The 245384-nt window shown below is 45.6% G+C and overlaps 4 protein-coding genes and 2 pseudogenes across 12 annotated transcripts; 4 read left to right on the top strand and 2 right to left on the bottom strand.

Moving 5' to 3' along the window:
- Positions 1-7841: 7841 nt before the first annotated feature.
- On the top strand, positions 7842-12316 carry LOC101041923 (chymotrypsinogen B2). The gene is made up of 7 exons (XM_074388893.1): positions 7842-7913; positions 10231-10334; positions 10434-10513; positions 10608-10686; positions 10920-11100; positions 11508-11641; positions 12097-12316. The coding sequence occupies exons 1-7, from the start codon at positions 7862-7864 to the stop codon at positions 12256-12258; spliced, it is 792 nt and encodes a 263-aa protein (XP_074244994.1). The 5' UTR covers positions 7842-7861; the 3' UTR covers positions 12259-12316.
- Positions 12317-56141: 43825 nt separating this feature from the next.
- On the bottom strand, positions 56142-101197 carry ZFP1 (ZFP1 zinc finger protein). Of its 5 annotated transcripts, none has more exons than XM_074406407.1 (4): positions 99469-101197; positions 72121-72178; positions 62087-62171; positions 56142-59377 (listed from the first exon to the last, which is right to left on the bottom strand). In XM_074406407.1, the coding sequence occupies exons 2-4, from the start codon at positions 72133-72135 to the stop codon at positions 58296-58298; spliced, it is 1182 nt and encodes a 393-aa protein (XP_074262508.1). In that variant the 5' UTR covers positions 72136-72178; positions 99469-101197; the 3' UTR covers positions 56142-58295. The 5 variants fall into 5 exon arrangements, with proteins under 5 accessions (XP_074262508.1, XP_039319491.1, XP_003939957.2 ...); XM_039463557.2 differs by having other exon boundaries at positions 62087-62213; positions 99469-101195; XM_003939908.3 differs by lacking the exon at positions 99469-101197 and adding an exon at positions 80754-80846 and having other exon boundaries at positions 62087-62213.
- On the top strand, positions 83226-83904 carry LOC101042540 (RNA guanine-N7 methyltransferase-activating subunit-like protein; annotated as a pseudogene).
- A 1431-nt stretch (positions 101198-102628) lies between the features above and the next one.
- Positions 102629-107719, top strand: LDHD (lactate dehydrogenase D). Of its 2 annotated transcripts, none has more exons than XM_010350620.3 (11): positions 102629-102826; positions 104072-104184; positions 104362-104518; positions 104748-104889; positions 105030-105189; positions 105484-105683; positions 105783-105911; positions 105988-106115; positions 106733-106823; positions 106943-107054; positions 107135-107719. In XM_010350620.3, exons 1-11 carry the CDS (start codon positions 102755-102757, stop codon positions 107298-107300), a joined length of 1470 nt encoding a protein of 489 aa, XP_010348922.1. In that variant the 5' UTR covers positions 102629-102754; the 3' UTR covers positions 107301-107719. The 2 variants fall into 2 exon arrangements, with proteins under 2 accessions (XP_010348922.1, XP_003939959.1); XM_003939910.4 differs by having other exon boundaries at positions 102630-102826; positions 104377-104518.
- ZNRF1 (zinc and ring finger 1) lies at positions 103529-235902 on the bottom strand. 4 transcript variants are annotated; one of them, XM_010350621.3, is made up of 5 exons: positions 234830-235902; positions 126347-126442; positions 114699-114804; positions 113029-113118; positions 103529-110169 (listed from the first exon to the last, which is right to left on the bottom strand). In XM_010350621.3, the coding sequence occupies exons 1-4, from the start codon at positions 235251-235253 to the stop codon at positions 113061-113063; spliced, it is 684 nt and encodes a 227-aa protein (XP_010348923.1). In that variant the 5' UTR covers positions 235254-235902; the 3' UTR covers positions 103529-110169; positions 113029-113060. The 4 variants fall into 4 exon arrangements, with proteins under 4 accessions (XP_010348923.1, XP_003939961.1, XP_039332698.1 ...); XM_003939912.4 differs by lacking the exon at positions 103529-110169 and adding an exon at positions 110845-111865; XM_039476764.2 differs by lacking the exon at positions 103529-110169 and adding an exon at positions 110845-111520.
- On the top strand, positions 153795-155150 carry LOC101044020 (dnaJ homolog subfamily A member 1 pseudogene; annotated as a pseudogene).
- Positions 235903-245384: the final 9482 nt, after the last annotated feature.

Here is a 245384-nt window from a genome sequence, read left to right as displayed (position 1 = left end):
GTGGGGCTCCTCAGGGCTGGCTCTTGGTGCCCTGGGCTGGTTGCTGCACGGTGGGCAGAGCTCTCTTCTCGGCGGTCTGGCCCCGGTTGGTGCGTGTATTCAGTCTCTCTCCTTCTACGCCATGTTTCGTGGCACAGGCGTGGGCACCAGGAGCTGCAAAGGGCTGAGGCCGTTTCTCAGTCATAGGCAGGATCTGTTCTTGGAGGTGGTGGGGATGGGTGGGGTGGGGTCTGCGGAGAATTAGCATCCTCTTGTGAGGCCACCACCCTGGTTGTCACTGGGAGCTCTGATGGAGAGGAAGGTCTGCTCCCTCAGACACAGAAAGGGCTGCGCGTGTCGTCAAGGGAGGCTTGGGGAGATTTGGGTTTGGGGTTCTTTCCCCTTGCTCCGTCTGCCCCAAAGCCCTCACTGTGTGTCTCAGGTACCCATGCCTGCTGTGCTGTGCAGTCCGTAGCGTAGGGAGCATGGCAGGGTTGATCATCACATATTTAACAATTTTTTTTAGAGACAGTGTCTTACTCTGTTGCCCAAGCTGCAGTGCAGTGGCATGATCTCAGCTCACTGCAACCTCCGCCTCCTGGGTTTAAGTGATTCTCCTGCCTCAGCCTCCCAAGTAGCTGGAATTACAAGTGTATGCACCATACCTAGCTAATTTTTGTGTTTTTCGTAGAAATGGGGTTTCACCATGTTGGCCAGGCTGGTCTCGAACTCCTCACCTCAGGTGATCTGCCTGCCTGGCCTCCCAAAGTGCTGGGATTTTGGGCGCAAGCCACCATGCCTGTCCTGACAGTCCTGCACCTCCAGCCCCAAGAGGCCCCTGGCTTGTCCTCGGCCATGTCTGTCCCGTGGCCCCAGGAAACGGGGCCTCCTCCAATGCTGCCTCCAAGGCCTTCTGATTGTCAGCCATGCCCTAGGCTGAATATTCCTTTCCTTTAACTTCTCCTTTTCCCCAAATTTGCTCTCCACGGCCAGTGAAGGAAGGCTTCTGACTCTACAATACTTGACAGCTGTACTGAGCTGTTATGAGCTGTTATGTATAATTCACATACCATACAATTCACCCATGTAAAGCGTGCAATTCGATGGATTTGGGTTTATTCCACTGATTATATTTAATTGTGGTAAAATATATGTAACATAAAATTTGCCATTTTAACCAGTTTTAAGTATACAATTAGTGGCACTAATTACACTCTACAGTATTAATTACACTCTACAGTACTCATTTCATTCATAATATTGTTCAGCTGTTTCCAAAATTCTGTATCCAGTCAACAACAATGCTTCCTTCCTCTCTCCCCTCAGCACCTATGGGCCTCTAGCCTAGTTTTTGTCTCTGTGAATTTGCCTATTAGGAACATTTCTTATATTAGCTGGGTGTGGTGGTGCACACCTGTAATCCCAGCTACTTGGGAGGCTGAGGCAGGAGAATCGCTTGAACCCGGCAGGTGGAGGTTACAGTGAGCTGAGATCGTGCCACTGCACTCCAGCTTAGGTGACAGAATCAGACTCTATCAAAAATAAAATAAAATTAAATTAAAAGATAAGACACTCCAAATCAGCCGGGTGTGGTGGCTTACTAAAAAATTAAACAACAAAAGAATGTTTCATATAAATGGAGTGATACAATACTTGTTTTTGTATTGCTTATTTCATGTAGCATACTGCGATGAAGAACCATCCATGTTTTGGCATATATCAGTACCTGATTCACTTTGATTTGCTTTTGTTTTTGTGTTTGAGACAGGGTCTCCCTCTGTTGCCCCGGCTGGAGTGCAGTGGCACAAACACAGCTCACTTCAGCCTTGACCACCTGGGCTCAAGCAGTCCTCCTGCCTCAGACTCCCATGTAGCTGGGACCACAGGCATGCACCCCACACCCAGCTCATTTAAAAAAAAAAATTGTAGAGATGGGGTCTTGCTTTGTTGCCCTGGCTGGTCTCAAACTCCTGGGCCTCAAATGATCCTCCCCTCTTGGCCTCCCAAAGTGCAAAGACTGCAGGTGTGAGCCCCTGCAACCAGCCTGCCTCATTCCTTTTCATGACTGAATAATAGTCAGTGGTGTGGATCGCTCATATTTTATTTACACGTTCGTCGGCTGACGGACAGCAGGGGTGCTTTCTGTCTTTTGGCTGTTGTGAGTCGTGCTGCTGTGCACACTGGTGTGCAGCGTCTGCTTAAGCCCTGGCTTTTCTTTTGGGGACTATACCCCAGGAGTGGAATTGCTGAATCATGAGGTAACTCTATCTTTGTTTCTTTTTTCTTTTTTTTTTTTTTTGAGATGGAGTTTCACTCTTGTTACCCAGGCTGGAGTGCAATGGCGTGATCTCGTCTCACCACAACCTCCGCCTCCTGGGTTCAGGCAATTCTCCTGCCTCAGCCTCCTGAGTAGCTGGGATTACAGGCACACGCCACCATGCCCAGCTAATTTTTTTGTATTTTTAGTAGAGACGGGGTTTCACCCTGTTGACCAGGATGGTCTCGACCTCTTGACCTCGTGATCCACCCGCCTCGGCCTCCCAAAGTGTTGGGATTACAGGCGTAAGCCACTGCGCCCGGCCTACCTTTGTTTCTTTTGTGGAATTGCTGAACTGTTTTCTTTGTACTTTTTGTTACTTTTTTTTTTTTTTTTTGAGATGGAGTTTCACTCTTGTTACCCAGGCTCGAGTGCAATGGCACGATCTCGGCTCACCGCAACCTCCGCCTCCTGAGTTCAGGCAATTCTCCTGCCTCAGCCTCCTGAGTAGCTGGGATTATAGGCACGCACCACCATGCCCAGCTAATTTTTTGTATTTTTAGTAGAGACGGGGTTTCACCATGTTGACCAGGATGGTCTCGATCTCTTGACCTCGTGATCCACCCGCCTCGGCCTCCCAAAGTGCTGGGATTACAGGCTTGAGCCACTGCACCCGGCCTTTTTTTTTTTTTTTTTTTTTTTTTGAGACAAGGCCTTGCTCTGTTGACCAGGCTGGATCTCGGCTCACTGCAGCCTCGACCTCTCAGCCTCAAGTGATCCTCCAACTTCAGCCTCCTGAGTAGCCGGGACTACAGGCACACACCACCATGCCCAGCGTGTTGTTTTATTTTTTAATTTTTTTTTTTTTTTTTTTTGAGAAGGGGTCTCACTATGTTGCCCAGCTGGTCTCAAACTCCTCAGCTCAAGTGTTCCACCCGCCTTGGCCTCCCAAAGTGCCAGGATTATAGGCGTGAGCCACCTCACCCAGCCATGCCAAACAGTTTTCCATAACAGCTTCACCGTGTTACGTTCCCAGCAACTGCATGAGGGTTCCGGTTTTTCTACATCCTCACCAACAATTGTTATTTTTTGTTTTTTAACTTGTAGCTATCAGCCAGGTGCAGTGGTTCACGCCTGTAAACCCAGCACTTTGGAGGCTGAGGCAGGTGGGTCACCTGAGGTCAGGAATTTAAGACCAACCTGGCCAACATGGTGAAACCCTGTCCCTACTAAAAATATAAAAATTTAGCCAGGCCTGGTGGCACACGTCTGTAATCCCAGCTACTCTGGGGGCTAAGGCAGGAGAGTCACTTGAATGCAGGAGGCAGAGGTTGTGGTGAGCTGAGATCATACCACTGCATTCTACCCTGGGCGACAGAGTGGGATTGTGTCTCAAAAAAAAAAAAAAATTGTAGCTATCCTGGTAGGTGTGAAGCATATCTCTCTCTGTGTGTGTGGTTTTGCTTTCTTTCTTTCTTTCTTTTTTTTTTTTGAGATGGAGTCTCGCTCTGTCACCAGCCTGGAGTGCAGTGATGTGATCTCAGCTCCCAAGGTCAAGCGATTCTCCTGCCTCAGCCTCTCGAGTAGCTGGGACTACAGGTACACACCACCATGCCTGGTTAATTTTTGTATTTTTGGTAGAGGTGGGTTTCACCATGTTGGCCAGGCTGGTCTCCAACTCCTGACCTTGTGATCCACCTGCCTCAGCCTCCCAAAGTGCTGGGATTAAGGCATGAGCCACTTCACCTGGCCTAGCTTTTTTTTTTTTTGTATTTTAGTAGAGATGCAGTTTCACCATGTTGGCCAGGATGGTCTCAAACTCCTGACCTCATGATCCACTTGCCTCCGCTTCCCAAAGTGCTGGCATTACAGGCATGAGCCACCACGCCCAGCCTGGTTTTGCTTCCTGTCTCTATCAGTGGTGCCCTGGGCTATCTATCTTTTCATGGCTTATTGGCCCTGGCGTGGCCCCACAGTAATGACAACCACCCCTCACTCTGTAGGACTCAGTGCAGCACTTCTGCCAGTGCCACGTCCAACGCCAACTCAAGTGACTGTGACGCCGCTGCATGGTGTGGCCCACCCGGGTCTCATCTTCCCTGGTAACAGGTGATCCATGGACTCCTCATATAGGAGACCCCAGAATACCATGTGCAGTGGCCCTGGGGCCTCAGTTTCTGTGTCAGTCATGGGCTGGGCTGAAACATATGATACACTCGAAGCGGGTCATTAGAATGAAGTGTTCACAGAGGGCATTTTTACAAAAGCACCAGCAGGGTTTAACAAGCGAAGGTGCCTCGCACCTAGCTAGCCTCGCCGGGACACACCTAGAGCCAGCGTGACAGGGAGGGTGGCAGCTCTGGATGTGGCCAGCGCAGCCGTGTGGGGAGGGCTGCCTGGAAGGGGCTGTGGTCTCTGCAGAGGAAGCAGCCAGAGAAGCCAATGCTGGCCTCTTCCCTCCTCAGACCCTCTCCAGGGTTGCTCCTGAGACCTGCTGAGCAGCCTCACTGCTGAGGGTCCGTCTCCTGGAAGACAGAACATGGAGAAGGGAGGAGGATGGGAACCGAGCAGGGAATGGAAGACCCCCGCACCTCATCGTGGGGCCTTCGCATCACTTACAGTGCTTTTTGGTGACCACCTGGGGTGTTGCTGGTCACTATGTTGAGTGAGACCCCGTCTCTACAAAAAATTTAAAAGTTAGCCAAGTGTGGTGGCTCATAGCTGTAATCCCAGCTGCTTGGGAGGCTGAGATGGGGGGATCACTTGAGGATTGCTTGAGGCCAGGGGTTCTCAAGCAGCCTGGCAACATAGTGAGGCCCCATCTCTACAATAAACAAGAAAATGAGCTGGGTGTGGTGGCATGTACCTGTGGTCCCAGTAGCTGGGAGGCTGGGGAGGCTGAGGTGAGAGGATCACTTGGGCCCAGGAGTTTGAGGCTGCAGGGAGCGGTGATTGCATCACTGCACTCCGGCCTGGGCGACAGAGCCGGAGTGAACCTGTCTCAAAAAACAACAACAAAAATATGCTTTTCGGCTGGGCATGGTGGCTCACGCCTGTAATCCCAGCACTTTGGGAGGCCAAGGCAGATGGATCAGTTGAAGTCAGGAGTTCGAGATCACCCTGGCCAACATGGCCAAACCCTGTCTCTACTAAAAACACAAAAATTAGCCGGGTGTAGTGGTGCTCGCCTACAATCTCAGCTGCTTCGGAGGCTGAGGCAGGAGAATCACTTGAACCCAGGAGGTGGAGGTTGCAGTGAGCTGGGATCACGCCACTGCACTCCAGCGTGGATGACAGAGCGAGACTCTGTCTCAAAAAAAAAAAGCAACATTGTTAATGTGAACTTGTTTTCTTTTGATGTTTTGTCATTGAGTACAGTGGCTCACACCTGAAATCCCAGAACTTTAGGAGGCTGAGGCGGGTGGATCATGAGGTCTGGAGTTCTAGACCAGCCTGACCAAAATGGTGAAACCCCGCCTCTACTAAAAATACAAAGTTAGCTGGGTGTGGTGGCACACGCCTGTAATCCCAACTACTCAGGAGGCTGAGGCAGGAGAATCGCTTGAACCCAGGAGGCGGAGATTGCAGTGAGCCAAGATCACGCCACTGCACTCCAGCCTGGGGCACAAGAGCGAGATGCTGTCTCAGAAGTTTTGTCTTTAGTTTACAAATTCAGTTTCGGGCCGGGCGTGGTGGCTCAAGCCTGTAATCCCAGCACTTTGGGAGGCCGAGGCGGGTGGATCACGAGGTCAAGAGATCAAGACCATCCTGGTCAACAGGGTGAAACCCCGTCTCTACTAAAAAAAAAAAAAAAATACAAGAAGTTAGCTGGGCATGGTGGCATGTGCCTGTAATCCCAGCTACTCAGGAGGCTGAGGCAGGAGAATTGCCTGAACCCAGGAGGCGGAGGTTGCGGTGAGCCGAGATCGCGCCATTGCACTCCAGCCTGGGTAACAAGAGCGAAACTCCATCTCAAAAAAAAAAAAATTCAGTTTCACTTCACAGTTGTGTGTTCTCCAGCAGGGGAGAGAGTGGGGAGGGGATATTCTACATGCCAAGGTGGCGTGGCCCGCTGACCACAGAGCCCAAGGCCTTCCATGGAAATGCCATCCACCCACTGCGTCTTCCTTTCGGCCCCCGCGGTCGGAAACTGCAGTGCTGCCCGTCCCTGGCCAGCCTTGCCCTGGTGACTGCGGTCACCACTGCGTTACATGCTCACCTGTGTTATGTGTGTCTGTCACAAGCATCTCAGGCCCATGAGGGCAGGAATGCTGTGGGCCCTGTCCCCCGAATACCAGCCCACAGGGTGCCGAGGACCCCTGGGCCTCCACTTCCTGCCCCCAGCCACTGGCCTGTCGCCTACAGCTCTTTCCTCCTTGTTTTGTGACAATGAAAAAAGTTTTTCTGTTTCCTCAAAAACGTTTGTTTTTTGAGACAGGCACGGTGGCTCACACCTGTAATTTCAGCACTTTGGGAGGCCAAAGCCAGTGGATCACCTTAGGCCAGGAGTTCTAGACCAACCTGCCAACATGGTGAAACCCCATCTCAACTAAAAATACAAAAATCAGCCAGGCCTGGTGGTGCGCACCTGTAATCCCAGCTACCTGAGGTGGGAGAATTGCTTGAACCTGGGAGGCAGAGGTCGCAGTGAGCCGAGATTGCACTACTGCACTAAGCAGCAGAGCTAGACCCTGTCTCAAAAAAAAAAAAAAAAAAAAAAAAAACAGAAAAGAAAAAGAAAACCATTAGCCAGGTGTGGTGGCACATGCCTGTCATTACAGCTACTTGGGAGGCTGAGGCAGGAGGATCACTTAAACCCTGAAGGCAGAGGTTGCAGTGAGCTGAGATCGCACCACTGCACTGCAGCCGGGGCGACAGAGTGACACTCCGTCTTAAAGTTTTCTTTGTCATTTTACGGTGTGGAATCAAAGTTTCACTTTATAAGAAACTGAAGCTTTATGAAATGATGAGTTTGTTATATCATGAGTCATTGCAGAAAAAGTGAATTCCGTCGGGTGCTGTGGCAGATGTGGGACACCTGTTAGCAGCTTTACCCACCGATTGTGGCCACCAGCAGGGTGGTTCCTTGTCACCCAGACCCTTGCCACACTCAGAAATGCCTTGGCTTCACTGGTGACATGCAGCGACACTCTGAAGAATCCAGGTTGCCACACGCCCTTTGCTTCTAGGACAGTGCTATTCTGTCCTTCACTGAGAGCCTGTGGCCACACTGAGTTCCTACGGGCTGCTTCCATGAGAACTGCTGCGGCCTCCTGGTGATGACCCTCTGGGCCTCCTTGAGCCCTGGGGTGGGAATGCCTCCACTTCCCCACTGGGAACAGAAGAGCCTGGTGCTGGCTCCTGGCAGGGTTGCCAGAGCTCACAGCTGGCTCTGTGGGGCCACGTCCCCAAGGCTGATGGGTGATGTCAGGGCAGCTGCCCATTTCCCAGGGGCTGGGGTGTCCTGGCAGACAGCCAGGCTGGGCTCTGCCTCCACTATTGCCCAAGGTCCCTGGGTGACAGGGAGGGTGGGCTCAGGCCTCCCTGGCTGGGCGGGGCTGGGGCTCCCGGGGAGGTAAAAGGGGCCCCTCAGCTGGCAGATCCCACACCTCCTGAGGCAGCACCATGGCTTTCCTCTGGCTCCTCTCCTGCTTCGCCCTTGCGGGGGCCGCCTTTGGTGAGTGCTGGGGCCCGAGGGGTTCTGTCCTGAGGGAGCCCTAGGCCTCGAGGAGAGTCGGGGGATCTGAGCCCCCTGCTCTGTCCCCTGCAGCCTCATCCCCAGCACAGGCAAGCTGAGGTCGCAGGAAAGACAGCGTCCTTCTAGGGCTTCCCAAGCCTGCACGACCTGCTTCAGGAGTGGGAAGGACCTTGCTGGCACCTGCCACGGTCTGAGCCTCCAGAAGTGGCTGCCTGGGCAGGTGGGGTGTGCTGTGCACAGGGTAAGGCGTGGCCCTGGGAGACCTCCCAAGGCCTCGGCAGGGGTTTTTATTTATGTGCCGGATACTTGCTAAGCATTTTCTTTTTCTTTTTCTTTTTTATTTTCTTGAGATGCAGTATTGCTCTTGCTGTCTAGGCTGGAGTGCAGTGGCACAATCTCGGCCTCCCAGGTTCAAGCAATCTTCCTGCCTCAGCATCCTGAGTAGCTGGGACTACAGGCACACCATCACACCAGCTGATTTTTGTATTTTTAGTAGAGATGGGGTTTCACCATGTTGGCTGGGCTGGTCTTAAACTCCTGACCTCAGGTGATCCACCCGCCTCGGCCTCCCAAAGTGCTGGGATTATAGGCATGATCCACCGCGCCCAGCACATTTTCTATTTTTTTAAAGAGAAATAGTAGGCCAGGCATGGTGGTTCATGACTGTGGGAGCACTGCTGAGGTGGGCAGATCACCTGAGGTCGGGAGTTCAAGACCAGCCTGACCCAGGTGGAGAAACCCCATCTCTACTAAAGATACAAAATTAGCTGGGTGTGGTGGCACATTCCCATAATCCCAGCTACTCTGGATGCTGAGGCAGGAGAATCACTTGAACCTGGGAGGTGGAGGTTGCAGAGAGCTGAGAACATGCCACTGCACTGCAGCCTGGGTAACGAGCAAAACTGAGTCTCAAAAAAAAAAAAAAAAAGAAATAGTGAAAGAAAATATAGAAGATAACATGACATCTTTCTATCTACTGTTGGAATTCAGCAAATCTTTTTGCAGATTTGCTTCAGATATTTCTTTCTAGAACAGATGCCACTCAGGCTTCCCTTTTCCCCTCCTTCCCTCTCTGGAACGTGAGCCTTCTTCTGAGCTTGCTGTGAGTCATTGCAATGTGGTCGTATACAAATGTGCTACATATTTCTACATCTATACATAAGGATTTAAAAACTTTACACCAACAGTGGTTTTTTTTTTTTTTTTTTTTTTTATGACAGGGTCTCACTCTGTCGCCCAGGCTGCAGTGCAGTGGTGTGATCAGAGCTCACAGCAGCCTCAGACTCCGGGCTCGAGTGAACCTCCCACCACAGCCTCCCAAGTAGCTGGGGCTATAGGCATGCCCCTGGCTAAGTTAAAAAATTTTTTTTTGGTAGAGATGGGGTCTTATTATTATTATTATTTTTTTTTTTTTTTGAGACAGAGTCTCACTGTGTTGCCCAGGCTGGAGTGCAATGGTGCGATCTCAGCTCACTGCAATTTCCACCTCCCAGTTCAAGCAACTGACCACAGTCCAGTTTTATTAAATAGTTAAGAAACCAAGACCAGGCATGGGGGCTCATGCCTGTAATCCCAGCATGCTGAGAGGCCAAGGCAAGAGGATTGCTTCAGCCCAGGAGCTTGAGGCTGCAGTGAGCCCTGATCGCACCACTGCACTCCAGCCAGGGTGATAGAGCAAGACGCTGTCTCCAAAAAACAGGAAACCAAAATTTTATACAATGAATGGTTCCTGAAATTGTGGACTGTCACAGAAATACAGAATTCAACCTGCCCACCGGCGTCCACACTGCCCTTTCACTTTCGAGTCTGCAAAGTGTCAGAGCCCCGGGGCCCCAGTAGACTTGGGGTTATCAGATTTTCTTCCCACTTCCCACCAGTCTAAGGGAGGCATGTTGGCCGGGGGAGCTCACATGGTTCTGCTGCCCATTTTATAGCTGTGGACACTGAGGCCCGAGTGCTGCCCTGCCTGGTCTAGGGTCACACGGCAAGGAAAGGGTGGCCTTGAGGCAGAGCCCAGGCAGTCTTACGGCCTGGCCTGTTTTCTGCTTCTCTAGGCTGGATGGGCCTCAGGTGGGGGCAGCCATGACCGTCTGCATCCTGGAAAGGATGAGGAGCCAGCAGGCAGGGTGTTGAGGGACATCTGAGCCTAGAGCCTGGGGGCCAGGGAAGCAGAGGCAGTATGTGCCAGGGAGCTGGCCTCCATGGATGGGGGCAGAAGCAGGAGTTCTGTGTGCAGGCAGGTGAGGCCCAGCTTGGCTCGGGGCCTCAGCTCTTCTTCACCCACTCCCGCCCCCAGGCTGCGGGGTCCCTGCCATCCAACCAGTGCTCAGCGGCCTGTCCAGGATCGTCAATGGGGAGGACGCTGTCCCAGGCTCCTGGCCCTGGCAGGTGTCCCTGCAGGTAAGTGGGGGTTCTGCAAGGCAGGGGGCACCCTGGGTGGCGGCCAGGCTTGGGGGTGCCACAGGTGGGAGTTGCCGACCCTCCCCTTCTGCCTCCCAGGACAAAACCGGCTTCCACTTCTGCGGCGGCTCCCTCATCAGCGAGGACTGGGTGGTCACCGCTGCCCACTGTGGGGTCAGGTGAGGGCCGGCAGCCTGGGGCTCTGCTTCTAGCCCCAGTGGGAGTGGGGGGAGCAGGGCACGTTCTTCCTCTCACCTGCTACACTCTGTCCAGAACCTCTGATGTGGTCGTGGCCGGGGAGTTTGACCAGGGCTCTGACGAGGAGGACATCCAGGTCCTGAAGATTGCCAAGGTACCCAGGCCCTGCATAGCAGAGGGCAGGAGTGGTGGGCACAGGGGGACCCCTCAGCTGCTTCAGGGACAGGCACCCGGAGGGCAGGTCAGGCTGGCCTTGCTGTTCCCATGCCGTCCCCTGAGGGCGGACTGCTCCCGAACAGCCTCCAGCGAAGGAGTCTGTGTCCTCGAAGCCTGTAGGTCCCGCCTCCTCCCAGGGCCTCACCCCGGTGCTCTGACCCCCACCCCCAGGTCTTCAAGAACCCCAAGTTCAGCATGCTGACCGTGCGCAATGACATCACCCTGCTGAAGCTGGCCACGCCCGCCCAATTCTCTGAGACAGTGTCAGCTGTGTGCCTGCCCAGCGCCGACGATGACTTCCCCGCAGGGACCCTGTGTGCCACCACCGGCTGGGGCAAGACCAAGTACAACGGTGAGGGCCGCGGGGCCACCTTGGGGTCGGGGATGCGTTGCCGTGGAGTCCCCCCTGTTTGGCTCTAAATTCCAACTCACTCCTGTCTGTTCTTCACTGAAAAATCTCTGAATTTTAAATTCCCCAAATGCAAATAAAATCCAGGCCAGATCATGAGGAGCCTCGGCGGGGGCTTCTCAGTGGCGCACGGCCGTGTGAGCCCTGCTCTGGCTGACCTGCCTGGAGTCAGAGCTCGGGGCTCCCACCTGGGCAGAGCCAGCGCCCCCTCGTCCCCCAGGTGCTTCTCAGCCTCCAGGGGCTGTGCCCACGTGGCAATGGTGCAGGGGAGGGCAGGCGTGTCAGCCGTGGGTCTCTCCCTCCTCGCTGGGCTGCGTGGGGCCAGGGGCCCTGACCCTTCTGTCCTGCAGCCAACAAGACCCCTGAGAAGCTGCAGCAGGCAGCCCTGCCCCTTGTGTCCAACGCCGACTGCAAGAAGTTCTGGGGCAGCAAGATCACCGACGTGATGGTCTGCGCCGGGGCCAGTGGCGTCTCCTCCTGCATGGTGAGGCAGGCCCTGCCCAGACCCTGCCAGGCCAGAGGGGTGCTGGGGAGGCCTGGGCTTTCCACCCCTCTCTGCCCTCATCTACTAACCCCGCTCCTTCCTCGGGCCTGGTGAGGGTCCTGACTCAGGCTCACAGCTGCCCATGAGGGCTCCTTCAGGCCAGGCAGGTGGGGCTGACCCTGGGGACTTCCTTGCAGCCCTCTGAGCTGAAGGTTTGGACAGACAGATGGTGACCCGGCTTAGAGAGGGAAGCCACCTGGCACAGCTCCCTCCAGGAGTGCATGACAGAGCAGGGGCTGCCACATGAACCCAGACCTCAAGGCCCCAGTGCCCCCCCGCCCCGGTGCCCAAGCATGGCATTTCTCTGCACCTCTCCCTAGACTCCACCAGGTCAGGGTCCCTAGGCCCTGGCACCTCTCTCAGGCCTGGAGATAGTTCCTCTCTCCTTCCTGCAGGGCGACTCCGGCGGCCCCCTGGTCTGCCAGAAGGATGGAGCCTGGACCCTGGTGGGCATTGTGTCCTGGGGCAGCGGCACCTGCTCCACTACCACGCCTGCTGTGTACGCCCGCGTCACCAAGCTCCTGCCCTGGGTGCAGGAGATCCTGGCCGCCAACTGAGCCCGAGACTTCTACTCCCTCTGCCCCAAGATTTCCCATTAAATGCATCTGTTTAGAAGCACTGACTGCATTGCCTGTGTCTTTCTGAGTGGCCCAGGAGAGGCGGGGTGGAAATTGTCCTTGTCACCCACAGAGGGATGGTACGACCGTTCCCTTTCCAGGCTGCAGTTCATCCTGTCAACCAGCCTTCTCAGGAAGCTGAGGTCTTCTTATCTCCTCCCTGCTCAGGGCTCCACTCTGGGCTTAGAATTTAGGCCCTACCTGCTGAAGCCAGCTTGACCCATGGGGTTTTCTGGAAGGCAGCAGTCCTTGGCCAGGCTCTGCAGTCCATAGCCCCTGGAGATGTCACTGGGACCAATGCTGACCTGCATACTCCAGGTGTCTTTCTCTGCCTTTAGTCCCCCATGCCACATGCCCGAGAATGTGTGTGTAAGCACCACCCCTGTCCCTGACAGACCCCACCCCTCACACCTTCTGCATCCAGCGCTGGGTGCTGGCACCACTGTCTGCTCAGCTCCCACACTCTTCCTTGCCTCACCCTCTGCATTTCCTGTGACTCCGCAGTTAGATTTTTTTTTTTTTTTTTTTGAAAGCTTGTCTCACTCTTTCGCTCAGGCTGGAGTGCAGCGGTGTGATCTTGGCTCACTGCAACCTTCACCTTCCTGGTTAAAGCAATTCTCCTGCCTTAGCCTCCCAAGTAGCTGGGATTACAGGCGTGCACCACCAGTTCCGGCTTATTTTTGTATTTTTAGCAGAGACGGAGTTTCGCCATGTTGGCCAGGGTGGTCTCGAACTCCTGACCTCTGGTGATCTGCCACCTCTGCCTCCCAAAGTGCTGGGATTACAGGCGTGAGCCGCGGTGTCTGGCTTCTGCAGTTAGATCCTGAGGCTTCCTCATGGCTCAGTTTCCATCACTTTGGCTAAACCATGGAGGGGCTCCTTCCTTTCCCAGGATGTGTTCGCACTGACAGTCTCTCTCTCCGTAACCTTTCAGTCTTTCCTTCAATGCAGTGAAAATTTTGTTGGAGACAATTATCTTGTCGTTCCACTGTCTGAAAAGATATTATTCATTTTGACTTTTTAAAAGTTACCCATCATTCTGAAAAATAAATTTTGCTGTGGCATGCATGTGGGTATGTACATGCATATTTGGACTTGGAAGGTATTTCAGCATCTTCTGGCTTCTGGTGTTCTGTGGAGAAGTCAGTGATAAATCTGACTGATAGCCGGGTGCGGTGGCTCAAGCCTGTAATCCCAGCACTTTGGGAGGCCGAGGCGGGTGGATCACGAGGTCAAGAGATCGAGACCATCCTGGTCAACATGGTGAAACCCCGTCTCTACTAAAAATACAAAAAATTAGCTGGGCGTGGTGGCGCGTGCCTGTAATCCCAGCTACTCAGGAGGCTGAGGCAGGAGAATTGCCTGAACCCAGGAGGCGGAGGTTGCGGTGAGCCGAGATCGCGCCATTGCACTCCAGCCTGGGTAACAAGAGCGAAACTCTGTCTCCAAAAAAAAAAAAAAAATCTGACTGTTGCGTTTTTTTCTTTTTTTTTGAGACGAAGTTTCGCTCTTGTTACCCAGGCTGGAGTGCAACGGCGTGATGATCTCAGCTCACCGCAACCTCCGCCTCCTGGGTTCAGGCAATTCTCCTGCCTCAGCCTCTCGAGTAGCTGGGATTACAGGCACGCGCCACCATGCCCAGCTAATTTTTTGTATTTTTGGTAGAGACGGGGTTTCACCATGTTGACCAGGATGGTCTCGACCTCTTGACCTCGTGATCCACCCGCCTCGGCCTCCCAAAGTGCTGGGATTACAGGCGTTAGCCACCGCCTAAAAAGCACTGTTACTTTTTAAAAGGCTTAATGGTTTGTCTTTGGATGCTTTTAAGATTTTACCTTCGATTTTCATTGTTTACCAACAAGCTTAGTTTCTTAGTTTCCTTTGTACTCACCCTGCTTGGGTTTTTTGTTTTTGTTTTTGTTTTTGTTTTCGGGATCTTGCTCTGTAGTCCAACCTGGATTGCAGAGGTGCAATCTCAGCTCACTGCAACCTCAGCCTCCCAGGTTCAAGTGAGTCTTGTGCATCAGCCTCCCATGTAGCTGGGAGTACAGGCCTGTGCCACCAGCCCGGCTAATTTTTTTTATTTTATTTATTTATTTTTTTTATTTTTAAGATAGAGTTTTGCTCTTGTTGCCCAGGCTGGGGAGCAATAGTGTGATCTTGGCTCACTGCAATCTCCACCACCCGGGTTCTAGAGATTCTCCTGCCTCAGACTCCTGAGTAGCTGGGATTACAGGCGTGAGCCACCATGCCCAGCTAATTTTTGTATTTTTATTAGAGACAGGGTTTCACCATGTTGCTCAGGCTGGTCTTGAACTCCTGACCTTAGGTGATCTACTTGTCTCTGCCTCTAAAAGTGCTGGGATTACAGGCATGAGCCATCAAACTTGGCCACAGACACAGCTAATTTTTGTATTTTCAGTAGAGATGGGGTTTCACCATGTTGGCCAGGCTGGTCTTGAACTCCTGACCTCAGGTGATCTGCTAGTCTCTGCCTCCCAAAGTGCTGAGATTACAGGTGTGAGCCACCACACCCAGATAGTGAGTGCTTTTTATTATCAAAGGGGTTGGATCTTGTCAAAGGCCTTTTTTTGCATCAACTGAGGTAATGTGGTTTTCCCCTTTCATTGGATTAATGTGGTATATTACACTGATTGATTTCTTTTGTTTTTTTGAGACAGATTTGCTTCACTGCCCAGGCTGAAGTGCAGTGGCACGATCTTGGCTCATCTCAGCCTCTGCCTCCCAGGATTAAGCAATTCTCCTGTCTCAGCCTCCCAGGTAGCTGGGATGACAGGCACCCACCACCATACCTAGTAAATTTTTGTATTTTTAGTAGAGATGAGGTTTTGTCATGTTGGCTAAGTTGGTCTTGGACTCCTGATCTCAGGTAGTCCACCCACCTTGGCCTCCCAAAGTGCTAGGATTACAGGTGTGAGCTACCACGCCCGGCTCTTTAATTTCTTTCAGCAGTGTTAAATTCTTTTTAGTGTATAAGTCTTTCACTTCTTTGGTTAAATATATTCCTTTGTATTTGATTCTTTTAGATGCTATTGTTAAGTGGAACTGCTTTTTAAATTTCCTTTTCAGATTGCTCATTGCATGTACAACTGTGAAGAAAACTGAATTTGTGTGTTAATTTGAGTAGCTTTCTTGTGGGTCCTTTGGGGTTTTCTACATAGAGGATCATATGGTCTACAAATAGAGGTAGTTTTACTTTTTCCTTTTCCATTTGGATGACTTTGATTTCTTAAGTGCTCTGTCTAGAACTTCCAGTACAGTGTTGAATAGCAGTGGTGAAAGCAGGCATCCTTGTCTTGTTCTTGATCTTAGGGGAAAGATTTTTGGCTCTTCACCATTGAAACACGTTACATGTGGGTTTTTCAAAAATTCCCTTTATTATATTAAGGAAGTTCCTTTCTGTTCTGTCATTTCTCAGTGCTTTTTATCATGAAAGCTGTTGGATCTTGTCAAAGGCCTTTTCTGCCTCAATTTAAGTGACCACGTGATTTCCCCCTTTCATTCGATTAATGGGGTATATAAGACTGATGGATTTTCTTGTTATTTCCTATAGTGATTTGCATGCCAGGATAAATCCCACTTAATCATGGTGTATAATCCTTTTAACATGCATTAGGTTCGGTGTGCTAGTACTTTATTGAAGATTTTTGTATTTATGTTCATGAGACATACTGGCTGGTAATTTTCTTTTCTTGTGATGTTTTTATCTGGCTTTGGTATCAGGGTAATGCTGGCTTCCTAATTTGCATGTGTTCATTTCTGATTTTTTAACATCACAAATTTGTCATTAATTTTCAGTCTTGCTTCTTTTCTCATGCAAGTATTTCAGGAGGCAAGCTTTCCTCCAAACAATGCTTTCATTGAAATTTTTGTGGTTTTTTTGAGATGGAGTCTCGCTCTTGCGCCCAGGCTGGAGTGCAGTGGCATGATTTCTGCTCACTGCAACCTCCTTCTCCTGAGTTCAAGCAATTCTCCCTCCTCAGCCTCCCAAGTAGCCGGGATTACAGGTGCCCGCTACCATGCCCGGCTAATTTTTGTATTTTTAGTAGAGACAGGGTTTCACCATGTTGGCCAGCCTGGTCTTGAACTCCCCACCTCAAGCGATCCATCCACCTTGACCTCCCAAAGTGCTGAGATAATAGGTGTGAGCCACCACGCCCCACCTTTGTTATTGCAATTGATACACACTTTATAGTTCTAAGTATTTTTCATTTCCTCCCCTGCACAGAACCTCTGCATGACCCACGGTACCCTGAGAACACCGGCAGGCAGGGACAGGCACCCCCCTCCCCAAAGCCCTGGAGTTGGTCTGGAAGCAGAGCAGAACACTGGTCTCATTTCCTCTTTTATCCTCCCATAGCCCAGTCCCCAGCCTCCTGGCTTGGGCCACAATCCTGACCTCCCGACACAACCACCAGTTCCGATCTTGGCTTCTTCTCCAGGTCTTCCTGTCTCTCGATGCTTCCCTCTAAAGATCCATCATGGCTGGTGCTGGGGGCAGCCAGCAGCACACTATAGCCAGGCATCTTGGCAGGAAGAAAGCTGGGCTCCCTCTGCATTTCTTCTTCACTGGCTTTCCTGATGCCTTTCTCTGCCTTGTGCGATATCAGATGTTCTGATGATGTGTCTAATAGGTCGAAATTAAGGTTATAGATGCAATTTAATTCTAAGGACATGAAGAGAAATGAACTTGATGTGGAGAATGAATGTGTCAAAGGGGGAAAAGCAAAATGAGAGAGAGAGGGCCTGCACACAGGAGTGGGACCTGAAAGCAAGTATTAAAAATAGTACTAAGCTGGCCGGGCGTAGTGGCTCATGCCTGTAATCCCAACACTTTGGTAGGGCGAGGTGGGCAGTCACCTGAGGTAGGGAGTTCAAGACCAGCCTGACCAACATGGAGAAATCCTGCCTCCTGACCAAAGTGTAGAAATGCCATCTCTACTAAAAAAATACAAAATTAGCCGAATGTGGTGGCACATGGCTGTAATCCCAGCTACTCAGGAGGCTGAGGCAAGAGAATCACTTGAACCTGGGAGGTGGAGGTTGCAGTGAGCCAAGATCGTGCCACTGCACTCTAGCCTGGGCAACAAGAGCAAAAGTCTGTGTCACACACAAACACACACATACACACAGACACATACAAATAGTATTAAGCTGGTTGGGCATGGTGGCTCACTCCTGTGTAATCCCAACACTTTGGGACTTGAGGTCAGGAGTTTGAGAGCAGCCTGGCCAACATGGTGAAACCCCGTCTCTACTAAAAATACAAAAATTAGCCAGGCATGGTGGTATGCACCTGTAATCCCAGCTTCTAGGGAGGTTGAGGCACAAGAATTGCTTGAACCTGGAAGGCAGAGGTTGCAATGAGCCAATATGGTGCCACTCGGTGCCATCACCCTGTTGGTGCCACTACCATGTTGGTCAAGCTGGTATCAAACTCTTGACCTCAGGTAATCCACCCGCCTCAGCATCCTAAAGTGCTGGGATTACAGGCGTAAGCCACCGCGCCTGGCCTCTCTCTCTCTAATTCAGAGCCAGGTTTTTTAAGGAAACTCTCAGCTCAGTGGGGGAGAACTGTTCAAACACAGAGCAAAGACATGTATTTCATGATGTCAACAACCAACCACATAAAAACAAGTGTGAGGCGTAATTAATATAAAAACGGAGTAGCAAGCGCAAACCTGGCTAAGCTACCTTTTCACTCGCTGGTGACACCTGCGTCTGTCCCCTGCTCCACCCACCGGCCTCCAGCGACTCTGAAAACGGAAGTCCTGTGATAAGGCTGCCACCTGGTGACCAATATGAAAACTGCATGGCTATGCCTTGTTGCTCCTAACTCAGCGCTATTTCAAAAAAATAGAAAAGAAATACAAGGTGAGACAAACGGATGATTTTAAATTATTCGGTAGCCCAGCTGAAAAAGTAGAAAGAGGCTGGGTACGGTGGCTCACACCTCTAATCCCGGCACCTTTGGGAGGCCAAGGCAGGAGGTTCACTTGAGCCCAGGAGTTCAAGACCAGCCTGGGCAACATAGTGAGACCCTCTCCTCTACAAAAAAAATACAAAAGTTAGCCGGATGTGGTGGTGAGACCCTGTTTTTGAAAAAAATTAAAAATTAAAAAGGTGAAGTAATTTTAATAATATATTTTATTTAACACAATGTATCAAAAATATTTCAACATGTAATCAATATTTAAAATTTTTTAATAATATTTTCACTTTTTTTTTTTTTTTTTTGAGGCGGAGTTTCACTCTTGTTACCCAGGCTGGAGTGCAATGGCGCGATCTCGGCTCACCACAACCTCCGCCTCTTGGGTTCAGGCAATTCTCCTGCCTCAGCCTCCTGAGTAGCTGGGATTACAGGCACATGCCACCACGCCCAGCTAATTTTTTGTATTTTTAGTAGAGACGGGGTTTCACCATGTTGACCAGGATGGTCTCGATCTCCTGACCTCGTGATCCACCCCCCTCGGCCTCCCAAAGTGCTGGGATTACAGGCGTGAGCCACCATGCCCGGCCTGTTTTTACATTCTTTTTCTATTGTTTGTGAAACCTAGTGTGTAACTTGCACTTCCATCATAGCACCTGGGTGCTAAATTTTCATGAGAAATACTCGACCTGTATTTACATGTCATAAAACTTACAGTTGAAAAGGCAGATGCACATACCCAAATTGTCCCAAGTATGCTTAAACACTTCCCAATGAGTTGTTATCTTGAAAAGTGCAGTTAAGCAAAAGGCTCTGAGTTTAATCAGGGTCTCATTTGATGTAATCTCAGTTTAAAAACAAATTCCACCTCGGACAGGGGCTGCCCCACCCTTGGTCTCAGTTTGACCATGTTAGACGCAGTACACATGCCTGTCCTTGCCCATCCTGTGATCTGCCCATCCGGTTTCTATTAATGGAAACGTCTGGAGCAGTTTCAAGAGAATCCAGTCTTGGACCATCCTGCATCTGTGCCTAATCTAGCGGCTGCGTCATCAGCCGCCCAGATTCCCTCCAGGTCTGTAGGTTGACCTCCCCACGTGGTGCGGTGGCCGGCAGACAGCCCACAGCTGCCCTCCTCTGAGAATTTCCTCAGCTGAAGAGCATCATCCTGACCACGGGTCCTGCCTCCTTTCTGGGCAGCCTGCATCCAATGATTGGTCAGCGGAGTTTTTAAAGGTCCAGCCTTTTCGCCCCAGCTTGGGCCTGTGTGGGAGTTTTGACGTCCTTCTCTTCACGGTTCCGTATCTTCTCTTCCACAGGTACTGATTTCGGGGCACTGGTAAACTTCTGCGTGGTTATTTTCGTTTGAGAGTTTACTTCCTGGCGGAGCTCCAGGTGTGATCATGCGTGCTGGAGTGGAGTGTAGAATGTGGATACTGAGGTGGGATTCTGGAGCTGAACGGCGGATTACAGGGCTGGCCGTGAGGACGGCTTCATGGTTGCCAGGGGGAGTGCATTTAGCTTGTGCACGCGGCAGCAGTGAGGTTGTGAAAACTTCCACTGCTGATGAAATGCCGTGGTATTCTGGGAAGCCTAGTCACTAGTGGGTCCCCTGGGTCAGGAGGTTGAGATAGGAGGGGAAAGAATACCTATAGAACACAGGGCCAGGCGCGGTGGCCCACGCCTGGAATCCCAGCAGTTTTCGAGGCTGAGGTGAGAGAACTGTTTGAGCCCAAGAGTTTATGACCAGCCTGGGCAACATAGGAAGGCCCATGTCTGCACAAAAACATCAAAATTAGCCCGGTGTGGTGGTGTGCCCTGGTAGTCCCCGTGACTTGGGAGGCGGAGGCGGAAGGATTTCTTGAGCCCAGGAGGTCGAGGTTGCAGTAAGCTGTGATTATGCCACTGTACGTCAGCCTGGGTGACAGAGCAAGACCCTGTCTCAAAAACAACAACAACAACAACAACAAAAACCACAGTGAAACTAAGTGGCTGTTGCTAAACGCAGAAAGGGTTTGGAAAATGAAAGAAGCTGAGAATGATTAACAGGTAATGAAAAGCTAAGTGCCTAATCAAGTGACTGCGTGACCAGCCGCCCAGATTCGCTCCAGGTCAGTAGGCTGGAAGTGTCCTGGAAGGCGGAACGCCCCTGGGAAGGCCCCCAAGACAGCCTCCTTAGGAGCACAGACAGATTTTTTATCTGCTGCAGCTGCGAGGTAGAGAAAGCTTAGGACTAAGGCCAGGATGTAGCTGTAAGAGCGGCCAAGTTCTCAAGAAGGCTACAGGCTTCACCTAGACACGTTGGTGGTGGAACCAAGGCCCTGATTTATGAGATGCTGACATCTGGGTTGATGCACCCCAAAACCTCAAATCCCCAGAGCCCATAAGCCCTGAGTGCGCGGAAGTGGCCCACTCTTCCTAGCAGGGGCTGGAGTATCCTCCTCCTCCTCGAAGGACACAGAGGCTTCCGTCCTGCAGGACACAATGACCGCATCTGTCTCTTCCACACCTGGCCATGAGGGCACCAGACCTGGTAAGCCAGGAAAGGGACCTTGTCCCAGGGGAGCTGCAGAATGGTGCCAAAGAGTGCCAGCAGGGCTGGGCACACATGCTAGGAGCTGGGTGCTGAGAGACTGGACCAAGGGGAAGGCCCATTCAGCTGGAAAAAGGTGGGGGTGATCAGTTCGGGAGTCCTCTCCCAGGAACGGCACTTGGTGTCCTGCTCGGTACCCTGGGGGTTGGGCCCCAGTGCTGCCAGATGGCTCCTAGAAGCGGGCAGAAAGCAGAGCACACTAAGGAAAGGGGAGATGTTGGCCCCGCTGTCAGATGGTGAAGGGGGAGTTAAAAGGCTCACAGGTGGGCCCAGTTGTGTGGATGCGCCCTGGAAGGCAGAACCAAGATGCATCCATCAAAAGCATGGACCATCCTACAAAAGCATGGACTATGACCGGGCTGGGGAAGGGCCAGCACAGCTAAACTCACAGGTGGCTCCCTCTAGAAGCCAGGGCGAAGGTGGGAGGTGCTGCTATGGAACAGGCAGCCGGGTGGCCGGGCGCTGGCAGCCTGGGATAATAGGACCAGGAGATGCCGGCAGCGGGGGCCTGCCCTGTTGCCCCACGGAGATGCCTAAGAGTTGGCCACAGGGACAAGCCAATGGCATTGCTCAACCCATACAGTCATGAGTGGGTGACGGGGCTAGGTGGCCTCCATGAAAACACCTGGCTTTCTGTGGCACCAATGTTTTCACAGGCACCAGAATTCTGTCTTCGGCTTCTGTTCCCTTGACTAGAGGTGGGTGCTGGCCCTGTGTGCTGCCATGGGGCACCTGGGCGTCCTCTGTTGGAAACTCATTACACTCCAGTGGACTCACCTGTTCACCCGCCCATCTTCAAACTCCACGGTGGGTTTCAAGGCAGGAGCTGTGTCTGAGTCTGGTGAAGCAGCAGGCTTAATAGCCTGCAGGGCTTCTCCGAGTGTGAGCACCTGGGGACCTCGTTAGCAATGCAGAGTCACAGGTCCCACGCGGGCCTAGATTCAGAAATGGCAGGGACAGGGCCCAGCCTTCCGTGCATTACAGCTTCTGGGTGATTCTGATACATGCTCAAGTGTGAGAATCTGATCCAGAGGAGGGGTTCAGCGGCTGCTGGAAGGACAATTCCCCGGGGTGGAGGGATGGGGGAGAGGCATTGAATCGGACAGGAGGTTAAGAGAAATGTCACTTCACTTTTGGCCAGTATGGGGAAGTATTAGCCCAGGGAAGGCAGCCCAGCTGTGAAGCTGGCTCACATCTGGGGGCTGTTCCGGTTAGGACTCGGAGCCCAGCAGTGGAACATGCTGGAAGGTAGGACAGGCAGTGTTGGTCACAGACCTTAGGTTTTAGGATCTGGCAGCTCTGGGTCCACATCCTTTCTCTGCCACAGGGACCTGTCCTGATGCTAAACATTCTTGCCCCCCAGTCCCAACAAGGTGTGGACTGTCCTTTACCTTCGGCAAATGTTTCACTTTCTCCAGTGGCAGCATCTTGCTCTGTCACCCAGGCTGGAGTGCAGTGGCGCTACTGTAGCTGGCTGCAGCCCTCGAACTCCTGGGCTCAAGCAGTCTTCCCACTTCAGCCTCCTGAGTAGCTGGGGCTATGGGCACACACCACCATGCCCAGCTAACTTCTTTTGAACTTGTTTTGAAAAGATGGCATCTGGCCATGTTGCCCATGCTGGACTTGAACTCCTGGCCCCAAGCAATCCCGCTGCCCCAGCCTCCAAAACTGCTGGGATTACAGGTATGAGTCACGGTGTCCAGTGCACCTGTGTCTTGCTGTTTACAGTGACTGTTAATGTATAATTTGGCCTTGCCTTTGAATCTTTATCCCTTTGACAATTTCTGCCTTTTAATATGGCTGAATTTTAGGTCTACAATTTCATTATTTGTTCTCCCCGCTACTCTCTCCCCTCTTGCGGTTCCTCTTCTTTCTTGGCCTCTTTTGGGTTCAAAATACATATTTTTTTGAGATGGAGTCTTGCTCTGTTGCCCAGGCTGGAGTACAGGGGCATGATCTCAGCTCACTGCAACCTCTGCCTTTTAGGTTCAAGCTATTCTCCTACCTCAGCCTCCCAAGTAGCTGGGACTACAGGCATGTGTCACTGTGCTCAGCTAATTTTTGTATTTTTAATAGGGATGGGCTGTAGTTTTGTTGGTCAGGCTGGTCTCCAACTCCTGACCTCAAGTGATCTGCCTGCCTGCCTTGGCTTCCCAAAGTGCTGGGATTACAGGCGTGAGCCTAATGTACCAGGCCTAAAAATACTTGATTTGAGTTTTAATTTATCTACTGGCTTTTTAGAGATAGTGTTCCTGTTTTTTCAGTAGTTGGTCTAATACGGCCTTAGCTTCTCAGATTCTCAGTACGGTACCAGCTCATGAACGCTGAAATTTCCTTAACCTCTCTGAACCTCAGTTACTTTAGAAGACAAGAATAGTGACTTTCTCTCATGTGTTATCTGGCTACTGGATGAGAGAATGACGCTGAGTCCACGGCCTAGGGCAGAGCAGCAGTGCCTGATGCCTGTCAGGGCTGCTCCTGGTCCCGTCGCTCCTGTTACAGTGTGGTTCCGATCAGTGGTGCTGGGCCCCCTGAGTGCGCAGAGCCACAACTGAGCATCCCTGGCCACCTCCTCATGCGGGGGCAGGGGGTCATGTGTCCACCTGCTGCGATCACCGTCTCTGCTAAATGACTGCCCCTCAGGGATGTTGGTGTCTCGCCAGGACACCCCTCAGCTGCCCTTTCCATGCCCAGGCCTGACCACCCTGTGCTAGCTCTTCAGGCTGTTCCTGGGCCAGCAGAGCCAAACCAGCTGGTGGCAGCCACGCTCCCCTGCTGTGGCCTCTGTCACAGACAAAGCCTGTCTGTCACAGACAAAGCCTGGCTTGATTGTCACCCCTGGAGTCCTCCGTGTGTCTTTCAGATGCCTGGCCTCTACCTGTCCGGACCTTCCGCGGCCTGCTCTTTCTACTTGCAGTCATAGCTTTCACAGTCTGCAGGGACACAGGCCTTCAGGGACATTATCTTCTCACACTTGGCCTCAGCCAGACAGGGTGGAAGCCCCAGGCCTTCCGGGGCAACCTGCAGCACCACTCCAAGGGGGTTTTGGGGAATGTGGTTCTAGGCCTTTATTTTCTCTCTTTTTGGAGACAGTCTCACTTTGCCCCCCACCCCGGTTGGAGTGGAGTGCAGTGTTGGGAACACAGCTCTTGATCTCCTGGGCTCAAGAAATCCTCCCACCCCAGACTGCTGAGTAGCTGGGACTACAGGTCCATGCCACCATGCTAGGCTTATTTTTTATAGAGATGGAGTCTCTATGTTGCCCAGGCTGCTCTCAAATTTGTGAGCTCAAGTGATCCACCTGCCTTGGCCTCCCAAAGTGCTGGAGTTCCCGGCATAAGCCACCACGCCTGGATAATTTGTGTATTTTTAGTAGAGACAGGATTTCCCCATGTTGGCCAGGCTTGATTCCAGGCTTCCGAAGTGGGAGTGAGTAACGCTTGGGAATCTGGATGGGCTGGACATGGGTGGACCACGCAGCCCTGCAGGACACCAGCCATTGCTCTAGAAACGCAGGAGGAATGTGAGTGACCTGGATCCTCACACGCTATGTTTCAAGCTCGTGAAGGGGTTTTGCTGGAAGCGACTGAAGTGGAGGCCTTGAGCTGGTGCCCATCTCTCAGCTTCCCTTCCAAAGTGAGGGTTTTTCCTCTAGGGCAACTCGACCCAAATTCTCTTCTTGACTTTTTTTTTCTTTTTTTTCTTCTTTTTTTTTTTTTTTTTTTTTTTTTTTGAGACAGAGTCTCACTCTCTCACCCAGGCTGGAGTGCAATGGTGCAATCTTGGCTCACTGCGACCTCCGCGCCCTGGGTTCAAGTGATTCTCCTGCCTCAGCCTCCCAAGTACCTGGAATTACAGGTACCTGCCACCATGCCTGGCTAATTTCTGTATTTTTAGTAGAGACAGGGTTTCACCATATTGGCCAGGCTGGTTTTGAACTCCTGACCTCAGGTGATCTGCCCGCTTCGGCCTCCCAAAGTGTTGTGATTACAGGCGTGAGCCACCATGCCTGGCATTTTTTTTTTAAGGCGAAGTCTCACTGTGTTGCCCAGGCTGGAGTGAAATGCAAGCTCAGCTCACTGCAACTTCTTCCTCTCTGATTCAAGCACTTCTCCTGCCTCAGCCTCCTGAGTATCTGGGGTTACAGGCACCCACCACCACGCCTGGCTGATTTTTGTATTTTTAGTAGCGACCGGGTTTCACCATGTTCGTCAGGCTGGTCTCAAACTCCTGACCTCTGGTGATCCACCCACGCTGGTCTCCCAAAGTGCTGGGATTACAGGCCTTAGCCTCCGTACCTGGCCAAGCTCACCTACTTAAAAGGCAGATGATGCAGCCGGGCACGGTCGCTCACGCCTGTAATCCCAGCACTTTGGGAGACCGAGGCAGGTGGATCACAAGGTCAAGAGATCGAGACCATTTTAGTCAATATAGTGAAACCCCGTCTCTACTAAAAATACAAAAAATTAGCTGGGCATGGTGGCGCGTGCCTGTAATCCCAGCTACTCAGGAGGCTGAGGCAGGAGAATTACCTGAACCCAGGAGGCGGAGGTTGCGGTGAGCCGAGATTGCGCCATTGCACTCCAGCCTGGGTAACCAGAGTGAAACTCCGTCGCAAAAAAAAAAAAAAGGGGGCCAGGCGCGGTGGCTCAAGCCTGTAATCTCAGCACTTTGGGAGGCCGAGGCGGGTGGATCACGAGGTCAGGAGATCAAGACCATCCTGGTCAACATGCTGAAACCCCGTCTCTACTAAAAATACAAAAAAATTAGCTGGGCATGGTGGCACGTGCCTGTAATCCCAGCTACTCAGGAGGCTGAGGCAGGAGAATTGCCTGAGCCCAGGAGGCGGAGGTTGCGATGAGCCGAGATCGCGCCATTGCACTCCAGCCTGGGTAACAAGAGTGAAACTTCGTCTCAAAAACAAAAACAAAAACAAAAAAAGGGAGGGCAGATGATGCTACTCTTTTATTTTTATTTATTTTATTTTTTTTGTAGTGACAAGGTCTTGCCATGTTGCCCAGGCTGGCCTTGAACTCCTGGGTTAAAGGGGTCCTCCTGTCTTGACTTCCCAAAGTCCTGGGATTACAGCGTGAGCCCCTGCACCCCACCTGATGCTGCTGTTAACTCAAGCCTCCTAGGGCTTCACATTTTCTCATGGGCAGGCCTAGCCCTCATACATTTCTGGCTTTGTCACGTGGCCTGCCTTCAGGTTTTGCGTCTGCCCCTGGCATGCGCTGCCGAGGTGGAATCGCCCTTGCGGACAGGGCCCTTCTGTCACTCATCCTGTTCACCAGCCTGTCCCCAGCAGCCTCCTGGGCCTACTCTGTTGTTGGGGCTCCAGAGGAATGAATGGCGCACATCCACTTCCACGATGAGTGTCCACAGCCATGGCAGGACATCTGCTCGGGTTCTGTGTTCTTGTTACTCTCTAGTGGCTGAAATCTGGAGTCCCCATGTCTGGATTTTGACGTGAGTCCCGCTAACCTTCATAGGTGTGTGTGGCTTCCTGGCTTTTGCTTAACATTCTGACTGTCCTCAAAAGCAAGCTCTCAGGAGATTCTTTCACTCACATGTGTGCTACATGAGAAATGAATCAATGTCCCAGGTAGAAGCTTCTCTGCAGGGCCCAGCGCAGTGGCTCATGCCTATAATCCCAGCACTTGGGGAGGCTGAGGTGGGCAGATCGCTTGAGGTCAGGAGTTTGAGACCAGCCTGGCCAACATGGTGAAACCCCGTCTCTACAAAATATAAACTAGCCAGGCATGGGAGTGTGTGCCTATAATCTCAGCTACCCAGAAGGCTGAGGCAGGAAAATCACCTGACCCTGGGAGGTGGAGGGTAGAGTGAACCACTGCACTCCAGCCTGGGTGACAGAGCGAGATTCCTTCTCAAAAAAAAAAAAAAAAAAAAAAATGCTCTCTAGGGCTGGGAGGAGAGAAGAGCTGAGGTCAAGACCACTAAGGATGAGCTTAGAGCTGTGGTGTCAGGCAGAGGGGTCCTGAGAGCATCCCACTGGCTGTGGCCGAGCGGGATGGGCTCATGGGCGTTTTCCCTCTGAAAACACCAGAGCATAGAGTGTGAAGCTGGAAGACGCCAAGTGGAGATGCGGTCCCCAGGGTCGAGTCCCACTTTGGCCGGTAGGACTCAGGATGCCCCAGGCCCGCGATTTCCAGGCCAGCTCCTGGTGGGGCAGGGCTCTGTCACTCACACAGCTGGCGGTAACAATGGCGTACTGCAGCTAAGGTGGCAAGTGTGTGTGGCACCGGCTAAGCCTCCATCTACCTCCCACAAAATCCCGCTGCCACCCCACCCTGGGGACCCGTGGCATCTCGTTTCCATACCGCTGCATGTTTTCTGGCTGCTGCCTGGGATGCCCTCGCCTCATTCCCCTCCTGACTTGTCCTGGACTTTCCAACAGTACACGGAAGCCAGTTAGATTTATCTGCATCAGCCTGAGGCCAAGTAGGTGAGTCCCAACTTCAAACTTACAAATAAAGGCATAACCCAAGCCAGGCGCGGTGGCTTACACCTGTAATCCCAGCACTTTGGGAGGCCAAGGCAGGCAGATCTCAAGGTCAGGAGTTTGAGGCCAGCGTGGCCAGCGTGGTGAAACCCCATCTCTACTAAAAATACAGGTGGTGCATGCCTGTAATCCCAGCTACTCAGGAGGCTGAGACGGGAATCACTTGAATCCCAGAGGTGGAGTTTGCAGTGAGCCGAGATTGCATCACTGCACTCCAGCCTGGGTGACAGAGCGAGACACTTTCTCAAAAAAAAAGACATAACCCAATGTGCAGTTCTGTTAAAAAAAAAAAAATACCTAGGGCAGTGGAAAAAAATCTCAAATAGCAGGATAAAAATGGGCTGTGCGCTCAAATACAGTTAGCATGGACTTGGAATCAAACAGGAAAAGGTCTCAGCTGGAAATCCACCCCACAAGCTGGGTTTTGCTGTTTTGGGGATTGCTGCTGTTTGGCTGGCTGCCTCAGCAGGAAGATGAAACCCCCGGCCTCCTAGGCTTGAGTGAGGATTAAATGAAGTACTGTTAGATCTGGAGCTATGCCCAGGCTACAAGAACTTGTCTTTCAGAGGAGTTTCATCTGAAGGCACTGTGGTTTATGAGGATTACAAGGCACTTACACAGAGCTCTGATCTCCCGTCGCAGGGTTTCTCTGTGGTCCAGGGCCCCAACAAGCACTTGAAGCGTGTTGCAGTGCCAAAGCTTTGGGTGCTTGACAAACTAGCGGGAGTATTTGCACCCCGTCCTTCAACATGTCCCCACGAGCTGAGGGAGTGTCTTCCCCAATCGTCTTCCTTAGGAATAGACTCGAGTATGCCTTGACTGGAGATGAGGTAAAGAAGGTACGTGTGCTACGCCTCATCAATGGCAAGGTTCAAGTGGGCATCATGTAGTCTCCTAGATTCACGGGTGTCATCAGCGTTGAGAAGACAAGTGAGCTTTTCCACCTGGTCAGTGACACCAAGGGCCATTCTGCCATTTACAGCTTCACCGTAGAAGAGGCAAGTACAATTTGTGCAGAGTAAGGAAGTTTGTGCAGAGTAAGGGAGTCCCATGCCTGGTGACTGGGGATGCTGGAACCATCTGCTCCCCAGACCTTTTCATCAAGGTGAACGATACTGTGCAGATGGATTTTAGGACCGGCAAGATGATCAGCTTGATCACATTTGACTCGGGCAATGTGTGGAGCCAGCCTCGGTGGTGTTGGTGTGATGACCAATAGGGAAAGACATCCTGGCTTTCTAATATTTTTTGTCACTGGCCATGACAATAAACTTTGCATTTCCCTGCCCTGGGGAAAGGGCATCTGACTTACTGTTGCTGAAGAGAAAGAAGAGGCTGGCGGCCAGACAGCAGTGGCTGGAGTGCGGCAGCAGCCTGTTTTCTGTGCATTAATAAAAAGTGAATTCTCGTTTCTTACAAAAATAAATTTTAAAATCTCTGATTTGAGGCTAGGCATCGGTGGCTCACTCCTATAATCCCAGCACTCTGGGAGGCAGAGGTGGGTAGGCGGCAGACTCTGTCTCAGAAAAAAAAAAAAAAAATCTGGATTTTTAAAGCCTTAGAAACATACAGTTGAGGTGAGAGTGACCCTTGTGGTCACCTTCCTAGTTGTCGGGTGGGGTGAGTGAGGTTCTCGCAGCATTTGTAATGTGCCGATGTGCGGTAATGACCCTGGCGCTCCTGGCGTTGTCTCCGTTGACTTTCCTGTCTCTACTGGTTTTCCTTTCTGTATAAAGGGTTCTCTTCTGTGAACAATGGACGTCAAATACACTTTCTTGGATAGTGTAGTCTCAGTGTGTAACGTAGCTCTGAAAGAGCCGTAGAAGTTTAGTGATAAAGTTCGATATGCGTCCCTGTGCAAATCTCATGCTGAAATGTCATCCCCACTGTTGGAGGTGGGGCTGGGGTGGGTGTTTGGGTCATTAGGGAGGACCCCCTCATGGCTTGGTGCTGTCCTCCATGGTTCTAGTGAGAGGTGGTTGTTGGAAAGTGTGTGGCACCCCCTCCGTGTGCTCCAAACTTTGCCACATGAAGCACCTGCTCCCCTTCCACCTTCCGCCATAGATGTCAGTTTCCCCAGGCCTCCCCAGAAGCTGGCAGATGTCACCATACGTCCTGTACAGTCTGTATAACCGTGAGCCAATTAAATCTCTTTTCTTGGCTGGGAGCAGTGGCTGACGCCTGTAATCCCAGCACTTTGGGAGGTCGAGGGGGGTGGATTACCTGAGGTCAGGCATTCGAGACCAGCCTGACCAACATGGTAAAACCCTATCTGCAATAAAAATACAAAAATTCACCAGGTATAGTGGTACATGCCTATAATCTCAGCTACTTGGGAAGCTAAGCCAGGAGAACCACTTGAACCCGGCAGGCAGAGGTTGCAGTGAGCCGAGATTGTGCCACTAAACACCAGCCTGGGCAAAAGAGTGAGACTGCATCTCAAAAAAAAAAAAAAAAAAAAAAAGGCACAGTGGCTGATGCCTATAATCCCTGCACTTGGGGAAGCTGAGGTGGGTGGATCACTTGAGGTCAGCAGATTCAGTCCAGCCTGGCCAACATAGTGAAACCCTGTCTCTGCTAAAAATACAAAAAATCGCCAGGCATGGTGGCTCACACCTGTAATCCCAGCACTTTGGGAGGTCAAGACGAGTAGATGACTTGAGGTAGGAATTTGAGACCAGCCTGGCCAATACGGTGAAACCCCGTGTCTACTAAAAATACAAAAATTACCTGGGTGTGGTGGCAGGCACCTTTAATCCCAGCTACTCAAGAGGCCGAACGAGGCAATGGAATCGCTTGAACCAGGGAGGGTGGAGGTTGCAGTGAGCCAAACTCACGCCACTGTACTCCACACTCTAGCCTGGGTGACAGAGTGAGACTCCATCTCAAAAAAACCCACAAAACCTCTTTTCTTTGTAAAATGCCCAGCCTCAGGTATTTATAGCAATGCAAGAACGGCCTAATGTATGTAGACAGCTATTTATAGGTTAATTAAGAGACCTTGCCTATGTTGTGCTGTGTTAGCTGATGTTAATTATCAGTGTCCATTTTAATGGGTTTATGGTGTGTTAGGATAAACGAGTGTTAGTTTAGGGACTAATGTGTGCATGAAAATTTTTCCAGTGGAATTAATGGCAATTATATTCTCGACTTGGGAGAATTCACACTAGGAGGAGTTTTTATGTATAAATTACCCTTCTAAAGCAGGAGAATGTAGGTGAAAAATACATGAGACACACACAGTTTTCTTAAATGTGTTTTTTGTTTTATTTGTTTTTGAGACTGGGTTCTCACTCTGTTGCCCAGATCGGAGTGCAGTGGCACAATCTCTGCTCACTGCAACCTCTGCCTCCTGGGCTCAAGTGATCCTCCCACCTCAGCCTCTCAGGTAGCTGGGACTACAGGCATGCACCACCACACCTGGCTAATTTTTTGTAGAGACAGGGGTCTTGCTGTGTTGCCTAAGCTAGCCCTAAGGCCTGGGCTCCAGCAGTCCACCTGCCTTGGTCCCCCCAAGTGCTGGAATTGCAAGCGTCAGCCCCTGTGCCATTGTTAAATGTTTAATAACTGGAGATACATCTAGACATAATGTAAATACAAACACACACGTTGTTGTGGGTGTGATGGGCTGGGGGCTGGTATCATGAGCAGTAAAGGAATTCACCAAGACAGTTGTGGGGAAACAAAGGCAGATTTATTAAAGGGGAAGGAACGGGTTGGGCACAGTGGCTCAAACCTGTAATCCTAGCACTTGAAGAGGCTGAGGCAGGCAGATCATTTGAGCTCAGGAGTTCGTGACCAGCGTGGGCAACATAGCAAAACTCCTGTACCAAAAATTAGCCGGGAGTGGTGGCTCGTGCCTGTAGTCCCAACTACTTGGGAAGCTAAGGTGGGGATCACTTGAATCTGGGGGGCAGAGGTTGCAGTGAGGCGAGATTGTGCCACTGCACTCTAGCCTGGGTGACAGAGCCAGACCCTTTTTCAAAAGTATGAAGGTAAGTTGCAAGGGTACAATGGGCAGCAAGGTGACACCTTCCCTGTTGTTGCTGGCATAGCTTAACAGGACTCCACATTCCCCATGACCCAACAGTGACAAAGTTTTGGCACTGGGGAGGTGGGTTCATTTTGTAACCACTTCCTGTCCATCTGGGGCATACAGTTGACCCCACCTATGGCTGTTAGTCTGTCGGACCCTGTGGGTCACTGTCCTAGATTGTGAGGCCGAGGATGTTGGCATTCCCTGGAGGAAGGGACTCCTCTGAGAAGAGGAGCCTGTCAGGGTGAAACTGATGTCCAGCTGCATCCAGGGAGACTCGTAAAGGGAGCCGCCGCCATCAAGGGGACTGATCCTCCACCCAGCACCGTGTTAAGGTGAAACTGTTGAATCGGTCCCAGTGCTGTTGGGATCACCTGGCTTAAAATGACTGGAGCAGGATGGCTGGCTGTCTCCACAGAATTTAGAGTGAGAAAGGGGGGTGGTCTGAGTTCCCCAAAATGTGTGTAGGTTCCCCTGGGTTGAACTACATGTAGGGATGGGAACTTTTGATGAGAAAGGACAGCAGAGGGCCCTCCTCCCTTCCCGGCCAGGCAGCCAAGCCTGCTTCCCCCTTGGCCTCCAGGCGACACAAAGGAGCGGCCGTAGCCAGTGGCCGTGGACTCTCAGAGGGACATTCTGGGAGGCTGAAAAGAAGAGCAAACCTTTGACTGAATCGGATGGCGGCAGTCAGGCACTCTCCACCGGAACCTTCTGGTCTGCTAGGGAGTATCCCTGGCTGGGGACCTCCCGTTGTATCCAGGCTCAGACGCTGTCCCCTGAGAGGCTGGAGTTGGAGAAGAAAGGGAGGGAAGAGGGAAGCAGTCCCTAAGCAGTCTCAGGCACCTCCCCTATGAGCCACCAAAATGTCACAGGTGCAACTGGCAGGCTGCCGTAAAGCAATTAAGCAATTTACCCCGACAGTTGTCGCGGGGGGGGGGGGGGGGGGGGGGAAGAAGGGGGGGTGTTGGGTTGCGGGGGTGGGACGGCGGATTTATTAGGGGGAAAGTCTGAAGGTACGTTGTAAGGGCAGCACAGCAGAGGAGGCTGCCTGCAGAGGCAGGGCCGGGGGAGCTGTGGGGGCTTGTGCTGGAGTGGCCTCACGCTGCTGGGGCTGTGTGGGGGGCGAGGTATTTGAGAACAGGATGTTATGCCAGCAGCTTATCTGTGATGAGAAACCTCTAGGAGTAATTGTCCCCTCCCCCCCAAGAGCCACCTTCCTCGTTGTCTGCTTACCTTATACGTGTGTGGAGTCTTTATCTGAAAACTGGGCTAATAGAGTACATTATTTTGTACTGATTTTTATCTTATAAATATTTTTTAGAAAATACATCCTAGTAGAAGTGACCGTTATACCTCCACTCTATTTAAAACTATCCCAGCGGTAGTAAAGGTCCTTATTCCAGACATAAGTGCTGTTATAGCTTGCTACAAATCCTTCTGAAGCCACCTTGAAAAACTGTAACAGTGAGAAAATCATGACAATGAAAAGGATGTGACCTGACCAACTCCAGCTTGCTCCTAACCTCCAAGCTGCCTGTTCACTCCTGGACACAGGCTGAACTCACTTCAGGGGGAATTTATAGATTAACTTGGAAACAAAGGTGACAGCCTTTTTGCAAAACAAACCCCCTTCTTGCCTGGGGACCAGGCTGCATTTGTAAGGTTAACCAATTACTCATGAGATTAGAAATTATGGTTTAGGAATCTTGTAGCCAGAGGCCACAAGACTGTAAATCTCTCCATAACATCCTATTGCAAAGTTTTAGATTGGTGCTCGCGACATCTTTCAGACCCTCCATACTGATGGACCAGCTAGTACCGCCCAGAACGGTAATCTGATCATGTCATTCAGCCAGTTCTGTGATGCCATCCAGGAACGTAAGATGGCAAGAGGAATGCACTTTGACTTTCTTTTTCTTTTTTTCTTTCTTTTTTATTTTTGAGATGGAGTTTCAGTCTTCTTACCTAGGCTATAGTACACTGGTGTGATCTCAGCTCACTGCAGCCTCCACCTCCTGGGTTCAAGTGATTCTCCTGCCTCAGCCTCTCGAGTAGTTGGGATTACAGGTGCATGCCAATGCCTGGCTAATTTGTGTGTGTGTGTGTTTTTTTTTTTTTTTTTTTGAGATGGAGTTTCACTCTTGTTACCCAGACTGGAGTGCAATGGCGCGATCTCGGCTCACCACAACCTCCGCCTCCTGGGTTCAGGCAATTCTCCTGCCTCAGCCTCCTGAGTAGCTGGGATTACAGGCACGAGCCACCATGCCCAGCTAATGTTTTGTATTTTTAGTAGAGACGGGGTTTCAACATGTTGAACAGGATGGTCTCGATCTCTTGACCTCATGATCCACCCGCCTCGGCCTCCCAAAGTGCTGGGATTACAGGCTTGAGCCACCGCGCCCAGCCTAATTTTTGTGTTTTTAACAGAGATGAGGTTTCGCCATGTTGGCCACACTGGTGTCGAACTCCCGACCTCAAGTGATCCATCCGCATGAGCTTCCCAAAGTGCTGGAATTACAAGCATGAGCCTTGGTGCCCAGCCAACCTCTTATTTAATCTTTAGACCCAACCAGTCAGCACTCCCTACTCCCTGACCCCTTACCCACCAAATTATCCTAAAAAAAAAAAACAAACAAAAACTGAGTCTCCAAATTTTCAGAGAGACAGATTTGAGTAATAAAACTCTGGTCCTGGTCAGCCAATTGTGTGTGAATTAAACTCTCTATTACAGTTGTCCTGTCTTGATAAACTGGCTGTATCTGGGCAGTGGGCAAGGAGAACGTGTGAGACAGTTATACTTCCTAGTTTTTGTTTCTAGCACACTTCCGTATGTCTATCAATACACATACTCTATAAAAAACATGCTATACCTAAAATCTTGTAACGTTCACGTTTTCTTTTTTTTAATTATTTTTGGGCTCTGGGGTGCATATGCACGGTCTGCATCCTGCGCAACTGCTGCATAGGAACATGCATGCCACGGTGGTTTGCTGTTTCCATCCCCCCATCGCCTACATCAGGCATTTCTCCTGGTGTTATCCCTCTCCATCCTTACCCCCACCCCCACCCTGCTGTCCCTCTCATCCCCTCCCCTTCACCCCCACCAGCCTAGCCCAGTGAATGTTGTTCCCTTACCTGTGCCCAAGCGTTCTCATCGTTCGTCACCTGCCTATGAGTGAAAACATGCAGTGTTTGGTTTTCTGTTCTTGTGTCAGTTTGCTGACAATGATGTTTTCCAGATTCATCCATGTCTACAAAGGACACTAATGGTTTTTGATGGCTGCATAGTATTCCATGGTGTATATGTGCCACATTTTTTGTCCAGTCTATTATTGATGGGCATTTGGGTTGGTTCCAGGTCTTTGCCGTCATAAATAGCACCACAATGAACATACATGTGCATGTGTCTTTATGATAGAACTATTTATAATCCTTTGGGTATATACCCAGTAATGGAATTGCTGGTTCAAATGGTATTTCTATTTTTAGATCCTTGAGGAATCGCCACACTGTCTTCCATAATGGTTGAACTAATTTACACTCCCACCAACAGTGTAAAAGTGTTCCTTTTTCTCCACATCCTCTCCAGCATCTGTTGTCTCCAGATTTTTTAATGATCACCATTCTAACCGGTGTGAGATGGTATCTCAATGTGGTTTTGATTTGCATTTCTCTAATGACCAGTGATGATGGGCATTTTTTCATATGTTTTTTGGCCACATATTTATCATCTTTTGAAAAGTGTCTGTTCATATCCTTTGCCCACTTTTGAATGGTTTTTTTTTTCTTGTAAATCTGCTTTAGTTCTTTGTAGATTCTGGATATTAGCCCTTTGCCTGACGGGTAGATTGCAAAAATTTTTTCCCATTCTGTTGGTTGCTGGTTTACTCTAATGATTGTTTTGCTGCACTCAAGCTGTTAAGTTTAATTAGGTCCCATTTGTCTATTTTGGCTTTTGTTGCCATTGCTTTTGGTGTTTTAGTCGTGAAGTCCTTGCCTGTGTCTATGACCGGAAGGGTTTTGCCTAGGTTTTCTTCTCGGGTTTTTATGGTGTTAGTTCTTAAGTTTAAATCTTTAATCCCTTTGGGAGGCTGAGGCGGGTGGATCACGAGGTCGAGAGATCGAGACCATCCTGGTCAACATAGTGAAACCCCGTCTCTACTAAAAATACAAAAAACTAGCTGGGTGTGGTGGCGCGTGCCTGTAATCCCAGCTACTTAGGAGGCTGAGGCAGGAGAATTGCCTGAACCCAGGAGGCGGAGGTTGCGGTGAGCCGAGATCGCGCCATTGCACTCCAGCCTGGGTAACAAGAGCGAAACTCCGTCTCAAAAAAAAAAAAAGAAAAAAAAAATCTTTAATCCATCTGGAGTTAATTTTTGTATAAGATGTAAGGAAGGGGTCCAGTTTCAGCTTCCTGCCTATGGCTAGCCAGTTCTCCCAACACCATTTATTAAACAGGGAATCCTTTCCCCATTCCTTGTTTTTGTGAAGTTTGTCAAAGATCAGATGGTTGTAGATGTGTGGCATTGCTTCCGAGGCCTCTGTTCTGTTCCACTGGTCTAGATCTCTGTTTTGATACCAGTACCATGCTCTTTTGATTGCTGTAGCCTTGTAGTATAGTTTGAAGTCAGATAGCATGATGCCTCCAGCTTTGTTCTTTGTGCTTAGGATTGTCTTGGCTATGCAGGCTCTTTTGGTTCCATATGAAGTTTATAGTGGGTTTTTTTTTCCAGTTCTGTAAGGAAGGTTATTGGTAGCTTGATGGGGATAGTGTTGAATCTATAAATTACTTTGGGCAGTATGACCATTTTCACAATATTGATTCTTCCTAACCATGAGCGTGGAATGTTTTTCCATCTGTTTCTGTTCTCTCTTACTTCCTTGATCAGCGGTTTATAGTTCTCCATGAAGAGGTCTTTTACATCATTTGTTCGCTGTATTCCTAGGTATTTTATTCTCTTTGTAGCATTTGTAAATGGGAGCTCAATCATGATTTGGCTCTCTGTCTGTTATTGGTGTATAGGCATGCTTGTGATTTCTGCACATTGATTTTGTATCCTGAGACTTTTGCTGAAGTTGCTTATCAGCTTAAGGAGGTCTTGGGCTGAGACAGTGGGGTCTTCTAAATAGACGATCATGTCGTCTGCAAATAGGGACAGTTTGACTTCTTCTTTTCCTAACTGAATACCCTTTATTTATTTTTCTTGCCTATTTGCTCTGGCTAGGACTTCCAGTACTATATTGAAAAGGAGTGGTGAGAGAGGGCATCCTTGTCTAGTGCCAGTTTTCAAAGGGAATGCTTCTAGTTTTTGCCCATTCAGTATGATATTGGTTGTGGGTTTGTCGTTAATAGCTTTTATTGTTTTGAGATATTTTCCGTCGATACCTAGTTATTGAGAGTTTTTAGCATAAAGGGCTGTTGAATGCTGTCAAAGGCTTTCTCTGCATCAACTGAGATAATCATGCGGTTTTTGTCTTTGGTTCTGTTTATGTGGTGAATTAAGTTTATAGACTTGTGTATGTTGAACCAGCCTTGCATCCCTGGGATGAAGCTTACTTAATCATGGTGGATATGGTTTTTGATGTGCTGTTGCAATCAGTTTGCCAGTATTTTATTGAAGATTTTTGCATCGATGTTTGTCATGGATATTGGCCTGTAGCTTTCTCTTTTAGTTGTGTCTCTACCAGATTTTGGTATTGGGATGATGTTGGTCTCACAGAGTTAGGGAGATTCCCTCTTTTTGTATTTTTTGGAATAGTTTCAACAGGAATGGTACCAGCTCCTCTTTGTACATCTGGTAGAATTCGGCTGTGAACCCATCTGGACCTGGGCTTTTTTTGGTGGATAGGCTATTAATTGCTGCCTCAACTTCAGACCTTGTTATTGGTCTATTCAGGGTTTTGACTTCTTCCTGGTTTAGGCTTTGGAGGGTGCAAGGGTCCAGGAATTTATTCATTTCTTCCAGGTTTACTGGTTCATGTGCATAGAGTTGTTTGTAGTAATCTCTGATGGTGGTTTGTATTTCTGAGGAATCAGTGGTGATCTTACCTTTATGGTTTTTTATTGCATCTATTCAATTCTCTGGTTTTTATTAGTCTAGCTAGTGGTCTATTTTGTTGATCTTTTCAAAATAGCAGCTCCTGGATTTATTAAAATTTTAAGGGTTTTTTTGTGTGTCTCCTTCAGTTCTGCTCTGATCTTAGTTATTTCTTGTCTTCTGCTAGGTTTGGAATTTTTTTTAAAAATCTTGCTCCTCTAGTTCTTTCCCTTTTGATGATAGGGTGTCGATTTTAGATCTTTCCTCCCTTCTCATGTGGGCATTTATTGCTGTAAGTTTCCCCGTAGACACTGCTTTAAATGTGTCCCATAGGATCTGGTATGTTGTGTCTTCGTTCTTATTGGTTTCAAAGAACATTTTTCTTTCTGCCTTCATTTCATTGTTTATCCATTTGTCATTCAGGAGCACGTTGTTCAGTTTCCATGTGATTGTGAGGTTTTGAGTGCTTTTCCTAATCCTGAGTTCTAATTTGATTGTGCTGTGATCTGAGAGACTGTTAGGATTTCCATTCTTTTACATTTGCTGAGGAGTGATTTACTTCTAATTATGTGGTCAATGTTGCAAAAGTGCAATGTGCTGAGAAGAATGTGTATTCTGTGGATTTGGGGTGCAGTGTTCTGTAAATGTCCATTAGATCTGACTTGGTCTAAATATGCATTCAAGTCCTGGATATTCTTGTTGATTTTCTGTCTTGTTGATCTGTCCAATATTGACAGTGGAGTGTTAAAGTCTCCCACTGTTATTGTGTGGGAGGGAGTCTAAGTCTCTCTGTAGGTCTTTTTTTTTTCTTTCTTTCTTTCTTTTTTTAAAAGATGGGGTTTCACTATGATGGCCAGGCTGGTCTTGAACTCCTGACCTCAGGTGATCCAACCACCTCGGCCTCCCAAAGTGCTAGGATTACAGGCATGAGCCACCGCGCCCAGCCTGTAGGTCTTTAAGAACTTGCTTTATGTATTGGAGTGCTCCTGCATTGGGTGCATATATATTTAGGATAGTTAGCTCTTGTTGCATTGATCCTTTTACCATTATGTAATGTCCTTCTTTGTTTCTTTTGGTCTTTGTTGATTTAAAGTCTGTTTTATCAGATTAGGATCACTACCCCTGCTTTTTTTTTTTTTTTGCTCTCCCTTTGCTTGGTAAATCTTCTTCCATCCCTTTATTTTGAATCTATGTGAGTCTTTCCACATTAAATGGATCTCCTGAATACAGGACACCAATGGGTCTTGACTTTTTATCCAGTTTGCCAGTCTGTGTCTTTTGATCGGGGTGTTTAGGTCATTTACATTCAACGTTAATACTGTTTTGTTTGAATTTGATCCTGCCATTTTGTTACTGGCTGGTCGTTTTGCCCGTTAGTTGATGTGGTTTCTTCATTGCATCATTGTTCTTTACCATTTGGCACATGTTTGCAGTGGCTGGTACTGGCTGTTCCTTGCCCTGTTTAGTGCTTCCTTCAGGAGCTCTTGTAAGGCAGGTCTTGTAGTGACAAAACCTCTCAGCAATTGCTTGTCCATAATGGATTTTATTTCTCCTTCACTTATGAAGCTTAGTTTGGCTGGATATGAAATTCTGGGTTGAAAGTTATTTTCTTTAAGGATGTTGAATATTGGCCCTCACTCCCCTCTAGCTTTTAGGGTTTCTGCTGAGAGAGCCGCGGTGACTTTGATGGTCTTTCCTTTGTGCATGACTCGACTGTTCTCTGTGATTGCCCTTAGGATTTTTTCCTTCACTTCTGCCCTGGTGAATCTGACAACTATGTGCCTTGGGGTTGCTCTTCTTGAGGAACATTTTTGTCGTGGTCTCTGTATTTCCAGGATTTGAATGTTGGCCTGCCTTGGTAGGCTGGGGAAGTCTTCTTGCATAATACCTTGAAGAGTGTTTTCCAACTTGGATTCATTCTCCCCATCACATTCAGGTACGCTGATTAAGCGGCTGTTGAAACTTGTGTATGGCCCGTGAAGTTCTCATGCTGTGATTTTCAGCTCCGTCAAGTCGTTTATGTTCTTCTCGAAGCTGGTTATTCTAGTTAGCATTTCGTCTAACCTTTTTTCAAGGTTCTTAGTTTCTTTTCATTGGGTTAGAACATGGTCTTTTAACTCAGAGAAGTTTGTTATTACCTACGTTCTGAAGCCTGCTTCTGGCAGTTCATCAGATTCATTCTGTCTTTTTTCTTGTTCTCTTGATGGTGAGGAGTTGTGACCCCTGGGAGGAGAAGAGGTGTTCTGGTCTTTGATGGTTTCATCCTTTTTGCGCTGTTTTTTCCCCATATTCGTGGATTTATCTCCCTTTAATCTTAGAAGTTGGTGATTTCAGGAGGAGTCTCTGATCTTTTTTTTTCTGTTGAGGTTGGGGCTGTATCTTTTTTGGCCTGTAGAGCGCGCTGCTGGGCTCTCCCGGGTTGAGTCAGGTTGCTGGGTGGCTGGTCCTTCCCCGGAGTCCGTTTGCAGGTGAGATGGGCCCCGCCTTCCCAATGGCCTCTCTCCTTCCCCAGCTGGATGTTCCTGGTTGGGGTCAAGCTGGTGTATTTGCTGTCAAGCTCTCTAGCGAGGGCTTCGGTTTGAGGTCCGTGGAGGTGGGGCCTGCCAGGCCCTCTGTCTGTTTCCTGCTTTGAACTCTGCCTCCCTCTGTGGGACCAGCCCTCCTGCGGGTGTTAGTCCGAACTGCCACCCAGGTCCCTGAGACAACTTGCCATCCCGGCAGCAGTCACCTCTCGGATTTGCCTCGACTACCCACGGTGCCCCTCAGTCTGGCAGGGCTCTCGTGGACCATGGGCTGCAGGAGGGATGAGATGAGCACAGGATCCGAATAAGAGCACCCAGGGGTGAAGTCCCCTGACCCTGGGAGCCGGCTACATGTTTCAAGTGTGGACGCATCCCCCTACCCCCGTCTTAATTTGCGCCCCTGGGCGGCCCTCGCCCTGCGGCTCCTTCCCTGGGCCTGTTTTCAGTGCCCTCTCAGTCCCACCGAAAGGAACCCACACCTCGTGTGGAATCGTGAAGTCCTTAGCCCTCTCTGTCTTCTCCCGGCCATCTTGGCGCCCCTCTCCACATTATTTTCAAAATTGGAAAATTAGAAATGTAGAAAATGTGGAATTTTCTACGGAAAAGTAGAGACTATGTAATGTTCAGCCATAGATTGTTGATCTGGATTTGCCAATTGTACGTTGCGGCATCTTGCGCCCTCTGTGTATGTGTATATACACGTGTACACGTCCCTTAACGATCTGTGAGGAGTTAGTTCCAGGACCTCCTGCAGACACCGAAATCTAGATGCTAACGTTCCTAATATAAAATGGTGTCTTACTTATGTGTTACCTATGCACATCCTCTTGTATACCTTAAATCATCACTAGTGCTTATAAGACCCAATACAATGTAAACACTATGTAATCATTATATATTTAGGGAATAATGACATAAGGTCTGTATGTGTTCAGTAGAGATACAACCGTCCATTTTTTTCTTTGTTCCTTGAATATTCAAAGTTGGTTGAATCCTCAGATGCGCAACCCATGGATCTTGAAAACCAACCATCTGTGTGTGGGTATATAGACATTTTTGGCAACTTGCTTTTTAAACTATATCAAACATTTTTCTCGGTCAAAACAATTAGTCTGACTACTTTGACTCTTAGGAGCTGTATGGTGGCTACCACATGCAAGGAACCACACGGTATTCAGATATTCCTCCAATGACCTTGTAGCAAGGACCAAGAAGGAGACTCAAGTGCTCCAAGTCAAACCCGCCTTCCCAGGCTTCCACGCTTCGATTAGCAGGGGTAAAGACGGGCCAAGAACTCTGTGCTCTTGGCAAGATGCCTACCTTTCCCTCCTCCCAAGACTCCAGCTTCTCCACCATCTTCTGAGACTACGAGGTCTGATGTCATTAAAGCCTTTGTCCTTATTTGTCCCATTACAAGAGGCTCAGCATTCCTGGGTCACCTCTTGTCTGGCACTCTAAGCTTCCTTCACTTAGATCCCTTTCTGAGTCCATCTCTTGCTTTTCCCCAACTTCTGGAGATCTTCTTCTGTGCCCAGTGGAACTCATCATAGGTTACAAGCGAAATTCCCTATTCCCTATGATGTGTTTTGTTCTGTTTTTTTTGTTGTTGTTGTTGTTGTTGTTGTTTGTTTTTTTAAATGGAGTCTTGCTCTGTTTCCTAGGCTGGAGTGCAGGGATGGGATCTCAGCTCAGTGCAGCCTCCACCTTCTGGATTCAAGCGATGGTCCTACCTCAGCCTCCCGAGTAGCTGCGGCTACAGGTGTGCACCACCACACCTGACTAAATCTAAATTTTTTTTTTTTTTTTTTTTTTTTTTTTTTTTTTTTAAGCAGAGATGGGGTTTCACTCTGTTGGCTAGTATGGTCTCCAAGTGATCCACCCACCTCGGGTGATCCACCCATCTCAGCCTTCCAAAGTGCTGGGGTTACAGGTGTGAGCCACCGGGCCTGGCTAGAATTCCCTATGTATTAGTGAACATTTCCTATACTTTTCTACTTCACTGTTACCACTGGGCCTGGGGGTGGGAAGATGTTCTTCTCATTGCTTCCAGATCGTTCTCCTTCCATCCTCTCTGAAACCCCTTGGCATGGAGGGTCAGGCCATCAGACTGTGGCACCTAATACTTAATGCAGTCATCATCTGATCCCTGGATTTCTAGAATTTTAGTTCCCACTCTTTAACACTACCATCTGAATTATGTTTTTAATGCTCAGATACATTTAATACTTGGCTTTTCAGTTCCTTGATCTCCACTTTTCCAACGATCCTGTCCTCCTTCCTCCTTCAGGCACTTGTTACTCTGAGACATACTGATCTTATTCCTAGGAATAGCAACCTGCTCGTAATCTGTTTCATGCATTCCATACTCAAGCACACCTTCTTAGCTCTAGCACCCTAACCATCCTACCCCACGGAAACACACAGTTTGACTCTACCACTTTTCACACTCCTTCATCCTCTCAAGTTCTTTGAGATTAGATTTGTTTTTAATTTTTAAAAACTGACTTCCAAAATTGTTTATTGGGGCCAGGTGCGGTGGCTCATGCCTGCAATCCCAGCACTTTGGAAGGCCAAGGCAGGTGGATCACCTGAGATTGGGAGTTGGAGACCAGTTTGACCAATATGGCACAACCCTGTCTCTGCTAAAAATACAAAAATTAGCCAAGCATGGTGGAGCACGCCTGTAGTTCCAGCTAGTTGGGAGGCTGAGGCAGGAGATCAGCTTGAACCTGGGAGGCACAGGTTGCAGTGAGCTGAGATTGTACCACCACACTCCAGCCAGGGTGACGGAGTAAGACTATGTCTCAAAAAAAAAGTATGTTTATTGTATACAACATGATATTTACAAATGTGTACATTATAGAATGACTGAATCAGACTAATATACCCATGTACATGTATTTTTGTGGTACAAATATTTAAAATCTACTCTCAGTGATTTTTCAAGAGTACAGTACAGTCAGGCACAGTGATAATACCTGCAGTCCAGCTACTTGGGAGGCTGAGGTCGGAGAATTGCTTGAGCCCAGGGGTTTGAGACCAGCCTAGGCAACATAGTGAGATCCCATCTCTTAAAAATACAGCACTTAGTAAACATAGTCACCATATTGTACAACAGATCTCTTAAATGTATTCCTCCTTTTGAACTGAAATTGTGTATCTTTTCACTAACATCTCTCTCATCCCCTCCCACACCCCCAGCCCCTGGTAGTGACTATTCTGCTCTCTGCTTCCATGAGTTCCACTTTTTGAGATTCCACATGTAAGTGATATCATGTGATATTTGCCTTTCGATGCCAGGCTTATTTCACTTAGCATAAAGTCCTCCAGGTTCATCCATGTTGTTGCAAATAAATTTCCTTCTTTGCTTTTTTAGACCGGGTTTTGCTCTGTCACTCGGGCTGGAGTATAGTGGTGCAGTCTTGGCTTGCTGCAACCTCTGTATCTGAGGCTCAAATCATGTTTCTGTCTCAGGCTCCCAGGTAGCTAGGACTACAGGCATATGCCACCATGACTGGCTAATTTTTGCTTTGTGGTGTTTTGCTTTTGTTTTTTTTTTTTTTTTTTTTTTTAAGGGTTTTTAAAGGGTTTCATCATGTTGGCCAGGCTAGTCTCAAACTCGTGGACTCCAGCAATCTACCTGCCTCACCTTCCCAAAGTGCTGGGGTTACAGGCATGAGCCACTGCGCCTGGCCAGAATTTCCTTCTTTAAAGCTCGATAGTATTCCATTGTGTATGTAGGCCACATCTTCTTCATTACTTCATCTATTGACAGATACTTAGGTTGATTTCTCATCTTGGCTATTGTGAATAAAGCTACAATGAGCATGGGAGTGCAGATATTTCTTTGACACAGTAATTTCATTTCCTTTGGGTACATAGCCAGTAATGAAATTGCTGGATCACATGGTCGCTCTATTTAAGTTTCTGAGGAGCTTCCTTACTATTTTCCATAAAGGCTGTAGTAATTTACATTCTCATCAACTATGAGGGTTCCTTTTTCTCCACATCCTCATGAATACTTTATTTTTTTAATTTATTTTTATTTTTTATTTTTATTTATTTATTTATTTATTTATTGAGACAGAGTTTCGCTCTTGTTACACAGGCTGGAGTGCAATGGCACGATCTCGGCTCACCGCAACCTCCGCCTCCGGGGTTCAGGCAATTCTCCTGCCTCAGCCTCCTGAGTAGCTGGGATTACAGGCACATGCCACCATGCCCAGCTAATTTTTTGTATTTTTAGTAGAGACAGGGTTTCACCATGTTGACCAGGATAGTCTCGATCTCTTGACCTCGTGATCCACCCGCCTCGGCCTCCCAAAGTGCTGGGATTACAGGCTTGAGCCACCGTGCCCGGCCCATCATGAATACTTCTATTCACCGTTTTGCTCATAGCCATTCTAACAGGGTGTAAGGTGATATCTCATTGTAGTTTTAATCTGCATCTCCTTGATAATTAATGATATGGAGCATTTTTTCATGTATCTGTTAGGCATTTGTATGTCTTCTTTTTAAGAAGTGTCTATTTAGGTCCTTAACTCATTTTTTAATTGGGTTGTTTTCTTGCTATTGAGTTGTTTGAGCTCCTTATCTTTTAGATACTCATGTCTCATCAGTCAATGATTTACAAATAATTCTCCCCATTCCAAAGGTTGTCTTTTCACTCTGTTGACTGTTTCCTCTGTTGTGCAGGAGCTTCTGAGTTGGATGTAATCTCATTTGTCTACTGTTGCTTTAGTTACCTGTGCTTATGAAGTCAGATCGAAAAAGAATCGTTGACCAGACCAATGTCATGGAGCCCTATGCCTTCTTTTGGTGGTTTTAGACTTTCAGATCTTACCTTTAAGTCTTTAATCTAGTTAGTTTATTTTTGTGTATTTCATTATTTTATATGTGTATGTCCAGTCTTCCCAACACCATTTATTGAAGAGATTGTCCTTTGCCCATTATGTGTCCTTGAGACGTTTGTCAAAAATCAGTCACCTGTAAATGGTGGATTTATTTCTGGGGGCGGCTCTTTTCTGTTTCGTTGGTCTATGTATCTGTTTGGATACTTGTATGCTGTTTGGTCACTATAACTTTGTGTGAAATTTTGAATTCAAGTAGTGATACGGTTTGGATTTGTGTCCCCACCCAAATGGCATGTCGAATTGGAGGAGGGGCCTGGTGGGAGGTGAGTGGATCATGGGGGTGGATTTCCTCTTACTGTTCTCCTGAGGGTGAGTTCTCATGAGATCTGATGGTTTACAAGTGTGTGCCACTTGCCCCTTTGCTCCCCAGCTCTCTGGCTGTCATGTGAAGAAGCTGCTTGCTTCCCCTTCAACTTCCACCATGATTGTAAGTTTCCTGAGGCCTCCCAGTCATGCTTCTTGTTAAGGTTATAGAACTGTGAGTCAATTAAAGCTCTTTTGTAAATAAATTATCCAGTCTCAGGTAGTTCTTTATAGCAGTGTGAGAATGCACTAATACAGGTAGTTCGAAGCCTCAAGTTTTGTTCTTTTTGTTCAAGATTGCTTTGGCTATTTGGGGTCTTTGGTGGGTCCATACAAGTTTTAGGATTGTTTTTTCTATCGCTGTGGAAAATATAATGGGAATTTTGATAGGCATTGCATTGAACCTATAAATTCTTTCAGATAGTGTGAACAATTGACCAATATTCTCCCGATCTGTGAACACAGGATAGTTTTCCATTTAATTGTATCTTCAATTTCTTTAATCAATGCCTTTTTAAAGGCTTTTTATTATGATTTTTAGGCTAGTCAAGTGAAGCAGTGGGAGTGGAGAAGGAACAAAGAAATCGGTAACTGGTTGTGATCAGTTGTAAACATCACTGCGCTGGGACCAGCCTATCAGTGCTTTATAGTTTTTAGTGTAGAAGTCTTTCATCTCCTTGGTTAAATTTCTTCCTAAGTATTGAATTTTTTGTAACTGTTGTAAATGGGGTTGTCTTACTGATTTCTTCTGTAGATAGGTCATTGTTTATATAAAACACTTGTGATTTATGTATGTATGTATGTATTTATTTATTTTGAGATGGAATCTTACTCTATTGCCAGGCTGAGGTGCAGTGGCATGATTTCAGCACACTGCAACTTCTGCCTCCCAGGTTCAAGCAATTCCCCTACCTCAGCCTCCTGAGCAGCTGGGACTACAGGCGCACACTGCCATGCCCGGCTAATTATTTGTATTTTAGTAGAGAAAGGGTGTCACTAGGTTGGCCAGGATGGTCTCAATCTCCTGACCTCATGATCTGCATGCCTCAGCCTTCCAAAGTGCTGGGATTACAGGCATGAGATACAGTGTACCCGACCAAAATACTACTGATTTTTGTATGTTAATTTTTGTATTCTGCAAGTTTACTGAATTCATTCATTAGTCGCAACAGTTTTCTGGTAAACTCTTAGGTTTTCTATATGAGATCATGGCATCTGCAAACAGGGACAGTTTACCTTCTTTCTTTCCAATCTGGATTCCTCATTTCTTTCTCTTGCCTAACTGCTCTAGCTAGTACTTCAATACTATGTTGACTAGAAGTAGCAAGAGTGGACATTCTTGTCTTGTTTCTGGTTGTAGATGCAAAGCTTGCTTGCTTGCTTGCTTTTTTGTTTTGTTTTGTTTGAGATGGAGTCCTGCTCTGTCACGCAGGCTGGAGTACAGTGGTGCAATCTTGGCTCCCTAAAACCTCTGCCTCCCAGGTTCAAGCAACTCTCCTGCCCCAGCCTCCTGAGTAGCTAGGATTACAAGGCCCAAAAGACCACGCCCGGCTAATTTTTGTATTTTTAGTAGAGACAGAGATTCACCATCTCAGCCAAGCTGGACTTTAACCAGCCTGAACTTTTTTTTTTTTTTTTTTTTTTTTGAGACGGAGTTTCACTCTTGTTACCCAGGCTGGAGTGCAATGGCGCAATCTCGGCTCACCGCAACCTCCGCCTCCTGGGCTCAGGCAATTCTCCTGCCTCAGCCTCCTAAGTAGTTGGGATTACAGGCATGCGCCACCACGCCCAGCTAGTTTTTTTTTGTATTTTTAGTAGAGACGGGGTTTCACCATGTTGACCAGGATGGTTTCGATCTTTCGACCTCGTGATCCACCTGCCTCGGCCTCCCAAAGTGCTGGGATTACAGGCTTGAGCCACCCCGCCCAGCCTCAGCCTGAACTTTTGACCTCAAGTGATCTGCCTGCCTCAGCCTCCCAAAGAGCTGGGATTACAGGTATGAGCCACTGAGCCCAGCCAGATGAAAAGCTTTCAACTTTCCACTATTAAGTATGTTAGCTGTTGGCTTGTCATATATGGCCTGCCTAGTGCTCAGGTACATTCCCTCTAAATCTATTTTGAGAGTTTCTGTTATGAAAAGATGCTGAGTTTTGGCAGATGCTTTTCCCACATCTGTTAAGGTGATCGGAATAGATGTTGTCCTTCTTACTGCTAACGTGGTAGATCGCATTTATGGACTTGTGTACGTTGAAACATCGTTGCATCCCTGGGATAGCTCCCACTTGATCATAGTGAATTGTCTTTCAATGTGCTGCTGAATTTGGTTTGCTATTTTTTTGTGGAGGGTTTTTGCATCTATGTTCATCAGGGATATTGGCTATAACTTTTTTTTTCCTTTTTCTGGTAGTACACTTGTCTGGCTTTGGCATTAGGGTAAAGCTGGCTTCATAAAATGAGTTTGGAGGTGCTCCCTCTTTTTCATTTTTTTTGGATGAGTGTGAGAAGAATTAGTATTAGTTCTTTAAATGTTTATAGAACTGAGTAGTGACACCATTAAGTCCTGCACTTTTCTTTGATGGACTTCTCTTTAATTCGGCCTCTTCATTACTGGGTTTGTGTTGCTTGTTTTTTGTTTTGTTTTGTTTTGTTTTTGTTTTTTGAGATGGAGTTTCACTCTATCTCCCAGCATGGAGTGCAGTGGGGTGATCTCGGCTCACTGCAACCTCCGCCTCCTGGGTTCAAGCAATTCTCCTGCCTCAGCCTCCTGAGTAGCTGGGATTACAGACATCCACCACCATGCCTGGCTAGTTTTTGTTTTGTTTTAGTAGGGATGGGGTTTCACCATGTTGGTTAGGCTGGTCTTAACTCCTGACCTTGTGATCCGCCCACCTCGACCTCCCAAAGTGCTGGGATTACAGGCATCAGCCTCTGTGCCTGGCCGGTTTTTTTGTTTGTTTGTTTGTTTGTTTGTTTTTGTTTTTGTTTTTGTTTTAAACAGAGTCTCACTCTATTGCAGGCGTCCCCAAACTATGGCCCGTGGGCCACATGCGGCCCCCTGAGGCCATTTATCCAGCCCCCCGCTGCACTTCAGGAAGGGGCACCTCTTTCATTGGTGGTCAGTGAGAGGAGCACAGTATGTGGCGGCCCTCCAACGGTCTGAGGGACAGTGAACTGGCCCCCTGTGTAAAAAGTTTGGGGACACCTGCTCTATTGCCTAGACTGGAGTACAGCGTGCGATCTCGGCAATTCTCCTGCCTCAGCTCCCGAGTAGCTGGGATTACAGCTGTGTGCCACCATGCCAGGCTAATCTTTGTGTTTTTGTTGTTGTTGTTGTTGTTGTTGTTGTTGTTGTTTGTTTTTTGAGACGGAGTTTCGCTCTTGTTGCCCAGGCTGGAGTGCAATGGCGTGATCTCAGCTCACCGCAACCTCCGCATCCTGGGTTCAGGCAATTCTCCTGCCTCAGCCTCCTGAGTAGCTGGGATTACAGGCACACGCCACCATGCCCAGCTAACTTTTAGTATTTTTAGTAGAGACGGGGTTTCACCATGTTGACCAGGATGGTCTCGATCTCTTGACCTCATGATCCACCCACCTCGGCCTCCCAAAGTGCTGGGATTACAGGCTTGAGCCACCGCGCCCGGCCCTAATCTTTGTATTTTTAGTAGAGATGGGGTTTTGCCACATTGGCCCAGGCTGGTCTCGAACTACCAGCTTAGCCTCCCAAAGTGCTGGGATTGCAGGCATGAGCCACCACGCCTGGCCCATTATTGATTTTTCTATTTCTTCACGTGTTGGAAGTTTGTACGTGTCTAGGAATTTATCCTAACAGGTTCTCTAATTTGTTGATGTATAATTGTTCACGGTATTCTTACCTTTTGTATTTCTGTGGTATCAGTTGTAGTATCTCCTATTTCTGATTTCGAGTTGTCTTTTTTCTTAGTCTACCTAAAAGTTTGCTAATTTTATCTGTAAAAAACCAATTCTTAGGGTTTTTTTCCTGCTTTCACTAAGAAATAAATGAATCGATGAATAATTTATTTCTGTTCTCATATTTTCTAACTTTGGGCTTTGTTCTTTTTGTAGTTCTTTGGGGTATAACATTATTTGATCTATTTTGATAAAGGCATTTATTGCTATAAACATCTCTTAGAACTGTCTTTAGTGAATCCCATGACTTATTTATTTATTTATTTATTTTGGAGACAGAGTTTCCCTCTGTTGCCCAGGCTGGGGTGTAGTGGTGTAGTCTCAGCTTACTGCATGAATCCCATAAATTTTGTTGTGTTTCTGTTTTCATTTGTCTTGAGATATTTTTAAATTTCTTCTCTGACCCATTGATAAGGAGCATGTTGTTTAATTTCTAAGTATTTGTGCATTTTTCAAAATGCTTCCTGTTACTGATTTCCAATTTTACACCATTGTGGAAGGAAAAAATACTTGATATGATTGCAATCTTCTTAAATTTGTTAAGATTTGTCTTGTGGCCTAATGTATGTCGTATCCTAGAGAGGTTCTTGTGTGCTTGAAAAGAACATGTATGCTGCTGCTATTGGATGGAAATTCTCTGTGTGTCTGTTAGGTCCATTTGGTCTAAGCGTTAGTTTACATCTCCCTACTGATTTTGTCTGGATGATCTGCCCATTGCTGAAAGTGGGGTATTGAGGTCTTCTATTGATATTATATTACAGTCTTTCTGTAATGCAGTACTCTCCCTTCAGATCTGTTAATATCTGCTTCATATATTTAGGTGCTCAGATGTTGAATGAATTTAAATTTAGAGTTTTATCTTGATAAACTGAAACCTTTATCATACAATGACCTTTGTGTCACAATTTTTGACTTAAAATCTAGTATATCTGATTGGAGCATAGCTAGCAGTACTCTTTAGGTTTCCATTTCCACGGAATATTTTTTCCCTCCTTTCACTTTCAGTACATATATGTCCTTAAAGGTGAGGTGAGCTTCTTATAGGCAGCATATAATTGGTTCTTTAAAAGAAATTAGTCCGCCACTCTGTCTGTTAAGAAAGGAATTTAATCCATTTATGGTCAAGGTAATTACTAATAGCCAAGGATCCACTGCTGTTTTGTTAATTGCTTCTTCCCTAGATCCTTTGTTCCTTTCTTTCTCTTTTGCTATCTTACTTGTAATTAGGTGATTTTTCTTCTGTGGTATCCTTTGATTTAAAAAATCTATATATTTTGTGTATCTACTGTAGATTTTTGCTCTGTACTTACCATGAGGCTTACAGAAAACACAGCTATAATGGGCTATTTTAAGTAAGTAGCAACTTAACTTCGATTGTATACCACACTACATGCTTACCATTCTCACATTATGTTTCTGATGTCACAATTTACATGTTTTTAGTGTGTAGCCCTTAAAATTTTATAGCTGGCTGGGCTTGGTGGCTCATGCCTGTAATCCCAGCACCTTGGGAGGCCGAGGTGGGTGGATCACGAGGTCAAGAGATCAAGACCATCCTGGTCAATATGGTGAAACCCTGTCTCTACTAAAAATACAAAAAATTAGCTGGGCATGGTGGTGAGTGCCTGTAATCCCAGCTACTCAGGAGGCTGAGGCAGGAGAATTGCCTGAACCCAGAAGGCGGAGGTTGCGGTGAGATCCAGCCTGGGTAACAAGAGCGAAACTCCGCCTCAAAAAAAATTTTTTTTATAGCTATTGTTATTTATTGATTATTAATTTTTGAGACAAAGTTTCATTCTGTCACCCACACTGAAGTGCAGTGGCATGACCCTGGCTCACTGCAACCTCTGCCTCCTTGGTTCAAGCAATTCTCCTGTCTGAGCCACCAGAGTAGCTACTGTTACAGGCATGTGCCACTATGCACAGCTAATTCTTGTGTTTTTAGTAGAGACAGGGTTTCACCATGTTTCCAGACTGGTCTTAACTCCTGACTTCAAGTGATCCTTCTGCTTTGGCATCCCACAAGTGCTGGGATTACAGGCATGAGCCACTGTACCCAGTCCCCTTTAGTATTTCTTGAAAGACAGTTCTGGTGGTAATGAACTCCCTCAGCTTGGTTTGTCTGGGAAAGTCCTTATTGCTTATTTAGTTCATGACAGATTTGCTGGATACTGTATTCTTGGTCAGCAATTTTTTTCCTTCAGCAGTTTGAATATGTCATCCCACTCTCTTCATAGCCTGTAAGATTTCTGTTAGAAACACACAGCTAGCCTTCTTGAAACTCCTATATGCTACCTGCTTTTTTTGTCTTGCTGTTTTCAGGATCTTCTCTTTGACAGTTTAATTATAACATGTACTCCTGTAGTCTTGTTAGGTCTCCAATCAGATTCAGTCCTTTTCACCTTTCTGTATCTGAATATTGGTATCTTTGCCCAGATTTGTACAGTTTCTATTGTATCTTCCTTTCCTGTCCGCCTTCTTCCCACTTCCACCCCCTATCGCCCTTCATGCTCCTGCCTTCCCTTCTTCCCCACTTCCTCCCTTCTTTTTGCTTTGTTTTGGAGACAGGGTCTCACTCTGTCACTCTGGCTGGCATACAGTGGCATGATCATGGCTCACTGCATCCTTAACCTCTTGGACTCAAGGGATTCTCCCACTTCAGGCTCCTAAGTAGCTGAGACTACAAGCTCACATCAAGGCTAATTTTTTGTATCTTTTTTCTTTTTCTTTTCTTTTTTTTTTTTTTTTTAGAAGGAGTCTCGCTGGTGCCCAGGCTGGGGTGAAGTGGCACAATCTTGGCTCACTGCAACCTTCAGCTCCCTAGTTCGAGCAATCCCCCTGCCTCAGCCTCCTGAGTAGCTGGGATTACAAGTGGATGCCGTTGCACCTGGCTAATTTTTTTTGTATTTTTAGTAGACATGCGGTTTCACCATGTTGGCCAGACTGGTCTCATACTCCTTACTTGGGGCATTCCGCCCCTCTTGGCCTCCCAAAGTGCTGGGATTACAGGCATGAGCCACTATGCTGGGCCAATTTTTTTTGTATTTTTCTAGAGATGGGAGTTTCACTATTTCTCAGGCTGGTCTTGAACTCTTGGGCTCAAGTGATCCTGCCTTGGCCTTCCAAAGTGTTGGGATTACAGGCATGAACCACCCCCACCTGGCCCTGTGTAAGTAACGTTTCTGCCCTTCTTGAATTTCTGAGAGTCAAACATGCTCTTTTGATGCTATTCCATAAATCCCACAAGTCTTTTCATTCTTTTTTCTCCACTGACTATTTTCAAATTGTGTCTGAGCTCAGATTCTTCTGCTTGATCACTTGTGTTGCTGTTCTTTATTGCATTTTTATGTCACTAATTGTATTAACTTCAGAATTTTTATGATTTATGTTAAATTTCTGATCATTTATTTTCCTGATTTAATCAAATTGTTTCTCTATTTTTTGTTTGTTTGTTTTGAGATGGAGTCTCGCTCTTTTTGCCTAGGCTGGACTGCAGTGGCACAATATCAGCTCACTGCAACCTCTGCCTCTTGGGTTCAAGTGATTCTCTTGCCTCATCCTACTGAGTAGCTGGGACTACAGGTGCATGCAACCATGCTTGTCTAAGTTTTTGTATTTTTAGTAGAGACAGGGTTTTGCCATGTTAGCCAGAATAGTCTTGATCTCCTGAACTCATGACCCACCTGCCTCAGCCTCCCAAAGTGCTGGGGTTACAGACGTGAGCCACTGCACTCAGCTCTTCTTTTTTCTTTTTTTCTTTCTTTCTTTTTTTTTTGAGACGGAGTTTCGCTCTTGTTACCCAGGCTGGAGTGCAATGGCGCGATCTCGGCTCACCGCAACCTCCGCCCCCTGGGTTCAGGCAATTCTCCTGCCACAGCCTCCGGAGTAGGTGGGATTACAGGCACGCGCCACCATGCCCAGCTAATTTTTTGCACCTTTAGTAGAGACGGGGTTTCACCATGTTGACCAGGATGGTCTCGATCTCTTGACCTCGTGATCCACCCGCCTCAGCCTCCCAAAGTGCTGGGATTACAGGCTTGAGCCACCGTGCCCGGCGTTCTTTTTTCTTAAATAAGAAAATTTAACTTGCTGAGCTTCCTTAAAATAATTATTTTGAATTGTCAGACGGCTCATACATCACCCAAATCGGCTAAATTTCCTTAGGGTCAATTACTAGTGCTCTTTTTTTTGTTTCCTTTTTGGAGGGCCACATTTCCCTGATTGTTCTTTTATTTTTCCTTTTTCTGTTTTAAAAGAAGGGGATAAAGAAAAGGAAGGAGCTCCCTGACTGTTCTTGATTCTTGTAGTGTGTTAATGTCTGGGCATTTGAAGAAATAGGGAATACAAGTATTCCAGTCTGCTAACTGGCTTTATCTGGGAAAGCTCTTCACCAGTCAGCCTGTGCGGAAATTCTGGGGAGGCCATCTGGTGTGCGTGCTCTGCAGCGGGGCTTGCTGCTGGAGTCCTCAGCCAGGCTGGCCTGGTACTGCATCAGCAGAAGGGCAGAGCTGGTGCTTGGGTCTGTAGAATGAGGCCGGAAGCTTGGCTCTACTGCAGTGGACCTGTTGATTGGGTACATAGGGGTAACCCTGGAACTTGGGTCCTTGAAGGTAAAGCTGGAACCTGGATCTTCATGGGTTGGACTGAAGCCTGGTTCCATGGGGCTGACATGGTGCTGGGGTAGGCCCAGGGCTATGCACAGTGTGCCAGCGTAGACCTGGGCACCATCTCAGCCCCTGTAGACTGAGGTAGGGCAAGGGCCAGCCTGGAGCCTGAGGCCAGGGGTGCTGACCTGGCTCAGAGCTGGTCTAGAACCCAGGGCAGGCCTGAGGCTGTGTATCTGCAGGCTTGGGGAAGGCCTGGAACCCCAGACTGTGGGACCTGGTCTGAAGCTAGGGTGAGCCTGGGCCACTGAGGTTGGTCTGGGGCTGAGGTGTGCAGACCATGTCTGCTGTGCTGGCCTGTGGCTATGGGATCCAACCTCATGGTGGGGTTGACTCTGGGTTAGTGGCCTGGTCCAGGGTGATAGGGGCCTGCCTAGCACTGAGTTTTACCCAGGTGAGCTGGTGTTGGGGATGGAGGCAAAGTCCAGTGTTCACTTTGTTCTCTTTCCCCAGTGGAGGGTATCTCTGTTCACACTGCGGTACCTGAGGTTAGGGAAGAGATCATGAAAACAATGAAACAGTGTCCTTCCTGCCCTCTTCAATGCAACCTGTTTCCTTGCTAGGCCCCTGTGCCGTGATCTCATACTTGGTTTCTTTAGCTCTTGTGAAGGGATTTTTTGTTCAGGGATAGCTATTCAAACTCATGTTTCCGCAGAGTCAAGCGCTGGAGAGTCCTATTCTGCCATCTTGCTGGTGTCACTCCCACCGATTTCCCTCCCGGAAGTTGTGACTCTTCACCTAATCAGCTTAAGTCCCTTGGTTCATCATGTATTTCACACCAGTCAACCCAGGCTAAATCCAACTCTGCTGAATATGGCTGGAACAAGACATACAACCCTGATAATTGATGTTCTGTTAAACACATGCCTGCTGACCTCAAGTGGGCTTTTAGTGTATCACACATTTCCTTAATTTTTCTCACTCTCCCCTATCCCCCAAACCTCTCTTACCATCTCCACCATCCTCACTTTCAGCTAATAATCATGTTTTCAATTTAACAGAGCAAATAATCAGACAAGAACATTCACAAGCTCTTGCATCTTCTCTGCCCACACTGACTTCCTCCTGGTTGGTGCTCCAGTGTCCGCCTTCTTCACTAGCACCCTGAATCCCTGTGTCTTCATCTGCTCAGACCCTGCTCTAGTGCATTCTCCTCCTTCTCTCCTGCAGTGCCAGTTTCTACTTGTCATTCCTGTGAGTACATAAATTTACCCTAGAATTTGATATTTTAAAACACCACAACCCTCACAAACCCACATCTCTTCCGTTACCCATCCATTTGTCTGTGTTGAGAGACAATTCTCCATGGGTTTCTCACATTTCTGCCTATCTTACAAGTATAGATGGTGATGGCTTTTGTTACAGGCTGTTTTCAGGATGAATGAATAGCCTTCGATAGGTAATTCGCTCTCCAGAGCAGTGGTTTGTTAAGCATCCAGCATGTCTTCCATCTAGAGGTTTGGTAGATGGACTTGTAGACCACTGTTTGATTTGGGGTCCCTGAACTTGGAGCTACTCTCCTGTAATTCCACCCAGTGAATATGTATTCAGCGTCAATAGTGTGTTTCCTGCCAGCATCCGTGAAACTGGTCCTTTAACTTGTTACCTTGCAAGTAGGGCAAAATCTGACTTTTCAGTCCTTAACACTTTGCCCATTATTCATAGTTCATTTCCGGTGTGATCTTGAATCCTCCTAGATTTGCCCTGCCCACCACTCCTTTGTAACTGTTCTTAACAAGATAACCTCACTGATGGTTAATCTCAACCCTCTGAGTCCATTCTCTATCCTTCTACCCTGCTATATCCCAGCAAGACGGCAGCCCCCATGTTCTGATCAGGTTTAGTCAATGGAAGCATCTGCAGGAGACCGAGCAACAAAGGGCTGATACTCCCCACCAACCCGTCCCCACCCCCCACCCTTTCCAGTGTTAGTTCTGTGTTTCTCACAGTAGCTGCATCTTTGTAGAGTTCCAACATCCACTTACTGAAGAGACTCTCTTTTGTCGGGCACAGTGGCTCACGCCTGTAATCCCACCACTTTGGGAGGCTGAGGTGGGCGGATCACAAGGTCCGGAGTTCAAGACCAGCCTGACCAATATGCTGAAACCCCCTCTCTACTAAAAATACAGAAATTAGCTGGGCATGGTGGCACATGCCTGTAATCCCAGCTACTCAGGAGGTTGAGGCAGGAGAATCACTTGAACCCAGGAGGTGGAGGTTGCAGTGAGCTGAGATCGCACCACTGCACTCCAGCCTGGGCAACAGAGCAAGACTCTGTCTTAATTAAAAACAAAAACAACTCTTTTTAAAAAAAAAAAAAAATCTATTTTTTCTGTCTCCTACAGCAGAGACCTTTTCCCAACATTTTAGCTCTCACTGGGCTCTCAAACACCATCTCTGGTTCCTGGTACTGCTGTCTCCAGATACCTTACCATCCGCAGTATCTTCCCTTAATCCTCCTCTCATTCTCCAAGTCATCCTTTCATATGGGCCTAATTCCGTTTACTATTAGAGCCCTCACTGATACAGCCGGTGAGGTCCACAGGTTAAAAGGAAGGAATTCTATTCACTAGGCCCATAAAATCATATACAAAGACACATATATAAATGTTTATCTTTATTTTACAAAATTTGCTACACACAAACACACACACTCTCTCTCTCTCACTCATTCTCTCCTCTCCCTTCTCCCCTCTCGCTTTCCTCATTTGACCTAGAGGAGTATGGAGTTTGCTCCCACACATTCTTCTCAAGGAAATACCATTCAGCCATGGTATGTTTTTTTACCATAATTTATTCATCCATTCCCTTACTGATTTTTTTTTTTTTTTTTTTTTTGGTCCTTACCAAAAAATACAATATGCATTAGTAAACATAATCTTAAGTACTGGCACTTTTTTTCCTTAGGGATAGATTCCCAGGAGATTCCTAGGTTGAAGAGTATATAAATATTAAAACAGAAAGTCACATTGTTTTCCAAGGAGGCTGTAACAATTTACATTTCTAATAGCAGCGTCTGAAAATAACTTTTCCCCCTGCTTCTTTGTGAGTAGGTAAGATGAAAACTTAGACAAAAACTTACTGGGCTATGGATGTTTGGTTTAAGTTTGTTCAGAAAATCACTCAAATTCATATATTGTCACAGCACATCAATGACTTCCAAAAATAATCTTTAAAAGCCAGTTTTTGGTTGCCATTTATAATTCCCAATACATGACTTGGGATTGACAGGGAAAGGCTGAACTTGAAAATCTGAAATCAAGTCTATAATAGCATTTAAATTATTAAAAAAAAAATTCTTGTTAATATATGGAGAGACCACTGAAAAACCTGACTTTAATAAAGTGTAAACATGTAAAGGAAAGGTAATAACTTACACTAAGTCATGTTCCAATGGGAAATGTTTTAGGTTGGCAATAGCGAAACTCAAGGAAGTAGAAATACCTCCTTTAAACAACAAAATACTGTAACAATTCATTTCTAAAGGGGGTTATACACATGAAAAATTTAGAAAGCAATGAAACAGTTGATGTTATTTAAAATAATTTTTTCTGTAAAGTCTCTGAAATGTAACATTTGTGAACTATAGAAGCATCCTACCATTTCTGCTAGACAATTTATGAATTAAGGAAAGACAAAAACAGGTGGTTTCTGTAACACAGTATTTTGGTAATAGACATGCATCTGTATGCAGATATCCCACTGGAAAATAGGAGCATAATGAATGGGAATATTGTCTTTACATGGCAAACTCTTACTCCGTGGTGCATACTGAGTAGTACAGCCCACGTCTGCCTCCTTCATGCTATAGATCAATTATTTCACATTTGCATATTTGTGTAAATAATGCTTCTAGAAAATCTTTAGCAAACCCAAAGCAGGTAAAACTGCAACACTGTCTTCTGTTTCGTAAGAGAGCAGCTCAAGAACAATGTTCATACCAATTTACATATGCCAGCAAGCAGTAGGGAAAGACATAGGTTCCATGCCACTTTAAATCTGTTACACATTTCATGTGGAATACATACTGGATTGTAGAGATACTGAAAAACACATGTGATGTTTAGTATGGAAAATCTTGTTATGTCCTAATTACTGCAGAGGACAAGAATTTCAATTCCCAGTGATTATGCTAAATTTACATGTGCAGATCTAAAACATACAACTTGTTTAGTGGCATACCCACATATTACCACTAAATTCATAAGATACTGTTTGTGTATCTCTTATGCTGCTGTCTACAATACTCAATTCATTCAAGATTTTAAATAGGTCATTGTAGTACAACTGGGTATGGCTATTTACAACTGGATGTATTCTTCAAGCTGGGTATCACATGTAACTTCCAGTATAATGTTCTCATGGGATCCTATTTTTCACACATTTTTGAGTTGAGAGATTGCATGTCAGTATGAATTCCCATGTTCCCTCAGTATTTTCATGAGTATTTTCACCCACGTGAAGAGTTCTGGCAGGAAGGTTTTCCACAGTACAACCTGGTTGGAATTTCAGGGTTTATCCCCCATATGAACTCGCTGATGGACACTGAGTCGGGACTTCCTGCTAAAGGCCTTCCCACATTCAGAACACTCATATGGCTTCTCACCTGTGTGGATTCGCAAATGTAATCGAAGAGTTGACCTCTGGCTGAAAGTTTTGCCACATTCAGTACATTCATAGGGTTTCTCTCCTGTATGAGTTCTCATGTGTATAATGAGTTGTGAGTTCTGGATAAAGGATTTTCCACATTCACTGCACTCATAGCGTTTCTCCCCTGTGTGAATCTTCTGATGTATGATAAGGTTTGACTTCTTGAAGAAGGTTTTTGCACATTCGTTACACTCATAGGGTCGCTCTCCTGTATGAATTCTCTGGTGTGTGGTAAGTTCAAACTTTTGGGCAAATGTCTTTCCACATTCACTGCATTCATAGGGCTTCTTCTCCATATGTGCTCTCTGATGCACAATGAGGTTTGACTGGTGGGTGAAAGCTTTTCCACATTCAGGACATTCAAAGGGTTTCTCCCCAGTGTGAATTCTCTGATGTTTGATGAGGTTGGCCTTATGGGAGAAGGTTTTCTTACATACATTACATTCATACGGTTTTTCTCCGGTATGTATTCTCTTATGACTAATGAGGAGTGACTTAAAGGAGAAAGCTTTGTCACAGTATGTACAAATGAAAGGTTGAACCAAATTTTTTATTTTCTGATGTTTAAAAATGGCTGATTTATGATTGAGGGCTTTTCCACTTTTATTGTATTCAGAATATCCTACTCCAGGGTGGGTTTTCTCTTGCTTCAGGTAGAGAAGTGCTTTTCCAAATTCATTACACTCATCAGTTTGCTTTCTTGCATAACTTCTATTACTACTAAGCAAGTCTGAATTATATTTCAAGGTTTTTTCATATAAGTCATATTTATAGGGTACTTGTCTTAAAGAAACAAAGTCTGTGTTCAGATTAAGTGTTTTTCCAAAGAGATCACCTCTTTCCTCCATTGGGGTTTGGTTCTTAAGAATTAGAAATTGCCTTGGCTGCTGCTCTGGATTCCTGTGGTCTCTCTCCATCTGGTCGTCAGCCTTCCACACCTCTAGGATAGAGCACAATGAAAAGAACCTTGTCAGCCTCTGCTGTAATGTTACAGAATGGGAAGTCTTCACAGGTGTTCTCTCACAGGGCTGACTCTTAAGTTTGGGACCGAGTCTCCCAATATTAAAAAATTCCCAGGCTGGGTGCAGTGGCTCACACCTGTAATCCTAGGACTCTGGGAGGCTGAGGCGGGCGGGCGGGGGTCACAAGGTCAGGAGATAGAGACCATCCTGGCTAACATGGTGAAATCCAGTCTCTACTAAAAGTATAAAAATTAGCTGGGTGTGGTGGCACATGCCTATAATCCCAGCTACTCAGGAGACTGAGGCAGGAGAATCACTTGAACCCAGGAGGGGGAGGTTGCAGTGAGCCGGGATTCTGCCACTGCACTCCAGCCTAGACAACAGAGCGAGACTCTCTCAAAAAAAAAAAAAAAAAAAAAAAAAAATTACCAGCGCAAATGTTTCCTTTCAAACTTGGAAAGAGAAAGACAATAGCTTGTGGTTTAAAAACCAAACCAAACCAAATGAATACAAGTAGCACTGCCAGATGACAAAATAAACTGAGTAGAGCAGGTAAAGTAAGACAGAAAACACAACACAAATAATATGAGAAGGCTGGCAATTCCAGGGATGGAGATTCACAGTGCCCTTAAGGATGCGGTACAGTTAGCAGAGACCAAGAAAGTAAGTAGATGAGGGAGTTAAGGGAAAATCCTAGGCAGATCTCTAGAGTAATAGTACGATTTGCTAAACTCAGACTACTATGGTAGAACCAGCACCACTCTGCATGCTTCTAAGCTTTTCCCCCTTTTTTCTTCTGTTCATCTTTACCAAAATGATTTCCAGAAAGCAGCACTTATGAGGTTTGCAGTGACAACCATAGCAGAGCTCTAAATCTCTAAGTCATACTTGAAAATGGTTGGCAAAATCCAGAAATACATATTCTCTAAGAAATACACAACCCTGATAACAGATCATTGACTGTTGCTGGTTTTATTGCTTTTTTTCCTACTGAAGTTGTTGAGACAGTGAACGTTTTTTTTTTTTTTTTTTTTTTTTGAGACGGAATTTCGCTCTGGTTACCCAGGCTGGAGTGCAATGGCACGATCTCGGCTCACCGCAACCTCCGCCTCCTGGGTTCAGGCAATTCTCCTGCCTCAGCCTCCTGAGTAGCTGGGATTACAGGCACGCGCCACCATGCCCAGCTAATTTTTTGTATTTTTAGTAGAGACGGGGTTTCACCATGTTGACCAGGATGGTCTCGATCTCTTGACCTCGTGATCCGCCCGCCTCGGCCTCCCAAAGTGCTGGGATTACAGGCTTGAGCCACCGCGCCCGGCAGTGAACGTGTTTTCACTATCATATCCTATTATTTATTTTGTGATAGGGTCTCCCTCTGTTGCCCAAGCTAGAGTGCAGTGGCACAATCATAGCTCACTGCAGCCTTGACCTCCTAGGCTCAAGGGATCCTCTCAACATTATAGGCATGAGCCACCAGGCCCAGCCTACTTTTATGTGTTCAGAATCTTAAGGATCCAGTTATACAGACTCATTAAAAAGTCACACAACAGATACTGGCAAGGCTAAGATACACACATTGGCTGGAATTTAAATTAGTTCAACCACTGTGGAAAACAGTCCGAAGATTTCTCAAAATTCAGAACTACCCTTTGACCCAGCAATCCCATTACTGGGTATATGTCCAAAAGAAAGTCATCTAACCAGGAACGGTGGTTCATGCCTGTAATCCCAGCACTTTGGGAGGCTAAGGCAGGAGGAACACTTGAGGTCAGGAGTTCTTTTGTTTTTCAGATGGAGTCTCTGTTGCCCAGGCTGGAGTGCAATGGCATGATCTTGGCTTACAGCAACCTCTGCCTCCTGGGTTGCTGGGATTACAGGCACATGCCACCATGCCCAGCTTATTTTGTATTTTCAGTAGAGATGGGGTTTCACCATGTTGGTCATGCTGGTCTTGAACTCCTGACTTCAGGTGAGCCGGCCGCCTTGGCCTCCTAGAGGGCTAGAATTACAGCACAAGTCACCATGCCCGGCCTGAGGTTAGGAATTCTACAGAGAACTTGTCTTTACAAAAGTAAAAAATAATTAGCAGGTCATGGTGGTGTGTGTCTGTGGTCTCAGCTACTCAAGGCTAAGGTGCAAAGAGTATAAGAGGCAAATATCTGTAAGGTTAAACAGGGGAAAAAAAGGTATGCAAGGAGAGGTGGATATTTGGAGGTATGATTCAGAGACTTGAGGTACAGAGCATCTGTCCTCAGCTACGTTTAAGGGTTAAGGATTTGAAAAACAGTTAACTGAAAAGTATTTCAAAGGTACTGAGCTGCTCATAATCCCCTGGATATTCATTCCCCTGGCTTCTAATTCTCCCTTTCTCCTGTCATATTTCCCCTAAAACGTTCTGAATTGACAACTCTATGCTACCCAAAACTCTCCTCATTGCTCCAACTTGAAAATCACATATGGTTTTACAGAAATTTACTAATGAGACATAGCTCCTAACTACTTGGACTTCAAAAGCCTTGAAAGAAAAGGAGATAGAGCTTCAAAGGCTGCACAATCTCACAGGTTTAACACCTGAAGACTTAGGCCAAAAACATTTAGTAATTTGGAAGTTCATAATTTCTGGTCTCTGAGACAGGACATTAACACCTCTAGGCAAACAGTGAGCTGTACCTGAAAACTGTCCTTACCCACTGAAAGTAAGTTGCTGTAATTCTCCAGCATCACATCCATGTATAGGATCCTCTGAGAGGGGTCCAGTTGCTCCCATTCCTCCTGGGTAAAGTCCACAGTCACATCCGTGAATGAAACTGATCCCTGAAAGGGCACATTGTTACTCATCCTAAGACGATCATTTGGTATAGAAAGAATAGATGAAAACCTTACAAGTCATTCACCATGAAAATTAACACCAGCGATTCATATTGTTCACTGCTTTGTTCACTTCTTCCAAAATACATTTTTATGAACAGCTGAGATTCATTCAGATTCCCCTATAGCTCTGGCACTGTCCCATTTGATAGGTTCTCAAAACACTGTTGGTCAGGTCAAGTAGCTCATGCTTGTAACTCCAGTACTTTGGAAGGTTGAGGTGGGCGGATCACCTGAGGTTAGGAGTTCGAGACCACCCTGGCCAACGTGGTGAAATCCTGCCTCTACTAAAAATACAAAAATGTCGACAGACGTGGTGGCATATGCCTGTAGTCCCAGTTACTTAGGGGGCTGAGGCAGGACAACTGCTTCAATTCGGGAGGCAGAGGCTGCAGTGAGCTGAGACTGTACCACTGTACTCCAGCCTGTGCAATAGAGTAAAATTCTGTCTCAAAAAATAAATGGCTGTTTCTGCTCTCAAGATCTATACTGTGTACCAAGCACATTAGATATTCAGTGTTAACAGTGTGGTAATAAAGCTCACATAGGCATTATTTCTGTGATATTGAAGAGTTAACTTTGCCACTTAAAGGCAGAAAATAAACTTCGAACTACAAAATACCAGGTACAAGTAAGGATTTCCATCCCTTCATCCCCTCCCTGTTCAATCCATAAAAGTGGTAGAAAAAATTTTTTTAAAATAGATGGTTGGATTCAGGACAGACACAGCTGAAGAAATGATTAGTCAAAAGATGTCAGTAAATATCTGGACTGCAATGCAGAATGTACATTAAAGAGCCTAAAAGACAAGCTAAAATGGTCTAATACAATTGCAGCAGGAGTCCCAGGAGGAGGGGCAAAATGCAGTGGAAACAGTATTTGAAGAGATAATAGCTGAGAATTTCCCAACATAGCTCACACCAGGCTATAGTTTTAAACTCCACCAAGCCCAAGTATGCTAAGTGCATAAAATTAAAAAAAAAAAAAACACTCCAGCATATAACAAAACTGATTTAAAACCTCAGAGGAGGCCAGGTCCAGTGGCTCACGCCTGTAATCCCTGCACTTTGGGAGGCAGAGGAGGGCAGATCACAAGGTCAGGAGTTCAAAGTCAATGTGGTAAAAACACATGTCTCTAAAAATACAAAAAATTAGCTGGATGTGGTGGTGAGCGGCTGTAATCCCACTACTTGGGAGGCTGAGGCAGGAGAATTGCTTGAACCTGGGAGGTGGAGGTTACAGTGAGCAGAGATTGATCGCCCCACTGCACTCTAGCTCAGGCAACAGCAAGATTCTGTCTTGGAAAAAAGCGGTACTGCCTTCGGAGGCACAAAAAACCTGACAGCTGATTTCTCAACACAGACAAACAATGGAGATCAGAAGACAAATCTTCAAAGCGCTAAAAATACCTAGAATGAGTTGACAAACTTTTTCTATAAAGGGTCAAGTAAATCATTTTTTTTTTCAGGCTACATGTAGTCTCTGCTAAAACTAACCAACTTGGCTCTGATACCACAAAAACAAGCACAGGCAACATGTCAACAAATAGGCGTGGCTGCGTTCTAATAAAATTTGATTTATGGAAACTAAAATTTGAGTTTCATATTTTCACAGCATAACAGTACTCTTGGTATTTCCCCCCCAACCATTAAAACCTGTTCTTAGCTTGTGGATCATAAAAAAATAAGGTGGCAGCCCATTAGGACAGTGTGCCAGAGTTTGATACCCCTGACCTAGAACAATGACTAGTACATAGCAGATGTCGTGCGTTAGGCATTGTTAATACTGTTAAAAGATGTACCAAACCCGAAATTAAGCTCAGCAAGAATCAGATGTGCAAAAAGAGCAACGGCAAACCAGAAAATCATTAAAACTATGCAAATATGGAAAGGAAGTATTAAACTAATTTTTGGGTGTCATCAACTTAAAAGTTGTGGCAGGAAGAAGGTGCCATGTTTGGAAGAAATATTAAATTTTGTTTAAAATAGGCACATACTGAAAAAGTAATACAAACTTTGAAAAGGGTGGAAATGTATATATTATGACAGACAAGCAGAGAAGGAAAAACAGATAAACTCAGTAATCAAAATCTACACAGGATATATGTCGGTTAAAAGACTAAGATCTTCAGGGTTTTAAAAACCTATATGTAATTTTTACAAGAGGCAAACTTCAATGACCCAGCTATGATATAAATAACAAAGCCTGAAAACGCCACAGAAAGCTATCACAGGAGCATCAGTAATTAAACAGAATTTTTTAAAAAAATGCACATAACATAACCACAAATTCCAAATAATCCTGTTCATGAATATAAAAGTACCTAAAGCATGGGTGTACACCCAGAGAAACCATACTGGTTATCTCCATGATACAAAGACAGGCTTTAAGAATAAAATTTGAGGCCAGGCACGGTGGCTCAAGCCTGTAATCCCAGCACTTTGGGAGGCCAAGGCGGGTGGATCACGAGGTCAAGAGGTCGAGACCATCCTGGTCAACATGGTGAAACCCCGTCTCTACTAAAAATACAAAAAATTAGCTGGGCATGGTGGCGTGTGCCTGTAATCCCAGCTACTCAGGAGGCTGAGGCAGGAGAATTGCCTGAACCCAGGAGGCTGAGGTTGCGGTGAGCCGAGATCGCGCCATTGCACTCCAGCCTGGGTAACAAGAGCGAAACTCCGTCTCAAAAAAAAAATTAGCCAGACATAGTGGCACATGTCTGTGGACCCAGCTCCTTAAAACGGCTGGGGTGGGAGGGTTGCCTGAGCCCAGGAGGTCATTACTACAGTGTACTGTGAGCATGCCACTACACTCCAGCCTGGGGGTAACAAAGACCCTGTCTTAAAAAAAAAAAGAAAGAAAAACAAGAAATAATGAGGCCAGGCATGTGGTGCTAAAATCCCTGCAGGTTGGGAGGCTAAGGTGGGTGAATTGGTTGAGCCCAGGAATTGGAGACCAGCCTGGACAACACAGCGAAACTCCATCTCTACAAAAAATACAAAAATCAGCTTGACACAACGGCATGCGCCTGTAGTCTCAGCTATTAAGGAGGCTGAAGTGGGAGGATCACTTGAGCCCAGGATCACTGAAGTGGGAGGATCACTTGCAGTGAATGGAGATCAAGGCACTGCACTCTAGTATGGGTAAGGCCTTAGAGCAAGACCATCTCAGAAGAAGAAGAAAAAAAGGACAAGACAAAAACAATCAAGAGATAAGCCAAAAGAAGCAGATGTACAGATGACCTATATATTAGTTAACCCATAAACACTTGAGATGAACTATAAAGTCATATGCAAAACATTACAGGAGTGGTCAGTAAAGATTATAAGCTGTAATCTCTACAGCAACCACTTTAAAAAAAGACAAAAGGGAAAATAAATCACAAATAATAAATCAATTAAAAGATAGAAATAGACCAGGCATGGTAGCTCACGCCTATAATCCTAGCACTTTGGGAGGCTTAAGCCGGGGGAATACTTGAGGCCAGAAGTTCAAAACCAGCCTAGGCAACATAGCAAGATCCTATCAGTACAAAAAAAAAAAAATTAACTGGTACAGGCCTGTACTCTCAAGCTACTCAGGAGTGGGGATGGGGCAGGGTGCTGCTGAAGCCCAGGAGGTTGAGGCTGCAATGAGCCAAGATCACATCACTGCACTCCAGCACTCCAGCCTGGGCGAGAAAGAGAAATCCTGTCTCAAAAAAAAAAAAAAAAAAAAAAAAGGCAGAAATAGGCTGGATCAAGGAGGTTGAGACTGCAGTGAGCTGTGTTCATGCCACTAAACTCCAGCCTGGACAACAGAGGAAGATCCTATCTCAGAAAAAGAAGAGAAGGCCGGGCATGGTGGCTCACGCCTGTAATCCCAGCACTTTGGGAGGCCAAGGCGGGTAGATCACGAGGTCAAGAGATCGAGACCATCCTGGTCAACATGGTGAAACCCCGTCTCTACTAAAAATACAAAAAATTAGCTGGGCATGGTGGCGCATGCCTGTAATCCCAGCTACTCAGGAGGTTGAGGCAGGAGAATTGCGTGAACCCAGGAGGTGGAGGTTGCGGTGAGCTGAGATCGCGCCATTGCACTCCAGCCTGGGTAACAAGAGTGAAACTCCGTCTAAAAAAAAAAAGAAAAAGAAGAGAAACAGGCTGGATCAAAACCACGACCAAACTACATGCTGTTTGGTGGAAATATACTATAAATACATGAACATAAATAGGTTGAACCAAAAGGAAATATATACCATAACACTAATTATTTAAAAAGTAGGTATGGGCCAGGCATGGTGGTTCACATTTGTAATCCCAGCACTTTGGAAGGCCAACATAGGCAGATCCCTTGAGCCTAGGAGTTTGAGACCAGCCTGGGCAACATGGCAAGATCCCAACTCCATCAAAAAGAAAAATAGAAAAATCCCCTGGGCATGGTGATGGGCACCTATAGTACCAACTACTGGGAAGATCACTTGAGCCCAGGAGGTGAAGGCTGCTATGAGCCAAGATTAAGCTACTGTACTCCTGCCTGGGTAACAGAGCTGATCTGGTCTCAAAAAAAAAAAAAAAAAAAGTTAGGTGTGGCTTTATTAATATCAGAAAAGGAATATTATCAGAGATAAACAGGGGCATTCCAAAATGATAAAAAGGTAAATCCACCAGGAAAACAGAATCACATGTGTGCACACAACCATAACCATAAATGCAGTGACTAACATGGCTTCAAATTATATCAAGAAAAACTGACAGAATGAAAGTGAGGAATGGACAAATCCACAATGTTCATACCTAGCTATCAATCAAATACCAGAACAGAATGAGGGCCAGGCAAAGTGGCTGTAATCCCAGCATTTTGGGAGGCTGAGGAGGATGTATCACTTGAGGCCAGGAGTTCAAGACCAGCCTGACTAACAGGGCAAAACCCTATCTCTACTAAAAATAAAAAATTAGTCAGGTGTGGGGGCACACACTTGTAATCCCAGCTACTCAGGAGGCTGAGGCAGGAGAACTGCTTGAACCTGGATGGCAGAGGTTGCAGTATGCTGAGATCATGCCACTGCATTCCAGCCTGGGCAACAGAATGAGACTCTGTCTCAAAAAAAAAAAAAAGACATTTTCAGAAATTCAGCCTAAAAAATGTATCTCTCACAAACCCTTTCTCAAGCAGCTACTGAAGCATGTACTTTAATAAAACAACAGTAATCCAGAAAAGACAGAGTCATGAGAAGCAGCAAACCATCAACATGAGAGCATGGAACGAAATCCCCAGGAGGAGTGGGAAGGAGACGGCAGGATGGTGCTGATTCTCTACTAACCCAAACTGTTTGTAATACAGACTGAAACACAGTGATTCAAAAGCTAGCATTTTGAGAGTTCGTCATCAACAAGATACCTGGGGCCACTGTACCAACTTTTTATTAAACTGAGAGCAGAATGCCTGGGTTAGCCTGTTAGCCTGGCCCAGATTCTTATCTGTACTTTGTCTGGCTTATCTTGAACATGTTCTGATGACATCTGTCTTTCCCCTCCACACCAAACTGCCTTGGATCACATGAAGACACTCATTTCATGTCACAGAAGTGTTCTGCTGTAATCTACTGAGAGGTGGCAGTTCACCAGTGAACCAAGATGCAGAAAATACATAGCATCCCACTCCCTCTAATTATATAGTCCTATCAAAATTAAATACCTAGTCTACACTCTGACCCTGTCACATGGCCAAACTGTGCTGAGCCCTATGCTTCTCATGACCTTGCCAATGACTTTCACAAACAGGACTTCCGTAAACTCTCAGGAAAGCCGAAGCCAGGCTCTACCCAGAAATTCAATTCAGCTAATCTTCTCCTCGGAGCCTTTGTTCAACAGTAGCAAAATTCATTTCTTTCTTTCTTTCTTTCTTTTTTTTTTTTTTTTCCTGAGATGGAGTTTTGCTCTTCTTGCCCAGGCTGGTATATAATGGCCCAATCTCAGCTCATGGCAACCTCTACCTCCCGGGTTCAAGTGATTCTCCTGTTGCAGCCTACTGAGTAGCTGGGATTACATGTGCCTGCCACCACACTCGGCTAATTTTTTGTATTTAGTAGAGACTACGTTTCCCTATGTTGGCCAGGCTGGTCTAGATCTCTAGACCTCAAGTGATCCACGCACCTCGGCCCCCCAAAGTGCTATGATTACAGGCATTAGCCACCAAGCCTGGCTCTAACAGTAGCCAAATTTCTAGAGCTCATTTGCACTGCTAAATTTGCTTGGAGTTGCCACGTTGCTCCCAGTAAGGCTGTATCATTCTATGCTACCTCCACCAACACATGAGTGGTTTCATTTCTTCTTAGCTAACACTAGCTAGTATAATTTAAAAATAAATGATAACCAGGCCGGGCGCAGTGGCTCAAGCCTGTAATCCCAGCACTTTGGGAGGCCGAGGCAGGTGGATCATGAGGTCAAGAGATTGAGACCATCCTGGTCAACATGGTGAAACCCCGTGTCTACTAAAAATACAAAAAATTAGCTGGGCATGGTGGTGTGTGCCTGTAGTCCCAGCTACTCAGGAGGTTGAGGCAGGAGAATTGCCTGAACCCAGGAGGCGGAGGTTGTGGTGAGCCGAGATCGCGCCATTGCACTCCAGCCTGGATAACAAGAGCAAAACTCCGTCTCAAAAAAAAATATTAAAAAAAAAAAATGATAACCTAAGTCTTGACAAAGGGCCCACAGGTGCATCTTTTAGATCTCATACGTCTGAAAGGAAAAAACCCTCGACCAATCAGACAAAGGATTATGCAAACCAATACAATATTAATTCCAGTTATAGTTTATCAACTATATTTTATATTAAGAAAATATGTAAGCAGCCGGGCGCGGTGGCTCACGCCTATAATCCTAGCTAACACTTTGGGAGGCCGAGGTGGGTGGATCACTTGACGTCATGAGTTCAGGACCAGCCTGGCCATCATAGTGAAACACCATCTTTTAAAAAAAAAAAAAAAAAAAAAATATATATATATATATATATATATAGTATTCCAATTATAGTTTATCAACTAAATTTTATATTGAGTAAAAAATATATAAGCAGCAAAGTCTTTAAGAAAAGCAAGGGAACGCCGGGCGCAGTGGCTCAAGCCTGTAATCCCAGCACTTTGGGAGGCCGAGGCAGGTGGATCACGAGGTCAAGAGATCGAGACCATCCCGGTCAACATGGTAAAACCCCGTCTCTACTAAAAATACAAAAAATTAGCCGGGCATGGTGGCGCGTGCCTGTAATCCCAGCTACTCAGGAGGCTGAGGCAGGAGAATTGCCTGAACCCAGGAGGCGGAGGTTGCGGTGAGCCGAGATGGCGCCATTGCACTCCAGCCTGGGTAACGAGAGCGACACTCCGTCTCAAAAAAAAAAAAAAAAAAAAAAAAGATTGGGAATAAAAGAATGCACAAACTCCGTATGCTCTGATTTGAAAATACTTCAAATATATGTTACTGATTTAAAAAACACATAATTGGGCTGGGCACAGTGGCTCACACCTGTAATCCCAGCACTTTGGGGGACCAAGGTGGACATGGATTGCCTGAGCTCCGGAGTTTGAGACCAACCTGAACGAAAGGGTGAAACTCCATCTCTGCAAAAAAAAATACAAAAAATTAGCTGGGCATGGTGGCATGTTGCCTGTAGTCCCAGCTACTTGGGATGGGGGTGGGGGAGTGCTTACGCAGGAGGATTGCTTGAGTCCAGGAAGTTGAGACTGCAGTGAGCCATGTTCACACTACTGCACTCCCGCTTAGGTGACAGAGCTAGACCCTGTCTCAGAAACAAACCAAAATTATATAATTAAGAGACTGAAACACAAATCATAACCAGGCACAGTGGCTCGCGCTTGTAATCCCAGCACTTTGGGGAGCCGAGGCAGGTGGATCTCTTGAGCCTAGGAGTTTCAGACCAGCCTGACCAACATGATGAAATGCTGTCTCTACTCAAAATACAAAAATTAGCCAGTCATGGTGGTGCACACCTATAAACCCAGCTACTTGGGAAGCTGAGGCAGGAGAATTGCTTGAACCCGGGAAGCAGAGGTTGCAGTGAGCTGAAATCACGCTACTACACTCCAGCCTGGGCAGCAGAGCAAGATTGTGTCTCAAAAAATAAAAAATAAAACAATAAATGAATAAAATGGCTAAAATCCAGAACACAAAATGCTGGCGAGGATGTGAAGCCATAGGAATTCTCATTCATTGCTGGTGGAAATGTATAACAGTAAGCCACGTGGAAGAGAGTTTGGCAGTTTCTTACAAAATTAATTATATTCCTAGTATATGATCCAGGAGCCTTGGTATTTATCCAAATGAGCTGAAAACATGCCCCTAAAAAACCTGCACACAGATGTTTATAACAGCTTTATTTATAATTGCCAAAACTTGGAAGCAATTAAGTTTATCTGTTCCTTCAATATGTGAATGGATAAACAAACCATGGTACATCACATCATGACACATTACTCGGTACTAAGAAGAAATGAGCTATCAAGCCAAGAAAAGATGGAGAAAACTTAAATGTATGTTTCTTTTTTTTTTTTTTTGAGACGGAGTTTCACTCTTGTTACCCAGGCTGAGTGCAATGGCGTGATCTCGGCTCACCACAACCTCCGCCTCCTGGGTTCAGGCAATTCTCCTGCCTCAGCCTCCTGAGTAGCTGGGATTACAGGCACACGTCACCATGCCCAGCTAATTTTTTGTATTTTTAGTAGAGACGGGGTTTCACCATGTTGACCAGGATAGTCTCGGTCTCTTGACCTCATGATCCACCCGCCTCGGCCTCCCAGAGTGCTGGGATTACAGGCGTGAGCCACCGCGCCTGGCCTTAAATGCATATTTCTAAGGGAAGGAAACCAATCTGAAAAGGCTACCTACAACATGAATCCAACTATATGACATTCTGGAAAAGATACAACTAGGGAGATGAGACAGTAGAAAGATCAGTGGGTGTTAGGGACTTAGGGAGATAAAGCGGGGGTGCATAGGCAGGACACGGAATTTTCAGGGCAGTGAACCTATTCTATACAACACCATACCGACGAATACGTGTCATTATACATTGGTCAAAACACTTAGAATGTACACAAAGAGCGATCTCTACTGTAAACTACATGCTTTAAAGTATCAATATTGGCTCATCAACTGTAACAATACACACATTAATGCATACATTAATAACGGGAAACTGGGGGTAGAGGTTGGGAATGAGGGGGTATATGGGAACATACTGCATTTCCCAATTTTTCTGTAAACCCAAAAATGCTCTAAAAAATTATATATATTAATTAAAGCAGAACACATATAAACAGAACAATATGATTAATATCCTATCTTATGTTTGTGCCTTTATTTGTACTTGTGTAAATATGTGCAAATAGCTCTGGAAAGCTACACAAGAAAGTAATGACAGTGGTACCTGCTTGGGGTGGGGGAATTTAAATAGTGACTGACATACTGACTGCATTCTCTGGGATTAGGCTGATCTGACTGGAAAAACCAAATACATGCAATAATCTTCTGCACTTGCACTGAGGAATGCTACATGAAACAACCACAGATAAAGTGATAACCCTTTCAAAATTGGTTGTTTCTGGGGGTGCGATCCGAAACACTATATGAAGGCTCATAAAATGTATTCAGACCTAATGTACAGAACCAAAGAATTGGTATTCATAACCAATGCAAGACATTTAATAACTCAATTTACTTTTTGGCTGCAGGTATTGATCAGTTATTCTTACTATGTTTCCCTTGCATTTTACTCATTCACACTTTTCTATTTCATTTTCTGGGTCCTTATAAACTTCCTTAAATGCAATGAAAAGCAAAATGGGGAATAAACAACTTACCTGGGATTTATTCATTTTCTGCAGATTTTGGTAAAGGCAGAGAACTATGAAGGCAAAACTGGAAGAGAGAAAAAAGGAAAGCATTGTTATTAAAGGTCTGATCTGCCATACAATTCCTAGAATGACTTGTTTAGAAATCCCTAGAGACCACCTGGGAAAATACCACCTCCTGGGATAGTCCCTTTGCCTCTTCATAAAGGGCAGAAAAGATCATACTAGCAGCACCTATCTTCAATGTAACATTAGCAGACACCCATAAAGGCAAAACAAAGATAATCCATTATTAAAAGAGGCAAAACAATCAACAGAATCCTTGACTGCTGAAATTATCAGACAGGGAATTTAACACAATTATGATTCATATACTAAAGGCTTTACTAGAAAAGGTGGACCACATGAATGAACAAATAGAGAATTCCAGCAAAGATGGAAACTACAAGAAAAAAATCAAGTGGAAATGCTAAGAAAGGAAAGTACAGTAACAGAGATGATCATTCAGCAGGCTGATTAGTAGACAAAAGAGCTAAGACATGTTTCAGTAAACTTGAAGACAGGTCAAAAGAAATTACCGCTGGGCGCAGTGGCTCAAGCCTGTAATCTCAGCACTTTGGGAGGACAAGGCGGGTGGATCACGAGGTCAAGAGATCAAGACCATCCTGGTCAACATGGTGAAACCCTGTCTCTACTAAAAATACAAAAAATGGCCGGGCATGGTGGCTCAAGCCTGTAATCCCAGCACATTGGGAGGCCGAGGCGGGTGGATCACGAGGTCAAGAGATGGAGACCATCCCGGTCAATATAGTGAAACCCCGTCTCTACTAAAAATACAAAAAATTAGCTGGGCATGGTGGCACGTGCCTGTAATCCCAGCTACTCAGGAGGCTGAGACAGGAGAATTGCCTGAACCCAGGAGGCGGAGGTTGTGGTGAGCCAAGATCGCGCCATTGCACTCCAGCCTGGGTAACAAGAGCGAAACTGTGTCTCAAAGGAAAAAAAAAGAAAAAAAAGATACAAAAAATTAGCTGGGCGTGGTGGCGCATGCCTGTAATCCCAGCTACTCAGGAGGCTGAGGCAGGAGAATTGCCTGAACCCAGGAGGCGGAGGTTTCGGTGAGCCGAGATTGTGCCATTGCACTCCAGCCTCGGTAACAAGAGTGAAACTCCATCTCAAAAAAAAAGAAAGAAAGAAAGAAAGAAATTACCCAAACTGAAACACAAAGAGAAACAGAGGAAAAAAATGAAAGGACAGAGCATCCAAGGGCTGTGAGACAATATCAAATGGTCTAATAAACATGTAACTCAAATTCCAAGAGGAGAAAAGAAGTATTTGAAAACATAACAGGCAAGAATTTTCCAAAAATAATAATATCAACCACAGGTCTAAAAAGCACAGACAGGCTGGGCGCGGTGGCTCACGCCTGTGATCCCAGCACTTTGGGAGGCCGAGGCGGGTGGATCACGAGGTCGAGAGATCGAGACCATCCTGGTCAATATAGTGAAACCCCGTCTCTACTAAAAATACAAAAAATTAGCTGGGCATGGTGGCATGTGCCTGTAATCCCAGCTACTCGGGAGGCTGAGGCAGGAGAATTGCCTGAACCCAGGAGGTGGAGGTTGCGGTGAGCCGAGATCATGCCATTGAACTCCAGCCTGGGTAACGAGAGCGAAACTCTGTCTCAAAAAATAAATAAATAAAAAATAAATAAATAAATAAAAAGCACAGACAATTTATCCAAACAGGGAAAATATAAAAAACTAAATTCAAACATGGACACACTGTATCCAAACAACTGAAAACCAAAGTCAAAGTCTTCAAGGTAGCCAGAGGAAAAAAGGCATATTATAGATACAAAAATCAAGATAATGAATCATAGCCAACTTCTCATGAGAAACTATATAAGCTAGAAAACAAAGCAGTGACATCCTTAAAAGTGCTTTAAGAGCAACAAAAATGCAACTAAAGCAAGAGAACTATTAACTCCTAATTCTATACTCAACAAAAATATCTTTCAAAAATGACAGTGAAATAAAAAACCTTTTCAAACAAAAAAACATAGCAAATTCATTATCAGTAGATCTATACAAGAAGAAATGTTTAATGAAGTTCTTTAAATAGAAGAAATATATCAAAAATCTGAATCTACACAAATAAATGAAAATTTCTTGAGAATGCTTAAAAGGAGGATAAATATAATAGAGACTTTTTCTTGCTTTTAATCACTGTAAAAGATTACCTAAAGCAAGAATAGTAGCAACGTTTTGTGGCTTTACAGCATGTGTCAATATGCTGTAAATGTACGACAACAGTAACACAGAAGACGGGAGGATGAAATTGGGAGTATACTGATGTAAGTATACCTACATAAAACAGTATGATAATCTTTAAAGTTTCAATAAACTTTAGGGCAACAATCAAAAACTTTGAATGTTTACAAATACAGAGTAAGACAACAGTGGAGATAAAATGTAATTATAAAAAGGACCCACTTAAGCCAAAAGTAGAAAAAAAGAAAAACAGAAACAAAGACCAAATGAGAAAAATAGGAAAAAAAAACCCAGCAAGATGGTAGATTTTGATACAACTATATCAATAAATTGGTATAAACACACCAATTAAATGATAGAGGTCAACTTACACGAAAAAATAAAAACAAGACGAAACCATGTGCTATCTATAAGCAGTTTTGTTTTAAATATAAAAACATAGCCTCATTTAAATTAAAAGGATGATCAGTTGTAGGAGTCAGGAAATTAAAAAAAAAGATAAATGAAAAAAGAGGGTCAGGCACAGTAGCTCATGCCTGTAATCCCAGAACTTTGAGAGGCAAAGGTGGGTGTTTGAGCCCAGGGGTTTGAGACAAGCCTAGGCAGTATGGCAAAACCTCATCTCTACAAAAAATACAGAAAATCAGAGTGTGGCGGTGCATACCTGGAGTCCTAGCTACTCAGGAGGCTGAGACAAAAGGATCAGGGTGCACACCTGGAGTCCTAGCTACTCTGGAGGTTGAGACAAAAGACCTCGAATCTTAGCTACTAGGGAGGCTAAGGCAAAAGGTTTGAGGTTGCAGTCAGCTGTGACTGAACAAGTGCACACCAGCTTGGGCAACAGAGAGACCCTGTCTCAATCAATCAAGGAAGATTCTACTATCAACAGCCCAGCATTTATTCACATACACATGGAACAGTTACCCAGACAGATCATCATATCCTTGAACTTAAATCACATCAGGCGTGGCACAGTGGTTCCCACCAGTAAAGCCCTTTTGGAGGCCAAGGCCAGCAGATCACTGAGACCAGGAGTTTGAGACCAGCCTGGCCAACAAGGTAAAACCCTGTCTCTACTAAAACAAAAGGAAACAAAAATACAAAAACAAACCACAATAAATTTAAAAGAATTGAAATTTGTAACATAGTATTCTGACCAAATCAGAATTAAACTATAAATCAATAATATAAAAAGATCTGGAGAATCTCCAAAGACATGGAAATTAGGCAATACAATCTGAATAACTAAAGGGTAAAAAATGAAGTCATCCAAGATGGCTGACCAGTAGCAGCTCGGGATTGTAGCTCCCAGTGAAAGCGCAAAGAACGAGAGGACGCCACACCTTTACATGAATTCTTGTTGCTCAGGCACCAGGAGATTCCCAGCGGAGGAGCCCCACGTTGCCAGCGCGACTCTTGTGACCGGCGAGGCGGTTTTGCCGGCGCCTTGGAGCGTCGGTTCTTGGTGCAGAATCAGAAAAGCACTATTAATCTTAACGCCACTGATTTGGTCGGCGCAGTGGGCTGCTCAGATTTCGTCGCTGAGAATCAGTAAGTCGGACGTCCACTCAGAAAACCAATTACAAAGACGGTAAATACAAAGACCACAGATGGATAAATCTACAACGAAGGGAAGAAAACAGCCAAAAAAGGCTGAGAATACCCAAGATCAGAACGCCTCTCCCTCAGCGGAGGATCATAGTTCCTCATCAGCAACGGAACAAGGCTTGATGGAGAACGAGGGTGTTCCAATTACAGAAGCAGGCTTCAAAATGTGGATAATGAGAAACTTCTGTGAATTAAAAGAACTTGTTTTAAACCAATCCAAAGAAACTAAGAACTTTGAAAAAAGATTTGACGAAATGTTAACAAGAATACACAATTTAGAGAGGAGTATAAGTGAATTGATGGAGCTGAAAAACACAATACGAGAACTTCGTGAAGTATGCACAAGTTTTAACAGCCGAATTGATCAAACAGAAGAAAGGATATCAGAGGTCGAAGACCAACTCAGTGAAATAAAACAAGAAGACAAGATTAGAGAAAAAAGGATAAAAAGGAATGAGCAAAGTCTCCAAGAAATATGGGACTATGTGAAAAGACCTAATCTACGCTTGATAGGTGTACCTGAATGTGACGAAGAGAATGAATCCAAGCTGGAAAATACGCTTCAGGACATTATACAGGAAAATTTTCCCAACCTAGTAAGGCAGGATAATATTCAACTCCAGGTAATACAGAGAACACCACAGAGATATTCCTCAAAAAGAGCACATAATCGTCAGATTCACCAGGGTTGAAATGAAGGAGAAAATACTAAGGGCAGCCAGAGAGAAAGGTCAGGTTATCCACAAAGGGAAGCGTATCGGACTTACAGCAGATCTCTCAGCAGAAACCCTACAAGCCAGAAGAGAGTGGGGACCAATATTCAACATCCTTAAAGAAAAGAACTTTCAACCCAGAATTTCACATCCAGCCAAACTAAGTTTCACAAGTGAAGGAAAAATAAAGTTTTTTGTGAATAAGCAAGCACTCAGAGATTTCATCACCACCAGGCCTGCTTTACAAGAGCTTCTGAAAGAACCACTACACATAGAAAGGAACAAACAGTATCAGCCTTTCTAAAAAAATACCAAAAAGAGCATTAATATAATGAAGAATTTACATCAACTAATGGGCAAAATAGCCAGCTAATATTAAATGGCAGTATTAAACTCACATATATTATTATTAATTCTAAATTTAAATTGACTAAATCCCCCAATCCAAAGACAGACAGGCAATTTGAATAAAAAACTAAAACCCATCAGTATGCTGCATCCAAACCCATCTCACATTCAAGTATACACAAAGACTCAAAACAAGGGATGGAGAAGGATTTACCAACCAACCAGAGAGCTAAAATAAATAAATAAAAAGCAGAAGTTACAATTAAGCAACAAAGATCAAAAGAAGCAAAGAAGGACATTATATAATGATAAAAGGATCAATGCAACAACAAGAAGAGCTAAAGATCCTAAATATATACGCACCCAATACAGGAATACGTAGATCAGTACCACATCATATCAACTTAGAAGTTTAAACGAAATGTTGGTTGGCTCCTTGTTTGTTATTCTCTTCCCTCATTTTCTTTTATATCTCCATTATTAAGGACAATTATGGGCATACCCATATTTAGATTGCATTCTAGCCCGGGCAATAAAGCAATACCCCCATCCTCTCTCCCTCTTCCTCTTTCTTCCTCTTCTTTATTCTTTTTCTTATTTAAAAAAAAAAAAAAAAGAAGTCACAAAAGAAGTTAAAAAAAAAAAAGAACTGAATGGTAATGAAAATACAACATAAAGGCTGGGCACGGTGGTTCACGCCTATGATCCCAAAACTTTGGAAGGCCAAGGTGGGTGGATCACTCAAGGTCAAGAGTTGAGGACCAGCCTGGCCAACAGGGTGAAACCCCCATCTCCACTAAACATACAAAAATTAGCCGGGCTTGGTGGTGGGTGCCTGGAATCCCAGCTACTCAGGAGGCTCAGGTGGGAAAATTGCTTGAAATGGGGAGGTAGAGTTTACAGTGAGTAGAGATTGCGCCACTGTACTCTGGCCTGGGTAACAGAGCGAGACTCTGTCTCAAAAGAATAAAAAAAAAAAAAAAAAAGCTGGAGTCGGTGGCTCACACCTATAATACCAGCACTTTGGGAGGCCGAGGTGGGGGCATCACGAGGTCAAGAGATCGAGACAATGCTGGCCAACACGGTGAAACCCCATCTCTACTAAAAATACAAAAATTAGCTAGGCATGGTGGGGCATGCCTGTAATCCCAGCTACTTGGGAGGGTGAAGCAGGAGAATCGCTTGAACCTGGGAGGTGAAGGCTGCAGTAAGCCGAGATTGCACCACTGCACTCCAGCCTGGTGACAGAGACTCCATCTCAAAAAAAAAAAAAAAAAAAAAGGAAATACATAAAAATTTGAGTGATGTAGCTAAAGTAGTATTTAGAGGAACAGTTACATTAATAAATTGTTACTTTTAGAAAAGAAAGGTTTCAGTTGGGTATGGTGGAATGCACTTGTAGTCCCAACTACTTGAGAGGCTAAGGAGGGGGGATCGATTAAGCCCAGGAGATCAGTGCTAAAGGAAGCTGTGTTCACGCCACTGTACTCCAGCCTGGGTCACGGAGCAAAACTGTCTCCAAAATAAAAAAAAAAGCAAGAAAAAAAAAAGGAAGAAGAGAGGAGGAAGGAGGAGAAAGGAGGAGGAGGAGAAGAGGAAGAAGAATTTCAATTAATTGCCTCAGCTTCCATCTTATAAAATCAGAAAGGAAAAAAAAACAGGGAATTAAACCCAAAGCAAGCATATGGAAGGAAATCATGAAGAGCAGAAATCACTAAAACTGAAAACAGGCAAGCAATTGAGAAATGTAATAAAACCAAAAGCTGGTTATTTGAAAAGATCAATAATGCTGAGAAACTGCTAGGCAAACTGGCCAAGAAAACAAAAAGGATACACAGTAACCAATGTCTAGAGTGATTCAGGAGGCCCTATTACAAATACTAGACATTACAAAGGGTGAATCTTTTGATAATAAAAATAGATACTAGCTCAACTAATCAAGAATAAATAGGTGGGGGAGAAATCCCAAATACACAAAATAAGTGGGAAATACCAACACATAGAAGGGAAAAAAATAATAGTAAAGAGATTCTATCTCTATTAGCAGTAAAACACTACACAATTATTAAAAACATATATATTTTACCAAGATTATAAAATGTTGCTGAGGGTGAAAAACCAAAAAGGTCTGAAACAAATGGTAAGGCGTATGAGAAGACCCATAAAGGTGTCAGTTCCCCCTAATTTAACCTAACCACTAACCAGATCACATTAAAAATATCAACACTTTTTTTTAATACAATTGCTCCTCAAGTACAGTCATGAATCACATAATGACAGAGATAGGTTCTGAGAAATGTGTCATTATGCAATTTCAATTTCGTTATTGTGTTAAGATCAGAGTGTGCTAACACAGATGTCGGTATAGACCACTACACACCTAGCCATACACCTATTGCTCCTAGGCTACAAATCTGAGCAGCTTGTTACTGTACTGAATACTGTAGGAAGCTGTACCACAATGGCAACTATTTGTGTATTTAAACATAGAAAAGGTAGAATCGGCCGGACACCGTGGCTCACGCCTGTAATCCCAGCACACTGGAGGCCAAGGCAAGAGGATCGCTTGAGCCCAGGAGCTTGAGACCAGCCTGGGAAACCTACTGAGACCTCCTCTCTACCAAAAATTTAAAAAATTAGCTGGGCATGGTGGTGGGCATGGTGGCAGGCACTAGCAGTCTCAGCTACTCGGGAGGCTGAGGTGGGAGGATCCCTTGAACCCTGGAGATGCAAGCTGTGATCGCACCACTGCACTCCAGTCTGGGTGACTCAGTGAGATCCTATCCCCCCCCCAAAAAAAAAATAAAAAAGAAAAAGAAATGTACAATAAAAAATATAGCATTACAATCACATGGGACCACCATTTTACATGAGGTCTCTCGCTGACAGCCACATAGTTATACAGAGCGTGACTGTACCAAAATTATGGGAAAACTTTCGTATTTCAAAGTAGTGAACACTTTTGGGTGCCAAAAACGGAAAGAACATAAAATTCCATCCGAGAGAAATTCAAAACGTGCACATAGCAAAATCTACCAGCGAGTAAAATCAAAAGATAAAGAAAAAAATATCTGCTGCTCACAAAGTAGCACCGGGTTGTGAGACCTCGGGGAAATCACTTCTCCCTTCTGAGCCTCCGGTGTTCCTGGGGTTGGGACGGAGATGACAACGGCGGAAGTCACGGGGTGGACGCGAGGATCAAGGGGACACCTCACTAAAGACTCCCTGACAAAGGGATCACCGCGCTCCTTCACCACTGGCACCTGCCCAGGATCCCAGACCTCCCTCTAACCCGCGAGGCCCTGGGCATAGGGGCGTGGCCAGGTGTCTGGCCCCGCCCCCTCCCCGCCCCGCCGGGGCCTGGTCCTGGGAGCGCGCGCACGTCGGGGCTTCCGGACTCGCTCCCGTGCGGCCCGAACCCCTCACCGCCTGTCTGAGGCGCATCTTCTGACAAAGAGAAGGCGAAGCCTCGCAGCCGCCTCCCTTCCGCCGTTCCCGTCCTCGCACGTTCGGCCAGGCGTGCCCCGCCGGCCCCGCTCGGAGGAGGACGCTGGGCAACCCCGGACACCGCCCTAAGGGTCACCGCCGCCTACGAGTCGCCGAAGTTTGGGCTCCCACCCTGCGCGGGCACGAGCCCATCCCTCATCTCCATACCCTCGGCCCCAGGCCGCGCGGAGCCACCTGGAAACCCCCCTCATACCTGGAGGGGCGCAGCCTCCACTCCTGGCCCAGTGCCACAGCGGGTCACGGCGCGGGCCGGTGAAGACGCGCGGAGACGGGGGCTCTGTCACCCACTCGCAGCTGGTGGTGGGGGAAGGGCGGCCACCGGCGCGCTCGCAGCATTGCACATGCGCAGATACAGGGGCGCGCGCCGTTCCCAGTGTCCTCGGAGGGGTGGGTCATCGACACTGCGGACTACACTTCCCACAAGACTCCGGGGCCACGGCGTTAGGGACTCTCAGGAAAGTCTACTCTTTGTTAGGAGGTCCGATGAGCTGACCAAAATAATCCCTTGGCCTGCACTGTTGTTTCCAAGTGAATCGTGAATTACAATTCACCACCTCCCCCTTAAATGCAACAACTTGACTTTTAAACATTACACAAATCTGTAATTGTATTTAAATTAGAATATATGGCGCCGGGCGCGGTGGCTCAAGCCTGTAATCCCAGCACTTTGGGAGGCCGAGGCGGGTGGATCACGAGGTCGAGAGATGGAGACCATCCTGGTCAACATGGTGAAACCCCGTCTCTACTAAAAGTGCAAAAAATTAGCTGGGCATAGTGGCACGTGCCTGTAATCCCAGCTACTCAGGAGGCTGAGGCAGGAGAATTGCCTGACCCCAGGAGGCGGAGGTTGCGGTGAGCCGAGATCGAGCCATTGCACTCTAGCCTGGGTAACAAGAGCGAAACTCCGTCTCAAAAAAAAAAAAAAATATATATATATATATATATGTACAAAATTAAAGAAGGCAGTATCCATAATTTCACACTCTAAAGATAACTGCGGGTAACGTTAAGTTCACACTTTGATTTTTTTTGTTTTTGTTACAAAACTGGACATAAAGGTATCATGTGCTGCAACTAGCTTTTTAGCCTTTTTTCTCGTGCCACATTATTGAGGTATGGTGGATCTATGTATTTAAAGTGTACAACTTGATATATACATCGGGAAATATTCACCATAATCAAACTAATTAACATGTGCATCACCTCACAGTTACTATTTTTTTTTGTCTGATGAGAACAGACAAAAGATCTATCTTCTTAGCAAATTTCAAGTATACAGTATTGTCAACTATTGTCACATAGTTGTGCATATCTTCAGAGCTACTCGTGTTGCAAACAGACTGTGTACCCCTTGGCCACCATCTTCCCACTTCCCCTTCACCCTCGGTTCCTTTTATCCTTTATTTTTAGAACAGTTTTAGTTTCTCAGCAAAATTTGAGCAGAAAGTACATTGAATTCCCTTATAACTCTTGTCCCCCAGCACACACAACCTCCCCAAAGTCAATATCCCACACCAGAACAGTGTATTTGCTAAAACTGGTGAACCTACAGTTAAATATCACTCGCGCCTGGCCAGGTTCAGTGGCTCACACCTGTAATCCCAGCACTTTGGGAGCCTGAGACCAGCAGATAGCTTTTAATTAAAATGAGAGCCTCAAACAGGTTCATAGAAAACTGTTTACACCAATGTTCATAGCAGCATTATTCACAATATCCACAGGTGAAGACAACCTAAGTGTCCACCAGCTAATTAATAGATACAGTGTATTATTATTCAGCCATATCAAAGAGTGATGTTCTGGTACTTGCTACCATGTGATTAAAACTTGAAAATACACTAAGTGAAACAAGCCAAGCTATGATTGTGCCACTGTACTCCAGCCTGGGTGATAGAATGAGAAACTGTTTCTTAAAAAAAAAAAAAAAAAAAAAAAAAAAGATAGATAGAAAGAAAGAGGCCAGGCACAGTGGCTCACACCTGTAATCCCAGCACTTTGGGAGGTCGAGGTAGGTGGATCACAAGGTCAGGAGTTTGAGACCAGCCTGGTCAACATGGTGAAACCCCATCCCTACTAAAAATACAAAAATTACCCAGGCATGGTGGTGCACACCTGTAGTACCAGCTACTCAGGAGACTGAGGCAGAATCTCTTGAAGCCGAGAGGTGGAGGTTGCAGTGAGCTGATATTGCACCACTGCTCTCCAGCCTGGGTGACAGAGCAAGACTCTGTCTCAAAAAAAAAAAAAAAAAAAAAAAAAAAAAAAAAAAAAAAAAGGATAATGTGTACTAACCACATGGGGGTTATTTCATTGAGAAATAAAATAATACAGATCACATAAGAATACATGGATTGTAATCCTATTTTTGTAAAAAACTATGCACATTTAAAAAAGACCAAACACTGAAATACATGAAGAGAATGGAGAACCCCCCAACACATAAGCACAAGATAAATTCCCCTAACTGCCTTATGTGTAACAGCACTGAGTAAGCACCATGTGTGTGGGCTGTGCTTTTCAAGACCTTGTAAAATTCACAATCACGCTGTCCTCTATTAATTTTCCTTAAAAAATCAAGGGTGGGATTCTAGCAGAAGGGGCTCCGCTACATTGGAGGGCTGGAGTGGTCTGGAGTTCCACGGCATAGTTGGCTAGAGACCACCTCTCCTGTGGCCTCTTAGTGTCCCGAGGGCGGGGTTCAGCCCGAGCTGGATAGAGACAGCCCTTCGCGGATTTAAACAACCTAAACATTAAGCAATACAGCTGCCTCAAATCTTTGGGAATTTCAGAATGACTGACACTGCCGAAGCTGTTCCAAACTTTGAAGAGATGTTTGCTAGTAGATTCACAGAAGATGACAAGGAATATCAGGAATACCTAAAATGCCCTCCTGAGTCCCCTCCAATTGTTGAGGAATGGAATAGCAGAGCTGGTGGGAACCAAAGAAACAGAAACAACTGATTGCCAGGTAACAGTTCAGAGGCAGGGACAACAGATGTAGGTGGCCAAGTGACAATCGATCCAATCAGTGGCATGGGCGATCGTGGGGTAACTATTACCGCAACACAGACAAGAACCTTACTAGCCCCACCAATATGGACATTATGGTTACAACCGGTGGCCTCCTTACGGTTACTACTGATAGAAACGTTGGCAGCTTTTAGTAAAAGCATTTACTCTGTTACCATGACAGAAGTTTGGGTGTCTTCTGTTGGTCATAGTTACACATCTGATTTTAGAGAATGGATTATTTTTTTGGAAGTTGAGACTTAAAAAAAAAAATAGATCTTACTTGCAGGATGCTATGGTTGCTGGTAATACCTCAAACTGTAGATTATATTGCTTGACTTCTACTTCAGAGTCTTCCTTGTTTCACGACATAATAGTGCTTTGAGTTTGGTATATTTTCTTATTTGACTTCTAGGAGACCTTTGTTTTACAAAGAAATAAAAATTTTAAAATAGAAAATGCTTGCTTTTACTTTATAAGAGAGTATCCATATACTTAGATGTGCTCGTTTCTTAAATTCTAGAAGTTAATGCAATCAGCTCATGAATGCACAGCTATGCTTCTTATGAAAGACTGTACATAACATCAACAGTTGAAAGATAAAACAATTGCCTTTTTTTTTTTTTTTTTGCTTTTGTTACATGACTGTGGTACTTTGTGATTCCTTACTCTATAGATAATGAGTCAGCTCCACATTTATTTGGGTTTCTTTAGAGGGAAATCAGTAATAAGACTGTAAAATAAGAAAAAAGAAAGAAAGAAAGAAAGAAAAATCAAGGGCAAGTGTAGAGGGTGTTTTTGAAAAACCCATTGCTGGTTCGGCGCAGTGGCTCATGCCCGTAATCCCAGCACGCTAGGAGGCCAGGGCGGGTGGATCGCCTGAAGGCAGGAGTTTGAGACGAGCCTGACCAACATGGTGAAATTCCATCTTTATTAAAAATACAAAAACTTAGACGGGCATGATGGCACACGCTTCCTCAGCTACTCAGGAGGCTGAGGAACGAGAACTGCTGAGCCCAGAAGTCAGAGGCTGCAAGAGCTGAGATTGTGCAACTGCACTCCAGACCAGGCTACAGAGAGAGACTCTGTCTCAAAGAAAAAAAAAAAAGTGACAGTTTAAAATGAAGCAAAGATCTCAAAGCATAAATAAAAATGTGGTTTGTTCACAGTATATTAAAAATTTTTTTATTTTGATTTACTTGCTAAAGTGGTATCACTATGGGCACAACGACATGTCACTGCACATAATCACTGTGAATTTTGTTCTCTGCTGCATTAAAATCCACTGGTATTTCTTACACTGTAGATGGATCTTTTATCCGTTCATGATTTTGTAACATCATGTCTTGCTTATTTGAATAATACAGGTTCGGCCGGACACAGTGGCTCATGCCTGTAATCCCAGCACTTCGGGAGGCCAAGGTGGGCAGATCACCTGAGGTCAGGAGTTCAAGTCCCTTGACCAAAATGGTAAAACCCTGTCTCTTCTAAAAATACAAAAAAATTAGCTGGGCATGGTGGCGGGCACTTGTAGTCCCAGCTACCAGGGAGGCTGAGGCATGAGAATTGCTTGAACCTGGGAGGTGGAGGTTGCAGTGAGCTGACATTGCACTACTGCACTCCAGCCTAGGCAACAGAACAAGACTCCATCTCAAAAAAAAAAAAAGAGAGAGAGAAAAAAATACAGTTTAACCATTTTATTATACAGTATCAAACCACCACATTTGTGGTTTGATAATGTGCAGTGGCTCATGCCTATAATCCTAGCATTTTGGGAGGCCAAAGCAGGCACATCCCTTGAGTCCAGGAGTTTGAGACAAGCCTGGGTAACATGGAAAAACATCTCTACCAAAAAAAAAAACCAAAAATTAGGTAGGTACGGTGGCATGCGCCTGTAGTTCCAGCTACTGTGGAAGCCAAGGTGGGAGGATCACTTGAGCCCAGGAGGTTGAGGCTGCAGTGAGCTCTGATTGTGCCTCTGCACTCCAGCCTGGGCGACAGAGTAAGACCCTGTCTCAAAAAAAAAAAAAAAAGTTTCGACCTCCTGGATCCCCAGAAAAGGTCTTGGAGATCCCAGGATGTGTAGATCATACTTTAAACGTAGTAACAATATTATCACACATAAAATATTAACAGGGCCAGGCACGGTGGCTTACACCTGTAATCCCAGCACTTTGGGAGGCTGAGGTGGGTGAATCATCTGAGATCAGGAGCTCAAGACCAGCCTAGCCAATATGGTAAAATCCCATCTCTACTAAAAATGCACACAAAACATTAGCCAGGTGTGATGGCATGTGCCTGTAGGAGTGCCCTTAGCCACTTGGGAGGCTAAGGCAAAAGAATCGCTTGAACCCAGGAGGTAGAGGTTGCAGTGAGCCAAGATCATGCCACTGCACTCCAGCCTGGGTGACAAAGTGAGACTCTCAACAAAAAACAAAAAACAACGACAAAAAAAACCCCACAGTATTTCCTTACTATTACTCAAATATCCAGTCAAACTTCATTGTCCCGGTTTGTTGCCCAAACTCGTCTTGAACTCCTGGCCTCAAGCAATCTTCCCATTTCAGCCTCCTAAAGTGCTGAGATTATAGGTGTGAGCCACCATGTCTGGCCCCCAAATTCTTTTCATAAACTTTATACATTTCTTCAGATTTTTAAAACTCAAGATCCAAATTGGGCGTGGTGGCTCATACCTGTAATCCCAGCAATTTAGGAGGCCAAGGGGGGTGGATCACTTGAGGTCAGGAGTTCAAGACCAGCCTGGCCAACATGGTAAAACCCAGGCTCTAAGGCCGGGCGCGGTGGCTCACGCCTGTAATCCCAGCACTTTGGGAGGCCGAGGCGGGTGGATCACGAGGTCAAGCGATCGAGACCATCCTGGTCAACATGGTGAAACCCCGTCTCTACTAAAAAAATACAAAAATTAGCTGGGCATGGTGGCACGTGCCTGTCGTCCCAGCTACTAGGGAGGCTGAGGCAGGAGACTTGCTTGAACCCAGGAGGCGGAGGTTGCAGTGAGCCGAGATCGTGCCATTGCACTCCAGCCTGGGTAACAAGAGCGAAACCCCGTCTCAAAAAAAAAAAAAAAAAAAAAAAAAAAAAAAAAACCCAGGCTCTACTAAAAATACAAAAACCAGTCAGGTGTGGTGACAGGCACCTGTAATCCCAGCTACTCAGGAGGCTAAGGCAGAAGAATTGCTTGAACTTGAGGGGTGGAGGTGGCAGTGAGCTGAGATCCTGCCATTGCACTCCAGAGTAAGACTCCATCTCAAAAACAAACGAACCAAAAACACAGGCTGGGATTCGGTGGCTCACGCCTGTAATCCCAGAACTTTGGGAGGCCAAGGCAGGTGAATCATGAGGTCAAGAGATCGAGACCATCCTGGTCAACATGGTGAAACCCCATCCTATTAAAAATACAAAAATTAGCCGGGCATGGTGGCACTCTCAACTCTGATTTAGCTGGCTATAACAAGAATGAACCTACAATAGCCTGCAGTCCCAGCTACTTGGGAGGCTGACACAAAAGAATCGCTTGAACCGTCGAGGTGGAGGTTGCAGTGAACTCAGATCGTGCTGCTACAGTCCAGCCTGGCAACAGAGCAAGACTCCGTCTCAAAAAAAAAAAAAAAGGTCAAATGAATCCACATACTCAGATTGTCTGATGTCTTTTAATGTATACATTTCCACTCCATATCTTTTTTTTCTTTGCCATTTAGTTGTTGAAAACACTGGGTTGTTCTAAGAAATTTCCAAATGGTCTGGATTTTCCTGTTAAAATTTGTATACAAATTGTCAAAGTCAAATAAAATATAGAGATGAATCTCTAAATTTAAAATGTTTTATTTCGGGGCTGGGTGCAGTGGCTCAGGCCTATAATTCCAGGACTTTGGGAGGCAAATATGGGCAGATCACTTGAGGTCAGGAGTTCAAGACCAGCCTGGCCAAAATGGTGAAACCCCATCTCTACCAAAAAGACAAAAATTAGCCAAGTGTGGTGCTGGACACCTATAGTCCCAGATACTTGGGAGGCTGAGGCAGGAGAATCATTTGACCTGAGAGGCCAAGTTTGCAGTGAGCCGAGATCGCACCACTGCACTCCAGCCTGGGCAAGACTGTGTCAAAAAATAAAAATAAAATAAATTTTATTGAGGAAGCAAGAATTGTAATTTGAGGCATCTACACAGACTGGGTAGTCTTCAGTATGTCAGAAGAACAAAGTGAAGTTTGGGAATTTTGTGAGCAAGAGAAATATTACAGATTGTTTTAAAAGCAGCTCACTGGTGCTAGAGATGCTTTTGGGAGCTGGCAAGCTCAGATTAGTGAGTACAACAGGAGGTTAACCAATCTTAGAAGCATGGCAGGTCGCTTCAGCAGCTACTAGGTCCAACTGGTCTTAGGGTTATAGCAGGTCATTTCAGCAGCTGGCCCCGAAGAAAACTTATTTATTTTTCCTTTTTCTTTCTTTCCTTTTTTTTTTTTTTTTTTTTTTTTTTTTGAGGGGAGTCTCACTCTGTTGTGTAAGCTGCAGTGCAATGGCACAATCTCAGCTCACTGCAACCTCCACCTCCTGGGTTCAAGCGATTCACCTGCTTCAGGCCTCCTGAGTAGCTGGGACTACAAGCACCCACCACCAAGCCCAGGTAATTTTTGCATTTTCACTGGAGATGGGATTTCACCGTGTTGGCCAGGCTGGTCTTGAACTCCTACCTCAAATGATCCACCTGCCTCAGTCTCCCAAAAAGCTGGGATTAGAGACTTGGGCCACTGTGGTGCAGCTTTTTTGTTTCCTTTTTTAAAAAAATTAACTTGTTTATTTTGTAGAGACGATGTCTCCCTATCCTGCCCAGCATGGTCTAAACTCCTGGCCTCAAGCAATCCTCCCAAACCTTGGCTTCCCAAAGCACTGGGATTAGAGGCGTGAGCTACTATGCACAGATAATTTATCTCTTAAAATAAGCGCTATGTGCCCCAAGTGCTTTCTTTCCTGACCTCTCAACCCTGATTTAGTTGGTTAAGACAAGAATGACCCAATTTGTTTAGCCAGCTTTCACCCAATTTTCTGTTCCTTTATCTGGACTCAGAACCAGAGAAAAGTCAATGTTTAAGAACAATTTTTTTGGCCAAATATTAGCAATGATTCTCTTCTCCTTGCCATGTTTTAAAGCGATTGTTTTTGTGAGGTACTGAATGACAAGTTTAGGCTTTTCCTCCCAAGTGTTTTCTTTTCTTTTTTTTTTGTTTTTTGAGATGAAGTTTGCTCTTGTTGTCCACACTGGAGTAAAATGGCGTGATCTCAGCTCACTGCAACCTCCACCTCCTGAGTTTAAGCAATTCTCCTGCCTTAGTCTCCCAAGTAGCTGGGATTACAGGCACGCACCACCATGCCTGGCTAATTTTGTATTTTTAGTAGAGACGGGGTTTCTCCATGTTGGCCAGGCTGGTCTTGAACTCCTGACGTCAGGTGATCTGCCCGCCTTGGCCTCCCAAAGTGCTGGGATTCTATAGGTGTCAGCCACTATGCCTGGCCCATCCTTCTTTCTTAAACAACCAGTCATTTTACTTTAGCACTAAATCTATCATACAAGATTCTCTCTCATATGAAATTATTTCTCTTCAAGCTTTCTTACCAAAAAAAAAAAAAAAAAACTTCTTTATTTTTATAACTTTTTTAATACCTCTTTTATCTCCTGGTTCCTTTTACTTTCTTTTATTTATGACCTTTAAATAAGCTCTGAGGGTGGGCATAGTGGCTCACACCTGTAGTCCCAGTACTTTGGGAGGCTGAGGAGGGTGGATCACTTGAGGTCAGGAATTTGAGATCAGCCTGGCTAACATGGCAAAACCCTGTCTCTATTAAAAAATACCAAAATTAGCTGGGAGTGGTGATGGGTGCCTGTAATCCCAGGTACTTGGGAGGCTGAGGCAGCAGAATTGCTTGACTCTGGAAGGCAGAGGTTGCAGTGAGCTGAGATTGTACCACTGTACTGCCTGGGCAACAGAGCAAGACTCCATCTCAAAAAAAAGCTTTGAATTAGACAAAAATTGTTCACCCTTTTAAAAAAGATGCACTTTTTTTGTTTTTGAGAAAGAATGTTTTTGGCTGGGCGTGGTGACTCACACATGTAATCCCAGCACTTTGGGAGGGCTAAATGGGTGGACCACAAGGTCAGGAGTTCGAAACCAACCTGGCCAACATAGCAAAACCCCATCTCTACTAAAAATACAAAAATTAGCCAGTCTTGGTGGCATGTGCTTGTAGTCCCAACTACCCAGGAGTCTGAGGCAGGAGAATCACTTGAACATGGGAGGCAGAGGTTGTGGTGAGCTGAGATCACACCACTGCACTCCAGCCTGGGCAACAGAGCGAGATTCTGTCTCAAAAAAAAAAAAAAAAGAATTTTTTCCAGCAAATATGTGTGTGTGTGTTTGTGTGTGTATTCTTTTTTTAGACAGAGTCTCCCTGTCACCCAGGCTGTAGTGCAGTGGCACAATCTTGGCTCACTGCAACCTCCACTTCCTGGGTTCAAGCAAGTCTCCTGCATCAGCCTCCTGAGTCGTTGGGACTACAGTTGTGCACCACCATGCCCAGCTAATTTTTGCATTTTTTAGCAGAGATGGGGTTTCACCATGTTGGCCAGGCTGGTCTTGAACTTTTGACTTCAAGTGATCCACGTGCCTTGGCCTCCCAAAGTGCTAGGATTACAGGAATGAGTCGCTGCACTCGGCCCAAATATATTTTCATTGGAGAATACCCAAATAATAAAGTATCAATTATTTAATTTTAGATTCTAAACTATGATGACTTTGTCTACAAGTATTCATCCTCTTACATTTACTTATTATATTTTTATCATTTACCTAGATTATTTATTAAAACTGTGATTGTCATTATTTAAAATTATGGAACTGCCACTGCAGAATTGTAACTGGGACGGTGAAAAAGATTGGAACTAACTGACTCCATCCTGCTTCTAACCTCCAAGCTGTCCTTGTTCATTCCTGGGCGTAGGCAGAACTAACTTTGGGAGGAACTTATAGTTTGGCTTTGAAACAAAGATGATAACAGTCCTTTTTCAAAACAAACCCTATTGCCGGTGAACTGGATTGCCTAAAGCCGCAAGATGAGAAGTTACGGTAATCTTAGTAAATTTAAGTTGTAGCTATTTTTATTAAACCAATATTAATGTCTTATTTATTAAAGACTACACAAGCAAAGATCATTCTGTTTTGATCTGGGTTTAGAGTCTTGTAACCCCTATGACGAATTTTGACACCTTATAGTATTTGGCAGGGATAAGTATGAAATTGCTTAACAAATGGAAACAAAAATGTATACTGGCAATTTTTAAGACATTTGTAATATTATTTTACCAATAATTTTAAGGCTAGCTTATTTATTAACAATTTTACAGGCCGGGCACGGTGGCTCAAGCCTATAATCCCAGCACTTTGGGAGGCCGAGGCGGGTGGATCACAAGGTCAAGAGATCGAGACCATCCTGGTCAACATGGTGAAACCCCGTCTCTACTAAAAATACAAAAAAATTAGCTGGGCATGGTGGTGCGTGCCTGTAATCCCAGCTACTCAGGAGGCTGAGGCAGGAGAATTGCCTGAACCCAGGAGGCGGAGGTTGCGGTGAGCCGAGATCGCGCCATTGCACTCCAGCCTGGGTAACAAGAGTGAAACTCTGTCTCAAAAAAAAAAAAAAAAAAAACAATTTTACTTAAGTTACATAAACTTGAAAAACATTTGACTAGCCTTTTTTTCCTGGTAAAGTATTTCATTAAAGCAGTTTTATTTTCTTAAGCCAGTTAATTAGAGCTCTTTCATATATTTTCACTAGTGAAGCATTGTATACACAACACATAAATACATAGATGTATTAGGCCTGCTGAAAGAAGTACATCTTATAGATTTACTCAGATTATTGATAAACTGTTTCATAACCCTAGGCAGTTGTGAGCTAAATAGCCTTAAGTCTGCATATTAAAGGAAACAACTCAGGTGAAAATCAAATAGCAAAATTTACATCATAAGGTACAGAGAGAAAAAGTCTGGTGGCACTAGAGGGAGATTAAAGATGGATGCCAAATCAAACATAAAATCATAAAAATCTATCATAAGACTGTATAAGGAGACTATTTTATTTAGATAAGAACTACCTATCTTTTAACTGGATCTCTCAGCTCTGGACAGAGGCTTCACTAAATCCTGGGTCTCCAAGAACAGAGAATTATTATGAAGTTAGATCATGTGATGCTTTTACATGCACTTATAAAAAAACCTTTTTTTAAACAGACATTTCTAAGTGTCTACACCATAGTCTTTCTTAAAAACCCAAAGGTAACCTCTCTTAAAATAACTATTTTAGTCAAAAACAACAACAACAAAAACAGGTAACAGGATACAAAAGTAAGCAGCTTAAGATATGAGACGAACCTGTCTGTTTACACTCTTGGGATTCCATAAGGAAAAAAAAAGGTTTCTCCCCAAAAGGGAGTCTCGCACCTTCTCCATTTTCTTTAAGGAACTCTAAGCTATTACAAACTATTTTAGGTCCCTCATGCCGCAGAGGGTACAAGAGAAAACAGAGCCAGCAGAAGTAAATGAAGAAAAAAGAATTCAGTCAGCTGAGAAGAAAAAAACTTTTAATCGGCCGGGCGCAGTGGCTCAAGCCTGTAATCCCAGTACTTTGGGAAGCTGAGGCGGGTGGATCACGAGGTCAAGAGATCGAGACCATCCTGGTCAACATGGTGAAACCCTGTCTCTACTAAAAATACTAAAAATTGCCGGGCGCGGTGGCTCAAGCCTGTAATCCCAGCACTTTGGGAGGCCGAGGCGGGTGGATCACGAGGTCAAGAGATCGAGACCATCCTGGTCAACACAGTGAAACCCCGTCTCTACTAAAAATACAAAAAATTAGCTGGGCATGGTGGCGCGTGCCTGTAATCCCAGCTACTCAGGAGGCTGAGGCAGGAGAATTGCCTGAACCCAGGAGGCGGAGGTTGCGGTGAGCCGAGATCGTGCCATTGCTCTCCAGCCTGGGTAGCAAGAGCGAAACTCCGTCTCAAAAAAAAAAAAAAAAAAAAAAAAATACTAAAAATTAGCTGGGCATGGTGGAGCGTGCCTGTAATCCCAGCTACTCAGGAGGCTGAGGCAGGAGAATTGCCTGAACCCAGGAGGCGGAGGTTGCGGTGAGCCGAGATCGCGCCATTGCACTTCAGCATGGGCAACAAGAGCGAAACTCCGTCTCAAAAAAAAAAAAAAAACAACTTTTAATCAAAAAAAGCCAAGATCCTTGGAGAAAAACAAAAACATGAAGGCCTTTTAAATATAAACACATACAAACGCACACATACACACGCACACAATACACACACAAACCTTGGATGTTAGCTTTTAATTAAGCTGATTCATAATCATTGAGCTCCTTTAAAAAAATCTTTTAAAATCTCATTACCGTATTTCAGCTAGGACAAACTGCTGCTATTTCAGAAGTACAGCTATTGCTCTCTCAGTTTGGCCTGGCTAGCAAAACAGTGGCCTCGTTATGTAAGTAAAGCCTTTTAGTAGTAAAAATACCTTTCCTCTTTTTTTTTTTTTTTTTTTTTTTTTTTTGAGACAGAGTTTCACTCTTGTTATCCAGGCTGGAGTGCAATGGCGCGATCTCGGCTCACCGCAACCTCCGCCTCCTGGGTTCAGGCAATTCTCCTGCCTCAGCCTCCTGAGTAGCTGGGATTACAGGCATGTGCCACCATGCCCAGCTGATTTTTTGTGTTTTTAGTAGAGATGGGGTTTCACCTTGTTGACCAGGATGGTCTCAAGCTCTTGACCTCGTGATCCACCTGCCTCAGCCTCCCAAAGTGCTGGGATTACAGGCTTGAGCCACCGCGCCCGGCCACCTTTCCTCTTTTTTTAACTTTTTGGCCATTTTTCACCCCCAATCACATAATCTCGTGTGTGTGTGTGTGTGTGTGTGTGTGTGTGTGTGTGAATTTAGCCACTTCAGAGGCCTTGTTCTCCATAATTTGGAATTTCCTTTGGATTTGATCAAGTCGATTGTTAGGAATCAACTTGATTCCTAACATTCCTATTATAAACTATTTTAGGTCCCTCTTGCACCCTCTACAACATGAGGGACCTAAAATAGTTTATAATACCTTGGGGTTCATTAAAGAAAACAGAGAAGGCACCAGGCTCCCTTTTGGGAGAAACCTCTGTTTTTCTTTCTGGAATCCCAAGAGTGTAAACAAGCAATTTCTTCTCATTTCTTCACCCCAATCACATCATTGTGTGTGTGTGTGTGTGTGTGTGTGTGTGTGTGTTAGGAATTACGAGTTCCTTCCAAAAGGTTTGTGTAATGTTCTTATCCTTCGTTCAGAAGCCTAACCTCCTTTACTCTTTTGTTTCTAGCCTGCAAACTACCCTCCCACTCTAGTTGTGCCCTGACATGCCCAGACATGTCCAGACATGCCTTGTGCTATAATGGACAAACCACTCTCATCCCCTCCTTCCCATACAAATCGTGTGCTTACCACATTTAGAAAAGTTTAAGTCTTAGCCAACTGGGACCAGCTTAGTTTGTGAGGTCCAACCCTAGCCAATAGGGGAAGGACACAGGGACGGGAACTGTGTTAGGGATACAAACCCCTTCTCTTTTTGTTTGGTGTGCTCTTGTGATTGTGACTGACATAGGCAGCACCCTTCTGCAGAAAAGTTAATTGCCTTGCTAAGAAAACTTTTTGCCTGAGTGCTAGTTCTTCTTTGTGGCACCAAGCATTTTTTTCCAATGTTGGTCAAGCCCAGTGGGAAAAAGACTGAAACAACAACAAAGACAGAACAAACAACAACAACAAAACCGTTAAGCAGAACAAATAATCACATGATTTAATGATGACTCAGCTCTCTAGTGGTAAGGAGAAATTAAAACCAGCTTGTGGTTTATGTTAACTTAAGCCAAGACTACCCCAGTTCAGCTACTTACCTAGGGATGGATCTCAGGCTGAATACTGCTCTTTACCGTCCTAGAAGCAGGAAAAAAAACCCTCTCATCTTTCCCTGTTGGATGTGAGCTCAAACACCATAAAGGAGTTACCTCCCTTCCAACATCTTGGAAGCAGGAAAAGCTTACCTTCCTTGTGTTAAAAGCAAGTAAAACTCCCCCACAAAAGGAGTTGTACAGCAAAATAAGCTTTAGATCTTGAAAGTTTGAGAGATCAGGGATTCTCTGGAGGGGGTGCTTCCAGGTCTTAGCAAATTGTCCTACTGGTTTGAGCAATAAAGATAGCTCAAGCTGGTACCAAGCACCAACAGATTTGTCAAAGATCAGGGGCACCTCCACTCAGAATTCTTCTGTGGTTACCAAAATATGAACCCTCAAAATCTGAGAAAGGTCTCAGTTAATTTAGAAAGTTTATTTTGACAATGTTGATGGCATGACACAGCCTCAGGAGGTCCCAAAGACACGTCCCCAAGGTGGTCAGAGCACAGTTTAGTTTTATACATTTTGGGGAGACATAAGAGCAGTCAACATATGTAAGAAGAACATTGGCTGGGTCTGGAAAGATGGAGAGAGGGCATCCTGGTCATAGATGGATAAGAGACAAATGGTTGCACTCTTTTCAGCCCTCCAACAGTCTGAGGGACAGTGAACTGGCCCCCTGTGTAAAAAGTTTGGGGACACCTGCTCTAAAAGCTTCAGGAGACAAGCCAGGGACTACTTCCCCTCAGGCATTTGAGATCACTAACCCCAAAAAGTCCACCAACACTTAGGACTCTTTAGACCACCTTCCTCGGCCAAATGCCTCTAACCTCCCTCCCGCTCAAGCAAGTGCCCCCGCCCCTAGCCCTTCCTCTGCTCATGTTGTTCCTGCCCCCCTTATAATCCTGACTCTCAAGTCTGTCCCCAACCCAAATGCCTTCCCCCAGGAAGACTTCAGCGTGAGACAGAACAATGTAAAAAAGATATTCAAGATTTGTCTTTCCCTGATACCACCAAAGAATCTGCTCCAACCCTCTTTTCCTTAAGGGAAGTGCCTCTAGGAGGATGGAGCGTTGGCTTTATAGGCACTCCCTTAACCAGCTCAGAAGTCTGAAGCTTAAAAAGAGAGCTCAAACCACTCTTAAATGATCCCTATGGAGTAGCAAATCAAATCGACCAATTCTGGGGCCACAACTGTACACTTGGGCTGAATTAATGTCTATTTTAGGTATTCTCTTCTCAGGAAAGGAGAGAACTATAATGGGAACATCCTCCTAACCAAAATATGCCTGCAGCAGAGCAAAAATTCTCAGCCCAGGACTCTCAATGGGAGCCCACCAAGAAAACATAAAAAACCTCAGGGATATGATAATTAAAGGAATTTGGGAATCAGTACCTCGAACCCAAAATATTTCCCAAGCATTTAATGTAAAACAAGGGAAAGATAAAGGGCCCACGGAATTCTTAAACAAACTTAAAAATATATGTATAAAAGTAAGTCAGCCATTACTAAGTTATTGTTACTTCTCAAAGCAGGAACTAATTTATTAGGGAGGGACTTTAAGTTAAGGCCCACATGTTGGACAGGTAAAACTCCTTACTTCCTTAAATCTGCTTCTTATAAAATGATCTATGGGCTGCGTTATCTAAATTCCACTGCTAACCTCTCTACATTTGTAATAAAACATCAGTTTCTCAAAAACTATATATTAGGTTTGTCACCACCTTTTTTTCCCTCAGGACTTAAGATCTTCTAGCACAAACGCCACCCCTTGAATTTCCGGTCCACCACCACCGGCCCAGAGACCACATACTCGTTAGAGGTGGGAAAGAGGGAAAGCTCGAACCCATCTGGGAAGGACCTTATCTAGGACTCCTAACAACTGAAAGGGCTTTGTGGACTGCTGACAAAGGATGGATTCATTATATCTGAGTCAAAAAGGCATCACCCTCTCCAGAATCATGGACCACCATTCCGGAGCCCACCCCAACCAGAGTAATGTTGAAAAGAAAGGTTTGATTTGTCTCTTCCTCCTTTTCCTCCTCTCCCCAGGTACCTCACATCTTCTCAATGTAACTAGGTCTAATTCTCCACAAACCATTACCTTTGATGCTTGTCGTGCCCTGTGGAGATCTCCAGAGCCAAAAAAAGCCTCTTCAGAAAAGTACCTTTGCCCTTCCAGAAAAAATAACTGCCTATAAAAGTGACTCACCAGAAGGGCACAGGGCAGTCAGTGGAGGTTCTGTTACGGTTGGAGTCTGGAACACCAAGTGTCAAGGCTGGACCTCCCCAGGAGGAGGTTGAGTTAAAAACCCTACATCCACTTTACGAACTCCCTCTAATTGTCAGCTCCAACAACGTAACCCTGTGCAAATCTCCACCACTGTCCCCACCTCTACTGACACTAACCCCACTTTAGGTGGCCTCTAACGGCCTAGGAGCTGATGCTCCTAGAACAGACAGACCCTACAGGATCCTTTAAGACGCGCTTCATTGCTCCTCCACCTGCTTCCCTTCCTCCTCCTTCTAAACCTTCTTCTTCCAATCAAACAGTTACTCTTTTCATACCCAATAATAAACTGTTGTAGACATCATGGAAGTTAAAGATTTAAAACAAACTTTAGCGACTGAAATGGGATACCGAGATGCGAATGCCTGGCTGGAATGGAGTAAATATTCTGTTAATACATTAAACAAAAGTGACTGTTACACTCGTGCGGCAGGCAGGCCAAAGGTTCACATAGTCCCCCTCCCACTTGGATAGTCTTCTGACTGACTGGGCATGAGCTGCACGGTAGGTCTCTTTCAGATCCCCATAGACTGGGGCAATGAGGCATGCAAGAATCTCTCACTCTCACTGCTATTCCCTGAAGTTAAAGGCTCTGCAGGTCAGCCCCCAAGGGTCATCTGGCCTCTAGCCCTGGATGCTAATTTTATCTCGTGTCTCTCATGGAGGGGGGAGGGGAGCATTAACACTTCTCAGAGACCTAAAAGAATGCAGTGAAACCAAGCCTTTCCAAGAGGTTACCACTCAAGTTGCCCTTGTTCATTCCTGAGCAGATGTATAGTGGTATTGCGGTGCACTACTATTAGGTACGCTGCCAAGTAGCTGGAGTGGCACTTGCTTCTGGTCCAATTGGCCATCCCTTTCACCCTGGCATTCTGTCAACATAACCGGAAAAGGAATCAAATACAAAGAATTGCTCCTCATGAGTCTTTTGAACCTCACATTTATATAGACGCTGTTGGGGTCCCATGAGGGGTACCAGATGAATTTAAAGCTCAAAATCAAACAGCTACAGGATTTGAATCTGCACTGTTTTGGTGGTCAACTATAAACAAAAATGTAGATTGGATAAAACTACATCTCCTACAATCAACAGTGATTTGTCAATTACATCAGAGATGCTATTAATAGAACAGCTGAACAATTAGGCCCCACCAGCCAAATGGCCTGGGAAAATAGAATAGCCCTTGACATGATGTTAGCAAAAAAAGGTGGAGTCTGTGTCATGATTGGAATCCATTGCTGTACTTTTATCCCTAACAACACAGCCCCCGATGGAACAATTACAAAGGCCTTACAAGGCCTTACCTCCTTACCAAATGAGTTAGCCAAGAATTCTGGAATAAATGACCCCTCACAAGTCTTATGGAAAGGTGATTTGGCAAATGGAAGGGACTTATGCCTTCAATATTAACCTCTCTTGCAATTGTCATAAATGTCCTCATTTTTGTAGGATGCTGCATCATATCCTGTATCTGGGGGTTAATGTCAAGACTTATAGAAACAGCTCTCACAAAACCCTCCCTTACCCCTTCTCTTCCACACTCAGATAAGTTCTTATTCTTTTTTTTTTTTTTGAGACGGAGTTTCGCTCTTGTTACCCAGGCTGGAGTGCAATGGCGCGATCTCGGCTCACCGCAACCTCCGCCTCCTGGGTTCAGGCAATTCTCCTGCCTCAGCCTCCTAAGTAGCTGGGATTACAGGCACGTGCCACCATGCCCAGCTAGTTTTTTGTATTTTTAGTAGAGACGGGGTTTAACCTTGTTGACCAGGATGGTCTCGATCTCTCGACCTCGTGATCCACCCGCCTCGGCCTCCCAAAGTGCTGGGATTACAGGCTTGAGCCACCGCGCCCAGTCGATAAGTTCTTATTCTTAAACGATCAAGGAGAGCAACAAAGCCAAATCATACTACAAAAATATGAAGAGGAAGAATTATCAAAAGACAAAGGGAAAATTGTTAGGAATAATGAATTGCTCTTCAAAAGGTTTAATTGTGTAATGTTTTTATCCAATGCTCAAAAGCCCCGCTTCCTTGTACATTCTTGTCTCCAGCTTGCAAACCACCCTCCCACTCTAGTTATGCCCTGACGTGCCCAGACATGTCCATACATGCCTTGTGCTATAACAGACAAACCACTCCCACCCCCTCCTTCCCTTACAAAGTGCACGGCTTATCATATGCAGAAAATTTTAAGTCTTAGCCAACCAGGATCAGCTTAGATTGTGTGGTGCAATCCTATCCAATAGGGGAAGGACAAAGGGACAGGAACTGTGTTAGGGATACAAACCCCTTCTCTCCTTTGTTTGGTATGCTCTTGTGATTGTGACTGACATAGGCAGCACCCTTCTGCAGAAAAGTTAATTGCCTTGCTAAGAAAACTTTTTGCCTGAGTGCTAGTTCTTCTTTGTGGCACCAAGCATTTTTTTCCAATGTTGGTCAAGCCCAGTGGGAAAAAGACTGAAACAACAACAAAGACAGAACAAACAACAACAACAAAACCGTTAAGCAGAACAAATAATCACATGATTTAATGATGACTCAGCTCTCTAGTGGTAAGGAGAAATTAAAACCAGCTTGTGGTTTATGTTAACTTAAGCCAAGACTACCCCAGTTCAGCTACTTACCTAGGGATGGATGGATCTCAGGCTGAATACTGCTCTTTACCGTCCTAGAAGCAGGAAAAAAAAAAAAAAAACCCTCTCATCTTTCCCTGTTGGATGTGAGCTCAAACACCATAAAGGAGTTACCTCCCTTCTAACATCTTGGAAGCAGGAAAAGCTTACCTTCCTTGTGTTAAAAGCAAGTAAAACTCCCCCACAAAAGGAGTTGTACAGCAAAATAAGCTTTAGATCTTGAAAGTTTGAGAGATCAGGGATTCTCTGGAGGGGGTGCTTCCAGGCCTTAGCAAATTGTCCTACTGGTTTGAGCAATAAAGATAGCTCAAGCTGGTACCAAGCACCAACAGATTTGTCAAAGATCAGGGGCACCTCCACTCAGAATTCTTCTGTGGTTACCAAAATATGAACCCTCAAAATCTGAGAAAGGTCTCAGTTAATTTAGAAAGTTTATTTTGACAATGTTGATGGCATGACACAGCCTCAGGAGGTCCCAAAGACACGTCCCCAAGGTGGTCAGAGCACAGTTTAGTTTTATACATTTTAGGGAGACATAAGAGCAGTCAACATATGTAAGAAGAACATTGGCTGGGTCTGGAAAGATGGAGAGAGGGCATCCTGGTCATAGATGGATAAGAGACAAATGGTTGCACTCTTTTGAGTTTCTGATTAGCCTCTCCAAAGGAGGCAATCAGATATCCATTTATCTTGGGGATCAAAGGGGTGACTTTGAAAGAACAGGAGCAGGTTTTCTGTAAGCAGTCCCCAGTTTGACTTTTCCCTTTAGCTTAGTGATTTGGGGGACTCAAGATATTTTTCTTTCAGACCTCCTCAGTATAATTCTTTCTTCTGATAAGGCAAGAATTGAGGTTGGTGCAGACCTGTACAGATTTGCCACCTCTAATGTGAGAACCATGACCTGTGACACAGTCCCTGGAGGTCCTGAGAACATGGACCCGAAGCAGTTTCGTTACAGATTGGTTTTATATGGTTTAGGGAGACATCAGACATTAATCAATATGAGCAAGGTATGCACTGGTTCCTTCCAGTGGAGGGTGGAGCTTACAGGTCATAGGCGAATTCAAAGATTTTTCTGATTGGCACGGTGCATGGTGGCTCATACCTGTAATTCCAGCACTTTGGAAAGCCAACATGGGTAGATCACTTGAGATCAGGAGTTCGAGATCAGCCTGGACCAAAATGGTGAAACCCTGACTACTAAAAATACTAAAATCAGCTGGGTATGGTGGCCGGGTGCGGTGGCTCGTGTGTGTAATCCCAGCACTTTGGGAGCCCGAGGCAGGTGAATCACGAGGTTAGGAGATCGAGACCATGGTGGCCAACATAGTGAAACCTCCTGTCTAATAAAAATACAAAAAAATTAACTGAGTATGGTGATGCACACCTGTAGTCCCAGCTACTTGGGAGGCTGAGGCAGGAGAATTGCTTGAATCCAGGAGGTGGAGCCGAGATAGTGCCACTGCACTACAGCCTGGGTGACAGTGTGAGACTCCGTCTCAAAAAAAAAAAGAAAATTAGCTGGGTATGGTGGCACACCTGTAATTCCAGCTACTCGGGAGGCTGAGGCATGAGAATAGCTTGAACAGGGAAATGGAGGTTGTAGTGAGCAGAGGTCATCCACTGCCTGGGTGACAGAGCAAGAATCTGTTTAAAAAAAAATTTTTTTTTTTTCTGATATTCAATTGGTTAAAAGAATTAAGTTATTATCCAAAGACCTGGAATTTTATATAACAAAAAAAATTTTTTTTTTTTGAGACGGAGTTTCCCTCTTGTTACCCAGGCTGGAGTGCAATGGCACGATCTCGGCTCACCGCAACCTCCGCCTCCTGGGTTCAGGCAATTCTCCTGCCTCAGCCTCCTGAGTAGCTGGGATTACAGGCATGCGCCACCATGCCCAGCTAATTTTTTGTATTTTTAGTAGAGACGGGGTTTCACCATGTTGACCAGGTTGGTCTTGATCTCTCGACCTTGTGATCCACCCGCCTCGGCCTCCCAAAGTGCTGGGATCACAGGCTTGAGCCACCGCGCCTGGCCTACAAAAAATTTTTTTAATTAAAAATTAAACAAAAGACAACGCGGAATCAATAGAAAGAAGTGTCTGGGTTAAGGTTCTTACTATATAAAATAGATGATAAATGTCTCTTATAAGGCCTTAAAAGTTTCCAGACTTAGTTAAATCTCCCCTAGATCGAGATAAAGCCTGGAAAGGGGAGGGGATTCTCTGTAGTACAGATTCTAGATTTCCCCCACAAGAGACAGCTTTTCAGGGCCATTTAAAAAATGTCAAAGGAATATATTTTGGGGGTAAAATACATCGATTTCTTTCAGGGCCTGCTATCTGATGTGTCATGCTAGGGTCAGGTTGGAATTTGGTATCACTGCTACAAAGATTCTGTTTTGTGTCTTAAGACCTCTGTTTTGGGCCGGGCGCGGTGGCTCACAGCTGTAATCCCAGCACTTTGGGAGGCCTAGGTGGGTGGATCATGAGGTCAAGAGATAGAGACCATCCTGGTCAACATGGTGAAACCCCATCTCTACTAAAAATACAAAAAATTAGCTGGGCATAGTGGCGCATGCCTGTAATCCCAGCTACTCAGGAGGCTAAGGCAGGAGAATTGCCTGAACCCAGGAGGCGGAGGTTGCAGTGAGCCGAGATCACACCATTGCACTCCAGCCTGGGTAACAAGAGTGAAACTCCATCTCAAAAAAAAAAAAAAAAAAAAAGAAATATCTGTTTTAATGTTTTAATGCTGGTCTGTTGTGTCTGGATTCTAGAGGGAGGAGGGGATAATGAGGCATGCCCTAAACCCCTTCCCATCACAGCCTGAATTAATTTTTCAGGTTTACTTTGGAATGCCCTTGGTTGAGAGGAAGGTGCATTCAGTTGGCTGGGAGGCTTAGAATTTTATTTTTGCTGGGATTGAGAGATGCATAATGAAAAATAAATAAATAAAATAGGGAAAAAAATAGAATTTTACTTTTGCCTGACAGTTTCCCAAAATGTCCAGTGAGCCTCACCTCTCCTTTAGAAGTATCGCCCCTGTGCCCACAAAAATCCCTGCAAAGCCTGCAGGGGCTACCTTAAAGCCTGTTCCACCTTAAGCAGGCCCCACCCCTGGCCCAGCCAATGGTAGGCTGCGGGAGCACCAGCTGCTGCCACAGTGGCTGACTGGTCGGTCACCCTGCCCACCCAACTCAATGCTCACACCCTTTGGCCAGTGTTCACACTTTCTGGCAGGTCCCAGTGCTCACACCCTCTGACTGGTGCCTGGCTATGGCCCAACTGCTCCGCGCTGCGACCTGGGGGCTGTTCCCCTCGAGGAGCTACTGCTCCCAGAAGGCAAAGGTAGGAAGAGAGAAGAGAAGTGCCCTGGAGGGACGGGGTGGGGAGAGGGGAGCAGGGAGTCTGATCCCAAGTTTCCCGGGCTCTGTGACGACCCAGCACCAAGTGATCTGACCTTGGGCAAAAGAGCACTGGGCTGACCCTGTGGCAAATGGGGGTGTAGGGTGAGCTGAAGCCCCAGTGCTACCATGAGTGGGGCTGGGGAGTCAAATGGGTGCTCCTGGGTGGCTCTGGAATAAAGCAAACCTGTGGAAGAACGCCCTGAAGGAGAGGACCTGGGTTCCAGGCTGGGTTCTGTCCTTAACTTGGCCTCCATTTCTCATCTGCAAAATGGGAAGAAACCCTCTGAAGGGCTCCAGAAGCCCCCAGCCAAGGCAGAGTAGGGAGGGGGCAGTGGAAGTTTTTCCTCCCTGCCATTCCCTCATCAAGCTCTGAGTCCCTTGTGGCTAGGGCAGTGCTTAGTTGGCCCTGTCGAAAGGAGGAAGTGAGGGACCTTTCCAGTTCACTCAGGCAGGGCTGGCTGTTGAAGGAACCTGGCCCATAGCCTTTTTTGCAGAGTGAATTCTGGTTATTTTTATTTGGCCAGCTGGGCACTGTGGCTCACGCCTGTAATCCCAGTACTTTGGGAGGCCAAGGCAGGTGGATCACTTGACATCAGGAGTTAGAAACTATCCTGGGCAACATAGACACTGTTTTTATTAAAAAAAAAAAAAAAAATTCTAGGCTGGGTGCGGTGGCTCACGCCTATAATCCCAGCACTTGGGGAGGCCGAGACGGGTGGATCACGAGGTCAAGAGATCGAGACCATCCTAGTCAACATGGTGAAACCCCGTCTCTACTAAAAATACAAAAATTAGCTGGGCATGGTGGTGTGTGCCTGTAATCCCAGCTACTCGGGAGGCTGAGGCAGGAGAATTGCTTGAACCCAGGAGACAGAGGTTGCGGTTAGCCGAGGTGACGCCATTGCACTCCAGCCTGGGTAACAAGAGCGAAACTCCGTCTCAAAAAAAAAAAAAAAAAATTCTGGTGGTGTTTCTTTTGAGGGGAAACTTTGACCCCCCAGTGGTTCTGTTTGGAAAAGGGGCATTTCTGGATAGTGGGTTTGTTTAAAACCTGGCAAGGATGGTGTCAGTGAGGGGTGGGAGGGGAGGCCCACTCCAGTCCCCAGCCCTACTCCCTGCCACTGGGGCAGGGCTGTGGCCCCAGGTGTTTTTCAGGGGACCCCGGCAGTGTATTTCTTCCCTACAGGGCGAGCTCTGCAGGGACTTCGTGGAGGCTCTGAAGGCCGTGGTGGGAGGCTCCCACGTGTCCACTGCCACCGCGGTCCGAGAGCAGCACGGGCGCGATGAGTCGATGCACAGGTGTGGGGGAGCTCGCGGGCCCCCTCCCCTGTCTTCCGGATTCAACCGCAGCTGGGAGCAAGGGCCCTGGGTTGCCTTCCTCCTCAGTCACCTGTTTTGGGGTGCTCTAGCGTGTTCTCTGCCCCTCGCTCACTGTAGCCTCGGGACCAGAGGGCGCCACGCCCCCCTAAATCGCAGAGGGTCTGGTTCTAGGTGCCAACCTCCGGATGCTGTGGTGTGGCCCCAGAACGTGGAGCAGGTCAGCCGAGTGGCCGCCCTGTGCTACAGCCAAGGTGTGCCCATCATCCCATTCGGCACCGGCACCGGGCTGGAGGGTGGCGTCTGCGCTGTGCAGGTACAGTGGGGCTCCCCTGCCCGCCCCGGGGCTGGTCCCACCACACCTTGGCACACCTGTGGCTGCCTTCCCCGCCACACGCGGCTCCTTGGGTCCGCTCCCGCCCGCGGGCTGCCTGCCTCTGGGGTTCTGGTGTGGCTGCTGGGGGTCACCCGCGGGGTGTGGCCCGGGGGCCGTGGCCAGGTCAGAGACCCAGGTCCGTAGTCGTCTCAGCACCCGTCCCCACCAGGGCGGCGTCTGCATTAACCTGACGCAGATGGACCGGATCCTGGCGCTGAACCTGGAGGACTTCTCTGTGGTGGTGGAGCCCGGAGTCACCCGCAAAGCCCTTAACACCCACCTGCGGGACAGCGGCCTCTGGTTTCCCGTGGGTAGGACTCGCGGACCTTGGGGCCCTGAGGACACCTTGGAAGCAGGGCTGCGTCTGGGGTTCAGGGGACCTTCCTCCCCCAGCCCGAGGGAAAGGGCCTCCCGCTACTGAGGCTGCCTTCTCCTGCACGCCGCTCTCCAGACCCAGGCGCCGACGCCTCTCTCTGCGGCATGGCGGCCACCGCGGCTTCGGGCACCAACGCGGTCCGCTACGGCACCATGCGGGACAACGTACTCAACCTGGAGGTGGTGCTGCCGGACGGGCGGCTGCTGCACACGGCGGGCCCAGGCCGGCACTTCCGGTGAGCGCCCTCTACCGGGGCCCTGGCGGGGCTATGAAAGGCGCCTCCTGCGGGCCACCTGGTTTGGCGGGCTAGACTTCCACAGGCTCTGAAACCCGGTCACCTGGGCCAAAATGGGTGGGACATGGGTTTGCACCCCCTGCGTGAGGCTGATTTGGTTTGTGGAGCAGAAAGCACTGGGCCAGGGAATCTGGGCCCGAGGGAGGGCAGCCCAGATCTCATTGCCTGGGGTCGGTGTGCTGGGTTCCCTTATCACATGGCCTGGCACTCACCCTGTGTGTCCCTGGGACCTAGGAAGAGTGCGGCCGGCTACAATCTCACGGGGCTCTTCGTGGGCTCGGAGGGGACGCTGGGCCTCATCACAGCCACCACCCTGCGCCTGCACCCTGCCCCTGAGGCCACGGTGGCTGCCACGTGTGCGTTCCCCAGTGTCCAGGCTGCTGTGGACAGCACTGTACACATCCTCCAGGCGGCAGTGCCCGTGGCCCGCATTGGTGAGCTGAGGACTGGGGCAGTCCATGGAAGGTGGGCTCCATGGAAGAGGCCCCTGGAAAGGCCAGGTCTCACCTGGCCTACCCTCTCCCTGGATCCAGAGTTCCTGGATGAAGTAATGATGGATGCCTGCAACAGGTACAGCAAGCTGAATTGCTCAGTGGCGCCCACACTCTTCCTGGAGTTCCATGGCTCCCAGCAGGCACTGGAGGAGCAGCTGCAGCGCACAGGTATGCTGGGGTGGAGTGGGGCAGCCGGGTGGGCAGCCACTACGACCCTGTGTCAGCCCTCCTCCCCCAACTGCAGAGGAGATAGTCCAGCAGAACGGAGCCTCTGACTTCTCCTGGGCCAAGGAGGCCGAGGAGCGCAGCAAGCTTTGGGCAGCACGGCATAATGCCTGGTACGCAGCCCTGGCCCTGCGGCCAGGCTGCAAGGTAAGCTGGGGCTGGGCTGCAGCTGGGGCCCACAAATCTTTCCTCAACCCACCACCTTAGTGCACAGAGCAGCAGGCTGAGCCCCCACAAGGGGGCTGGGCCTGGCTGAGCAAGTGCTAGATCGCGGGGCTGCAGAACACCCCACCCAGCTGTTCAGACACCATCTACAGGGAAAGCACAGTTGTCTGCTAAGCCCTCAGAAGGCCTTCCTGTGAGCCAGGTCGTGGGAATGGTGGGAATGCTCTTGGGAGTTGTAAACAGGGACAGCTTCCTGGAGGAAGAGATGATACAGAGGGGGATGTCAGCCTAACCTGGGGAAGGTAAGTCTGGGCTCCAAGCAGCTATGCAAAGGCTCAGCAGCCTGGGGGCTGGGGTAGTAGCCACGGGGGAGTGTGGACAGCCTCTGCAGGGAGGTGTGGCAAGCACACCTGGGCCAGTGGTCTCCTGCGTTGTGTTGCGGGGAGGTGAGGGCTGAGGCCTAGAGAAGAGCGGGACATTTCCTTGTGTGAGGCCAGGAGCTGAGGCCCAGTGCCCCCAGACCCATCTTCAGTCTTGACCACGGTGACCCTCTACCCCCAGGCAGGCAGGGGGGACTCACAGGCCTCCCCTTTGACCAGGGCTACGCCACAGACGTGTGTGTGCCCATCTCCCGGCTGCCGGAGATCGTGGTGCAGACCAAGGAGGATCTGAATGCCTCGGGACTCACAGGTTCTGCCCGCCCTGCTGCTGGGAGAGGTGGGGAGGTGTTGGGGCTGACCAGAGTCTGGTCCAGCAGGAGGCAGAAGGAGGGCTGGGCTGGAGAATAGCTCTGTCCTCTGGGCCCCCAGGAACCATTGTTGGACATGTGGGTGACGGCAACTTCCACTGCGTCCTGCTGGTTAACCCTGACGACGCTGAGGAAGTAGGCAGGGTCAAGGCTTTTGCAGAACAGCTGAGCAGGTAGGAGCAAAGCCAGGGATGAGGAGAGCTGAGGGCAGCCTAAAGGCGGCCCACTGAGGATGTCTCATCCCTGCCCTCAGGCGGGCACTGGCCCTCCATGGAACGTGCACGGGGGAGCATGGCATCGGGCTGGGCAAGCGACAGCTGCTGCAGGAGGAGGTGGGCGCCGTGGGTGTGGAGACTATGCGGCAGCTCAAGGCAGTGCTGGATCCCCGAGGCCTCATGAACCCGGGCAAAGTGCTGTGAGCAGCTCTGAGCACTAAGCCCACGGGTTCCCAGGCTACGGAGCCTCTGTTCTGGAACTTTTCTTCATGCTACAGCCCCTGCTAGGGATAGACAGTAGCTGATGCTGTCATCCTGCCAGCAAGCCCACAGAGAAGCCTGGGCACCGGGTTAATCCCCAGACCTCTGGCTGGCCCCAGGGTGTTTCCCAGCAAAGCTGCTTCCTCTCTGTTTCTACGCATCCTGTCCTGGCTGGAAGAGATGGTCTGAGTCCACTCAAGACTCTGATGACCTCTCCCCCGAGGCCTCCCACTGCGGAGGACCCTTCACCCTTCATGTAGTGACAGAACACTCCTTTCCTGGTATGGGAAGCGACCTCCCATGCCATGCTGATAGGTCTTCTCGTTGGCGCCTCCTCAAATAAATCTGAAATCAACCTGAAACCCACCTGCAACTAAGGTTCTCTGTCCTTTGGCCAGTGACCTCTTCATTTTGGATCAGTTCTCTGGCGTCTTGTAGCCTGGGGAGGGGATGGTGTTCAGGCATCGGAAGATGTGGCAAGCACACCTGAGCCGGTGATCTCCTACAGGGACAGAACCCAGGTCCCTGTCCCAGTTACTCCACCTCACACCTGAGGACCTGCCCATGGCAGATATCACTTAGGATGGGGTCCCCAAGTGGGCCTGAACTGGGCCTCTGAAAAGATTGTGTTCCTCAGCAGCTGCTACATCTTTAGAAACAGAGGTGAAACTTTTTGCACCCCCCCTCCTTGGGGTGATAAATCATACTACCAGCTGTTTTGCCCTGAAGGTCTGTCCACCCTGGTTAGGGCCTGCCCCTGTCTTGGGCTGGAGCCCGTCTTGAGACCTTGGCAGTTGTTCCTCCTAAGCCCACAAGAGGGCACCTGACATCACAAAGCTCAGGAACCACCGGCATCTGCTCCAGACTCAGGACTCACTTCTGCCCAGGGCTTGCAGCTCTCAGCCCTGGGCAAACCTCCCAGGGACAGGGAAGGCCTGGCAGCCTGGAAGCCGGGCTAAGTCCTCCACCCCGCCGACAGGTCCCAGGAACCTGTAGTGCTGTCTCATCTTCCTTGCCCTTTCAGCCTTCGGTCTCCTTAGGAAAGGGGCATGTCACACCCCATGGCCTCCCTGGCCTCCAACCTGCTCCTTCTCCCATCAGCTGTTCAACGCTCAGGCGGGCTGCTGGGCCTTGGGCAGAGGCAGCTGTGCTGAGACGCTTCAGTCCAACTTCAGTTTTTGGAACCCCTCCTCCGAGCTAACACTAGACTCCAGCAGACAGCAGTGACACTGACCTGAGCCTGGAGGCTACTCCTCTGTGATGTTTCTGTCCCGCTCTGCCCTCGTGGGAAGTAGAGACCATGCCAAGGGCTGATTGTTGACAAATCTCAGCCCTTTCCCCAAAACACCCCAGCACACGTGTGCTCATCACTGAGGCAGCCCTCTCGCCCCTCCCCTTCCAGCCAGCCAACCAGTCACCCACTCTTGCAGGCGAGAATCCTGCAGCGGCCAGGCTCTCCCTCCTGGGTAGAGCTCGTCTGTGACACGCCCTCCAGTGCCTGGCGACTAGGAGGCGCTCAGCAAATGACCGTTTCCCCACAATCTTTTATTAAGAAAAATTCCAAACATACAGAAAAGTTGAAAGAACAAGTACACTGTTCACTGAAATACCAGCCACTGCAGATTCAACAATGAACATTTTGGCCTTATTTGCTTTGTGTATTTTGGGGGGAATCATTTGGCATTAAATTACACATTTTTTGAAGGCATTCACCTATATAATTCAGCATCTATCTCCTAAGAATGAGGACATTCTCCCATGAACCTCAGTACCATTAGATGGCTATTAGAGAACGGTTGTTCTTAGTGAGGGGCTTATATCCTGGAACCTCATAAAGTGTGCTAGGCCCTTAGCAGAGTGGGTAGAATCTGCTCCCCAGTTCCCTCACATTCTCTCCCATCCCAGAAAGGCAGAACAACGGCAACATGGGATTCTGGAGAGCTGTCGGGATGGAGTATGGCAAACACAAGCTCCACTTGGGAAGCCCTGACAGCCTCAATCCCACCCCCACACCAAGAGTGGGCAACCTGGGTCCAAATTCAGGATACTGCAGCCGACAGGGGGCTGCAGCGTGCCAGGTAGGAATGAAGTTGCTGGGGGTGGGGGTGAGCACCAGCCCCTAGAGCCTGGAATAGCACCCGGCGTGGGCTACAGCCCTGCCCCACCCGACTCGCAGCTGCTTGGCTCACCCATGGCACTGCCAAAACAGCAGAATCAAGCTGCCAAGGTGGGCACACGAAGCCTCCGTTTCCAGGTCCAGGGGTCAGGCAAGGAGATCTCCTTCAGGGCTGGGCCCTGCCTCGCCAGCTTTGCTGGTGGAATTAAATATAGCACAGGGAGACACAGTTGCCAGGCAGAAGCAGGAGGTGCTGTGAATAGAACAGTGCCCTTTGTGGTGACAAAGCTATGGGGAGCCCGCTGTGACTGCCAGGACCTGCAGGGCAACTCCCCCGGCCCACAGTGGCCTCGGAGCTGCGTGGTTTTGTCCCTGCTTCACATGGGAAACATCTGAAGTTCAGAGGAAGCTGTTTCCCCACAATCACCCTGCCAGGCAGGAGAGCCTGAATACGTTCCTGCCACCAGCTCTCACAACAGCCCCAAGGTCTTCACCCCAGACGGGTCTGCGCTGAGGCCCAGGCTCCAAACCACCAAGTCTTCTTCAGTGTTTCTCCGCTGGCCCTGCCTCATGTTTGCCCACTGGCCTGTTGTGAACGCCCTTGCAGAGTAGGTGCTTCTGGAAGCATCTGATGGAGGGTGACTGCGGAGCCATGGGCTGTGGCAGCAGGGAGATGGTCCGGCACATCAAGCGGGCCTGAGAAGGGTCAGAGCAGAGAGGGTGTGTAGTCGTCTCCCTCCAGAGCTTTCCCTTGCTGGCTCTGCAGGAGGCTCTGGAATGCTGCTCCGGGAGCCTGCTGGGCACGGGGACACAGGCCAGGCCTGCACTGCTGCTCCCTGCCTGAAGCTGCCCGCCCAGCCCACAGTTTGCCAACTTCTGTGAGCCTGAGCGGCTGGTTCTGGTTCAAGGGCTCCAAGCTGGCACAGCCCCAAACCAGGGCCTCTTCCTGGGCCTCAATGAAGCATGCCCGTGAGTCAGCACTGAGATGCAAACTGAGCAACAGGCAGGGCGAGTGGAACGTGGAATGGGGAGCAGAGGCTGGAAGGAGGGGGGCTGGGCCCACACCTGGAAGAACCCACATCCTTGCAGCCGCTGGTGGCTGCAACATCTTGGCCCCTGCAGATCTCTCCAGAGTTCCAGCACAATGACTTCACAGAGGAGGGCAGATTGGTTCCATGATGCTTAAGAGGTCAGGAAGCTTATAGGAGGTACACCTGACTTGCCACTCTCCCTCCACCCAGGTCTGACAGTTTGAGGACCAATTCACACACCTGGAGCCCCAAGTAGTGGCCTGAAGGAATGCTAAGGAGGTAGGTGAGGGAGTGGGGGCAGGCCCTTGCCCCCATTTCTTGATTGTATAACAACACTTCATTAAAATAAAATCACACAGTGCACCTTTTATTAGACATTTTAATACCATATCAAAACACCTTGACTAATGAAGAAAGCTTTTCTCCCAAGCTTTGAACATTGTTTTAAACATTTTATGTGTGTTTTTTTTTTTTTTTTGTATTTTAATATATAAATACAGAAACCTATCTTGCATGGGCTGATGCCTCGTGTGAACATCAATGGCTAAAATGTTCTCAAACATAGTGCCTGAAAACAGGGGTAGCTGTACATATTTCTTAGTTAAGTATTTTTTTTTTTTTTAAGTTTTCTGGAAAAAAAAAATCCACAAGGGCCTAAGAATAATGTTCAGGCATTTTTGCAGGACACTTGTGATTGTTAAATCCTCTGAACTGACTGGAACCAGGAGGAAAGAAGGGAAAAGAGATGGGATCAGTGGGAAGAAAGTTCTCGATGGGTTGTGTTTTGGCAATGAAGTCAAGATATTAGGCTCTCAAAGGGAGAAAAGAGCAAAACCAAGCCAGAAAAGTAGAGGGGAAAAAAAACTAAACCCAAAGTAGAGAAGTTGGTGGTGGAGAGGGCCAGCTGGGGCAGGGGAAGAGACTGTGTGCTCTCCCGCCGTCCAATGGCTGGCAGCGAGGGCTTGGCTGTGTTCGTCTGTCACTGAGAGGGTTATGGCTGGGCAGCAAACAGCAAGCTGTAAACATCACGAGGGAAAACACCAGTCGACACTAGACTTTTTTTTTATATAATTTTTTTTTTTTTTTTTTGTAAACACTTTAAAGACAGACCCACAATGCCTTTCAAAGGTGAAAAAGAAAATGCCCTTTCCCTCCTGGGCTGAGGGGTGAGGGGAAGGATAGCAGTTGATTCATTCTTCTTTCAAACTTGTTCTCATCCAATTTGGTGTCCTCAGGGAGGAAGGGAGAACCATGATCTGGAAGTCAGTGCAGAAGGGGTGCCCTGTTCCCGCTGGTGTCCCAAGCTCAGCTCTGCCCCAGGGTTCGGTGAGCCTCCTCCTGGGAGCAGGGGCTGTCTGTCCCTGTGTGGACCGTAATAAGTAAGTCGTGCTCTGTCGGGCCGAGGGCTGGCTGCTGCATCCCAGGGCAGCTGCATCCCGAGAGGGCAGGCAGGGCTGGGGCGTCTGCACAGGACCCCCGAAGCCAAACAGCACGCAGGAAATTTGCAGCCATGCGCCTGGGCAGGTTCTACTCCCCTGCCTCTCTCCCCCTCGCTCTTTCTTCTCCCCTTGTCATCAGTGTTTGAGGTGAAGGTAAAAAGAGCAAATGTCCCTGATTTGTCTGACATCATCAGCTGTTCTGGGAGTTTACTTGGAATAAATAAAATAAACCTAACAAAAGAAAACAAAAACAAGAGAGAGAGAAAGGGAGGGAGGAAGAAAAGAGGCCCCAAAACTTTTGGCTGTGAGATGAGTTGGGCTTTTGGTTTTTATGGGGGTTTTGTGGGGTTTTGTCTACTTTGCTTTTACCAGAAAAAGGAAAATGGCAGCACAGAACTTTGAAGGGACAGGTGAGATGGGCATCAGGAAGGATGGTCGGCAGCGAGCAGGGTACCCCTAGGGGAGACCTGGAGAGGCCAGACTCAGTGGTGAGCCGTGGATGTGTGGAGTCAGCACCCATTACTGTGGGATGGAGGGGTCGAGTCTGGTCTGGAGGCCTCAGATTCATCTGGAAGCCACGCGGGAAGAACCAGCGGTTAAGTGATCGCTGACAAGCACTTTGCAGGGAACAATGCGCCGCCTCCATGGCTGGCTGTTTAGTAAGTACAATGTCCTTACGGCAGCAGGGAGCAAGATGATCCCCATCAGACTCAGAGGTGAGCCAGGATGAGGCCAAGCCAGGCACACACCCTGCGCTCAGGCTCCTTTTCCTGCTTGTGCACATTCCCAACAAGAAAGATCTTCCTGAACTTTCCTTAGGAACATAAACTGCACTGGTCTTTCCCCAAGGAATCCTAACTCTTTTGAGTCTGTTCTTCATAACTGCCCATGTTGATTTGTATCTCCTGTCCTTCCCAGAGAAAATCATTTCCAGATAACTACCTGCTAACTGACAAGGTGCTCCTTCCCTCTGCTCCTGCTTTCTTCTTGGTGGCATAAGGGCAGCTCCGTTCCGCCACCTACAGGCCCCTTAAGTGACCTGACGCCAAGCCTTAAGGCCGGAGCACCCCCACCCATGGGCTCACCTTTAAGAGGAGTCAGCAAGCAGGCCTGCAGGTCAGTCCGCAGGGTGTTCCGGACACGATCTGTTCACTTCAAACCATGAGTCTATGCAGCTGTGGGGAGAGGCCGCAAGAGAAACTGCGTTACCTGCTGCCCAGGGTGTTTCGAAGGGGATCTTTCAAAGGGACAGATTCCTGAGCAGGAGCTTCCTAAGTCTCTTCTGAAAGGACCCCAGGGTAACACAGTCATGTCTCCAGATATCCCAACTTTCTGAAGCAGGAAGAAGAGAGAATACCAAGACTGGTCTTGGCACAGCCGGAGACAGCGGTGGTAGGTACAGGCTCAGGGGGATCTGGTGCAGTAGGAAGGGGCAGAGTGACCTTGAGAAGTACCAAAGCTTTCTGTGCACAAAGCCCAGGAGGATGGCAGCAGCCACCATCGAGAAGGTGAGAGCGGTGGACCCGCAGGTCAAGCTAGTCAGCTGTCTCCAAGACTCCAAGGGCAGGGAAGTGGAAACAGCATGGCAGGAAGGCCATGGCTAGGGTCCTGAAAAAGCCCCTTCCTGGGTCAAAAGAACAGCTGTGAGGCTCCCTCCCAGTGGGTGACCTCTTAGGAGAGCCCCAAGCTCTACCCCTCAGCCATGATCAGCTGATCAGCAGCAGCATCTAGTCCTTCCTGCAAGAGGAGGGAGGGGAGCCAGAGAGTGAAGCCCCCGTCTTCAGTGTTTACAGAAAAAGGCTCTCTGCATCAAAGAGGGAACAGAGTTTGCCCCAAGACAGCTTCCTGATTTGTAAACCAACATCTGGGCATTTTCAAAGACAGGAACCAGACAGATAATTTGCATAATTCTCCCCTAGGGCCAAAGATTTCCTTTTCTGGTTCTGGTTAATGTTCCCAGGGACACTGCAAGGCTCTGCACTAGGAACTAGACCAAGAATCTCTTCCAGGCCAGCCTTGAGCCTCCTCTGCACCAGCCACGCCACGTGCCGTGCCTGGTTGTCACCCTGTGCAGCAGTGGCCCTGAGAGGCAGGCTTTGAAAGGCCTGTGTCAGGAAGAAGCTCTGGGGTTGAGGACTCGGACAGCAGGTTCTGGCCACAGGCAGCACAGTGTCCTCCTGTCTTGGGTATGAAGGTGTCTTCCTTCCAGCTGAAAACAAGGAGGAGGCTTAACACTGGAGCCTGAGGACGAATTTGGGCCCTGCTACTTATAACTGCGCCTAGTAGCCCTCAGGAAATGGCTCTTCCTGCCTCCTGGCCCTCTAGGGAGAAGGCCAGTTCAAGGCCATGGCACACTCTCTGCCTGGACTTCGTTGCACAGATTGACGTTCTCCCCCTGTGAAGCAGACGAGCCCAGAGAGGAAGAAAAGGCTGGAGATGGAGAACCAACCTTCCCGGTGGGATCCTAAGCTCCTCCAACCTGTGAGGCTCTACAGGTCTCACCATCAGCTCCTAACCCCAAACCCTCAAACCAGAACACACCTCCAGCAACTCAACTCTGCCCTGCGCTTGGGATGCTCATACCTTCCTGCCGGCACAGTGGGTATCTGTGTGCTGGACTCTGCCCTTACCCACTTGGAGCCAGAGGTGGGAGGAGAGGTCATCCCATAACCAAAGGAGACAGAATGGCTGGAGATGGGGGTCTGGCCCTCTGGGAGGGAGATGCACTGAGCTGCCCTGCCGACCCCTCCCCTACCTTTTGTGATAGATGCACAAGCAGGGAAGCCTGGCTATCGTGTCCCCCTGCAGCAGCTCCTCCAGGCAGATCACACACTCACCCGCGTCTTTAGTCAGCACATCATCTGCAAAGGGGACAGAGGAGGGTGCAAGAGGGTTAGTCACCAGTGGACAGGTAGCACGGGGCAGGCAAGGGCCTAGCAACCAGGGGACTGCTTAGCTGCCCCAAGCTGTGCCCAGCTCTGTGGGAGACACAGAACCCCAAGAGGGACCTTGACCTTAAGACTCTCACTGTGGAGATAAGGCATGCACACCACATGTTAATTACCCAAAGACAAAATGGGATTAATCCCAACATGGGATTAATCCCAACATGCGATTAACCAAAAGCTGAGGTAACGGTGGACGAAAAAGGCCTGGAGAAGGGTAGACGTGAAGCAGGGGCAGCATGAGGCAAGCTACTTGACTCCACAGACGCTTTCCTAAACACACAGAGCTAGGACGCGGATTTCTGGTTTGGAAAAACTGGTAATGGGGAGAGTGGTAGGAGGCAAGAAAGAGGGGGAGAAACAGGTCCCCAAGCAAATGTTGTGTGCATGGAGGTTCACAAGGGCCCAAAGTGGAAACAACCCAGTGTCCACCAACTGCGCAAGAGATAAACAAAAGATGTTTTCCTACGATGGAATGCTACTCAGCCAAGAAAAGGAAGAAGCACCACATGCTACAACATGGATAAACGTCAAAAATATTACACTTAGTAAAAGAAGCCAACTATTGTATGAACCCATTTATATGAAATGTCCAGAAGAGATAAATCCATAAAGATACAAAGAAGATGGGGATTGGGGACAGGGGGAAATGGGGAATGACTGGTTAATAGGTAGGGGGTTTTCTCCCCACCACCTTTTTACCCTTTTTTCGTAGGGGGAGTGGGGCACAAGATTCTCATTCTGTCGCTCAGGGTGGATTGTAATGGCACAATCTCGGCTCACTGCAACCTCTAACTCCCAGGTTCAAGTGCTTGTCCTGCCTCAGCCTCATGAATAGCTGGGATTACGGGCAACCGCCATCACGCCCAGCTAATTTTTTTTTATTTTTAGTAGAGACGGGGTTTCTCCATGTTGGCCAGGCTGGTCTTGAACTCCTGACCTCAGGTGATCCACCTGCCTCTGCCTCCCAAAGTGCTGGGATTACAGGCACGAGCCACCATGCCTGGCCAAAAACTTTATTGTGGTAAGTCTAACATATGCTCTATCTTCTTAACAAATCTTCAAGTGTACCATACAGTATTGTCAACTATAGTCACTATGTTGTATGGCAGATGTCTAAAACTTACTCGCATAATTGAAATGTTATACCCATTAATCGACCACTCCCCTTCGCCCTGCCTAGCTGCTGGCCACCACCAGTCTACTCTCTGCTTCTATGAGTTTGACTATTTTAGCTACCTCATATAAGTGGAATCACATTAGGAGTTTCTTTCTGGGGCGATGACGTATTTAGAACCAGATAAAGGTGGGAATTGTGAAAGTCCTAAGTGCAACTAAACTGTACATTTAAAAATGGTTAATTTCATGGTGAATTTCATCTCAATTTTTTTTTTTTTTTTTGAGATGGAGTCTCACTCTGTCCATTGCCCAGGCTGGAATGCAGTGGCATGATCTCAGCTCACTGCAACTTCCGCCTCCCAGTTTCAAGCAATTCTCCTGCCTCAGCCTCCCGAATCGTCGGGACTATAGGTGTGTGCCACAATGCCCGGCTAATTTTTTGCATTTTTAGTAGAGATGGGGTTTCATCATGTTAGCCAAAATGGTCTCAGTCTCCTGACCTTGTGATCCGCCCGCCCCAGCCTCCCAAAGCGCTGGGATTATAGGTGTGAGCCATCGTGCCCGGCCTTGATCTCAATTTTTAAAAAGAAAGAAACAAAAAAGACCCTGCTCACCATCCCAAAAAGAAAGAATGGAATGAAGCTACTTGCACCTGTGGGAACCCAGTAGTTAAGTTCCTATGACATTCTGAATTTCATCTCATTTTTTAAAAAGAAACAGACACCGCTCATCAACCCACAAAGAAGGGATGGAAGGAAGCTACTTGTACCTATGGGAACCCAGTGGTTTGTATTAAGTTCCTATGACATTTTGTGTGCTGGGGACCCAGTGAATAGCCATCATCTTGGGATTCAAGCAGCTCATACACTAGCAGGGAAGCTGAACAAGGCACCCAAAAGACACAGCATGGAGATTTCCAGTAGGTCCTCTGATGGACAGGCCCAGGTTCAAGAGTAAGGAGAAAGATACCTCATCAGGGCAGGGGCTGTTCTGGTAAGGCTTCAGAGAAGGTTGAGGATGGATGCAGCTGGGGTGGGGACGGGAGATTCTGGGCACAGGGAGCCTTGTGTTCTGCTGCAGTGCCTGAAGCTGACACCAAGGAGTGCCGATGGGGGCAGCGGGACCCACAGCAGATGCCTGCACTACGGGAGGGTGTCCAGGAAGAAGGCATGAGAATGAAGGGACCAATTCTGAGCTGGGTGGAAGGAGGCCCGGCAAGCTGATGGTGACCTCCAGGAGGCTGCTGAAGCCTAGAGCTGAGGGTTGGAACAGAGACATGGGTGCCAGGCATGTATATGAGATAAAGAGGCAGTCCAGGGAGAAAGTTCAGACCAAAATCCAGAAGACAAACCCAGGCTGACATGAATATTTGAAGGGCAGGTAAAAGAGGTGACGTGAACAAAAGGCGACCCAGAGGTTCTCTAAGCCAAAGGGGAAATAACAGGAGAGCGGCGTCTCTGCTGTGCAGAAGGTAGAGCTTGCGGCAGGATCCCTTCTCCATCACTAAAGGAGCTTGACTTTCCCGAACACTGCCAGGGACAGACTGTGAGTCCGTGTGCGTGATTTCCTTTGAGCCTCACCATCTTCTGAGCTGGGCACGGCACCCGGTGTTATTCTCATTTTGCAAATGAGGAACCAGAAGCCTAAGGAAGTAACATACCTGCTCATAAGAGGGCTCGCAGATGGTGGGGCTGGGACTGGGACCCTCTGTTTGAGAGCTTTCACACTGCTGTTTCTTTGTGTTCTCTCATTATTCTGGTAGAAAGGCAAATGCCTAGAACCCATAAAATGAAGATTCTTCATAACCTAGAAGGCTATGGCTTCCACTCCTCAAAGCCCCCCCCACCACCAGGAACCCCAAGGGACCCTGAAGTCCCCAGGCACATGAGTTGTAAGAGAAGTCACTCTCAGTTTCCTGGTCACCAGGACAACCTGTGGTCATTTTCTGTCTAGAACATCTGGCTAGCCCAAGGACCCACCTGAAAAGGTGACACAGACTGAGAAGGGGAATGGCACAGAGTCTGCTGCTGGAGCATCTGTCCCCTCAGACTCCAAACGTGGCAAGCAGTGGATGAACACATGAGCGTGATCCCCCTGCTCGAAAGCACTAGATACCATGCATATTCAAATGCTTGTATAGGCACAGATCAAAGTCTGGAAGGAGGCACACACTTTCACAGGGTGGAGGAAAGGAAGACTTGAAGAAAAATCCTTTTATGTGCTTCTGTAGCGTTTGAATGTGCACTACTTTAGTTAAAAACCCCAACAGGGAAGCAGACTGGTGTTTGCATTTTACTACAAAATGCACCAGAAGGAAAAGATGGGTTGGTGGATGGATAAACGGGTCTAGTATACTGCAGGCTCCAGGTGGTGTGTGTGCTGTTTAATAGGGGCATTCTGTATACAACTTTCAACTTTGCTGTACACCAGGCACAGTGGCTCATGCCTGTAATCCCAGCATTCTGGGAGGCTGAGGCGGGTGGATCACCTGAGGTTAGAAGTTGAAGACCAGCCTGGCCAACATGTGTCTACTAAAACTACAAAAATTAGCCAGGTGTGGTGGCACACGCCTGTAGGCCCAGCTACTTGGGAGGCTGAGGCAGGAGAATCACTTGGACCCAGGAGGCAGAGGTTACAGTGAGACAAGATTGTGCCACTGCAATTCAGCCTGGGCGACAGAACGAGACTGTCTCAAAAAAAAAAAAAAAAAACATTAAAACTTTGCTGTATGTTTGACATTTTTCATAATAAAAGAGAGGGAAACCCTCAACATAGATGGGAGGAAAAAAACACAGCTTAGTGAGGGCAGAGTCATCCTGCAGACATTCTTGGACCTGTATTCCCCACTCTCTTCATCTTGGGCACCTCATTCATGACATGAGCATATAGGCTACAGTCCTTAGTTTCCTTTAAAGCATTCCTTCACCTCCATACTTAAGGAGGATTTCCTGGGAACACAGCAATTACTGATTCCTAAGTAGTTTCCTTTTGCATTTTCTCCTACTGATTGGAAACTGTGAGCCCAAGGGACTAGTTAGAATTCTCTGGGTATGGGACCCATATGGGAAGCTGTATGGACAGCTTCCCACACTAGGTGCGTTCTCCCCGCATCTGTGTCAGTTCCAGGAGGGCACATGTGGTCTCCCCTAGAGGCCCCCAGGAGGCGATGGATTCAGGGAAGGGAAAGGCAGGTATGAGGATAAGGCTTAGGTGCTTTATAACAAGACTGGGCTTGACTGGCTTGACTCTCCTTTCTTTTTACACTGAACCTTGGGGAAGGGGCAGGGGAAGGGGTAGGGGAAGGAGAAGGGGCTGCGAGGGTGACTCTTCCTGTCCTGGGTGGAAGGCCTGTGTACTAAAGGACTCAGACTTGGGCACAGCAAGGTTAGAGGCAGCCTTTCCTCACCACTCCACAAAGCAGTTTTATGCACAGTGCAGGATGGTGCCTTACCAGCTGGCCTGAGTCTGCACACTGGTGGGCAGAACTGAAATGTGCAGGCACCCCATCCAGGCTGGCACATGGCAGGGAGCACATTTCAGTGGGACCAAGAGCCACAGGCTGCAAAAGGCCACCTGGAGATTCCTGGGAATAGGGAGGAGTCAGGGGCTTAGACTCAGACAGCACGGGGAAGCCAGCAGTGCCCATACAGAGCCCAGTGCCCAGGGAGCAGCATTCTTCTCTGGCAGAAGGCGGGAGGCACACAAACCCAGCAAGAGGTCAGAGTGGGCTGAGTACAACCTCCTGTCCCCAGCCCTGGGTCTGTGGGAGTCAGCAGCCTCCAGACATCCCTGGGATCCTGGCAGGGAAGTGGAAATGGCTGAAGCTAATGACTGGATATCAACTGGTTTCTATAAGACTTCCATGCTTATCTGACGCGAGCCTGCTGCCTGCAGTCAGAGAAGCTATGGAGGGGCCCTCACAGCACAAAACCCAGGCTCCTGGTCCACACAAACTGAGACTCTGCTGCAGATGGACTCAAATGTCCCTTGTTATTCCTAAGCTCCCAGAGAAGGGATTCAACAAACACTGCTTGGTAAGAACACGGGAGCAAAGCCAAACTCTCTGCCGTTTGGGTTCTACCCTTTTCTCACTACCTCTCAAACACTTCCCAAGTTTCCTGACCCCAATGTACAAAGCCAGCCAAAGTCACTGCCCAAGGCGGAGCCTGGAAGTGTGTTTGGCCTGGCCGGGGATGGTATCAGTGCCTGTCCCTCTCACTACACCAGGGAACCAAACCAGAATGGCGGGCACGGCCCCGGAACTGAAACAAGAGGGAGGGATGATGCCTGTGACGGGCTGAGGGTGGGAGGTGGTGGCATCTTCTGCTCCTGCCCTGGGATCCAGGCACAGTGTTTCTGACAGCTACTATTTGTTAAAGTAAAGGTATCTAGGAGGAGGAAGAAAAGAGCCTTACTTCTCTGAGCCAGCTAAATGCAGGGAACTCCCCAGACACACAGACCATGACTCCTAAAGCCCCTGCAGGGATCTCCAGTTAAAGCTCATGTAGCTGCTAAGTGGCGATGACTCCCAAGCCCAAGTGACTGCCACCCAGAGACCTGGCCTCTTTTCCTTAAAAGACCAGGCTATATGGGTGTCTTCCTTCCAGGCTGGAAAACACTACCTATCTTTTTTTTTTTTTTTTTTTGAGACGGAGTTTCGCTCTTGTTACCCAGGCTGGAGTGCAATGGCGCCATCTCGGCTCACCGCAACCTCCGCCTCCTGGGTTCAGGCAATTCTCCTGCCTCAGCCTCCTAAGTAGCTGGGATTACAGGCACATGCCACCATGCCCAGCTAATTTTTTGTATTTTTTAGTAGAGACAGGGTTTCACCATGTTGACCAGGATGGTCTCGATCTCTCGACCTCGTGATCCACCCGCCTTGGCCTCCCAAAGTGCTAGGATTACAGGCTTGAGCCACCGCGCCCGGCCAACACTACCCATCTTACAGGCAGCTTCCTTCACATCTCTCCCTTTCTGTGAAGTGTGTGCAGGGAACCGAGGTGGATGGCGGAACCTTGTCACTGAGTGAACAGACCAGACAGGGGGAGCAGCACACCTGCCTCCCCACCACGCCAGGCTCAAGTGTCCTGGGGAAAGCTCTGGCAACACATCCCCAAGAGATCCTGGAGCCGATGGAAGCCTGGAGGGGTGGGGAGGCCCACACGGCTGCAGATCGATCTGCGCCTGGCTGGGAGGGAAAGCTTGTGCAGCTCTGAGGCAACAGCTGAGGGCAGGAGCATTACCTCCCCATCGCCACTTGTGCCTGGTGGCCACTAAGGCCCCAGAGAGAAGGAAGGTGGGAGTCAGAGGGAAAACCCCTAGCAAATGATGCAGACGCTCAGGCTCCACCCCCTGGCCTCATTTCCAGCCTAGGTGCACTGGAGTGCCTGGTCCTGCCACCTCTTCAGCATGTAGAGCTGCTGGCCCAGTCTGCCAGTGACAGGACAGGGCAATGCCACCCAGGCTAGGCCTTGTCAGCTCCCCTTTTGGGAAATCTGGGGCGCTGTGCTCTTCAGGGAATAGGGAGACCTTGAGCAGAGAGCGTCGCCTACCGGCAGGAGCCCATTCAACTCCCCAGGCTTTTGAGGTGCAATGCAATTGTTCTGGTGTGCTAGGCCGCCTGTGATGAGGACAGTGGGGGCAGCCAACTAAAGCTCAGGGCTGGAGCACTTCATACTTTCCTACTGAGGCCACCACAGCTCCCTCCCACAGTCCCTTTCCTGTAGCCACCTGTTTCTGGTTTCCCCACTTGTGTCAGGGCCCTGCAGGCCTCCCCTCATCCCTTTTGCTTCTCAGGCACCCAGCAGTGGCCAGGCTGGGGGTCAGTGCATCTGGTCAGCAATGGCTGGGTGCCCTGGATGAGCGGTTGCCTGCCCCTCCTCACTGTCCTGTAGGAGGCGTGGCAGGACAGACACCTCCACAGTCTGACTCCAGCCTGTCCAGCCTGACTTCACCCCTGGCTCCAGCATCTAACAATAGCTCCGGGCAGTGCCCCAAGCAAGGCTGGGCAAAATCCTAGGCCAGCACCCAGCTTCCCCAGGCAGGGAAAGAGTAGGGTGCTTTCAATCTGACCATACAGTCTCTGAGAGGAAAAGATATAGGACAAAGACGTGCCCGCAGGCACAGCAGAAGCTACAGCAGGAGCCACTTCGGCTTTTCCAGGAAGCCAGATCCTCTCACCTTTATTTTTATTTTATATTTCATTTTTTGAGACAGGGTCAAGCTCTACTGCCTAGGCTGAAGTGCAGTGGCATGATCAAGCTCACTGCTGCCTTGGTCTCCTGGGCTCAAGTGATCCTCTCACCCCAGCCTTCTAAGTAGCTGGGACTATAGGTGCTTGCCACCATGTCAGAGAAATTTTTTATTTTTAGTAGATGGGGTCTCACTATTTTGCCCAGGCTGGTCTCAAACTCCTGAGCTCAAGCAATCTCAGCTTCCCAAAGTGTTGGGATTACAGGCGTGAGCCACAGCACCCTGGCCTCCCTTGCCTTTAAATACAGGTTGTGTGACATTTAGCATCTCAAGAGCCTTGAAGATACGGGCAATGGCCTTTGGCAGAGGGGAGGAAGAGGGCATCATGACATTAAAAAGCTGGGCATGGGCCTGCGCCCCAGAAGACAGCTGAGGGGAGAATCTCCTGACAGCATCAACCTCTCTTTGGTGCTGCTGGCAAACCAACCTGCCACCCCCCAGATTCTCCCTAGGCCAAGGACTCCTAAGCTTTCAGTCAACAGCGGGTCATCACTGTAACTCCACAGGATTATGATGCTCTTCTGTTGAGAGCATCATAAATCAGATCCCCATCTCCTCCCTCTCTGCACTCGTTCTGCTAGCCCAGAGACTCGATGGTCAAAACTTGAGTGCGTGTATTTTAGTGCAAGGTCCCTCAGTCTCAGAGTTGCAGAGATATTAGAAAGGGAGAGAAATTAAAAGGCCCATACAATTGATCCATTTTACCTACAAAAACGAACCAACAAATCTCCTCCCTCCTATACACTGTCCTCACTTTCCAGGAAGGCACTTAGGAGAACAGGGAGTTTAACACTCGGTGCTCCTAGGTCGACCACCCTCCCTGCCTCTCCAGCAGGGGCTCAGCACACTCCCAAACCTCCCCAGCCAGGTGCCTGTCCTTGTAGCACCAGACACTGGCTGAACCAGTTAAACTAGTCTCGCTTTTCCTAAGTTGCGTTTTTTTTCTAAGCTGGCAGGCAGCTACTGGAGGCCTTCCAACCCACCACTCAGGCCAACCCTCATAATAAGAAAAATACTACTTTCTATCTGCCTCATTTAGGAGGTTTCTACTTTTTTCCTTTGGTGGTTAACTAAATTTCATCTTATATAACCATCATAAATTTTCTAAAAATTCCCCCAATTGGTGCCAACAACCGCAGAAAGTATGTGTGTAAATGGGAAGTCTTCAGGGGAGTGACCAGGAGTTCTAGTGAATTGTCATGAGAAAACGCTTCACTCTCTAAGAAAGCCCCATCTCACCCTCTTTCCAGAAAGATTCCAAGAACTTACACCTCTGACTCTTAAGTCGTTTTTTAAGTTAGAAAAGGTAACATGAAGCAGGTGAGGTTGGGATGATGACAGACCACGGGGGAAACACTTGGGCTCCTGACCTTTGGCCCACGGTTTGTGCTCTCTGGGCTGAAGCAGGCCCTGAGTGGGCCCCAGGGACACCCACTCCACCTTCGCCCCGGGAAGAAATGCTCTCCTCCTACCTGGAAGGTTTAAGGTCTTCAGAAAAGTCAAAGACTGAACGTGAGGAATCCAAGCCACATGAACAGCGTCCACAGAGGGCCGGACCACTGTTTCTGAACAAAGCACTTTACCACCTTGAAACAAAGTCCACTGGAAGGACTGGAGACAAGTGGCCTCTCTGACTCCAGTGGTAGAGGGCTGGCTTTTCCAAGAAAGATCCTTAGGCTTAAAGCCTCTAGTTTACATACATACACGCAGGTACACACGCACACACTCAAACACAGAGACACATGCGCCCTTGAGGAGGTGACTTCTCCATTCCAGGACAAGGGAAAAACTAGAACCAGAACCTGAGGAGCAGTGGTCATGCCTCAGGCTGGCTGGCCAACCTTCCTCTAAGGGAGCCCCGACTCCCAGTGTGCTTTCTGTAACCTTGGGTGAGGGTGCCAGTGGTGGGGTATAGGTGGGTGGACGAACAGCACCAGGCACTCAAGTGCTGACACAGAGGGGGACATGGGGACACATGGTGGTGTCCCAGGCAGTTCTCTGGCAGAGAAATGGAGAGCCTCACCTTCCCTGTTCTCCACAGGGCAGTGGGGTAGCTGTATTTGGGGCATGGGGGCCCAAGAGCACTGTCTTCCTCGGCTGCTCTTGCAAAGTTCTTCCTGAGAGCCAGGTTTTCTCAGGCCGAGCCCCTCTGAGGCTTCTTTGTATTCTTCCTACAACAAATGCAGTGTCTACAGAGAACTCCCCAGCAACCCGCAAGACAAACGGAGGTCTTGATGAGGTCTCCACACATGTGGGAAAGAAGTGAATAGAGTTTTTGAGGCCGTGGCTAGGGAGGGCTGTGAGATGCAGGGAAGGCTCCTCTCCCTCCCTGGTCCCAGGCGGAGATGGTGAACAGGAACAAAGCCGCCTGAGCCTCCTGACAGCATGCATGCGACAGGACCGATGCAAAGCCTACAGCACATGCGACAACAGACTTAAGAGGCTTGGCAGTAGTCAGACCGGGAGAAAGGAGAGGCTGTCCCTTGGGGAGGAAAGGGGCTTCCCAGACCGCAGCTATGATGTCCATGGGAGGGCCATGCTGGTCCTCCCACCTGCACGTGGGCTAACACACATGTGGAGCTGAGCCACATGGGCAACGTGCCCACCTGCATCCAGAGTCTTTTGGCTGAACAAGTAATTAAGAGAAAAGTTTTCAGGAGACCCAAGTGGATGTGATTAGTCAGAGTTACTTCCCAGGAGCGCTCTCTGACCATGATCCCTCTTGGGCTCATGCTGTGTAGGGGAAAGAGCCTTCTGAGATTTAGGAGGCTACGGGGCAGAGAAGAATCTCCCCAGGAAACATTCTCGCCAGGCTGGTTTCAAATGATCCAGTCCTCACATACTCTCAGAAATCCCAGAACTCTTTTTCTAACCACTACTATGACTTGAATCTGGGAAGGTGGGCCAGTACCGGGGTTGGAGTGCACTCAGATCCACTGCCTGTGATAGTGGAAGATGCCGTTTTCTGACGAACATGGTTTGGAGACCAGACTAAACACATGAGTATGGAAAACCGAGGGTCAGCAGTGGCGTGGGCTGAGCAGCACTGAGGAGAAGTCTGTGGGCTCTGGAAAACTGCGAAAAGAAACCTAGGGAGATCTCACGTCTTTCACGGCAGCTGTAACTTCCCAAGCACTGACCACGGGCTAGGCTCTGTACCAAAGGGCTTTATGTGCCATCTCCTACCCAGTTCTGACAACCCTATGCACCAAGTATTGCTATTCACACTTTACAGACAAGAAAATGGAGGCTCCACTAAGCTGAGCAACTTGTCCAAGACGAGACATGAGTGGTAGAGGGAGATTCGAACTCCCATCAGCTGGACTCCAAGCCTTACGCACAGCATGCTAGGCAGATGTTGGCAGTCATTTTGGTCCCCAGAGGCGTCCTGTTGGATTAGCTTGGCTGTTAAGAAATCCCCTGCCTTCAGGGTCCTACCCACTGCGGTATTCACTGCTGGGCTCTGAGGCAGTTGCCAAGGTAGGAGGCGACAAGGTCTGGGTGGAGCAGCAAGGTGGCCCACCTGCATTTTCAATCCCTATAGTGTCTCTGTGTCACACATACTCCCCGTCAAGGTCTCTGGTGTGGAGTCACCGGGCTAAATCAAGTGTTCACCTGAGTTTGAAAGTGACAAAGAGATGACCAGCTTCCCAGCACTCTGCATGCTATTGGCACATAGCCCCCATTTCCCCAAGGAGAGTGGGTGCTTGCTCGGGGCCTGTCTGCTGAGCCGTGGCGTGCATCTGGCTGTCTTGGGGCCTTCCACAGTCAACTGTGTCATGGGTGAAGGAATGGCTGCATCTCCCAGCCAAAGTCCTCACAACCGAGTTGTAGAGGGGCAGGGGACTAAGTGAGCAACCTGAGAGGCTTCCCAGGCCTTGGACCTGACCCCTGAGCCTTCTTTCCTTGTCCCGCCCCTTTTCCTCTCTGACCTGGGCAACAAGGCTCCCTGAACAATCCGCTTTCCTCACCACCACTCAGGAATGCCTGGCAGAGGGCAAGGTGAAAATACTGCCCAGAACCACCCTCGACTGGAGGCTCCCCCAACAAATGCTTTGGAGGCTGGTGAGGCAGGCCAAGCCCTTACCATTGTAGGAGAGGCGAGGTTTGCTCAAACACATTATAAAGTGCATTTCCATCTCGTCAGAAGCCACAGACTTGGAGCAAATGGGGCACTTGAAACCTGAAAGAGAGGAGAATGGGATGAAATGTTTTCTCCAGATCCAGCACATCTGCAGGACATGTCCACACTCTCGAATACCAGCCATGTGGGGTCAGGGTCAATGTGGAGGATGGCCAATGGAACAGACCCTAGACCTGTCCTCCTTCAATGATTCATTCGAACATTTGCCTTTTTTTTTTTTTTTTTTTTTTTTTTTTTAAATGGAGTCTCGCTCTGTTGCCCAGGTTGGAGTGCAGTGGCACGATCTCGGCTCACTGCAACCTCTGGGTTCCGGGTTCAAGCAATTCTCCTGCCTCAGCCTCCTGAGTAGCTGGGATTACAGGTGCCCACCATCACACCCGGCTAATTTCTGTGTATTTAGTAGAGATGGGGTTTCACTATGTTGGCCAGGCTGGTCTTGAACCCCTGACCTCAGGTGATCCACCTGCCTCAGGCTCCCAAAGTGCTGAGATTACAGGCGTGAGCCACCACACCTGGCAGCATTTGTCCTTGTCCTTTTTTTTTTTTTTTTTTTTTTTTTTTTGAGACAGAGTTTCACTCTTGTTACCCAGGCTGGTGTGCAATGGCGCCATCTCGGCTCACCGCAACCTCCGCCTCCTGGGTTCAGGCAATTCTCCTGCCTCAGCCTCCTGAGTAGCTGGGATTACAGGCACGCGACAACATGCCCAGCTAATTTTTTGTATTTTTAGTAGAGACGGGGTTTCACCATGTTGACCGGGATGGTCTCGATCTCTTGACCTCGTGATCCACCCGCCTTGGCCTCCCAAAGTGCTGGGATTACAGGCTTGAGCCACCGCGCCCGGCCCATTTGTCCTTTTTATTGCAGCCTGTGACTGACCACCAGCTTTCACTAGGGATCTCCTTGCCTTACGTTTCTTGTTAAGGTTTAACAGAGGCCACTGACACCTGACTTGAGGTTTAGTTTCTTTAGACCCCTTCTCAGAGGGGTCTGGTGGACAATGGGGATAGGGAGGCATCAAATCAAGGCACCTGGAAACTCAGCCTTTGCATAATAGTTTAACATCCTTCTGCCTCCCAGCCTTTCAGCCACTTGGTTGGATCACCCTGGGAGGAATCTCATCCCTCACCCAGCTCCTGGCCTCAGCTGCCCAAGCCAGGTAGGACCTCCCTCCCTCACCTGCAGCCCCCTTTGCCTCCCTTGTGGCTTATGGCCACTGTCCTTTAAGACGTGTGTAAACCTAGCTGAGGGGTGGCCCTCCAAAGTGCTCCCAGATGCCACATGAGCCTTGGCCAAATGCTACCAAGAGTGACAGCTGTTTCATGGTACCAGGCCATTACCGGGTACTGTGATCCTGCCGTTTTATTCCCAAGGCAATGTGGACTGCTTACACAGCCAGAGTTTCCACTGATACAGAATTATACCCAGACTGGAGAATTCTGATTGAGAATCTTCCGAGTTGAACTCTGTTAAGCAAACCTAATCCCTTGATCCATTTTTCCATACAACACAGATGAATTATTTCTAATTTTTTCCATTCTACTTTCACTGAAATGATTTTCAAATGGATCAATTCTTTTCCATGTGAACTCTATCAAAAAGATCTGTCGCCACTGAAATCTTACTTGTCTGCATTAAATTGTGCACATCACAGCTTCTCCCTTTTGTGACTGTGATTCCTGCCCACCCAGCCTGGACCTCCTAATGTGGCACATCCAACAACAGCTGACCCTTGAACATGGGCTCGAATGGCAGGGCTCCACTTCCATGTGGATTTTCTATGGGCTCTGCCACCCTGAGACAGCAAGACCAACACCTTCTCCCCATCCTACTCAATGTGAAGAGGAGGATGAAGACCTTTATGATGATCCACTTCCACTTAATGAACAGTAAATATATTTTCTCTTCCTTACAATTTTCTTTTTAACATGTTATTAAAAACTTTTTTATATTAGAGACGGGGTCTCGCTATGCTCCTTAGGCTGGTCTTGAACCCCTGGGCTCAAACAATCTCCCAGCCTCGGCCTCCCAAAGTGCTAGGATGACAGGTGTGAGTCACCTCACCCAGTTACTTCCTTATCATTTTCTTAATAACATTTTATTTATCTCTCTTTATTGTAATACAGTATGTAATACGTTCATAACATATAAAATCCATCTTAATCAACTGTTTATGTTTTGGTAAGGCTTCTGGTCAACAGCAGGCTATTAGCAGTTAAGTTTGGGTTAAGTCAAAAGTCATACACAGGGCTGGGTGTGGTGGTGCCTGCCTATAATTCCAGTACTCTGGGAGGCTGAGGCAGGCAGATTGCTTGAGTTCAGAAGTTTGAGACCAGCCTAGGCAACATGGCAAAAGCCTGTCTCTACAAAAAATAAAAAATTAGCTGTGAGTGGTGATGTGTGCCAGTAGTCCTAGCTACTTAGGAGGTCGAGGTAGGAGGCTTGCTTCAGCCCAGGAAGTTGAACCTGCAGTGAGCCGTGTTTGCACCACTACACTCCAGCCTGGGAAACAGAGCCAGACCCTGTCTCCAAAAAAAAAAAGGTTATATGCAGATTGACTGTGCAGGGGTTGGAGCTACCCGCCCCCCCCCCCCCCCCCCACCGCAATGTAGTTCAAGTGTTCACTGTACTGTTGTAAAGACTGGATTCTTGTTAATTTTTAGTCAAATTTTCCATACACAGTTTTCTTTGACACTAGTGATAATCATCAACAACATTTACTTTTTTTTTGAAATGGAGTCTTATTCTGCAGCCCAGGCTGGGGTGCAGCGGCACCATCTCGTGGCTCACTGCAACCTCCGCCTCCTGGGTTCAAGAGATTCTCCCATCTCAGCCTCTGGTGTAGCCAGGAGTGCAGGCATGCGTCACCACGCCTGGCTCATTTTTGTGCTTTTAGTAGTGATGGGGTTGTGCCATGTTGCTCAGGCTGGTCTCAAACTCCTGACCTCAGGTGATCCACCCGCCTGAGCTTCCCAAAGTGCTAGGATTTGGGGCATGAGTCACCCAACTTTTCTTATGAAACAGATAAAAGGCTGAATGTGGCCGGACACGTTGTCTCACGCTTATAATCCCAGCACTTTGGGAGACCAAGGTGGGTGGATCACTTGAGCTCAGGAGTTCAAGACTAGCTTGAGCAACATAGTGAAGCCCTGCCTCTACAATTAAATAAATAAATAGTTTTTTTGGGTTTTTTTTTTTTTTGTTTTTTTTTTTGTTTGTTTTTTTAAAGGAGGCTGAAGTTGACTGTTAAATGTTCCAGGACAGAGGAGGAGTGCATACCTTCACAAGTGACACCTTCAGGTGGGTGCTTAACTCTGCATGAAAAGCCGTGACTCTGGCGGTGGGGGCTAGCAGACAGGAGGCTAGCAGACAACCAATTTGCTTAAGGTCCTCTCCAAATCCTCTTTTTTTCCCCTTCATTAGCAATGCTTTGAACTATAGGACCAGACAGAAAATTCAGGCCTGGCTAACTACAGACAAAGGGGACACTTGACTCCAAGGCACAGTCCCCATTTCCCCAACCTCTTTCCTCAGAGATTCTTAGCATCTAAGCATCTGAGCTAAAAAGTCTTGGAAATAACAAACAATCCAAGCACTCTGGAGGAGCTCTGAGAAAGGGTTGTATTTCTGACACCTGGGGGGTTACAAATCCATCAGTAACAAAGCTAGAAGACCAGTCCCAGCATGGTGGCTCACACCTGTAATCCCAGCATTTTGAAAGGCTGAGGTGGGACAATCACTTAAACTCAGGAGTTTGAGACCGGTTTGGGCAACACAGCAAGACCCTGGTCTCCACAAAAAGGAAACAACAAAATCCCCAGAAGAACGTAAAGAAAGGAGGGGAACTCCATCCCCAGTTTCTTGCACAGTGGGATGTAAACACACCAGGCTGATTATTTTCTAACCCAGTTTAGAAATGTGCAGACCCAGTGTCACAGTCTGATGGGAAGGTGAGGAGTGAACCTGCATCTCACAGACGGAAGATGCTTTTCCGATTCAGCCTAAGTCCCTCTGCACTCACATGGGTTTTTCTTTGAACCCCAAAGACCAAGGTTTTGCAACCCTTTGAATAACTAAAGGACACCTGCACTTTAACTTGGGAAGGTGGCACCTGCCTGCAAGCTGAGGCTGTGGGAGGAGAGGAGGGATGTGCTTTAGGACAGGACCCCTGCCTCCAGGCCCCGACACTCTCACTGCCAAGCATTAAAGTGACCTGTGACTAAGAACAAAACTACACCTCACAGGTACTTATGTTTCCGATAACTCAGAAGAGACTCAAGGTTATCCCTATAATAGCATCATTTACTCCCCTGTATTCCAACATGATTCCTTGAGTGCAGGAGAGGGGCTGAGTTATAGCTAAGGTGCTAGGAAGTAGGCCACCCAACAAGAAGGTCTATAAAGGAATGTCACTGGACATTCATGTCCTAGAAAAAAAAGGCTGAGACTCACATGTTTAGAGCAATCCCCTCACCGTACAGATGAGGGGACGGGCCCTGGTGAAGGCCTCTGAGTGGCACACTGTCAAACAACTGAGAAGGTAAAACTGAGACTAGCCTCAGGGTTCTCAGCTTGCAAACTAAAGTCCTTTCTATCAGGGCAGGGAGACTTGGCCATAGAGTTTTAAGAACGAGGTAGGTTGGGAAATATTACTTCTGGAGGAACCACCACTGGTATAGGAAGAAACCTACACTTTACCTAAAGCAGGGTTAGCAATATCAGCATCTTCTATCTCTGGTGTTTCCGTTTTATTTTATTTTGGTATGGCTCAAGAAATAACTCTGGGCTGGGTGTGGTGGCTTATGCCTGTAGTATCAGCATTGTGGGAGGCCATGGTGGAAGGATCACTTTAGTCCAGGAGTTTGAGATCAGCCTAGACAACATAGGGAGACCCTGTCTCTATTAAAAAAAAAATTTTTTTTTTAATTAGCTGGGTGTGGTGGTGCGCACCTCTAGTCCCAGCTACTTGGGAGGCTGAGGAGGGAGGACTGCTTGAGCCCAGGAGGTTGAGGCTGCAGTGAGCCATGATCAGGCCACTGTACTCCAGCCAGGGCAGCAGAGTGAGACCCTGTCTAAACAAAAAATAAACAAAACAAGTAAGTTGGTCTCTATGAAGTGAGGGAAATCACATGATGACCTGGCTTTTCCATCCTAGAGACCATGGCAAGAGCACACTGGCCACGGGCTATGTAAGTCCACTAGGGAGTGCCAGCGGCCCCCGCCTCTGCCAGGTGACATTGCTGTTTCCTCTGAACCTCTCGAGCACTGTGTGCTGTGACTGGCACTTGCCAAATGGAAACCAACAGTCTCTCTTCAACCTCTGCAGCACCTTCTCTTGCATATGATAATAAACAATACTTTGCATTTATTGAGTCCTTACTATGGACAGCCATAGTGCTTTATGTGGCTCCTCATATAAGGTAGGTAGGTACTATCTGTCATTAACGCCACTTTACAGATGAGGACATCAAGGCCCAGAAGATTACATAACCTGATCAAGATTCACATGCCCAGAAAGAGCCAGAGCTGGCCCACCACACCGAGGAAGTCTGCACTCTTGCTCATGTGCTGTGCTACTGTCTAGCACCAAAGAGTTACGTGGCAGAAAGAACAGAAATACTGGCTCTGACCAAATACTCATTTATGAATCTTCTACATTGTCCCAGCAATTTCTCCTTAAGTGCCCATGGTCCTGGCTAACCCCGTAATGTGAAACAATGGACACTTTTTTTTCCTAGGAACTCTGTTAATCTGGAGTTCTGCTTTCAGTTTGGCACTGAGCCTACAACACTGGTTGTAAGAAACTGGATCTGCAATTACCTTTTAAACGGGGGAAAAAAAAAACGGGGTAAAAGGTAAGAAAGAGAGAAGAACACAGAGAGCTAGAAAAGACTAACATCCCCACTTTCTTTCCTGAAAGGTCATCTGATGATCAAGATGGATTCTCCCACTCTACTGCCCATAATCAGTTCCCATAATCGTTCACTGCGGCCCTACAGAATGATAAATCCTGTGCTTTTTATGAGCTACCAGAAGGTTAAAATATCCAGGAAATTTTGATCCCATTTTGGAAAAAACGCTCGCACAAAATTAAAATTAGCCCAGCAAAACAAAAGTAAACCAAAGGTCTGCAAAGTCATCCAGGCCACATGATTTTGTTAAATTTCCTAAGAGACTTTCATCAGCACTCAGAGCAGTTAAGCGATGCTTTTTTATTTTCTTTCCAGAGAAAGCTACAGGACATTCCCTATGCCTCTGAGACCAGGCTCTGCACATCACACCCTGGAGGCCAAGGGAGCAGCCAGTCAGCGTTCCAGCCAGTCCTTGCACAGAGGTTGTGTCTGCCAAAAGTTTGCAACTGTCAGTGAAGGGAGATGTCAGTTTGCTCAGGCTTGCTGGCCAAGCCTAACACTGGTTCACCTTAGGCTATCATCTCCTCCCACCAGACAGAGGAAGAGGCAGGGAACGTACCTAGTTCCTTGTCCTTTTCTGCCATTAACTCAAAATGAGGAAGAAATGAATGACAGAGCACTGTGGGGAATGTGTCCTTAGTCACACAGTTCTGCTCTGGGTGGGTTCTGCCAAGCAAATGCGCCTAAAGGATCCTTCCACTTGCAATCTAGAGAAGCCCACGGAGTCCTTCTAATGGAGACCTGGTTTCCTTTCTTTCCTTGTCATCAGATCAGCTCACTGTTTACACAGCCAGAAGAGCTGAGCAGAGTTGGATCAGCCAGAGTCCAGCTGCTTCCTGTCGTTCAACAAGTGCCTTAAGTGGGGAATCCTTTGCCATTTGGTTGGCTGTACCAGAGAGCAGAGCTCCCAAGAGAAGACAAGTCTGCACTTGCCACCTATGACCCCTTACTGTCAGGTCAAAGGGACACTCGCAATATCAGGATAAGCCCACTGGTGAGTGAAGCAACAGGAATGCTGACGTGGTCACGTGCATCAAGCGTGTTCCTGGGTCAGGGTAACTGGGCATCTCTTCATCCAGGCCCTTCCATTTGACAGAGCAACAGAGGAAGGATGGTGGCAACCAGTTCAAGCTACAAGAACTCTCCCAACCCACTGTAACATTTATCTTGCAACATAAACTCGAGTTTTAGTGCTCTCAAGACGGATACACTTCTTATTTTCGAAAGCTTCTCATTTTCCTTTAAGACCTGATTTCTCAAGCAGGACCACGTGCTGGCGGCGTGTTGCTCCAGTTTCCCTCCCCAGCCCTCCCTTCTCCCCTCTCCCCATGCTGATGCGCTATTTTAAAGGCTGCCCCAGTTCTGCCTGTCTCTGGGATCACCTAAAGGTAGAAGAATCAAATGAAGCAACCAGGGTAAAGAAAGCCACGCCACGCAGACAGGAGGTCCTGGGGCAGACAGGTAAATGAGGGTGCCTCTTGGCTGAGGTGCTCAGAGCGCGTCTGCCCCTTGACTTTGTTCTTAGCATTCAGTTCTTAGCTTCCAGCCTCCATCTTTCCATCACATCCTCATGGTGCTTAGTGTCCATAAAATGGGACTTGAATAAACTAATTTTAATAAATGGGATTTATTACAAATAGAAGTTCAAGGGGTAATATGGATGATTTTCATTTCTAAGCTGTAGGTATCACATTTCTTCACCCTCAAAGACACACAGACTCCCTGTCAACACAGAAATAAGTGAAAATCAAAACAATTTATCAGTTGCTGAACTGTGAGTCAGTCTCTCCTAGAGAACATTCTTGACTGGGAAAGGCTCAGGGATTCTGGCTTTTGACTCTTCCAACACTTCTCTTCTGGACTCACCCTCTGCAGTTCTGCTCTGGAGCCTGGGGGCTCACCTGTTTCCCCAGAAAGTTCTCACAAGCAGACATCAGAAGACAGCCATACTGACAATGAAAGAATAATGTATCTATGTATGTGTATTAACATATTTGTTGTGACGGGTCAATCTGACCCGTTGTAATGGGTCATGGGGTGCCCAGATATTTGTCTCAACATTATTTCTGGTGTGTCTGTGAGGTGTTTCCAGATGAGATCAGCAACTGAAACTACAGACTGAGTGAAGCAGACCGGCCTCCCCAAGGTGAGCAGGCCTCATCCAATCCACCGAGGACGTAAACAGAATAAAAAGGCAAAGAGGAGACATTTCACTCTCTCTGCCTACCTGTTTGAGCTGGGACACTGGTCTTCTCTTGCCCTTGAACTAGGACTTATACCATCAGCTCTTTGATTTCTCAGGAGAAACTCCAGTTCAAACTTGAAATGGAACTACATACTCCACAAGTTTTCCCAGGTCTCCAGCTTGCAGGTGGCAGATCATGGGATTTCTCAGCTTCCATAATCATGTGAGCCAATTTTTTATAATAAATCTCTTTACACACACACACTCAAACACACACTCACACACATTGTTGGTTCTGTTTCTCTAGAAAACACTGACCAATAAATCTAACTACTAAAATACCAAACAAAAACTTAAAAGGACTAGCAACACCAGATGTTGGGAACGTTGGTGAAGATGTGTAGCAACTGGAACTCTCGCATGTTGTCTGAGGGAATAGAAAATGACACAGCCACTTTGGGGGAAGGTCTGGTAGTTTCACATTAAACAAACATACACCCAGACTATGACCGAAGCAATTTCTCACTATGGATTTACCCAAAAGAAATGTCAACATATGCCTACAAATAGTCATTTACAAGAATGTTCATCTCAGCTTTATTCCTAACAAGCAAAAACTGGAAACAATCCAAGTGTCTGTCAGCAGAATGGATAAAGAAACCGTGGTACATCCATGGAATAAAACGGAACACTACTCAGCTGTAAAAAGCAATGAATTACCGATACATGCAACAACATGGACGCATTAAACATGCCAAGTGAAGGACACAAAAGTGCACACGTGATTCTAATTATGTGAAGTTCTAGAAAAGGCAAAATTAATCTACTGTGGAAGAAATCAGAACAGTGGTTGTCTCTAGGGGTTAGGGTGGGGGCAGAGATTCACTGTGAAGGAAATGAGAAAACTTTCTGGGGTGACAAAAATGTTCTGTTTCATTAGGAGGGTTTGAGTTACACACGTGTATGTGTTTGTCAAAATTCACCAAATATATACTTAAGATTTGAGATTTCATTGTTTGCAAATTTTACCTCAACCAGAAAAAAGACCTGTAAACAAATAAGGAACTGTAGTTAATTAACTGTGGTTAGTGATCCGTATCAGGGAAGTACACGGATATTTGCACTAAAATGAAATGAACAAACAAACAAAAAAATAAGATGCAGAAGTTAAACTTCTTCGAACTTTTCCAAACGTTTGAATTTTTAATAAACATCGAACCAAGTGTCAAGCAGTGAGCTGTGTTGTGAAGAGAAGGCCAAGCAGGGTGGGTGTGTGTGCTAATTTGGATACAGTGGTCCGGGACAGCCTCTGAGGAGGTGACAGACAAGCAGAGCCCTGGATGTATTAGAGGAACAGTGAAGGCAGAACACCTAGGCACTGTGAGGCCAAGGGCCGTGGGTGACAGCTGAGGCGCACTCTCAGTCCTTGTATATGCTCAAATACCTTTCTTTCATTCTGACAGCTGAATGGATAGCTTGCCTGGGGTACAGGATACTTGAGTAGCATTCCCTTTATCCCCCGTGGTCTGTAGATGAAATTCCACCATCTTCTAGCTTCTTGGTGTTGCAAATAGGAAATCTGGTGCCAGTGTGACTTTTTCCTTAAAAATTTGTTCCTTTGGCCTGAAAGCTTGAAGATTTTTCTCTTCATCCTAAGAGTTCAGAAACGTTACCAGGATATGCTTAGAGTGTCTTCTCTTATCAGTTTTACCTTTCAATATGCAGACTCAAGTCTTCCTTCTTTAGGGAAATTTTCTTCTATATGTTTCATTACTTCCCCGGGTGGTAACTCATCAGTGCTGTTCACTATATATTTCTAGCCTTCCTCCTTCTATCTATATATAATGACTGCATGTGCCTGCTCTCTTTGAAGTTAAGGGTGGGTTTGTGATTTGCTTTGGCCAATGAAATGTGAGCAGAAGAAACCTGCACACACCCAAGTGGACTTTAGGAGTCAGTGTGTGACTCGCCATGCTACCTGTACTGCTGCAGTAATCAGGGAGGAGGTGTTGCAACAAAGCCTCTGCTGGCTCAGGTCCCTGAGTAACAACAGTGAGCACAGTCCTCCCTCTTGACCTGCACTGTATGCTGCAGCATGGGGAAGAGATCAATGTGCCAAGCTGAGCCACAGAGCTGAGGGGACTGTGTGTTATGACATTAAAAGCTAGTCCTGGCCTGGCCTGCCTCAAGTGCCCTTCCTCTACCTTTTTCCATTTCTAGTACTCCTGCTGCTTTTATGTCTTGGTTATATCGTCCAGATCTCTTACCTTTTCTCCGTAACTTCTCTTTGCATTTTCTCTGGAGCTCAGCCTTTCTAACTCTGTCTGGGTCTCACCTGCCTGCCCCATGCTTGGCTCAAGGAGGTAAATGGTTGGCATTGTGAGCCAGGGAGTTTGGATATTTATATTCTGCTCTTTACATACATACGCTTCCTTGTATCAACTACAGTCTAGGTACTTGTCATTTTCAATGTCTGTATTCCATATGATAATCTAATAATATTGTGCCTACCCACCTTCTTCTGTTGGGTATTAGGATTCTCAATTTTTACCAACTATAAAGATCCTCTTAGTAAAGTAATCCTCATTTTCTTTTTTTTTTTTTTTTTTTTTTTTGAGACGGAGTTTTGCTCTTGTTACCCAGGCTGGAGTGCAATGGCGCGATCTCGGCTCACCGCAACCTCCGCCTCCCGGGTTCAGGCAATTCTCCTGCCTCAGCTTCCTGAGTAGCTCGGATTATAGGCACGTGCCACCATGCCCAGCTAATTTTTAGTATTTTTAGTAGAGACGGGGTTTCACGATGTTGACCAGGATGGTCTCGATCTCTTGACCTTGTGATCCACCCGCCTCGGCCTCCCAAAGTGCTGGGATTACAGGCTTGAGCCACCGCGCCCGGCTTGATCCTCATTTTCTACTCTATGCATGGTATATTCCACTCTGACATATTCCTGCTGCTTCTGAATTCTACATTGACTCGTATGGAAGACAGAAAATCAGACTAGGCATCAGAAGAAAATGGGCTTTCCCAATCACTAGGCAAATGGCCTTGTACGAGCTACTTAGTAATATTCAAGTAATTCCCTGCCTATTCCAGAGTTGTTTTAAAGTCCAGCCAAGGATGGATGTGTGAATGTTCTGTGCAGAGTAAACCATTTTATCGGCTGCGCCCACTACCGCTCAAATATGCTGAAGATTGCTGGTAAGTCTGTCCATTCGAGGAAATTCGCAAATTCTTCAGGCAAAAAAAGTGAAAAATGAGCTCAACTTACATAATGTATTTTGTGGACTCCAAAATGCCATCAATCACCATTATAAACCTCCAAGAAAGGCAAGAAAAGCTGCCAATAATTTTTTTCAATATGGTATTCCACAGAAATTTATAATTTTAAGATGTGATTACATGGCACATCTTGATTTTGAAGTTGTTAAACTATGAAGTGTCTGTGCCTTAGAATCGATGAACATATGAAAAATACACATATGAATATCTGAAAAATCATACAGACTGAATTCCAATAATAGATCCAATAAATTTATTCCTGGCTGGGTACGGTGGCTCAGGCCTGTAATCCCAGCACTTTGGGAGGACAAGGCAGGTGGATCACTTGAGCTCAGGAGTTCAAGACCAGCATGGGCAACATGGTGAAACCCCATCTCTACCAAAAATATAAAAATTGGCCAGGCATGGTGGCACATGCCTGTGGTCCCAGCTACTTGGGAGGCTGAAGTGGGAGGATGGCTAGAGCCCAGGAAGTCGAGGCAGCAGTGAGCCTTGATCAGGCCACTGCACTCCAGCATGGGTGACAGAGTAAGACCCTGTCTCAAAATTACTCCTGTATATTTACTGCAAACCAGAAGAGCCCGAGTGAAGACATCTACAGCTAGGAACAAAAGGAAGCACGGTATGTGCATATAAGTGGGAGTGAGGATATCAAACCCACCCTGCTGCACAATGAGTCCAAGCTGCAGCCTGCCAGGTAGAGCCTCAGCAACAGTATTCCAGCCACATGAAGAATGGAGAAAGCATCTACCTAGAGCAGGAGCTATGGTCATTCACTGGTCTTGTTCCCTTTGACACTCTAACTCATTTCTTCCAAATAGAGGCCCTGGAAGGGCTGCTTAGGAGAGAAATGACGGGGAAGCAGGGACAGGGACATGATGGTCCGATGACCTGAGTCTGAGCAGATACAAGAAGCTGAAAACTGACCGGGTGCAGTGGCTCACGCTTGTAATTCCAACACTTTGGAAGGTTGAGGAAGGAGAAATGCTTTAAGTCAGGACTTCAAGACCAGCCCGCCAGCCTGAGCAATATAGTGAGATCCCCTTCTCTACCAAAAAAAAAAAGAAAAGAAAAAAAGAAAGGCAGCAGCGGCAGCAGCTGAATCACATCAGCATGAGTGTGAAATGAGAATCAACTCCCAAATTATTCTCTAGGAAATACAAATATCAATTTATAACTCCTTGTCACCTGGCTACCGTGACTGGGCAAGTTTAGGGGCATTCATTTTGATTCCAAAAGTGTGGATATAAAGTCTCCAGGGAAACACTTGGCTTGTATCTTGAAGATGTCTTACTTAGAGGATGTGCTATCTGTTGAAAAAGGAGGTCCTCTTCGTCTTGGTGCAGTAGCCCAAGAATTTCTTCTAGTTCTTAGACATTAGGGATTACCTACAAGCTAGGCAGTAGGACAGACAGGTCTGGCCAGGAAATGCCCAGTAATTCGGCTGAACAGCATGCTGTCCTCACACATGGCTGCCCCACCTCTGTTGCCACCCCCCACACACTGCATACCTACATCCCTTGGACCCCAAACCCACTGCTGCTGCTGGTGTGGACTTTCTAGCGTTTGGGTAATGCCAGAGAACATTCCTAAGAGTAGGCTTAATTCCCCTGCCTTTTCCTCAGAAAATCAGCAGCAACTGGAGACAAGCACCATCTTCCTTCAAGAAACAAAAACAAAGGCAACAATAAAAACTGCTCTCTAGGCAAAAGAGGCAATTACCACTCCCAAGGGATTTGTGGGCTGTCTATACAGCAGAAGGAAGTGTCGCTTCCTCCACCCGCAGGAGGAACACTGTCCAAGTAGGACACCAACCATGCAGGTCGAGCTTCACTCTTGGCAGATGCTCACAGAAGACCTTCCTGGAGAAACGGGACTGGCCTTGGAACTGCCTGGGTGCAGGCTTGCTTCTTCCCTGGATACAGACTATTTTCTAAGTTCTAGAGTCCTTATTTTTATTTTTTAAGAGACAGGGTCTCTGTTGTCCAGGCAGGAGTGCAGTGGTGGGATCTTGGTTCACTGCAACCTCCACCTCCCAGGCTCAAGCAATCCTCCTACCTCATCCTCTCAAGTACCTAGGACTACAGGCGTGTGCGCCTCTCAAGTAGCTGGAGTTTTTATTGATTTAGTTAGAAATCCCAACCTTCAACTAACTTGCCTTTTTTTGTGGAGTGTATGTGGGGTGGTGGGTGTTTGGAGGGGAAATGGGGAAAAGAGTTAGGGAAGGGAAAAGAATAATGAAGCAAAGTTTTACAGAGAAGCTATACAGGACCAACAGTTTATTTCTGGGCTCCTAAGGCATTGTCTACCCTACTGTCCACCCTACTGGCTGACAGGAATTTTTCACTGACAAGAAAGAAAATGCTTGAACATACTACTAGATCATGTTCAGCATAGCATCTGACTCACCAGCGAACAGACATGACACTCACATCTAAGTGACTGCTCATATGGAATAAAACCATTTGCCTTCACTGTGTAACTTCTACCAGCTGATGCCAACAGCTCAGCCTTTCTGTCACTGGAGGTCTATGAAAAGGCTCCTTCCTTGGCTCCCACTATAACCCGGGGATGCGGAATGTATGGTGCTGTATTCATTTAATTAAAACCATCAGCTCGGCTGGGTGCGGTGGCTCACGCCTGTAATCTCAAGCACTTTGGGAGGCCGAGGTGGGGGGATCAGGAGGTCAGGAGTTTGAGACCAGCTTTGCCAACCTAGTGAAACCTCCTCTCTATTAAATATATAAAAATCAGTTGAACATGGTGGCACGTGCCTGTAATCCCAGCTACTTTAGAGGCTGAGGCAGGAGAATCGCTTGAACCCAGGAGAAGGAGATTGCCATTAGCCAAGACTGTGTCATTGCAATCCAGCCTGGGTAACAGAGCAAAACTCCATTTCAAAAAAAATAATAAATAAATATTGACAAATACCATTTATTGAAATGTATGACCAGGTGTGGTGGCTCACCCCTATAATCCCAGCACTTTGGGAGGCCAAGGCAGGTGGATCACCTGAGGTCAGGATTTTTGAGACCAGCCTGGCCAACATGGTGAAATCCCGTCTCTACTAAAATGGAAAAATCAGCCAGGTGTAGTGGTGGGTGCGTGTAATCCCAGTTACCTAGAAGGCTAAGGCAGGTGAATTGCTTGAACCCGGGAAGCAGAGGTTGTAGTTGAACAGAGATTGCACCACTACACTCGAGCCTGGGCAACAGAGCAAGACTCTGTCTCCAAAAAAAAGAAAAAAGAAACGTGTAGAGGATAATTTAAAAAAAAGTAAAAAAAAAAACAAGCAGCCAAATATAATGGAAAAACCTGGTGTGGGCTCAGAACTCTAGCATTCAAGTTCTGACTTCTCCATGCATGAGTTATGTACCAAGGGCATGTCCCTGAACCTCCCTGAGCTTCCATTTTCTCATCTGTAAAACAGGAATCATTTTACCACCCTAGCCATTACACGGGAACATGTGTGTAACCGGGTGTACAAAGGTGTGGTTGGCAGAATAATGGCTCCCCAAACACGTCCACCACTGAATCCCCACAACATGTGAATGTTACCTTATGTGGAGAAAAGGATTTGGCAGATGTGATGAATACAGAACCTTAAAACGGGGAGATTATTCAGGTGGGTTGAATGTAATAACAGTCTTCATTAGTTAAAGAGAGAGGCAGAGAAGAAGACATGACTATGAAAGCAGACACAGAGATGTGAAGACGCTTTTAAGCTGGAGGAAGGGGCCACGAGCCAAGGAAAGTGTGTGGCCTCCAGGAGCTAGAAAAGACAAGGAAACAGATTCTCCCCCAGAGCCTCCGGAAGGAGCATAGCGCTGCAGACACCTTGATTGCAGACCAGCGAGACCACTGCAGACTTCTCATCTCCAAAAATGCAAGAAAATATATTTGTGTTGTCAAATTTGTGGATATTTGCTACAGCAGCAATAGGAAATTAATGTAAAACCTTCTAAGAGTAATGGCTGTTCTTCCAAAGGATCAATTCTTTTTTTTTTTTTTTTTTTTTTTTGAGACAGAGTCTCACTCTGTCGCCAGGCTGGAGTGCAGTGGCACAATCTTGGCTCACTGCAATCTCTAACTCCCTGGTTCAAGCAATCTCCTGCGTCAGCCTCCTGAGTAGCTGGGATTACAGGCATATGCCTCCATGCCAAGCTGATTTTTTGTATTTTTAGTAGAGACAGAGTTTTACCATGTTGACCAGGATGGTCTCGATCTCCTGACCTCGTGACCTGCCCACCCTGGCCTCCCAAAGTGCTGGGATGACAGGCATGAGTCACTGTACCCAGCCTGGATTAACTCCTAAAGGAGACTGAGGTTCAGCAGAGGTGTTCCCTGACTCTGCTGAAAATTATGAAGCAGGATATCTCAGTAAGTTTGGGCTGCTATAACAAAATACTGCAGACTGGGCGGCTTAAACAATAAACATTTACCTCTCACAGTTCTGGAGACTGAGAAGCCCAAGATCAAGGTGCCACCAGATTTGATGTCTGGTGAAGGCCCTCTTCCTGATTTGCAAATGGCCACCATCTTGCTGTGTCTTACATGCTAGAGACAAAGTGCTGGTGTCTCTTCTCCTTCTGGAGGCACTAATAATTTCATCACAAGGGCACCATACTCGTGACCTCTTCTAAACTCACTTATCTCCCAAAAGTCCCCCTTCAAATGCCATCACATTGGGGATTAGGATTCAACACATGAATTATGGGGGAGTACGGGGAATAAAATACATTCGGTCCATAGCACGTGGCATTCTATCTTGGGGAACTACTGAAAACTGTGCCCTAGAGAGGATGCCATGTGCCATGGACTGAATGTGCCACACTTAAGTAGGATAAGCAACTCAGTCAGTCCATCTGCCTATTCATTCATATTTATTCTAGTTATTAAGTCGTAAGGAAGATGGCAAAACAAATATAATTTCTATGCTCAGCGAACTGATAATCCATTAGGGAAGAGGAGAAAAGAGGAGGCCACAGAGCTCTCGTTTCTTTCACATCCCTAAGTGGCTGTCTAGTAAATGCATCCCACACAGGCTCTTGACCTGAACCCTACGGGAATGGACATCATCAGCATCAGCAGATCTATCAGCTTCCTGAAATAAGATGCCACATTCTAGGGGAGACTGAGAGTTAGATGTCAAAAGTATTTGGACTCAGAACCCAAAGGTTCAGGACCATTTATATAACAAGAGAAAGATTATAGATAAAAGACTGAAACATATTATAATAGATATTTCAGTAACAATCCAAATATTTGTGATTTACTTTTAGTATGGAGAAGATGGGACTCTCAAGGAAGAAGAAAACTGAATCAGGCCCTCCAGGGCTTCATGATTCATGATCAGGGTCATTCAATAAAGCATACAGAAGGGTCACTTAGAACAAGTTCCCTTAAGCATATTTTTCCTCTCTCCTGAGTCCGCATATGCAAGCTATTCCCTACCTCACATATGCAAGTTATTCCCTACCTCACACAACGCTCTCTCAATCCCACCTACACCTGCAGTAACTGCCCCAGTTCCAATGAAGCATCTCCAATGGCCATCTTCACTTCCTCTCCCAGTTCCTCTTGAACCTGCTCCAATCTCTAAAACCGTCCTTTCCACAGTTGCCAATGACCTCCACGTGACAGCATCCTAACATCAATTCCTGAGCACTCAGCAGCCAGGGGAGAAGATGAGCCTCCTCCTCCACCTTTGCTGCACCTGCTGTCTGTGGTCCCCTTACAATATAAGCCCCATGAAGGCAGAGTCTGTTTCTTTTACTGCTGTAGCCCCACAGCCTGGCATATGATGGGCTCTTGAAAATATCTGTTGGATGAATGAACATCACACTTCATGGAAATGTGTGAAAAAGGCCCAGCTGTACAACCGGAAAGAGATACCAAATTAAGGGCAGTCAGCCTGCTGTCTGAGTCCATTCCCAGCAGAGACTACCTTCTATCACTCAAGGTTCCAGTAACTGCCATACCACAGTGAGGGTTAAGTAGGACAGTGAAGGATGTGTGAGACACAATGTCGGTTAGGAACCTACTGCGGTTATGCTGCTTCCTGCCCAACCCACAGTTCCGATAAGGGGTGCAGATAACAATCATGTGTGCATGTGCAGAGACTGCAGGTGCCCCTGCCACCATGCTGGGTATGCAGTGGGCATGAAGGGATCGGCTTCAGCTGCCACCTGGGCAGGCCTTGACAGTACTGGGGGCGGGAGAAAGGTCAGCCTCTGCCCTCAAGTAAAATCAAGTCATAGTCAGCTAGGACAGCCTCCGGGTTCTCATTCCTCCTACCAACAATGAGGAGTAGGTGGAGCCTCTCCATCTACTCCCTCCCACCGACCCCCACCTGGAAGTGCCCAGAGAAAGGGAAGAACAGCCAGCCCAGTGACCTGGGCTTGTGACCCCCAGGCAGGGATTGGCAACGGACCCATCAACCATTTCTTGGACAGTGGGAACTTCTGAGTGCTTGTGCACTCTGATAGATACATTTCCTTAATACATTTTTTCAATATTTCATTATTATTATGTTTTATAGAGACAAGGTCTTGCTATGTTGCCCAGGCTGGCTTCTAACTCCTGGCTTCAAGTGATTCTCCTGCCTAGGCCTCCCAAAGTGCTGGGATTATAGGCATGAGCCATGGCACTGGGCCTTAAAAAAAAACCTTATTATGGAAATTTTCAGACAAAAAAATAGAATACAGTGAGCTCCCAGGTACTCATCACCCAGCTTCAACAATGATCAAATCAGGGTCAGTCCTGTCTGATTTTCCAGTGAGGTGCCCATGTCTTGGTCTGCTTGAACAACCCCAGTTTAAGCTTGTCATCTTGGTGTAATTAATAGCTCCCTCTTCCAGTTTCAAACATGCTTGCAATTAAATGATAAATTATATGGTCATCTGATCTTTATCCCAACTCACTCTCCCTGTACTAGATTATTTTGAAGAAAATTCCAGACATTAAATAAATCCACCTATAAATATTTCACAATGTGATGATAAAGACTTAAATACAGCTCTATACCCTTTAAACACCAACTTACAGGGCACTGTGCCCTCTCCTCTCAAGGGACTGTTGGAAGGGTCACCCAGTAGGCTCTGTGCTACGTGCTGACACATGGAGTCTCACCGGGTGGCATGACCCCAACTTAGGGATGGGGCTAACACACATGCAGAGAAGCCAAAGGTGTGCTCACGTTGGCCTGACTCCACTGCATGCCTCCTTCCATAGCACCCACTGCCGCTGCACAGGAGGTCTAGAAATGGCCACGGACAGCAAAACAGCAGAATAGACTGGCAGTCCGTGGCTCATTTTACACATGCACCCAGAAGGCGCAGCACGCGTTTCAATAATTCAGAGTGAATAAATGCAAACCACAAACCAATCCACAGAGAATAAAATACCAATCTTTACCTCTGCTCTCTGGATGGTATTGCTGCAAGATTTATTCAGAGTGAATAAATGCAAACCACAAACCAATCCACAGAGAATAAAATACCAATCTTTACCTCTGCTCTCTGGATGGTATTGCTGCAAGATTCTAGAGCTAGGCTCAAAGTTAGGATATTTTAAGCAACCTACCTTCCTGACATTCACGAGAAAATAGTGAGAGAAAAGGGAAATAACCATGTCTTCTGAGTCCTCAGAAGTGAACCAAAAAGTTCACTGGTCTATGATCCAGCAACCCTATTTCTGAGTGTATTTCCTAGGGAAATCCTCACACAGGTCAACCAGAGACAGCACAAGCATGTTGGTGACAGGACCATGTTGGGCAGCAGATGATCCCCATGAGAATAGGCAAGGACCCCAAAGAGCATGTACATGATGAATACCATGCTGCAGCCACAAGCAACGGATGAAACATATACACTGGACAGATCCAAAAACAGTGCTGACAGAAAAGGAAACAAAAGGATCCATAGCACTAAGCCATTTGTACCATTTTACTTAAGTTAAAAACATGCACACAACTAAAACCTTAGATTAACAAAACCATACACAAAAAACCCAGGTATGCATAGAAAGTAGCAATTGATAATAAACCAATACATCAGATATATTAACATGGTTGTCTATGGTGGGAAGGGGAATAGACAACAGGAATGAAAGGAAGAGATCAACATTATGAAGGAATAAAACCAAGAAAGCTGTCAGGTCTCCATGAAGTCCTGCTTGCCTCTGCTGATGTCTCCCACCGCCCACGCCTGCGTTCGCCATTGTCCCTAATCGCCCGGCTGTGGTGGAGCTTCCCTGGACAAGCTCTTCACCCAACCCTGTCATCTTTACTGTTCTATGATAATGTAAATACCTCTCACCCAACTCTGCCATCGTAACTGAACTTGTGGTCATGTATACTCCCTTGCCCTTACCCCCTACCACTGTAACTAAACTTACTCTGCAACACCCCCATCCCCCCAAAAAACTACTCAAACCTATAAAACCAACTCCCATCCCACTGCCCTTTACTAATGCCCTTTTTGGCCTTAGCCCATTTGCACCCAGGTGAATAAACGGCCATGTTGCTCACACAAAGCCTGTTGGGAAGGTCTCTTCATTCAAAGCACACATTTTAAAAAAATTTTTTTATTTTTATTTTAAGATGAGGTTTCACCACGTTGGTCAGGATGGTCTTGAACTCCCGACCTCTGGTGATCCGCCTGCCTTGGCCTCCAAAGTGCTTGGATTACAGGTGTGAGCCACCATACCCGGCCAAGCCCGTTTTTTCAACAGCCCCCCTGCCAAGACCAGTGAGACCAGCAACAGTGTGTCAAACACGGAATAGCATTAACTCAACACCACGCACTGGAGGGTGGTCCAAAAAGGAAAAAAAAAAGAAAGGAAAAATAAGAACTATTAATAAAAACTAGCAGGCAATCAACGATTCTGCAAAAAAACAGTCTTGCCTCAATTTTATATGTATGTACACACACACACACCACACACACAAGAGCGGGGTGTCTCATTACGTTACCCAGGCTGTCTCCAACTCTTGGGCTCAAGCAATCCTCCCACCTTGGCCTCCCAAAGTATAGGATTACACCTGGCCCCTCAGTTTTTTAAATGCTTTCTTTCACCAGCAAGATAACCGGTTGTGTGTGTGATGAACAGTAGCACTGGGGCCCATCACTACATCAACACAGTCCCGGCATCTCAGAGGTGAAGCTGGAGGGGCTCAAATGGAGGCCTTCGTTGCAATGTCTCCCTCGGAGTGAGGGCCTAGGATTGCTGGTTGCAAGGCTACCTGCTTCCAACTGGATGAGCCACGTAGCAGCTCTGTTTACATTTCTTACTTGCAAAAGAAGGGGTTCAATGGGACAATCTACAGCTGAAATTGCTTCCTGCTCTAACACTTGACACAGGTGTGTGTGCGTATACTACAACATAGCTAATCCTATGTTCTAAACTGTGTTAGTGATTAATTTTGTGCATATGTTATTGTCTCTAGCAGGTGGACACTGAGGCCGAATCCACTTTCTCCACTTAACGCAGGTTACTCTGTGTCAGGCACTGAACTGGACACTGAACAGTACAAGGGGCAGGGAGAACTCCTTCCTGGAGCTTAAACTCTGATGAGGGATCCAGACAAGTAAACAAGCCCCAGTGCACTACCTTGTGATCAGCATTGTGAGAGGACGCGACAAGGTCCCAAATGGAACTAGGAGTGGGGCCTGCACTGCCTTTTGGGGCCAGTGGGTTGGGATGACAGTGATGTTGGGAAAGCCTTCTTGTAAGAAGGAAAGTTTAGGCTGAGACTTAAAGATAAAGAGGACAGGAATGGTGGTTCACACCTATAATCCCAGCACTTTGGGAGGCTGAGGCTGGAGGACTGTTTGAGTCCAGGGGTTCGAGACCAGCCAGGGCAACATGGCAAAACCCTATCTCTATGAAAAAGACAAAAACTTGGACTGCATACCATGTATCTGGCAATCAAAAAAAAAAAAAAATTAACTGGGCATGGTGGCATGCACTTCATAGTCCCAACTACTCGGCAGGCTGAGGTGGGAGAATCGACTGAGCTTGAGAGGTAAATGCTAGAGTAAGCCATGATCGTGCCACTGCACTCCAGCCAGGAAGACCATCTCAAAAATAATAAAAAATAGAAGATAAGGCCGGGCGCGGTGGCTCAAGCCTGTAATCCCAGCACTTTGGGAGGCCAAGGTGGATGGATCACGATGTCAAGAGATCAAGACCATCCTGGTCAACATGGTGAAACCCCGTCTCTACTATAAATACAAAAAAATTAGCCAGGCGTGGTGGCACACGCCTGTAGTCCCAGCTACTCAGGAGGCTTAGGCAAGAAAATTGCCTGAACCCAGAAGGCGGAGGTTGCAGTGAGCCAAGATCACGCCATTGCACTCCAGCCTGGGTAACAAGAGCAAAAACTCTTGTCTCAAAAAAAAAGAAGATAAGCAAAAGTCAGCCAGGCAGACAAGGGGTACCCCAGGTGCAGGAGTCAGGGGTGAGAAAGAAAGAGTTCCAGGTAGAGGGGACATCGTGTGCAAAGGCCCCGGGGTGACACAGAGACTGTTCTTTCAAAACAAAGGTAGAATACTGATATGGTTGGATCAGAAAGGTAGACACTTATCAGCAGCTGACGCATACAGTAGGCTGTATTTTCCCAAAACAGCCTCATGACTATTTCCAGTCCCGCACGTACTTCTAGAACCTTGCCGCTCTTCATCAAACACTGGAGTCTGTTTTCTCTCCCCTTGAACCTGGATGGGCTTGGAATTATTCTGACCCAGAGTACAGCCAAAATGCTATGATTTGTAAGGCTAAGTCACACAAAAGATGGAGCCACTGCCCAGCTCTCAGGACCCTCACCCTTGGAAGCTTGCCACCATGCTGTAAGGAAGCCCAGGCCACATGCAGAGGCCACCATCAGCATTCGGATCAACAGCCCTTGCTGAGGTCTCTGTGGAGAACCAGACATGTGAGGGAATGAGCCATCCAAAGACACCTGTGGCCAGGCGCAGTGGTACACCTATAATCCCAGCACTTTGGGAGGCCAAGGCGGGCGGATCACTTGAGGTCAGGAGTTTGAGACCATCCTGGCCAACATGGTGAAACTCTGTCTCTACTAAAAGTATAAAAATTAGCCAGGTGTGCTGGTGGGTGCCTGTAATCCCAGCCAGTTGGGGGCTGAGGCAGGAGAGTCTCTCGAACCAGGGAGGCAGAGGTTGCAGTGAGCTGAGATTGCACCACTGCACTCCAGCCAGGGCAACACAGCGAGACTCTGTCTAAAAAAAAAAAAAAAAAAAAAAAAAAAAGCGCACCTGTTCCTAGCCTTCTAGTTTTCAGCTGAGGCCCCAGACATCATAGACCAGCAGAAACTAGTTGCTTTTGCTGTGTCCTACACAAATACAGTACCTGACCCACAGAGTCCGTGAACATAATAAGTAGTTGTCTTAGGCGACTGAGTTTGGGGTATTTTGTTATGAAGCAACAGTACGAGAATAAATGGATAAAGCATAGTTTATTCATACAATGGAAAACTATTACAGCAAGACGATGAAAAGTCTACAATCCTACAGAACAAGATGGGCAGCTCTCAGACACGATCTGAGTGAAGGAAGCAGACACATGAGTGCCTGGGATCACTGTCTGATCCTATCTACTTAAAGTACAAAACAGGCAAGGCAAATCCATGCTGTTCCAGGTCTGGAAAACAATACCTGCTATGTGAGCTGCAACTGGGAAGAGGTACGGTGGGTGGGGTGGGGGGGATTCCTAGGATGCCGGTTACACATAAGTGTTTAGTTTGTGAAAATGCATCAGGATGTATACTTACAATGTATACACTTCTTTGTATGGAGATTAAACTGCAATAAATAAGTTTCCTTTTGAAAAATGCTGACAGAGTGGCAAAAAAATGTAGACATGGACGCTAAAGAGGAAAGCAGGATCAGTGGGCAAGGCTCATTGAGGGTTTAGGTGCATCATTCCAGAAACTGCAGGACTATCCAACAGTTCAGAGGTGGCTTATATTTCAGAAATACTACTTTTGCCATGGTGCAGGAAATGGATTGGCAGGGGTCTAAAAGCTTGCAGAGCAGTTGGGAGTCACTGCAGTCATTCAGGCTATTGGTAGTGTGAATGGAGAGGCCAGCTTGGGCTAGGCTGCCCTGCTGCCCTGCCAAACATTAAGGTCCCTACGCTCCTGGGGCCCCTGGGCCGGCTGCCCAATGGGCCATCTGTTGGACTCAGAATCCAGAAGGGACATCTGGTCAACCCAACTCTGAACAATTATTTGTCTTGATTACTGAGCTTTTTGGCATCCCCTTATATTTTCTCCCTGGCTCTGGCAGAAAGTGCATGGATTAAAACGATTTTTAAAGGGTTTGCTCTCTTGGACATGTTATTAGCTTAGAAGTCAGAGAATTAGGAGCGTAGAAGTTAATGATATTCAAGTGGCTTTCTTGGGCAACTGGGTAAATGGTGGTTTTCGCAGAGACATAAACTCTCTAAGGGGAACAGGTTGCTAGAAAGGGGACAGGGGGTGAAGATGACAGTAGAGTTTGGGCTACCAAGCAATAGGAAAGTGAGAAACATGTAAGTGGAAATAGCTGGTTTATCTGGTGTAAGGGGCTGAGGCCCAGGGGGAAGATCTGGACTGGAGATATGGATTAGGTTACAAACAGTTTTTAAAAGCCCAGATGAGCCCACTCCAGGAGAATGTACAAAGATTCAAGATTGAGCCCTGAGGGGAAACCATTTAAGGGAACAGACTTTAACACCTGGGCAAAGATGGTGGACACAGGAAATAGAGGAGAGCAGTGAAGAATAACATTTATAGCAGGATCAGAGGAAAAAAATAACCCTCCGCCCCAAACAAATGATGCTCCCAAACTGGAGATGTCTATGTGCAAAGCAACTCTTCTTGCCCTCTTTTTCCCCCTTTTTCTTAAAAGGCAATAGTGCTACTAAAAGACTACAACCTAACTTTGGTTAAACAACTTAGATCTTTAAAATGATGAGCCAATTAATCCTATTCACCCCTTTAGCTAAAGAGCAACAGAAAGTACCATTTTTCTGACTTTCTTGGGTCCCTTTGGTGTTCCTCCGGCATCAGCTTGATTCTATCCATTTTCTGAATGAAGCACAAGAGAGGAGCGGGTGGGGCCCTCACATTTTTTAATGTACCCAAAATAACTGAGTGAGGAACTTCTGGCCCATTTCACAGAATAGGAAAGAAAAAAAAAAAAGACTCATACAAGTAAAAGAATAGATGTTAGATGAAAAGGGAAATGTGTTCCCTGGCCTTGGCTACTAAGGCCAAATTTAAAGCAATGATTAGGGCGATTTCATTTTGTGCCTTGGAGGGAGTGGGTTGTGTGGCTGCAGAAGTGGTGAGGAGCTTGTTGCACAGATGCTGGACCCCAGCACCAGCCCCGGCCCTGCTTATCCACTGCAGCAGCTGGTCTCAGAGGCCCTCACACACACCTGGGGTAATCTTCCTCCAAAGGTCCTGCTATTATAGTGGGATCACTGTGTCTGTAGCTTTTTGGACAAATATTTGAGTTTGGCTTTAAAAGGCAAAACTAATCAACTAGACAATATGTGAAAAAAGAACAGTAGGTATGGATCAGAGCCCCACTCTGCCACTGGAGAAAGGGACTGGCCACAGTAGCACAGCTGCTCCCTGCAAACTGAAACTGACCATGGCCTGGCTAGTATTAATTGGTTCATGACTTTTTGAGACAAGGTCTTGCTCTGTCACCCAGGTTGGAATACACTGGCATAATCACAGCTCACTGTAGCTTCGACCTCCAGAGCTTAAGCCATCCTCCCACCTCAGTCTCTCGAGTAGTTGAGACTACAGGTACATGCAATGATGCTCAGCTTTTTTTTTTTTTTTTTTTGGTAGAGACAAGGTCTTGCTATTGTTGGCCAGGCTGGTCTTGAATTCCTGGCCTCAAATGATACTCCTGCCTCAGCCTCCACAAACACTGGGATTAAAGCCATGAGCCACTGTGCCTGGCCCTTTTGTACTATTTTTTAATTTTTCTGAATGTTTGAAAGTTTTTATAATAATAATTTTTTTTTTTTTTTTTTTTTTTTTTTTGAGACGGAGTTTCGCTCTTGTTACCTAGGCTGGAGTGCAATGGCACAATCTCGGCTCACCGCAACCTCCGCCTCCTGGGCTCAGGCAATTCTCCTGCCTCAGCCTCCCGAGTAGCTGGGATTACAGGCACGCACCACCACGCCCAGCTAATTTTCTGTATTTTTGGTAGAGACGGGGTTTCACCATGTTGACCAGGATGGTCTCCATCTCCCGACCTCGTGATCCACCCGCCTCGGCCTCCCAAAGTGCTGGGATTACAGGCTTGAGCCACCGCGCCTGGCCTTATAATAATAATTTTTTAAAGCTGCAGTGAATTGTGTGGTATTCACATTAAGCAGGATAAATAAATGATTATAAATAGCTTCACCTCAGCTCGAATTTTGCTGCCATGTAGGTTAAGAAAAAGCGTTTAGTTTTCAGAGTGTTCTGGATTTCAGATTTGTAGATAATAGATGTATTAATTTTGTGGTGTTACCATTCTCATGTATGTCTTTAACCCTTCTAGACTCGACCATTGTGTGTGATATTCTGAACAGTTAATGTTTCTTCGTGTTAATTAGTCAATTCCCCTAACATTATCTATTAAGCAATCTATCCTTTCTCCATTGCTTCATAGTGCCTCCTTATTGTATATTAAATTCCCATATGTACATGGGTCTTCCTCTGAGATCTTTATTCTATTTCATTTGTCTATTACCTGTTTTTGCGCAGACATCAATTGCTTTTAATACTATGGTTTGGAAGCTTAAAGTTCCGTTTTCTCTTCTTTCTAAAGTTTAACTTAGGTAATCCAAATGCATTTAAAAATAAAATTTCTATGCCGGGCGCGGTGGCTCAAGCCTGTAATCCCAGCACTTTGGGAGGCCGAGGCGGGTGGATCACGAGGTCGAGAGATCGAGACCATCTTGGTCAACATGGTGAAACCCCGTCTCTACTAAAAATACAAAAAATTAGCTGGGCATGGTGGCGCGTGCCTGTAATCCCAGTTACTCGGAGGCTGAGGCAGGAGAATTGCCTGAACCCAGGAGGCGGAGGTTGCGGTGAGCCAAGATGGCGCCATTGCACTCCAGCCTGGGTAACAACAGCGAAAGTCCATCTCAATAAAATAAATAAAATAAAATAAAATTTCTTCCAAAAAATCCAATTAGAATTCTGAATGAGTTTTACTTGTAGCAGACTGTATTTTCCAAAGATAGCTGCACCAATATAAATCTCATCCCACATGACCTTCTTACAATGTGATATTAGCACTCCTCTATTGAGACATGGGGTCTATGTTCCCTTGTATCTGGAGTGACCTCCCCACCTGCCTGAACCAACAGAATGTGCTGTATGACTTCCAAGGGGCAGTCAGAAAGATAAAACGGCTTCAACTTGGTTCTCTTTTGGGACAAGGGCTGTGGGAGCCCTGAGTCAACATGTACTTAGTGCAGTGACCCAGAAGGCACCACATTGGAAAGATCACATGGAAAACATACACAGGAACAGAGATGCTGGAGAACTGCAGCTGTCCCAGACCCCGACTGCTTGAGTCTTCCCAGACCAGACATCAGGCATGTGAGTGAAAAGCCTTTGAGATGGTCACAGCCACAGCCACCATAGGAGGGCAACCTCAAGAGAGGCTTCAAAAGCCAAAAATGCCTGGCAGAGCTGCTCCCAAATGCTTGATTCACAAAAACTGTGAAACGTAATGATTATTACTGTTTTAAGCTATTATGTTTTGGAGTACTTTGTTACCCCACAGTTACTGAAATAGCACTGAATTTCTAAGTCAAGGAGAGAAGAAGATTATCATTTTATAATACTACATCTCATGCAAGGACATAGAATGTCTTTTCATGTATTTGGATCTTCCAGAGAGGTTCTACATATCGTTTAAGTTAACGAGAAAAACTTTATAGTTTCTTCTGCTATTGTTTTGTTTCTTATAATATTTCTAGGAGGAACTTTCCAGAATGCTCAGTGAGAGGCGGAGGAGTGGTAGCTGCCCGAGCTGCGCACAGCTCCGCGCTCCTTCCCACTCCCTCACACACCGACCTCAGCCCGCTCACCGGCAGTAGAAGATGGTGAAAGAAACCACTTACTACGATGTTTTGGGAGTCAAACCCAATGCTACTCAGGAAGAACTGAAAAAGGCTTATATGAAACTGGCCTTGGAGTACCATCATGATAAGAATCCAAATGAAGGAGAGAAGTTTAAACAGATTTCTCAAGCTTACGAAGTTCTCTCTGATGCAAAGAAAAGAGAATTATATGACAAAGGAGGAGAACAGGCAATTAAAGAGGGTAGAGCAGGTGGCGGTTTTGGCTCCCCCATGGACATCTTTGGTATGTTTTTTGGAGAAGGAGGAAGGATGCAGAGAGAAAGGAGAGGTAAAAATGTTGTACATCAGCTCTCAGTTATCCTAGAAGACTTATATAATGGTGCAACAAGAAAATTGTCTCTGCAAAAGAATGTGATTTGTGACAAACGTGAAGGTAGAGGAGGTACGAAAGGAGCAGTAGAGTGCTGTTCTGATTGCCGAGGTACTGGAATGCAAATAAGAATTCATCAGATAGCACCTAGAATGGTTCCGTAAAGTCAGTCGGTGTGCATGGAGTGCCAGGGCCATGGGGAGTGGATCAGTCCTAAAGACAGATGTAAAAGCTGCAATGGAAGGAAGATAATTCGAGAGAGGAAGATTCTAGAAGTTCATATTGACAAAGGCATGAAAGATGGCCAGAAGCTAACATTCCATGGTGAAGGAGACCAAGAACCAGAACTGGAGCCAGGAGATATGATCATTGTGTTAAATCAGAAGGACCATGCTGATTTTACTCGACAAGGAAAAGACCTTTTCAGTATGGACATACAGCTGGTTGACGCACTGTGTGGCTTCCAAAAGCAAGTATCTACCCTTGACAACTGAACTATAGTCATCACCTCTCATCCAGGTCAGACTGTCAAGCATGGAGATATCAAGTGTGTACTAAATGAAGGCATGCCAATTTATCATAGACCATATGAAAAGGGTTGCCTAATCATCGAATTTAGGGTAAACTTTCCTGAGAATGGTTTTCTCTCTCCTGATAAACTGTCTTTGCTGGAAAAACTCCTACCAGAGAGAAGGGAAGTGGAAGAGACTGATGAGATGGATCAAGTAGAACTGGTGGGCTTTGATCCAAATCAGGAAAGACAGTGCCATTACAATGGAGAAGCACATGAGGATGATGAACATCATCCCAGAGGTGGTGTTCAGTGTCAGACTTCTAATGGGCCAGTGAATAACACTCACTGCTGGCATTTTAAGTGCAGTAGTGAATGAGTAAGGACTGTAATCATAATATGCTCACTACTTGCTCTTGTTTTTCTTGAATTATTCAACTATAGTAGTGTTTTTAAAAAGAATAAAGGCAAATATAAAAGCTCAAAAAAAGATGTTTCTAGTTGATTATTGATGGCCTAGAGAAAGTCTTTTTTTTTTTTTTTTTTTTTTTTGAGACGGAGTTTCATTCTTGTTACCCAGGCTGGAGTGCAATGGCGCGATCTCGGCTCACCGCAACCTCCGCCTCCTGGGTTCAGGCAATTCTCCTGCCTCAGCCTCCTGAGTAGCTGGGTTTACAGGCACGCGCCACCATGCCCAGCTAATTTTTTGTATTTTTAGTAGAGACGGGGTTTCACCATGTTGACCAGGATGGTCTCGATCTCTCGACCTCGTGATCCACCCGCCTCGGCCTCCCAAAGTGCTGGGATTACAGGCTTGAGCCACCGCGCCCAGCCTGAGAAAGTCATTTTAATTAGACAGATTTTGTTCTCATCAGTTCATATCAAGTAAAAATAAAGTGTTATCTCATTCCTTCTTTAATTTTCCTTTCCTTAACCTGTTGGTCAGTACCTCCACTATTATGTTTAACAAAATTTCTTCCTGGCCGGGTGTGGTGGCTCATGGCTGTAATCCCAGCACTTGGGGAGGCCGAAGCAGGTGGATCACCTGAGGCTGGGAGTTCAAGATCAGCCTGGCCAACATGGTGAAACCCCAGCTCCTCTAAAAACACAAAAATTAGCCAGGTGTGGTGGCGCATGCCTGTAATCCCTGCTACTCAGGAGGCTGAGACAGGAGAATGGCTTGAACCAGGAAGGCAGAGGCTGCAGTGAGCCAAGATTGCACCACTGCTCTCCAGCCTGGGCAACAAGGCAAAATGCTGTCTCAAAAAAATAAAAAACTTCCACTGAATAACCGTTTGCTGTAGATTTTTGGTACAACATTTTAAAATCAAATTGTTTCTTTGTCATTATTTTGTTGAGAATGTTAAACATAAAATGGCATTGAACTCATCAAATTTGTTTTCTGTATCAAGTGACATAATTACGTCTTCCCCTTCTTTGGTCTATTGATGTAACAGGGTCTCTGATGTTGAACCAATCTTACCTTTTGGGGGAAAACAGAACTTGTGATATATGTCCTCAATATATTATTAGATCAATTAGCTGATACTTTATTTGGGAGCTTTTTCATTTGTGATCAAACATTAGTATCTATTTAGTCTTTTTTCTGCAGTGGTCAGTTTCTTCAAAGAAAGTCTCCACAGTCTTGTCTCTACCACTGAACTTCTGGACCTGAATGGGAAACAAGTTTGAAGTCTGGCTGCAGAGATGCCTTCTGACCCTGTGGTTTGGCATCTCACTCCTACTTCCCTTCCTAGGTGCTTGGCCAAGTCCATGCACTCCTGCTCTCCAGAGGAGCCCTCCCAACAGGTACAGGGCTCAGAAGGACAGTCACCTGACAGAGGGGCAGCAGCAGTGGCTTCCACATACAGGACTTTCCAACAGTCCTCTTGTCTCTAAAGTTAATTATGATCTGGCCAATAATTGGTGGAATGTCCACAGGAAGGGCTATCAGTAGCCTCCAAAAGGGTAAAAATTCCATATACTGACTTGTCCACAGGCTGAATTAAAGGGAAAATAAAAAAGCAAGTTACAAACATGTAGAATGTGACACCCTTAGCAAACAAAGAAAACCCATTCATGCTTGCACACGCATAAGGAAGGATATACTTCTGAGCATACACACCCATGTTTCACAAGGGCTACCTGGTCACCCAAGAGCAGGGAGATCAGGGCAGAAGAAGGGATAAGACCCTTAACTTTAAGCTTCCTATATTGTTTGACTCTGTGATGATGAACTCAAATTACTTTCATAACTAAAAAAAATTAAGTCCCCCCACACCCTAATGCCTACACTTATTATCCCTGATCTCAGCTAGAAGTCACAACAGTTGGCACTGCTACTACAAAGGTGTAAGTGACAAACAGCTGGAGTGTGGCTCTGGCCAGAACAAACAATAAAACCCTGGAGGAGCTGAGGAGTTGCTGTTGATGGCAGTAGTCTAAGGCATCCCCGACTCAGGGAGGTGCTAACACGTCCAGCCCTATAATATGCAGGGGTGACCTGCCAACTCCAGTGAGGAGCTTCAGTCACAGGAGCCTCTGGGTTGGCAGACTGTACTAGAGTGAGAAGTGAACAGCCTCCCCCGGGCTTTCTTATCATTTTTGCTTTCCCTCATCTTCAGCTCTAGCTGCCTGCTATCACTTGGAATACTATAATTACCAAGGCAATGGGATTGGTATAATTTCTCCTACCATGAAGGCACATTCTCTTTTTTCCTTATTTCAAAGCGCAAGAGTTACCTAGCAAGGGTCACAGGGACACAGCCTATCTCTCACGTGAAGTAGGTTGAGACACGCCCACTCTGCATTCCTGCAGGACCAGGTCTGCACCCCGTGCACCTGTTGGTTTGCTGGGCCCTGTGAGGGGCAAAGGACACACATGCGCTGCTGAGGGAGCAGCAGGGTGAGCTGGGGCAGAGCCAGCAGTCGGTTCTTCCAAAAAGCCCTCTCTGGCTTTCCCCGATACAAGACACATGGGGTGCCAGGTATTACGAGAAGGGCCAAGAGCAGCCTGAAAAGGTCTCCATTCTCTCTCCACAGCAGCTCTGAGTCCACTGCTCATTTAACTCTTCCATGGAGTGGGGAGGGCAAGAAGGAAGAAGAAAAAAATGAGAGCGACAGCCTACATTTCTAGAGCCACTCCTATGTGCCAGGCAAGTTCTAGGAGATTTATTTACATTGTTGCATTTAGGCCCATGAATCTCTGCTCTAAGCACCATTATTTATTTTAATTTATTTTATTTGATTGATTAAGACACAGTCTGGCTCGGTCACCCAGGCTGGAATGCAGTAGCATGACCTTGGCTCACTGTAACCTCCGCCTCCCAAGTTCAAGCGATTCTCCTGCCTCAGCTTCCCAAGCACCCAGCCCTGCTAATTTTTCTATTTTTAGTAGAGACAGGGTTTCACCATGTTGGCCAGGCTGGTCTTGAACTCCTGACCTCAGCTAATCTACCAGCCTCAGCCTTCCAAAGTGCTGGGATTACAGGTGTGAGCCAGCACTATTATTACTCCTACTTTACAGATGAGGAAACAGAGGCCCAGGAAGGCAGCTATGAGTGACCAGAGCTAAGATCTCAACCCAGGCAGCCTGACCTGGGGTCAAGAGAGAAAGAAATGCCCAGGGCAAGGTAGGGGTTAGAGAGGAATAAAACAAACCAACACTCAAGACTTGTTCCTCTTTTTCAGTCAAGGACAAATCAGGTCCTTACCTCAAATATTAGTTAATGGGAGACTCGAGGTAGGGGAAAAGTTTCCAAGAATTAATATTCCCATATTCCTTGGGGTGATCTAGAAATATATACAATGAACTATAAGAAACACAGGGAGGCTGGGTGTAGTGGGTCACATCTGTAACCCCAGCACTTTGGGAGGCTGAAGAGCCGGAGGATTGTTTGAGGCTAGGAATTCAAGACCAGCATGGGCACATCGTGAGAATTCATCTCTACAAAAAATTTTAAAAATTGCCAGGCAGGGTGGTGTACACCTATAATCCTAGCTACCTGGGAGGCTAAGGAAGGAGCAACACTTGAGCCTAGAAGGTAGAGGCTGCAGTGAGCCATGATCATGCCACTGTACTCTAGCCTGGGTAACGGAATAAGACCTTGTCTCATTAATTTTTTTTTTTTTTTTTGAGATGGAGTCTCACTCTGTCACTCAGACTGGAATGCAGTGGCACAATCTCTGCTCACCGCAACCTCCACCTCCCAGGCTAGAGGGATCCTCCCAACTCAGCCTCTTTAGTAGCTGAGACTACAGGCACACACTACCACCCCGGGCTATGCTTTGTATTTTTGGTAGAGATGGGGTTTCACCATGTTGCCCAGGCTAGTCTCAAACTCCTAAGGTCAGGTGATCCCCCTGCCTCAGCCTCCCAAAGTGCTGGGATTTACAGGCGTGAGCCACTGCACCTGGCCAAGACCCTGTGTCTTTAAAAAGAAAAGAAATATCAGTAATGGAGCTTTGTATTTTCACAAAAATCCTAAGCCAGGAGACTATCTCCAATACTTCTCTAGTGCCACCTAGCATGAGGGGGCAGATACACACAGGGAGGTCACAGCCAACCCAGAACGCCACTCTTCCCCTCCTCATTGCTGAACAAAGGCAGCGACTGCACTGTGTCTGGAGTTTCCCTCCTCTCATTCCTTCTCTGATTGAGTCTTCCACTCACAGAGCTTAGTGGAAGGTCTGCAAGGTGCTCGCAATCATTCACCTCTCTTGATAGCCCCTGAATTTCAGAGTTCACGAAGTAACTTCACACGCTTCATCATTCACTGAAATGACCAGCACTGTCTTCCTTGATTTATTAATTCCAATACTTTTAAGAGTAGATCAAGGTCTTTGGGCTAAAATTTAAAATACACCAACGAAATACCACAATGTATTTTTCCAAAACTAAATGCCATGCACACCTATCCACAGCAAACACTGAATGCAGTAAACTGGATGCCAAGCAGCATGGAGGTGGCAGACGTCAGAGATGAAGGGAGAGAAAGTACAACGGTTGGGGCCTGGCTGGAGATGCCCACCCCAAATCTAGGCTGGAGTTAAACCCTCACCTCCAGGAATGTGGACGTCCTACAGGCAGGCTAGAGTGCCTCCCTGAAGGCATTCCCTGCAGATCAGGGTGGGAGGAATGGCCCAGGACTTTCCAGAGTCTGGCTGTGGGTGCCCAGGTTGCTGCTGGCCTGGTGCACGGGAAGAGGGGCTACACAGGAAGCTGACAGCAGGTAGGTTCTCATCCACCCTAGCCACTCGTGTGACTCTGCACAAATCTTAGCTTTGTCTCCTGTTTTTCACTTGTACAGTGAGCCTTATGCCTCTAAGTTCCCTTCCCATTATAAAGCCTCTGGAAAGTTAGAGATTATTGTCGTATTTCTTTCCTATTACAGGCCCCTCAAGGGGAAGTTCCGGGAGAACCTTGGGTTCTTCCATCCTGAAGAAAGGGAGCACTCTTGCCAGGTAAACCAAAGGAGCTGGGAAGCCCCAGGCCTCCCATGTAGTAAATGTTCTATAATATTGCCAGAACTGACACCCTGGTTAAAAAAAAAAAGTCTATATTACAAAAGGCAAGGGGATATTTGTTATTCATATAGCCTGTAACTCAGAAGATTCCTCCTTGTTCCTCCCATATGTGGCATATGGCCAGGCCTGCCTCTCCTAGCACCACAGTACAGCCCACCACCTCATAGGAGCCTCCATTACGCAGCGGCTAGACGTACGTACAGAGGCTCTAACAAAGACACGAAAGACTGAGGACTGTAGGAACATTCGTCTTGCCACGGGCAGCCAAGAGGAGCCTGATATGGGGGCATACCTGCTCCTCCTGTGTGATCCTGCTAAACACACAGATGAGAAAGTGAGCTCAGGGGCATGCGGCCAAAGCTGCTGTGGAAAGGTAAAGACACAGTCCACATTTGCACTCTCTCTTACTTAGCTCTTTTAATTGACTCTTTCTGATAAAGAATTCATTTCACTTCAGTAACTGCCAACTTTAGCAAAAGGTCAGAGTACTGGCCGTGAGCCACTGTCGATGGAAACTTCTCAGCTGCCTTCAGAGATGCCTTGAGAGGCTGATGCTGCATGGGCACGGGCCTCTGCTGCCTTTATCTCCAAGGGCTGTGCTCCACGCTGCTTCCCAGGGAGACGACGACTAGGCATTACCTTCTGCCACACTCTTGAACACAGAAGGTTCTAAGCCTGTTATTACAAATGAGCCAGAACAGCTCTGTCAAAGCAAGTTCTGTAAGCTGTCTCCATTCTTCTGAAGTGACTGAACAGCCATTTGCTTAGATTTCTCATTTCACTTAGATCTCTCTGCGTAACAACAAGAACATGAATATTTTTTTCATTGACACTTTGTCAAGTCAAAAGTGTAACCTAATTTTAAGCCTCTCTTACAGATTACCTTAAGGGAAATACAATATAAACCACCGTCTTCCACTGTCTCGGCTGCAGTCTCTTGGGAAAGGAAACCTCTCCCAGTTCTGCTACACTTGGGCCAGTTGTCAGTAGAAGGTGTCAGCCAGGTCAGAAACTGACGCAAAGGATCTGGTTTCTCAGAAGAGTGCTTTAGACCAAGTTGGTGGCAAGACGACTCATTCTGTTAAGAGAAACCTGGTAGAGTGAAAGTCATATTGGGGTGCAGGGCTCAACTGAGAACTCCCATACTTTTAATGTCTTCTTCCCTAGGTAACTTCACCATCACAAACACAAGCAAAATCAAATCACAAAACTGCTGGCAAAAACATCAAGAGCGGTCCATCAACAGATGAATGGATAAAGGAAACATGGTACATATACACTATGAAGTACGATTCACCCACAAAAAAGAGTAAGAGCCAGTCATCTGCAACAACATGAGTGGAACTGGAGATCATTATGTTAAGTGAAATAAGCCAGGAACAGAAGATAAACATCGTATGTTCTTACTTATTGGTGGGATCTGAAAACCAAAACAACTGAAGTCACGGACACAGAGGGTAGAAGGATGGTTACCAGAGTCTGGGAAGGGTAGTGGGGGGAGGTGGGATGGTTAATGGGTACAAAAAAAAACAACAAAAAGAATGAATAAGACCTACTATTTGATAGCACAAAAAGGTGATTATAGCCAGTTAATAACTTAATTGCATATTTTTAAATAAAGAGTGTGATTGTTTTGTGTGTAACTCATAGGATAAATGCTTGAGGGGATGGATACCCCATTCTCCATGATGTGCTTATTTCACATTGCATGCCTGCATCAAAACATCTCATGTACCCCATAAAAACGTACACCTACTATGTACCACAAAACATTTAAAAAATAATTTTATCCATGCCCAGAGCTGTTTGTAAAAAAAAAAAAAAAAAAAATGGGCAAAGGATATGAACAGATACTTTACAAAAGAAGACATACAGGAGGCCAACAAACATATGAAAAAATGCTCATCATCACTGGTCATCAGAGAAATGCAAATCAAAATCACATTGAGATACCATCTCACACCAGTTAGAATGGTGATCATTAAAAAATCGGGAGACAACAGATGCTGGAGAGGATGTGGAGAAATAGGAACACTTTTACACTGTTGGTGGGAATGTAAATTAATTCAACCATTGTGGAAGACAGTGTGGCGATTCCTCAAGGACCTAAAAATAGAAATCCCATTTGACCCAGCAATCCCATTACTGGGTATATATCCAAAGGATTATAAATCATTCTACTACAAGGACACGTGCACACGAATGTTCATTGCAGCACTGTTTACGATAGCAAAGACCTGGAACCAACCCAAATGCCCAACGATGACAGACTGGATAGGGAAAATGTGGTACATATACACCATGGAATATTATGCAGCCATCAAAAACGATGAGTTCACGTCCTTTGTAGGGACATGGATGAACCTGGAAACCATCATTCTCAGCAAACTGACACAAGAGCAGAAAATCAAACACCGTATATTCTCGCTCATAGGCGGGTGTTGAACAATGAGAACACATGGACACAGGGAGGGGAGCACTACACACTGGGGTCCGTTGGGGGGAAATGGGGGAGGGGTGGGGGGTGGGGAGGTGGGAAGAGATAGCATGGGGAGAAATGACAGATACAGGTGAGGGGACGGAAGGCAGCAAAGCACACTGCCATGTGTGTACCTATGCAACAATCTTGCATGTTCATCACATGTACCCCAAAACCTAAAATGCAATAAAAAAAATAAATAAATAAATAAATAAAGTTTTTTTAAAATCAGAGCTTCATAGCAGGATCTGAATTCATTAGTGCCCCATGAAGGGGAGTCATCACTGCACAGCCTTACTGAGAATTTCCTTCCCCATTTTCCTAGTCTTCTCTTCCTTATGCCAGTTATGAAACTCTAGTACCCTCATAGTACAGGGAAGAAATGGAGACAGCCTGAGAAGTCTACCATCAAAATCAAGGGTGCAGCCAAAATTAAAATCCAAGTTTTCTGGCCGGACACGGTGGCTCATGCCTGTAATCTCAGCACTTTGGGAGGCCGAGGCAAGCGGATCACTGAGGTCAAGGAGTTCAAGACCAGCCTGGCCAACAGGGCACAATCCCATCTCTACTAAAAATATAAAAATTAGCCGGGCATGGTAGTTTTTGTCTGTAATATCAGCTACTTAGGAGGCTGAGGCAGGAGAATCAATTGAACCTGGGAAGTAGAGGCTGCAGTGAGCTGAGGTCATGCCACTATACTCCAGCCTAAGTGATAGTGAAACTTGTCTCAAAAAACAAATAAACAAAAAACACAGATTTCCGGAGGCTGGTATGCTAGGGTGGATTTCATGGTCATGGTGCTCAAACATAGAGATAAGATGTATTTCCCTGCTCCTGCCACAGGCAAAGTGGGACTACCCTAACTTAGAAACTGTTGGCAGGTGCGGTGGCTCGCACCTGTAATCTCAGCACTTTGGGAGGCCGAGGCAGGCTGATCACAAAGTCAGGAATTTGAGACCAGCCTAGTCAACACAGTAAAATCCTGTCTCTACTAAAAATACAAAAATTAGCCAGGCATGGTAGTGTGCAACTGTAATCCCAGCTTCTCAGGAGGCTGAGACAGGAGAATTGTTTGAACCCAGGAAGCAGAGGTTTCAGTGAGCCAAGATTGCATCACTGTACTCCAGCCTAGGCAACAAAGTGAGACTCTGTCTTAAAAAAAAAAAAAAAAAAAAAAAAAAAAAAGACAAAAAACCTGTGCCATCACCTTGGTTTGTAACAGCAAGTCCAAGCGCTTCTGCATTCTTACAACTGAGAGAAGCTCCTCATATCCTGGGCTATACCAAATAATCACACCAAGTCTAGCCATAAAATCCTAGCCAGGGCCAGGCGCAGTGGCTCAAGCCTGTAATCCCAGCACTTTGGGAGGCCGAGGCTGGTGGATCACGAGGTCGAGATATTGAGACCATCCTGGTCAACATGGTGAAACCCCGTCTCTACTAAAAATATAAAAACTAGCTGGGCGTGGTGGCGCATGCCTGTAATCCCAGCTACTCAGGAGGCTGAGGCAGGAGAATTGCCTGAGCCCAGGAGGTGGAGGTTGTGGTGAGCCGAGATCGCGCCATTGCACTCCAGCCTGGGTAACAAGAGTGAAACTCCATCTCAAAAAAAAAAAAAAAAAAATCCTAGCCAAACTGTCAGTCTGACCCCCTAGATACGTAAAGGAGTGAAGAGAGAAATGAGATGAAGGAATGTGAAGAACGTGACTTCCAAGGGTCAAATGAAACAAAGCCAGGCTGAAGGAGAGAAAGGAGGGATCAAATCCATCAGCCTAAGACCTTTACTCCACTTTTATGGATTTATACAATTTTATGGATTTATACTTTTATACAATTTCCAAACATTACAGGTAGAGTAAAAACTTCGAATTTTTGGCTCCAAACACTTCTCTGCTCACATTCAGAAATCGAAGGATCAGTTAAGACCCGCAAACAAACTTCAAGAGATAGATGGGAGTCTTTGATGGCTGAAAAACCCGTTCCTAGGAGATGTGAACCATTTCAGCACAAACAAAAGTAAGAAGATGGTAATTTTCTTTGATACCTCCACTGCATCTGAGATGTATTATGCTTGATTTGAATTCATTATGCTTTTCTTTTTGAAAATCCAAGACATCTGGGGCCAAGACTACAAGGGCAAAGGGTAACTGCAAAGCCCTGACACCTACTATGAAAACAGTCCTGACAGTGGGCAGCTCCTCTGGCTCTTCTTATAGCAGGCAAGCCTAACACATTCTGAGGCTTCCTTCACTGCTCCCACATGCTCACACAGCTGGGGATTAAGGCGAGTATCTAGTTGTTTATATTCAAGTATGAAAAACCTGGCAGGTAGCAGCCCCTTGGAGGGGAAACATTTGGCAGCAGATCATAACAGTCCAAGGAAAACACAAGGTGGTCACCCCCTCTGAACTAAGGCACACAGAAAGCCCAGCGCATCACCTGGGGAATGAGAACCGGTTTATTTAAAGAAGAAACGAGAAGGAACCACGAGGATGTGGAACTCTCCTGAGTCCAACCAGCAGAGCACGATGAGTACTAACACTCACTGCCATCTACTCTCCACCTCATCTGTCATCAGGTTACCAATTCAACCAAAGCCCTTTTCCAAACCATCGTGATGAGGTTTGTTGCTCACTTTGTGCCCAAGTGCTGGGAACCTTATTGTCCAGTAGGGCTCTGAATTCCCCTTTAATTGATCCCCACTATGGCAGTCATTTCTGGTTTAGAGTAGTTGTCCTGTCTTTAACTATTTATCTCATCCTTTTCAGAGGACTTAGCCACTGTTCTTCCCCTTAGTTCCTGCTGCCTGCAGTCATGTTGGGCCAGCAGGTTTAGGGAAATAATTCTTGGGTTTAACAGTTATTATATTATTCTTAGAGTGCTCCTTGCAAGCAAAGCTACTGAAAGCCAAAGAATAAAAAGCTGCGTATAATGGATGAGAACAGCCCACCTCAAGAGACCAGCCACAGAGCTCCTCAGATCTAAATGCTCCCACACAGAAAGCAAAGGAGTGGCCATGGTGGTGCATGCTTATAGTCCCATGGAGGCTGAGGTGGGAGGATTGCATGGGCCCAAAAGTTCAAGATCAGCCTGGACAACACAGTGAGACCCCTATTTCTACAAAAACAAAATAAAATAATAATAATAATAAAAAAAAACAAAGAAAAAAGGGGAGGTAAAGTATCAGTATATTTAGAGGACCAGAAAGGGTGGAATAGTGGATCTCTCTCAGGCCTCATATTTGTTGATAAGGTATACAACGGCAGTGGTCCTTACTCTTCTCCACACATAGCCCACCAAGTATATATAAATAGCAGTTTCTGGCTGGGTGCGGTGGCTCATGGAATACGCGGGGGTAATCCCAGCACTTTGGGAGGCTGAGGAGGGTGGATCACCAAAGTCAGGAGTTTAAGATCAGCCTGGCCAGCATGGCAAAACCCCACCTCTACTAAAAATACAAAATTTAGCCCGGTGTGGTGGTGGACACCTGTAATCCCAGCTACTGTACTCAGGAAGCTGAGGCAAGAGAATTGCTTGAACTCGGGAGACAAGGGTTGCAGTAAGCCAAGACTGTGCCACTACACTCCAGCCTGAGGCGACAGAGAGAGACTCTTAAAAAAAAAAAAAAGATAAAAATGAAAAATAAAGTTTCCAAGGCTGAAGGAAAGAAGCAATTCCACTGACTTCCTTGCGAAGCAGCTGTTATGAAGATCCTGAGGCCAAGGAAGATGAATCCCTTATTTATAAAAATGAAAGAGACTGAGATAGCGCCTGAAAGGCCAGAATGAATCTGGTCACTCTGCCATAACAAACAGGCCAAGCCCTGGCTAAGGAATAAATTGCTCCTTCAGGAGCTTTTCTTAACCTACCACCTCTCCATCTCGGATCAAATCAATACATGAAAAAAATCTCCAAGTAGGCCGGGCACGGTGGCTCAAGCCTGTAATCCCAGCACTTTGGGAGGCCGAGGTGGGTGGATCACGAGGTCAAGAGATAGAGACCATCCTGGTCAACATGGTAAAACCCTGTCTCTACTAAAAATACAAAAAATTAGCTGGGCATGGTGGCGCGTGCCTGTAATCCCAGCTCCTCAGGAGGCTGAGGCAGGAGAATTGCCTGAAACCAGGAGGCGGAGGTTGCAGTGGGCCGAGATCGCGCCATTGCACTCCAGCCTGGGTAACAAGAGCGAAACTCCGTCTCAAAAAAAAAAAAAAAAAAAAAAAAAATCTCCAAGTATTGATTAAACCTGGTGATTCAAGCAGAGCAAAGAAAAAAACAAAACTCTGTGGCCATCTATATTTGTATCAGAATAACCTTACGAAATTCCATTTAGATTAGAAATCTGGCATGAATAAGCAGGAAACAAGCACATGAACTACACTGGAGTCAAAGGAGCAGGGAAATGCAGCAGGACGTCAGGGTGGGGGAATTCTAAGATGCCGCAGTAGTACCTGATTCTGAATGACAGAAACCCCCAGGAAATTCTGAACAAATCTGAAAGACTATGCAACAACACCACAGTACTCTGTACAGAGGAATGCCCATCAAAACAAGAATCTAAATCTGTTAATACCAGCTACCCAGGAAACTGAACTGGAGGATGTCACAGGCCTAAATGCATCTGGAGAGGATCCAGTGGCATTAAAAAGTCTTTTCCTGGCCGGGTGCGGTGGCTCAGGCCTGTAATTCCAGCACTTTGGGAGGCCAAGACAAGTGGATCACACGAGGTCAGGAGTTCAAAACCAGCCTGGCCAACATGGTAAAATCCCCTCTCTACTAAAAATACAATAAGTAGCCAGGCATGGTGGTACACATCTATAATCCCAGCTACTCGGGAGGCTGAGGCAGGGGAATCACTTGAACCTGGGAGGTGGAGGTTGTAGTGAGCTGAGGCCATGACACTGCACTCCAGCCTGGGAGACAAGAGCAAAACTCCATCTCAAAGAAAAAAGAAGTCCTTTCCATAAGACAAGTCCGAGGAATGAAAATGAGAATCTATCCTCTCACATCATGATACTTATGAACTTCAGTATCTGTATCTTCAGTATTTTGTCCAGAGGACCACTACCAGATTTATTTGTTAACCAAGAAAGGTAAACATCAACATCACACATAATCTTACACCTGACTTTCAAACCTATTCTGTTCAGAACAACTAGAATTTATGAGCAGTACTCTCATTGAAAATGATAAAATCCTCTACCATGCCCAATCCTTTGAGGGCCTCTGGCCAGAGCTGACTGATCAAAATGTGAATGAACAGTCACTTGGCTTGCATGCTGAGCTGTATAGAATAAAACTCGTCCTTTTACAGTTCAACTTCCTTAAGCCTATACCTCTTAAGAAGATGATTCCAATTCATCTTTATGGATCCTTACAAACTAGATATAACAAGGAGTCCTGATGTTATATGGGGAGGGGCACCTACAGAACTGACTATCAGCTATTAATGGCTAAAATGATTACAGTCCTCAGAATTTTCTCCAATGGCAAATATGCCCAATTACATGGAATATAACGTGCCGGCTCAGCAAAGAATAGATCTAAATTCTGAGCAGCTTAGAAATGGCTTGAGTCACTGGCTGGTGAATGTCTTTACTGAGGAGATACTGGAGCAGAAACATTGATGGTTTTCCTAGAAGCTTGTATTACAAGAGACACCCCCTTGGTCCTTCAAGGATGCGTCCAGTTGGAGACAAGGCTGGCTTTCCCAGGTAATGCTACTTTTAGTAGGAAAGGCAAAAATTACTCCCACTAGACTAAGTGTTTATGCTGTTTTTCTTCTGTAAAATCAAAGACCTTTAATCTCTAAGGTCACTTAGAAAGCTCGGTAGGGTCCTGAGGTCAAGACTGCGGCATTCTTTTGTCTTTCCAGCAGAAATGAGACTCTACAGGCTGGTAGGAAGGAGCTCCTTCCTCCAGGCAGGCAGCTGGTGTGTCCACAATGCTCTGTGGACAAAGGAAGGAAAAGGCCTCTTGTAGGAAGATGAGCAATGCCTGTCATCAGGCCTGCAGTCTACCCAAGACTCCAATGACTGAGGACAGAACACAACCTAGTCCTGGGCTGGTAGAATGGAAAGTGCTGGAACCAAGTTCTTCACAACAGAGACATCTGGTATCTTAAATCAGGGCACTGGTTCTGCTGCAAGAAGGTGAGATTCTAAATCATACGCTGGGGACTGGAGAGACAGAATGGATATACACACACGAAGGAGTGGTTCTAAATTCTAGTAAACCTGGGCGACAGAGCGAGACGTCACCTCAAAAATAAATAAATAAAATAAAAATAAATAAAATCTAGCAAGCCAATGTTGCCACTTCATTTAAACCTGAGAAACAGTTCCTTTAAAAAGCATTAAAATGGGAGCAAGGGGAAGAGTCCAAACGATATTCCCACACTTCTCAATTCACTCCCTGCCTCAATGCAGCATGCCCCAATGCATGCCTGGCCCTCCTTGTTGCAAGAGGGAAGCCCTCTCTCTACAAACAAACACCTGCCCACCCACTGTGCCTGTTACAAAGGGTCTTCTTTCTGAATTTGCTCTGGGAAGCTGATATGATCACACCAACAGGTTCATCAAGACACCCTGCTCCTTTAATTTCTCCTCTAAAACAAGAAAGCTATAAAAAGACCAAGAAGAGAGTCAGATTCTCTTGTCTGGACTTGACCTGTAAAAAAGGCTACATAGAGAAAAAGAGGGCTGGAATGGTCCCACTAACGTGGGCAGTGAAAGCCAAGGTACCATCACCAGGGAACAATTCCCACATTCCTAGAGAAGCCACACACCATGTGAATAGGTAAAGCCAATCTCCCAGGGGTATTAGTATCAGGAGAGAAATCAAGTAAGGCCACCACAGAACTTAGCTGGAGAAAATGGCCAGGGGAGCACAAAGTGCTAGTATTACCTGACTGCTAAATTATTAAATTGCTGCTTAAAGTAAAAGGCAATGATTCCTTAGACCCTTAATTAAAAGCACCTGACACAGAGCAGCATCAAGACTGATAACACAGCATGAGGACTGAGAAGCCCACATAGTGGTCCCATTCTGACCATACCCACACTTTCCCCTACTTCCCTGCAGACCCTATGGAGCAATCTGCCCAGAGAATCAGGCAGGAAAAGATGAGCCAGTGCCTGGCTTGCCCCTTGAGCCACCAAAGTCAACAAAGCAGACAGAACAGGCAGGGTGCCAGGCAGGCAGTGGCATCAGCTTCTCCCGGCAGGGCCACCCCTCAGCACAAATGGACTTTCAGAACCAGACCCAAGAGTCCCCTACCCTCACAACAGATGTTGCTGCGTTTACCTTCCTTCTCCAAAGCAAAACTGCTGAAGCCAGGCACCGCAGTTTTGGACCAACACAGTTAAGGTCCTTTCCACTCTGGAAGACAAAAAGCGCTCAGCTGGTTGAAACACAGCAGGATGAGGATTTTCCACACAGGCTTCTGCCTTTTTCACAGGAACCACAAAACCAGAGGAGACTAAGGGGCCTTGATTAGGGACTTTGGGGAGCACAAAGGGAACTGTCAACAAGGAAGGAAGAAATCATCTAAAATGGAATCAGTCCTGTTCCCTGAAGGAGAAGATACAGTTCATGCCACGAAAAGCAAAGTTTTGACCAGGGCTTGGGAAGACTCCGACCACGAAAGGGAATGTCTAACAGAAGAAGCTGTGCTGCCACGATGAGCCAAACGAAGCCAGCAGAGGTGACCTGAATGGGGACAGGAGCCCAGGAACAACCTGGGAATACCCTAAAAGCTCTTTTCTAAAGTCTAGACTTTCTCGAAAATGTGATGTGTACATACCAAAGTACAAACTGAAAAGACATTTTCAGAGTTTGTGAGGAAATTACTACTTACAGGAGGCTACTTTGCTTATTTCGTAAGTGGATGTGTTTCACAGCATGGGGCACACCTATCATGGGCATTAGGGAAGCTCACAAACAGCCCGGTAGTCACAGCCACTGGACATTGGCGATTTTTTTTTTTCCTAAGACAGAGTCTCACTGTCGCCAAGGCTGGAGAGCAGTGGTGTAATTTTGGCTTACTGCAACCTCTGCCTCCTGGGTTCAAGTGATTCTCCTGCCTGTCTCCCGAGTAGCTGGGACTACGGGCATGTACCACCAGGCCCAGCTAATTTTGTACTTTTAGTAGAGATGAGGTTTCACCATGTTGGCAAGGCTGGTCTTGAACTCCTGACCAGGTGATCTGCCGACCTTGGCCTCCCCCAAAGTGCTGAGATTACAGGCGTGAGCCACTGCACCCAGCCAGTGGTGACTTTTATGTTTTCAGCTGGAGTCCTCAAGTTAAGAGAACAAAAATGCTTTTCTGACCCTCTATTCCCACCTCACATGTATATTCAGATAATTGGTGTTTAACTTTATGTTTCTATCTAGACACCCACCTGAACTAACTTTATTAAGTAGGGTGGGAAGTGAGATCACTCCCACCCCCCACCCCCCAGATTTCCTCTGTGATCTATAAATAGAGCTTCGGGAAGGCAATCAGCCTACTTAGAGCAGGAATTTCAGTCCATTTCCTCAGGAGGCTCCTCCCTCACTTCCAATCCAGAAGTCTCAGGGAGCTAAACCAGAAGGTGCCAATTCACATTGTGTCCCCAATGGCAGCAAATGAAAAGGCTCAGATTCTCCTCATTCACATGCATCACCAGTCTTGCTTTAATTCTGTAAGTCTGTTTCACGGAGCAGAATCACAGAAGAGATCATGCAAAGATTAAGACTTCATTAGTTGAGGCCGGGCACGGTGGCTCAAGCCTGTAATCCCAGCACTTTGGGAGGCCAAGGCGGGTGGATCACGAGGTCAAGAGATCGAGACCATCCTGGTCAATATGGTGAAACCCCGTCTCTACTAAAAATACAAAAAATCAGCTGGGCATGGTGGCGCGTGCCTGTAATCCCAGCTACTCAGGAGGCTGAGGCAGGAGAACTGCCTGAACCCAGGAGGCGGAGGTTGCAGTGAGCTGAGATCGCGCCATTGCACTCCAGCCTGGGTAACGAGCGAAACTCCATCTTAAAAAAAAAAAAAAAAAAAAAAAAAAGACTTCATTAGTTGAAACGCATCACAAAAGTAAGATGGACAGACAAATGGATGGTGGGAAGGAAGGTTGTACAGTTTATGATAAAGCAACATAGACAATGTTGGCTGCACAATCCAGGTGGGGGTTATATGGGTGTTCACTCAACAGTTCTCTCAATTTTACTGTCTTTGACACACCTGCCTGCTGGAAATGGAGGTGGCCTTGAAGAAGTGAGAATGGCAGTCATAGCCCTGAGGTCAGAGGACCTGGCCTCACCTTAAACAAGCCTGCTGACCTGGAAGAGGTCTGTCGCGTCCCCAGCGTTCTTTATTTAAAAGAGTAGGCATCGGTGGGGGCGCGATGGCTCAAGCCTGTAATCCCAGCACTTTGGGAGGCCGAGGCGGGTGGATCACGAGGTCAAGAGATCGAGAGCACTCTGGTCAACATGGTGAAACCCCGTCTCTACTAAAAAAAAATACAAAAAATTAGCTGGGCACGGTGGCGCGTGCCTGTAATCCCAGCTACTCAGGAGGCTGAGGCAGGAGAATTGCCTGAACCCAGGAGGCGGAGGTTGCGGTGAGCCGAGATCGCGCCATTGCACTCCAGCCTGGGTAACAGGAGCGAAACTCCATCTCAAAAAAAAAAGAGTAGGTGTCAAAAATCAGGGAGCTTTTACAAACATCTCACAATTGGGGTCCACTGAGTCTACGGACTCACAATGTGAGGAGGCAGGTGGGGTAATATAACATTATCTTTTTTTTTTTTTTTTTTTTTTTTTTTGACAAGGTCTGGCTCTGTCACCCAGTCTGCAGTGCAGTGGTACCATGCTGCCTCACTGCAACCTCTGTCTCCTGGGCTCAAGCAGTCCTCCCACCTCAGCCTCCCAAGCAGCTAAAAATACAGGCACACGCCACCACACCCAGCTAATTTTTTTTTGGTATTTTTGGTAGAGATGGGGTTTCACCATGTTGCCCAGGCTGGTCTCAAACTCCTGGGTTCAAGCAATCCTCCAGTTTTGGCCTCGCAAAGTGCTGGAATTATAGGCGTGAGCCACCACGCCCGGCCACATTCCCTATCTTGACAGGGGTTTGGGTTTCACTGATGCATGCACTTGGAAAACCCAGTGAACATGTAATTAAAATGTGTACATTTCATTGCATATAAACTTTCCATCCGGAGAAAAAAGCTATAAAGAAACATTTAACACCAACTAATGATGTACATATTGAAAAATTTAAAGATAAGTATAAAGATGACTGCAGTTTACTTTGAAATGTGTAGAAAATAACAGGTTTATAGATACATAAACAAGTGGACAAATGGATAGATATGTGATGATTAAACAAGCATAGCTTAAAAAAAGATTGATCGGGAGCGGTGGCTCATGCCTGTAGTCCCAGCACTTTGGGAGACCGAGGAGGGCAGATCACAAGATCAGGAGTTCAAGACCAGCCTGACCAACATAGGGAAACCCATCTCTACTAAAAATACAAAAATCAGCCAGGTGTGGTGGCATGTGCCTGCAATCCCCGCTACTCAGGAGGCTGAGGCAGGAGAATCGCTTTAACCCCGGAGGCGGAAGTTGCAGTGAGCCAATATTGCACCACTGTACTCCAGCCTGGGCAACAGAGTGGGGCAACAGAGACCCTCCTGCTCGCCACAGTGGTCTCTGGCTGTAAGTTTATAAACAGATAAAGAGGCAACATGACAGACTTGTAAGTTAAGTCTCATCCTTCTCTGTGAAAATACTGAGGAAAGATTTAGGAAACAAAGTATTTCCTCTGAACACCATCACTGATTCTTCAGAACTACCCTTCTGTGTATGGGACTCAGCGCAAAAGAGTTTGAAACATAATTTATATACAATTTATACTTAAATAGGAGAGAAGCTGCGTAAGAACCATTAAGAATCTAGAGAGAATGTTATATTTTATCCCTTTTTGTAATCATCTCATCTCAGGGTAATCAATGTGAGAAAAGTCTTCCATCATAAATTTGACTTCATTAGATACCCAATAATTAATATTGAAAATACATCATATAATTTAGTGAATTTGGGAAAGCTTTTATCCTTATTACATCTTATTTGATACAAGCGAAATCTCCTGATTAAATTCACATGCATGATAGGAATGCTGGAAAGTCTTCAGCATGAATCTGATCTTCAGCACGATCAAATTCATACTGGAGAGAAACCTTATGAATGTAATGAATGTAGAAAAATGTTTAGCCTAAAGCAAAACTTCCCAGAGCATAAGAAAATGTATATGGGAGAGAAATCTCACGAATGCACTGAGTGTGGTATGGTGTTCTCTTGGGTCTCATCCCTTACTCTACACCAGGCGTCCTCAAACTACAGCCTGCGGGCCGCATGCGGCCCCCTGAGGCCATTTATCTGGTCCCCCTGCCGCACTTCAGGAAGGGGCACCTCTTTCATTGGTGGTTAGTGAGAGGAGCACAGTATGTGGCGGCCCTCCAACGGTCTGAGGGACAGTGAACTGGCCCCTGTGTAAAAAGTTTGGGGACACCTGCTCTACACCCAAGAAGTCACACAGGAAAGAAAGCATATAAATGTAACAAATGTGGAAAAGCCTTCAGCCAGAAGAAAAACTTCCTTTCTCATCAGAAACATCACACTGGAGAGAAAACATGAATGTGGAAAAGTTTCTACTCAGATGCCAACCCTCATCAGATACCAGAAAAATCATACAGAAACCAAACCCTTTAATGGCAAAGCATATCTCACTGAGCATGAAAAAATTCATACTCGACAAAGACCATTTGAACGTAATCAGTGTGGAAGAGCCTTCAGCCAGAAGCAATACCTCATTAAACATCAGAATATCCATACTGGAAAGAAGCCCATTAAATGTAGTGAGTGTGGAAAAGCTTTTAGCCAGAAGGAACACCTCATTATACATCAGAGAACCCATACTAGAGAGAAACCTTATGAATGTAAAGGGGGTGGGAAAGCTTTCATTCAGAAGTGAAGCCTCATTAAACACCAGAAAAGTCACACTGGAGAGAAACCTTATACATGTAAGGAATATGGAAAGCCTTCAGTGGCAAATCAAATCTCACTGAGCATGAGAAAATTCATATTGGAGAGAAACCCTACAAATGTAATGAAGGTGGAACAATCTTCAGGCAGAAGCAATACTTCATTAAGCATCACAATACTCACACAGGAGAGAAACTCTATGAATGTAATAAATGTGGAAAAGCCTTCTCTTAAATCACATCACTTATTGTACATGTGAGAATTCATATAAGTGATAAGCCTTATGAGTGTAAGGTCTGTGGGGAAGCCATCTGTCACAGCTCACTCTTACTGTGCATATGAGAAGCCACACAGGTGAGAAATCCTATGGTTAGAATGAATGTGAGAAAGCCTTTTCTCAGTTCGCAACTCTTGCTCTGCATAAAAGAATCCATACTGGTGAAAAACCTTCAGTGTAGTGAATGTGGGAAAGCTTTCAGAGAAAAGTCACATCACAGTAGACACCAGAGAATTCATACTCATTACAGTTCTCTATGAATGCCTTGGATTTAGCAAAATGTTCAGCAGATTTTACACTTAATAGTGTATTAAAAAATTCATTTTACATTAAAGTGGCATGAATGTGGGAAGTCCTTGAGCAACAATTCAAAACTTAAATACTGTGATGTTTAATAAGTATTATAGTATAAAGAAAACCTTTTCCCTCAAAACTCCTACAACAAGCATTATCGATGCCATACTTCTAGAAGTATTTTCCCTGAAGTTAGGATCTAGTCATGGACACTACTTAATGTGTTCCTGGAAGGCCCACCAGATGCATTAAGAAATCGATATGAGATTTATAAGGATTTGAAATTAAGAGACAAAATTATCATTTTTGTGATATGTTTTGCTATATATAAGACTTGTAAAACTATAATCATCAAAATTATTTGTTGTTGAAGCAGTCATAAAATTGAGACTGAGACAGAATATTGAATTCAGAAATATGTGCATAAATATATAGGGAACTTTTAATTGATACAGGTGGTATCCCAAATTGGTGGGGAAATCATGGATTATTTAAAAATTGACTCTTCATATGGAAAAATAATAGATCTCTGCCATCATTATAAATTTAAATATTTTTCTTAAGAATTCCAAAAGTATCGAAGACTAAAATGCAAAAAGCAATACTTAATACTACAACAGGTTTTTTTTTTTTTTTTTTTTGAGATGAAGTCTCACTCTGTTGCCAGGCTGGAGTGCAGTGGTGCAATCTCGGCTCACTGAAACCTCTGCCTCCGGGGTTCAAGTGATTCTCCTGCCTCAGCCTGCTGAGTAGCTGGGACTACAGGTGCATGCCACCATGCCCAATTAATTTTTGTATTTTTAGTAGAGATGAGGTTTCACAATGTGAGCCAGGATGGTCTCAATCTCTTGACTTTGTGATCTGCTCGCCTCAGCCTCCCAAAGTGCTGGAATTACAGGCATCAGCCACCGTGCCTGGCCCACTGTAACAGTTTTAGAGGAAAATGTTTTTAAAACTTTGGAGCAAAAAGAACTTCTAAAACATTCCAGAATATCTGGCAGTTCCACTCTTGAGTATAACAGTCCTCTATTTTCTGCAAGGGATAGACTCCCAGATCCCCAGTGGATACCTAACACCAAGATAATACCAAACTGCATGTTTTTTCTTATATATACATACGTATGATAAAATTTAGTTTACAAATTAGACACAGCAAGAGATTTAAAACAATAATAAATACAATGGAACAATTATGACGTACTGTAATAAAAGTTACGTGAATACCAAGGAAAAAAAATGTGTTTGGAGGTGGGCAGTAGTGGAGGTGGTGGTCTGTCGCCCAGGCTGGAGTACAGTGCAATCATAGCCTTTAAGTCCGAGGCTCAAGTGATCCTCCTGCCTCAGCCTCCTGAGTAGCTGGGACTATAGGCATATGCCATGACACTCAGTTGTTTTTTTTTTTTCTTTTTGTAAAGGCAAGGTCTCACTATGTTGCCAGGCTGTTGTTAAACTCCTCAACTCAAGCAATCCCCCCGCCTCAGCCTCCCAAAGTGCTAGAATTACAGGTGTGAGCCACCATACCTGACTACAAGTATTTGTACTTTTTTAATATCAGAATACACTTTATTTTTATTTATTTATTGTTGAGACAAGGCCTCGCTCTGTTGCCCAGGCTGGAGGACAGTGGCACAATCTCAGCTCACTGCAACCTCTGCCTCCCAGGCTCAAACCATCCTCTGATCCAAGTAGCTGGGCCTACTAATTTTTGTATTTTTCACAGAGACAGGGTTTTGCCATGTTGCCCACTCTGGTCTCAAATTCCTGGGCTCAAGCAATCCTCCCGCCTCAACCTCAGAAAGTGCTAGGATTACAGGAGTGAGCCACTGCACCTGAGCACAAGTATTTTTAAAAGATCCTCAGATGGATTAAACAAACTATGGTCCATCCATACCGTGGACTACTATTTAGCAATAAAAGGAATGGACTACTGAAATACACAAAAGTTTGGAGAACTACGCTAAGTGAAGAAAGCCAATCCGCAGGATTATATGCCATATGATTCCATTTATATAGCATTATTGAAGTGATGAAATTCTAGAGCTGGAGAACAGATTAGTGGCTAACTAGTATTAGGGACGGGAGGAGAGAGAGAGATGGGTATGACCATAATGGGAAGCATTAGCGATCTCTGAGGCAGAACAGTTCTTTATCTTGATTGTGGTGCTGGATACATAAACCCATACATGTGATAAAACTACACTAAACCGGGGCTGGATGTGGTGGCTCATGCCTGTAATCCTAGCACTCTGGGAGGCCAAGGAAGGTGGACCGCCTGAGCTCAGGAGTTTGAGACCAGCCTGGGCAACGTGGTAAAACCTCGTCTCTACTAAGATACAAAAAATTAGCCGGGTGTGGTGGTGTGCACCTGTAATCCCAGCTACTCGGGACGCTGAAGCAAAAGAATTGATTGAATCTGGGAGGCAAAGGTTGCAGTGAGCCAAGATTACGCCACTGCACTCCAGCCTGGACGACAGAGTGAGTTTCCATCTCAAAAAAAAAAAAAAAAAAAAAAAAATACACTAAACCACACACACGCACAGCACACATACACATGCACACACACAAACGAGTGCCGTGAAAGTGATGAGATCTGAATAAGGTCTATGGATTATACCAACAGCACCCATGCCATTTCCTCATTTTGCTATTGCACCATAATTATGTAGGATGTACCACTGGAGAAAACTGGGCAAAGTTACAAAGGACTACTCTGTGGTCTAGTCTTAGCATAGAGAAGTACGTAGCAGCAGTGAAATTTTTTTTGTTTTTTTTTTTGTAGAGATGGGGTTTCACCATGTTGCCCAGGAGGGAAGGACAAAGTAGGTGAGAAAAAGAATTAAACAGAATTTCTAGAAATGAAAAGGATTGTCATTAAAATTTTTTTAAATTCAAAGAACGTTAAGGATTATCCATGGGTTTTAAAAAACACTGGTCAGGCCAGGAGCAGTAGCTCACACCTGTAATCCCAGCACTTTGGGAGGCCAAGGTGGGCAGACCACAAGGTCAGGAGTTCAAGACCAGCCTGGCCAATAAGGTGAAACCCTGTCTCTACTAAAAATTCAAAAAATTAGCTCAATGCGGGTGCCTGTAGTCCCGGCTACTCAAGAGGCTGAGGCAGGAGAATCACTTGAACCCAGGAGCAGAGGTTGCAGCAAGACAAGACAGCGCCATTGCACTCCAGCTTGAGAGAAAGAACGAGACTCTATCAAAATAAAAAATAAATAAATAAATAAATAAATAAATAAATAAATAAAAAACAAGCCACTGGTCAAAGGTTACTGGGAAACAAGATAGGCACGCCATCTCTCAGTTGGCAGCTACAGATCACCTTTGTCTGGCAGAAACCACCTGAACCAAGTCACGGAAAGACTGACATCACAGGCTTCCTGATAGGATACAACAGGAAAGACACATTATCACCTGTGCAGTCCTTCTGCAACAGTGCCTAACTGGCAAAGGCAAGCCCTAACGGTTCTATTCTTGAGAGCTGACAAGTTGCAAAAGGGAATTTCTTTAAGAAACCCACATCAACCGCCACTTGTAATGGTGAATTTTCTTTTTTTTTTTTTTTTTTTTTTTTTTTTGAGACGGTGTTTCGCTCTTGTTACCCAGGCTGGAGTGCAATGGCATGATCTCGGCTCGCCAGGCAATTCTCCTGCCTCAGCCTCCTGAGTAGCTGGGATTACAGGCACGTGCCACCACGCCCAGCTAATTTTTTGTATTTTTAGTAGAGACGGGGTTTCACCATGTTGACCAGGTTGGTCTTGATCTCTCGACCTTGTGATCCACCCGCCTCGGCCTCCCAAAGTGCTGGGATTACAGGCTTGAGCCACCGTGCCCGGCCAGGTAATGGTGAAATTTTAAGAGCATTCTCTTTAAAATCTCTCTACGGTCAGGAACAATACAAGGATGCCCACTTTCACCACTTTAATTCAACGGTGAATTACAGAGCCCAGCCAGCATTATTCAGTGTTAGGGGCTGAATGGTGTCCCCTCCCAAATTTACATGTTGAAGTCCTAACCTCCAATACCTCAGAATGTGACTGTGTTTGAAAATATGAACTTTAAAGAGGTAATGAAGTTAAAATAAGGTCAAAGGGGTGGGCCCTAATTCAATGTAACTGGTGTTCACGTAAGAATAGATAAGGGGGCCGGGCGCGGTGGCTCAAGCCTGTAATCCCAGCACTTTGGGAGGCCGAGGCGGGTGGATCACGAGGTCAAGAGATCAAGACCATCCTGGTCAACATGGTGAAACCCAGTCTCTACTAAAAATACAACACATTAGCTGGGCATGGTGGCGCGTGCCTGTAATCCCAGCTACTCAGGAGGCTGAGGCAGGAGAATTGCCTGAGCCCAGGGGGCGGAGGTGGCGGTGAGCCGAGATCGCGCCATTGCACTCCAGCCTGGGTAACAAGAGCGAAACTCCGTCTCAAAAAAAAAAAAAAAAAAAAAAGAATAGATAAGGGGCTGGGGCTGGCTCATGTCTGTGATCCCAGCATTTTGGGAGGCCAAGGCAGGTGAATCACTGTCAGTCCAGGAGTTTGAGACAAGCCTGGGCAATAGAACAAAACCCCATCTCTCCAGAAAATGCAAAAATCAGCCAGATGTGGCAGTATGCCTATAGTCCCAGCTACCTGAGAAGCTGAGGCAGAAAGATCCCCTTAGCGTGGGGAAGTTGAGGGTGTAGTCAGCCATGATCACACCACTGCACTCTAGCCTGGGCAAGAAATCCAGACCCTGCCAAAAAAAAAAAAAAAGGAAGAGGAAGAAGAAAGTAGAAGAAAGGAGAAGGAAGAGGAGGAGGAGGAGGAAAGAAGAAGAAAGAAGAAGGAAGAAGGAAGAAGTAGAAGAAGAATATAGATTAGGACACAGACACATACAAAGGGAAGACCAAGTGAGAGCACGGAGAAGACCACCATCTGAAAGCCAAGGAAAAAGGCCTCAGAAGAAACAACCCTGCCGATACCTTGATCTCGGCCGTCATTCCTCTAGAACTGTGAGAAAATTAATTTTGTTGTTTAAGCCACCCAGTCGGCAGCCCTAGCAAACTAACAGGGTAGGCAAAAGATTTAAGGGCTAAAAAGGAAGAAACAGCTATTATATGATTATGTATATTGGGAAAGGCAAGAAAATCTACAAATGGCAGTAACTAATACAAGTTCAGCAAAATTACTAGACCTAAGATCTACACACACACAAGTCAACAGCACTCCTCCATATGCCAATAACAATTAGAAAACAAACAGCCACGAAAGTGTTCATTGTGACTCTATTTCTAACAGCTAAAATTTGGAATCAAATTAACTACCCCTCACTACGAAACTACATAAATGAATTAAGCCAGGCAAGGTGACTCATGCTTATAATCTCAACTCTTTGGGAGGCCTGCTCAAGGCCAACAGTTCGAGACTAGCCAGGGCAACATAGCCAGACTGCATCTCTACAAAAAATTTAAGAATTAGCTGGGCGTGGTGGCATGCACCTGTACTCTTAGCTACTTGGGAGTCTGAAGCAGGAAGACTGCTTGAGCCCAAGAGTTCAAGGTTACAGTGGGCTGTGATCATGCCACTGCACACCAGCCTGGGTGACTGAGCGGAAGCCCATCTCTTAAAATAATAAATAAATCTGCTTTGGTATTTATCCACATATCAAGGGAATACTACAAAGCAGTTCAAATGAATGGAGTGGATCTGCATGAATACATCTTAAAAACAGAATGCTGCATTTTTTTTAATGGCAAGAGATACATACATTATATCTATTTCTTGGCGGGGGGGGGGTCAGAAATGTCCTCTTTATTGTATGACAGCTCATTATCTTTTGTAGGTAGTTCTCACTATGTGGTAAACACCTGTACTTTACAATGATCAGAATTAAGAGAAGCAGAGAACCGGAAATTGCCCAGAGAATTGGGATGGGTAGGCAACACACTTTGGACTAGTTTGGTTCAATTAAGAGATTTTCCTATTCCATCTCTTTTGTTTCTTCTGTAATAGGCCAGAACAGTTGCAGACTTATAATCTCAGATGGTGACAATGTCATTAATATTTACTCTTGCTGTTGTCATCTACTCTACATTTCTGAAAAAAATTAACATTGATAATAGGGGGGAAAAAACCCCCAAGAACGTCTCTCTCTCTCTCCATATCTCCCCCCTCCCCCACACCCAGCGGCTCCCACTCTCTCCAGCTCCCTCTCATAAGTAATCACCTTTTCCCATCTGAAACAAATTAACTCCTGGGGAAGACAGATGTTCCAACAGCTTTCATATAGTTGTTTCCAAGGAAATAGCTTCTATTGTCCATACACATCCTGCAGCTCAGACAGTAGATGGTTTTGTATCATCAGATATGTGTTGACCACCTTCAAAGAACTGGGAAAAAACACACTTTAAATTTCATATGGAACCAAAAGAGAGCCAGCATAGCCAAGACAATCCTAAGCAAAAAGAACTAAGCTGGAGACAACATGCTACCTGACTTCAAACTATACTACAAGGCTACCATAATCAAAAGAGCATGGTACTGGTACCAAAACAGAGACATAGACCAACGGAACAAAGCAGAGGCCTCGGAAGTAATGCCACACACCTACAACCATCTGATCTTTGACAAACCTGACAAAAACAAGCAACGGGGAAAGGATTCCCTGTTTAATAAATGGTGCTGGGAAAACTGGCTAGCTTTGTGCAAAAAACTAAAACTGGACCCCTTCCTTACACCTTACACTAAAATTAACTCCAGATGGATTAAAGATTTAAACATATGACCTAAGGAAAAAAACAAACAAAAAAAACCACATAATACCTAACACCATAAAAACCTTAGAAGAAAACCTAGGCAATACGATTCAGGATATAGGCATAGGCAAGGATTTCATGACTAAAACACCAAAAGCAATGGCAACAAAAGCCAAAATAGCCAAATGGGATCTAAGAGTTTATATCTATTCATTTTCAACATATACACAAAATTGTGGAGATTCATATAAGTTGTACAAGTACAGAGAAATCCACAGGAATGATTAAAAAAAAATCCCATAAACATTTCATTTTGGTGATAACCCATAGATGTTTGCTATTTTATATTCTTCTGTTCCATATACTTGAAACACTTCATTAAAAACAACAACAAAACAAAACAAAACAACAACAACAACAACAACAAAACAGCTGGGTGTGGTAGCTCACACTTGTAATCCCAGAATCTTGGGAGGCCAAGGCAGACAGATCACCTGAGGGTGGGACTTCAAGACCAACCTGGGAAACATGGTGAAACCCCATCACCACTAAAAAATACAAAAATTAGCCAGGTGTGGTGGCGCATGCCTGTAATCCCATCTACTCAGGAGGCTGAGGTGTGAGAATCACTGGAATCCAGGAGGTAGAGGATGCAGTGAGCCGAGATAGTGCCACTGCACTCCAGCCTGGGTGACAGAGCAAAAGTCCATCTCAAACAAAGTAAAACATGGCTCACATCTGTAATCCCAGCACTTTGGGAGGCCGAGGTGGGCAGATCACCTGAGGTCAAGAGTTCAAGACCAGCTGGTAAACATGGTGAAACCCCCATTTCTATTAAAAATACTAAAAGTCAGCACCTATAATCCCAGCTACTTAGGGAGGCTCAGGCAGGAGAATCTCTTGAATCCGGGAGGCGGCGGTTGCAGTGAGCCAATAGTGCGCCATTGCACTCCAGCTTGGGCAACAAGAGTGAAACTCGGTCTCAAAATAAATAAATAAATAAAGCAAACATTAAATTCTAAAGGGCAGCTAGACACAGTGGCCTGTAGCGCCCGTTATTTGGGAGGCTGAGGTTGGAGGATCACTTGAGTCCAGGAATTTGAGACTGCAATGAGCCAAGATCATGCCAATGTACTCCAGCGTGGGTGAGCTGGTCGTCTCTGGGAAAAAAAAAAAAGAAAGCCAAGATCATACCAATGTACTCCAGCCTGGGTGAGCTGGTCCTGTCTCTGGGAAAAAAAGAAGAAGAAGAAAGAAGAATCATCAGGTTTACAGGAACCAGATGCAGATTCATACTCAAAGTCAAGACCATGCTATGGCCATGGCAGGAGGATCACTTGAGCCCAGGAGTTGGAAGGTCCTGAGCAACACAGCAAGCCCCTGTCTCAAAAAAAAAAAAAAAAGACTATTACTATGGATAGCTCAGATAAAACCAGTGATTGATACTGTCGTGACATCTTTATTGCTAACTTAAAATTTAAAAACTTAGACCCAGCACAATTTGCACTGGTTCCACCTCTACTTATTAGCAGTAACTTTCACGGCTCATCCATCCCCTCTCTATGCTTAAGATAATGACTCAAGCTTCTCCTTCCCAGCCTTTTCCTAAGAGAAAAAAAAGGTCAAGAGTACCTAATAAAAAACCATAATGCAAATGCAAAAGGGCAGGCAGAGTTCATGCATTTAATTTTAGGTCAGTTACCAGGTTTTTCTTGAGCCCCGGCCAGGGTTATTCTGGTACTGGCAAAGGGAACATGGTTTGCATGGGTGTGGGTTAAATTAAAAACAAACAAACAAATAAAACTCTCACATCAAGTGCTCAAAGAACATGTCCCTAGGCCGGATCCTTGAGGCAGCTGGACAGGCAACACCCATTATCTAACCAGGACACCTGCCAGGAGATCGTAAGTTTGTTTCCCACATCACAGAAAAAGACAGGGGCAGCAGCTAACATAATCACTATTTCAAATACTCCACCATCTCCTTCTTCTGGTGAAAGTATTTTGCAACATTAGAGAAAAGAATTCCACTTTTAATAAGGCCATGGGTGACAGAGCACCATACAAAGCTTTCCTTAGGGAATTATATTAAATAACAGATAAGCCACTTAAAATATTATGTTACTTCACTTTTAAGTATGTCACTCATGGTTCATAAATGCAGTTCCTTTTCCAAGGGAAAGGGGTATGCCCATCAAGTAACTTGATTAAAAATATGACCATATTGCCTTGTGAAATTAGTGGCAGAAAAGTCAACAGGACAAGGAAGTCTAAAAGTCAAGAGCTTGGGCTGGGTATTGTGGTTCACACCTGTAATCCCAGCATTTTAGGAGGCAAGAGGATCGCTTGAGGCCAGAAGTTCGAGACCAGCTCGGGCAATACAGGGAGACCCCAACTCTATTATTTAAAAAAAAAAAATTGGCTCGGGGCTGGGCACAGTGGCTCAAGCCTGTAATCCCAGCACTTTGGGAGGCCGAGGCGGGTGGATCACAAGGTCAAGAGATCGAGACCATCCTGGTCAATATGGTGAAACCCCGTCTCTACTAAAAATACAAAAAATTAGCTGGGCATGGTGGCGCGTGCCTGTAATCCCAGCTACTCAGGAGGCTGAGGCAGGAGAATTGCCTGAATCCAGGAGGCAGAGGTTGCGGTGAGCCGAGATCACGCCATTGCACTCCAGCCTGGGTAACAAGAGCGAAACGCCATCTCAAAAAAAAAAAAAAAAAAAATTGGCTCATGCCTGTAATCCCAACACTTTGGGAGGCTGAGGGAGGCAGATCACTTGAAGTCAGGAGTTTGAGACCAGGCTGACCGACATGGCAGGTCTACTAAAAATACAAAAATTAGTTGGGCATGGTGACGCATGCCTGTAGTCTCAGCTATTTGAGAGGCTAAGGTGGGAGGATCACTTGAGCCCAGGAGGCAGAGATTGCAGTGAGCTGTGATTATGCCACTGCACTTCAGCCTGGGCAACAGAGCAAGACTCTGTCTCAAAAAATAAAATAAAATAAATTTTTAAGAAAGTCAAGGGCGCCGTATGTCCTACACCTAGGAAAGGTGACATCTAAACCACTATAAGAGATTCCAAAGCTTAAATTCTGAAAGTCAAGACCACATTTTAAAAGTACAAAGTGGACAGACACAGTGGCTCATGCCTGTAATCCCAGCCCTTTGGGAGGCCAAAGCTGGTGGATCACCTGAGGTCAAGACCAACTGGCCAACAGGGTGAAACCCTGTCTCTACTACAAACACAAAATTAGCTGGGCATAGTGACCCATGCCTGTAATCCCAGCTACTTGGGAGGCTGAGACAGGAGAATCTCTAGAACCAGGGAGGTGGAGGTTGCAGTAAACAGAGATTGCGCCATTATGCTCCAATCTAGACAACAAGAACAAAACTCTGTCAAAAAAAGAAAAAGAAAAAGCAAGAATGGTCTTGATTTGCAACAGGTTTCTTGGAAAAGCAGTACTCCACCCAACCCAGGGATCTTCCATGTCTCTTACATGCTATCTTCTATACCTACCTATGTATTTATACTATATACTGTCTCTTTTATCAGACTGTATCAGATTGTAAGCTCCATAAGGGCAAGAACCATGTCTTATCAATTTCTGTGTATTTATGAGAACCGAAAATGATTCCTTGCATATATTATAGTTCAATGTTCAGTAAGTATTAGCTGGGTTTAAGTGAATCCAGCACAAAAAGGCCTGGTGAAGTAGAAGGAAATAAGAACTATGCCGGGCGCGGTGGCTCAAGCCTGTAATCCCAGCACTTTGGGAGGCTGAGGCGGGTGGATCACGAGGTCGAGAGATCGAGACCATCCTGGTCAACATGGTGAAACCCCGTCTCTACTAAAAATACAAAAAAACTAGCTGGGCGTGGTGGTGCGTGCCTGTAATCCCAGCTACTTAGGAGGCTGAGGCAGGAAAATTGCCTGAGCCCAGGAGGCGGAGGTTGCGCTGAGCCGAGATCGCGCCATTGCACTCCAGACTGGGTATCAAGAGCGAAACTCCGTCTCAAAAAAAAAAAAAAAAAAAAAAAAAAAGGAAATTTTGGAAGGCAGCCTGTTCAAAAACATGTCTAGAATGCTAGAATGTAAAAGAAGAACAGCCAAATTTTGCAAGAAAGAGATAAAGCGTTCCTCAAAGTAAAATTGAGGAAGGGAAGCACCAGTTTCTTCTTACAAGCTTCTGAAAAGATAAAAGCATGTCTGGTTTCAGTCATAATGTGCTACAGGCTTAGGCAAGAAAAAAATCTGATAAAAGCAATCAACTATGAAGCTGGCCACAGCTCAGGGCCAAGGGAACCAGAGTTGGCCAGCCTGCTTAGAAACTCACTGGTATAAATATGGCTTTAAAACATGGGAGGCTCAAAAAGAGGAGAGATGATAAATGCATCAGTCTCAACTTGTTCTTTACTGTAGACAGTCTCCTTCTCCCATTCAAGTGCTTTTGGAGTGCCAACTACCAGTGAGACAAGGAGGCAGGGTGACACTGAGTGTAACACCAAGGGAAGCACTCAAGGGTCATCTTTACAGTGCTGGAGCTGGCCTTGACCGGCATTCCCACTGGCTACTAACCCAACATGCGAAACCTGGAAGAACGCCAATGCATCAGGCATTGATGTACGTCAGGCCTTCACTTCTTACAACCTCTCAAACAGCAGTAAGCTGATTTCGGGCCCTCTGTGAGAGGTCACAAGGACCCCGAATGAAGAAATAACAGGATTCAAAAACAGATAACCATTCTGCAGAAATCAACAGGCTGATCCAAAAATATACATGGAAATGCAAAGAACCGAAAGAGCCAAAACTCAATACTACTTTGAAAAAGAGGAACAAAGATGGAGACTGTACCCTACCCAATTTCAAAACTTACCATAGAGTTACAAGTAACCACAATAGCAACAGACATATAAATCAATGGAACAGAATTGAAAGTCCAGAAATAAACCACTACATTGATGATCAGTTGATTTTGCCAAGGGAATTCAGTGGAGAAAGGATGGTCCTTTCAACAAATGATGCTAGTACAACTAGATATGTGTTTACAAAAAAAAAAAAAAAGAAAGAAAGAAACAGATACCTCCTCCCTCATACCATATGCAAAAATTAACTCAAAATGGATCACAGACATATATAAGAGCTAAAACCAAAAAACTTTTAGATGAAAACAGGGAAACTTTCTGTGACCTTAGACTAGACATTTTTTTTTCCTATAATACCAAAAGCATGATCAGTAAAAGCAAAAAAATCGATAAATCAGACAATCAAAATTAAAAATGTTTGTTCTTCCAAAGATACCATATAAGCAAATAAAAGCACAGACCACACATTGGGAGAAAATAGTTGCAAATCATATCTGATAAAAGATACTCATAATATGTAAACACAACTCAGTAAGATGACAAATAACTCAATTTTTAAAAGTGACGATATACAGAAAATCATTAGACCTTTCTCTCAATTTTGCTGTGAATGTAAAACTGCTCTACTAAAAGAATTAAGTCTTTTTTTTTTTGAGATGGAGTTTCGCTCTTGTTGCCTAGGCTGGAGCGCAGCTGTGTGGTCTTGCCCTACTGCAACCTCCGCCTCCCAGGTTCGAGTGATCTACTGCCTCAGATTACAGGCATTCCCCCACCACGCCTGGCTAATTTTCTTTTGTATTTTAATAGAGATGGGTTTTCACCATGTTGGTCAGGCTGGTCTTGAACCCCTGACCTCAGCTGATCCACCCACCTCAGTCTCCCAAAGTGCTAAGATTACAAGCATGAGCCACTGCACCCAGCCCAAGAATTGAGTCTTAAAAACAAGCAAAAAACAACAAGCAAACAAAGATTTGAATCAACATTTCACCAAAGAAGACAGACAAATTGCTAGTAAGTACATGAAAGGGGATCATGACTAGCTAAGGGAATACAAATTAAAATCACAGTGAGGACTGGCGAGGTGGCTCACACATGTAATCCCAGAACTTTGAGAGGCCCGGGTGGGCATATCGCTTGGATCAGGAGTTGGAGACCAGCTGGCCAACAAGGTGAGAACCCATCTCTAATTTAAGAAAATACAAAAACTAGCCAAGCATGGTGGCATGCACATGCAGTCCCAGCTATTCTGGAGGCTCAAGTGGGATATCACTTGAACCTGAGGGGTGGAGGTTTCAGTGAGCAGATTGCACCATTGCATTCCAGCCTGGGCAACAGGATGAGACCCCTCTCAAAAATAAATTAATCAATTAAAATCACAGTGCGGTACAACTACACACCTACTAGAATGACTATAATCCATAAGTCAACAATACAAGGTGTTGGCAAAGATGTGGCAAAACTGGAACTCTCAACCACCGACCACGAAAATGTAAAATGTACAGCCACTTTGGAAAATTCTGTCAGTTTCTCAAACGTTTAAACACAAACTTCTCATATGGAATCACAGCCACATAAAATCACGAACATGAATGTTCACAACAGTATCATTCATAATTGTCTTAAGTTAGAAAGAATCCAAAAGCCTTTCAGCTGGTGAATGGACAGACTGAGTGCAGTAAATTCATATAATGGAATACTATTTAGCAATAGAAACTACTGATGTCAGCACAAGCTACTGAAACATACTCAACACGTACCAACTTAAAAACATGATGAGTGGGCCGGGCGTGATGGCTCACGCCTGCAATCCCTACACTTTGGGAGGCCAAGGCAAGTGGATCACCTGAGGTCAGGAGTTCCAGAGCAGCCTGGCCAACATGATGAAGCCCTGTCTCATTAAAAATACAAAAGAGTTAGCTGGGTGAGGTGGCGTGCACCTGTAATCCCAGTTACTCAGGAGGCTAAAGCAGGAGACTCGCTTGAACTCAGGAGGTGGAGGTTACAGTGAGCTGAGATCACGCCACTGCACTCCAGCCTGAGCAACAGAGCAAAAACACCATCTCAAAACAAAACAAAACTATGGTGAGTGAAGGATACCAAATGCAAAAGAATACATATGATTCTATTTATATGAAATTCCCAGAAAAGGCAAATCTAGAGAAATAGCAGTTGCCTGGTGGGGAGCAGAGACTGACTACAAACAAAACTAAGAACTTTCTTAAGGGCCAGATGTGGTGGCTCACATCTGTAATCCCAGTACTTTGGGAGGCCAAGGTGAGAAGATCACTTGAGCCCAGGAATTTGAGGCTGAGAAAGAAAAAAAGAAAGGAAAAGAAAAAAGAAAAGAATGAGGAAAGGAGGCGGGGCAGGGAGGGGAGGGGAGGAAAGGGAAAGGGAAAAGGAAAGGGAAAGGGAAGGAAAGGAAGAACCAACTTTTTGAGAGAAGGAAGTGTTATAAAATTGGATTTTAAGCCATGCGTGGTGGTGCTCATCTGTAGGGCCAGCTATGTGGAGGTTGAGGAAGGAGGATCCCTTGAGCCTAGAAGGTCAAGCCTGCAGTGAGCTATAACCATGCCAATGCACTCTAGCCTGGATGACAGTCTTATTCCGTCTCCAAGAAGAAGAATTTTAGTGATGGTTGCATAACTCTATATATTTACTAAATATCACTGAATTGAATACTTGTAATGTATGAATATTATAGTATGTCAACTATACCTCAGTTTCAAAACAGTAACAACCAATATCCCACAATATCTGGAGGATCCCTAACTGCAGATTCCTATACATAGTGAAAATCTTTTGGGATACTTTCTGGTAGAACTGTGGTTTTGTGGCAAAGAACTGTGAAAGGGATTTCTCTATTAACAGTGCTTCTTCAATATGAGCACATGTAAGAATCACCTGGAAAACCTGTTGACAGACCAACAGCTCCCCTCCTGTGAGGATTCAGTAGGTCTGGGGTGAAGCTCATAAATCTGCATTCCTAAAAGCCCCAGGACCTCTCATTAAAAACAAAGATTTCGAAGTCCCACCAGAGATCTACTGTATCACAATCTCTAAGAAAGGGGAATCTGGGAATCTATCCCTCCTACAGGTATCAGGGAGAATCTTATGATTGATCTTATGGTTTAGTACCCTGTAAACTACAACACTCTCATATACCATCAACTCCAAAATTTTTTTTTTTTTTTTTTGAGACGGAGTTTCGCTCTTGTTACCCAGGCTGGAGTGCAATGGCGCGATCTCGGCTCACCGCAACCTCTGCCTCCTGGGTTCAGGCAATTCTCCTGCCTCAGCCTCCTGAGTAGCTGGGATTACAGGCACACGCCACCATGCCCAGCTAATTTTTTGTATTTTTAGTAGAGACGGGGTTTCACCATGTTGACCAGGATGGTCTCGATCTCTTGACCTCGTGATCCACCCGCCTCGGCCTCCCAAAGTGCTGGGATTACAGGCTTGAGCCACCGCGCCCGGCCCCCAAAATTTTTATAAGTAGTTTCGAGAGTAAAATCTGTGTGTTCCTATGTTAAAAATGATAACTTACCTGTATTTTAAGTGGTTCTAAGTCTTTAGGGTTCTGCCTTAGACCTTTCTAAAAAAAAGCAATTTGCAGGAAATCAACTTATATTTATTCAAAATATTCTAAATGTTTCCACATAAAAGAAAAAAAAGTTTTCCTCCTGCTGTAGGCCTTTTAGTAAAAAAAAAAAAAAAAAAAAAAAAAGTTTTCCAAAAAAATAATAAATAATAAATAAAGTACAAAGTTTCTCCGTTAAGAATGTTTAGGCTACTTTTCAAGTTTACTATAATTTTAAATCTGTTCATTTCAAGACCATGTTCTTCTGAATTTCAAGCAGGATTGTGTAATTGTTAGATCCATAGGAACTATTAATTCTGCACAACTCTGATAGGCACTGATAACAACAGAAGAGAGCCATTTTCAATGGTTCAATTCAAGGATTTATCACATACTGAGATCTAACGCTGTGCTTAGCACAGAGGTTAAACACAGGAGAAGATACGGTTCCTACCAGGAATTCACCAATGATTATAAAAACAATAGTACTCAACATCAGTGTATACTGGAGCAGATGGGGAATTTTTACAGAAGTAGGACTGTATCCTAAAAAAAAAAAAAAAACAAAAAAAAAAAACAGCACTTAAATTATTTTCAATTTTTCTTATCAGTATGGCTCAAAGGAGTGGGAGGACTCACAGTCTTGCACACTGGAATGCCATGTTGCATGAGATAGAAAGAGCCAGACTGCAGACCTCAGTGGGATCGTGCTTAGAAGAACACACACACAGGACTTCCCGGAGAATATCTCACTGTTTCTTTAGGGATTCTTTTTTTTTTTTTTTTTTTTTTGAGACGGAGTTTTCGCTCTTGTTACCCAGGCTGGAGTGCAATGGCGCGATCTCGGCTCACCGCAACCTCCGCCTCCTGGGTTCAGGCAATTCTCCTGCCTCAGCCTCCTGAGTAGCTGGGATTACAGGCACACGCCACCATGCCCAGCTAATTTTTTGTATTTTTAGTAGAGACGGGGTTTCACCATGTTGACCAGGATGGTCTTGATCCCTTGACCTTGTGATCCACCCGCCTCGGCCTCCCAAAGTGCTGGGATTACAGGCTTGAGCCACCGCGCCCGGCCAGGGATTCTTATTTAATTGGCCAAGAGTGGGGCTCAAGCTTTCCAAGGAAAGAGTTATGTGGTAAATTATGTTTCTAAAGATAGATGCAACAAAAGTGTCCATCTCACAGCTCTTCTGCAATGTCCTCTCTCCTGTCCTTCCCCTTGCCACAGTGCCAAACCAAATTCTTGTGGAGAATGCCATGCAACTTCCAAGGCTATGTCCTAAGAGAATTGCAGCTTCTGCCTTTACTGCCTGGTATGCTCACTTTTGGAATTTGGCTGCCAACAGCAAAACCCAAGCTAGTCACAACTAGAGAGACAGCCGCAGGGAGAGAGAGAAGTCTTGGCCTCCTAGTCATGGCCACCAACTTGCCAGATGTGTGAAAGAAGCCGTCTTAGTCATTCTAGTCACTATTTGACTACAATGTCATGAGACACCCCAGCTGTTAGTCACATAGAGAAGAACCATCCAGCAGAGCCCTGCCTGAATTCTTAAATCATAGAATCACAATCAAATATAAAACAAATGTTTTAAGCCACTAACTTTTGAGGTAGATTTTGCTCCCTAACAACAGACAACAAAACTAGGCTTCAAGTCTGCTCTTGAACATTCTTCTAGGTAAATGACATGCAGTTCATAGTCAACATATATGGACTCAGTCTCTACACCTCAGGAGTGTAGAGAAGCTTGAAATCTTGCTACCAGAAGGAAGAAAATAAGTGTTCACAAGCAAGATTCAATCCACTTCCTATTCACAGATTTTTCCACATGTGTCAGCAAAAGGTTTTGTTGCTGTTTTGTTGCTTCCTAAATTTTGTATTAGGAAAGCAGGTTATATGAGTGCTTAAACTCCTTTCTAAAGGCCATGCTAACTAAAATCAGTGCTTAATGACATGTTTTCAGCTCAGTACTCTCCTTCCTCTAAGCACATTGTATTCATAGATTTGGGGGTCTAGAAACCATTGTTTACAATTTTAAAGGAAACGGAAGAAAAGGTGAATTGAAGAGAAGGTCAAGGGTGGAGGGAAATCTACCTACAAACAAGAGCAGGCCAGGAATGGTGGACCATGCTTATAATCTCAACTCTTTGGGAGGCTGAGGCTGGTGGATCACCTGAAATCAGGAGTTCGAGACCAGCCTAGTCAACTTTATGAAACCCCGTCTATACTAAAAATAAAAAAATTAACCAGGCATGGTGGTGCATACTTGTAATCCCAGCTACTTGGGAGGCTGATGTTCAGAATCACTTGAACCCGGAAGGCAGAGGCCAGATCGCACCACTGTCGTCCAGCCTGGGCAACAGAGGTAAACTGTCTCAAAAACAAACTAGCAGAAGAGTGAAGACCAAATGACATTAAAAACTGAGTATTTCCAGGCTGCTTTGTTTTACAAAGCAAATGAGACACAGGACAGGCATTGTACCCCTATCTAACTGATGTAGTTCCAATCTTAAGAGTTTGCTTAAACAGGAAGAACAAAAGACCCTAAAGATACCTACCTCAACAGTATCATCCATTCTGCTCTTCCCTCTACACACCAAAACTTCCTATCAAACTCAATCAAATCCAAAATGCCACCCATCATGAAAGCTTCAAAAGACAATACTGGAATCGACAGATTCAAATTCTGGCTCTCAATTCCCATCTGTAAGATGGAAATAATTTCTTTCCACCTCTTGGGATTGTGAGAAAAAAAAAACATAAGCGCACGTGTAAAGTACTAGCCTGGTGCCTGACAAAGAACAGGCACTAAAGAACTGTCAAGTTCATGTTCATCTTCTCTCTTCTCTCCCAGATCAATGCAACTGGACCTAAAAAAAGTACTGCATAGTCCAAGCATCTTATTGAATATCCTCTAAGCAAACAGAATAAATAAATGGAATCACACATGGCTCAGCTGAGAATGGCCAAGGGAATCAAACATATATATGTACACATACACAGAAACATGCCATCCATGTGTAATCTGGACAAATCTTTACCCAATTATCATACAGGTATTAGTATCCTTTTTTTTTTTTTTTTTTTTTTTTTTGAGATGGAGTTTTGCTCTTGTTACTCAGGCTGGAGTGCAATGGCGCAATCTCGGCTCACCGCAACCTCTGCCTCCTGGGCTCAGGCAATTCTCCTGCCTCAGCCTCCTGAGTAGCTCGGATTACAGGCACGCGCCACCACGCCCAGCTAGTTTTTTGTATTTTCAGTAGAGACAGGGTTTCACCATGTTGACTAGGATGGTCTCGATCTCTCGACCTTGTGATCCACCCGCCTCGGCCTCCCAAAGTGCTGGGATTACAGGCTTTAGTATCCCTTTTAAACATTTAAAATTTGAACAGCTGAGCAAGAAAATGCATGAAGTTGTTTCTACATTCAGACAGGTTGTTCAAAGTTCTCTGGATGAAAGAGCAGACATCCAAAGTTCTCTGGATGAAAGTTCTCTGGTGCCTGCCAAAGAACAGGCCCAGCTTATACAGAGATGGATCTTTAAAAGGAGAAGTGCAGAGATGAGCTCTGAGCCCAAGGCAGCTAAGCAAGTCTGAATGATCTCAACTCCTAACTGAGAGCTGGCCAGTGAACACGTTAATGATTGGAATTAACAGATCCTTGAGTCTATCCACCACTCGGGAAAGAGAAGCTTAGTTCTCCTAGGATTAAGAAGGAGACTGAAGACTCCTAATCTGATCCTTCTACCAAGGTAGTAAGCGGAATCTGCCAATCTCACTGGCATTAAACTGATAACAGGCCTTAAAAAATGGCCTACTAATTATTGCCCAACTTTCACCTGTTTCTGCACACTAAAATTTCCCTATTTCTCCACTCGAACCACAGAACCAGAAAAATGAGACTATATGTACTTTTCAAGTGTCAGTTTCACATGGCTCAAGATCTTACAAAGTCTGCTATATGAACTGTGAATTCTAGATACTATTATTTAGAGGCTACTCATTCACCCTCCTCTCACAGTGGTAGAATTTGAGGCTACAGTAACGAACTTAAGAGATCTTCTGCTGCGTGTGTACTTCTGAAACCATTTAAAACCAAATTCACCTGGGTAAATAATAAAAGACTTTTTCTTAATTTTAAATTTCTTTAAAAGATAATTAACTGTTTAAAGCAAAAACAGAAACCAAGCCCCCTGCCAAAAGAAACCATGTATTCTGAGGTTATGCGTGCACACACCTGTGTGGGTGTATAAATTATATGATAGCAATGACCCAGAGGTTAGGAGGAAGTAAATGTAAGAATACTGTTGCAAGGTTCTTACGCTATATGTGAAGTGGTATAATACTAACTGAAAGCACACTGTGGTAAGTTTATTTTAAGCCAGAGCAACCACTTTTTTTTAAGCCAGAAGTAAAGCTAATAAACCTGTAAATTTAGATAAAATGGATTACAAACTTTTGTGCTTGCTTCGGCAGCACATACACTAAAAAAAATTGTAATGTATAGACTGGCATAGCCACTGCAGAAGGATGACATGCAAATTCATGAAGCATTCAATGTTTAGAAAAATAAATTTAATTAAAAATAAAGACATTTTTGCTTTTTAGATAAAGTCTCGTTCTGTCACCCAGGTTGGAGCACAGTGGAGCGATCTCAGCTCACTGCAACCTCCACCTCCCAGGACCAAGCAATTCTCCTGCCTCAGCCTTCCGAGTAGCTGGGATTACAGGCATGTACCATCACGTCCAGCTAATTTTTATATTTTTAGTAGAGACAGGGTTTTGCCATGTTGGCCAGGCTGGTCTCTCACTCCTGACCTCAAGTGATCCACCTATCTCAGCCTCCCAAAGTGCTGGGATTACAGGCATGAGCCACTGCGCCCAGCCAAAAAAATAAAAATTTATCTTAATCCAAATGAAGGAAGGGGAGGGAGGGAGAAACAGAAGAAAGGGATACAAAACAAATAAGCAAGATAATTAATTTAAATTCAATTATATTGATGACTGCATTAAATATAAACATTCCAGTTTAGGGGCGAAGATTCTCAGTCTGGATTAAAAGCAGCATCAAGCCTGGTGTGTTGGCTTATGCCTGTTATCTAAGCACTTTGGGAGGCTGAGGCAGGAGGATCACTTAAGCCTGAGTTGGAGACCAGCCTGGGCAACACAGGGAGAGCTCATCTCTACAAAAAATAAAGATTAGCTCGATATGGTGGCAGATCCCTGTGATCCCAGCTAACCAGGAGGCGGAGGTGGGAGAATCACATGAGCCCAGAAGGTCAAGACTGCTGCTATTAAACTGAGATTGTTAAAGGAGGTAGCTAGTCTGACATGAGCAGGGCAAAAGAGGTCCCCTCACACCCGCAGCCAGAAATATCAGGTAACCATCAGGTAATGGTTAGGCAGTTGTTAAGCTGTGTTGATAAAATAATAATTGGTCGCAGCTGGTGCCAGGGAAAGGCAGTGTCCCAGCAGATAGAAAAACCTGAATCTGGTGATCAGCAACTTCCCAATACTATCTCAGGAGCTGGGTGAGTGGGCTCGAGCATGAGCACTAAGGGGCAAAATGGCAGAGTTTAACTAGAATTAAGACCTTCCTGTAGGAACACTCAGCTGGTCAGGGAATGCTTCAAGTGGGCACATGCACAATTTCAGGAAGCACACTGCACATGCCGCCTCTCCCAAGTGTTGGTAGGCCACTGAGCATGAGGACAGCCAAACCCAAGAGAAGAATCAAGGGAGAAGTAACACAACACCCTGGAAGCATGCCAACATGTAAAACCCCAAGTCAAAGGGTCAAACCACGTATCTGATCTCGTTGCCCACTTGGTCCTCTTCCAAGTGTACTTTACTTCCTTTCTTTCCTGCTTTAAAGCTTTTTTATAAACTTTCACCCTTATTCTAAAATTTGCCTCAGTCTCTCCTTCTGCCTTAGGCTCCTCAGCTGCATTCTTTCCTTTGAGGAGCCAAGAATTGAGGCTGCTGCAGAGTCCTTCGAATTTGCCACTGGTAACAAGATGACACCACTACAAGATCATACCACTGCACGATTACTGCATTTGGGTGACAGAGTAAGATGTCTCAAAAAAGAGAAAAATTAAATTGTATACTTTCTATAGAAAAACATTTTAAAGCCCAGGCAGTGGCTCAGGCCTGTAATTCTAGCACTTTGGAAGGCTAAGGCAGGAGGATGACTTGAGCCCAGGAGCTGGAGACCAGCCTGGGCAACATGGCAAAACCCTGTCACTACCAAAAAAAAAAAAAAAAAAAAAAAAATAGCTGCATGCACACCTGTGGTCCCAGCTACTTGGGAGGCTGAGGCAGGAGGATCGCTTGAGCCCAGGAGGCAAAGGTTGCAGTGAGCTGAGATCGCTCCACTCCAGCCTGGGCGACAGGCTGAGACGCTATCTCAAAAAAAACAAAAACAAGCAAACAAAAATCCCCAAAACAATACACACACACATGGAAAATCAAAAGAAAAACACTTTCAATGGAAAGCCACAGATAAGTTGATAAGTTAAAAATAAAAAGATAGGGCCAGACACAGTGGCTCACACCTGTAATCTCAGCACTTTGGGAGGCCAAGGTAGGCGGATCACAAGGTCAAGAGTTTAAGACCAGCCTGGCCAACACAGTGAAATCCCGTCTCTACTAAAAATACAAAAATTAGCCAGGCATGGTGGTGTGCACCTGTAATCTCAGCTACTTGGGAAGGCTGAGGCAGCAGAATCACTTGAACCTGAGAGGCAGAGGTTGCAATGAACCGAGGTTGCCCTACTGCACTCCAACCTGGACAATAAAGTGAGACTGTCTCAAAAAATATATATAAATAAATTAAAAAATAAAAAGGTAGAAAAAGATAACCATGCAAACAGAAAGCTGGAGTGGCTATATGAACATCCACAATTATTACTGGAGATTTCTGGCAATCTCCTCCCTCTGTGATTAATAAAATAAGTAGACAAAAAAATCAGTGTAATTCTAGAAGACCTCAAATATACAATCCACCCAACAACAAAACACACATTCTTTTCAAATGCACATGGAACATTCACCAAGCTAAAATGCATTCTGGGCCATAAAACAACTCTCGAAAAAGAAATTAAGAGGATTCAAGTTATACAAGCCATGTTCTTTGATCACAACAGAATTACAAAAACCCATACCAGAAAGACATCTAGAAAATCCTCAAATATCTGGAAATTACATAAGACATGTCCAATAACTTGTTACTCATAGAAGAAAAAAATCACAAGAAAAAGCAGAAAATATATTGAAATGCATAAAATATAAACATATCAAAAATTAATGGGATATGTAATACAATAGCTTAAAAAAATCAGTGTTTACAAAGAAATTTATAGTTTTAAATGCTTACATTTTTGAAAGTCTGAAATCAGTGATCTAATCTTCAACCTTAAGAAGCTAGAAAGAGGAGCAGATTAAACTGGAAGAAGGAGAAAATAAAAAACAGAAATAAAAAAGACAGAAAAACAACAGAGAAACATCAATGACCAAAAGCTGGTCCTTTGAAACAACTGGTAACTCTCTAGCCAAACTAATGTCAAGATAAAAGAGGGGTCATCCCTAAAGATCCTACAGCAATTTAAAGGAAAATAAAGAAATATTATTGCAAACAACTTTATGCTAATAAACAACACAAATGAATAGACAAATTACTTGAAGAAGAAAAACTACGAAAGCTTACTTGGCAAGAAATAAATGGCAAAATTAGCCCTATATCTGTTAATGAAATTTGTGGTTAAGAACTTTCTTATGGAGAAAATTCCAGGACTAGAAGGCTTTATTGATGAATTCTATCAAATTTAAAGAAGCGGGGAAAAAAAAAAAAAAACTACTCAAGCTCTTCCAGAAAACAGAACAGGAAGACTTCTCAACTCATTGTTTAAGGTGAACATAACTGATATAAAAATAAGATTAAAATATTACATGAAAAGAAAATTAGAGACAAATACCGTCAAAAACATAAAAGCAAAAATCCTTAACAAAATTTTAATAAACTGAGTTCAGTAACATAGAAAAAGAATAATACATCATGACCAATTTAATTGATTTAGTATTTGAAATCAAACAAGGTAACTGATCATATTAAAAGAGTAAAAGAGAAAATCCTCTGATCATCTTAATAGAAGCACAACAATCATTTGACAGAATTTAACAGCTACTGATACTAACAACTCTCTGCAAACTAGAAGAAAACGTATATCCTAACCAGTGCAAAGAAGCAGTAGAAATGTCAGGATTTGCAGATAATGTAATCATGTGTAGAAGCTTCTATGGAATACACAAAGGCTATCAGAACCAGTAAGTTAATTTAGCAAGGTTTTGAAATCCTTTGCAGGATAAAAAAAGAAAAATTAACAAGGCCACAGCATACAAGATCAATATACAAAAATCAATTGTATTTATATAAACTAGCAACAATCTATAGGAAAATAAAGTTTTAGAAAATACTATCAACCAATATGTCACCAAAAGCACAGGCAATGAAAGTAAAAATAGATAGATAAACTGAACTGCACCAAAATTTAAAACTTCTGTAAATGAAGGATACATGAGAGTGAAAGGCAACCTAAGGAACAGAAGAAAATATTTGCAAATTGTGTATCTGATAAGGAGTTAATATCCAGAATACACAAAGAGCTTCTACAACTCAACAACAAAAATAAGAGAGAAAGAGAAAGAAAAGAGAGGAAGAAAAGAAGGAAGGAAGAGAGGGAGGGAGGAAAAGAAGGATGAAGGGAGGCAGCCAGGCAGTGGTAGCTCATGCCTGTAATCCCCGCACTCTGGGAGACTGAGGCAGGCAGATCACTTGAGGTCAAGAATTCAAGAGCAGCCTGACCAACATGGTGAAACCCCCATCTCTACTAAAAAGATTTCAAAAATTAGCTGGCATGGTGGTGCACACCTGTAATCGCAGCTACTCAAGAGCCTGAGGCAAGAGAATTGCTTGAACCTGGGAGGTGGAGGTTGTAATGAGCATATGAAGAAATTGGAACCCCTATGCACTGTTCTGTTAGTGGGACTGTAAAATGGTAAAACGGTACAGTTGCTATGAAAAAGTTATGGCAATTCCTCAAAAATTTTTAAATAAAACTGTCATGTGATCCAGCAATTTCACTTCTGGATACATGTATCCAGAAGAAGTGAAAGCAAACTGGGCACAGTGACTCACACCTGTAATCCCAGCACTCTGGGAGGCCAAGGCAGGTGGATCTCTTGAGGTCAGGGGTTTGAGACCAGCCTGAACAACATGGCAAAACCCCATCTCTACTAAAAATGCAAAAATTAGCCAAGTGTGGTGATGCGCACCTATAATCACAGCTACTTGGGAGGCTGAGGCACAAGAATCACTTGAACCCAGCGGGTAGAGGCTGCAGTGAGCCAAGATCAAGCCACTGCACTCCAGACTGGGTAACAGACCAAGACTCTGCCTCAAATAATTAATTAATTACTTTAATTAAAATCAAAAGAACTGAAAGCAGGGTCTTGAAGAGATATTTGTATATTCATGTTCATAGCATTGTTCACAATATCCAAAAGGTAGAAGCAACTCAAGTATCCATAAACACAATGCATTAATGGATAAACAAAATTATATACATACAAAGGAAGTCAATTCTGACATTTGCTACAACATGGATAAATCTTGAGAATGTGGGCCGGGCGCGGTGGCTCAAGCCTGTAATCCCAGCACTTTGGGAGGCCGAGGCAGGTGGATCACGAGGTCGATAGATCGAGACCATCCTGGTCAACATGGTGAAACCCCGTCTCTACTAAAAATACAAAAAACTTGCTGGGCGTGGTGGCGCGTGCCTGTAATCCCAGCTACTTAGGAGGCTGAGGCAGGAGAATTGCCTGAACCCAGGAGGCGGAGGTTGCGGTGAGCCGAGATCGCGCCATTGCACTCCAGCCTGGGCAACAAGAGCGAAACTCCGTCTCAAAAAAAAAAAAAAAAAAAAAATCTTGAGAATGTTATGTTAAGTGAAATAAGCCAGTCACTACAAGACTTATACGAGTTATTAAGAGTGGTCAAATTCGGCCGGGCACGGTGGCTCAACCCTGTAATCCCAGCACTTTGGGAGGCCAAAGCGGGTGGATCACGAGGTCAAGAGATCGAGACCATCCTGGCAAACATGGTGAAACCCCGTCTCTACTAAAAATCCAAAAAAATTAGCTGGGCATGGTGGTGCATGCCTGTAATCCCAGCTACTCAGGAGGCTGAGGCAGGAGAATTGCCTGAACCCAGGAGGCGGAGGTTGCGGTGAGCCGAGATCGCGCCATTGCACTTCAGCCTCAGTAACAAGAGCGAAACTCTGTCTCAAAAAAAAAAAAAGAGTGGTCAAACCCATAAAAATAGAAAGTACAATGGCGAAACTCATAGAAATAGAAAGTAGAATGGTGACTGCTGAGGGGAGAGGGAAATGGAAAGTAGTTGCCTAATGGGTACAGAGTTACAATTTTGCAAGATGAAAAGAGCTCTGGAGATTGGTTGCATAACAATGTTAATATATTCAACACTACTGAACTATACATTTTTTAAGGGTTGAGGGTAATTTTTATGCTGTGTATTTTGTCATGATTTTAACAATATTTAAAAACATCAACAAGAATCATTTAGAGGTAAATATTTAAAAATGTGCACAAGACTTTTATTCCAAAACTATAGTCCAGGCACAATGGCTGACGACTGTAATCCCAACACTTTGGGAGGTCGAGGCAAATGGATCACCTGAAGTCAGGAGTTCAAGACCAGCCTGGCCACCACGGGAAAACTCCCATCTCTACTAAAAATACAAAAATTAGCCAAGCGTGGTAGTACACCTGTAATCTCAGCTACTGGAGAGGCTAAGGTGGACGAATCGCTTGAACTCGAGAGGCAGAGGTTTCAGTGAGCCCAGATTGTGCCACTGCATTCCAGCCTGGGTGATGGAGCGTGGCCCTGTCTCAAAAAATAAAAATAGAAAATAAAACTATAAGACACTGATGAGAAAAATTAAAGAGCACTTAAATGAAGCTGGAGAAATACCATGTTCATGAATTGAAAGTTGCAATTGTTAAGATGTTAACTTTCCTTAATTTTATCCATAAATTCAACATAATCCCAATCAAAATCCCTGCAAGCTTTTTTTTTTTTTTTTTTTTAGAAACAGGATGATTCTAAAATTTATATGGAAATCTGAAGGCCTGAAAATATCCTAAATAATTACTAAGAATAATTTTTAAAAAGAATAATAAAGATTTGCAAATTTGCAATATTTGATTTTAAGACTTATTAAAACACCAAAGTAATCAAAGAAACATGGTATTGGCAAAAGGACAGACATATAGACAAAAACAGAACAGAGTCCAGAAATAAACTCTACATATATTGCCAATAGCATCCTTAAAGCTTCCATGGTGCCGGGCGCGGTGGCTCAAGCCTGTAATCCCAGCACTTTGGGAGGCCGAGGCAGGTGGATCACGAGGTGAAGAGATCGAGACCATCCTGGTCAACATGGTGAAACCCCGTCTCTACTAAAAATACAAAAAAGTAGCTGGGCATGGTGGCACATGCCTGTAATCCGAGCTACTCAGGAGGCTGAGGCAGGAGAATTGCCTGAACCCAGGAGGCGGAGGTTGCGGTGAGCCGAGATCGCGCCATTACACTCCAGCCTGGGTAACAAGAGTGAAACTCTGTCTCAAAAAAAAAAAAAGCTTCCATGGTAATTCAATGGAGGAAAGGATAGTCTTTTCAATATGTGACACTGGAACACGTGGTGGAAAAATGAACTTTACAAGGAAGTACAAGACTTGTAACACTGAAAACTACAAAATATCACTGAAAAAAATTAAAGAAAATCTAATAAATGGCCAGGCATGGTGGCTCACCCCTGTAATCCTAGCACTTTGAGAGGCCAAGGCAGGAGGATCACTTGAGACCCAGACCAGCCACAGCAACACTCTGTCTCTACAAAAATAAAATAATTAACTGGGCATGGCGGTATGTTCCTCTAGTCCCAGCTACTCAGGAGGCTGAGGGAGGAGGATCACTTGAGCCAGGCATTCAAGCTTGTAGTGAGCTATAAGCACACTGCTGCATTACACCTGGGTGACAGAGCAAGACTCTGTATTAAAAAAATAAAAAAATAAAAAATCGGCCGGGCGCAGTGGCTCAAGCCTGTAATCCCAGCACTTTGGGAGGCCGAGGCGGGTGGATCACGAGGTCGAGAGATCGAGACCATCCTGATCAACAAGGTGAAACCCCGTCTCTACTAAAAATACAAAAAATTAGCCTGGCATGGTGGCGCGTGCCTGTAATCCCAGCTACTCAGGAGGCTGAGGTAGGAGAATTGCCTGAACCCAGGAGGCGGAGGTTGCGGTGAGCCGAGATCGCGCCATTGCACTCCAGCCTGAGTAACAAGAGGGAAACTCTGTCTCAAAAAAAAAAAAAAAAATCGACAAAGGACTTGTATAGACATTTCTCCAAAGACTACATATGAAAAGCCAATCAACACAAGAAGAGGCTCAGCATGACAGTTCACACCTGTAATCCCAGCACTTTGGGAGGCCAAGGGGGCCAGATCACCTGAGGTCAGGAGTCAGCTACTCAGGAGACTGAGGTGGGAAAATCACTTGAACCCAGGAGCAGAGGCGGTAGCAAGCGAAGATCATGCTACTGCACTTCAGCCTAGCGACAGAGTTGAGAATCCATCTCAAAAAACAAAACAAAACAAAAAAAACTTGAACACAAATGTTCACAGCAGCATTGTTCATAACAGCCAAAGAGTGGACACAACTCAAATGTCTATCAACTGAACAGATAGTCAAAATGTGATATATCTACACAGCAGAGTATTATTCAGCCATAAAAAGGAATAAAGTACTGCATGCTACAATATGAGTAAAGCTTGAAAACATTATGATAACTGAACCAAACCAGAGGCTAAAAGCCACGCATTATATATTATTCTATTTATATAAAATGTCCAGAATAAGTAAGTTTATAGAGGCAGAAAGTGGATTAGTGGTTGTCATGGGTATGGGAAGATGGAGGAAAACAGAGTTACTGCTAATGATTATGGGGTTTCTTTTTGGAAGAATGAAAAAAGCTTCTAAAATGTATTTTTCTCTTGTGTTGCTTGTGCTGTTGGTGTCATGTTTACGAAACTACTACCCAACCCAAGGTCAATAAGATTTCCATCTGCATTTCCTTTCTAAGAGTTTTATAGTTTTCTTTTTATTTTTAAAAAATGTTCTTTTTTAAGCTACTGCAGATTAAAGTTTTAGTTCTTCTATTTAGGTCTTTGATCCATTTGGAATTAATTTTTCTATGTGGTGTGAAGTAGGGGTCCCAACCACATTCTTCTGCATGAGGATATTGAGTTGTCCCAGTAGCATTTACTGAAAACACTATTATTTCTCTGTTGAATGGTCTTGACACCCTTGTTGAACATCCATTGACCACAGATATACGTGCTTATTTCTGTACTGTCAAGAGTGTGCTGAGTGTGGTGATGGTTGTACAACTCTCAGAATATACTAAAAACCATTCAATTGTTTACTTTGAATGGGTAAACTGTATGATATGTGAATTGTTTCAACAACAGTTTTAGGTTTTTCTTGAGAAAGCATCTGGCTCTGTCACCAAGGCTGGAATGCAGTGGCACTCTCAGGTTTGCCTCCCAGGTTCAAGCGATCCTCCCTCCTCAGCCTCCTAAGTAGCTGGGATTGCAAGCATTCACCACCACACCTGGCTAATTTTTGTATTTTTTGTAATGATGGGGTTTCACAATGTTAGCCAGGCTGGTCTCAAACTCCTGACCTCAAGTGATCAGCCCGTATCCAGCCTCAATAATAGTTTTTGTTTGTTTGTTTTGAGGTAGAGTCTCACTCTGTTGCTAGGGTGCAGTGGTATGATCTTGGCTCACTGTAATCTTTGCCTCCTGGGTTCAAGCAATTCTCCTGCCTCAGCCTCCCGAGCAGCTGGGACTACAGGCGCATGCCACCACACATGGCTAATTTTTCTATTTTTTTGTAGAGATAGGTTTCACCATGCCCGCCAGGCTGGTCTCGAACTCCTGACCTCAAGTGATCCACCCACCTCAGCCTCCCAAAGTGCTGGGATTACAAGCATGAGCCACTGAGTCCAGCCAAATAATAGTTTGTTTTCTTTGTTTTTTAAAAAGGTCAAGATTGTAGTCAAGCTGGAGATGTAGCACATACACTGTATTTACAACCACTAACATCAATGACTTCACCAAATTTGTAACATACAAAAAGATGAGAATTGGTTCAAGGACCAAGACTTCACGCTTTTTAACAGTTGAGGCAGACAGATAGAGAGGAATCAGCAAAGGAAATAAAACCGATGAGAGAGGAAGAAAACTCAGTGAGCATGGTATTCCAGAAGCAGTGAAGACAGTGTTTCAAGGGGAAGGGAATGACCAGCTGGGTAAAATGCAGCCACTTTTCCCAAGCTGAGAATTGACAATAGGCTACTGGATTTAGCAATACAAAGGTCCTCAGTGACCTTGATAAGAGCTGTTTCAACTGAGTGATGAGGGCAAATACCTGAGTGGAGGAGATTCAAGGAGAATGGAAAAACAAAAATCAGAAAACCAAGAAAAAAGAATTCTTGAGAAGTTCTGCTATTAAAAGAAGTAGCAGGGGCCAGGCATGGTAGCTCACGCCTGTAATCCTAGCACTTTGGGAGGCTGAGGTAGGCAGATCACTTGAGGTCAGACGTTCAAGACTAGCCTGGCCAGCATGGTGAAACCCCGTCTCTACTAAAAATACAAAATATTAGCCAGGCATCATGGCACATGCTTGTAATCCCAGCTACTTGGGAGGCTGAGGCAGAAGAATCGCTTGAACCAAGAAGATGGAGGTTGCAGTGAGCTGAGATCGCACCACTGCACTCCAAACTCCATTAAAAAAAAAAAAAGTAGCAGCAGAATGGGGTAGTATCTGTAGGGAAAGCAGAATAAAGGTAAGTTAATTGATCATTTCTGTTTTCAAGACAGAAGACACAGCAGCAGTTAGTATGCTGACAGGAATCTATCACTAGAGAGGTAATATTTAGCAGAAGAGCAGAGGAAGGCTGGAACAGTGCTCTCGACTCAGGAAGTGGGAATGAAATTTAGTTTGCAAATGGAGGCATCGGCCCTTGCAAGGAGCATCTACAGCTCATATCTAGTTAAAGAGGGAAAAGGCAGATATATAAACACCAGGGTGGAAATGGTGGCAAGTGCCATTGTTTTGTCAGTGAAAAAGGAAGTAAGGTCATCAACAAAGGCTAAGAATGAAGTTTTGAAAACAGAGGAGAGAAAGTATGGAAGAGTCCTCTAAGAGGAAGGAGAATCAAAGAATTATGGAAATACAGCAGGATTCCCAGACAGCATTAGGGGCCCGTTTGAGGTTAGTAATCATGAATTAAGAGTGAGGCCATCAAATGTCCTCAGTGTTTCTTCTAACCCAGGAGCACACCCATAAAGCAAGCAGAGATTTGGATTTAACCAGAGTTGTGATTTAGCCAAAAGTGTAGCAAAGAAAAATAGGGGAAGAGGATAGAGAGTGTAGTACATGCGGCAGTGATTATAATGACTGACCATGGAATTTAAGTTATTTAAGGAGAAAAGTACAGACATGAGGGTGTGAGGGAAAGAGAGAAGAAAACAGATCAATGGGCTATAGTTCCTGCTGGAGTCAGATGGTTGAAGGACTGCTATTACAATAAAGAGCAGGAAAATGGAGTCGCAGGGGGCAACTCTTACGGCTGACACAGTAAGAAAATGTGTTTTATTTCTCCACCATTTTACAAAATTACAAAGAATGTCATAGGCCTAGCTACAGGGCTAAAAAGAATTCCCACAATTCAATTTTTGATGGCCAAACTGATTGCAATTTAATAACAACATGAAATACCATTTATTAGAGCCACAGTACTTTTTTAATTTTCTTCCTTTTTTTTTTTATAAGAGACAGGTTCTTGCTATGTTACCCAGGCTGGAGTACAGTGATGTGACCACAGCTCATTGCAGCCTTGACTTCTTGGGCTCAAGCAATCCTCCTGCCTCCCCTTCTCAAAGTGCTGGGATTACAGGAATGAGCCTATATTTGGCTACAGCCATACCACTGTCTGTCTACGTAATACTGGCTGACTTCCCTAACTGCTGGGGCTTAGTTTCCTTATCTGTGAAATAGGAATATTAATAGTAGCCACCTTAAGAGATGAGGATTCAATGACTGAATGTTAAGAATTTAGAACGGTGCCTGGCAGTTAGTAAGATGAAATCAATGTATGCTATTAGTGATATTCTTTTTCTTTCTTTTTTTTGAGACAGCCTCGCTCTATTCCCCAGGCTGGAGCACTGCCTCTGGGTTCAAGCGATTCTCGTGCTTCAGCCTCCCGAGTAGCTGGGATTACAGGCGTGCACCACCACGCTTGGCTAATTTTTGTATTTTTAGTAGAGACGGGGTTTCACCATGTTTGCTGGACTGGTCTTGAACTCCTGACCTCAAGTGATCTGCCTGCCTCAGCCTCCCAAAATGCTGGGATTACAGGTGTAAGCGACTGCGCCCAGCCAGTAATATTCTTATTACATACTACTGTTACAACTCTACTTCATCATGTATTTTCCTTAATGCCATCACGAACAAAAACTGCTATGAAAGCAGAAGTCTCAGTAGGGAAGAGTTCAAACACTCAAGTGTTAAGCCTGGCTGAGGCTCAAATCATTACAGAATTTTTCCAAATACTTTCCCTAATCTGCTCCTGTTTCTCCACTTTTTAAAGGCATGGGGGAAATGACACATGTCATGCAAAAGGGCTCTCATCTCCAGGGAACGCTATAAACACTGACCTTGCTGTTGGGTAATGGGTTCAACTTCATTCTAAACTCTGTTTCCAGGTTCTATGCCAGTACCTTTACTCTTGCCCACACAGTTGCTCAGTCACATGTAATAAATAGCAACAGCTTAAAAAACAGAAAAACAGAATCTTAGAATGTTTTTCTTATTTAGGAATATTTTAAATGTTCCTTTAAACACAGATGAGAGTTCTTTTACAACTCAAATAAGATGCTTAGTTATTGGTCATTTGATTATTCTGCAGATCACTCGAAGAGGGAGGAAAATCTGGGCCCTTGCTGGCCTGTCACCTGACTCAAACCATGGGATTATTGGATCAATCACACAAGACTCCTCTGTGGATCCAATCCCAGACAGATGTAATAGGCCTCACCAGCATGCTGCCTATTTGACAGTTTCTGTTGGCAGTACCCCAAGGAAACAAAAGCACCAGGCTGAGTGCAGACCCATGACTAGCTGCCTCTTTTAGGCCTGACTTGAAATCCCACCCACCCAGTCCCCCCACTGCCTGGTGTTTTCTTTTAGAGCTGCTCAGATGTGGATCCAAGATAAAAATTTCTTACGTTCTAGTCTAGCCATTGGCAGAAGCAATCATCCCATCAGAAAGAAACATGGAAAGAAGCAGTGAACTCTGGAACAAGTTGAACACACTCAAGATTCTTCAGAACAGAGGGCTGGGGAAGAGAAAATGGGGCTCGTATGAATCCTCTCTTATGAAATGTCCTCTGCAGTGTGGGCCGAGCTCTTGGCTGGCTTATAATTAAGTTGGTCCCTAAGAACAAACTAAGTTTATAGAAGGGGCTATGTGATCTTTCCTGTGGTCTTAGAACTTATAGAGAAATTTTGGCCAAATGGTAGATATGGCCTCTAGCAAAGAGCTTAACTGCTATAAGCACTTTGGGGAACAATTTTGGGGGGATGGTCAAAGAGAAGTGTGCTGTGAATAGGTTTCACTTCCAGGTACTGGAAAAGTTTCTGGAAACTACAACAGAAAAAAAAAATCAAAATAATAAAATCCACACATGCACATGGAACAACATGAAACAATGAAGAGGGCATTAAATAAAAACCAGAAGTTGTGAAACAAACAAAATATGCTTTCTACTGCTTTACACATACCCATTCATCCAGAGGTGAAAATTTGGAGAAAGATACACCAAAGGGATCATGGGGGAAACTTCCACTTTCTACATTAATGTTTAAAATCTTTACCATGAACATTGTGATTATTTTTGTGACCAGAAAAGAAGTAGGAATAACTTTTGTTTCTAGACTTGCTTAAAAAACAGAAAATACCCCAGGACTTTGGGAGTCCAAGGCAGGTGGATCAAGCGGTCAGGAGATCGAGACCATTGTGGCCAACATGGCGAAACCCCATCTCTACTAAAACACAAAAAATTAGCCAGGGGTGGTGGTGTACACCTGTTGTCCCAGCTACTCGGGAGGCTGAGGCAGGGGAATCACTTGAACCCGGGAGGCGGAGGTTGCAGTGAGCCGAGACTGTGCCACTGTACTCCAGTCTGGCGACAGAGTGAGATTCCAACTCAAAAAAAGAAAAAAAAACAGAAAATAATGCATTGGAAACCACAAAGGTCTGTTGCCTTTGTTTCTGCACAGTGCATGCTAGTTCAGCCTCTCCAACTCCCTCACCTGTTTCAGGGCTTTTCTTCTGCAACTTCTTCCTCTTCCTTCTGCAAACGCTGCCTCTTTCTAAACCCCTTCCTGTCATCTTAGAAGCTATCTTTTTCATTTGAGATTAGTTTCTTGCAGAAAGTCAGTATCAAGCCACCGTAGTGGTCTGGTGACTACAAAAATCACAAGAAGTAACCCAACTCTTTTCCAACAGAAACTACCTTTATCTTTACCCCTACAATTAACGTATTTCTTCACATGTCTCTTTTACTGAACTTTTATTAGGCACCTAACTCCATATCATGGGTAACAAACAATCAAAATAGACAAAAAAACGTTCTCAACTAACACAACTGGCTCATAATAAGTACTCTGCAGTCAGTAACAGCATGCTTTTTCTTAATAGCAAACTCCAAGCCTCAATTCCCTAAGCCAAGGACAGTAAACAGTCTTAGTCTTAACACATCAACAACAGCAGTTAGCATGGACTGTGGGCACCTGCAGTACTATGTTAAGGAGGATTATGAGTCCCTGTAGAGCTTCATAATAAACAATGTGGTAAACTTTAACAGTGTCGGCAATGGGCAAAGAATAAGGTTGGGAGTCAGTGGCTCTTCCCTCCTGCATAGCCTGTTGGGACCAGGGCTGGTGTGACATTCTTTTTCTTTTTTTGAGATGGAGTTTTGCTCTTTCACCCAGGCTTTAGTGAAGTGGCACAATCTCAGCTCACTGCAACCTCCACCCTCTGGCTTCAAGAGATTCTCCTGACTCAGCCTCCCGAATAGCTGGGATTACAGGAGCCCGCCACCATACCTGGCTAATTTTTGGTTTTTTCTTTTTGTAGAGATGGGTTTTGCCATGTTGACCAGACTGGCCTAGAACTCCTGCCCTCAGGTGATCCACCCACCTTGGCCTCCCAAAGTGCTAGGATTACAAGCATGAGCCACGACATCCGGCCTAGTATGCCACTTTCTTAACCTTGGTCTATCTGGAATCCAGTCACTGTGAAATGATGCTGTATTTAAAGAAGGTGTGGGTGTGTGAATATAGGGGGTTGGGTAGGGTAAGGTATCTTTTCTTTTCTTGAGAATCTTTAACTGTTCTATAGCAACTCAAAGGAGAATGAGACGGCAATTTAAGGGGGTGGAGAGAAAAGATGACATAATTAAAAGGAATTTCCAACTTGAGTCAAATTTCAAGTCATAAGAACTTGGGCTGTTTTTCTCCAGTCACCTCACAAACTCATCCTCCCTAGTCGCAGCTTAAACACAGCTGCATAACATTAACGTGGAAGTTTTTCTCCATTTTCCCCAAAGCTTATTCAATACTGGGGGTTCCTAGTTACCTGGTTTCTCCTCTTCCCATGGTACCAAATTATAGGCAAGACAAGTAAGCTTGGAATCACCAATAATCTCATAAATCATCCTAAGAATGTAACACTCTGAATTCTTCCTAAAAATAGATGATGCAGAACAGCGTGATGCTAAAGAGAGCCTTGTTGAGGAACATTAAGTTTACCCTGCCCCTAGGGCTCCCCTGTGGAGAATACTTTGTAATTTGTGGTAGGCAGGTAACAGCTGACTACTTGATGTATTTTTTTAGATATATAGAACACCTGTGTATTAATGAGACTCACCTGTCTAAGAGCAAATAAATAAATTGATGAAAGTCTGCTCCAAGCCTTCAGTCTGAAAGCTGTCAGCCCTGCAGGCTCTCAGGCTGTTGGTCCGCAGGATAGATCCAATCTGTTGTGCTATCTGGGTGTCTGCCTCTCAAATACCTTCAGCGCCTCCTGGGTGGGGGTCTCCTGACCAAGCTGGTTCTAGGTAGAGCCTCCTAGATTCTCAGTACAAGGGCACGTTCGCTTGATCCATTTACTGAAATTAAACATTTACCAATTCTCTATGTACAGTAAGAGCACCACAAGAGTGTCAAGCAGTACTGTCCAACAGGACTTTCTGCAATGATGGAAATGTTCTTTATGAATGGTGTCCAATTACAGCAGTCACTAAGCATTTGTGGCTATCGAGCACTGAAAATGCAGCTAGAGTAACTCAGAAATGGAATTTAAATTTTGTTCATCAATTTCTGTTCATCAATTTACTTATTTTAATTAATTATTTTTAATTTTCCCAAAGTGTCACTCTGTCACCCAGGCTGGAGTGCAGTGGCACAGTATCAGCTCACTGCAACCTCCACCTCCTGGGTTCAAGCGATTCTCCTGCCTCAGCCTCCCGAGTAGCTGTGATTACATGTGCTCACCACCATGCCAGCCCACTCCAAGGTAAGCAACAGAGTGAAATGAACGAGTGGACAGATGAAAGGATTAGTGCACCGAAAACAGAGATAAAAAATTACCCAGAGTACAGTATAAAAAGAATTGGACAACACAAAAGAGTTTAAGAAACAGGAAGGTAGAAAGAAGGCCCAATATATGATTTCTAGGATTTTCAAAAGCAGGGATGGGAGAGAATAAAGGAAAGGTAAAATTTGAAGAGATAAATAGATGATAATTTCTTAGGTGCCCTGAAACACATGAAATGTGATATTCAAGGACAAACAGCAAATAGATATATAAAAATAAATCCAGAACAAATAACAGGAAATTTGCAGAGGACCATGAATAAAGAGAAGATTAAAAAAAAAGTAGCCAAGAGAAAAAAATGTTGAGTTGAAAAGTAGACTTTTCAACTGCAATAGCAAAAGCTAGAAGATAATGAAACAGAATAACATCATCTAATTGCTGAGAAACAGTAACTGCCAACCCAGACTTTTATATCCAGCTACATTATCCAATAGTTATGACAAATAAAAACACTTTTAGGCAAGCAAAAAGAGTTTAGCACTAATAGACTCTCACTAAGAAACAATGTTAAAGCTTACTTCTAGTAGAAGGAAATTTAACTCAAAAGGATGAAGTATGATGAAAGAAGGAAGGGAAAGCAAAGAAGCTGGCATGCAGATGAGTGAATCCAAATAAGCAGACGGCATCAAATAAGAATAGCAACAATTCCAGGGTATAAAAACAGAGTGGAAGGCTGGGCATGATGGCTAACACCTGAAATCCTAGCACTTTGGGAGGCCAAGGTGGGCAGATCACTTGAGGTCATCAGGGGTTCGAGACCAGCCTGGCCAATGTGGTGAAACCCTATTGCTACTAAAAATACAAAAATTAACTGCGCATGGTGGCACGCGCTTATAATCCCAGCTACTTGGGAGGCTGAGGCAGGAGAACTGCTTGAACCCAGGAGGCAGAGGTTGCAGTAAGCTGAGATTGCGCCACTGCACTCCTGCCTGGGCAACAAGAGCAAAACTCTGTCTGGGGGTGGGGGGAGGAAAGTGGAATCATAATACTGATCCACAGTAATATGTAAGGCAAACTGTGGGTTTCTATTTGGGAAGAGAGTAGAGACACTGATTTAACTTTAAGATTTTATTGAAGTATGCAAGCCAAAAATTTAAGAGTAGCCTCTAACAGAACTGAGTTTCCAGATGGTAGGATAAAGAAACCCTTTCTAAGAGAAGACCCTAAGGAGAAAAATGCAAACAAAACATGGTCAACAGCACAAAGTAAGACATGAAATAATAATGTATTTAATGATATTAAACAATAAATTACATAAGATATTAAATGGGATATTAAGATAATACATAATTGTAATCGTAATACTTTTAAATGGGTTAAACATTCCAATCAAAAGACGGTCTCAGAATAGGCTGGAAAAAAAATCTAACTTTATGTCATTTCCAGGAGATACACCTAAGACATGGACACAGAGACTGAAAGAAAGGGGATAAGAAAAGATGTACCAGACAAATATTCACGAAAAGAAAGCTAACATTAATATCAGACAAAAAAAAAAGACCAAGAGAGAAAGTACTGTTAGGGATAAAGATGCTCTCTACAATTCTCCAGAAAACAATTTTAAACAACTATTCATTTAAGAGAACTTCAGGCCGGGCACGGTGGCTCACGCCTATAATCCCAGCACTTTGGGAGGCCGAGACCGGTGGATCACAAGGTCAAGAGATCGAGACCATCCTGGTCAACATGGTGAAACGCCGTCTCTACTAAAAATACAAAAAGTTAGCTGGGCATGGTGGCGCATGCCTGTAGTCCCAGCTACTCGGGAGGCTGAGGCAGGAAAATTGCCTGAACCCAGGAGACAACGGAGGTTGTGGTGAGCCAAGATCGCGCCACTGCACTCCAGCCTGGGTAACAAGAGCGAAACTCTGTCTCAAAAAAAAAAAAAAGAGAGAACTTCAAATTAAATGCAGACACATTTGACAAAATTATGGAGAAGTTGACAAATTCAGTCATTTAAAAAAAAAAACTTTAATATAGCTCTCTCCAGAATTGTTAGATCAAGAACACCTGGCAAGGCACAGTGGCTCACACCTGTAATCCCAGCACTTTGGGAGGCCAAGGTAGGAGCATCACCTGAGCCCAGCCTGGGCAACATGGTGAACCCCCATCTCTACAAAAAAATATAAAAATTAGCTGGGTGTGGTGGCACGTGCCTGTGGTTCTAGCAGCTGAGGCAGGAGGATTGCTTGAGTCCAAGAGTTTGAGGCTGCAGTAAGCCATTACTGTGCCACTGCACTCTGGCCTGGGCAACAAGCAAGACCCAGTCTCAAAAAACAAACAAACAAAACAAAAAAACACCAAACATTGGTAAGATATTAAAGATTTGGACAATACAACTGATAAGCTTGATCTAAGGATATACAGAATAAAACTTCACCCAACATTTTTATTTGTTTGCACTCCACAGGCCCCCTCACCCAACATTTGCTATACAAACTTCTCAAGAACAAATGAAATGTTTATGAAAACTGATCATGTAGTATGATACAAATTAAGTACAATAAAAACCAAACAGTATCATACAGACTGCTCTGTGACTATAATGCCATTAACTTAGAGGCCAACTTTAAAAAAAAATTAAAATATTACAATTTACACCTTTGCACTCCAGCCTGGGCAACAGAGAAAGACCATGTCTCAAGAAAATAAATAAAAGGCTATATTTGGTCAGGCATGGTGGCTCATGCCTGTAAGCTCAGCACTTTGGGAGGCCAAGGTGAGAAGATAACTTGAGTCTGGGAGTTCACGACCAGCCTGAGTGACATAGAAGTCTCTACAAAAAAAACCCGTAAGTAGTCTCTACAAAAAAACAAGCAAGCTATATTTATCTTTTTGCTTCTTTGTTTTGTTTTTTTAGACAAAGTCTCACTCTGTTTCCCAGGCTGGAGTACAGTGGTACCATCTCGGCTCACTGCAACCTCTGCCTCCTGGATTCAAGTGATTCTTCTGCCTTAGCTTCCTAAATAGCTGGAATTACAGGCACACGCCACCATGCATGGTTAATTTTTATATTTTTAGTATAGTTAGGGTTTCAGTATGTTGGCCAGGCTGGTCTTGAACTTCTGACCTCAAGTGATCCACCCACCTCAGCCTCCCAAAGTGCTGGGATTACAGGTGTGAGCCATCGTGCCTGGCCTTATTAATCTTAATAAGAGAAGAAAAAGACAGTGTAACAAAATTATGAGTGACATTTTATGACATGCAAAAATCCAAAGGAGAATATTAACATATTAAATCTGGAAATGTGTTAAAAAAAAGAATACATCACAACCAAGTAGGATTCATTTCAAGAATATAAGGATAGCTTAACATTAGAAAATCTACTAACATAATCCAAATCACTTACAACTGAAAGGAGAAAGACTGGATGATCATATGAATAAATACAAGGAAAATTGTTGATAAAATTACTGTTTGTGATAATTTAGCAAAGTAGGAATAAAAGAGAATAAAGGAAATGTACCAAAAACATACGTGATGCTTCCAAAATCGGGAAACATTCCCTTAAAAAGCAGAAGAAAACTAAGGATTCCCATGATGATAGATTCTAACATGTTTTTTACTGGAGGAACTAGCCAGCAATCTTAAAATAAGAAAGAGAAGTGACACAAAAGAAGATTAGAAAAGAGGAAACAAACCAGTCATTATTTGCAAAGGGTGTGATTCTCTGAATTTTCTGTCAATGCTTCTCATTAAAACTATAAAACCTCCAAGAGTTCAGCAACTCTGCTGAACGTTAACATGAAACAATTATAAAAAATTTTAAGAGCTATTGTTGATGGTAAGGACGAAAAGACTATAGGGGATCTAGTGATAAACCTAACAAAAGGAATTCAACATCTTTAAAAAATCATAAAGCTTTATCCAGTGACATTAAATATTAACAGCTTACAGATACTGATCACTTACTACCTTCTGGGCACTGTTCTGAGTGTTGTGAATATGCTATCAACTCATTTAATTTATAAAAGACTCTTATATGGTAGATACTGCTATTAGTGTTAGCTTCACTTTAGAGGTAAAGAAATTAAGGCACAAATTGTTAGGGTGACCTGCCAAAGGTTCCAAAACTAAAAATCAGCAACAGTGGATTCACACCAAAGACAGTCCAGTGCCACGCCGGTGATCTTAACTACTACCCTATACTGCCTCTCCCAAGAGAGGGTGTCCCATTCCTCCAATAAAGGCATCTCTGGCTCAGCTGAGCCAAACTTCCAGAAGCCATTCTTGTATGTCATCCTGAGGCCAACTTAATCTGAATTCTCTAGCCTACGACTGCCTAAGAAGCCCCTCTTTCAACAGATTGGATCAGAGTAACTTGGGAGCAGAGGGTGGCAGTGGATTTATTTCTGTTCACATAAGGATACAGACCAACAATGATAGAGATCTCAGTCTTAGGCCTAGCCTAAGTGACACCATGTCACTTTTAAGATCACACGGTTCTCCCAATCCGAGGAGCAGGTCAATATAGATTTCTTAAGCTTGAGAAGTTGTATTTATTAAGATCTTAAGCTGCTTTGCAGACTCAAGAATGTAATGGATGTCAACAATTTGTCTTTCTGGTAACATTTGAGAATTCTGGGAGATGGACATGTAATATTTATTTGTATAAGTCCTGCAACTTCTCTGTAAGTCTAAAATTATTTCAAAAAAATTTAAATGTCAATAAAATCTTAAAAATTGTTATTTTTGTATCTGTAAATCCATTCTATCAGATTAATGGATAAGCCCAAATTTGCAAATCTGGCTGATTAATAAACTCAACATAATTCTAATAAATACCCTAACAGTTTTTTCTCCTCACAGAAAGTTAACAAAGCTGATTCTAAAATTTATCTGGAAGCACAAAAGTGCCAAAAATAGCTAACAAGTTTTTGTTATTTTACTGTTGTTGTCTGTAACATACAGAACTGTTTACTCTGCTGTTTGCAATACAAAGACATCAGGAAATGTTATTGTTTTTGCAATATAGTAGGGAAAAAAAATTGAAACTGCCCATTAGGGTGGGTTTGCCAAACGTCCTGTCATTAAAAAAGAACACCAGCTATAAACAGAGCAGTTATTGGTACTCTGTACTTCATTGTGTTATTCTATCTGGATTCCCTTATTTGTCCCTTAGAAAGATTCAGTTAGCCAACACGGTTCTGTCTTTCCACATAGCAAGACCTAATACAAAAACTATAGTAAATAAAAGAGTAGGCTGGGCGTGGCTGACACCTGTAACCCAATCCCAACACTTTGGGAGGCCGAGGCAGGTAAATCACCTGAGGTCAGGAGTTCGAGACCAATATGGTGAAACCCCATGTCTACTAAAAATACAAAAATTAGCCTGGTATGGTGACAGGTTCCTGTAGTCCCAGCTACTCGGGAAGCTGAGGCAGAAGAATTGCTTGAACCAGGGAAGCAGAGGTTGCAGTGAGCCAAGATCATGCCACTGCACTCCAGTCTGGGCAACAGAGCAAGACTCTGTCTCAAAAAATAAAAATAGGCTGGGCACAATGGCTCATGCCAGCAATCCCACCACTCTGGGAGGCCAAGGTGGGCAGATCACTTGAGGTCAGGAGTTCAAGACCAGCCTGGCCAACATGATGAGACCCTGTCTCTACTAAAAATACAAAAAATTAGCGGGACATGGTAGCATGCACCTGTAATCCCAGCTACTTGGGAGGCTGAGTGGGAGAACTGTTTGAACCCAGGAGGCGGAAGTTGCAGTGAGAGAAGACAACACCACTGCACTCCAGCCTGGGCAACACAGTGAGACTCCATCTCAAAATAAATAAATAAATAAATAAATAAAAATAAAAAACTATTAGCACAAAAACTAATGACTTTAATACTCCTCAAATACTGCTGAGAGAGCTGGCCACTCATATGTGGAAAAAGAAAAATATATCTCTATCTTGCCCCATTCAAATTTATTTATAGACTGGGAGCTGTCGCTTATGCCTATAATCCCAGTACTTTAAAACAGTCAGGTGTGGCAGTGCACATCTGTAGTCCCAGTTACCCAGGAAACTGAAGTGGGAGGACCACCTGAGTCCAGGAGTTTCAGGCAGCAGTAAGTGGTGATTAGGCAACTACTTTCCAGTCTGGGAAACAGAGTGAGATCCTGTCTTGAAACTAAATAAATGAATAATTTTTTTTTTAAAGTATCCATTGATTAAAGAGTGAAATACAAAAAGCAAATTTTTACAACTTTTAGAAGAAAACAATATTTTTATGATCTCAGGTTAAAAAAAAGTTTCTTAACACACAAAATGCATAAGCCATAAGAGAAAATACTTGAATATTCAGTTATATTAAAATTAAGTAACCATAAGAAATCACAAAGAGAATAAAGAGAGAAGCCACAAACTGAGAGAAGACACTTCTACATTACATACAACAAAGAATTACTATCCCCACACAAAACAAAAATAAATTCGTACAAACCGGTAAGAAAAAGCTAAACCACCCAATATAAACATGAGTCAGAGACATGAACAAGCATTTCACAGAAGAGGAAACACAATGATTAAACATACAATATTAATATATTAATTATAGATAAGTATATATTTTCAAGTATATAAATAAATAAAATCACAATAATATATCAGTTACACCCACTAGAGCTTGCCAAAAATTAAGGTATGACAACATCAAATTTTGGCACGGACAAGGAACAAGCAAAAATATATTATTTCTGGAGTGTAATCTAGTATAAGCATATTGGGGATATACTGGGAAATATTTAATTATGAGTTGAAGACACACACACACACACACACACACACACCCTGTAACCCCACTATTTCATGACTAAGAATGTATCCCAGAAAAACTCATTCAAGTATGTAAGGAAACAAAAGTTTCAAAGAACTAAAAGTAACTTCAAAATCCACTGATAACACAATGGATCAATAGTGATGTATGTGGCATAGTCACACCATAGAGTATAAGACTGAAAATAAATATGCTATAGCAGTAAATAGTAAAATGAATTTATATACTACCTCCATTTTGAGGTAGTATATATACACACACACCTCCTAATACTTTCTCCTTCCATGTCTGTACAATTTACATAAAGTTTAAATAAAACAAATGCTGTTTTGGATAGATACATGGAGCAAAAGCATTAACATATATAGCAGGAGAAACACAAGTCACAGCAGTCGTTCCCTTTGGGGAGGGAAGGAGAAAACGGGAATAGGCCAGGGTACGTACAATTGTAACTGTAATGTTTTATGTATTAATCTGCTTGGTAGTTGAGTGTATTATCTCTTTTGAATGCCTAAAATATTTCATTAAAAAAATACAATTCCGGGCTGGGTGCAGTGGCTCACACCTGTAATCCCAGCACTTTGGGAGGCTGAGGCGGGCGAATCACCAGGTCGAGATAGAGACCATCCTGGTCATGGTGAAACCCCATCTGTACTAAAATACAAAAAATTAGCCGGGAGTGGTGGTGCATGCCTGTGGTCCCAGCTACTCAGGAGGCTGAGGCAGGGGAATTGCTTGAACCCAGGTGATGGAGGCAGCAGTGAGGTGAGATCATGCCACTGTACTCCAGCCTGGAGCAAGGTGAGATCATGCCACTGCACTCCAACAGAGCAAGACTCTGTCTCAAAACATATATATATATATATATATATATATATATAAAATTCCAGGGTAAAATTCCAGGGCCAGGTGTGGTGGCTCATGCTTGTGATCCTAACACTTTGGGAGGTGAAGGCGGGCAGATCACGAGGTCAGGAGTTTGAGACCAGCCTGGCCAAAGTGGTGAAACACTGTCTCTAGCCAAAAAAAAAAAAAAATTAGCTAGGTGTGGTGACGCACGTCTGTAATCCCAGCTACTCAGGAAGCTGAGGCAGGAAAATCATTTGAACCTGGGAGGCAAGTTGCAGTGAGCAAGATTGCACCATTGCACTCTAGCCTGGGTGACAGAGCGAGACTCTGCCTATACTACAAGGGTCTCAAAAATAATACTAATTCTTCCAGGCTGGGTGTGGTGGCTCATGCCTATAATCCCAGCACTTTGGAAGGCTTAGGCAGGTGGCTCACCTAAGACCAGGAGTTCAAGACCAGCCTGATCAACAAGATGAAACCCTGTCCCTACTAAAAAACAAAAAATAGCCGGGCATGGTGGCACTTGCCTGTAATCCCAACTACTACGGAGGCTGAGGCAGGAGAATTGCCTGAACTCTGGGGGTGGAGGTTGCAATGAGCCAAGATCGCACCGCAGCACTCCAAGCCTGGTGATAGACTGAGATTCCAACGCAAAAAAAAAAAAAAAAAAGTGAATGAACAGAAAAAGTAAGAGTCAGGGCTCCAGGCTGGAACTCATGATAAGACTTAAACTCACCCTGTGGGCCCTCAAGTAAAGAGACAGAGAAGCAATTTTTATTCCTTTATAAAGGTGATCATCACTTTTCTGATGTGTTCTGAACTCCTTAGGCAAAAGATACTTTATAATTACTATATGCCATCATATTAAAGTGTTGAACCTCTACTACATAACCTAAGAAAGAGTAGTCGTTTCTGAACAGGTTCCTAACTGCTTTTTCCTTGTTTGAAGGAGTTAAAAGCCATTGTTGAAGGGTATGTCTGTAATCCTACAGACCTCACACCTTCAAGAAAACTCTCTCCCACAGTTTTCTCTCCCAGTTCCATGCTCGTAGCCTTTTCTCTATTACGTTTTGCTGGCCCTTATGCATCAAATGCTCACTTCCTGTTTCCCCTTTATTGAGCTCTGGAGACCTGGAACCCGTAAGAGCCTTTGAAGAAAAGTACAAAGCCAGGAAAACACAGAATGGAGACAGCCATGACTTTCCAAAGGAAAGCAAATCTTAACACACTTTTAATAACCTTTCAGCCCTTCCGGTGTCTGTAGCTTACGTAAGATAGTGGTTCAGACATGAGTCCCGAGAAACTGTAAATCAATGAAGTTGAAAACAGTTAAAACTCAGGCTAGGTTGGCAGAGTTTAGGACAGGCAACTGAGGTTTGATATCACAATCCTGGCTTGTTCTAAGCTCTCAGTATCCCTAAGTGTTTCCTTTTCACTATCCTCCAAGGAGGCTGACTGGGTGGCGTTTCTTCTGGGCACCACTCTAAATGCTTTAGACCTAAAATCTTAGAAAAGTACAGATAACCTGGTATGAATCCACTCTTTGCAAAGTGTGCCATAATCAGTGCCAGGCACCAAGGTGACCACATGGAAAAGGGAGGCAAAGACAGTAAAGAAATTCTTCATAAGCTTTATACTCTTATCATTATGTCTACAGCCATCCTTCAATCCAGAAAGCTGATGTTCTTCCTGTAAATGGCTTCCGGCTCTCTAACACAAGGCCTCCCTGCATTTCATGATCCTTTTACACTACAACGGTGTTTTAATTGAAACTCCAGTTTCACTGGTCATGCTACTGCAGCGATTCACTGAGCACAGGCTTCTCTGTTCTATTCTGCTGTCCTGCACTTTGAATTCAGGGCTTGGTGTCAGCATGGAAAGCACCAGTGTTCTGATATGGCAGCCTTTGGTTATGTTCCCCCCAAGAGATTTATCATCCACAACCTACTCAAATCCCTCCCCCAACAGCTACCAAAAATTCCCCTGGTGAGAAATGCTATTATGAGAAGGGATGGCTGCTTTGTGACTCACACTGTTTCATTAAAAAGATTTTTTTTTTCAAACAAATTTTCAGCAGAGGAATCCAAAGGTTTTCCAAAGCCACAGCACAACAGAACAGCTCATAATACTATTTTTCAAAGGTCTGCCACTTCAGAGGAAATTCCTATACCTCAAAATACTGGAGACATTTAGATTCACTATCCTTTTGTGTGCACTTGCCCTCTGGGTTGAGAAAGTAGGTAGGAAATGGATGAATTAAATGCAGCCAACATGACTGGGCTTGTCAGATATTAAGATGGAAGGCAGCTAGCTTGCAAGTCAGCCCTCATCACAGGTCTGAAGACTTGCCTATAGCTTTCCACGGCACTGACTGCAATGGAATGAATGTTTCAGTCATAGCTAACCAGAGTTGAGGAAATCTAATAATATATGATGTACATGAGTATTTAGGGATACTTGTTAAAGCAGCAGGCAGAGCTATAAAAAAGTGTCTTTGGCCAGGAGAGGTGGCATGTGCCCACAGTCCCAGTTACTCAGGAGGCTGGGGTGGGAGGATGTCTTAAGCACAGGAGTTCATGTCCAGCCTGGGAAATGCAGGGAGACCCTGTCTCTGACAAAAGTTTGTTCTTTTTTTTTTTTTTTTTTTTTTTTGAGACGGAGTTTCGCTCTTGTTACCCAGGCTGGAGTGCAATGGCGCGATCTCGGTTCACCGCAACCTCCGCCTCCTGGGCTCAGGCAATTCTCCTGCCTCAGCCTCCTGAGTAGCTGGGATTATAGGCACGCGCCACCATGCCCAGCTAATTTTTTGTATTTTTAGTAGAGACGGGGTTTCACCATGTTGACCAGGATGGTCTCGATCTCTTGACCTCGTGATCCACCCGCCTCGGCCTCCCAAAGTGCTGGGATTACAGGCTTGAGCCACCGCGCCCGGCCCCAAAAGTTTGTTCTTAATCAAAAAATAAAAGTTTCTTTGAAAAGCTGACTTAAATGGTATTATACTTTTGAGTGTGTAAATGATCTAAATGGACTAGAACAATATTACAGAAAACTAATTTGTCAGGTGCGAATCCCAAGAGCTCCCTCGAATCCTTGTAGGATTCCCAGAATACTCAGGCAGGCAGCAGGATAAAAGAATCTTAATGGCTCTCTCCAAAAAAGGCACTTTTCCACAAGGAAAAGGTTATTTAAGATGGAAACAAATGAAAAGATCTCCAAAAAGCTAAGAAGTATGGGCAAAATGACCACATCAGATGAGCCCTGGGATCTTGAGTTCCTCTACCTTTGTCCCTGACTCCAAATTAATGCTTCTCCCAGCCAGGTATGGTGGCTCACGCCTGTAATCCCAGCATTTTGGGAGGCTGAGGTGAGCAGATCATTAAGTTAAGAGATGGAGACCATCCTCACCAACATGGTGAAACCCCGTCTCTACTAAAAATACAAAAGTTAGCCAGGTGTGGTGGCATGCGCCTGTAGTCCCAGCTACTCGGGAGGCTGAGGCACAAGAATCGCTTGAACCTGGGAGGCAGAGGTTGCAGTGAGCCCAGATCATACCACTGTTCTACAGCCTTGCAACAGAGTGACAGTGTGTCTAAAAAAAATACACACACACAGAGTACAGTACAGAGGTGACTAATTTCAGAGCAACTCTTTGTGAAGCATGGATTAATTATACTTTTCAGAGGGCTCAAGCTACTACCAATGAGAAAGTCGGAGCACTGCTATGACAAGTCTGATTCACTGAGACCAAGATGACAGACCATACATGCCTAAATACGAGGTTAAGTTTCTCCAAAAATTATCCTTCTGAAATCAAGGCACTGCCAACAGCCAAAGTACTCATAAAGTCTCTCAGCATGAAACAATTTGTTAAATTCTTTATTTTGAGCAAAATGTACTCAAATATAACACAGATTTATTACTTATTCCTGAGGGGAATACATTACAGTCACTAGCGTTGGCTATCATAAACAAGGTTTTAAAAGTGTCTTAAGACTAAACTAAAATAAACAACAATGAAAGAGAAAAGCAACCCAGTCCAGGCGCGGTGGCTCACACCTGTAATCCCAGCACGTTGAGAGGCTAAGGCAGGTAGATCACCTGAGGCCAAGGATTTGAGACCAGCCTGGCCAACATGATGAAATCCAACTCTACTAAAAATACAAACACTGGCCGGGCATGGTGTCAGGTGCCTGTAATCCCAGCTTCTCCAGAGGCTGAGGTAGGAGAATCACTTGAACCCAGGGGGCAGAGGTTGCAGTGAGCCAATATCACACCACTGCACTCCAGCCTCGGTGACAAAGCAAAACTCCATCTCAAAAGAAAAGAAAAGAAAAAAGTGGCCGGTGCAGTGGCTTACGCCTGTAATCCCAGTACTATGGGAGACTGAGGAGGGTGGATCACGAGGTCAGATTGAGACCATCCCGGCCTACACGGTGAAACCCCATCTCTACTAAATACAAAAATCAGCCAGGCGTGGTGGTACGTGCCTGTAGTGCCAGCTACTTAGGAGGATGAGGCAGAGACTGCAGTGAGTCGAGATTGTGCCACTGCACTCCAACCTGGGCGACAGAGCGAGACTTGGTCTCAAAAAAAAAAAAAAGAAAGAAAGAAAGAGAAAAAAAGAAAAAACCAATCTGATTTAAAAATGGGCACACAAATAGGTATTTCTCCAAAAATATCAAATGGCCAATAAACACATGAAAAGATGCTCAACATCACTAATCATTAGAGAAACACAAATGAAAACACAAATGATACTACCTCACATCCATTAAGATGGCTACTATGAAAAAAAAAAAACCCAGGAAATCAAGTATTGGCAAAGGATGTGGAGAAACTGGAAGCCTGGGCACTGTTGGTAGCAACATACAATGGTGCAGCTGCTGTGGAAAACAGTATGGTGGTTCCTTAAAAATTAAAAATAGTATCACCAAATGATGGAACAATTCCACTTCTGGTTATATCCTCAAAAGAACTGAAAGCAAGGTCTTGAAGAGGTTATTAGAGAATTCACATTTCTAACACTGAATGACAGCTGTTTACAATAGCTAAAATGTGGAAGCAACCCAAGTGTCCAGCAACAGATGAATGGAAAAGCAAAATGTGGTTTACAGACAATGGAATACGATTCAACCTTTAAAAGAAGGGAAATTCTGAAATACACCACAATGGGGATGGACATTATGCGAAGTAAAATAGGACAGCCACAAAAAAAAATACTGTATGATACCTCTTATATACAGTACTTAGAGTACCACTGAACTGTATACTTAAAAACTATTAAGATAGCAAATTTTGTTATATTTATTTTATGACAGTTAAAAAAACAACAACTGGAGAGGTGGGGCTGGTGGAGCCGGCACAGAAGCGCAGATGTCGTGAAGCTCAGAGACACAGACTTATAATACCAAGGAGGAAATTTCCTTATGGGTATTTGTAGCTTAGGATACATTTTACAGAGACAGACTTCAAAAGTGGTGAATCATGCTTCTAGAAAATAGTGTTCAATGACCAGAAAGAAAAGTGGCTCTAGGGATGACAAAGATACTGAAATCAAAGATGCACATGAAGAGTTTGAAAACCAGTTTTTCTTTTGATATTCTCACTGAGAGGACACAGGACCCCTTATACTGAGACATATGAGGAATTTCTTGGTACGTACTTGGCTGGAACCACAAAGAAAAGATCACTGGCTTCAGCCCAGAAATAGGGCTTCGGAAAAAAATGAGTAAAGAGAAGTATATCCTTGCAGGAGCCTCATTGACAAACACCTACATTTATTTGTTTATTCAACAGAAGAGTTGATGAAAAAGATAAAAATCTCCCACAAGCTAAAATATTCAGACTCTTAAGGAGTGAGGAAGCAAAGATTCTTGGAAAGAACAAAATAAGTTAATCGCTCTGTAATAAATATACATGCTCAGTACCTACCATAGGTCCTGGTATACCGGAGGCTATCAATGGAATAAATCAACGTTTTTGTTCAACAGATCGTTACACACAAAGAAAATAAAGTCTAATCAGGCGCAGTGACTCACACCTGTAATCCCAGCACTTTGGGAGGCTGAGGCGGGCAGATGACAAAGTCAGGAGTTCAGGACCAGCCTGGTCAATATGGTGAAACTCTGTCTCTACTAAAAATACAAAAATTAAGCCGGGCGCGGTGGCTCAAGCCTGTAATCCCAGCACTTTGGGAGGCCGAGGCGGGTGGATCACGAGGTCGAGAGATCGAGACCATCCTGGTCAACAAGGTGAAACCCCGTCTCTACTAAAAATACAAAAAATTAGCTGGGCATGGTGATGCGTGCCTGTAATCCCAGCTACTCAGGAGGCTGAGGCAGGAGAATTGCTTGAACCCAGGAGGCAGAGGTTGCGGTGAGCCGAGATCGCACCATTGCACTCCAGCCTGGGTAACAAGAGCAAAACTCCGTCTCCAAAAAAAAAAAAAAAAAAATACAAAAATTAGCCGGGCATGGTGGCAGGCGCCTGTAGTCCCAGCTACTAGGGAAACTAAGGCAAGAGAATCGCTTGAACCTGGGAGGTAGAGGTTGCAGTAAGCTGAGATCGTGCCACTGCACTCCAGCCTGGATGACAGAGCAAGACTCCAACTCAAAAAAAAAAAAAGAAAAAAAAGTCTTATACTTTTGGGTCAGTCAGAGAAAAGGAAAAACAGGTCTTCCAACCTCTCTAGATTCATCCTAAGCTCTTGAGTTATCCAGCCACCTGGCTGGGGATGTAGGAAAAGAGGTTAACTCAGGAAGCCCTTCTGCAGCACCAGCAGCCAAAGAAGAAAAGTTGAGAGAAGGAAAGGGGACACTGACACGATTACCTTCTGAGTAGAGCAACTTCAATTCTCAGACCAAGGCAGATTGGCCTGGGCCTATAAGTAGGCAATAATGCTTAGTCCCATGTAAAAGAAAACCATCAAATAGCCAACAATGTTGTTCCTGGTTGAACCTACCCTCTGAGAGCTGTTGTAGAGATTGCTTAGAAAATACCTGACTAGAAATACTGAAAATAAAGGCCAGGCACAGTGGCTTCATGCCTATAATCCCAGTGCTTTGGGAAGCTGAGGTGGGAGGCTCACTTGAGGCCAGGAGTTCAAGACAAGCCTGGGCAACATAGTGAGATCCCTTCTCTACCAAAAACAAGTAAAAAAATTATCTGGGTCGGCCAGTCGTGGTGGCTCACGCCTATAATCCAAGCACTTTGGAGGCCAAGGTGGGCGGATCACCTGAGGTCGGGGGTTCAAGACCAGCCTGACCAACATGGTGAAACCCCGTCTTTAAAAAAACAAACAAACAAACAAACAAATAATCTGGGTATGGTAGCATGGCCTCTGTAGCCCCAGCTACTCCAGAGGCTAAGGCAAGAGAACTGCTTGAGACCAGGAGTTCCAGGCTGCAGTGAGCATGATCTTGCTATTGCACTCTAGCCTGGCCAACAGAAGAAAAACCTTTCTCTAAAAAAGAATAAAAAGAAAAAAATTAATGAAAAGAAAACTAATGAAGACACCAAAAAAAAAAAATTCAGTTTACTTTTCTGATTGGGGAGAGAAAATCTAAATGCCTGGTAGAGTTGAGTTTCAGATGTAGAAGGTCTTCTTACTTGCCTTCAGATTCATTTGTTACAAACTTAGATTCTTGGGATCCAGCTCTACTGAATTCTGGAGTGGTGTCCCGTTATCTGCATTGTTAACTACCTCCTTAGAGAATACTGGGCACCGTTAGGTTTAAGAACCTTTTTGGGCCAGGTGCGGTGGCTCATGCCTGTAATCCCAACACTTTGGGAGGCCGAGGCGAGTGGATCACCTCAGGTCAGGAGTTCAAAACCAGCCTGATCAATATGGTGAAACCTCGTCTCTACTAAAAATACAATAATTAGCCAGGCGTGGCGGCATGCACCTGTAATCCCAGCTACTCAGGAGGCTGAGACAGGAGAATTGCTTGAACCTGGAAGGTGAAGAGTGCAGTGAGCCGAGATCACACCACTGCACTCCAGCCTAGGCAACAGAGCAAGACTGTCTCAAAAAAATAAAATTAAAATTAAAAATAATAATAAAAAAGAATCTTTTTGAACCATTCATAGCAATCAGGAGAGCTCTTGTCTGTATCTGCCTCCTTCTTGTTACAGATCCAAGAGTGCACTACAAATTCTTATCATGCCTCCCTAACTGGGAGTTTACAGGGATCCAGTGAATTCTTTGTTCCTCCTTTCTCCCAACAGAAGGCGGCCGGCTCTATGCTCAAGAATAAAAATTCTACGGAGGACTCCAGGCAAACCATTTCATCAGTCTAGAAACAATTTCAGCTAGCTACTGCTTTAAGATTAAATTTGGCGCCTGGTATGGTGGCTCACATCTATAATCCCAGCACTTTAGGAGGCCGAGGCAGGAGGATCACTTGAGCCTAGGAATTTAAGACCAGCCCAAGCAAAAGGGAGGAGATCCCGCCTACACAAAATTAAATATTAGCCAGGCGCAGCAGCACACGCCTGTAGTCCCCTACTCTGGAGGCTGAGGAAGGAGGATCGCTTGAGCCCTACAGGTTGAGGCTGCAGTGAGCCTGATTGTGCCACTGCACTCCAGCCAGAACAGACGGAGACCTTGCTTTAAAAATAAAAATAAAAATAAAAATAAAAAGATTAAAATTGATTATTTGCTTCACACCTGAAAGCTATCTTCAGGTTATTCACTCATACATACATCTCATTCTTCATCCACACAGCACATAAAGGACAGAAACCCAACTGCAGGATTCAAGAATAAACCTGAGTTCTAGTGAGAACCTAAGATTCAGAAGTGAAAACTGCTGGTCTCTAAGAATTCCCTTCTCATACTCAAGACTAAACCCATGGTAATTACTATGAACCATCTGATTCAGATTAGGCCATGAGAATACCTGGAAAAGAAACAGATTGAAATTTATATTCACCCATCATTCTAACGGACTGAGGCAGCCAGGGCGCAGTGGCTCATGCCTGTTATCCTAGCACTTTGGAAGGCTGAGGTGGGCGGACCGCCTGAGGTCAGGAGTTCAGGACCAGCCTGGCCAACATGACAAAACCCTGTCTCTACTAAAAATACAAATTAGCTGGGCGTAGTGGCACGCACCTGTAGTCCCAGCTATTTGGGAGGCTGAGGCAGGAGAATCACTTGAACCCGGGAGGCGGAGGTTGCAGTGAGCCGAGATCACGCCACTGCACTCCAGCCTGGGTGACAGAGGGAGACTCTATCTCAAAAATAAATAAATAAATGACTGAGGTTAAGTTTCAGGTTTTGAGCCAAGTTCAAGATTCTGTAACTACAACCTAAGTGATCCACTGTCATTAAAACACCCCTATTTGAGGGTGAGTAGGGGCAGAATTAATATCCCATTTAAGTTACCACCACTACCCTGTGAAGCTTTTCCAATTTTGAAGCTGTCAAAATTGAAGTTTAGTTTTATAACTGGGTATACAGCAGTACCCCTTGCCCCAAGGCAAAGGAGTACTCACTTTCCTTAGTTTCAGTTACCTGTGGTCAACTGAGGTCTGAAATACTAAGATACCGTCATGTACCACTCAACATGCATGGGTCAACAATGAACTGCATACGTGATGGTGATCCCATAAGACTATATACTGTATTTTTATTGTACCTTTTCTATGTTTAGACACACAAATACTTAAAACTGTATTACGATTGCTAACAGTGTTCAGTACAGTCACATGTTGCACAGGTTTGTAGCACAGGAGCACCAGGAGCAACATCTACCCTAGGTATGTAGCAGGCTATACCATCTAGGTTTGTGTAAGTACACCCTATGATGTTTGCCCAGTGACAAAATCCCCTAATGACCCATTTCTCAGAAAGTATCTCCGTCATTAAGCAATGCATGACTGTATTTGGAGACGGGGAGAGAGAGAGAGAGAGAGAGAAAGAACACATTCACATAACTTTTACCACAGCATATTGTTACAATTGTTCTATTATTAGTAGTTACTGTTGTTGAGCTTTCATAGTACCTAATTTATAAATGAAACTTTATCAAGGGTATGTATATACAGGAAAAGATAGTAGACACAGGGTTCAGGTTAGGTACTATCAACGGTTTTAGGCATACACTGTGGGTATGGGAACGAATCCCCCTTGGATAAGGAGGGACTACTATACTAAAATTTCTGCATCCAATAAGCTTGGGGTGAACACCACATACATAAAATACAAAGCATGTTCCTTTTCCCAAATGGAACTAGAGCTTGCTTCATTTTTTTTGGCTAAGAATAGTCTGACTTGGCCGGCGTGGTGGCTCACGCCTGTAATCCAAACACTTTGGAGGCAAAGGCGGGCAGATCACCTAAGGTTGGGAGTTCAAGACCAGCCTGACCAACATGGTGAAACCCCATCTTTAAAAAAAAAAAAAGAATAGCCTGACTCAAAGTATTCATTGTGACATGACATACTGAAGTGGGTCTTTGTTTAATATCACAATGTACATATCCCATAAAACAAATGCTTTAAGAGCTAAGCCACTGTTTCTTACAACACTATTCAAACCTCAATAAGCAAGAGTTAACTATGACCTTGAAGAAATTATCTTTGCCTCAGGGTAACTTTTCTATTTTAAGAACATAAGCCCTCATGGTAATAAAGAGTTAAAAATTCTGCTTTTTTTAAAAAAAAGTTTGTATTAACAATAGAACTTTTGCAGGCCAGAAGATCCATCATGCTCTTTGGAGACCACAAAATGCTTTTCCTTCTCCAGAAACCACGTGAAGTACCATTACTTCTAGCACAGCTATGGTGCGGCCCAAAGACTTTCTGATCCACTCCAACGGAGCTGGCAACTCTCCCCCATTAGCTAACAATAAAAGAAAATTAAATCACTTGAGAACCCTACAGTGGCAGCAAAATAGAACCCAAAAGATACCCTGCTAGCATGTTCAAAGACTTATTTAAAGCCACTTTGGGCCAGGCGTGGTGGCTCATGCCTATTATCCCAACACTTTGGGAGGTTGAAGTGGGAGGAATGCTTGAGGCCAGGAGTTTGAGACCAGCCTAGGCAACACAGTGAGACCTCAGCTCTACAAAAGATGGTATAAAAATTAGCCAGGTGTGGTGGTGTGCACCTGAGTCCCAGCTACTCCAGAAGCTGTGGTGGGAAGACAGCTTGAACCCAGGAGTTTGAGGCTACAGTGAGCCATGATTGCACCACGGTACTCCAGCCTGGGTGACAGAGCAAGACCCTGTCTCCAAAAAAATAAATAAATGATGAAAACAAAATGCAATCACTTTGGATCAGTCTCACTGGATGGCTTGATGACAGTAAAAACAGTTAGGACTTTTCTGAATGTGCATATGTATATATACATATGACTAAGAAGTTGAAGTGTACGCCTCAATGACCAGCCATTTTATAGTAGAACCTAGAAAACATCAACTTCTTTCAACATGGTGGATCCTGCATGTTTCATACCCCACACTTAGAAATCCATACTCTGAGACAAACAGGACTACCACAAGAGAATAGCCACGCCTCCAGAATAGCACCTAGGCAACCATCAGGAGTTACAGCCAAACTTACATTTTAATGTGGAAAGGGACTCACTCTGTTTCTGTAAAGCCGCCCTTGTCAGTGGCATTATGAGTATAAGCAGCCCACCAATGCAGGTCAGACTTTAGGACACAGAACCAGATTCCATTTGGGGGCTACAGCTAGCACAGCTGTAAACCTCTCCACCCATCAAATTCTGAGACGATTAGGCCTGGCTCGGTGGCTCATGCCTGTAGCCCCAGCACTTTGGGAAGCCAAGCTGGGAGGATCATTTGAGCCCAGGAGTCCGAGACTGCACTGAGCTATGATCTCGCCACTGCACTCCAGCCTGGGTGACAGAATGAGACCCTGTCTCAAAAGAAAAAAAAAAAAATCTGAGCAATTAAAGGCAGAGAATTATAAGTTAGTACCCCCACAGGAACTCCCCCACTCTCCATTTAGATGTCCTTTGGCTTTTGTGCACATGATCTCATGAGACCCTCACAATGACTCTGAGAGGTAAGCAAGACAGGTGTCATCTCCATTTTACAGATGAATAAATTGTGACTCTGAGGTTAAATGACTCACTTGCCCAAGGTCATAGGTCATGCAGCTAATCAGCCGCCTAACTGGGAGACAGCACTCTGACTCGTGGTCCAGCACAATCTCCAGGACACCACTGGGGTTCCTGATGTTTTCAGATAAGAGGCAGAACAGGGAACTGGTTAAGAGCCCACGTTCTGACACAAACGGACGTGCATTCTGGTCCCATCTCCCCCACCAACTAACTGCCCGATCCTGTGTGAGTTCCTTAACTGCCCCCAAACCTGTTTCCTTACCTGCACCATGGGGGTAAGGGAGAACAGTCTTACTGCACAGAGTTATAGTGATGATTAAGTGAGATGATGGACATAAAGTACTCAAATTCATGTACTCGAAACACATGAGTGCCAGGCACAGTGCAAGACCTACAACAGGGATCAAGGAACACTACTGCTCTCATGGAGCTTAGACTTTAGGCAAACTATACGTAGAAAAAAGTAAACATAAAATACTTACAAAGTGTATTCAGACTAATTAAGGTAACAAGTGAGTGACTGGAGAGAATAACAGGAGGGCCCAATTTTTAAGAGTAGTCTCTGAGCCCTAAGAGATCAGGAAGATAAATTCCTGTGAAGAATGGATAGAAAAGCATTCCAGGCATAGGGAATGGGATATTTGGGGGTCACAGCACAGGGAAGCCAGGAACCTAGAGAAAATAAAAGTGACTACAGCGCTTCCTCTCCCAGGATTTGGGGAGCAAGGCTGACACTCATTAAGATGATCACAGCTATTTAAAAAACAAAAAAGATGAGGCTTGAGAGAGGGGATATGTCTTGCCCAAGGTCACAGCTACTCAGAGGAGGAGCTGGGACCAGGACCCTTTAGTATTCTACCTCCAGACTCAGCCTAAGCCCGTTCTCTCTGAGAAGGCCTCGTATACACTGAACTCCCCCACGTATTTCACTGACAACTGTTTTCTGTGCCCATGAAGAGTTGCAAGAGCACCTTGAAAACACAAGCAAAAGCATCACATATCAACTTGCAGGCATCTAATCAATTGTGCACCGAAATCCTTACCCTTCTAATCTTACAACACAAGAGCAAAAGCTGCTTAGACCTTACTCAAAGGCTTCAAAGCAAAAACAAGTTTTGCTTCTTGCAGTAATGAAGAAGAGAGGAAACAGACATCCTGTAAGAGCCCATGGTCTGTTCCAGGTGAGATGGAACCACTGCTGCACATGAAGCCTCATCTCAAATGAACTGCACTGAAAAAGCTAATTACTTTATTGAATAATAGAATAAATCCCTAAAAGCAGCGGTTCTTAATCAGAGTGGTACCACCCACACCCCAAATGGCATTTGGGAGTTCTTGGGGACATTTTGGGGTGACACACTGAACTGCTGGATGCTGTCAGCATTTAGTAGGTGGGGCCAGGTATGCTCAATGTCTTGCAGGAGGACATGATGGTCCTACACAGTAAGGAATGGATTACCTACTATATTAATAGCAGCCGCCCATACACACTTTCAACACTCTCCCTAAAGGATTAACATGCTCCAACTTTCGTGTATCCCCACAGGTCAGTGGCTCTCTCTACCCTTACCATAACCGGATGAAAGAACTTAAGATTTCACAGCTTAGGAGTGAAATTTTGGAATCCAATTATAAGCTCATAACTCTAGCATGGAACCTGGTGGCAGCATAAGAATAAATAAATTTTTAGTAAGAGAAAGACTTAAGAAATTTTAGCAAAAAAAGAACCCCCGCCGGGCGCGGTGGCTCAAGCCTGTAATCCCAGCACTTTGGGAGGCCAAGGCGGGTGGATCACAAGGTCAAGAGATCGAGACCATCCTGGTCAACTTGGTGAAACCCTGTCTCTACTAAAAATACAAAAAATTAGCTGGGCATGGTGGCGTGTGCCTGTAATCCCAGCTATTCGGGAGGCTGAGGCAGAAGAATTGCCTGAACCCAGGAGGCGGAGGTTGCGGTGAGCCGAGATCGCGCCATTGCACTCCAGCCTGGGTAACAAGAGCGAAACTCCATCTCAAAAAAAAAAAAAAAAAAAGAACCCCCTTTCTTCCTCTCTACATATTATGTTTTTCAACACACAAAATTCTGTAATTTTAGAGACACTTCTTATAGTGCTTTTCAGTTCAAAACCAGATACTCATTACAGTTCTTTTAAGCACTTAACCAGTCATCTCAAAAATATGGCTAACTCTCTGGACTAAATTTCATAGGAAAGATTATTAATTTCAAAACGCCTAATTCTAATCAAATGCCTCAAGGAGCCAAAGGCAATCAACTCTTGCATCTCATTCAGGGCAGAGTTCGATGAGGTCAGAAAAGCTCCAATGATATCCAGAAGTCTGTTCAGAGATTAAAATATCCTAACAATTCACAAGCTACTTCTAAGTGTTACCCTAAATTAATCACTAATACAGCTTCTCCCCCAACACTATTTCACAAATTAAAGTTCACATCATTAACAAAAAACCAAACCAAATGAAAATAAACCCCAGGCTATTTGTGGGGGACGGGGGAGATAACCCAAAAGTCAACGCTGTTTCACAGTAGCTACAACAGTGATCCAACTGATACTATCCTCCATAAAGTACCCTAAAGGCAGGAGAAATCTTTCCCCCACACAATATCTAAATTTTCCAACTCACTCAAAAGAATCTGAAGATGTAACTTCTTCATTCAACTTGCCAATTAGCAAATAGCGGCCCCACACCCCTTTTGACCAATTTTGTAGAAGCCTGACCTAGCAGACAGACCTGTTTTCCTCCTGCCAGGTCTTTTCTGCCCTGCCAGTAGGAATCTGGGAAATCCCCCTCCAACCTTTCGCTGGCTTGTCACCAGAAGTTCATAAAATGAATTCATCCAGATTCCTTGAATCTTCCTTTTCCCCAGTCATGTGCCAACAATCAGGCAATAATGCCCCACCTTGACCGGCTCCCTGTTACAAAAAGATGCAGATTCACAGGAAGACCAAGCACTTTGCATGACGGAGAAGAAAAAAGATGGAGGGAGGTGAGAGTCGTGGAGCCAAGCCTGCTGCATGCAGCACAGGTGACCGGAGCCCTGGTCCTGCAAAGCCCCCGCGAGCTTGGCTGGCTGGGCCCTCCATACAGCAGCCACACCTGTCTATGCCAACCGCCTGCCGACTGCTCCATTTTAAACATTTCAAACAGATCTCCAGCAGGGTGTCAAAACTGGGCACCTCTCTCTCCCAGCAAGAGTGAGAGCCCTAATCCAGGCATCACTTGCCCCTAATTTTATTTCATTTTCACACTCTGTTTAGGAGACACTGCTTGCTCAACTGGCTCCATCTCTCCGTTACCAGTGAGGCAGGCACAGTGCTGCAGTGGCAGAATGGAAGCACCCAGGCTGACTTGCTATCGGCCAGACAAGACCTCTTCACTGAGGGTGATGACAATAGATGGGACTCCAATAGGCAGGCTTCTCTCTGCCCTTCCACAAGTGAACACATGCCGGGAGTCCTAAAACGCCGGGCTCCGCAGCCTTGCAGAAAACCTCGCAGAAAGCCTCGCTTCCAGAAGGTAGGTATCCCATTCATCCCTTGGCATCGGGAACCAAAAGGAAGGCAGGCAGATCCCGGTCGTGCACTACATTCCCAAACCTTGGCACGCACGCGAAGGCTTGGGGCGCCCTGGTGCGCCCTCCCTCCGAGGCCTCCACCACCCACGGACTCACCACTGTGCGAGCTGAACCACCTGGGTCCGATGTGCAGAGGTAGAGCATCCGCCAGCGAGGCTCGGGAGCCCAGGTACAGCATCCCGTCTCTATGGTGACCGCCGCCCGTCTCCTGGTAACCATTGCCATGGGCATAGGTGGAGTCGGACGTGGACCCTCCGCCGCCAGGAGCCCTCTCGGAGTCGCCGGTGCCCCGAGAGGCGGGGGTGTAGAGGCCAAAGGGCACCCCCCCGGCCGTGCTGGGGTCCATGCCCATGCCTGCCACCGAGCTGACCGAGCGGCTGCGCAGCCCCATGGCCCCGCCGCCCGTCCGGTAGTGCCCGAAATGGGGCGCCCCTCCCGGCGGCGGCACGGCGCTGTCATCGGTGGAGACCCCCGGGAAGGGTCCCCGGGAGCGAGCCGCCGTGCTCTGCTTGCCCCCCATGCTCGCCCAAGCCCCGGTGGGGCGGGAACCTGGAGGCCGAGACCCTCCCCCACTTCTCAGCAGCGGGGGGAGGGCTGGGAGAGCATAAAGGGGGAGGGAGTCAAAAAGGAGATCCGGAGGGAGAAAAGGAAAAAAAGCAAAAGAAAAAAGGAAAAAGCCGCGGGGCGGAAGAGGCGGGCGGGCGGGGATCCCAAACTCAGAATTTCAAACGATCCAAGCCAAATGCATGTTTCCCCTCAAGGTCCAAAGAGGCGCAGTCCGGCGCGGGCTCCGCGCGCCACAGGCCGCCCCCGGGCTCCGAAAGCCAGGGGGAGCCGCAGGGAAGGAGGGAGGGAGGCGACTGCAAGTGGCGGGCGGGCGCGGGGAGGCGCCGGAGGAGGCCGCCAGCCCCACGGGAGGAGGCGGAGGAGGGCCGGGGGCGCCAGGCGCGTCCCCCGCCTCAGGACGCCGCGACCATAGACCGCGGCCCGGACCCCTCCAGGCCTCGGGCTGGCCGCGGCGCTGGGCGGCCAGGCTCAGCACGGGAAGCCGCGGTCGCGTCGCGCTCTCGCTCCAGCCGCCGCCAGCCCGGCCAGCCGCGCCGCCCAGCTCGGTCCCGGGCTGCGCTCGCCGGCGCTCCTCGCCGCCGTGGAGACAATGGAGGGCGGTAGAGCGCAGGCGCGACCCGCGCCTCCCCTCCCCCCGCCGGATTAACCCTTTCGCGGCCCCTGCGGCGCCCGGGCCGCTGACGCCCTAGCGGTCCCCACCCACCGCCCGCCCCCGGCCGGCCTGTGACCTGGGCGACCTGAGCCACTGGGCGTTAGCCGCAGAAACCAGCCGTCTTTAAAAAGCAAACCCTTCTTAAGTCCCAGAAAGTGGCTAATTATTTAAGGGGAACCGCGTATGGGGGAGGAGCAGCAATGGTTCGAGGGGTGGGAAGGAACCACCGGGAAGAAGGAGCTTTACTCCCTACGCGTACCTGACTCTGAGGGTCACCGCTTGAGCTCCCCTCCTGGCACAAATTTGCCCCCACAGCACCCTCTGGTGGACGTGCGGTCCATTCTTTCGGGGGTTCCCCATCCAAGCACCCCTCTCGTCCAGAATCTCAACATTTGGCGGGGTTTAGCTCTTTGGGGGTAAACAGCCCCATAGGGTCCCTTGGGAATCCAGGGTTTTGCTGACACTAGGTCAGAACTTCCTGTTTGGGGCTTAAGCAAATGAGTAGGTTCCTTAACTAAAATGTAATTTTCAAAATCAATAGGCGTACCATAGAAAGTGAATAGATATGGCTATGGAAATACAACAATGCAGCTAAAAGTGATTATAGAAACCTTCCGTCCAAGGCTGGAGCCCTGTGTTTGTTTACCACGGGCTATGTTTCGGCCCACACCACAGGCCAAGGACATGGTGGCTCCGCAGTAGGTACTGCTGACCAAGGCTGCATCATGTTGCAAGGGAGTATTCCTTTGCTACCTCAGTCCCTGTCTTTCTCCTACATTCACATTCATTCATTTAAGAATTCTTTTTTTTTTTTTTTTCTTTTTTTCTTTGAGACGGAGCCTTGCTCTGTCGCCTACGCTGGACAATCTCTGCCTTCCAGGTTTAAGTGATTATCCTGCCTCACCCTCCCTAGTAAAAGTCTGTTAGAAATTTGAAAAACAGGCCAGGTACGGTGGCCCACACTTGTAATCCCAGCACTCTGGGAGGCCGAGGCGAGGGATGGGGGGAATCACCGGAGACTAGCCTGGTAAACATGGTGAAACCCCATCTCTACTGAAAAAAAAAAAAAAAAAAAGTCAGGCATGGTAGCTGACACCTGTAATCCCACCTACTCGGGTAGCTGAGGCAGGAGATGGCTTGAACCCAGGAGGCAGAGGTTGCAATGAGCCTAGATCACATCACTGCACTCCAGACTGGGCAACAGAGTGAGACTCGATCTCAAAATGTATATAATATGTGTGTATATACTAGTGTATTGTGTGTATATGTGTGTATACACACAATAGTAAATATATATATGTGTATGTATATAATAAATATGGGAGTTTATATAAAATAGGGAAACTCCCAACTTTACTATATATATACACACACACACATATATATATATAGCAAAGATGGGAGTTTCCCTATTTTGCCCAGGCTGGAACTCCTGGCCTCAAGCAGTCCTTCCTCTTTGGCCTCCCAAGTGCTGAGATTACATCATGAGTGACCGTGACTGCTGAACAACTATTTATCAAGTGCTAGGTGCTGGGTGTATCATAAAGTCCCTGGCTTAACTGACTCCCACCTATTAAATGACCCCAGATACTTCTAAACCAGGGGTAAAACAAGGTGTAGAGAAATATTAAAAGAAAACCAAAAAGAGCAAGGCTAGCCTGTCACAGATATTGATTATTCCAGTGGGGCCAGCCTGTAAACAGAAGGAAAGCTATTGCAAGCATGAAATGCCTGGAGGTGAACAAACAGCCCTGTAGAAATAGGAGGTATTTGCTAGAGAAATAAAAATAGGAAGAAATAAAATGTGCTGACATTGAATAAATTACTGTAGGTGCCTATATGACTATGTGTATGCATGAAGAGAAAAAACAAGAAAGCTTAAATTTAATCCAATTTCCTCCTAGAAGAAAGACTATGGGGGCCGGGCGTGGTGACTCATGCCTGAAGTCCCAGCACTTTGGGAGGCCGAGGCAGGTGGATCACGAGGTCAAGAGATTGAGACCATCCTGGTCAACATGGTGAAACCACGTCTCTACTAAAAATACAAAAAATTAGCTGGGCATGGTGGTGCATGCCTGTAATCCCAGCTACTCAGGAGGCTGAGGCAGGAGAATTGCCTGAACCCAGGAGGCAGAGGTTGCAGTGAGCCGAGATCGCACCATTGCACTCCAGTCTGGGTAACAAGAGTGAAACTCCATCTCAAAAAAAAAAAAAGAAAGGCTATGGTATCAGAAGAGGAGGTAGTTCCGAACTATTAAAAGAAAAAGGTAGTAGACCCCTTAGAAGATCCCTATTTATTAGATAAATACAAGATACCCGTTGAAACTATCCAAATAACTTTTGATTTATCAATTCTCTCAACAGTTTTTTTAGTGTACTTAACTAAATATTTAGTATGTAATAAATTCCAGGCACTGTAGTAGGTTCTGATATACAGTCTGAACCAGACAGATGAAGTCCCTATTCCCACAGAACTTCATAAGAAGCACTTCACACCCACTTGAATGGCTATAATTAAAGAGAAGGGCAAGAGTAAGTATCGATGAGAGGTGGAGAACTGCAACCCTTGTACCTCGCTGGTGGAAATGTAACATGGAGCAGTTGCTTTGGAAAACAGCCTGACAGTTCCTCAAAAAGATTAAATGTGTAACTCGATCAAGACAGTGCAGGTGGGCAAAAAAAAAAAAAAAAAAAAAATTAAATGTGGAGTTACAATATGACCCAGCAATTCCACTCCTACCTAGGTATAGTTCCAAGAGAAAGCAAAACATGGTCAGGCACGGTGGCTCACGCCTGTAATCCCAGCACTTTAGTAGGCCGAGGTGGGTGAATTGCCTGAGGTCAGGAGTTTGAGACCAGCTTGACCAACATGGTGAAACTCCATCTCTACTAAAAATACAAAAATTAGCAGGGCTTGGTGGCAGGTGCCTGTAATCTCAGCTACTCAGGAGGCTGGAGAATTGCTTGAACCCGTGAGGTGGAGGTTGCTTTGAGCCGAGACTGGGCCATTGCATTCCAGCCTGGGCAACAAGAACAAACCTCCATCTCAAACACACAAACACACACACACACACACACACACACACACACACACAGAGAGAGAGAGAGAGAGAGAGAGAGAGAGAGAGAGACGTATGTCTGCAGAAAAACGTGTAGGTAAATGTTCGAAACAGCATTATTCAAAAGGACCAAAAAGTGGAAACAACCAAATGCCCGTCAATTGATGAAGAGGTAAACCAAATGTGGTATATCTATACAATGAAATGTTATTCAGCTATGAAAAGGAATAAAGGGGCCGGGCGCAGTGGCTCACGCCTATAATCCCAGCACTTTGGGAGGCCAAGGCGGATGGATCACCAGGTCACGAGATCGAGACCATCCTGGTCAACATGGTGAAACCCCGTCTCTACTAAAAATACAAAAATTAGCTGGGCATGGTGGCTCGCGCCTGCAGTCCCAGCTACTCAGGAGGCTGAGGCAGGAGAACTGCTTGAACCCAGGAGGCAGAGGTTGCGGTGAGCCGAGATCGTGCCACTGCACTCCAGCATGGGTAACAAGAGCAAAACTCTGTTTCAAAAAAAAAAAAGGAATAAAGGACTGATTCAAACAACATGGAAGAATCTTGTAAAATCATATTAAATAAAAGAAGCCAGCCATAAAAGACCATATGTTATATGATTTCACTTAGGTTAAATGTCCAGAGTAGGCAAATCTATAGAGACAGAAAGATCAGTGGTTGCCATGGCCTGGGGGGATGGGAGAATGGAAAGTGACTACTAAAAGGTTTCTGTTTGTATGTATGTATATATTTTGAGACAGAGTCTTGCTCTGTCACCCAAGCTGGGATGCAGTAGCATGATCTCAGCTCACTGCAAACTCTGCCTCTCTTGACTCAGCCTCCCCAGTAGCTCGAATTATAGGCACGCACCACCATGCCCCACTAATTTTTTTTTTTTTTGAAACAAGTCTTGCTCTGTCACCCAGGCTGGAGTGCAGTGGCATGGTCTCAGCTCACTGCAACCTCTCTCTCCTGGGTTCAAGCAATTCTCCTGCCTCAGCCTCTCTAGTAGCTGGGATTACAAATGCGTGCCACCATGCCCAGCTAATTTTTGTATTTTTAGAAGCAATGGGGTTTTACCATGTTGGCTAGGCTGGTCTCGAACAGCTGACCTCAGATAATCCGCCTGCCTTGGCCTCCTAGAGTGTCTGGGATTATAGGTGTAAGCCACCATGCCTGGTACAAATTTTTGTATTCTTTAGTAGACCCAAGGTTTCACCTTGTTGGCCAGGCTGGTCTTGGACTCCTAACCTCAGATTATCCACCCACCTCAGTCTCCCAAAGTGCAGAAATTACAGGTATGAGCCACCACGCCCAACCTTTTTCTGTTTTGTTTTTTGTTTGTTTTTTATATATATTTTGTTTATTTATTTATTTATTTTTATTGCATTTTAGGTTTTGGGGTACATGTGAAGAATATGCAAGATTGTTGCATAGGTACACACATGGCAGTGTGGTTTTCTGCCTTCCGTCCCCTCGCCTGTATCTGTCATTTCTCCCCATGCTATCTCTTCCAACCTCCCCACCCCCATCCCTCCCCCATTTCCCCCCAACGGACCCTAGTGTGTAGTGCTCCCCTCCCTGTGTCCATGTCTGTTTTGTTTTTCTTTAATTTTAATTTTTAATTTGCATGGTTACAAAGGTATCTTTCTGTTTTATTCATTTATTTCTTTAGAGACAGTCTCACTCTGTCACCCAGGCTGGAGTACAGAGTGGCATGATCTCAGCTCACTGCAACCTCTGCCTCCCAGGTTCAAACAATTCTCATGCCTCAGCCTCCTGAATAGCTGGGTTATTTTTATTTTATTATTTTTTTGTGGAGACTAGGTTTCACCATGTTGGCCAGGCTAGTCTCGAACTCCTGGCCTCACATGGTCCATCTGCCTCGGCCTCCCAAAGTGCTGGGATTACAAACATGAGCTACCACGCCTGGCCTTGTTTCTTGAAATCACATTTTTTTTTTTTTAATTATATGGATTTCTTTTTGAAAACGTTTGGGAATTGGGTAATGATTATGCTTGCACAAACCTGTGGATATACTAAGAACCATTGAATTACACACTTAAAAGGGTGAATTTTATGGCATCTAAATTACACTACAATACCATATATCTCAAGAACTATTGGTGGGCCGGGCATAGTGGCTCAAGCCTGTAATCCCAGCACTTTGGGAGGCCGAGGCGGGTGGATCACGAGGTCAAGAGATCGAGACCATCCTGGTCAGCATAGTGAAACCCCGTCTCTATTAAAAATACAAAAAAGTAGCCGGGCATGGTGGCATGTGCCTGTAATCCGAGCTACTCAGGAGGCTGAGGCAGGAGAATTGCCTGAACCCAGGAGACGGAGGTTGTGGTGAGCTAAGATCGTGCCATTGCACTCCAGCCTGGGTAACAAGAGCGAAACTCCAACTCAAAAAAAAAAAAAAAAAAAAAAAAAACTATTGGTGGGGCTTGGTGGCTCATGCCTGTAATCACAGCACTTTGGGAGGCTGAGATGGATGGATCACTTGAAGTCAGGAGTTTGAGACCAGCCTGACCAACATGGTGAAAACCCGTCTCTACTAAAAATATAAAAATTAGCCGGGTATGGTGGTACAAGCATGTAATCTCAGCTACTGGGGAAGTGAGGCAGGAGAATCACTAGAATCCGAGAGGCGGAGGTTGCAATGAGCCGAGATCACACCACCGTACTCCAACCTGGGTGACAGAGTGAAACTCCATCTTAAAAAAAAAAAGTACTGAAGCAGGCAATGACTATACAGTATGATAAGTAAGCCTAGAATGGTGACTAACATGTAGTAGGCACTCAATAAATATTGTCGAATGAATGAATGAAGGAATGAATGAATAACTAAGTGATATGAGAGAGAAAGAGCATGGTGCTGAACAAAAGGCAGGAGGTAGGCACAGACCATTCCAAACTGATGCCTGATAGGTGAGTTGGAGATTAGCCAGGCAAGGAGGCAGGTCAGGGAAAAAAGTCTGTGTTTCAGGAAGAGAATACTGTTTCAGGCAAAGGGAACCGCCCAGATGTAAGAGAACACGGCATATTCAAGGAACTGAAAGAGGATATATTGCTGCAATGCAAGTGGGTGGGAGCCTAAGATGAATCTGGTCCTCAGGGCCAGGCAAGCGGGTCCTGGGAGCCATGGCAAGGAGTGTGGACCACATCCCAAGGGCATGGGGAGCTGGAAAGCCTTTATCAGCATCATTAGATGCTGTCTATCTAGCACCACCATCATTGGTGCTATCATTAGCACCAATAAGAATGGCCTCCCAGTACTGTGGGAGGTCAAGACAGGCAGATTGCTTGAGCCTGAGTTCAAGACCAGCCTGGGCAACAGCAAGACCCTGTTCAATAAACAATACAAAAATTAGCCAACCGTCTTGGCATGTGCCTGTGGTCCCAGCTACTTGGGAGACTGAGGTAGGAGGATCTCCTGAGCCCAGAGAGATTGAGGTTGCAGTAAGCCATGATCATGCCACTGTACTCCAGCCTGGGTGTCAGAACAAGATCCTGTCTCAATAATAAAATAAAATAAATAAAAGGAAAAAATCAATTTTGATAGATGATAGATAAAACATACTACACACACATTAATGGTCACACAGTCAGTAAGAGCAGAGCTGGGCTCTTAAGTTTTACAGTGAATATGCTCATCAAGGAATATTTTTTTTTTGAGACGGGATCTCAGTCTTTCAGCCAGGCTGGAGTGCAGTGGTACAATTTGGGCTCACTGCAACCTCTGCCTGCCAGGCTTAAGGGATCCTCCCACCTCACCCTCCTGAGTAGCTGGGATCACAGGCACATGCCTACAATACATGGCTAAGTTTTGTAATTTTTTTAGAGACAGTATTTTGCCATGCTGCCCAGACTAGTCTTGAACTCCTGAGCTCAAGCAACCCTGTCTCGGCCTCTGAAAGTGTTGAGATTACAGGTGTCAGCCACTGCATCCAGTCAAGGAATTCTTCAAATAAGAATTTTGTTTTCTCTGTATGCTTCCCAAAGGGGTGAAAAAGACTAAATCTACTTAACAGCTGTATTTCTTTTTGTGAATTAATTATTTGGCCTTAAGTTTTATATTCCATTGTGCTTATTATTTTAAGCCCAACTTTCCCCATAGCTGGCACCACTGAACAGCTGAGATCTTGCACTGCAAAGGTGAAGCCCCTGCTCTCTGGAATATGATTACACTAAGTTTAGTTGCCCTGTGGGACCCTGAATGGTAGCAGCATTTCATGCCTGTAATCCCAGCACTTTGGAAGGCCGAGGTGGGTAGATTGCTTGAGGACAGGAGTTCGAGACCAGCCTGACCAACATGGTGAAACCCTGTCTCTAGTAAGAATACAAAAATTAGCTGGGCATGGTGTCAGGCGCCTGTAATCCCAGCTACTCGAGAGGCTGAGGCAGGACAATTCCTTGAACCCAGGTGGCAGAGGTTGCAGTGACCTGAAATCGCGCCACTGCTCTCCAGCCTGGGCAACAAAGCAAGAGTGTCTCAAAAAAAAAAAAAAAAAGAAAAGAAAAGAAAAGAAATAAAGAAAAAAGAGAAGAAAAGAAAATGAAAATGAAAATGTCCTGTTATTTCCTTTTGTACTTACATAAACTACTGACCCACCTACCACAACAGTCAGGAGAAAGAGAAAGGCCCTTTGCAAATGCGAGTGCTTATCTATTCTGTTATACAAAACCTGGGACTGTTCAGAAAATAGAGGAAATGGCCTGTTAGGGCTACTCTTGAGAAGTAGTGGGAAATTCTTGTCCACCTCCCTGTCTCTGTGAGCCAGAGGAAGGTGAGGGTTTCCCATGGCTTTGGAGGGCGTCCCCAGCACCCTCATCACCCTCATTGGGGGTGACAAATGTCTTTTTTTTTTTTTTCTGAGCCTGTTGCCCAGGCTGTAGTGCAGTGGTGTGGTCTCGGCTCACTGCAACCTTTGCCTCCCAGGTTCAAGTGATTTTCCTGCCTCAGCCTCCCAAGTAGCTGGGATTACAGGTGTGCACCACCACCTCCAGCAAATTTTTTTGTGTTTTTAGTAGAGTCGGGGCTTCACCATGTTGGCCAGGCCGGTCTTGAACTCCTGACATCGTGACCTGCCCGCCTCAGCCTCCCAGAGTGCTGGGATTACAGGTGTGAGCCACCGCGCCAGGTTGACAAATGTCTTTTAGGGAGAAACTTCCTTCCAGGCCCTCTCAGAGCTCTTTAAATTTTATTGTTTTGCTTAAAAAGAGACAGCTTAGAGAAATCAAGATAATGAGTAACCAAACACACATAGCCAGGAGGTTGAGGACCGGAACATGTTCATAAATATTTGTTGATTTATGAAGGGAGGGAAATTATTACGGGGGCTCAGGGCAGGGGTCCAAGGTTCCCAGACGTAAACAAACTGAGTAGTCAGCCAGCTCCAAATTCTGCAGATGAGCAAGCAGAGGACCAGAAAGATAAAGGATCATGTTCAAATTACATGGCTAGTTGCTGATAAGAGCCAGCCAGGGCTCCGAATTTCTTTTTTTTTTTTTTTTTTTTTTGAGCTGGAGTTTCGCTCTCGTTAACCCAGGCTGGAGTGCAATGGCGTCATCTCGGCTCACCGCAACCTCTGCCTCCTGGGTTCAGGCAATTCTCCTGCCTCAGCCTCCTGAGTAGCTGGGATTACAGGCATGTGCCACCATGCCCAGCTAATTTTTTGTATTTTTAGTAGAGATGGAGTTTCACCATGATGACCAGGATGGTCTCGAACTCTTGACCTCGTGATCTACCCGCCTCAGCCTCCCAAAGTGCTGGGATTACAGGCTTGAGCCACCGTGCCTGGCCCCCGAATTTCTGGGTTTGCTCTGTACCCTGCTTTCCTGCAGCTTGGCTAGCAAGTGTCCTTCTGAAAAAACATGGTTTCATAATAAAGCCCCTGTGGCCTGGTCAGCAAGTTGGGATCTACTTGACAAAGGACCCTCAATGGTCCCCAGCCTCTGATTCAGATGCAAAATCCTAAGTCCCCCAACAGATGGAACAGACCACCGCCTTGGGGCAAGGGGCTCCCAGAGAAACCTGAAAAACTCAATTTCTGGCCATCACGGGAAAGAAGGTCATTATACCTCCTCCCTTTTGGAGTTTAGGCACAACTGAGCAGCATCAGGGTTAAAACAGGACCACAAGACTGACAGAACAGATGCTTTGTGGCAGTAAGACATCAAATTCCAGCCTGACTCTGGTATAGCATCATAGGACAGATAGCAGACCCTGAAGGAAATAAAAATATTTTAACCCAAAATATATTTCTTTGATATATTTTGAAATGGCCCTTCAAAGCATTCTGTTGTGGGGAAAATTTTGCATCTTTAGTGAATGCAGCTGGGACTTTCCTGGATTTAAGAGATTAAGT

This window comes from Saimiri boliviensis, chromosome 1, assembly GCF_048565385.1.
Source record: "Saimiri boliviensis isolate mSaiBol1 chromosome 1, mSaiBol1.pri, whole genome shotgun sequence".
NCBI lineage: Eukaryota > Metazoa > Chordata > Mammalia > Primates > Cebidae > Saimiri > Saimiri boliviensis.
This window is presented reverse-complemented; position numbering and strand designations above follow the sequence as displayed.

Coding starts and splice junctions, on each gene's coding strand:
- LOC101041923 (XM_074388893.1), top strand. CDS start 7,862: ATGGCTTTCCTCTGGCTCCTCTCCTGCTTCGCCCTTGCGGGGGCCGCC. Junction 11,101..11,507: donor GGGCAAGACCAAGTACAACG/GTGAGGGCCGCG, acceptor TCTGTCCTGCAG/CCAACAAGACCCCTGAGAAG. Junction 11,642..12,096: donor GTGGCGTCTCCTCCTGCATG/GTGAGGCAGGCC, acceptor TCCTTCCTGCAG/GGCGACTCCGGCGGCCCCCT.
- LDHD (XM_010350620.3), top strand. CDS start 102,755: ATGGCCCAACTGCTCCGCGCTGCGACCTGGGGGCTGTTCCCCTCGAGG. Junction 105,684..105,782: donor AGTGCCCGTGGCCCGCATTG/GTGAGCTGAGGA, acceptor CCCTGGATCCAG/AGTTCCTGGATGAAGTAATG. Junction 105,912..105,987: donor GGAGCAGCTGCAGCGCACAG/GTATGCTGGGGT, acceptor CCCCAACTGCAG/AGGAGATAGTCCAGCAGAAC.
- ZNRF1 (XM_010350621.3), bottom strand. CDS start 235,253: ATGGGGGGCAAGCAGAGCACGGCGGCTCGCTCCCGGGGACCCTTCCCG. Junction 126,443..234,829: donor GTGGTTCAGCTCGCACAGTG/GTGAGTCCGTGG, acceptor CCTCTCTTTCAG/GTTTCAAGTGCCCCATTTGC. Junction 114,805..126,346: donor ACCTCGCCTCTCCTACAATG/GTAAGGGCTTGG, acceptor TCCCCTTTGCAG/ATGATGTGCTGACTAAAGAC.
- ZFP1 (XM_010350619.3), bottom strand. CDS start 62,237: ATGAGTAACAATGTGCCCTTTCAGGGATCAGTTTCATTCACGGATGTG. Junction 59,378..62,086: donor CAGCAACTTACTTTCAGTGG/GTAAGGACAGTT, acceptor GCTCTATCCTAG/AGGTGTGGAAGGCTGACGAC.